At 45.5% G+C, this 288,358-nt stretch overlaps 2 protein-coding genes across 2 annotated transcripts; one reads left to right on the top strand and one right to left on the bottom strand.

The window, feature by feature from the left end:
- Nucleotides 1–10,679: 10,679 nt before the first annotated feature.
- GMPR (guanosine monophosphate reductase) lies at nt 10,680–42,744 on the top strand. Its single transcript, XM_010216964.2, has 9 exons — nt 10,680–10,783; nt 15,155–15,274; nt 15,695–15,778; nt 17,375–17,548; nt 23,529–23,610; nt 25,951–26,057; nt 30,513–30,555; nt 36,000–36,159; nt 42,564–42,744. Exons 1-9 carry the CDS (start codon nt 10,697–10,699, stop codon nt 42,742–42,744), a joined length of 1,038 nt encoding a protein of 345 aa, XP_010215266.2. The 5' UTR covers nt 10,680–10,696.
- A 10,750-nt stretch (nt 42,745–53,494) lies between these two features.
- Nucleotides 53,495–191,772, bottom strand: ATXN1 (ataxin 1). The gene is made up of 4 exons (XM_010216966.2): nt 191,745–191,772; nt 128,412–128,535; nt 62,799–64,836; nt 53,495–54,202 (listed from the first exon to the last, which is right to left on the bottom strand). The coding sequence occupies exons 3-4, from the start codon at nt 64,674–64,676 to the stop codon at nt 53,672–53,674; spliced, it is 2,409 nt and encodes an 802-aa protein (XP_010215268.1). The 5' UTR covers nt 64,677–64,836; nt 128,412–128,535; nt 191,745–191,772; the 3' UTR covers nt 53,495–53,671.
- Nucleotides 191,773–288,358: the final 96,586 nt, after the last annotated feature.

Genomic DNA, 288,358 nt, shown 5'->3' on the forward strand with positions numbered 1-288,358 from the left:
CAGGACATGTTTCTCTCCAGTGAGCTGCAACCACCATCTACTGAGGAGCTGAGCATTAATGATGTAATTCTTCTGGTTTCAGGGCTGCCGAGTACAAAAATAACAAAAGTCACATGTGTGATGGCATCAGGGCGCAGTGCAGAGGGATAGGAAAGGAGTGTGCAAAGCAAAAGACATTTCACGAAACTGCTGCAAGTTTTTTCTCGCCTCTATTGTTCTGGTTATGAATCAGAAGTTTGAGTTTCCAGGCCACTGGTTATTTTGTTCACCAAAATTGCTTCTTAGCACTTTGGACTATGTCTACACAATGACTTGGGAGCTGATCCCAATCTGTCCACAGCTCGGGCAAAAGGACTCGAGCCCTGCATGTGTGCGCGCAAATAGGATAGATCAAATGTAAATCCAGTCAAGATAACGGGGTCAGACTTTCCTTTCACACTATATCTTGGATATCGCTTGAGACTTTAGTGTCCATCCTTAAGAATGAGGTTAGATGCTGCCTGTGCTAAAAGACAAACACATCAATATTAGCACACAAGCTCGGGGATTTGCTGATACTTGGCATGTCTGAAAACTATTCGCTTTACTTTGGTGCTTGTATACATCTACCTTAGGGGTCTCATTTCAGAAATGCCACTTGCAAATTTGGTTCTAAATATTTTATCATGTCTATTCCCCTCAGAAGGAGCTGCACAGATTAAATACAAAATGCTTGTAGACTCCTCAGATAAGAGGCGCTACTGACACTGAGCGTATTTTAAATTATGATAAATTATTATTATTCTGTTGGCTGACAGGCATCTGACTGATGGTTATTTTCTAATCCCTATTCTCTCCCCAGATTTTCTTCCTAATTAGTGTCTTCTAGAACCTTGTAATCACTTGCCATGCAAATGAACTGTATATCATTTAGCCGGATAGATTACAGTGGCTACACATAGACTGGGTGACTTCCTCTGTCACAAGCGGGCTGGAGGAAAAAGCAACAGAGAAAAATCACATGATATAAATCGTTATTTTCTCTTCTGGGAACGAATGAAATCAGTATCGTTCTCTGCAGTGCTGATTGCACAAAGCAAGAGGCAGAGCATGCAACGCAAGAGTAAAGCTGCCCTCTGCAGGCTGCACAAAATCAGTCAAATCTCAGTATCTACAGGGCCAAATGAAGTAGTTCAGAGACTAATGGGGAACAAGTTGCTTGCTGCAGTGTTGCTAACTGATGATCTTACCGGAGCAAAAGCAGTGACGCTTCAGAGGCTGGAAGGGGCGGCGGTGCCGGGCTCCGGCGGCTCCGTGCCGTGATAGCCCCGGGCCCACGAGCTGGGGGCAGAGAGCCTGAGGTGGAGGGAGCCTCCCTGCAAGGGCTTGTTCCTTTTTCTTCCTGGCACAAGACACCGGGAGGAGGAGCACGGAGCAGCCGGCACACAGAGAGGAGTTTCTCCAGTGGGTTCTCCAACCACTTTTGAGCCCTTTTTGAGCCTCCTCACCCACCCAAAGTTTGCAGAGGTGCTTCTTGCCCGTGCCTTTCTCCAAGACACTTACGGCTTCACTTGTTCCCGTGCACATGCCTTTACCCCTGAATTTCTGACCCTGCTGTTCTTGTTCCTGCACATGAAGCAGGCAGGAGGATGGGCCTAGTCCAAACAGAACTTATTTTGCTGGATTGTCTTTCAACCTGAGCACCATCTACCATTCAGATGTGCAGAGGCACAAACAGCTGGACTCCTGCAGCTATATGGGTGTGGGAAAGCAGAGGAAGGAATGAGGGGAGGAGGAAAAAAACAAACACTGGGGGTACTTGAGCTAATTTGAGCAATCCCGTAGCCAGATGTGAAATCCAGCCTGTGAAACAGGAGGCCACAGAGGGGTGGACAGGTAAACACAGGACTGTTGTGGGCACACGGTGCGTCAGCCTGCCCCGGACAAGCACAACCAGCCTGCCAACCCCCCTGACGCCCCAACTGTCCCTTCACAGACTTGCTTCAAGCTCTGCTGTTGTGAAAGTGGAGGAGGTTGCTCCAACAGTTCCCCATTTGACACCTCTACATTATGCAAGAGACTCTCATGTGTCACAGCTCCTGGTGAGCTTTCCCTGCTGGGTGCTTGCTCAATTGCTGTGAGAGGAATAGATGCTCAGTCCCCAAAGCTTTTAGGTCCATTTGGCTCTCTGCAGCCATAAATCCGGGTGACGAACATGAAATAGCCCCTTTTCCATTAAGTATGAGAACTTTTACTGGACGATTTTCAAGCTCAACAAGCATTTTCTGATAAATGTGTTCTGGGGTAGGAGTCAGCTTGTTGCCTGCAAGGGAGTATGCCGGGTAGCTCTCCTGTCAGGACAGGCTGTTGTCTCCAGTGCCTGAGATTAATCTCCCAAAGTTGCAGGCATCCGAAACAGAGCCCAGTGCAACAGTGCTTATACATCAGGAGCTCCTGTATGAAACGGAACTCTATAAACTGTAGAGAAATATCTTCCCCAAGCCACCACATGAACACAGATTTTTCTTGGGAACTACACAGCAAGCAAGCACTCCTACTAGCATTGCCTGGTGTGTGACGCACAACCTCTGCCGTGGCATGTGCCAGGCTGGAGGGGCTTGCAGTGCTCCCCGACATTGCCAGCACAGAGCACAGGAAGGGCACGGGCACACAGACATTAGTTCTGGTGTTTGGCCTGTTGCAGAAATCTGAAAGAATTGAAGAGAAGTTTGCAAGTAAGAGGAGACAAAAGAGCACTCAAGTTATAATTGGCAAACCTGAACGAGACCAAGGAATGAGCTAAAATATCCTTCATCTGATTAAGTGATGTCTGGAAATGTTTCAATGATGTAATAGGAATTTTTAAGTGTCAGATATAAATACTTGTCAAGATTGCTTCATCACAAGAAAACAATGTTAAGATTTCTAATCTGCCTGCCACTGAAATCAAATTTGACTCATTCAAAGTCACTTGATCAATTATAATACAAATCCTTCAGAAGAATTATGCCAGCTGAGGTTTAGGCCATATTTCCAGGACCCTGAGTCCCGCTTTGTCTTTTGAATACTTGCCAGTAGCTAATAATTTCCTTACTAAGCAGCCTTGCTGGAACAGGAGTGGTTGTGATGTGGAGGATTTTCATGTGTTCTGCACATGTCTGGCTCTACCCCACTGTTCTCTCAAATGCAAATTTAAGCCTGCATTACCTTCCAGCACTGGAGGCCAATAATAAAGGAAGGAACCCCCATGTGTAGCATGGACAAGCTGGAGAAATCCTTGGATGTCTTCTTCAACCCCAGCCAAGGCCATCCCAACAGGTCCCACGACATCTTGCAGCAGTATCACATGGTTCCAGTGCGCAGACAAGGCAGCAGCCACCTCTTTCCTGGCAGGCCGCCTGTGGCATGATCCAGAAACAGATTCAGGCTCTTCTCTATTAATTAATATACATATATATTCATATATATATATATATATATATATATATATAACAAACTTTTCATCACATTCATTTCCATAGACTGTCAGTAGCCAAGTAAAGAAAGAAGCAGGAGGAGAACATGTGAGGCTTAACACTGAGAAGCAAAAACCGGTTTATAATAACGTGTGATGACCCAGTAATTGGTACAATCTCTCACGCACGCTCTCTTTTCATGGCAATTAGGTCTGTACTCTAAGCATTTCTGTACTTTTTGCCAGGAAAGAATTGGAAAATTAATGAAGGCAAATTAGTTATTTGTCCCCATGGCTTCTGATGTAAGAATACAGCTGTTCTTTATCAGTGTAATTCATTATTGATGCTTCCCAAAGCTCAGTGCAGATATATGGCCATGTTCTTCACATGCCACATTTCTGTTCCGATTAAATATCAAATGCTTTTTCAATATCAAAAGGGTTCTGCATTTCTGAGCTCTATTCTGAGTTGTGGGAGGGGAAAAAGAAAAATGAGGACTCACTTTGATCACACGCACACGTTCTATATGATAACATGATCACTGACTTTTAAGACTTTTCCTGATTTACACTTATGTAAGTGAGGGAAGGCAGTCCCAGTGTCCGCTTTACAATAGCCCAAATGTAAGCTTAGGAAAGAGGAGTAAAGACAGATGCTAAATTGGGCACCAAACACAGTGATTCGGGAGTTTCACTGGTGAGGGAATCAAGGATTTTCAGGCATTTACCTATTCCTACTTTTTCCCCCCACATGACAGTGTAGCCCCACAATCCTCACCTAGCAATTTCCACAGGATCTATCTGCCTGCATTGATTTCTTTGGGGGGGGCAAAGGCTTCTTGTGGTGGCTGCTGTATCACCACCCGGCAGCAATGCGTGGGGCACAAGGAGAGCCAGCCTGCAGCTGAGTGCCTTTCCATACAGCGCAGCAAAAAGAACTGAGCTAAAATAAGGAGGAAAGAAAAGGGAGCTTGTGAGCAAGTGGGCCCCCATGTCCTGCACTTGGTGCTTGAGCTCTCAAAGGGCTGATTGTGGGGCCTTGGGCGGGCGCCAGGGCGGCACACGGAGCGGAGCACCCGGGCTGTGTTGGAGCTGTGTTTGCTGTGGGAGCAGCCGCGGCTCGCACTGAGTGGGGTCAAGCAAGGGGACTGCAGAGAAGCCAAGGGGCTGCTCGCCCCACAGCTTAATGAGGCTAATTATTCTCTTTCCCACAGCGCTGGGCAGAAGGGCTTGGAAAAGCAATTGTGTTTTGCCTTTCTCTCTGAGAAACCCTCTGAGAAGGGAACGAGCCGCTGTAGGTCGCCTGGAGAAGCTGATTATTGCTGTCCTCACCAGGCTCTGTTTGAGGAGGAAGAGCCTTTGCCATCTGAACAGCGAACGGAAGAAAGAGAGACTCAGAAGCCCAAAGAAAAATCCTTTTTGCTGGTCCCTTTTCCTCAGGCTGTGGGATCAGCACAGACTTTGCAACGCACTGCAGGTGAACTCACACGGCAAATGGGAAATGGCACCTCAACGAGATCCAGAGGATTAGACGGAAGCAAAGAAACACAGGGGAAATTGTAAGAGAAGTTATTGAGGGTGGCAAGAATAAAGAGGTAGCAGGAGAGTCAATTGTGTGCCTGGAGAATAGCTATTCTTATGCAGGGCCGGAGCCGCAGAGCAGGGATTAGGACTGTGCCTGAAGCAAGCCTTCGTGCTATTGCAGAGATGTCTGACAATTTAGTCAGGGGAGCTCCGGATGAAAGCAAAACCTATTAGCACTGTGTGTGCTAGGGGAAAAAGAAAAGTGAATGGATGGTATCCCATATTTATATCACACCTTTCATCCTGAAGGATCCCGAAACACTTCAGTCACCAGCCATATACAGAAGTGGCTTCTGCCTTTGCTGAAATACGGCTGACCCAGGAATGAAACAGGACAGCTGTTTGCACAGCCTAAAACAGCACTGGGACAGAAGGAGAATTATGTAGGCAAAAAAAGCAACATGCAAAATAACAGACAATTTACTAGGCAAGAATGTGGAGCCATAAACACACTGACAATGCTCTTATCTGGTGATAAGAGGTAGGGAAGGAAACTGCTGATATGCAGCCTCCATTTTGCAGGCGGATGCTCAAGGTGTTAACATAGAAATTACTAATTTCTGTGAGAGTTCTCCTGAGAGTTTCTGTGAGAGTTAATAATTCTCCTGTTATAATAACCCTCCTTCCAATTGTTATTGGTCCTCTGCCTGGGATACAGAAACATAGGATCAGCCACTATTCTTATTTTAAGAATAAATATCAACCCACTGCTTACGGAAAGGGTGCAAACTTACTGTAGTGGTAAAGACAGGAGTAGAAGAAACCATCACGTGGCTTATATACCTGTACTGGTGTCAGAGGGATGGCAGCAGGCTCTGTGACACTAATGCAAAGACATCCTAATCAGGATCAGTGCCTTAATGGCTCTGGGTGCTGCATACACCCCACAACAATGTTCTTGCAGCAAAGAGATTCCCAACAAATAGATTATATAGGAGGCTAAAATGCAGACATGGAAGCAATTTTTAATTTAACCCCTAGTTCTCTTCATAGAGCAAAATCATAGAAATTCATTTGATTTTTTTTTTCTGACAGAATACATCTATCTACCACTTTTGAGGCTTGTATTTCATTTTAGTTTACTCCTGGATATGTTTTTGGAGTGTGTCTCCACATGAAGGGGAGAACAGCTAGAGAATCTGCTCTCTTCCTAAACAGGAGGCAGGCAGTTCCTGAGATTTGATCCACCAGCTCCACGTCATGTGTCCTATTTGATGACTGAAATATTGTACACATCCAAACAATATGTTAGATTTAAGCAAGCAGCTATAGGTAGGCATCTACTCTGGCCTCACATGCTAATAAATTTCACTCTCTAAACAGCCTCGAAAAAGTTGTGCATAATTTACAAGCTCAGGCATTAAATTTTCTCTTCCTATTTTATCATAATGAAGCATGAGAATATTTAGTGAAGTTTTATTTGCTGCAGGAAAGAGAGTGGCAGCACTTTCTAGGTCACTTTAAGCATCTCTTTAAGTGGTAAGGAATTATGGGAAAGAAAGGCACAGCAGTAACTGCCTGAGTTGACATTACTCATAATCTCTGTGTAGGTGTGTTAATGAAAACGCATGTGACAGCTGATAAATGCAGCGTCTTTATCTACATCCCATTAAACTTTTAAAAAGTGAGGAAGATCCAAGTCAATCTTGTTTTAGATTTTCCCACACAGAGAGGCAAATTATCACATGTTCTGCAGAAGCAAAACTGGCCAGTGGACAGGTGGACAAGGTATGTAAAGTTGTGGAAAATGTAATCATAGATACAAAAGGGATAAAATACTCATGCTTATTCTAGATTAAAACTGGAAGATTCTTCTTTTATTTATTAGTTACAAAGGCAAAGGAAAGGATTTGATACAGATTGAACATCCTGTAAGAATATCAACACTGTAGGCTTTTTGCCTGTAGATGGTGCAGTTGGGCAACAAAATTATTAATCTTTTTTTCTTTAAATGAAGGTTAAATTAGGATCAAAAGCTAGGCATTACTAGATGCTCATAATTCAGACACACTTTTTTCAAGTTCAAAATTTGTAGCAAGATTTCCACCCAAGCAAAAACAACAGAGAAAGCCCAGAAAATGCCTCTGGACCGACCAAAGCAACGGTGTTGAGCGTAAGTATGTTTTTTCTTTCCAACACATACAGTGTCACCTTGATCCTGAGTAACACAAACTTAGGGATAAATTTACCACCCGATATAGGAAAAATAATTCCTTAAGAAATAGATTAACATAAAGAAAGTATGTTGATACAAGTACATTAAAAAATAAAAATCAATATTGAGGCAACTAGCCATGTTAGTACTTATACTGCTCTAGGGCATACTGTAAAATTGACCATTGTCAGACAAAAATGCTCTTTAGTTCTCTAAGTGCTCCTTCAGCCTAGTATTATTTTCTCCTTACATAAGTGTGTCAGATTTGCACTGGGTCCTTGGGAGGTTTTATGCTGAAGATGATACATTAGATTCAGGTGCAAGCTCGCATCCTCGTAACGGTAAAGCCCTCTAGTAAACAGAGTTGGATGAGGGCACAGCCATAAGCTCTGCCCTGCAGCTGTCCATACTGTTTAGTCAGTGTCACCCTCCCCTGGACAACTAGGCCAGCTAGCCCTCTGCCAAGTCAAGTCCAAGTATAGCTGAGGGAATAGCACCAGACAATTTCCAGCTTGCAGTGCAAATGAAACCCCTTGAAGCTCACACACGAAATCTAAGCAGATGCCATGTGTAAGATACACTGTGTCCCGTATCTATTTGGGGCAGAAAAGGGGCTTAGTTCTTTTTATTTATCAGGGTAGACAGAAGCTATGTGCGTTTTATAAGCCAAGGATGGTCGGCTATGCATTAATCCCTATGATTATTTATAACTAGTGTTATAATCCAACTGCAAACAAATGGGGTTAAATACTGCCACCTTATTTCTAAGCAAATTGTGCCTTGAGCAACGGGTTGTCCTGCTAAATTCAGTTTGGACCTGGGACTTAGCTCATGCTTAGCAGTCTGGCTTAACACCTTTGCATTTAATGAAAATACCTAGGGCACGCGAGTCTCACACTTTGCAAGGAGTGATCTTCACGCGTATGGTTGAGATCTGCTTAGCACAGCTATGTTGGTCAGCGGTGTCAGTCCCTTTCCTCCCTTCTTGTGGTGACTATCAGGACCCACAAAAGCCCCAGCGGAGATGCTGTAGTATCTGCGATAGCTCACAGAAACTCTCTTATCCCTGCAAACAGAAGAAATCTTCTCCTTGCATTTGTGGAGCCAGCTACGTTACCTCTCTTACCACCTCCTGACAAATGCTTTTCATTACAGACAAAGCCCAAATTCAAACAAAGAAAAGTGACTTATACTTCTCATAAGAAAACCAAGATTATTTTCCCAAACATCTCTTCTCTTTAACAGTGAAGAGCTTCATCTCACGAGTCGTCCAGCATGTGGTTCTTTCCAGACAGGAGACTCTGCTGGGAAGCTGTGACACACACAGTTGTGGTAGCACTTGCCAGCTGAGCGGTGCTTTCACTATTTCTCACCACACTCCTTAACTACGCACAGCACTTCTGTTTGAAGCTGTCTGCACAGAACCTGCCAAACCACACGCTTTTACTGGGAACCACCGAGTCAGCATGGGCTTCAGTCATGTCAGCTGTGCATCTGTTCTGACCATCAAGCTACCATTTTCTGTCATAGATAGTGACATCCTTATTAAGCACTCACCCTGAAGGGCTCAGAACTGCTCGTTCTTTAGGATTATCACTGTATGCCTTCTTCAATTCCAAGGAGCTGGTGAAGAAGCTGCTCTTATGTAAGTCAGAAGAAAACTGATCATGGATAATAAAGGCATTTAATGCTACTTATAATAACCCATAACCCTACATACTGAGGCATATTACTGAGACAAAAGACTGAAAAGCTTGCAAGCTTAAAACAAAGATGGATAGAAGAGAAAATGCCATACACAGTTGCCAACATAAATGAAAAACAGCCAGAGCGAGGACTGTTTGGATCAGAATATTGTAGCTAGTCAAAAGGAGCCAGGTCAAAATGTGGATCCACAATTGTGAGCTACCACACGAGTTCACAGTTCCACCTGAAATCACTGAATTGTTGTGGCTGGAGTTGGAAGGGACCTCTCAAGTACAACACTCTTGCTTAAAGCAGATTCAACTAGAGCAGGTCACACAGGACCTCATTCTGTTGGGTTTTAAATATCTCCAGGGAGAGAAATTCTACAACTCCTCTAGGCAACCCACTCCAGGGCAACCCTTACAGTACAAATGTTTCAGAGGAATTTACTATATTCCAATTTGTGGCCATTGCTTCTTGTTCTGTCACTGAGCACCTTTGCTACAGCAATGCCACTTCCATAGGACCCATTCACATCAGGATTGTCTTCTCCTGAACAAAACGGTAATTTGTTACCAAACAGTACATGATAGGAGATGTAAATCTCTTGCTGAGGATAAATTTTAGTAGTTGTATTGTATAATTGAAGCCAGTGGAGAAATCACCTGGTAAGATTTTATGGCCTTTGTTATGCAGATGAGATGGATTGTAAAGGGCTCTGTCTTGCCTGAATATTTCCAAATATGACTCAGAGTGCCCACAACTCTCACGGAACAACACGTGCAGTTCTGGAGCCTCAGTGGTTATGGAAAATCAAATTTAAGGCTTCTCAACCTGGACATTCAAAAATGCAATGCCCAAATGTCTATCGACTTTTTCAAACCTGGGCCCCATGCTCAGTCATGCCAAATTATTTGGGACATTCAAGAGAAAAGGTGCAAAAGAGCTTTTTTGGAGGGCGTTGACTAGATGTGTGCAACTTGTTGATAAGGAAAAAAGCATTCTGCTACATGTCTGTGTTTTACTTTTTTTCCTGAAGAAGAGGAGCCAGTGATGATCTTTGTGTGCCACAATTCCCATAACTGGCAATGCTGTGCTCTTCTGCCTTCCAAAAAACTCTAAACGTGCCTTCCAAACAAGTCCAAACCTAACTTCCCATTGATCTTGTAACTGGACTTTAAGGTTCAAGGACATTCTGCTAGCCATGTCACATACCATCCTGCACCTCTCGTATTGCTTTATATTGATCCTTGTCAATGGAAGTATAACAGACCCAGCGCATATAATTTTTTTTCCAATTTCACATTTAGCTATTTGAAAAATGCACCATAATAAGCCACAAATTGGTTTCTCAATATTATAGAGGAAAAAAAAAAAAAAAGGACAACTAGGGAAAAGCCTCACTTGCACAAAAACACACAATGCAAACTGGAAACGGCAGCGCTAAACGCGGGGGTTCCGTTCCGCTAAACGTTTTGGGGTGCTCTTGTCGCAACGGCCGCCGCCGCCGCGCGGCAAGATGTCGGCGCCGCGGGGCAGGCGGCGGGCGCGGCGCCTCGGTCACATGGCGGCGCCATTTCCTCTGCCCTTGCTGTGCCCTCAAGGCCGCGGCGCCCAGGGCCGCCGCTCGCCCCGCGCAGGACGGCGGTGCCTCCGCGCCCTGCGCTGCCTCCTCCCCGCGGCCGGGCCGCTCCTAATAAAGCGATGGGCGCCGCGCTGCCCGCGCCCTATAAATAGGCTGCGCGCGCGGGCGCGCGGCTTTGGCCGCCGCGGCTCTGCAGGCGGCGGAGGCAGCGCAGCCGCCAGCACCGCTCGGCGCCCCCCTGCCCTCCGGCGCGATGCCGCGGGTAGACGCAGACCTCAAGCTGGACTTTAAAGATGTCCTGCTCAGACCCAAGCGAAGCAGTCTCAAAAGCAGATCCGAGGTGGGGGCTTGCGGCACGAGCGTGCTTTTATTTTTTTTCCTCCTTCCTTCTTGGGCGCGTAACTTCCTTAACCTCCTCCTTTCTCCCCTTCCCTCCCTCCCTTTCTGCTTCCCAGTTTAACCCAGCGGTGCATTCCCCCCTCCGCCCCACCGCGACCCGGTTAAAACGCCCATCGGGTGCAGCGTGTGTGTGGGGACGGGAGAGGGTGTTGAGGAGTCGGCAGCTCCTTCACCTTGGGGCGAGCTGGGCCCTTGCCCGCCCCGCAGACAAGGAGGGAAAGAAAGGCGGTGGTTGGGGGGTTTTTTATTTATTGGCTGTGGTCTTATTTATTTATGTGTTTATTTATTTTAAGCATTGCAGGTGCTCAGTTTGCCCCCAGGGACGCAGGGTAGCACATTGCTCCCTCAGCTGCACCTGCCGTGTCCCCATTATGGGCCCTCACAGGTCTCGCCTTCCCTCTAGCTGCTAGTCGGGATATTCCCCTAGTTATTCCCAGACTGGGAGCTGGAAAGGCCCCCCAAGATCCTGTGCGGGTTGTGGCTGTGAAGGAAGATGGCGGCCTCAGATTGGCGGCACCTTTTGCCGTTGCCTCACCTGACCTCAAGGTTGGGGAAGGATTTGCCTTGGTTAATGAAGGAATTACGTTGTGCTGGGGCTTCGGAAGAGGATTAAGATTTTTTCTGGGGGAAGTGGAGTCATAAGAGAGGGAGCCTGGCATGAAGGAGAGGTGGTAGGAGAGCAGGACTGGAAAGGGAATGGAGGGGTTGCTGCTTTCAAGGGATGTGAGACCAGGGGGTTTTGAAGCCAGTTGTCAATTAAAGCAAAACCCTTATGCTGTCACACATCTCTGTGGAGTGATAATCTCAGGTTAGTCCCTTTTTATTCACAAAGACCAGATGTCCAGGCTGAGTAACTGGTCATGGTGGGCAGTTACTGTCCCATAAAGCCTGTAGGCACTTTCCACAGTGCCTTTACATAGGGCCCATGTAGGTCCCCCTTCAAAACTCCATGCGCTGGTCTGACAAACAGGTGGAGCTGTGCTCCACCAAGTGACACCCGGCTCCTTTTTTTAAGTGCAGCGTTTTGTATATTTAGCTGTGTGCAGAGTGTGGAAAGAAGGGCTGCTGGGAAGGGAACATGAGAGGAGGAACACGAGCCGATATGGCAGGGTTGTCACGGGTGCCCATGATGAACTGTTAAAAGCTTTTCACAGGAGGAAAAGTGCATGTCATGAAGGGGGGTCAGTGAAAGCTGATGAAGGTTAAGAAATTGGATACCATCACTGAGACTATAGCAACAGGAATAAACAGCCTCTGTGAGAACCAGATCAGAAATGGACAGCCAGTCTGCTTCAAAACAAGAATATAAATAAATGTTGCTGGCGGAGGAACAGAGGCAACTTACTATAATGCCTGCTACCCAGCAAGCTGCTGCTTTGAAGTTTATATCAGCCAGTGTCTGCTTCCTTGGTGTGAAAGTCTCATTTTGCATGAAGATAGATTTCTGTGGAGTAGTTGGAGTTCAGTTAGCTTCTTGGAGAAGCGGTTTGGGCTGTAGAACTCCTCTAGGGCTGCTGTGTTGGTATTTGGGTTTGATTCTTGGTGTGGTCTTTGCTTGCTATGATGGCTTTCTGTCTTTGAAAAGATAGCAGAAAATTGGACTTTTGAATTCAAGTGTCCAAAATGGTTAAATGGAGTGGGAGACTGGGGAGAGTACAACATTGCCCTTGTGTGGAGCCTTGGTACTTAAATAAACTGCCATTCTTGCCTTTGCTGGGCTTACCTCTGTAGGTCACCCATATTTTAAATTCAGCTGCCAAGTGTCCTGTTGGAAGTCTAGCCATTAACTTAAACGACTAAATGTAAATAAGCCAGGGAGCTTTAGGTTAGATAATCAGTGTGCTGCAGAACAGGCAATGTTCCAGTACTTTTCTTGGGAAGGAGTTAAAAAATGCATCTACAGTTTTTTTTTTTTTTCCTCCCCCTCCTAAAAATACTTTTTACCATTTTTGAATAAAGCTGAACAATCGTAGAGTTTATGCATGTGTGGGGCAATAAACTACGAATTAGCCTTTACCACTTGGGAAGAGCTTTTGAAAGTTGTGGATCTCTGACAGCACCAGTTCGGCAGCGTTCAAAAAGTCAAAGGGATCATCCGAGTGTTACTGAGGATATCAAGGGAAAGTGGATAGCACCACAGCGCTGTGCTATGCGTTCATTCTTAGGGCACATTTCTGGCTATCCCATCGCAAGAAGAGCATAACAGGTCAGAAGAGGTTCAGAGAACAAATCAGACGTGTTGCCTAGCCCTCCTGTGAGGGCAAAACTAAACAAATTAAGATTGTTGAATATGGAAAAGAAGCAACTGTGAAGGATATGCCAGAAGCCTAAAGTGAGGGGGAGAGTGGAAAAGGTGAAACTGGGAAACGGCTGCTCATTGTCTCACAAGAAGCAGCAGGAAGCCCTGATTTTAATTATCAGGCAAAGGTTATTTTTTATGCAGCTTGTAATTGAGCTTTGGAATTTATTGCTCTAAGGCATTGAAGAAGCTTCTGCCTTAGATCCTTAGGCATCAGGTTCTCTGTGGGGCAGGGAAAAAAAAAGTCCTCAAAACATGCACCTTAGATTTCTTTTCCCAACCATCTAGTTCTGGCTGTTAAGAGAATGAGGGCCATGGATGAGCGTCTCTAGCCCAGCATGGCATGTTGCCTGCTCTTAGCCACCAAAAGCCTTGTTTGCGGGAGCCCTGCAGCTCTTCCACACCAAATGCCTGCAGGGTTGGCCGCTGTAAGGATAATTGTGTGAGACTGTGGCTGGCTGGCTATGAGGAGTCAGTCATACAGGAGAAGTAGTGAAAGAGCAAAGGCCTTGTGTTTCCTGTGTAGCTTCTCATCGTGTCACTGTCTTGTCTTAAACAAGCTAATCCTTTCTTGTTCTCTTTGAAATTCATTTGAAAGGGACCTCTGCGTTAGTGTAAAGCAGTGGTTCTGGTACTACTGTCTGCATAGAAACAGTCATGTGATACTCACTTTACCTCGGTTCCAGTTAATAAATTGCATTAAAAGTGACTAAAATATGTTGAATGCCTTCCTCATTCTTTCTAGTATATCTTTAAAATTTGTTAGCTGTAGCTGAAATTGCCACAAGCATGTCATGGCATCAGTAGTGCACGGAGAATTGGGGCCTCTCTGGTAGTAAGTGTGAAGAAGGGCAAGTGTTCACTACGATCTTGGATTGTCCACTGAACTGATGCACTTAACATTGCACAAAATGAAGCTGCTTCATGATATATCACTGGGGCACTAAGTTGGATCTCTCATACAAAGCAGAAATATGAAAATAATATTAAGCAAGCATAGTGTTATCTAGAATATAATGAAGTTGAGACCACAGACTATCTTGTCAATTGATGGTCAAAATTGAGTATTTTTAATGTTGCTTCCATTCTGGTGATAGATATGAGTTCAGTCCAAGGCTGAGTGTTCCTACGTTAAGGCTGAAGTGAGGAATAATGAACATTATCAAAGAGCCTTCACGTATTGCTTCAGAGACTGACATAAGACTTTACTCTTGTGCATTTTATTATTATTATTATTATTTTCATTTTTTAATTCTGAGTGGTGCTACTTAGATCTGTGGAAACTAATCTTAAATTTAGCCTTTGCAAATACAAGGAACAAAATACCTAGTGTTATCGTGATCATTTAAGGATGCTTAAGAAGAAATAACTGTGAAGGTGAAGACTGACAAAATTGTAAGAAACTAATTTAGAAGCTAGTTGCCTCATGGATTATTAAGCCAGGATATGATTGTATTGTATAGTAAAAATGTTAGCAAGTAGGATGGAATTGCACTGTCATACAAACACATAGCCAAAAGCCAGAGCTTGTTTTTTTAATTATTGTTTATTGTCACACATGTTAATGATTGACACAAAGCTCTGCATGATCTTGAGTCAGAGGGAGTTCCAGCTCTGACTTCTGTGTAGTTAGGATTCCACCTCAGGTTTCTCTAGTCAAACCCCTGAAGTTACTTCTGTGTAAAATTATCCACAGTTCCCTGTGTCCTTTATTTCCTTTTCCTATTTGTCTCTTCCAAAACCCTCATTTGTTTTTCTGTTTTGTTTCTCTTTCCTTGGCAAGAGTGCTCTCTGACACAGAAAACTCTGTTGTATATTTTTGCTTTTTTATTTGGAAGGCAACAGTTGTAATAAAATAAGTGAAACTGAGGCAGTAACGGATTGGAAGGAGGAAGAAAGGGAGCTGTGAGGAAAATCAAGCAGTGCCCAAACCTCCCATCACTGAAATCAATGCAGAAATTCTTGTTAGCTTGCAATCAATGACTTAAAAGTACATGCGTGTGTTCTTTACAGGTTGACCTCACGCGCACCTTCACTTTCCGCAACTCCAAGCAGACCTACACAGGAATCCCTATTATAGTGGCGAACATGGACACTGTGGGAACATTTGAAATGGCTGTAGTAATGGCTAAAGTAAGTCTTGATTCTCCAGTTTTTGAGGTGCATACTGTGCTCTATACCTGAGAAATTTTATTAACTGACAAGGGCTTTGAATGTGTTGGTTACTGGATAAGGTTGCATCACTCAGGAGTCATTAATTAATTAGCCTCTGGTCTCAAGCCTCACCTTAATCTTCTGCTGTGCATAAGCACATGTAAAATTGTCCCATAACGTGGTTAAATGTATCAGAAGACTGATCCTGAAAGATCTGCTAGCTATCCTAAGCTGCCTTTGAAAAGCCATTTGGAGTTGCTTGCTCATTACTCTTAGGTACTGGTTTTAATTCTTTCAAGCAGGATGAGTCTTAAGTGAGTTTCTGACATCCTGTTATTCTGCAGCTGAAGGAAATATGCCTAACTTGGACATTAATACCAGTTTTCTTATTTTTGCTAGCATGCGATGTTCACTGCAATTCACAAACATTATTCTCTGGAAGAATGGAAACTGTTTGCTGCCAATCACCCAGAATGCCTTGAGGTACATTTTCATACTGTAAATTATTATGGTTTATTGCTTTGTTCTGAATTCGCATACACTGGAGTCTCTTGGGAATGCTGTTGTCAAGTGAGGTTTTGGGGAATTAAGATATTTGCTCAAATGCATCAAGGGAAGTGGCTTGTCCTGGTTTAAAAACAATAGTTGTACAAGTCCATTGTGAAAGTGCGTATATTAAGATGCACAAAGCAAAGTTTATGTACCCTTGAAAGAGAAGTGTCATTGGTAAACTGACCAGTCTTTCTACAATGAGAATTGTATACACTCTCTATACAATGAGAATTTTATAGGAGTGGGTCTAACTGTTGTGCTCCTGTTGCTGTTTGAAACTACAGTAGTGCCCCCTGAAGGTAAACACAGCTCAAGTAGTAGAAGCTGGCCCTGCGTGCTGTGGTTCTAGACAGGGACTTTACTGTGCAGGAAGTCCCAGTGCCTGTGGGCTGGGATGACCAAGGTGCTGGGCTTCATGTGTAGCAGAGGTAGGGATGAGCACTGGAGGTGCCAGAGCATGCCTGTCCTCCATTTCTCTCCTAGAGCTCATGCTGTGCCACTAACTGTGATGCAGCCCATGTTCGTGGGCTCCTAACGTGAACCATCACAAAGAGAGAACACGCGATAAATGTAAACTGCTTAGGTTCAGGCTTTTTACATATCCAAATGTCTTCCATGTTCTTGTGGCAGAGCTGTACTCCTGGAGGGAGAGTTTGTGAGATTGTCTCTTCTCTGCTGAAGTTCAGTGTGGTTTTGAAGAGCTTTCTTGCATGAAAAAGAATGCCACAGATCTGTATTGTATCTTTATCTAGGCTTCATTTTGGTATTACATTATAAAGACTATGGATTACCTGGTTTTCTGAAAGCCAGCCGATCACTTAGGTTCATCAGGATTCTTTATATGCTACTGTAGAGCAGAAAGTAGTCCCAAGAATATCCAGTGTCTGAACACTTTTGCATTTATATAGCTCATTTAGTGGTTCATCATCATTGTATTAGGATCTCCCAGTGATTAAATACTGACTTGCACTTTGACCTTGAATCTCTGCAGAGATTTTGTGGGCCAACAGCTGTAGAAACTAATTTTCTGTTGGAGAAAACTCATATGAAGCCAAAGGAGGAAGAAGTCTGCTTGTTTTTGATGACAGATCGAGGGAGGGTTTGGTGAACTGAAAAGTCCAAATGCCAATCTGCCTTCTAGATTTTGCCATTCTCTGCATTCCTGCACACATAGCAAGTTAGGACTCCTGTGTGTGTGTGTTTTTTTTTTTTTTTTTTTTTTTTTTTTGTTAATCTGAGTGCTGTTGAGCCTTCACCCATCTCAGGTGATTATATTTGCCTATGAGTCTACTTGTGAATGAAGAGCTCATTAAATACAAATTTTGCTTTATTTAAGAGCCAGTAAATGGAACACTGGTAACAAATTCCTAGAAAGGTATTTATTTCATATTACATAGTATGACTTCCACTAGCTTCCAGCACAAGTTTCTCTTGAAGCTCTCCCAAGACTATGCAGAAGCAGTTTTATGAAGTGTGTATTCATCCCAGTTTCTACAAAGACCATTTGTTCTCCTTCTGTCTTTCTAGCATGTAGCTGCAAGCTCAGGCAGTGGAAAAGCTGATCTGGACAAGCTGACAAGTATCCTGGAGGCCATTCCGCCTATCAGATACATCTGCCTGGATGTGGCAAACGGCTATTCAGAGCACTTTGTGGAGTTTGTGAAGTCTGTCCGGGCCCTGTTCCCAAATCACACCATTATGGTAAGTGTTGTTGAATATGTTGAAAGGAGAAGGGGATGCAGGAAGTTCTGTCCAGGAAGAGGGCTCATGGTTTGTTTAGTTGGCTTCAGCAGCTCTGTGGTATTTCCATCAATTTCTGAGCACTCATTTAAAAAGAAAAGTTATCTCATGGCCGGACTCAAGCCTCCTGTCTTCAAGACAAGTTTATGTGGCAGATGTCCTTCACAGAATATAGAGGGCAGCTCTATTCATCTTCCTTTGCAGTTCAGTGGGATGTTGACTCTGAGCCAAATGACGACTGTTTAATAACATGTTGGCATTGTCAGTCTTCCACTGCTGATAATTTCTGTGGGAACGTTCAATGTGTGCTCTGATAGAGCTGTTTGACATTGGCATGGCAGGCTGGGTGGATCCAGTTTTTCTCCTGCTTGCATCCTGTTTCCCACACCAGATGTGACCTCTAATCATAAAGTGTGTAGGTTTATTCTGGTGATTCCAAGCTGAGGTTTGACAGAGGAATGTGCCAGCATTTCTAGTGAAGTGAGGCCAGTAGCTGTTTCCATCTCTTAGGTCCTACGAAGGCCAAGCCCTGAAGGTAGACTAAACCTTTGCCTATCATAAGGCATCATGGGGTGTTGTGCAATTGTGAAGGGAGCCATCAGATCAGGGAGGGGGAGCTGTTAGTGTGGGGACCTTTCATCCTTCTGCGACGATCCCATCCGTTCTCAGGCAGCTAACGCCATGCTTCCTCCAGCCCTTCTGCACCAACAGTCAGGTGTTGGCATCAGCAAGGGACTTACTGCTGCAGAACCTAACTACTCCTGCCTGCTTCCCAGGGCCCCTGGGGAAACGGGGTCTGAGTTTTCCATGAGAGCAGCAGAAATCTTAGAACAAGTAGCAGCCTCTTAATGAGGTTCCTGGCTTTTCTTCAGGCCAGTGGTGCAGCAAGAAATCATGTGCTTAGGAAAAAACTTGGCCACTCTTTCATGCCAAGCACAAAACTCCACACACTTGAAATGAATATAGAGTATGAATTACCTTAAATACATGATCTGACTTGGTCCAACAGGGAACTGCATGTTCAGGTAACTCGGAGGACCCTCTACTCCTCCCTTCCATGTGGGCGAAAGCCACAGAGGAAAAGAATAATTAGATTTCGTGTAGTAAACTGAATGTTCTTGACTGCCGAATGGTGCTGGTATCGCAAAATGGAAGTGGCTGGAGTGCCTGTCCTGAGTTCCAGCAGAATAACAAATAGGCATATTGCAACAGCTCCCAGCAGAGCTTTTTTTGTCTGCACATATTTTCCATGACTTTGGGGAGAGCTTTTGGAAGTACAAAGTGATAGGTGGGGGCTGTTTGAGCTGCTTCATGCTCCCTGCAGTGAGGGCAGGAGCTATCTGCTTGCTTAGCGCCTGAAATGATATCCCCGGGGACTTGGTTACTCCAGTGTGCCTGGCTTGCAAGGCTGAGGGAGGCATGGGGTTAAACCACAGAGTAAACAACAGCAACATTAAACTTTTGTGCCTGGAGAGAAAATCGGGTTATTTTCCACCCACTCACCACCTCCCCATAGACTACTGCCTTTGCTGACTGAAGAGGGAACCTAGCTTTGCAGTTAGGCTGGAAGAGTTGGCTAGAAGGCTCAGGAAATGCAAGTCAAAGTCAGGGATTAGCCCAAGATCCTTAAGCCAGTCCCACTTAGCTCCCACATCTGTTAAACTACTTTCCTGGCTGTTGCAGTTTCTCTGTTTCTATGACTAAAGTGTTTTTTACTTCTAGTTTCCCTGTCCTGACAGCACCATCTACTTGAGTACATATGCAGCCCTGACCTGTTCAGCTGCCTTTGCTGGTTGTAGCGCTCTTCTCGAGCATGGCTGTGTCTTTCATTTCCCTTGCAGGGATGTATTTTCATTCCCAAAGATGTGCTACAAGATTCTGGGTGTTCAAAATCCTCTTAAGTTCCTAAGTCTACAGTATCCATGCAGTCCCTGCAAGCCTGTAATTCAGCTAGGCAGACACACCTGTCCTATATCCTCAAATGAGTTTACTTCACATTCTGCACAGAAATGGCCTTTCCAAGCCATTCCTGACAAAAATGCAGCTCCTCTAGGCTCCTTTTATGATTGTAAGACACGTCCTGCTGCTGCCTATTCTCTGGCTGCTTTCATGCCTCTGTGCTAGCCTGTGCCATGCTCTCTCCAGTTGTGCCTTTCAAACAAAAGGGCCAGCAGTTGAATACAAGGTATAAAGATCAAGGAGTGTTCTGGGAGCTGGAAGCTGTCTCCAGGAGCATGCTGGCTGCCCTGCTTGCTCCCCTCAGCACGACCATCCATTCCACAGTCAGCTGCAGTGCAGCATGAAGCAGTAACCGGAGCCTGGCTGTGGGAATGTGTGTTCCCAGGGCTGTGTAGTGGGTTCAGCTCCGAGGCTGAAAGGTGATGTGTAAGGCAGCCGTGGTTAACGTAGTGCTTTCCGTGGCCGGTGCTGCTGTGCCAGTGGAGGATGTGTCCTGTGTAATGGCCTCTCAAGAGCATGATTTTGCTGTTTAAATACTTGGTTTTGTAATCACGTTATCTTATTTTCTTCTGGCTAGCTCTGATATCAGACCTTTTTCACTGCTGCCTCTCACTTCAGTTTGTAAATATCAAATCCTCCCTTGAAATCAGAGGAAACAGAGGCACAGATACTGCCCTATATTGCTAATTAAATTGAGGACAAAAGAAGAAACAGAAACCGAGTCTTCACCAATGCGTCAGCGCTTTTCCAAGTCGGAATAACGGAGCAGTGGAGTGTTCTGCTGCACCACGGCATCGTGGTTGGATTGTGCCTGCTCACACTGAAGTCAACAGCTGGCACATTCATGGAACAGGGTCAGGCAGTTCATGTTACAGTAAAATTAGTTAATATTATTAGTGTAATTATAAAGGTTAGGACTCTTCCATTTCACTGGAAGTCTGCTTAACAAGCTAACGTATCTGTGCCAGGAAGCTTTGCCAAATCTTTATCCTGAATTTTCTTTTTCAAGCATTCTCTTACTGTTCATTATACAGAGGAAGCTCTGGGGAGGGAAGCCTTAATTGTGGCAGGGAGGAAGAGGCCGGGGCAGAAGTACTTGTGCAGATGGTGTGGGGCCCAGTAAATGTGGGCCAGAAAAGGAGGCAAGCAGACCACAAAGCAGGAACAGAAAGAGACAACTGCCAGAAACCATTCCTCCTCTTGGAATCAGTAATAACATTTACACAGGGCTCGGTGGAAGCTATCTGATGAAGCCGTGCAGACATCTCTTAATCCACCTCTGGAACCAGTGGCAGAGTCGGTCTGCTCATGGTGTGTCCGCTTGGGTCGCAGATGGGGGGTCACAGTTGGGGTCACAGGGTAGGAGACCGTGATGTCACTCATGAGTCAAGTTACGATATTGACTGCAGCACCTACCTGATACAGCTCTGCCCAGAGCAGGGTGCTCGCTCGCTCTCTCCATCTTGCAGTAATGCACCCTTTGATTTGGTGGGTGAGAAGTGTCCTTCGGCAGTGTTCCTTATAGAGTGGAGGCACAGGCTGCTTTACCCCTGGGATTCAGGAAGAAAGTTGGAGAACTGTTGTCACAGACACTTCTCAGCCTAATCCGTTGCCATTTGCCAGCAGCTTTCAATCATGCAGCAGTGTTCCCGTCTGAGGCAATGTGAGTCAATATTGGTAGCATGCTTTTATGAGGCACAGTATCAAATGCCTGACAAACTCAGAGGCTCTGCCCTACTGTGTTCGCTAATTTTGTATCTCTGTCAGAGGATCTGTAGCCTTTATAATCCTGTTAGGTGAAATCCTGATCCCATTAAAGCCGGTAGTGAGACTCCCTTTGACTTCTTTGAGGCCAGGGCTTTGCTCAGGATTGATCCGCAGTTGGCTCAGCCTGGGTAGCTCTGGAAGGAGCCAGGGAGCCGCTGGCTGAAACATCACCCCAGGCGATGGAGCAGCGAGTGGTGTCATCCCGAGTGGGGAGGGCCAGGCCCACCGCCTGGCTCATTTGCTGCAGCTCCTGAAAACTGACTGCACTGCAAGCCTGCTGCTTTACCCGAGCTGCAGGGGCTGCTTAGTCATTACCTATGCTGTTATTTTACTGTCAGAGGTAGCAAAGTTGGATTAGCAGTGGAGGAAGTACTAGAGGATATCTCTTTCCCGAAAGCCAGTTCTCCAGCAATTTAGCAATGCATTGATACTTTAAGGTAAGACATGGTTTTCAGTAATACAGTACATCCAGCAATTATTATGTTCCCCAACTGCTTTCCCAAATACACCACAAAGCATATTGTCTATAGTGGCTCCTTTGTATGATTTCCCATTACTTTACTTTCTGTATATCCTTAGTTAATTTTAAGGGCTGCTCATCTTTATAGTCTTCATCTTTCTGTATTCACCTTTCAGATTTTTTAAAAGTAATCTGGCTTCTATGGCTGGAGAACCCTGCATTCCCCGCTCTTGTGCTCTGATGCTAGGTTCCCAGATACTGTAGTTCCATCTTTCTCTGGCAGTGTTTTTTGTCCTGTCATCTAGATACATTCTGCAGGCCTCAAAGAAGCCTGTATTTTGCAGATTGAAATCTGCTCTGTAGAGCTCCACATCTTTCCTGAAAAAATGTTAAAAGATTTGCAAATTCAGAAAGATGGAAACCACTGATGTGTGTACATGTATTCCAGGAAAAAAAAATGTATGCTGGAGATGTAAGTGCTTCTGCTTGCTAGGATGAGCACATTGAATCAACATATGCACTTCTGACATTCTCTAGTAGTACTTTAGCATTAAACTTCTGGTTAGCATTTCTGAAGAGACAGTTTGACAGCCTGCTCTGCTCTGCTGAAGAGAACACACTGCTGTTTAACTTAAATAGATATTGAACCCAAATCTCATGGAGCCGCCGTCTTCAATGCCCATTTGTCTGCCCTATTGCATATACTGCAGAATTTCACTCAGTCGTTACATACTGAGTATCACACTGCACATGTAGTCATCAGTCTGCCAGATGTAAACTGCTTCCTTAATGCTGTAAAAAGCATGCTGTCCATCAGCCTGTCTTGAAGTGCATAATGCTTAGTATAGCAAATTGCCACGGAGCAGAAAGGAAACGCTGCACCTATTATATATTCTTTATTTCCCAACAATTATCTTTTATTGCTGTTATTTTCTAAATCGATATTACGTAGTTTTGAGAAAAGTTAAGTGGTCCTGGGTCGTGTACCGCAAACTGCTGCCCAAAAGTATCATTGTTCTGTTAAGTGCCTCAGGTCATTGCTTGCCAACTGTTTCAGGCTCATGAAAGGGGGGGAAATAAAATTCATTAAAAATAAATAAATAGTGTATTAGAAGCCAAAAATCAGTAAGCAGAGAATGAGCCTTGCCCAGCCTTCTCTGGGTAGTTCCTGTTGACTTCAGCAGGAGTTTCGTTTCAGTAAAAGATAAGTAGCTATGGAGTAAGGATTTTAAAATTTGCCTCCTGTTCTTGCTTTGTCAGTACTGCTACAAACACCTGCTATGTCCTGAAATATCGTTATGTAAGAGGTTTTCAGAATATCTCTGGATTCTAAATTCAGAAATCTCCACAAATGAATAGTCCAACTCAGTACCAGAACAAAGCTCAGAAGGGGTTATGTAGGGCAGCTGGGCTCATGTTTTATGCAGGTTTATTTTGCCTTTTTTTTTTTTTTTTTTTTTTTTTTTTTTTAGGAACATGCCACAGGCTTGAGACAGGCCACAGAGTTGAAATCCAAACCAGATTTGGATTTCAAACATCTCTTCAAATCAGGGGTTACTGGACCAATCATGAAATCATTTGGTTTCAAAATATACCTGTTTAATCTCTGTGCCATGTGCAAGGCACAGTATGGTGAACTGTATTCTTCCTGGTTCAACTTGTAAAAGACCTGGATAGAAAGTTAACAATAGCATAACTTCTTACTGCACTGGTCCTAAAATCTCTCATATATGTGATATTGTTTCTTCTGTCTAGGCAGGCAATGTGGTGACAGGAGAGATGGTAGAAGAACTTATTCTTTCTGGAGCAGATATTATTAAAGTGGGCATTGGACCAGGTAAGTCAAACCTGGGTGATCTGTGGTGAATTTGTTGGAGGAGTTGTCTGGATGGAACAGATGGATAAAGCTGTAGCTGTTTGCTTGTGCATAGGGATGCCTAGAACCACTCAGCTTGATGAGGTGACAGTGCCCTTGCCCATAGCACGTTTGAAAAATACATTAGTAGGGGGCTGGTTGTGCAAAGCAGTACTTAGAAGTGAGGATATCATTGGAAGTACTATGTTGCTGGCATTAACATAATATAATGTGTTTTAGCAACATTGTCTTTCCAGCCTGTTTAAAGACTGACTCACCCCAGCTAAAGCTTAACAGATGCTCTGTTCAGGGTATCCCCTTCTGCCTTGGTGGATAAGGAAAGCTAGGTTTCTAACTAGCTTTGAGTTGTGTCCTGTTAAGATGACAGCCTTGCCAGTGGCTTTAAAGATGAAAGGCCATGAAGAAAGTGTGATGTATGGATGATGTTGCCTCTCCCCATTACTATTGCTCTAATACTATTGCTCTTATGTGTTGCCTATTACTGTAACATTCCCATGAATAAATGGCAGGACCCTATACTTCATGCAGACTTTTTTTCTTACCTTCCCTTCTGCAATACTTTTACACTGTTATATACCCTGTACTGTTCTAATGTCTTTCTTTTTCTTCTGTCCCATTCCTATCTGCTGCTTCATATGCTCCTTCCACTGGCCATTCTTCATAGGAAGCAGCTGAGGTCAACATGTGTGGGCTAGATTTAAAATAGTTGGCACAAGTGCCACTAACAATATAGCCATGAGCAGCCAGTGCAGCATGGATTGTTTACTGCACATTTCAAAGTGGTTATGGTCCATGAATGAGGAAATTGAGCATGGCAAATGATGTAAGGAAGCTTGCAGTTATGTCCAGGAAGACAGTAAACAACCGTAAATACTGCAGAATACTTGAAGAGCAAACAGCAGAGATGTCGTGGCATGGCTGTCACAGGAAAGTTTAGATATAAAAGAAGAAATATTATACTTTGTAGTCTCAAAGTGGAAGCAATTAGCAGTAAATGCTGTGTAGTCTTCCCTGGAAGCCTGCCAGAACAGATCTGTGCAGGTCAAAGAGCAAAAAAAGCAAAGATACTAAATGTTCCTCACAGAAGATCAAATTGAGGCTGTCTTTCAGATAATGATCCGTTCTGTGGAAAATGTCACAGATTTGTTATAAAGCATTAAAGCATTAGGCATTTAAGTACCTTTCTTACTAGTGTTAATTTTCTTCCTCCTTTGCTGAAGTATTTTCTCAGTGTTTACACATTGTCGGTTCTTTGGAAGATAATTGGAAATTTTTACTTAACTGGAAGCTTTTACTTTACAAATAGTACAGTATTCAAGTATACTGGAATATCAGCTGGATAAATGGGCCAAGACTTCTCTACGCTTAATCTCGAATCTATTTTGAGTATTTTGTCATCGTGCAAAATGTTTATGCTTGGTATTCTAAGTAACAACACTGGATTGTCATAAAACACTTTTCATTTTGACTCTTAATTTGAGGGGAAAAAAGGCATTTCAAGAGATTTAAAACCAGATTAAACTGTCATTGCAATGTTTGATATACGTACATATATATGTATATATGTCTACACGCATGCACACTTTTTATGTAAATATGAACATTTTTTATTAATTATGTTAAAACTATATTATACTTCCTTGTGATGTGACACTATATAGTTTTCTATTGATTATTTGTCTTTTTAAATGCTATCTATTGGTTTACTTATATTCTCAATTACTGTGGCCAACCAAAGTATTAGGGAAAGAAATGGTTTCTCTTCAGTGTGGATAATCGCCCCAAAAAAGAAAGAGGCGCACATGTTTTTCCAGACAATTATTTTAAAATCCTCTGGAGACAAGAGATATCTGAATATTTCTTCAAGTAAAGAAATATTTCTGGTTATTAAATGTGCTGCTGAACCTCATTGAAGTTGTGACTCTGGTCCCTTTGTCCCCCTTCTCTTCAGGCATCTCGGTTGGACTTCCTCTCCCGTGATGCAGTAACTCCCTCACCAGGAAGCATTACGGATGAGGCCTAAACTGGGAGTTCTGGCCCTGGAGAAGAAGGGGGGTATTAGTCACCTGAATTACAACTCCCATGAATTGGTATGACAGCATTTCAAAACCAAGGTTTCCGTGTGTTCCTTTTATCCGTGAGAAGTTGACGTTTGTAACAGAGACTTCTTGGAGGGAGGGGGAAGTAGTGCAGATGGAAACACAGTTTTTCCACAAGAAAAAGAAAGCACGGTTGTGTTGGTTTGGTTTGTTTGTTTTTCTGCTAGCCTAACTGTTTTTTTTTCCTTCTTCTTTTGTCTAGGTTCTGTGTGCACCACTCGTATTAAGACAGGGGTGGGCTATCCACAGCTCAGTGCTGTTATTGAGTGTGCGGACTCGGCGCATGGCTTGAAAGGACATATCATCTCTGTGAGTAATTATGACCTGCTCTCAGATTCACATTGTGCAGACTGTTGCGAAGCAGGAGGAAAAACATCCCAGTACCTTCTACATGTTGAAGGTTATCCTTTCATCTCTACGCGACCCCTATACCAGATCTTAGGTAGTCAGTGGAGATATAAACTCAAAGAATAAGCCACTTTCCCTATATAAATAGAAGGATATGAATATTTAAAGAGTTGGGAACCTCGTTCCTATTTGTGCCTTTGGAAAGCTCCTCCTTATCCCTCGAATGGAACAGAGTAGATTGCTGTATGAACTGAACACATGACTGTTTTCATGCCAAAGCAGACACTACTTCCTAATTTCTGAAAAAATGAGTAGAAGTTAAATGTGGAAGTTAAATGTCCCCAGAGAGTGGAGCTGAAGACAGGACAGGCCGTAGAGAGGAGTGCAAGGTAAAATGATGTGTGTCCATCTATGTACTGTAGCTGGGTGGGTTCAAATGGTGTTTTAATGGAGCTCCCTTTGCAGAAGTATGTGTCATAGAGAGGTGTCTTCTAGCACGCAAACCACTGCTGTTCTCACTCAACTCTAGAAAACTAATGAGCCTATGGGAGGGGAAAAAAAAAAAAAAAAGGGTATTTGTTTATTTCTGCTAATGTGCCCTGACAGTCCGCTAAGAAGACCCAGCTTCTCTCTCATGCAGGAAGTAAAGCTGTAAGCATCATCTCCGACCAAGCTAGACCAGAGCCTACAGCACCCAGAGGTCCTGTGTGTTTATGCCTGTCCAGCTGGCCTATGTGCCACCATGGAGGTTTGTGCAGTCAGGTTGCAGGCTGGTTGTAAGGTGGTCAGTAATTGGGAAGGCAGAGGGGCTCTCCATTCCTTTCATTGATCTCTTAAATGCTCTCCTAAATAACTACAAAATGCAGCTTTTGTTTTGGCTTCTCACTCTGAGCAGTTTCATTATGTGCTTTCCAGGTCTTGAACTGTTAGCATTAAGAAAGTTGAATTTATCAGGTAGGCTTTTTTGGGAGTAATTTGTTTTTGAGGTGCATCTCAATCATTCCTATGCATTTATTTGTGCAGTATATCGCTGAGTGTTTGCAACTTCTGCTCACAGAAAATTACTTTCCTTACCATGGTTCCTTTGTCCCTTACCCACCAAAAGTTAAAAGACAGCTTACCTGCAAGTCTAACCTTTTTATTGGAAAGAAGTCTCAAACCTTTTAGCATGGGCCTTGATCCTAGACACACATCCCTAATAATAAGAGGGCAGTAAGTAAACACGGCATCCCTCCAAATGTCTGGCTGCAAGCAGAGTATTGCCAGTCATCTACATTGATTAGGTGGAAGAAAACATGCCCAGCAGGTTTTACATTGATATTGAAGTGGCAGGAAGTGAAAGGATTCAAAGCCTATGAGCCATCTTCATAATTTAACAGCAAAATCTGTTGATTTTAACTGGAGAGGTGGTACAGGTGAGCACTTTCTTGCATCTGCTGTCTCACCTGGTGCCTGCATCAGGTTACTCCTCTCTCCTGTTTTGCTGTCCCAACCTGCATGTGAAGGGAAACAAGCCCTGCTTCTCACATGAGAGGGAGGCTGTGCTGAACAAGGAGCACAGCAACTGGCTCTTCTCCAGTAGCAATGCTGGGTGGCAGCTCCCTGGGAGTTTAGGCATGTTTGCATTACTGAAGTGATTGCGTATGATTTTTACAGCTGATATGTTGACTAAGAAGGTGACAATTTTTAAGCAGACATGATAGGCCAAGTGAGTGCCTAGTGTCACTCCAGAGTCATTTGCACAGTGAAGGCAGAGGTGAAATTGCCCCTATTACTTTTCTCACGCTACACACTATCTTCAAGACTCAAAGCTTACTTCAGAAATGAATATTTCATAACTCACTGAAAGAAGAGAGGATACTCTGTCTTAGGTGCAGCACCATTTCTGTCCTCTGCTATACTGTACTGCAGCCAATGGTCTCATCTTTCATTCCACCCACTCTGTTGGCCTTGAGAAAGAGCAACAGAGAGTTACTGTGAAGAGGCCATTTAGCAGGAGAGCTCCTCTAGAAACACTTTAGCTGAGATAAAGTTTCTGTTTCTTGTAGGTCAGACAGCTCCTCTCCTGCACAGAGAGGCAGTCACGTACCCTAGTAAGCCAGCAGTGCGGGGAATGGAAGTCATCTTGCCCCTCGTGTCCTCTCACACTTGCCTAATGCCTCAGAGAGAGCTCTGTTTCCCTTCTGCATATAATCTTGACAAACATTCACAGTTCAGACTGATTTTCCATCCTGCATTTCTTTTCCTCAGGCTAAATTTGGTTGTTGTAAAACGGTTCATCTGTTCTGAGGACAGTGCTGGAGAAAATCACATTGTTTTATCTGTGATAAAATTATCCTGTTGATTGGAAAGCTCTTTTCCTCTCTCCTTTACCTTAGCATCCAGTTGCCAGGGTTGTGCCCTTTGCAGACAGGGCACATAGAAAGGCCCCATGGAAACCCCTTTCCATAGGGCTACTCTAGAGGAATCCCAATTCTCCTGTGTTCACAGGGGATTTGAGCAGGTAACTGTTTCCGCGTTTCAGAGGCAGAGCCCGAGCCTGCAGCTGTGGTTATAGCCCAGTGGCTCATCTGAGTCCAGACTGGGTCCCGGTTGGGAGCAGCTGGCCTGCAACAAGGAGGTTCCCAGATTGCATGTGGAGTCTTTATTTTGTTTTAAACACACTGCTTAATTTCTCACATGTCATGAAGTGTTTTAATGCATTTATCATTGTTTATCATCTTCCACCATAACTGCGTGGTTATGTCCCCTTTTTCTTTCTGTGTATTGGTGTTATTAAATTTAGCCACTTGAGCAAAGTAAGTGGAGCCATCTACAAATACTGTGAATCATCATCGTTGGTTCCTTTTATCTTAAATGGTAACTCATGAGGTTTTTGGAAAGTCGCTTAAGCTGTTCAGCATTTTGTAATTTGGTGACATTCTCAGTAATTTCTTTTTTTTTTTAAGCCAATGACAAATGATTGCACAGTAAGGCTTAATGCTCATAATACTCCTGGAGGTAGAAAGCCTCCATCGCCCCCACTACGGGGATAATTATAAGTCAGATACTGAGCCACCCAGCAAGAATAGACTGTGCCCTATCTACCAGAGAGCAGCCAGGCTCTCCTCAGTCAGGCTCTAAGATTTGGGCAAATTCCTGACACAGTGCTGCTTCTCACTCTGTTCCTCCTCCTCCTGACACATGTACACATGCTCACACCCTCCTCCACGCTCTGACAGGCTTCTCTGAGGGAGAGAGTTGCACAAACAGAGCCCTTCACTAGTGAGAGAGATTCAGCTGTCAGCCCCGTGCTTCTTTCTGGAAGTGACAGCGAGAGTGTGTGGTTCAACAAAAGGCATAATAATGTGCTCAAGGTTATCAGCAAGTGGAATAAAAGCCTTTAAACATCTCCCAGAGGCGGTTTCCAGGGGCTACCCTTTGAGCAGCCACTCGCTTTGGATCCACGTGCTCCGCTTGTGTCTGAAGCCTTTGTGTGTGCCACGGGGCTCCCGCGCGCAGCCAGCTGCCTGACCAAGCCTGCTCTGGTGGCTGGGGTCTGTGCAGGCCACATGCATTTCTGTTCATGGGCAGGTGGAGCAAAAGGAGGGAGCAGCTTCAAAAGCAGGAAACCTGTTAGTACTCTTCCAAGGACCCTGCTCCTCAAAGGAGCAGTGACCACATAGGAGAGTGGTCAGTGTCTTTAATCCAAGGCTTAGCTCTTTGCAAGGCCTGAAGAACCATGGCACTCTCATACCTGTCTTCCCTTTGTTGCAGCCCTCTTGCACCTGCAGAACTTCCTTTCTGCCCAGCCTGCAACCCCCATCTGCCCCTGCTTTGCTCTGCACAAACTTGAACACACAGGTCTAAAATGCTTAAGGACTGAAGTGATGTTTTTCTACCAAGCCCGTAGCAAACAGTGAGGGATATGATAAGAGGTTCATTTTCACTTACCAAAGATTAGATTAATCAACTCACTTGAAGATTATGAGATCAAAATACAACATATCTGATTGTGTATTTCCCCACCCTTCCCACTCTGACCTTTGAATGTATTGTAAACTGCTGAGAAAGGTACTTTAAGTGTCTTTGGTGGTTTCTGGAAGGGGTTTCTGGTACATCTGCATCACACAGCCTTTCGTTAAAATGGCAGAGTGTGGCTCAGATTGTCAGAGGAGTTTTTGCTTTCGACGTTGCGGTGTTTAGGGAATCACAGCACTGCTCCTGCTGCCTGTGGAATTACGGTAAATAAGCCTACAAAAGCAGTACAAAGAATAGCACGGATTTCCTAAAAACTCTACAGGGATGTCGAATGCTATAGCCACCCCAGCCAGCTCTTGCCGTGCTGTTCTTGAGGAGAGGCAGTTGTGCTGCTGGTTGCAGAGTGTTCCCTGGCCGAGGTCACTGCCGCTCACGTCTTCTCTCTCCCTGATGCAGGATGGAGGATGCAGCTGCCCAGGAGATGTCGCCAAAGCATTTGGTAAGGATGACATTTCGGGCTGCAGTCATTCCCAGCGGAAGTCCAGCACAGTCAGCAGTGGTGCAGGAGCCAATTTGACCCTGAGTGTGTCATCAGCAGTAGGTTACACTGGGGCCTGTGGCTGACTCCACTGAAATTAATACACCAAATGTAAATATACTCTATGCCTGCTTTATACAGAACAAGATCATATACCCTGGTCAAAGTCCTATTTAGAAACTGTCTGCCAGGTATGCATGAGACAGGCTTTCTGATACAGCCCCGGGGACAGCTACACGAAGAAAACTGATACGGATTTCTTCTGAGTAGGGTTCAAGGATGACTGCTACAGCATTGCCAGATCTGGCTGACCTGGGCCCAGAATGGGCAAAGAGATGGTGGCATGTGTGTTGGGCACAGCCACAAAGCAAAAAGGCAGGCCAGAGCCCAGCAGGTGTTCTTGGGATCAGCTCTCCACTTGAAGAGCTGCCATTTTACTTATTCTATATCCCCTAAAGCTGAACTGGTGACCAAAAAATCCAAGTTAATAATTAACAGGTTTACTCTCATGCCAGTAGCTTTAGTAAGCTGCACCAGCTTTTACTGATAGAGTGAAGCAGTAAATTGGTATTTTTTGCTGGGTGCAAAAGTTGCATCTGTTGTGGAGAAGGGAGGTTTGGTTGTAGCCACAACCTTGGTGCTGCTCTGTATGTGAATCAGGGACTGAATGTGCTCAGCACTGGGCTGGCAGGACGTTTAAAGACGCACAAGACACTCCTTTCCCCCAGAACACGAGGCTGTTTGGAGATGTCTGCATGCGGAAGTGCCTGGAATACAATAGGACAGCACAGCCTTGTGGTGGTATTTCAGGGGCATATGATACAAGAGATCGTGTGTTATGATAAAGCACATTTGCTTGGCAGGAAGCTTTGGAAAGCAGGGACAGGCCCAAACTAAGATTGCAGCCCTGCCAACAAAAACTTTCCTCCTGGAAAGGTTGAAACCAAAACCTCTTTTCTGAGTTTGCAGTCAGCTCCTGTTTTGAGATGGGCCAGATGACAAAAAAAGACTTAATGAGAGATTTCTGAGCACAGCTCTGGGGTGTTTGCTGCCAGCAAGGAATGTGCTCCCTCTCTGGATTTCACAGGACCCTCGGGTTACCTGGTGGGTGAAGTGAGGTAGGGAGAGGTACTTTGAGATGGCTGATGGGGTTCCTGCATAGCTGAACACCAGCACCCGCCCTCTCCAACAACAAGATTGTATTTAAAAAAAAAAAAAAAAAAGAACACCCAACCTCACCTCAGCCCCGGCCACCCTGAAACCAGGCTGTCTGCAGGGAGGCCTCTGCTCTGCCTGGCTCTCTCTGGCTCCCCAGCTCTTCCCGGGCCTCATGCAAGCAGGATTATGGCCTTGCTGCATTCCAGGCTGCTGCAGCAGAAACCCGGCCCAGAGAAAAGGTCGTGTTTCAACAAGAGCATTTCCAGAATTTTAAAAAATAGGAAATATTTTTAAAGTCCTTTAATTGTTTTCCTTTGCACTGTTTGTAGTGAGTCTGAAGGGTTACTTTAATTTTTGGAGGACACACTGAGGGAAAACTTGTTTGAAAACTGGAAGGACAGATTCTGTCCCAGTGATGCTGGGATTTGCAGTGTTTGAAGGCTACCACAGCTTGTCCCTGGCAGAGGAGTGTTGGGAAAAAGCTGAGAGCTACATAGGTCGTAGTCCTGCACTGGCAGTGTGCCAGAGAGAACAGTCCAACCTGGGTATTCCAGGTAGTGGGTTGGAACTAACAGACACTACCTCGAGGCAATAGACTAGCAAAAAAGCAGACAACATAATACAGAAACACTGAAGTTGGGGACCAGAAATGTGGTGAGTTACAGATACTTGGGGAGAGACTGTTGGAATGCAGGAATTGCTATCTGGGAATGTCTGGATTTGGAAAGCTGAAGATGACAATGCCATTTGGTACTAGAGGATGGTAAGAGAAAAGCTGTGCATCCATCAGCATGAAAAGAGGAATTAGGACCCAGGAGTGACAGAACTCATGCAGAACCATGTCGGCCAGTGTGGTGGTTCACATAACTGCACCCATGAAAAGGCTGATAACATGAATATGTTCTCAGAATGAGAGGCACTACTGTCTCCATTTTTAAAGACAAGAAGTCTAAGCACAGAGATACTAAGTTCAGTTGCCTGAGGTCACATATATCTGTGTGACACAGCCAGGAACAGAATGTGCCTTTGAATCCTGTGCCAGCATCTTAGACACAGCCCTGCTGCTCCTCACCACAGTAGTGGGAAGAGATACAAGAGCAGGGAAGGAAAAGAAAGGAGAAGTCAGATTGAAAAGTCAGCTGGGGACATACGTAGGCTCCAAAGCATACCTGACAGACCATAGTGGCTTCTTCCCTGTTTTCCGTAGCGGTGTGCGTTCCAACTGATGGGAGGGCTCATGGGGTCCAGGCACAATTACAGTGCGTCGGCCTGTGAATGGCTGCCAAAGCCAACTCCAGCACCTGTGTGTGTGGAACCGGTCTGCTTAGCTTGCAACTTGTGTTACGAGGCACATGGAAGACACCTGAGGGACTCGGAGAGGAGGCAGCAAACGTGCAGGAGCGCTGCAGGACTGGGCTGGCTTCGGCACGTGTGTTCTTGAGTGATTTCAAAGATGTGACCTGTCAGTGGGTAAAACTAGGATAGGTCCAGTGCAGGGCCCCAGAGGAGCATCCTCCCAGCATCAGTGCCCAGGGGAGCACAGGGTGACAGTGACAGAAATGACTTTTTTGTTGAAAGAGGCCAAGTCTAGCAGACTCCAGTGGAGCTACAGAAACACCTGTATGCAGTGTACCCCAACACATCGTGTGTTATCTGGCAGGGGTTGTTACCACGTCTTCTTGATCCCTGCTGCCGTAAATAATGGCCTGGCACCTGTATGTGAAGATGGAGAGTACAGTTAGGTGTTGCCAGTGTCACTAGTGCTTCTGATCGGCACAAAAAAGCATACGTAAGTAAGGAAAGAACATGTTAAAAATTGCCGCCTCCTCATTGGAGATTTAACTGGTTCAAAAGCAGTGGAACAAATTTGAAATTTCAGGCATCTTTGCAGTACTGAAGCAGGGTGGAAAGTTCCGAAGAGCCTTGGGGAAATAAAAGCATATATAGTGTGGGCTTGTCACTCCTGGAGCTGCAGAGCAGTGTCTGTCGTTCCAGTGTGGAGCGCAGCTCTGGGCTGCATTTGCTGTAACCTGGCTCCCAGTGCAACTTGAATTGTGTTGCTGTCTGGAAATGTTACTCAGGTTGGAAGAGCTCCAATCCTGTAGTTGAAACATATTTGCTTTCCTCCCAAAATACACAATCAAAAGAAAAATAATAGATACTTAGGAGTGCATGAACCAGAATTCTGTGATTCCAAAGTATAGATCTCATGTACGAAGAGATCATGACAGTCTGGCACTAATAACTTGGAGGCGAGGAGACCTAACACCAGAGAGGGAGACATAGGAGTGGGGAGCATGGGATGGTTTTGGCACAGTAGAGAGCCCAGGGTGTCCCTTGGCAGGCCTTTAACTTGTTTCAGGGCCCACTTTGAAACATTGACCCCATAGCCCTCCCTTCTTCCCCCCATGTTGTTTCCATCCATTTCTGCAGCTGCTGTCAACTCGATGTCCCAGGGTACTCAGTTTCTGCAAAACTGGAGCAAGATCATGCCAGACAGCAACAGTAGCTCCCGACCAGAAACAGAATATCCTAAAGGATGAGCATTCCCTTTGTTTTATTTATTTATTTATTTATTTATTTTAATGTTGATAGTAGTATCAGATGTGGCTCAAAATCTCTTGATATCTGAAAAAACAACTCAGGAAAAATCTGCCAGGTAGCTGGCTAGATAGGAGACCTGAATGGGTGCCCACCTATAAATATTGTGTGCGATGTGCTCAGCAGTTCAGCACAAATGCCAGCTCTAACATCCCTTTGTCATGGACATATCGTTCCTTTCAAACACCAAATAGGCAAAAGGAGGTGAGGAGCAGAGCAGCTGGGTTCTCTGTTTTCAGAGTCCTGCTACTGGGTCTGCTTTTGGGAGAAGGGCAGAAGAGATGGGAGCTGGCTTTTAGAAATCAGTGCACCTTCACAGCTGACGTGTATTCAGATACCAGAATATTCCCAAATTCAGGTTTGTCTCCAGAACGTTTAAACAAATTGTGGAAAGTGTGCAGAGCTGGTAGTGATTTCACTTGCTGTTCAGATCTCAAGGTCCAGTGCTTTCGTTTGGTTAGTGACAGAGAGGAGCAAATCCTAAATGTCAGACTTACCTAGACTGGAATTTCCCTAGAGCTTGGACATGTGCAGGGCGGGTTAGTTCAGGCTCATCTGTTTTCTGTGAAGTGAGGTTTATAGCCCTGCTCTTTTGCCAGCTCTGGGAAGAAGCTGAGCAGAGGGGCCTGTTCTAACAGATACACATAAGAGGCAGCCATCAGTTTGGACAGGAAAATACTTCCTTTCAGGGGTGAAACTACAAGCTCAGAAAAGAGTAAATCAAACTTCATACGTATGCATGTATGTATGTGTGTGTGTGTGTGTTTTCACATATCCTAAGGCCTCTGCACTTGATTTTTCCAAGAAAGGCTGGATATGCCAAAATGTCACAGTAAGAGCAGCTGGTTGGATTATTCCAGCCCAGATGGAATTACTAGAAATAACAGTATAAACCAAGAGTGATTCCCAGAATGTTCTCCCTGATTTTATTCCCAGTGGGACTGAGCTCATGAGGTGCAAGCCCAGGGGAGAGGCATCCAACATATTTTGAGTGTTTAATATTGTTACTTAGTACCTGGATCACTGTAGTATTCAGCAGTCGGTCAGACCACGTCTCTGTTCCATGCTCTGTACCACATCCATGCAGAGCATTTTATGAGGAATTACCCTGTGTGATACATAGAGCACCTTTGTGGCTGGTGGGATTGAAATACCCATCATGTAATTTAAAAACCTGCTTCATCAGTATTAGGGAAAGAACATTCTTGCTCGCATCTTGTGGCCTAGGAAGCTTTTGCAGGAGAAATCTCTTGTCTGTACAGCATCCAGCTCAACAGGCCCTACCCCTGTGATCGGGGCTTCTCAGTGCTGCTGTCGCTGCAGGAGCTGATGCCAGGACTGTGCTCAGCTCCTTCTGGGAGCCAGAGAGCTAAAACTGAGAACTTAGAGGGTAGGTTAGAACAATGATCAACATCGTCATCATAACAACAAAGGACTCTTCCCATTTAAAATATCAGAGATATACAACTTGGCATGTCTCAGTTCTTCCGTAAAGCTTTTCTTCCGAGTTTGCTGCATGTGTTGCAGGAGAGGACTCCCTGTACTGAAGTATTTGGGGCTGGCTCTTGTGTTTGGAGGCCACTGTGTTCTTGCTTTGTCTTTCGCCCGCTTCTCCCCTCCTTAACTTCACTCTCTGACGATCACAGGAGCTGGTGCTGATTTCGTCATGCTTGGAGGAATGTTTGCAGGCCATGACCAGTGCGCTGGAGAGATTATGGAGAAAAATGGCAAGAAGGTGATGCTCTTCTATGGGATGAGCTCCGATACAGCCATGAAGAAGTATGCAGGAGGGGTTGCTGAATACAGGTACGAATCCACACAGGAACCATTTCAGGAAGCCATCCAGTAACTTCTGGAGTTGAATTTTGCAAAAAGCATGTTGCAAACAGTCTTGTGTCTTTATTCTCATTTAAGAAATGTTAATGGCAGTTGTGGCACCAGACCTGAGGAAAAGATGCCATCAAAAGAGAGGCTGGCAGAAGGAGCTGAGGTGCATGGCCAAGGGCTGCCAGCCCTGTTTACTCAGTGGCAGCCAGTGCAGGATGCTGTCCTTGCAGCATTAGCCACATGGCCTGGGAAACTGTTAGTCACCGTTCTGACTTCTGGCTCTCTCGGGCTGTGTCTGAATTAGCTGCAGCAATAAGGCACCTGGCCCCCACTTCTCCAGGCAGTGTCCTGTTGCTGCACGGGCTACCCCTTGACCACACACTGCCTTTCACTTGCAAAGAGTGGATGTGAGGTGAACCAGTAAAGCACAGGGTTGCCCCTGTATGGAGTTCACTTACTGTTGAAACTCTAAGGAGGCTCAGGACTTCAGAAGCACTCACAGTCCTAGGCGCTAGTCCTGGGACTGGGCTCGGCTTTGTTGGGCAGCCTTTTGGGGCAGCAGAATCCTCTTGTGCAGATTTCCCACCTCTTCCTGGGTAAGGGGGCAGTGGAGTGGCCATTGCCCTGTTCTCCCAAAATCATGCAGCATGTGGGAACTTGGATTTTCAGCTAAACTCACAACCCTTGGGAAGGCAAGGACAAGCTTAGCAAAAGAATCTCATATATTTTACTGCTGAAAGCACTGGAGAAATTCAACTTTTTGAAAAAGGAGCTAACTGTGGAAAAGTTATTTTAATTTGTTATCTTTACAAGTACCCTTAAACTATGTGGGTCTTCCTCACTTTGGCAGAGGGTGTTTTCCGTTTGCCATCACACAGTGGCTTAGTGAGGTATCCCTTTTGACTCTGCTCTTCCATTGGGTCAGGTTAAGGCTCTGGTCCCATCTGATAAACTGCTGTGTGCAAGGATCCTGGAGCCAGGGGCACTAGCTTTTGTTCCAGACGTTCAGGGGAGTCATGTTTCTTTCCTGAGGTGTCAGCTCTTCTGGAGGAAGAGTTACAGCACCCCAAAGGTGGGAGTGTACACTGTAAGGCAGGTCCCTCGAAACAAGGGAGGAGAAGTGAGGAAGACTGAGGAGGAGAAATGTATCACTGGGAGGAGGAATGATAGTGAAGTGTTTTTCAAGGGCAAAAATGTTTGTGCTGAGTTTGGCACTAGTTTTTGCAAAAAAAAAAAAATCCTAACAAGTAAAAGAATAGTACAGTAAATACCATAGCTTGAGGAAAACACATATAACCTATCAGGTTCTCCAGCCAGGATATTTCTGCCCCTGGTAGGATGAGAAGGGAAAGGGATGCTGTTACATCCTGCACAGGGTGGACTTAGATGCCTTTCCAGAGCACAGCAAACCCTTCCTGCTTGACCTGAGCCCACACTTTTCCATGGGCTCTGATCAGAAGTGAATGAGCAGCGTGCAGGGGAGTTTTTTAATCTCGTGTTGGCAGTGTTTGTATCATTTAAAAAGCAGATATCCTACCTGCAGGATATCTGGCTACACCGAGGCAGCCAGTGGATTGCTTAGGGGAGCAGCCCTGGGGCCTGGGTCTCCGGCTGGCAGCCCTGGCACAGCCAGCGGCGTCTCCTCCGAGCACCGCCGGTCCCGTGCGGGAGAAGGGGCTGCAGAGGAGCCCGTCTGTGACTGGGGCAAGCTGAAATGATGTAGCACAAAAGCTTCCTGAATGCCTCGGAGCTTTGATTCACCCAGGGTTCGTCTGTTTGGCATCAAAACTGCTGAAGTGGATGGCACTAGAAATTATCTTAATTTAGAACTGGCAGCTGCCAGTTATGCAGAGGCGCTGGCAGCCTTTTATCTGCGCTGGGATAACTCACTGCCCTTTGCTCCCCTGTGTTTGCATCGTCAGCTGGAGCGTGGGAAAGGCCTGATGCTGTTAATGCGCTAACAGGAGAATTAACTGATCCCCCATAAAAGCAAGATCAAATGCAAATATGTCTGTGTCTTGTAGGAGTAAAGGATGTGCAAAAAAGTGCTGTGTTTGGCTCAGTCTAGACCCTTTAAATCCCCTATGGGCAATGCTACTCAAATTTTGCTGTATTTTGTTTTACATGCTGATTTTAATGAGTCCTGTAGGGATCAAGTTCTTAAACCTACCCAGGAGCAAGGCAGCAGTAGCACAATCTGAAATTTTAAGTCTTTTTTGACCTGTTGCTTGTTTGTGCCGCTGACAGGTAACATAGCAGGAGTCCTGCAGTTAGCTCCAGCCATCTGCTTTGTGAGACTTTCCTGTTGCTGGTGAACCAGGGGCTGGCTCCCAGCACGCGTGCGTTGTGGCTGCTGCTGAGGGGTCACTAACCACACAAGCCTTGGTCCTGCCTGGTCTGCCCCAGCATGTGATGGGTGTGCAGCTAAAAATAGCAGTTGTTAAGTTATCCAGCGCTGCGAGTGTGCTGGGCCCTGCAAGCAGTTAGGAATTGGGCCAGGCTTCTCCTTTTGATTACTGTGGTAAGAAAATGTAGTTTATTCACCTGCTAGTTTACCTCATGATGAAGTGCCTCCAGAAAAGCTCTAATGCAGCATTTTACATGCTGGATACCCCAAACTTGTCAAGTCAGTGGGGCTTCTTTAGGCACATGTAAAAAGCCCGGCTGTAAATCTGCAGGAGATCCTAATAAGCTGTTTTTAATTGATAAGCACCTGAGCACCCACAGTGTTTTATTCAAGCTGTGGGGAGGTCAGTGCGCTCAGCTCTCTGCAGAGTGAGGCTGCATGTCACTTAACTTCCTCTTCTCAAAACGAAACATTTTGTCCAGAGGACCTGAACCTGCAGCAAACAGTTAAATTAAAATTGACAAGGTAAGGTGAGGTGACTGTAGCAGAAAATCAAGTCTTGAGAGTAATTGTTTTTGTAATGAATGTGTCAAGTTGATCCCATTTAATTTTGTATGAAATCTCTGCACCCTGTTTCATTACTTCTGTGTTTATACATTTATAGATTTTTTACTTCCTTTGATGAAGAACATGGGTCAGAGCTGGGAATTTCTGGAAGACAATTATTACGATTCTTCTAGGGGAGAAAAGAAATACAGCAAGCAGGAGCACAGCATTATTCAGTATTACTCAGTTAAAGCAAATTTACTGGGCTTTTTAAAGAAGCTTGTGAGATTTCACAGGTTTTGTGTGAGCACTGCAGCCCCACTGTGGTCACTCAGCAATTCACAGCTGCTACTAAGCTGCATTCTGGTATTTTACACTAGGAATGGAGTGTATTTGGGGCCACAGAGGCAAAGCAGCACCAGCAGCTGGCTGCTACTCACTGCCTTTCCTTGGTGTCCTGAAGCCTTAGAGCCCTGCCTGCAATTCCTGCCATTTCCTAAATGTTCCACTCACAGAGTTGCCTAACACAGCGGCAGCCCCCGGCTGGGCCGGTGTCCCGCTGGGCCGCCCGGAGCGCGTTCCCGCTCGCTTCGCTCCGTGCACCCTGCTGGATGCGCAGCCTCTGGCTGTCCCTCCGTGCCAGCAGCGGGCGGGAGCGGATCGGGAGGCAGTGGGTGCCCTGCAGGCTGCATCTGCTGGGAATTGGCCGGGGAAATCTGTCTCCCTTTCTGTTCAGCTCTCGGTGGCTACGAGAGAGCTGAGTCTGTGCCCAGCGCATCTGAGCGCTCCTTGCCGGCTCTCGGGAGTCCTGGGTGCTCCTTCCTGGGTGTCCCTTCTGAGGAAGGGTTAGTGCTGGCCGTGGCTCCAGGAGAGGTGCCAGGGCTGTAAATCCCTCGGCGGCTCCCGCTGGCTGCGTGACGCAGATCTCTGCCAAGTGTGCCACTTCTGCGACACCCTCAAAATCCAGGCCCAGCCTGCCTGCGTGCAGGCATTGGTGCTGGGCAAAACGCTCCTGACCTGGCAGACCTTTCACTTGGTTTAGTTTATTGCCAATTAACACAGACATCTAATCACGGATTCAGGTACTGAGAAGAAAACACAGCAGTGTCCACGGGCTGCCCCGCCGCGGGCTGGGGCCCTCCCGGCGGGTCCGTGCTCTGCGGGTCACACGTGGGTCTCCGGCCTTCGGGCACGAGCTCCTTCAGTGCTCGTGCAGGAAGTAGCAGCGCCCCTGCGCAAACACCAAGTCCTGCAGTTTGTGGCCAACACATTCCACTCCTCAGCTCTGCAGAACACGTGTAAACAACTGCCTGAGCTTTCGTCCAGTATAAACTCTGCTTTCAACATCACCACAGTCTCAGTGTAAATCAGCTAGTTAGAAACTCCACGTGCCTCCCTTTGGACCGGAAAATAGGGATTAATATTGTAACAGTACATTCACTAACACTCCATTCCTTCTTCTTGGGAATAGCATTACAAGCCTTAACATCACAGTTTTGTTAAATACCCGTCACAAACTCCGCCTCAGTCTAGACCAGACCAGAGAGGTGGACGTGTACGTAGACTAACTGCAGTTGCACCTTCTTTGCCCCTGGGAACCCGATGACAGCAGCTCTCATCAACAGTGTGAGCCATTAGCCCTTACAAGCTCCACTCCTTGTCCCTGTGGACTAGATGATCAGAGTTAAAATTACCCAAGTGCGCATATATACTCCTTGCAAACTCTACCCCTTATCCCCGTAGACCAGACTAATATGGTAGCAATCCCAAATGTAATGCCTTGCTCCTGCAGAACACAACCAAGAAAGTCACAACAGTTTGAATATATATATCTGTCCACTACAAACTTGACCCATTTCTCCTGCAGATTAGGTTATCAGGGCTGTCTTTGTAATAATCTGGATTTTACTACAAATTTTATGCATTGTCATTGCAAAACCCATAAAAGCAAACAGACAACTGCTAAAGACAGTACAAGGGAAGATGAACACTGCTGTTGCGGGTACCACGAATGCCGAGGTTTGGGAGTCTGGAGGCTGCAGGGCTCCATGCAGACGGTGTTTGCTTTGATCCCCGCATATAGCGTGGCACCACTGAGAATTTTTAGCCCTTCTTGGCACTTCTGCCAAGGTCATCCCGTGGGCCTGGGCTCTCACCGCTGTCGTTGGTGCCCGTGTCAGACCCCTGCCTGCAATGCGGTACGAACAGGCCTGTCCGGCAGCACGGGAGCCCCAGGGCAGGCTGCTGGACAGTGCTAGTGCATATGTTGTTCACTGGCCTTTTCAGTTAGATGAAAATGGCCTTTTCATTTCTATGAGAGTCTCAAGAAAGAGGGAGATGACTTGTGGTTTGGCGTTTGGGTGCTGTATTAACACTTCTCCTTTATGGTCTCCCCAGGGTTTTTGACCTTACAGGTAAGCTAAGAGACTGAAATGCAGCTAGGCTCAAACTGGAGTAGGTACCTCCCTGCAGCTGCTATTGCTGCTTTAATGATTTGTGAGTGGGGCTGCAAGCAGGCGTGGGTCAGCTCCTGCACCGGGATAGTTTGTGAGAGAAGTAAGTAAAGCCACTTGTTTGCAGGAGAAGTAAATAAAGTCACATTTACAACCATGACATATCCCAGCCATGATTCCTGACTGCTCAGGGCAGGGAAACACGAATCTCTCTCTTTCCCATTTCAAGCCATAACAGATGTAGAAGCATATTCTGAAAATCATTTAAAGCAGCAGTCCTGAGCTGCAAATCAGCGTGTTGTGTGGAAGGCATGAACCCAAGCCTTTTCTAAGACAGATTTTAGACAAAAGTCAAGCTTTCCAGCTGCTGTCATCCAGAGCTCCTTACAAAGGGCTGCCTCCTGCCTTCTCCCACAGTGAATCCATGCCTTGCAGAATAGGCTTGCTCTGAAGACCAGCAGGTGTTTGGAGGAACAGCAGGAGGGATTGGTCAGTGTGAGACTGGAAAAAGATCTTCATCTTTTCCTTTTAGAGAAGGGATTTGGGTGGAAGATATTTGCCTGGATTCTGCCACCATGTAACTCTTCAGGCATCTGTTTTGGGGGACAGTGCTGGCATGTGCCTGCACATGACGGCATTCACAGCACTGTTTTTTTCTAGCCTTTCTCTCCTGGCTCTGAAACGCACTAGCTCCCCTCTTCGCTTCAGACGACGGCTCTGCAGGGCATTCCTGTGCCGGGCTTCCCACTCATGGAGATGGGCCCTGGAGAAACAGGGCAGTAGGAGGTGGCCAAGCATTTTGCTCTACATGTGGCCGTGATGTGGGACAGGGCCTAGGGACCGAGAAGCTCCTGCAGAACTGTGCTGACACCTGCCCTACAAGTCTTCTGAGCCTGGCCAGTTCTTGCATCCTACAGCTTGAACCTGGCAAGGCCAGACTTGCTTTTCCTTGAGCCTGGAAGCTTTGCTTGCCCTGAGGCAGGCGGTAGAGCTGTCCGTCACCTCCACATGGGTGCAGTAACCGGTGTCTCCCGCAGGGCTTCGGAGGGCAGGACGGTGGAGGTGCCGTACCGGGGCGACGTGGAGCTCACCATCCTCGACATCCTCGGCGGGCTGCGCTCCACCTGCACCTACGTGGGAGCTGCCAAGCTCAAGGAACTGAGCAGGAGAACGACGTTCATCCGGGTCACCCAGCAGCACAGCCAGGTCTTCTCGTAGCCGTGCCAAGAGGGGCGCGGGGGACGGAGCCGGAGCGGCCGCTCTTCCCCTCGGCCGGCGCCTCCTCCGCGCCGTGTTCCTGCAGCCCCCACGCTCTCCGCGCGCCTGCGCGGGCTCGGGCAGGGGAAGGGCGAGCTGCTAGCACAGTGCCATTGGTTCAAAAGGCAATAGCCTCATCTTTTATTGTTGTGCCTGTTCTACTTTTTAATCAACGTTTCTTCACTTATTTTATGCCCCTCTGATGAATAGCTACTGAAGCCTCCCTAAGAAACGAGCTTGTACAGACATGGCTGCTTGTACCTACCCTTAGACGCAGTTTGACCCGTCAGCCGCTGCTGCTCCAGTAGTGCCCCCTCCAGAAACTGCAGGCTGGGAGAGAAAAATATGCAAAGAATCGAGTGAAGGTACCAAAAAGCCCCTTTCTTTAACCTTCACTGTGACAACAGGATGGATGTTTGTGGCAGCGATACCAGCCTAGGGCATGTCAGAGAGTTTGGAGGGCTGGATAACACTACTGGAGGTGCTTACTGTGATGATAAAAATGCCTGAGCCCTGTCATTTGCAGGCCTTTTAAAGCCATTTTTACTTGAATTTCCATATTTAATGGACTTGCCTCTTCAGAGAGCCTGGCGCTGCAATGTAGCAAGCCCGTTCTGTTGCCACCCCCATGTGTGGAGATGATTCAGGATAGCCTGTTGCAGAGCCTGCCTGCTTTATGGTGCATGCAGTCTTTGAATTAGCAATAGGGTTCCTGCTTTTTCGTGCTTTGCGTGGACAGCTTTTTAAGACATAAAAGTTCTGCTGCCACAAACCCACCCAAGGGGGGCCCCTCTGCAGCCCTCCCTTGCAAGTTCCTTGCAGTTGTTTGCCTGTTCGTTCCCGTTTAGCAAAGATAGGAAACCGCCGGGCTGGGCGCTGCCTGTGGCCAGGTGAGCGAGGCCAGAGGCCGCCTGGATCCACTCGTTAGTTCCTGGTCCTGCTCCTCTGCAGCCCCCGGCATCGGGGGGAGCCAGCGAGAGCCCTCAGCAGAGCAGCTGGAGGCCTGAAGCAAGACACTGCTGAGGCTGGGGCGGAGGCAGAGCACTTGCTCGAAAGGCAGTAATGAATGTTTAAGACCCTGGGTAACACTTTAATAAAGCATAATGGCCCAGTAATTAATTGATAAATCACAACTGGAATTTCTTTGGAAATACACACTGCATCCCCAGGAATGCCGCCCCCTGGTCGCTCGTTAACGCTAAGCGATAGAGTGAGCACCCGTGCACTCCCAGTGCTCGGTCACTTGAGAGCACAGCCCGGCTGCTGGTGCTTGAGCGACTTGGGAGCCTCCCTGTCCCCTCCTGCAGGTACCTGCAGAGCTGGGGCTGCCTCTGCGCAAGCCAAGCAACGACCTGCAGGGAGAGCCGCTGGCACCAAGCCTGGCTGCCGACCTGCTCCGGAGACCGCGCGCGGCTGCTGCGCCTGGCCCAGGCCACACACCGATCCCTGCTGCTGTTTGATTGATCAGGCTGCTGTTTGATTGATCAGGCTGTGCCCGTTAGAACCGGCACAGAGCTCCTCAAGGCCCATTGGTTTAGATATCTTCCATTAAACATGTAGGACATAAATGTCTGTTGGAGTCTGACCTTTTCCTGTGCTTTGGAGGCGAGCAAGGGCCTTCCTGGTAGAGCAGGTGATGCTTGTGCTGCCACTGCGCTCCATCTGTCCTGCCCAAATACCGCGGGGATGCTGAACGGGGACGAGACGCTGTGAATGAAGGACCCACCTCTGTCCCGGCAGCGCAGCGCTAAGGAGATGTCCGGCCTTTTCACTAGGAAACCTGCTCTGGGTGAAGCCCTGCCCTTGGCGTCACCACCGGTGTCCCTGGTGAGCGGCCGTGCACTGCACAAGAGCAGAGCTCCTTCCCGCGGCCGTGCGCTGCACAAGAGCAGAGCTCCTTCCCGCACGTGGCGCCAAGGGCAGCAGCACATGGGGAAGGTGCCTGCGAGCGGCAGGCTGTGGTGCCGCAGGCCCGAGCCCGGGGCGCTCCATGCTCGTGCCTTTGTATGTGACAAGTGCAGCTGGCACTGGTCTCACACTGTTGCAGTTGCTTTTCTACTTTTTTTTAAGCTACATTTCTAAACAAAAATTTTAAAAATACATATATATATATATTTTTTTGTAAGCTTTTTTCTTTTTTTTTTTTTTTGTTAAATGAGCACATTTTTGTTAAATGAGCACTCTACCCAAGGCAGCTGCTGGGGGCAAGGGGCGGCCGCCCCACACTGTGGCATGTGAGGAGGCCCCTTCCTGTGTGGACTGCACACCCTGTGCAGCCGCCCGGCCCGGGGCCTTCCTGCACCCGTGGGCCCTCCTTTTGCCCCACCAGGAACAGCAGAAGATGGGGACAGGCTCATCGTAAGAAATCTCTTCCAGCCTGTGAATTACACTGACAGTTGTTATTGATAAAGCTTTGCCTTAGGGCATTTGGTTTTCTGAACAGCAGCTCAACAGAATTTTGGCGTACAGCAGTTTTTCTTTGTTTCCTTTCCTCCTGCGCGAGCAGGAGGGAGCATCAGCTGCAGAGGTGCCGAGCGGGTGGTATCATCCCCCAACGCTGCACAAGGGCTTTGCGCAGGGTGCTGGGCTGGCAGGTGGTCCCAGCAGCCCCGAGCCCCACGGAGCGGCTCCGTGCGCCAGCCCCGAGGCTCCAGCCCGCCCGCACGTCCCAGCAGGCTGCCTGGCGCCTCACAGGAGCACCTGGGAGCGCCTCGTGTCGCGTGGACCTGCGTAACCCGGCCCTGTGTGTTCCCCCAGCACCGTCCCCATCCCACTGCCCTCCACGAGGAGGGCATCTCCCCAGCCGGGTGCTGGCAGTGCCAGAGGTTGGTCCATTGGCCACGTGGGGGCTTAATTTAACACACCAGGAACCCTCTCTGGGGATTCCGAATGGGCCACATGACATCCCTTAAAGTGGTCCCTACTAAGCGCATAAGAGCACCCACCCACCCCCTCTCTGTGGCCTGGCCTCGGGGCCCCGTGGCTGCTGCAGAGCGGGTCCTGCCCGCGCAGAGGCCGGCTCGGCCGGGCTGTGCTCGGACGGTCTGGGCACAGCTGCCAACACCAGGAGTGGGAAGGAGGTGCTGCTGCATCAGGGCTCGTTTTCTGCAGCCACGGGCACATGGGGGCTCTGCAGCTTTCCCTGAAACCCCTGTGTCTTTGACCCACCGTACTGAGCAGAGCGGGCACTTGGGCAGCAAGGTGAGCCCTGCCCAGCAATTACTCTGTGCACTGTTGACTGGGGGACGTGGCCATGCATAAACACATGGCGCAGAGTCCAAAAACACCTCGGTGTTGGCTGCAGGAACTGTGAAGCGCTTCGGTGAAACGGGCCCAAAAGAGCTAGCGGGCACTGGGTGCTTTCCTGCCCCTCTCTGTGCTGCTGGGACGCTGAGTGCGAACCCCAGCTCCCCTGCTCTGCCCGCCCGTGCCTGCAGCGCGCGCGGTGCGAACGGTGCCCTCCTGCCGCGCGCTCAGGGCGTCCTATGGCCGCCGTGCTGAGCTATAACCCACATCCCCCCGCACTCTGCGAGGGGTCCTGGCCATGCGGCTGCAGGTGCCTTTGTGCAGCACGCGGAGCGGCCAAATGGGGCCGTGGAGCTGGGCAGACCGTGTGTCACGGGAGGGCCGGGAGCGTCCCGCAGGGAGGCATGAAGACCAAGCACGTGTTTGCAATTGGCACTGTTATTTTATTAGTACGAGTATACTGAAACAATAAACTTGTACTGGTATACAGACAATTTCTTTAAAACAATTTTGTTCAAATTTTGAATCAAACATTGTTTTATTATAATAATGAAATAATTTCTACCTAGAAAACCTGCAAGCACCATCAAAGAAAGGGACCATAAAATTCAATAAACAGACGCGAGTGTATCCTACAAATAGACACACCACCATTAGAAAATAGAATATGAATTCTTCCATTTTTTTAATATTTGTTTTAAAAAAGCTAGTGCAAGTACAATATTTTACACTGGAATTACAGAGAGTATGCACGCATATGGAAAAAAGTTCTCCTGTCACAATAAAAGCTCTTAACTATGTCTGTATGCACTTAAAATTTCCTCCTCCTTTCAATAAGGTGCAAAACGTTATTCCCTCCCTATTTCTCCTTTGTACTGGCCATGTCAGCTCGATTTCTCCCCAGCGCAAAGCTGCACTATCCCTTTTGCTGGGCCTACACGAGGAGCTACCCTGGAAGCGTGACGCGCCACAACCCTCATGAATAACACCGAGCGGCTCCAAAGAGAAACAAGGACCGTGGAAACTAGCGGCGCCGAAGGACGAACATGGCCTGGCCGGGCCCGTCGCGAGGGCACTGGCTGTTGGGAACGGTGACATAGCTAGTACAAAATGGTTTTCAGTAGCTCACCCGAACTGAAAAAGGTTGGGAAATATCCCCCTTCCCGCCCCCACCCCAACACTGCCAAAAGAACAGTGTTCAACTAGTTCATATATTATTCCAAAAAAAAAAAAAAACCACAAAAAAACAAAAAACAAAGAGAGAGCAGGTACATACATTAGTGAGTTTCAACACTAGCGGGCTGTCGCGAGAGGCCGTTTCTACGCCTTAGCGCACCTGTAACTTTGCTAAGAGGCCAGGGCGGCGGCTGGAGGGAAGACGCAGGCCCAGCCCCCTTGGGCCGCTCGTGTCCTCGGCTACGCGGCAGCCTGCGGAGCGCGCTGAGAGGGAGGGCAGCCGGGCGCTGCGTTTGGAAGCCAACGCTGGGCAGGGATTGCATCCCTGGCTGGTGTTGGGGGCACAGCGGCACTGACCCGGAGGCCAATGGTCCCACACCGACTCCAAACCCGCGGAGGGGCTGCGCCCTGAAGCCTTCGCTCGTCAGCAATGCAGTAGTAGAGCAAGAGCAGGATCCTCGGGGAAACTCGTGCTTACTGCAAACACCACTTCTAACGCGCACCTACTGCACGGTCGAGTGAAAGGGCACAGGGGCTTTGGGCGCCCAAAGTAGAAGCGAACAGAAAAGAAGGAACCTTGGATGAAGCCTCCATAAATCCTCAGTGGAAGACTCGAGTCCTTTCAGAGAGCAACAAGAAAAACTACAGGCATCTTAGAGACTGTCACTGTACAACTACTACCTATTGGCTGGACGCACTTGGCCGTTAACACCCCGGGGGCTGTGTCCGGAGTGCCGGTGCCACCCGGCCGCCGTGGCCCCTCAGGGCCCGGCAGGAGTGCGGAACGTCGCCCGCTGCCCAGCTCCATCTTTGGATGAGAAAAGGACCCTCTCCTCGAAGCTCGGGACCCTCTCCTGGGGGTTGTGAGTGACGCCAGCCTCTCCGTCGGTCAAGACTCTCCCTGGAAACTTCCTACAGCAGCTCAGAGCAGCTCTGCAAAATGCGGGGAGAGAGGGGCCGCCAGGAGGCGGGAAGGCCGCGCTGCCTCGGTGGGCGCACGGGTGTAGCGGTAGCCTAGGATCCCTTGTTATAAACACTTCTTGTTCAGGATTATATTCTTTGGGTTTCTTTTGGAACAGGAAGCGCTGAAAAGAAACGCGGAACAGCATCCCAGGGAGAGGGAAGCGCCGTGGCCCTCACCCCAGCGCTGCGGCCTACCCGGAGCTGCTGCTCCGCGGCATCTTTCCAGCACGGGAATACACAGCGGGAAGCATGACTCCATTCCCCGGGAATGGGACCCACGTAACGCGGACAGAAAATTAAGCACAGTTGTTCTTTAAGAGCCTTTTAAGTAATAATTCTTCCTGGCCAAAGCCGGTACAAATCAGATAATCTAGACATGACAATTTCTATATACAAAAAACATGTAACTTTCAACCTTTCTCTTCTTTTGTATTTAAAAACTTTTTTTTTTTTTTTTTTACAAACAAGGTATGAAACTCACTGTTCAAACAGAGCCATCTCTTTTTCAAACACTGAATGAATCATTCCAACATTCATTTTTCTTTTGTGCAATTTTTTTAAAACATTACCTGTACTCCTCAATGTGAGTGCTTCAAAAAAAGTTTCTCTTTTTTTAACAAGCTTCTCAAATTAGGTTTACATCAAAAAATATTCCCACAAGGTATAGTGCTACAAGAAAAGATCCTATCAGTAAAGGTAACACATCTGAAGCGAGGTCGTCTATGTAAAAGAAATTGAACTCTGGAGTAGAGATGTGCAACTCGTTTGGAATTTCCCTATCAACACAAAATGTGGCTCTGTCCTCAGGACAGGAAATCAAGTGGATATAGGTCTGTATGCTTAAAAAAAAAAAACACACACATTTTGTTCATGTGCAAATACAGACTGCTATCTGGGCGTGTGTGCACGTATATGAATTCTCATTTTTCCTGTGTCCAGATTTTTTTGGCGGGGAAGGAAAGACTATTTCTGGGAGTGCATGCCCCATTTTGGCGTTTTTTTTTTTTTTTTTTTTTTGTGTTCCTGGGATAGCAGATGCGTTTCCACAGGCTCCATCCCCCCTCCCCATCCGGGCTCCAGTTTTGCAAGGACTTCCATGGGTGCTCCGGGCACGCGTGCAAGCGTTTGCAGAACCGTGGCAAGAGCCTCGCTTGGCAACAACACCATTAGTGTTCTAAAATATTGAGGATTTGCTCTCCTTGATACAGGCCTCCTTTTCATTTTCTTCTTTTTTTTTTTTAAGCAGTTACAAGTATTAACACAATTTTACCATTTCCTTTTTAACATTGGCCACACACTTCAGTAAACATAAATCTGTGCGCGCAGAGGGCATTTTCCAGGTAACCAACAGCCGCAGTTCACGCTGAGCCTGCTGCCTCTTGCACCGCGATCTACGTGGTATCTACAGAGTTCAATCATGAGATGCTGGAAATCCAAACTCGTCTGTAACGTTGAACATCCCTACTCCAGAGCAGTCAAAGTGCTGCTTCTGGTCACATCAGTGTACCACACACATGCCAGCCCCATCCCTGAGTAAAAGGTGTGAAAGGTTTCTAAATGTTCCTTGATGTAGGGAAAACGAGAGCAGTGAAGTCACCTCCCCAGGCGGAGAAGGCGGCGGGACAACGGGTGGAACGAAGCGGTGACGGGACTAGAGGATTAAAGGAATAGAAAGGACGTTTCCCCCCCCTCCTCCCGAGTCTCACTAGGGAAAGAAAATCCCGATGGCAACGGACAGAACCGGAAAGTCGGTCAACATCGGAACCAGTTGGGTTCCAACTGTAGGACTTGAGGTAAGTGACATCAAACTCAAATTCCCCATGATGTGGCCCGGACAAACTGAAACAATGCCGAAGTTAAACACTATAAGGAACAGTCATTTCATATATATAGATATACAGTTAGATAGATAGATAGACAGATAGATAGATATTTTTAGAAATCCCTATAAAGAGGTTCTTGTTTTATTTTCTTTGCCCTGACTAATTTCTTGGTGATTGTATGCATTTCGTTGTAAACTAAACAGGCCTGGTACAAAAAAAAAAAAAAAAAAAAAAAAGGAAAAGGAAAAAAAGAAAAGACAAAAGGCAGAACTACCGCCCGCTGACACCGCAAAGCGGCCGCGCTCGCCTCAGCGGCGCCTGCTGCTCCAGCTCGCAGGGACGCAGCTCCTGCCGCCCCACGGGCGATGGCTCCTCTCTTGGGGATGGTGAGGGTGGAAGGGGGACTTTTAAGCCTTTTCTGAATTCCTGGATTTTTTTTTTCTACATGGTGGAGGCCACGGCCGTCCACTTCCAACCAAGGGGGCTAGTCCAGGCTCTGGATTCACCCGCCTGGCACGTGGAGCGCGCGAGGGCCGGCGCTGCCCAGGGCGGCCTATGCCTGGTCCCAAGCAGCTCTTATGTGGCAAGGAGCTGAGGGGACAGCACGGTGGGAAGAGAAAAACGCAAGATAAGGTAGAAACGATTCCAGGAAAACGAAAAAGGGGAAATGGGGAGTGGGTATGAGATCTAGCTAACACCACGCGGGTGAGTCTACGTTGGCACGTAAAGTATTGCACATCCTACAAAAGCCAAAGCATGAAAAGGGACAATTGGTTGGAAAGAACCAGTTATTTCAGAATTCCTCAGTCTGAAATACAAGCACAGAACTTATACATTCCTATTGCTCCAAACTTTTATTTATTATTATTATTATTTTTTTAGTGTTAGTTGAATAGATCTAGTCAGTTCAATAGCCCCTGCTTCCTTATTAACCACAAATGTGAATGCGTATGGTTTTACTCGAGATTTTTCTGAGTACGTGTGAATTATGAAAATAGTGGTACGAAGGTGAACTAAAATCTGTCATTCTTTCTATTCCTTTACCATCAAAGCTTAAAAACAAAACAGAAGACAAAACGAAACAATAAATTGCAAGTGCCCTGAGCAGAGTATATGGAAGATTAAGCAACTTCTCTGAGCAGAAATATTAACAAATAAGCACTAGATAAGCAGTGTGACTGTGAGAAGAAACCCACTCAGCTATTTGGTAGCCTGCTGAGAGGTTAATAAAATTCAAGGAAATTCAAGAAAAGTTCAAGCTATTTTAAACTTATTTAAACTTTTTGGTGCACCCCAGAATACGGTATAAAAACAATTAGTTCTGGTGTGAGCTAAATTTCAAGTAACAAATAACGAGAGTCAAACCTGGGGTTTGGGGGTTGACATTTCTTTTCTTAAATAAAAGCACTGCATTTTAGGGGAGAGGGAAAACAGAGATTTTAGATATATTCTCTTTCGCTTTAGGTACTGTGTGTCTAATTCCTTTCCTCCCTTCCGAACAGCTCCTCCAAAGCCACCTGACGGGTGCGAGCTCGGCAGGGCGAAGCAGCGAGCTAGGGTGGAGGAGACCCGCAAGGGCCTCCCCTCGGCCCCGCGGGGCTTTCAGCACCCGCGTCTCGCCGGGACGTCGCCCCGAGGCATCGCGGCGCCCGGCGCCTCCAAGGATCCGGCCCGACCTGCCGGACTTGGGGGGGAACGCAAGGCCGAGCAGCGCGAACGCTCCCCTCCCGGCTTGTACCAAACGCTGCAGCCTGGTCTTTCGAATGGAAAACGACGCAATTAAAATCACAAATAATAATAATAATAATAAAATAACAATAGGCTTGTTTCAAAAACAGACAGACATCCTGTACAGAAATGTTTCTTGTGGAAAACTCTCTCAGTAAGTCTGAAGAAAAAAAAATATTCTCAGAGCTGTCCTTGTAGGACCTGGTTCTGTGTGGCAGATATGGTAGAAAGACCAAAAAAAAAAAGAACTTTGAAAGGAACATAACCCTATGAAATGGCCTAGAGCATAGGCAGGTTAGTGAGTAATTGCTACATTTGTTTATGCTCTTTCAGACCCCATCCCCCCACCCCGACATCCCCGCCCAGCCCCCCGACATTATTAGGTAAAAACTGCAGGAATATACCACACAAATGATAAACTCAAGATGTGCAAATTGCAAGATTCTTTAAAGTCCATCTTTTTTTTTTCAAAAACACTGGACAATGATTTTTTTTTCTCTTTCCTTTCTCCTTTCTCTTATTCTTTTATTATCTGTCAGCTCGCATATGCCTTTAACTCTTTCTCAAGCATTAAAGTTTAAAAAGTGCCTCCTATTAAGTAGTCCTTTGTGGACAATGACTGTCACATACTAGTTCAATAATTCACATTCATCCCTTTGAAACCACATTAAAACTTTCTGCATCTTGCCTGTGAGAAAACTCTACAGAGTTGCATGTAGTTACAGTGTTGAAGAAGAGATTCATCTGTTGTTGTTGTTGTTGTTGTTGTTGTTGCCGCTGTTTTCCGAGCAGATTAAAGTGAGATACAGTACGCACTGAGTGTTAGAGCAGGATGCTCAGCAACCACGCGTGAGCTGCATTTTAAGTGCTTAAAGACATTCTACGTTCATCTTCAACATCGGGTTCCTCGTGTCACACCGAAATTGGAAAAAAAAAAAAAAAAAAAAAAAAGTGGCACCAGTTGTCCATAGTCATGAACTCAAAACAGTACTAGAGTTAAAGACGAAGATCTGCAACCTAACTGCCAACAACTCATGCCTGTGACCTCCAAGGGGCAGTATGCGCCGGCCTCGTGGAAGCGGACGTCGGCGGCGCGGGCCGGGAGCAGGAGCGAGGCGGGCGGCGGGCGCGCGCGAGAGACCGGCCTCAGCGCCCGCCGCCCGTGGGACTGCACTAGCGAGCAGCAGGGACATGGCGGCGTGGCAGTTGCTGTGTGAGTAAAAATCAGTGCAGTCAGACCCCATGGGGGGAAAATATATATATACACATATACACACACACGAATATATATATATATATACACGCACATATATATATATATATATTGTAGAGCCTTGAGTAAGGGTTGGTTGGTTGTGAAGACGTCAGCGACTGTCTGATGCGCTTCCATCCCGCCGGTGGGCCGAGCTCTGAGCGCTCCCCCGGGGCGAGGGCCTCTGGTGACGGCAGCGCCGCCTTCCCGCCGGGCACCGACACGCACACGCTCCGCACACGCGCGACGGCCGCCGCCGCCGCTGCCCGCTCCCGCTTGCCGCCCCGCGCGGCCGCGGCGGGATCCGCTCCCGAGGCCGGCGCACAAGCAGACACGCAGACAGACAGACAGAGAAACCCAACAACAAAAAGAGAAGGAAACAAAACCACAGCTGGACCCTGTTCCACGCGAGGTGTTAGCAAACAGGAGCCAGGACGACACATTCATTTCCACTAAGGGTGCGTGAAGCAGATACTGCCCCTTCTGCAGCTCTCGAGAAACCTAGTCGCTGACAAAACACTTGTGGAAAAACATATGCACCAGTCTCCTGCATAATACCAGCTGCAACTATAACAACAAGGTTATAACATAAACCTAAAATAAGATGATAACATGTAAATACTGGGTTATTTAGTCTACAGTACAGTAATCTGGATAAAAATGACAAGGGATAGCCTAATTTCCTTTCCCCAAACAACTTTTACTTTCCTACATTGGATCGACCTTCAATGCAAATCTTCACCTCCTGAGGAATAAAAGAAGGCTTGGGAAGAGTCAAAGGTGGCTCCTCTTCGGATTTCTCTAGTTTCCGTGTCTCGGGGGCTGACCACCTCCTCTTCCGCGTCGCCGGGGGCTTGCTGGGTTCTGTTTTGGTGAGCAAAGGTGCTGCAGGCAATCCTATTTTGTCCAGAAACTTCAGTTCACCATTCTCAGCTAACATCTGTGCACTTCCCTGATTAATCCCGTTTTCCTGCTCCGCATACCTGTGTCTACTTCCAGCTAGACTGTCATTCTTTGAATGCTTCAGCAAGATACTAGCTGAATCCACGGGCTGGCCCTTTTTAATAGAGCCGTTCTTCAGGTTCTTGAGCGTCAGCGATATGCAGACGTCCCCCACCGAGAGTTTCGAACATGGCAAATCAAAGAGCTGGCTGGTCCTCTCCGGGCAGCAGGATGACCAGCCTTGTCCAAATACAAAAAAAGGGTATTCTAGCAAGACCTCCACGCTGACCTGCAGGAAGAGAGGGGGACAACACAGGGAGAGAGAACGGAGAGAGAGCATGAGATCAGCTCTTGGCCGGTACGCCAGGCTCTGCACACAGTGCTCGTGCCTGGAGGGGGGAACAGAGCAGCACATCGTGAGAGCACCGCACACTTCCAACTGCACCGGTGCATGTGGCTGCACGCTCCTCCTTGTTGCACGGGTACTGAGAGTGTCTTGGAGCTCAGCACTTGGAGCTCAAAGCCTCAACAGGGATTCATCTTTGCCTGTGTCTGGCTGCTCAGTGATACATAACAGGCATCTGAAACACGCGGTTCACCGCCATGGCTCCTACGCTACCCAGCCCCTGTCACCTGCATCTCAGGTACCTTCCAACCCAAGGATGCCTCCGGGGCAGGTCCGTGAGGCGGGAAGGGTTTGCCTCTCCTCCCGGTTCTGACCCCGGTTTCCTCACAGCCCGCGGGAAGGCGTCAGCCCCCCATGAACTCCTCCAGCTGAGCACACGTCGATCTGTACGCAGTGGCTGAAGACATGTTGCTTTGCGGGGTGAGCCCATGGGTGTACGTGGACCTCTGTAACAGCAGCAGGCATGAGCCCACCTTCCCCAAGCCGTCCTGCAACCACTCCAGCTCTCTGCCTCTTCACCCACCCTCTTTGGAAAGCTGCCTTCCTTCCCACCCCCCTGCCTTCAGAGAGTGCCTCTTCTGGCTCTGACACTCCAACACCCAAGGCACAGCTTGGTGGTGTCTGCTGTTCAGCCTTCTCTGCCAGCCTCGCCTAAGCTCTGCAGTCAAGTTCATTTCCACTTGCTTAGCAAGAGGACTTCCTTTTTATCTTCCCTCTCCTGCACGCAGTTCAAACTTCACCCCAGTTTAAGAATTCACATGGTTATGAAGGTATCTGACCAGCTTACAGGAAGTTGCTATAACCAGGAGAACAGACCAGCATGGGCTGCTGACTCTTCCTCGACACTGCAAATGTTGGGCCTTGAGGTCCTGACATCACCAAGCACCTAAGCACCTGCTTATCTTTACGCACGTGAGCAGCCTGCTGCTCGCTGTGTGGTATCTGCCTGCAGGGGCAGGAGGTAGATGGAGGCTTGTGTGATTCACAGAGACCTATTTAGCCTGTGCTTGGTAGAGGCTAAAGGCAGGAGAACACCTAAGTGATGCATACACAGCTTTCTCACCTTGTTTCTAAGCCATTCAGCATATACAGAATGTACCAGCTGTCTAAAGGGCCCCCCCTCTCTAGGGAACGGGGATTTGCTTGAAGGAGCTATCACAGCAGGCTTGCAAAACCACCTCTCACGTTGGGAATGAATAAGGCTGCCAAGCCAATTGTGGCTTTGTATTGTTAAAAATATATTGTAATACTAATGAGCCCAAGTGGTTTGAGATACACATCATGCTCCTGTGTTCAACCAGCTTTGCTCAGGAAAGGGCGAGCAGGACTCTCGGGACGAAGCTGCACAGCCTGTCTTGAGGAGCTGGCTGGACTCAGCAACCACACGAACACGGATATGAGTTCCTGCAGTGCTGAGGTGCCCTGAGGGCTCCTGTGCCGTCACCTCCATGTCCCTATGCTGGATACACTCGCCCTGCACACAGGGCCCAAGGAAGCTCCAGTCAGAGCCCACTGGGTTCCAGCTCAAGGATGACCCATATGCAGGGACGGAGCCTTCAGAGCTAGGAGGCTCCCACACTGTGACTGTACTTCTGACTGCTCCCACCCACGCCAGGCACGGGCAGGCAATTACAGCTTATGGAAATGTTCATTCTATTCAAAGGAACTTAACATGTCTATAAATATCTGACACACACTTATAAGATCAAGCCAATGAATAGTACTCCAGCTATTCCCTTGATACTCCGCCTACCACCACTATATAAGGACTTTCAAGGGGAGCAGTTTAGAGGCACAAGATACCCTCCCCCTTCATGAATCAGTGTATGTCAAATTAACCTTTACTCTGATCCACAGTCTGCCAGCAGCCGGTTACATGCACTGGAAAGGCGCCTGACTCTTAGGCCTGGTTTGTGCTCCCATAAATAAAGTTGGGGTAGGCAACCCAAGCAGCCTCATTACTTCATGTCATTGGACAGCAACTCTCCCGGACTAAGAATTGTGGAAACATCTCCTCAGAGTTGGCTCCTACTACCTACACACCTCTGGAAGGGCCATGACTGGAGAGTATCCTCCATCTCCAAAGGACTCTGGCAAAACTGCTCTCTACCTGGAGCCACAGGTCCTCTCATCATGGGTTATCTGGCAGGCACAGAGTCCTCCTTTGATACTGCTACTTCTGCCCTCTTTCTCTTCCTTCCTACTTTTTTCTTTTAATGTTCTTTCCCCTCGCTGTCAAAAGCTATTTGTCCCTCTGTGATTCACATGTTGGCGTGCACCATCGTCGCTGACACACGAGTACCTCTTGAGGTGAATGTGCTTCCACATGTTACACTCCTTCCTGCGCGACATACAAAACACTTCCTTGAACTGTCAGTCAGTGAAACAAACCCCAGAACTGCTTGTGACCATGAACAACGCCAAATAATAAAGACAGTAAAATGCTACGATTTCCATGATCCAGTCTCACATATATCTATCAATTCAAAATGGGTTCCCTCTCTGATTATTGAGCAACAAGTAGTCAAAGACCTCTTAACTGTGGAAATTCAGTAAAAATCCCCCTGTATCCATTTTTTCCTGGAGGACCACTGCATTAAAATATGAAAAATCAATTTTAGAATTGATCCCTCCCTGCAATATCTTGTTGCCATTATTGTATGAGAGAAAGAAAAGGATTTGCAACTTGTCTCTGTGTTTTTCCAACTATTAAGACCACAAAGAAAGAAATCAAAATGCTGGTCCCTCTGTAAGCACGCTAGGGCTCTACTGCAGAGATCCTTCTCTTTTTCTGCTTTTTAAAAACAGCTAGTGAAAACACCCAAAATGCTTCCAAGCAGTCCCTGAACACCTGCAGTTGTCTGCATCGATTTATCACTTCTCAGTCCAATTTGGGACTTAAGGAATGCAATCCAGACTGCTCCAGAAATGAATACTGGAAATGACCCCTGTGGGACAACGGGAGGCACAGGAGGAGCCATCCCTGCCGCTCCTCTGCGGAGCAACACAGAACCTGAGTGTCGGGACTCGCTCCTCTAACCCGTCTAGCAAGCTCTAAAACAAAAACTGCCTAATAAAACTGGTTAGTACAAACTGTATTTCAATCAGTGCAAACATGCAACTTCCAGTTAGGTCTTTTTCCTCTGCTGTTATTAAAAAGTGATGAAACCAGGAGCGGCAGGTCAGAGCAAACCGAAGGAAGTGCTGGGAACAACATGCAATCAAGTGGTGGAGCTCCCTGCTGCACAGCACCTTGCTGTGGGTGCTGAAAGATCCCCCTCGGCTCCCAAACCAGCCAGACTACTTCATGCAATCAAAATCCATGAAAAGCAAAAGGGTTAGGAAACTCAGGAGCCTGCAAGGCTGTACATGCTTGTCCTCTTCCTTGCTCCACGCCTTGGGGGAGGCAAAATTTTTCCCTGTTGGCTCTTACTGCTCTAATATGGCTCTTACTAAAACATATTTTAACTACTTTTACAAGCTCCCTTTTCAGAATACAGATGATTAAGATGGTGAGAACATCAAATAACCCCTCTTTATACCATTCACCTCTTTCCATGCTATGCTCTCCGAGCCCAATCCTGGGAAGTGCTGGGCACCTTCACCTTCCACTTAAGTCAACAGGAGGAAAGAGGACAGGTAAAAGGATTCAGCAACTTCCTCAAGGGCCCATGAAGCAACAGGAACAGAGCCAGAGCAGGACAGCGTGCAGCACAAAAGATGACAGCGGGGACCCTCCACAGATGGGGGAATGTCTCAGTGGTGAGGGCTGCCAAACAGCACAGGAAATAGGCAGGCATTGGGCAGCCATACTTCATATATATTTTCACTTCTCCCCTCTTCAGAGAGAGTAACATAGACAGGAGAGGAGCCTCTGGGAAAAGCATGACATGCAGCCTTGAGAGAAGAGGGTTCAAACAGGCCTGCAAAGAGAAACCTTTGCCTTCTGATGGTTCCACACGGGAAGGTCCAAGACCCCAGTGCTTTTGCAGGGTAAAAGACCTCACCTCCTTTGCTAAGGGATAAATTCCTCTTGACATGGGACAGGTAGGAAGGACACTTCTGAGACCTGTGAACCTGTCTGATCCCATGGGGAAAATCTTGTGGAGGAAGAGTGTTCACCTCTGAGTGCTTCCCTGTCTTATGCTGAAATAATAACTTTTGCATGGAAAAGCTGCAGTCCATGTGATTGCCTTTTCCTGTGGCTTCTTCCCTTCCTGTTCCAGAAGGAAGACCCTGCAGTGCCTGGGTCCCACCTGACTCCGCTTACCCAGGGATTTTTGGGCTCCTAACGCCACTGTCCCCACCACCCCCATGCCCCATCTAACCTTCCCAAGAGTGGATTTGCTTGGAGGGACCCATGGGGCTGCAGGTAGTGCCTCCTGCCACAGGGACCACCCGGCACAATGCGCGGCCGGGGCTGGGATGCAGGAGGGTGGCAGCAAGGCCTCGCACATCCCACCGCGATGCATCCAGCCCCGCTTGAGCCTGCTCTCACTCGGGCAAATAAACCGTGCGCTTGATCAAGGCTGGCCAGCTCCAGCTACCCGAGCTCCATGATCCCGCGGCCAGGAGACTCCTTGTCTCAAGGGAGGCCATTTCTGCTGGCTGGCTCGTTTAGCACACGAGCCCTTACCCGCTGCATTCCCCCGAATTCAGTAACACACATCTGAGCGGGGAACACGGCATCCCTGCCACCCACGGGAACAACGCGCCGCTGCCCTGCGCCCGGCGAACAAAGTTGCCGGGATCACACGAGCGCGAGGCAGGCTGCGGTCTCCACCCGCAGCAGCAAGCGGAGCCAAACGCTCCCTCTTTTTTGTCTGCGACAGCGCCAGAAATGATGAAAAGTAGAAAGCTGAGCAAAAGACAAAGTGACTGGTTTGTGTGCATGCAGAGATAGAAATGGAGGGCTAAATGGGATGAAGCTCCACAGAAACTATACACTAAACTGCCGGGGGACTAACTAGATGGTCTAACAGGACTTTTCCATCTCTAATGCCTGTGATTCTGTTTAAAATTAAAGGGAAAGGTTATAAACTGGATGTTCCTCTTTTCTTTTTAAGCTGTATGTCAGCTTTCTTAGGCAGACCTGACTATTACAGATTTTTTTTCCACAGCAGCAGGTAGCAACTGAACTTCAGTGGTGGAAGAGCGCCGAAATGCAACCTTATCTTGCATCTCCTGTGTGTACTGACCTTAACGGGTGAATCCCTAGCTTCCTTCCGCTTGCTCCTAGCAACAAAAGAAAGGACAAGCAAAACGATGTGCGTGTTATTACAGGAATAACATTTGAAATTACAACGAGATCCAGGTCTTCTTTTTTCAGGCAACCTGAATCCAGAGGAATAGAAATTGCACAGAGCAAAGCGAGGTCCTTGGATTCTGATCCATTCGCAACTTATTTCATTTCTCGCTAAAGCACAGTAGGGATGCAGCCAAGGGGCTCCCAAGCCCCCCTCATGGGCTAGGGCCAGTGCTTTCCCTGAAAGGGCAGGCAGCTTCAAGGGGGTTACTCTTCTTCCAGGTACCTGGATGAGGGTTGGATGTGCAAGGAGGCAAGGGTGAGCCAGGAGGCAGAGCTCGATGCCGGGGAGGAGGAGCCGTGTGCTTGCAGCACAGCAGCACCATGTACTGCCTCCCTGTTTACATCACTGGTGTATACGCTAAAAATAAACCCTTCCCTTCGATTGCTGTGAGAATTAACCAATGTTTGCATGGAGCCTGAAAATACGGATTCATCAATATTGTAATGAGTTCCCAGAGACCACTGGGAGGGGTATATAAAGTGAAGGGAAGCTAATGATAACGATGCTATTTTTGCATGGCGCTTCTCCTTTACAATCTCCATTCCAACAATACTGTTATACAAGCTCCCTCCTCACAGAAGTGTATGTGTGAGTGAAACTTAATTATAGCAGCACATTTTGCAAAGCCCAACTACGCACGCACCTCTATTCCCGCTGTGCTCTGGAGTCAATAGGTATTTAAGTCAGCAGCATCACAATGTCACTACTCTAAACAGCAAGACTGAATGCGGTCCTTTCAGGGAGAAGCCTAAGCCTTCTTCACAGGCAATTTTCTAACAAGTAATGACTACTGCATGCCTGCTAACAAGGCTAAATGCTGCCATATATCCACGTTAGGCTGAGGGTGAGGTCACTGGAGACCTCAGACACACAGAAACGCTCTCTCTCTAACCAGGCAGGGGAAAATCAGCACAGCAGTCACTGCTATGCAGGGACGCAGCTGATCTGGGAAGAGACCCAAGTCCTGGAATCTGCAGGAAACCTAAATTAAACCCTCATTCTAATCATATCTCTACGTGACTCCCGCTCCATTCTGGAAGCATCCCCTGTGGGAAACACAGCTGGGGAGTATTTTAGCTGCAATGATGTCAGCCGCTTCTGATAGGCTTCTTGATAAGGTGACACTTTGCCGGATGAGCCCGGTGCAGCTTTGGCGGTAGCTTTTATTTATTTATTTTCTTTTTTTTTACAGCTTCAACCCCAGCATGCTCTCTACCAGACGATGGCACTCGCCTCTCTGCAAAACAGCTCTTCCTAGCAGCAGCACTACAGCACATTGACTCTGTTGACAGATCTGTGAACAAGACATGACACAAATGCTACCTACTAATTTGTACCTCTTCTGCTGGTGCAGAGACCGGTGGTCTGGCTGCAGAGAGAGAAGTGAAACAAGATGAAAATTGCAGATGGGAGATTACTCCTTCTGAGCTCCTGTTATGCAAGGCACTGGGGCAAATTATAGTAACTGGTTCTGATCCAAGGATAGTTCTTCTATCAAGAAGCAGAAGATGCACAGCTCGCAGCAAGAGCACCAAAATACAGCTTAAGAGTAGGAAAAAAATGCATCCTTTTAGCCTTACTGAAAACACTAAAGGCCCAGCGTTCATTTCCTGTGCACAGGCATACACATATATGAACACAAGAGCAAAGGGAACCTGTGCACCTGACAGGAGAAAGGGCTTGTGCTGCACATAGCAATTTACCCTGGGTTTGCAGTTTGGGAAGGAGGGGTCACAGACTGCTGTGAGTGAAAGACAGGGATTTTACTTTCAGTGTAATTTGCTTCTCACTACTGCTGCTCTTTGTTTTCTTCTCCAAAGCAGTCAGTCTAAGGTGATTTACTAAATTCTAGTTCCTCTCTCCAGAGCTGTAATTTGCAGCACACCTGTTTCAAACCAAACCAAAACCATTTGCATCAAGATTTTTAAAAACAAGTACCTTTATGAACCAAACTGCTACCTAGCGTATCTAATCTATTCCCAGCTTCAACACAGTAGAATGTAAATTGCTGAGGTAAGGGACAGTATCAAGATAAAGCTTTTTAGTATATTCTTGGCAAACCAATGAGAAACAAAGTCCACAAACACAGGATATGTAGCTGTCTTGATGTTTTTTTCTTTTAAAATTGCCCCTAAACACACGGTGTGAGAGCCCCGCTGTGTTTACACCTAACTGAAACCTGAATAAAACTCTGTGTAGTGTGTCTCAGGAACTTACACGTGTGAGTGAAAGCCTTCCAAGACAACTCCAAGTTTTCAAGCCATAGAAATTCACAGCCTTTTGGCCTACCTATCTCTCAAGGGTAGGATTTGAGCTGGACTTAATCCAAGCTTTCTGGAGGAGAAGGCAAAAATCACCAATTAGAATGCAAAATATATCCTCCCCTACTGCCTAAACCAAGTTATTTCATATCTGAATAAAGAGCACTAAGATAATTTAATTCTTTCTGTGGATTCTCTCACTGTAAAGCACACTGGGATTTATACCAAAATGTAAAATCCTAATCAGGCACTGAACACCCTTGGATAGGCCAAGGGGTGCCAGACTTAAAGATCTGTCTCCTAGCCTGGGCCCTGGGCAACGACATGCTAAGTGACTTTCCCCAAATTTCTCTGTTGCCCAGGGTCTCAGCTTCCCCCTTCATCTCAGATTTTTTTTGCATGATGCCAGAACTTTTTTTTTTTCTTTTTAGTTCCATTCCATGATTCTACAGTGCTGAACAGCACCAGGCTGGAGTCTCGAGGTGCCATCGCAGTGCAGGCAAGAGTGATATTGCCTCAAGTCCTGCAATACGACTGAGGTTTGCCGAGTGAACCACCCCATGCGAGGGCACAGACAGTTCCCCTGGCTGCAGTGCAGGGACTGTGGTGGAGGGCACTGAGCACAGCCTTGCAGCAGTTCAACCTGGGCACAGGAAGAGAGGCTGGTCTGGTCCCCAAGGAAGACCTCCTATCACAACCCGGAGGCTACATTTATCATAGGTGGGTCTCTGGTGGCTCCACTGGCACTGCAGACTGGAGGATTTTTGGACCAAACATGTCAGTCTCACGGACAAGTGTGAATGGTGAAAAACTAACACATCCACAAACCCAAACAGACCTGCTGGCAAACCACTCTGTACCAAGACGTGCACCTGAGTTCCTCCACCCACAACTCCCACGTTTTATTACCTGTGCTCGATGCTCTCCAACAGCAAACTGTATCACAGCAATGCCTGGGTTATGGCTGTCTTCAATCCTCTCCACAGTGCTGGAGTCTATTTTCAGGTCATTGCTAATTTCCGCGCTCTGTATAAAGTCTTCTGTTTTTAAGTCCTCTACTTTCTTCAGCTCCCCGTTGGCCAGCTGAATGATCGACCCTTTCATGAAGTACGGAGGCAGTGTGGGAGGAGCCGCGGCGGGGGAAGCGATGGATTGCACCACGGGGAGGTGGATTTGGGCCTGCACCATGGTTGCCTGGTAGGCGGGCTGCGTTGTGAGGGACTCAGCGCTGAAGTTCTCACTCTTGGGAATGGCGGTAGTGACAAACGTGTGAGGCACTGCTGCAAACTGGGGAGATGAAGTGACTATTGCAGGTGCTACTCCTGACGGCTCAACATCTGCATTGCCGACTGGTATCAGCAGGGGTTGCGTGCCAGGGATCACCAGGTGCTGTGGCAGGTTTCCAGGGTACCCAATCGCTTGCTGCTGGCTGCTCAAGTAGCCGATTACCGGCGGCTGGGTCCCGGCGTAGAAGGCCGTGGCCGGCAGCCCGACGGGGAGTTGCTCAGAGGCGCTGTGGGTTGTCTGAATGACGGTGTGAGGGGACAGTGTGGCAACTGCTTTCACCCCCTCGTGGCCCAAAGTCTGTTGTGGAGATAAAGCATAGGACCGGTGCGCTGGCTTTCCTAAGTGCAAGCTTCCCTTGTCGTTGAGGGTTGAGGGAGAGGTCTCTCGGTTGGTGGCCTGCTGCACCTCCAGGTCTGCGGTTGGTGTGTTGCTGTTGGGTACCACCATGACAGAGGCCCGGACGCCTGAGGAATCCCGCGTGCTGTACTCGGCAGGGTTCGAGTGGACCACCACGTGCCTGGCCTCGTAATGGTGGGGAGCTGGTTTATTGCCTGCTTTGACTAGGCCCAAGTCGGCCGAAGGGGAAATGCCGTACCGCCGGCTCTTCTCTATCTCCCCGTTCAGCACCTCCTTGGCCTGCAGCGCCTGAAGCCGGCTGCTCTCGGCCTTCTTGATGGGGTCCCGTGTGACAAAGTGGCCCCCGGAGTCGGTGTACTGCACCACCACTTGGGAGGAAGGGCCGAGGGTGAGTGTGTGTGGTATCACTGTCTGATGGGGATGCAGAGGGACCGGGATGGTGGGAGGAGACACGTTTCTGACGGCGCTCTGGGGAGAGCTGGAAATGTGCACGTACTGGTTTTGCTGGGTGGGCGGAGGAGACCCTGCGGCGATCAGTCCAGGTGTCCTAACCAGGTGCGGCTCCACTTTGTGGCCCTGCTGGCTTAGGCCGCTCATGCTGGCCAGCAGGGTGGAATAAGCCTCCAGCTGGGAGCGCTGGGATGGAGTGGTTGCAACAGCCGTGGCCGCCGCCACGGCACCAGTTGCAGAATTGGCTGTTGGGGAAATCAGCTGCGAGGGGATGAATCCGGCATATGGTCCACTGTACTGGGGCCCGACGAACTGGAAAGTGTGCTGCAGGTGTGTGTACTGCACGGGGGACACCGGCGTCCCTGACTGGGAGAGCGCGGGCGAGTACACCGTGGGAAGGGTCGTGGAGGCTGGAACGGACCTGGGCGCGCTCGGCGGCGAGTAGTCCATTCCCGCAGACAGTGACTTGTGCAAACCCTGCTGTAAACCCACCTCCACCGCGGTGCCCGCAGGCCGGTGCCTGCCCGCCAGGCCGCCCGGGCCGCTGGGGGTGCTGGGCAGCCATGCCAGGTTATCGGCACGGTGGTTCTCGTTCGGCAGGACTGGCTTCACCTCCGAAGGAAGGCTGGTGGCCGGGATTTCTCGCTTCTTGGGCGGCAGGCATTCATTGCTCCGCTCTTGGTTGGATTTCATCTTTCGCCGTCCCCCCTCCACTGTGCTTGCTTCACTGTCTGGCTGCCTCTGGTTTCAGTCTGATAAATGGAAAGTCACATTTGATATCTGAAAGGGATCCAGTGACTTCATGAGGAATCATCTCCCCGTGAGCACGATCCTCCGGCAGCTCCTCTGGATTCTGCAACGACAGCGGGGGGGAAATCACAGCGTCAGCGCTGGGAAACGGAGCCCCACGAGCGAGCGCCTCCGAAACAACCAGCAAGGAAAAAAAACCCTCTGCAAAAGCAAAATCTGTTCTGCACTGCCACTCTCGTCTCAAGGAGCAACCTGCAGCTAAAACCCCAGGTACGCCCGCAAACGCCTCAGGGGAACAAGCAAAACCTGAGGCAAACCAGCGGCTCTCCAGCCAGAATGCCTTGGTGTAACAGTGGTCACTCCTACCCTAGCGCCCTGCAGGCTTGTTTTCCTCCTTCCCCTGGGAAAACGCGGCAGGTTTCGCAGGAGGCCGGCCCGCTCTGCCGCGCTCCCTGCTCGCCCTGCCACGACAGCGTGTCCTGCGGCACGGCATCACGGCGCGGCCTCCCGCACGGCGCGGCGGCGAGCCCTCAAGAAGCCCCTGCAGGCAAAATATTTACGTTAGCAACAGGCAGCTATTAGCGGCGCGGGGGGAAGGTGCCACCCCCGAGCTCCTACGCGGCCGCGTCACCGCCGGGCGGCCGCGCGGGGCTGCAGACGCAGCAGTTGCCTCCTGCTCTCGCCTCGTGCCGCGGCTTGCTCCCGGCACACGTGCCCTTCATCTACTAGCCTGGCAATAAGCCTCGGCTAAGCAAGCTATTTACAGCAGCAGCACAAAGCCAGAGATGGCCCCGCGCCAGGTTTTTAATGTGCTTTTTTTTTAGTGCTTTGAACTCCCCCTGCTATTGATAGCTCACACCTAAGCGAGCAGGCAAGACTCGACGCTGGAAAACGCGCCCATCTCCCCAGCACAACGCGGGAACCCTGACGATCCCAAAAGCTCGTGACTTTACGACGTGCTGGAGCGAAACAGCCTCCCCCCTGCTCTGCATCACACAGCGAGGTTACTGCAGCCACCCTCGAGGCTGGGAACAGAGCCTTCCTAATTCCTTCACTATCTGCTAAGGAAAATATCCCAACCATATCACACCACGCTCTAAAACCAAAACAAGCCAAAAGAGACTGATAGCCTTTCCCCACCTGCCTGAAACCACCAATTCCTGCTTTGCCTTCTTTCCCAATTAAACTTTACAGAACAGAGGCTCTCCTCACCCCAACCAGTCACCTCCTTGTATCTGCATTTCTGTCTTTTTCTGGTGGGGGAGGAAAGATATGCAGGAAAGGCTGCTTGGAAATCTCACATCTCACTCCATAGGCATTCCAACAAGAAAAGCATTGATTATATGAAAGGGAAATGAAGAGAGAAAGAATTACTGTGGATGAGAAAGAAGATGGAAATAGGATATAACTGACTTTAAAGCGAATGCTGAGCAGCAGTAATGATAGTTATCTTATGGCAAATAATATTCCTTTGGGGGATCTCTTTCCTACTGCCTTGGCTCTAACGAACAATAAGCCTCACGTTTCTCTGCGTACGCAGCACTTTGAAGACACAGTTGACTCAGATTAAACCTAGTTTTCAAGCATTCCTTACATTTATGGCCCTCCAAGCTGTTATCATCCCACGAGAAGCGTGTGACGCTCCTAATGGCCCGATACAATCTGTTCTAAGTTAATTATTCCATTGTTTAAAACTTGATAAACAGTCACCAAACGCCAATAACTGCCAAGCCCCCAGAAACCCAATGTTTGTTGTTTCTTCCCGCGATAGCTCCACAGCTGCAAGGGATTAGCACCGGCCTGACCTCGGCGGAGAAACCAGCTCGCAAAGTATTTGTAGGTTTGGGAAAGGCTGCTCAGAAGACCTGCGATTTTGTGTCGAGCCGCAGGCAAAAACACGGCTCACAGGGAGGCAGTGGCCGGGCTGAGAGGGAGCCGCGGGCTCCAACACGGGCTGGTGACTTTTTAACACTTACTTCCGAAAAGAAAATCCTCAGGTGACTTATTTGGGGCTAGGGCGATGCCAGGGAGCATCACCGGGAGCTGGCGCTGCAGCTCCAGGCGGATGAGGGCAACTGGAGACCAGAGCCCTGGGATTTGCAACGGTCTTTCCCCTCCTCCAAACAGTTGCTCAGTGTGTCCTGGCAACAGCTAAAATTATTATATTACATATGACTTATAGATTTTTATTTTTAAGTTCCACTAAAAATAAACCCGCCAAGCTTACATTTGCGCAGTCATCCTTGGTTAACTTTAGCTCACTGTAGTCCTCCACGCCGGGCAGGGAGCTCTGGCACAGAAGTCAGCAGCTCCCGGCGGAGGAAGCTGCACGGAGACGCTGCGGCGGGTGCCTTTCACCCGCTCCTTCCGTACAGCTCCGCTTCCCATAGGGAGCTCCGGCCAGACCAGCTCGGCGGGCTGGCAGATGAGGGCCCTTCTGGACCCTCTAAGCGCTCCAGAGAGGAAAAATCTGCTTTCAGACTGGCAGCAGGGCGCTGGCCCCTCTGCTTGTGTAACAAGACGGCTCAAAATGCCAGGCCCGAATATGCCACATGTTTAAAGCGGCTTGTACATGGGACGGGATAGGGCCAACATATTTTGCTCTAATGGGTAAACCAGATTCCCGAAACTCGTCGGCCCAAAAGCCTGAAGAGCCTGGATTCAGCTTTTCCACACCAAAATTACTAGAACGAATCCATATGAAACTTGGCGGACTTTTACTTTGCAGGGGCTGAAGCAAGGGTTTTGCCTGCTAAACAGGATCAAGCTACTGAGTTTTGAGTGGCCTCCAAAATTAAAGCTAACATCCTTCAAAAATGCCAAATGCTTACTCTTTTGCACTGAATTTAGGTTAAACCAGGAATTTCTGACTGAAGAGGCAAAATCATGAAAGAGTCCCAAGTCGTCTGAAAAGTGCTGGAGCTCAGCAAGTTTTTTTGTTCAACCTGGTGCAGGGCTTGAGACTCCAACGCACTCTGAAAACAGGCAAGTTTCACAGGCTGCCCACAGCATTTGGCCTGCTTGTTTGCTGGGTGAATCTTTCATAGGACTGTCTTCATCAGCATCGGTAACGAAAGAGCTTCCCCGAGTCCTCTAGACCACGAGGGAGGAAGGAGCAAGCTTGAGGGAGGCGAGGGACTAGACACCTACTCTTCAGCCCAGCCGCACTATGACTGCCGGCAGGCACGGGGCTGGATTTGCAGCACCGCAGGTCACCTGCCCGCTGTGCAGCAAGCCCCACTTCTGCCTCTGCAGTTTTGAGCATCGCTTGAGCAGCAGCAACAGCAAGGACAGAAGGGAATGATTTTGCTTTGGAAAACTGGAAGGGGGGAAAGCCAAACAGAGTGTCTCAAAGGCGGGAGGTGTAAGACAGAGTTAAATTGTTCTTCCCTTGCTCTCCTAGAAAGACGTTCCCGCTCTGCCTGCCCTCCGCGGTGGGGTGCGCTGCTGATTATTTGCACTCCTCTTTTTTTGGATCCACATCACTTCTCCGACCCCAAGTCCTCCTTCCATTTAACTTCAGAGCCTTGGATCATGATTTGCAAGATGGGCAAACCGCAGGTGCAGTTCAGCCTGAGAAAGGAAAGAGGACTAAGAGATCGGGGTCAGCAGCTGGACTTCGGCATCTCTGGTAGCGAGTGCACACGGAACATTGCTGAAGTGTCTGCATAGCCAGTGTCCGCTGGCAGCCTGCCCACACTCGAATTCCTGGAAAGGCTTAACGCAGAAAAATAATCACTTGGAGGAGTCACCATCTGGGCTCGCGCAGGCCCCAAAGGGATCGCTCACTAGCGCTTGGGATATGCACTTCCATGCAAAACTCTAGCACGAGGCAACTCTAGCAAGGATGGTTTATCCCTCAATACGTCCCCCAGAACAGTTTGTACTATTTATTTCTTCTAACAATTTTAAAACGCAGGAAGGGAAGCTGGGTGACAACTTTAGAGGCTGAGCTAGTTGATCTGCTTCAGGACAACATGGGCAAACCCAGCAACACGAGTGCCCCTCAGGCCGGCACCGACAGGCCGCGTGCCACCACGACACTGAGTCAGTGAGTACAGAGCAGAGCCCAGGTTCCCAATCCTGCGGCACCTGCGTGCTCAGGCCGGGATTTTCACCACCTTCAGAAATCAGGCAGGTCCTGCAAAGCAGTTAGCTAAATTATTTCTCTAAAACACCTTCAACAATCTGATCCCTCACTTGCCACCAGGAGCAGGGCTGAGACCAAGCTCGTTTTCCATCCTCATGGAGTCATCACCTGCGTGTCAGCCTCAAGCTTCAGAGATATTCAAACCAACCACTTACTGCCAAAAGGCTCATTTGAGCTAAACCCTAATAACACACCTACTACTATTAATTCTTACCTTTTACTTTCCAGCTCCGGATATGACTAATAATTTCTCACATTTATCACTTCAGTAAAAAAAACTAGGCCTACCCTCTGTCAGACACTATTGCCCTGCCTGACGAACACACATCAGTGTAAAGACCAAAGAGCACTTTGGAAAAAATAACCTTCCGAAGCAAGTCCGAGTCCACAGGCCTCTCTCTGCCCGGAGTGTTACACGCAGCCCGGCAGCATCCGGGTTTTGTGAGCCTTGCCTCGTGGAGCTCAGCATGGGCCTGCAACAGCTCTATGAGTTTATTGTCCAATCCTACCAATTTCGCAGTTCTCTGGCAGATTTCCCATGAGGGCCAACTGCAGAGGTCCATTAGTAAGAAACATGAAAACCTCTAATAAAATTTGAAAATCTCCTCCCAAAATGAAAGGATTCCTGATCAACGCAGGAATATCCAAGACAGACTGTCCACTGCAGCGTTAGTTCTTATTAGGCTTCTGCGCATCGAGCACAGCAAATTGACACAGGTTTTTGCAGCGTGAGCAGCTATTCTGCACATCCCTCCTCCCGCCAGTCAGATCAGATATCCTTTACACAGTATAAAAGGCAATTGATACAAGCAAACCTCAACCAGCAGATCATGGGAAGTGGGATGCTCAGAGGCTTGTCATTACCGTAATTTTTTTATGATGCAGGTCTGTAGGTACCAGAATTCAGAGAGGCAGATTCATGAGAAAGACTATCGTAAAATATATTCCCTTTGCAAAATAGGCAAATATTGGGAGTTCTGAAAGAGCCTTTTACCTGGTGACATTTATAAATGTACATGATACAAACTCCTGAATGTTTTGACCCCTGACTTTTGAGGCCAATGTCCTGCAGTTGTCTTTTACTTTTGCAGTTATACTGCAGTTATACTTTGGTTAGGGACACGTTGTTATCTTGGCTGGTGGCTGAGCTGCGCAGGAATCACAGCTTCTCGAGGTGCTTAGTAGTAGATTAAATTTCAGTTAAGACTAACTGTCGAATTAGTAAAGAACTTCGAGTTAATTTTCAAATGTTGCAGGTTTCTGCTGTCTTTTCACCTGGGTGGCATCACCTGGTTCTAGGTGATGTTCTGGTAACTGTGTGCCTTCAGAGAAGAGGCCCGTCATCTCAACACCTGTGAAAGTCACGCTGTGTTCTGGACATCCGACATAACCTGGCACACACATGTGGGAGCGCGTAGCTTCATGTACACTTTGCATGGCAGTTTTATAGGAGATCTCGGTTCATCCCAGCTTAGCCTTCTGTATGAACCATTAATTGCATATTTGCAGAAAGTTGGCATTAAAGTGTTTGGCAAGTGAGTAGGTACTGCCCTTGCCCTGCGTTGCAGGAATCCCCCTTGTCTCTAGTATCATGAGCCTGGTCCTCCTTCTTGCCCCTGAAACACTGGTGTAAAAACAGAAGATTTCTTAAAATGATAAATACGGGAGTTTTTTTTTTTTCCCTCCTTTTTCTCTAAAATGCCGTTTTGCTGTGTGAGGCCTTTCAGGCTCCAGTCAGTATTTTTCCCTGCAGCCCACAAGACCAGCTCACCTTTTTAGCTCAAAGTGGAATTTCCCATCTAACCATTTGACACCAGGAACCAGAGCTCGGTGAAACAAGGTCAGCTATCCAGAGACCTGCGATAGAAATGTACCCGCTGACAATGCTGATTTCTGAGAAACTTCTTGGAGGATGAAGTCCTCAGACTCCAGAGCTCCCTGCTCCTAAGAAGGAGCAAAGAGAAGGGTTTAACTAGTTATTAGGGACCTGAGCCTGGCTTAAGTTCAGAAGGCAGTACCTCATCTCACCACACCAAGTGCCCTTTGCCAAAGCATCCTGAAGCCACAGCAAAACCACGGGAGCTTGCAGGGTTCCTTCAACCCCGCTTCCATCCCCGCATCCACAGAGGAAACGTGGATCCCACCTAGGCTACTCCACAGTGGACAGACAGCAGCTTATGCCCCTTTCCTCCCTGCACGGCTCTGACTGCTGCCAGTAACAGGGCACCCAATCCGAAGGACCAGTTTGTCTGAGCCGGCACCACAAAATCCTTCACTCTTACACCCATCCCCTAGGGGCACTTCTGCAGCTTAAATGAGCGCATAGTGTGCATTTATAAACAACTATAATACAGAAATTACTTTGTTGATGTTTTTCATTTATCTGAAATGTGCCCAGCTACAATGGGAGCTGCCTACACAATTTTCCATTGAAAATTTCACATGAGTGACTATAAATGAAGCAACACCCACTCGCCACTCATTTTAACTTGTGACAGAAACTGTCATGCCTGTATGAACACATTTGCACAGCAGATATGTCACACAGGTCTCCTTCCATGTGTCTCCAAATGCTTGTTAACGTTCTCTCTTTCATGCATGTAGCAAAACAAATTTGAAGATGTCTGGCTTCATCTTCAGCAGAGATGAACGTGCCCCCCACCAAAAATTACAGGGGCTGTGGCCCTTCCATCCCTTGGGAATCCTGGCCAAGGGCATCAGTGAGAATTGGCCAGCCTGAAGCAGCTGTTCTACAGATACACCTTGAAGCGGGGCTGGGAGCTGGACAGGGTGAGGGCAAGGATTTTTTAGGGGCACATCTGGAAAGGTCAGCAGCTCACTCAGTGCCTTTTGGTGGATGTCTGTCCTGCAGGTGGTGGCTTTACGGGTAGGTGCCAAGTGCTGGCCACATGGGCTATCATTAGCCCCGTTGTGAGGTGCTGGAGATGAACTCACATCAAACGCCCCTTGAGATGCAGCCCGGCTCCTCTCATCCTTTCCCGCTTCCTTCAGTGAAGCCCATGGGATGGCTTTAGTGCCACGAAACATCGCACGAGCTCCTGCTCGTACGTGAAACCAGCACCGGGCTCCTTGCTGAATCAGGACCACCGACAACACGAAAACGCCCCTCACCAGCAGCTCCCCAGCACCAAGGTGCGTGGCTGTGCTCCCCCCACGCTGCAGAGGCGAGCCCTGCATCCCCCCACCCACTCCTCTGCTGTTTCTTTTTCACTCCTTCTTCTTTCCTTTCATTTATTCATTCATTCATTCGGTTTTGTTCTTACACCAGCCAGTCACACTCGGGTCCACCCTGTAGAAACCCCCACGAGCCCCGCGTGCTGCTCGCGCCTCCAAGCCTCATCGCAAAGGCCGCCTGCGCGCTGAGATGTGCACGCAGGAATGCACACGGGGAAGAAAGAAACAGAAAAGAATGAAGAAAAAGCCGAAGCAGCTGCTCTGCAACCCCTCTTCCCATCAACGGCCTGGCCCGGCTCTGCAGCCCACGACACAGAGTGATTACTTAGCTCTTCCTGACTCACGCTTCGCAGGGAGCCTCCTGTTTCCTGGGCAGGATGGCGGGCAGATAAAGCGGGCTCCGGGAGCTAAATTCATCACCGGCGTCACCACGCTGAGGCCAGCGCAGCGAGGGCGCGATTGCCCCAGCTGTTCTCTCCGACAAGACAGCGCAGAAAACGACTAGAACAAAATGAAATAGCGCCCAGCTACAGCGACGTAGCAGGCCACGCTGTCACGGGCTCCAGCTGCAATTAAAAAAACCCTATTTCAACTGGGAATGCAAATCACCGGCATTGCTCTCAAGCAGGGAACGCTGACAAACGAAGGCGGTGTGTGAACACGCCGTGCCAGCACTCTTAATTTAAGTATGTGAGAAACAAAGGTATGTGCTGCCAGAAAGAACTTGCTTTAAGCAGCAACCAAAAGGAACTGGAAGGATTTTTAAATGACCAAAAAAAAAAAAAAGATAAAAAACAGATAAAAGAAATCCTTTTGTTCCCCTTCTCCCAGCCAACTGAAAAGGAAAAAAGAAGAACATCACACAACTCCAACAGAGATAATTTAAATAGGAGTTGTGAGCTCAAAACTCAAAAATCCCTCCACTGGACACGCAGATCCAGTGAGCCACAGCTCGGAAATATGAATGGAGCTTTTGCAAAAGCCAGCAGCGACAAACATGTTTTCTCACCACCGTGATCCCTTCTGTGAGAGCATCTCACCCGCCTGCCCCTGGAAATGCAAGGCACAAAGGCAGGTGAGCTCCCCGCGCCGGGGAGAGGCACAAGAGGAGGGCTGGCCACCTGCAGCTGCTTCCAATCGCGCCGCCGAGGAATTCCTGCAGCCCTCTCCGGCGGCTCACACGGAGCGCGGCACGGCGCTGCGAGGCGTTATGCAAGTCTAATGCGCTGCCAGATCCCCGCGAGCAGCCAAGTCACTCCCTCCCACCATTGGCTCGGCTTCATTAACTTCATCAGGTATTCATTCATTCATTCATTCACTCGTTCATTGAAAAAAAAAAAATTACAAAAAGAAATCGCACTAAGCCTGGCAGAGAGGCAGCGCCGCGCACGCAGAAGCGCGCGCTCGCGCTGGCCACCGGGAACCCTGGCACTTGCGGCTCCTCCACGGGGCGTTCGCTCCGCGCGGGGCCTCCGCGCGCGCTCACCTCTGCTGCATCCCCCTGGAAAAGCGCGCGGGGCTCCCGGGAAGCAGCAGCCGGCGCGCAGGCAGGCCGAGCATGGGGAGCATCCTGTAGGTAAGTCAGCGTAGCCTGCAAGCAGCAGGGGAAGGCGCTTCCCCAGCACAACGGGCTAATTCACTGGTTTGATTATTTGGGAGGATTGGTACGTTAACTCATTTTGCTGCATGGTTCCTATGCTTTCTTTCACACATGCCACGTGTGTTGTAAAGCTAAATCTGGACAGAAAGGAACACAGCAGAAAACTAAAAAAAAATAAAAAGAGGAAAAGTATCACACAAGCAACACTGAAATTACTTGATAATGAAAATCTCTGCTTGAGCCCTGCATCTGTAAATATACAAGACTTTCCACAGGCCTGTAACACTCGAGCATCAAATAAGAATATCCCCTTCCTCACGCAGGTCTTGCACTTGCTTTTCTTAGTCTTTCCAGGCAAGTTTGCAAAGCACATTATTTCTTCTCTCTTCTGTCATCAGGATGACTTCTGCTGCATGAGAAAGCTGCCATAACAGTCCCCAAAAGGAGGCCGTGACAGCTCTGGCTTACTGTGAACAGCTTCACGTGGCGAGGCAGGCTGGGCAGCAAGGAAGGAGAGAGGCGTTGCCTTTCCCCCGCCAGAGCTGAGCGGCTGTGTGAAAGCAGGCAGCATCTCCTCTCCTCATCTCATCTCTGTGCAAAAAATAAAGCCTAGCCTGTTACTCTGAGCAAGTCCATGAACGTAACACGGAAAGTCAGAGTCCTGTGCCTTTTGCAGAATACTATTTCAGGCTGCCTAACGTAAACTCGATGCTCTGGTACAAATCCTGCGCCACAGGCCTTGATGACAGTGCCCCAGAACACCCACACTCTCTACCTTCACCCAGTGAGGCAAACCAGACTCACAACCCTTCATTTCCTGTTGTTACAGAGACTAAAAATCTTCCCAATAAGAACCTCAACTTCTCTCACCAACCCCAACATTCCCACTTCACTTTCGACAGAAATAACAGATCTTCTAAGGCCACTGCCACAAACAACAATAGAAACAGAACGCCAGACCTATGGCAAAGACTCATAAAAGCGGCATTAATCCAAGGCCAACATTTAGCTGAAGGTCTGCAGTTCAGACACGCTCAGCAAAAGCCCGTAAGCTGAAGGACTCAAAGCCAGCACGCACTAGGTGCTTGACCACTTGACCATGTATGTAGGACATCAGTCGAATCTCAAAGTGCTCTGCAGCTCAAGCAAGCTACACTGAGCAGAATTTCACCCTCGAGCTAAAGGCCTTTAAAACTCTCCAGCAACATAAACAGTACGTGTCTTTCCTTACCTTTGTCCCCTTTTCTAACTCCAAATAAATGTGGGGCAAAGCTTGGACATTCCTGCTGTTTATTTTCTTTTCACTTCGCCTTTTTGCTCCTGCGTCCCTGATGACAATTTCACCGAAGAAGCAACGTAACTCCTTCCTCCCTTGCCCATCCTATCAGTCTTAGTCTCCTCTCTTCTGCTTAACCAGTTGTTCAACCATTCTTCACAGCAGTCACTTTCTGTTGTTTAATTATTGCATCAACACAATAAACAACTGTGAAATGCTGCTCCCTGATCCTCTCCTCCACAGACAAGGGAATCACCACCAAGGTGTGATTTCTGACACTCTGAGTAGCTGCATACATTTTAAAGGGGGCCATTGGGAAAAGCACAAGAACATAAGGGAATGAGAGAAGAAAATAATCACATGAAAGCTGCAAATATTTCATGCCAAACGATCTGAACTTCAGCTGAGGTTCTAGCTTGGACTAGATAATTAAAAAGGATGTGGTTTGCACAGCTCTGGTTCTTTATATGAATCATTTCACTTCTCCCTCTGAAAGAATCATTAGAAAAATGTGAGGTTTCATGATTAAAGGTAGAAGAATGAGAAGGCAGTATTTCAGCTTTCTGCAATGAGGCTTGCGTGTCTAACCGCACTGCCAGATCAGAGTTCACTTCTCACAAGTGTCAAGAATATTTTCCCTTCTGTATCTTTGCAAGCCCCAGTTCTGTCTGTTGTCATCACTCATGGGATTTACCTAATCTCTGAAACAGAGGAAAAAGATCTTTTTTTTTTTTTTTTTCCTTTCTGGAGAAAGACAGTCAAGTCTCAAGCACACACCAAAAAACTCAAATTGTAAGTACCATTTATTGTACCTCCATCCATCCATGGTAAACATGAAGGATGCGATAACAAAGGGCTGAGCTGTGGTGCAACGTGTTCAGTGGTATTTCTTACTCCATTTCCACCCACTTTTGCAGTCCTCTGCACGCTTATCTAAACATTCCTCACACTTGAGCATATTCAAGCGGCTGCTTGTGGACGCTAACGCAATCTAGAAAAAATGTCCACCCCTTCTTCCTCAAAGCTTGCGGCTTTAGCTGTGTCTGCTGGGTCTAAACTGCAGCGAGAGGAAGAGTCAGTCAGGAAGCAGGGGCTGAATAAGTTTATTATCTAGAGATTCAGCTAGAAAATGGGACTTCACAACTTGCTAAATGCAGAAACTCTGTCATTATTCCAGACTTTCATTCTTAACACTAGGAGACCGTGATGCTGACCTTTTAGATTCACTATACCGCTACACACGACGAAGTGTTGGCTGTGGAGCTCCCTCCAGGTGCAAACAGACACCGGCGCGGGTTCAGGTTTCCCTGGTCCTCCTAATGCGGCCGCCTTGGGCTCGTGCCAGTGACAGCGGGCCGTGACCGTGCCCGCCGTGCGCACCGAGCGCGAACCCGGGCATCCCGCCGGGGCCCTTCTGCTGGCGGCTTCCGAGCGCCGGCCGGTTAGTCCCTGCGTGGAGGGACTCTTCGGCGTGTGATCCGCTTACCACCCCGGCTGCCTGCTCTGATCTTCTCTCCTGTTAGCCCGAATGTGTGATGGTTTTACAGCTGTTATTCTGGTTTGGTGTGGTTTCTTTTTCATACGCGGTTTTTGACTCGCAGAGTCCTCACGGCGGAGAGGAAAAATAATGTTGTTACTTCTTTTTTCCTTCTGCTTTTTGTGTTTACGTATCAAGGTTATATTTTTCCTAGAACTAGCAGTGAAATACCTACTGCAGTAGATGATACACAAGCTCTTTGGTATCATGGACATGCTAGAAAACTACGGAATAATCACTAGCTCAAACACCCAGGGTTGCTAAAATTACAATGTCACTGGTCTGAACTCCTGAGGAGGAAGAGCCCTGACAGTGGCCTGCTTTAGGGTTAGTGAAACTAAAGCTGAAATAAGGATAGAGAATCACGGCTGCCTTCAGGCCCACATTAAGTAAGAACAAGTGGTTTCTAATACAAGTGGCAGGAAATTTTCAAATAAGATTTTCATCAGAAAAATGCTTACTGTCAAACTTCAATCTGCTGGAGGGAAAACTGTTTGAGTACAATTACAGTGGGGAAAAAATCTCGGTATTACATGTTGATTTTTAAGTATTTTTTTCAGGAATACGATTTTTTTTCCAGTAATATGAAAAAAAAAATTCTGGGCCCCCCAAAATGTTTGTGTTAATCTTCTAATAAAAATACATTTTAAAATGTTGTAAATGCAAGAGAAATATGCTTTTTAGAATTAAACTATATTTAGGATATATAACTAAAGGTTTATGTTCTCACAGGTATAAAACAAGTTTCCCTATTGATTTCATCTGATTTTCAGTTTATCTATCTCATTTTTTCCTTCTTTCCTCCCATTACAGCATGAGACATTTTTCTGGGTTCTTCAAAATCCTCACGGGCAGAAATACCATTTCCTCCCAGCTCTGATTTATAATTAGATGATTTTTTTAAATTACTTTAAGTGCTGCCGTGTTGATCAGCCACATATAGGAAATTTCAGACCCTTGCTGCACACAAAGGCATCCGCGGGAGCCCAGCGAGTGTCACACACGGACTAGGAAGGGCTGACAGAAAACCCGGAGCAAAGGCGGCCTCCTAGGTCACGCGCTTAGCGCGCCGATGAGAGCGGCTGCCGCCGGGGCCGCTCCGCGTCGCGCGTGGGAACGCGCTTCCCGGGAAAGCCGCAGCCCCGGGAGCACCGATCAGCGCGGAGCAGCTCCCACTCGCACCAAAACCCCCACGACGCGGGCGACAGCCTTCGCTAACTGAAGGAAACGGGATCAGACTAGAGGAAAACTGTCCCTCCGCAGCGAGGGCCACGGCCTCCTTTCCGAAATGGCGGCTTTCCGAATTTCCAGCCTGTGGTCAAGTACCACTTCTACTTCCCCCCATACTCTGTTCTGAATCACTATTTTAGCATTTTTCTTCTCTGTCATCTTCCTCTGAGCCTTCCTGTCATGCCTGGACTTAAAGGTTAGTTTCTGTCCTTGCTTTATTACCAGTTAAAATACCACTATCGCTAACAGCATGAGCCCAAGTCAGATTGAAACTGTGCACTCATTTCAGGCGCCAGGAAAAAAATACTAAAAACCAAAAGATGCTATAGATAACATCCCTGGTGCTCAGAACGGCAAAACTGCACTCATGGAGACTTTAAAATACATATTATAGCTATGAAGTGTTCGTTGTGAGACTGCGGATTAAGAACTTTTGCTTTTTCCTGCCTGTTGATCCCCCTCCCTCCCAACTGATGGAGAAGGAGCTGAGCAGGCTGACAGGCATCCACACACGGGATCCACATTACTTCATACTTGCAACATGCTCTTGATTTATTTATTTTTTTTTGTATTACTTCTATTTTAACCACATAAACCAGTGGTGAAAAGAGCCTTCCCGGGAGTGCTTTCTTGCACGTGTGCCAAGCGGGTTGCATGGTTCATGTTCACTGCAGAGGACCCACATTTTACAGGCAAGGTGAGGACAACACTGCCGGGAAAAAAAAAAAAAAGAGTGGCATTTCTCAAACCGCTAATCTCAAACAGTGACTAAACACTGTTAAATATGTATGTGAATTGCCATTTGTTTGGGATTTAATGGTATTTAAGTGTAATCTCTATAGAGAACAGCTGATGTAATGCAACCTCCCCTTTTCTTCTTTTCATAGCAGCAAAATGTGGTCTAGAAGGCACTGCATATGCAGCGCCAGGACGCCTCTGATCGGACAATAAAACTAATAAAACACTTCTCAATAGCTACTGCCTAAAGTGCTGCTCCTTTACCACATGCAGGAAGTTATACTGTTTATTGCAAAGGGAAAAACATCGGGCATTATACCAGGAACTGTTGATAGGCCAAATCAAAGCATTAACATGTGCTTATGAAAACAGCTGCAAAGCAAAACTGGTTTTTAGAAACTTCCCCTGTATAATTACAGGCCAAGGATTTCACTAAGCATGGGCCTAATTTTGCTTCCAGAGCTACTCTAACATATCTGAGTCTCACGTCCCAAAGTTAACTGGATATATATTAGTTGTTTGCATGTTTATCTGAAAGAACATCCTGAGTGGGTCTCAACACCAACCCTTGCCTTCCCCATAGAGCAGTCTCTCTCTGCCTCTCACCCGAAGTTCAACCACCCCAAGCGGTACTATGCAACATGGAGTCTCTACAACCAAAATGCTCTCTTCCAAATGCCCTCCACGCGAGGGTAACCAATGTGAGCATTTGACTGGCAGAGCCTTGCAGTAAATTCACAACTGGGATGGGTGGAAAACAATCACCAAGCAGAAAACAACATGTATATATTTTTTTGCATGTATACAGTATATTCATCCAGTGGCAGCATTTGCAAAACAGGGAAGATGAGGCCTGTCCTTTAGCATCCAGAAAAGAAGCGACCAATGATAAACAATACTCTTTAAGAATCGCAGTCTGGCAGTTACAGGAGATTATCTAATTACCACCATATTTAATATTATATAGCTGTAATAATTCCCTGCTATCATCAAGCTGCTGGCACTAAAAGAAAATGGGAAATTGGCCTTGATGACTTACAGGATAGATAATGGGATAGAGAGGATCTGCCCTCTGGGTCATTGGTTTGCAGCCAGCTCCGCTTGGAAGTGCAAGTCATTACTGTCAGGTAGCTTCTTTGAAGTGAGCTGATGTTGTCAGGCTCGTTCCCAGTCCCTTTCCGCAGAATAAAAACTACCTCTGCTGCAATAGGATATGCTGGAGGAGGGAATTCTTGCAAACTCTTTCTTGATTGCTTTTTGTTACCTTGCATGCAGGTACTAGCCTGGGACAAGGATTTTTATGCAGGTATATTTCCTCCATGAAAATCTCGCCAACTAGCTGTGCCAGGGTACACTACATTCTACTTTAAAAAAAGACTAAATTGTCTTGGAGCACCAAGATGCTTTTACCCCTGTGCAATTGCTTTACATGAGTGTGGAGGGACAGCGTGTGGGACCATCAGGAAACACCAACTTGGGTGCTGATAAAGAGCTGAGCAATATTTTTCCTTTTTGAATTTTTTTTTTTAGGCTGGATGAGGCAGCCTCCACATCCTTTAGGACTGCCCCCTTCTCCGGCAACGGCTGCAGCACATTAGCAGGATAGAGAGGTTTGCCTGGTAGCTCCTGTGCCCACTCCGTGAATTAATAGAGCCTTCATCCTCTGGGGCTGTCAGGCTGAAGCCTTTTAGGAGAAATGAAATCCCCGAGGAAAAAAAAAAAAAAAAAAAAAAAGAAGCAACAGTGCTGGAATTAGAAATAAGTGTCTTTTTGAGCGTCAAACGAGACCTGAAGCAGCTTCATTTGCAATGTAGTATTTTAGTAAGCACTTTATTGGAAGAGACTATGTAATGGGTTAATTTCAAATGTCATTTATCTTTACTCGCTGGGGATGACTCTTCGTAATTCACTTGGGGCTGCAACACTTGTGGATTAATACATCATCCTCCAACTTGAGAAGATAAAAGCCTAACAAGCTCTAACCTGCTACACAGGCTATATTTAAGCAGTACAGGGTAATGATAAATATCTCCCATAAAATGTGTTCTCTTCACACTTCCTGCAAAAACTGCTGAGGGAACCAGCTGGTGATATGGAGCTGACGGTCTTTGTTCACAACCCCGCATTTTACATACTGTAAAACTGGAGCGCTCTCTTTCGCAGCGTCCCCCTGATCCCGGCCTGCCCTCTGCCCTGCAGAAATGTGGCCAATACGTCACCAGATGCGCTCAGGAGCGCTGAGGACAGGCCCGGTCTCTCAGCACTGCTCCTTCTTCCCGAGTAGCCATGACTGAAGCCTGGTTGCCCCCAAATTCCCTCGCCCTGGCCTTGCTCTAGGTCTCCATGCTGCACCGAGGCCCTCTGCCCACGGCGGCCGTTCAGGCCTTACCCCTGCCTACGTGTCATCCCTTTCTCTCCTGCGAGTTATGGGAGCATTAGCAAATAAAATACAGCTATATATAATATATATTGGCAAATAACATAATCAGGTTGAGGCAGATCTGTTATTTCCTGTTTGCTCTATCTACACCTTCCTTGGTGCATTTGGATCTCTGTTTCTTACCAGATCACGGTGACCTTGAGGTTTACAGTTTAAACATGTCCTTGACAGCATACTGGAGACTATCACTTTTTTTCTAGAACAGCCTTGGAGAAGTCATGAGTGAATTTTTTTCAGCAACGTCAGAGAGGTAATAAAGTATTTATCGCAATTATGAACTAGGAGCATAGACCAGCCTTACCTTGGTTTAGTCCTATTTTTGTTAAAAAAGATATTTAAAATAATAAAACTACATTTTAAAATGCTAAGAAATGAATGAATGCCGATACAGGAATGAAACTGAGAGGGTGGCATCTGATAAAAAAAATCATCACTACCTGTCATGTATCTGTTTCTATTTTCTCTTCTGAAGCGAAAAAAATGCTGATTCCATAGGGAGCTTTCTCTGAAGACCAAAGGAGACATGGGGCCAAGAGTTTACGAAACTGGCGTATTTTCCCTCCAACGTTACGCAGTATCAGCTACGGCTTCCTTTTTATCCTTCTGGCTCTTCAGACTTGCAGGCGTCACGTGCAGGGATGACCTGGCAGGTGCGTCGGCGCAGCGCCTCGAGCAGAACCGAGCGCACGCGTTTTGGGTCAGTTCGTGAGTGTCTCACAAAGACACTCTACGCGTCCTCCCCAGCTGCTGGAGATGGACAGCACCCGCTACACCTCATGGAAAGGCAGAACAAGGAAAGCAACAACAACAACAATAATGTGACCAGGCAGCCAGAAACACTGCAAAACAACAGGAAAAATATCTCATCTGACCCGCTGTGTACTCTTGGCCGCTGCACTGCATTCCTGAAACCTGTGACAGGTAGTGCAGTGTGTCACAGTGAAAGGAAGGGCCCAAAGGCAACGCAGGGGCAGTGGATAGCACACGTACAACTCCTGGTGGCAGCAGGAAACTCATTCCTGTTTCACGTCTTCCTTTTACACTTGCCATTTTCAGGGACTCCATTGTCCTGTCCTGCAGAATGGGTAACACGGGTGACCAGAGGGACGGAGAGCACAATCTTAGGTTCTTTTTCTGGTCATCCCCTTTTACGATCAAGAACTGATGCACCCTGACAGACCGTGAGGCTATACAGCTCTTACCTAAATGGCAGTATTTATCCTCCATGGAACTGAGCAACGTGGTAGAATTCAAAAACATGGACGAAATTCTGACTCCAGCAGAACTAGATGGTAAAACTATGGATATTTTACCTTAGGGACTGAGTACCAGACCTCAAGCTGTCACAGAAGGAGAGAGAAACCACTGTATAGAGAGAGAAGCATGGGGGATCAATGCACATGCAGGGGAAAGTAATTTTTACGTGGCTTTCGAATCTGTTCCAAACACACTTACATCTCTGTTACTTGGCATTTGTTATGCCAATATAACGCATATATATTGGCATAACAATATATAGATAGATAATGCATATATGTATGCATATATATGTATAATTTAAATTATTTAAGGTTTGGTAGAAAAGTAAACAGACTTTTGTACAGCGATACCACCTCCTGAACTTCCTTCCTTCCTTCCTTTATTTATTTATTCACTCCTACAGAAGACTCTAAAGAATTTCTCCAGGGGAGTTTGCTGGGAGTTGGGTAGACTAATATGATAAAAATGCGTTTGTCCTCAAAACTTGTATAAACAAATCTATAAAAGCAAACGGCATCTTAGAATATAAACAAAATGATTCTCAATTTTAATTTTGAGATCTTTTCCTTATCTAGTAATGATTTCGTTTCCCTAGCAGAGACCTTGGCCCAGGCCCAAGCAGAGTCTTTCTAATATAGATCCCGTCATTGGATATCTTTGTGTACTCTCCAGCTCCCCGAATGGTTTTAATTCATTTGAGGAGGGGTCAAGGCCGATGTTTCTCTAGGTCCTGACGTAGCAAGCTACTTGAGTACATATTTATTTGAAATGCCGAGGAATCAGCCCGCGTAAAGTCCCATCACTGGGAACAACCAGCGTTTTCCCGGTTAGGGACGTGCGGGCTTCAGTTCTTGGCTGAATTAGTCCCTGAGCCTCCAAATGTGTGTCACTGTGTCGGGCAGTACGGAGAGGAAGCCGAGGAGGCAAAACCGCCACTGAAGCACATGGAAGCCCTGAATCTGCTGCGCGGTACCACCATGTAGCTTCAGCACCGGAGGGCAGAAACCCTAGAGCAGGTGATTCATGTAGGAGGCTTTTTGGGAGGGCCTTTTTTTTTAAGAGCACATTTTCTGCCTATATCACTAGCCTTAAGGCAACCGAGCGATGTGCTCCCCCTACCATGGAAGAACACATTATTAGGGCCGGAGTTACATGTGTTCTGCATTAGCGTGACAAGAAAGTGACAGAACTGTTTCCTGGGAAACAAGTAGAGTTGTGACTGATGCATATTGTAAACTTTCTGGAAAAAGCACTTTTTTTTTTAAAGTAAAAAACCATATGCAATAAATACGTCCTTTCCTTAGCGCTGCTTTGTACAATGTGGTACTCCAGATTGGGTTTTCCGAGCTGACAAAGGGCAGAAAGCAACAAAATGTTTACAAAACCTTGACAGCTCCCAGGGAGAGTTTTTGTTTCATTTGCTGGTATTTGCTATTTATATGTATCTGGTCACACACTTATGTTGATTTCTTTTTTTAAATGTAATCCCACCACTTAAAATACTTTCTCTTTGGAAGGAATAGCTCACTGGTTAGAATCAGTACTCTTGCATCCTGTTTCCAACTCTCCATTTGCTCACTAGGTACCTGCGGATATGTGTATATATATCTATAATCATAAGGTACCTATTAAAATTTTTAACAGAGTAAACCTCATCACATCCCAGTCCAGTAAGAACTCTTCTTATTTCTCCCACTTTACAGATTAGAACAAACATGTTGAGATCTTCAGAGGATACCGCAAATTGGAACTGGCAGCAGGTTATATTAACACATCAGATAGACTGGAAGCTGCGGGGCTGAGTAAAATATATGTACCCTGATCAAAACAGGAGGAGGGAGAGGAGGGATTGGGATGTGAACAGCTGGAAGTTGCTACCATTTCATTTACCAGCACTGAATTTAAGTCCATCTCCACTATACTTAAAAGTTCTGGCAAGCTTTTGCATGCAAGCTCTTATGAGCACTCAAAAAAGGTCCATATTCAAATCAGCAGAAGGAGTTAAGTTTCACCAATCATTAATTATCACTGTTTGCAAAAAAAAAAAAAAAAAACAAAAAACACCTTTGCACATTGTTTAATGTCAACGTTTAATTGACTTAAAATCCTAAAGCTGAAAAATAAATGTTGATATTCTATATTCTCATAATAACAATGATTATGATGATGTAATTTAAAACCTACTTAGCAGAAAAATCTTGCAGCTTCAGTCTGTATCAGTACTTTCAGGGCAATGCTGTATTTCAGATTCATTAAGAACAGATTTTACTCTTGAACCTTGTTCCCTCATGTTTGTGAAATGACCCCGATCACATGGATTATCTCAGCAATCCTAGTAAATCATCCCAGTTTTGGTTTGTTTCAACATTGCTTTTCTCTCATCCTCCACTTCTGGTACACTGTCCTTATGTCACCCTGAAGAATCATCAAGGAATTAAGGAGGAATTCTTGGGGAGGGCAGAGATAAAACAGAAGCATAAATGCAAGAGACCATTTGCCTGTAATCTTGTTGGTGAAGAAAACACTTTATAAGGTTACCTTGTGGGGAACAGGCTGTACTCAATAGTTAGAAAAAATCCTCCATGCAGCTGTTCAATAAAATCTGAAAGTATAGAACACCTTTTTTGAAAGCCAAATTAATGTTCCACAGTATGTTAGAAAGCATTTCTTCTGAGATTTTGGTAGATATAACAGTCTTTCACCCTTTTGCCTTTCAACAGAGCCTCAGGAAGAGATTTGCTTGGATTGATAAAACTCCAGACAGAATATCCTGGCAGAGATGGCAACAACGGAGCCCGTAATGAGGAATGCAGGATACATGTTCTACACACGTTTATTCTAAGGCTGAAAATTCTACAGGCTGAAAATTTGGGGATTTAAAGGATACATTTCCTGTCATACTAACATGAGGTAAAGATAGAAACAACAAAGAATATACGTATTTTTAATCGATTTTCTTATGTTTCCTCTTTTATCTAGTTAGTTTCCATTTTGTTTAGCAGCACAACTGACCATGTGGATGGCTATTACTAAAATCTTTTGCAAGACCTCAATGTTTACCTAGAAACAAAGGAATTTCTCTAGGTTAAATTCTGCCCTTCCCATCGAAATAAAATTAAGAAAAAAAATTAAAATAAATAAAGAAAGAAAGCGTAAAGGCTAAAGAAAGAACAAGAGACAACTTCTTACAGAGCCTGCCTATGAAGGGCAGTATTTTCATGGACTGGAGGGATACCAAAGCTCTCAGTCTCAAGGAGAAGCCCCCAGTGAAGCCCCAATGAAAGCTTGTGCTTCTCAGGCTGTTTGTAGAGGTTGGAGACAATTCCAGTCCCACCCCGACTCAAGGTCATTGCCCACCCTCTGCTGGCAAGGACAGTCCCCTGGGAGAAGTGCCCACCTGCTGATGGCCATGACAAGCCATCACCATGCACCTCCGTGTAAAGTTCTTCAGAAATCTAGCTGCATTAGCAGATGGGAAGCCTAAAACAGGGCTCTCCCAGTTTCTCCAAACCTTACCTGACCTAATACCCTCAAAAGGCAGAGCTTCAAATATCCCTGCATGGTTTAAAGAGCTTTTTGTGAGGGGAGTGAGAGGTGGCTCCACATCCTGTTCTCCATTCACCACCCACTTAAAACGGTCCTGGTCCCTTTAGGTACTGCATCCATTAGGCACACATGAGGTTTCCTCACTCATCCTGTTTCAGGTAGAAATGGTTTAACAATTTATAACCTCTGTTTCTATAATGTGCCCAGATTAAACCGATAGGATATTGGTTTTCTTCTTTTCTGCAAAGTCATTCCACAGCAGTTTCCCTAGGGGATAAAACACAGAACTCTGAAAATCCTCCAGACCCTGCTTGGCGGAAGGAGGTCCATGAAAGACTGCACTATGACAGCTGTGTCTAAGAGGATCAGCTGGAGCATGAGAGGACCCAAAGGACCCTATAATGCCCCAATGCCACTGAAGGAGGGTAAGTCACTGCTCAGAGGCACTTGGGGTTGCTTTCAGTGCCTCTTAAACTAGGGCAAAGTTTGGTCCATGTCATTTAACATGAAGCACTCCTTTACATGACCGCTTGCTCAGCAATAGAGGATCTCAGCATTTTTAAACCATCTCAAAGGAGCTTTAAAACCTATAAAATGGTCTATAACTGGAAAAGAGCAACTATAACAGCAGCTTCAGATTTGCAGATGCACGGAACAGTGCAACAAAACTTATTTATTAATGCATATCACAGGGGAGCCCTATGCACACAATAGGACTAATTCTGACCTAACTTACCAGGAGATTTCAATCTGCCTCATCGAGTATGCTGCATTTTGACCAGAACAGGTAGCAGACTCAGCTTCTGGGCATGACTTCTTCCTCAGGTCCTCACAGGACTAGGAAGAGCCAAACCAGCAGCCTGAAAAGGTTTGAAGGGCTCCCCACCCACAGGCCCTTGTGGTCTAATAAGAGCCCTTGCCTCCCTTGTGGACAAATGCCGGCACCTGCAGGAAGCAGCAAAGCATCACGGCAGCTCTGGTGACCCCGGGCAGCCTCAACAGGTGCCTAGTGCTTGTGGCAAACACATGTTGCTCCGTCACTATTAATACACGCCGAGTGTGAATGGCATGTGCGCATTTGTTTGCGTGGGGAGCATGAACTATGGAGTTCCCAGGTCTGCAGTCGTCACCTCTCGCAGCTATGCTAACATTTCGGGGGAAGGCAAGGCGTTTAGCCCAAGCACAAACCCTCAGGCTAAGCGAGGACGCCGGCACAAGGGGACGCAGCGAGATGGGCGAGTGCCGAATCAGCACACAGGAGGCCTGAGGGTTTCAATGCCCCAGTGACTGAGAGGGTTCACAGACCAGGGGAAAAAACAGATTAATTATGTGGCCTCCAGAGTGCCTGGTAGAAGAGATTCTTCCGCTGACAGCCTCCTGCCTTCCTGCATGGACAAGCTGCTTGCTCCCTACTCTGCTAAATACTAGGCAGGAGCCGTTTATTGCTCCAGATTTAGCAGTTTGAAATGGCAAGCCAACCTGCTGCCTTGGGAAGGGAGGAGAATCACAGCCAAACACTCCCCCTCCTCGACACCAGCTCCGCATTCGCCGCAGCGACGCCGTCGCCTGCAGGGCTAACAGCAGCGGGGTGACACATCGCAGGGACCGGGTTTGTCCTCTGTGTACCCCAGGGGACAAGCACAGTGCAAGAACAGGGTCTGCCTCCTCTGTGTGCAAGCAGAAAGGCGGATCAGATCCCGACTGCTGGGCAGAAGGCAGGTTAGTTGCAGAAGAGAGACAGCTCCATCTCCCTCTGGTGCCCAGCTTGACTTCACAGGTGCCGTTTCCAAACCAAACATGCTGGAGCTGGAGGTGCACAGGGCAGGGAAGGGATGAAGGCAAAGCCCAACATGCACGTTCAGGCCAGGACCTCCCAGTTTCGTGTTCAGTGGAGGGAATCGGGGCCCCTGAACTCGCGTGGCAGGCGATGAGCCCACCAGCAGTCCCTGCAGCCCACCAGTGCTGTCGCTGATCGCACTCCACCGTTCCTGCCCCATGGAAGCGCGGCCCGAGTGGCATGGAACAGGAAGGGAAGGCATGGAGCAGCGAGTGCTCTTTTTTTTTTTTTTCTTTTTTTTTTCCCAGAAGTCACACAGCTGTGCCACCAATCTACACCTCTCTAAATTACTGATGCGAGGGAGAGAGAGCCTAAAATAGCGTATTTATTCCCCCCGCCCCAGAGTGCACAGGGACCAGAGTACACAAGCTGCAGCAAGGAGGAAGCCTGCCCCCTCCGCAAGCACGGAGAGCACAAGAATAAAAGAAAGAAAAAAACCCTCACATACTGGTGACAGCTTAAGTGTAGGGAGACTAGTTTTTGATTGCCCCGAGGGGCTCGTGCCTGTGCATGGTGACACTGTGGCCATTAGCAGCAGAGAACGTATGTAGGATGTGTCACCAGCCGTGACATCCTTTGCAGCCACCAGGGAGCCCAGACCTCAGCCAGGGACAGCCCTTGTTCTGCACATGGTGAGGAGGGTGTTCCCACACCCCTGCCCATTCCTCCCCTCCCTCTGGCTATGCAAAGGCCAGAAAAGCCTCAGCACTGCACCCCCCTGCCAGCACACAGCAGAAACGCCGTGGCTCCTAATGCAACAAGTGAACATGGCCCAAGCTCTGTGCAGCCGCCTGGCCACCTCCAAAAGCTCATGGCTACAACCTGCGTTGCACCTCATTTTCACGTTTCCTAGACAGGCCTTTTTCTTGTGTGCTCATATGGCTGACACTGATCGGTCAGTACTGTAAGGCAGACCGTGCTGCTCCTGTGCACAAGATCTTCTGTTTCCTCCTGTTATGCCTGGCTCTTCCAGGTTTGCAGGCTCCCTCTCCAATGTGCCTTCCAAATCCCAGAAAAAAAGGCAAAGATAATCTACTGAAGTAAGCAGGGCAAGAACTCGATGCTTTTTTGCATTTGCAGGGCTGCCCTGATGGCTCCAGTGTCACAGTGCACAAGAGTCACCATTTCAGCAAAACCCCCTCCGAGTCCCGGCCTCCCTGCCTCCCCCACGGCCTCCACGCTGAGGAGCAGAGCTCCCTTCACCCTGGGGCTCTTCACAGCTGCAGTGGGGTTTACAGGCCTCCCGTTCACCACCTGCCTCTGCATTTTTCACAAGAAATCTGTAAAAATCTAGAGCGCAACGTGCACAAGAGGCAGAGAGACGGCAGGTCTACCCAGCGCGCTGCTGCATCATATCAAAGCCTATCGATCAACCTAAGCCCCGCACAGAGGTTAGGGAAGATGCTCAAAGCAAGCTGTTGTTAACAGGCGTGACGGCTGTGGGGAGCGTTCTGGCAGCAGCCATGATTCGCACCGTGTCCCTGGCACCCTCCCCTCTCCTCCAGCAGACCCTTTCCCTCGTAGCCCGTCTCCAGCGGGAAGGGCAGCCCCACGGCGACTGCAGATCGCTCTTTGGTGCTCCATCTTCCTGTTGCCTTCTTTTCTGGGCCACCTTTAAACAAGGGCAAAGCAGCAAGGCAAGGCATCTGAAGGCCCTGGCCTGGCAGACAGTCCCGACCTGCTTGTTCATGCCACTGCAGGGCAGTCAGGTAGCAGCTGGGGCTCTCCAGCCCTGCAGATGTAGCTTGCCCAGGCTAACTCCCCACTCTTACACAATTGATTAGCTCGAAAAAAAAGAAAACCAAACACCCTGTTTACCACAAAAGCATTCATTTAATTTAAATATCCATGGAGGCCTCAGATAACATGCTTCATGGGTCCCATTCTCAGACTCATAATGATCAGCTCAATCCCCTGCAGCCTCAAATCCCTTATTTAACAAGCACCTTTGGATCCAAGTACAATATTGCACAGCTGACAAAGCGGCAATTAAAAAGAAATATTTTTACAAGATAGGGATGGTGAGAGAATAATCAGAGATACAACTGGCAGCGCCTTGTGCTTATTAAGGACACTGGAGAAGTATGGCTAATGCAGCCTCTTCATCACTCGAGGTGAATAAGCAGCGTATGAGTGGGAGAGGCTGCAAGGGGAACAGCCTCCTCCCCTGTCACTGCAGAGGGAACGTGATCGTCACCATGGGCAAGGAAGTCCCCAGTTATGAGACTGTTGAAAGAAAGAAGCCTCTTTCTCCCGGCCGTGGCTTGCTAACGATGATACTCAACTCCACTTTCATCGCACTGTTGTGTGTGACCCTCGCGCAACCTTCAGGAACCCCGGCCCGCGCGGCCAGGGCCACCAGCCCGTCGGCAGCCTTCAGTGCACGACGAACCACGGGAAGGACGGGCTGACCCGCTGCACCCTTCACGCCACCGGCTCGTGTCAGGCGCTGTTTAAACTACAACACTGCCCGCTGAGCTGGCTCCTCGGCAGCTTGCAGCTAGCACGGCTGTATTCTGCACTTAGCTGAGAAGCCGCTCACAACCTCAGGGCTAACACACAGACCCCTGCCTCACGACTAGAGAAACGATCTGCACTGCTGCCCCGAGGTAGGCCACAGGTTTCCTTATGCAGGAAGCTTTCACAAGACCTGGGCGTTGGAAAACGGCTTTTGCCACTTGGGCAAAACTATTTTTATTGCCTAGGTTTCAGAATATTTTTTTTATTCAAAAATGTGACATGGTAAAGCATCTAAATGATACCTAAATCTAAATGAAAGATAGTTTTGAGGTAAATTGCATCGCCTCAGTAAGAACATACTGAAAAGAAATGCTCACACAACACAATGTTCCAAAGATGTTAAGATAAATGACTCTTAAAAGCCAAAATCCTAGTTTTTGCAGGAAGGGTTCAACATTTGGACTTGGGTCTGAGTCTAAATTTCATAATTTAGACACCAGTTCATTACTGGGAGCACAACAGGGTCAGCATCACAGAGAACTAAGGCTAGGCCGCTTCTTCTCTCTGTTGTTACTACTCTGTTTATACAAGACCTTTTAGGTTACTTATGGCATCAAGAGCCATAGCTTTTCTAAGCAAATTTATTGCTTGCTTAAAACTCAGAGGGAAGGGAAACAGGCAAAGAAATCATCCAATCTGGTTTTTAACAAGCATTTCAAGCAACAGAGTCCATACTTCACTGCTAGGAAATGATCTCTAGTTAAGAAAGAGGGAAATAACCCACCCAAGCAGGAGAAAGGTTGCAAAGCTGAGAAACAGGAGAAGCCATGGAAGAAAATACTTTATAAAATATCAAAGCAAGAACACCAAAGGAGAAGGAAATCAGTCTCCAGGTTTAGGAGGGAGAAGTACACATTTAAGAGAGGTGCTTTGTATGTGGGTACAGCTTTAGAAAAGCGTACAACACATCCACCTAGCTTTATTTCTAGTGCCAAAGAACCACCACCACCACCTGCGCAAGCTGCAATCCTTCCGGGCGCTCAGTGCCGCTGACTTTATGGGATTTCATGGTGCTCAGCAACAGGCAGGGGGAGGTTCCAGCCGCACCGCGCTGAATCGTCTGCGCAAACTTGCGGGAGGAACCAGCAGAATAACCCTGCGGAGCCATGCTACACAAAATCCTCTACATTTATCGGAACTCTAGCAGCCGTTAACAATAATGAAAACATTCAACACCCCAGGCTGGAATCACTCTGGTGATGCGGCGTGTCGGGCGCTTTTCAACAACGCACTGTTTTCCTTGGTTGTTTCACGTGCTATCACAGCAATCAAGCAGCCTCTTCGCTGTGTGCTTTGGGGGTGGTGGGGACCTACCCTTTTTGCAGCGACTGCGTGCGCTTTATTGGAGAGGACCCAATGAAACTGCGCAGCCCGGGGGGCACAAACCACCCTGCGCGCGGCAGCCGAGCTCAGTGAGAACACTGATGAAATCCTGGCCCTCAGCAGCATTTGCTTTCTTACAGTGTCCTCAAGCATGGGGGATCAACCACGCAGGTAGGAAGGGAGCTCTGAAGCAGGAGCTTTTGCTCTAGCTGCCGCATCCTTGTGTGCCGGCGTGCTTGTCACAGCACTGGCAATCCCTGCTCAAGGGACTCGACCGAAAAGGACGCCTGTAGGCCAGGCTTAATCCTAAAGAGCATAGCAGTGCGTACAGAGAAGCCGTGGGTGTGCGTATAAAAATAAAAGACCACAGGACACCTGCTTCTGAGCGCTGCTACTACCCTATTCCTTTCAACACCATTAATAGCATGCCAAGCTTCACAGAAACAAAAGCAAGCAGCAAGGCTCTTCCTCTCTTGAACGATAAAATAGAGTGATTCAATTAGCCTAAGATCCTTTTGATAAAGGTTAGTCAAATAAGCCATGTATGGGAGCTCTCTGAGTCTACAGAATTTCTGCACCGTTATTTGTAATAATATGACACCTCAGATTGCAGAAGGTGCTACACCGGGTACTAATAGCACACTTATTATTAGATTTTCTGCATGGTTACATAAGCCTGCGAAAGGGGAAAAATGTAAATGATTCAAAAAGATATTCTTCTTGTGGTTCTCATGAAGTCTTTAACATCTAAAGATTGAAGAACAACCCTCCTGGCAAGAAACAATCAATTTTTATGCTTCATTAAAAGAGTTCTTTCAGTACTTTTAAGAAAGTGCTTATAGGCAAGCCAAGGAAAGGATATATGTATTTTTTAATCTAAACATTTTATGCAAAATTTTTCCCTCAGATTTTGCAAATTCTTCTCCTAGAATAAAATTAAAGTAAGTATGCAAGTTTGTGCTTTTTTTTCTTCCTTGAAATCTAACCATGATCTGAGGACACCTCACTCCATCTAAACCTAGCTGCTTGAGAGGGCATGAGTTTTAAAAAAGGGGTGTAAGAAGAGCAAAAGCAAGGGGGTTATGTACAAAAGCTGGTACTGCCGAGGCAAGCAAACTCCAGCCACAACACAAGCTCTTCGAGCCATGTCAGCCTACCCTGAAGAAGTAATTCATGTCCCTGGCACTAGGTGGACAAGAAGCTGTCCAGTTACACGGCCACGAGCACATCTGCTCACTTACTCAGAAATGTGCATAGGTCCTAACAGCAATCTGCTAAGCCCAGGCTTATCCCAGCCCTGGAGAACCTTTTCCCTGCAGTCAGGCAATGGCACGCGCTCATCCCAAAGGCACAGCCGTGTGCAGGACGGATCTAAGCCTGCTGACCGCCCTTTGGACATACTGTATAACATGACGCATGCCAAAGGAACGGCCGGCTAAGCCACTGCTATCAACCACATTTATCCGGCATGAATTTACAGGTCACTCGGCCGTGTGAGAACACCGCACGCAGGGGCACACGAGACAGCAGATGCAGGAAGGGTTTACTCCACGCTCTAGCATTTGTTCTCACCTGTAAATGAGCAGAAAGCTAATTTAAGTGTCATGTGGTCTCCTACTTCACTGCTGTGCAAACTGCGTACAAACGCTGCTGTATTTTGGAGTACAGGGTCTGCTCACAGCTTCGCTAAGGAAGATTAACCATGTAACACACAGGAGTTAAGTAAGAGGGCTGGCTGACAAGCTGATGTGAGCAGGAATCACTGTTCTTTTCCCTTTAAAAGTAAATGGTATCTCGCAAACTTACATTTTGGAGGAGTCAGCTCTTGCCTTCATGCATATGGAACAGTTTCCTAGCCCAGGGCGAGCTTCTGGCAGCAGCAGGGAACTGGGTGGACATCACCAACAAAACAACAAGTTTTGCCACTGCACTAGGCACTCATCTCATCAGCCCCCAGATCACCCAGACAGCCTGGCAGATGTCCTACCTTGTCTCCGACAGAAGTACTGCTTCCACAACTCACATGCAAATGCGCACGGTGTGTCCTACCAGACCTGTTAAATTGCCCTGGAGGAGAGTTGAAGGGTAGCTCTCACTGCACTCTATTGCAGAATAAAACAAAACTACCACAAAATTGCAGATTTTTTTAGAGCCTGGGCCCAGGTTCTGGTACTATAGGCCAAATGCAGCCTGGTTTCTTCAAACTACAGCAGCAATGAGTTATGGTTCACATCCAGATCACACCTCAGGTAAGAGGGCCCTTGTCACGGTAGCAAAGCTGGGGTGCAAAAGGTGCTGTGAGAGAGATATATATATTCAAACATGCATATATTGGAGAAGCAAAGGCACTTTTTCTAAGATGCCCCTCAGAGAGCAGTTGCTCCTGCCTTGTGACCTGTATTTGCAAGAAGCACCTTGAAAATGATTCTGAGTCCTGCATGCATGTCCCCAAACCTCCACACTGGCTCTGTGAATACACTGATGTTTTGAAGAAAGCTTTTTTTCTGTCCCTCCGTGCTCCAAAGGGCTTACAGTAAATATAAGTGGGGGGAGGTTGCTCTGCACATACAACAGAGTGCATCTGAGTTCCTGCTCAGCTCATAGCTGAAAACAGAATTTGTGAGGACTAGTATTTTCAACCATGTATTCTTAAATTAGGCTTCTAAATCCATTTTAGGAACATAGAAAAAATGCCTGATTTTTAGATGGGCTGAGCAGCTGCACATCATTACTTAAACAGAAGACACAGTTGTTCAGCACCTTTGAGTACGAGGGCATCTTTATTTAGGTGCCTAACTTTAGCCACCCATAAAAGAGCAAAGTTAAGCAATTTTAAGACTCGCATCCTTTTCAAAGTGTCACGATCTTTTTATATACAAATGATACAGCTGTCTACATTAGCAAAGGGAGAAAGCGAAACAGTGTTCTGGGAGTCTCTTGTACCACCAACACTCCACATCTAAGTGATGCCATTCAAATGGAAATTAGATGCATTGCAATTTCAGTATTACTTTACTACCGTTGTTTAGTAGAATCACATTGCAAGAAGTCTTTTAGCACTTTTATTTGCAGAGAGCTGCAAAAATTGCCCCTAGGAATGTGGATACAATGTGCTGCATTTTAGGTTTTGGAAACACAGAAAAATGTGTGTACAGAACCAGAAAAACAGGCTTCAAAGCCTGGAAGCGAGGTAAAAGACCCTTTTGAAAATACAGCTCTCAAACTAGAAAGAAGATACTTGCTAGCTCCTAATATAGATAGGAGACACTCGCATTCTTGAGTGTGCACGAAGCAAAAGAAAATAAAAGAGAAATAATCTGAAATGTCTTGAGTAACTTAATAAACTGAATTTGTAAATAGGGCTATTATATTAATTATTTACAGTCTTGCCCTAAGAGAAAGCAGATTTTTGTGCACATATGCACATTTAGACTTTTTATGCATTTAGAACTGCTGATATCAAGAGTTTTGTTCTTTGCCTTAAAGAAAGGATCTAATTCTCTAATTCTGCCTTCGTTTACACTGACCTAACCCTGAAATCCAAGAGTTACATTGCTGTAAAATTACTATGATCATGAGGAAGAATATTCTAAAATTATCCTTTCACTAGAGAGCACAAAGCCTGAAATTCTCAATGCTTTTAACATCGTTTCATCAGTGTTGGCATCTCCTTGCTGATGGCACTTCAGCCAGTCAAACCTAGAGAAAGAGCTCTGTGCTTTGATATACACCAGGCCAGGTAAGACTTCCAGCTTTTTGCCTTACTAGTAAGGATGTTGTTCTTAGTAACAGGGCAATATTGATTGGGTACATTAAGTAGAATTTTTTTAAAAAGGCATTTAGAAAGACAGCAGCAGAATAAGGCTCCTGCTACACAAAAGCTGACACAGTGCATACAAGCAACATGCCAAGCTGCCAAAAAAAAAAGTGGTCGAATATTTCATATACTAAACTAATACATAGATCACAGATGTATTTATAATGGGAAAAACCTCCCTGTGCTCTGATCCAATGAAGGCAGTTTGTCATCCCTGAGGAACCACGCATCAACTTGCAAACTTGTCTCCAGGGTACGTCGCTGCAGAGACAAACCCAGACACTCTCACTACCGCAAAGTTTGCCTTGAAGAGCTGACTCTGGCTCCCCCCATTCATTCCCGCCAGGGTGGATGGCTGGGAAAATAAGGTAAACGAGAGATGGTTGCTGGAAAGTCCCCTCTTGCCCTCGCGTGGTGGCTCCAGACACATCCCTGCACCTCCCTGCCAGGATGCTGAGGGACAGCGGCTACAGGGAAGCAGCTCCACACTCCGGTGATCCCGTCTCTACCTTGCCTCTCTCGAGGGCTTTTACAGAGCATCCTGGCGAGGACCTGGCTTTGCTGCCCAGGAAGATGGAGATGGAGGGAGCAACCTGCCTGGCAAAGGCAGCTCCTTCACACAGGGTGGGGTAAGGAACAGAGTGGGTCCAACTCTTGTTGTTCCAGCTCTGCTTCCCAGGACAAACACAAGAACTGTGCTCAGCCCCCAGTCTGTACCCAGCCACATCTGAAAAGTTTACCCGGCCACATTACGCCCTGCTCGCCAGGGCAAAAGCGTTGCCAACACCCGCGCTGGTGGCGAAAGGCCCCGAGCCTACCGGCTCGTCTGTTCCCATCGTGTTTAAGAACGAGCATTGCAGCGACGACGTTTTACTCCGCTGCCAAAAACTGACTCACCGCCAGCAGGAGGAGAGGGCCCCATGGCACCACCGGTGCTCCCGGCGCTTCCTGACGCCTTCGGAGCTGCTCGTACACGCGTGGCCATCAGTGGCTACCGCGGCCAATGCCCCGTGGAGCATCCTCAGTGCTCACCTGACTCCCAGCTCCCGCGTGCTCTTCAAACCAGGCACGAGGCAGCTCGCGTGAGGGGGGTCCGGTGGCAGCCTGACCCGTTCGGTGAGCAAGAAGAAGCTGCCCCCAAGATGAGGGGATAAGGGGGCCCGGTGCTCCCAGCGCTGTCCTGAGGCGATGGCCGTTATGTGACCTCGTCCCAGACCTTCTTGCCCCAGGATGCTGTCCTGGGCTTTGAAGAGGACTTTGGGCTGCATAGCCCCTCTTGCTCACTGAACTTCTCCCCTTCACCTGTGTTCCTAATTTGCACTCCTGTTTCTTAGCATTTATAAAGACAACCACAAATTCATACTCAAATTATACACACAGAAATAAAGGCAGATCGGAGCCGCCTTCCTGCAAGCCCCCGCGGAGACGAGCCCGGCAAGCCTCTCCCAGCACTGCAAGGTTTGCAGAGCCGCTTTAAATATCCTGCTGCCTCGGAACACAGCTTGCCTCCGCGAGGTGGTATGTACACATTGCTCTGTGCTGTCTACGTGTGAACATATGTTTGATAGCTCCCTCGCTCTCTTCCAATACACAGAAACGAGCGCACGGTTTGTTCTTTTAAAAACCCTCCCTCCGGCTGCCTGGGGCCGCGGCTCCCTCCCGTGCCCTGGCTGCCCAGCTCGGTGCCCGCGGGCAGCGCGGAGGGTTTTGGCGGCGCGAGGCGCCGATGCTGCGAGCACCAGCCAGAGGGGGCTGCGAGAGAGAGGCGGCCGCCTCACCGGGCTGCGCGAGAGGCTCCTCTCGCTTGCGCGAACCCTCGCTGGAAATAATAACGCCCCAAATAGCGCGGCGGGTCCGGAGGCTGCTCCCTCCCGCACGCCGCGGAGCCCCGCGGGCAGAGCCGCGGCCGTAGCGCTGCACGCGGCTAACGCCAGCTGCCTGCACCCTGCACCCGCGCGAGCAGCAACAGGACTGTCCCTGCCCCTGTACGCAGTGCTCTCGCCAAAGCACTGTGCTGAACCCAAGGTTTCGTAGTGCCCTCTCTGTCATTCGGCATTTTCTTATTTGGTTAGATGTTAACGGCAAAGAAAAAGGGGGCCAGGCTTCTTGGGATAATGTATTGGATGGTGATAAAAATGTTTCCATGGAGCTTTACGGCAAAACACAAATCGCTGCCCTTTATCTGATGTGCACACATTTCATACTTGCAATATGTCTAAAGTGATTTTATGACTAAATCCTGGGAAAAATGCAAAGAATGCTTGGCTAGAAGCATACTTTTCCAGTAAAAACACAACATGGCTTATTAACTGCGGCACTTGGAGGAGACTATTCAACATGAAGTGCATTTTTTTTTAGCTCAGGACCGAAAACATGTGCTTGGATATACATTTTCTTTGGCTTCAGGCAGCAATTTAACTGACTATGTTAGAGGGGTCTCCAAGCCCTTATAGTGCACACCTCAGATCGAAGGAAGTGGTTCTCTACTAAACATGCCTGGGGATTTCAGCTGAGGACAAGGTTAAAACCTTCTGACTTTTTCAGAATATATTAAGCAGAAAGAATGGAAACAAAAAGCTCCATTAGGTGCCTCCTTAGGATTTTTGAGGTTGCTGATCAGCAACCTTGTTATGGCAACACATTTCAAAGTCACTGGTAGAAATGTTAATTGTGGCAGTGGCAGTGGCAGGGTGGGGACAAAACACAATGAGCTGCCACAGAAGTACTATTAGTGTTACCCTGAGAACAGATTATGCCATTTCCATTCTATCTTTGAATTCTGGTGGGTGTAGGGTGATGTGACTCTGAATGATGTCAGATTACCCAGCCTACATTTTTTTTTTTCTTGGAAAGAAGCTCCTTCCTCCACTTCTCTAGCAGGAAGGCTTGTAAATACCATGCTTAGGGAAGCTGAACTTGATCAGACTCCGCCGAGAGCTCCATGCAATCTGGAGTTTCTTTAGCTGCAGAGCTAGGAGGCGCTGCTCCTTGAATACCTGGAAACACAGGAACGCACTCATTTGCTCTCATGAAATTGTGGGAGCTGATAACAAGGGTTTGTTTTCTGGATTAACCCCCGGGAAACAGGATTTCACTCCCTGGCGTGGGCTGAAATCCAGACAAGCTCGGCACATTGGCAAGCAGGTCAGAGCGTCACTCCTCTCCTGGCCCACTAAAATACTAATTGTAAGAGCTTGGTCTCCAGCCTGCACCTAACAAGGCAGAAGGGAAGAGCGCAGCTCAGCCCGGTGTGCCTAGAGGGTCAGCCCGGTAACGATCTGGCTTGGATTTTTAAAATTATTTTAAATATGTTTTGATCACCTCCGCTGTGTTGTCATGTGTGGGCAGGCAGGCGAGTGCTAGGGATTTTGCTGTCTTGTCCAGCTGAGTCTTATATGACAGACCAGGAAGGTATCAGACTGGGCCTACATTAACAACTTTACCTCCAGCTTTTCAGATGTTTTTTAAAAAGCAGCCTTTAGAAATTAAAAAAAGGAGCTGCACATGCCATGTTCAGAATCACTTGTTTCTTTTCTGGAAGGCCATGGTTATTGTAAATACAGGAACTGATATATACATGTATGTATATATATATATGTTTGTCACAGAAAAATGAGATGTAGTATTACTTCTCTTGAGTTAAGCTGCAAAGAAAAAAACCCCACAACATCTAAAATCCAGAGACTTTTAAATCGTTTCGTTAACGTCTTTCCAATGTGCACTGAAGCTTTAAAAATTAATTCTGAAACTCTTTGAAAAACGAAGAAAAAAGCATTTCTCAGGTTTGACGACTCTTGCTGCAAATATACACCCTTATGTAACCACAGCAGCACACACTCACATGCATATACTTTTCTAGTAGAAAACTCAGGCATGGAGGACAAGAAGCCTGCCCTCAGGTCTGCCCAGAAATCCCAGTAACATCACTAGAAATGGTACAAAGTAGCACAGAATATATTACTGTACGAGGAAGAACAGGGTAAAATCCTTAGCTTTTTTTTTCTTTTTAATGTGTGTATTTAGACATGACAGGGGAAAGGAAGAGTAACACCATCTTCTCTGTGGTGAGTCTTCTCTGCTAATTACAGATGTGTTAACGTGTGTGCGTGTAAATGGAAAAGCCTCTTTATGGTACACTGAAACATGTATTTTTATTCATCACAAGACTGGCGTGTGGGTTTTTCCCTCGTCTGAATAATTCCGCTCCTTGTGATCGTCCCTCAGCTTCTTACGTTTCCGTCTACTTCTCCTCTAACCTTTTGGTGACTGCTCTTTACTCTCGCGTCGCAGTTTCTGCCGAACCATTCGTATCTCAGCCAAGACGCGAGTCTCACACTTGGCACAGCCGATGAGTCCTGCAGGGAGCTCCCGTCCAGCGAGGCTGCTTCGTTACACGCTTGGTGCCACCTCATCCGCAGCCGTGTCCCATTTACCCTTACAGTGACAAGCCAGGCTTACGGATGCGCTGTCCGCAAATGTCAGGCCGAGCTCCGAATTGTCTTTTGCTCACTTCCTCTGCTTCTCACATCTGTAAGGGAATATTCTGCTGACCCGCTGCAGTTTTTGCGGCGCTTGTTAATTTTTGTGTGCTTACCCAGCTCTGCAAAACAGCACTTTGCACATTACGGGTTGTAGTGAAACATATGCAATTTCTCTCCAAGCATCTTCCTTGGTTCTTTATTCCTTGCTATTTTAAGCAACTTTCAGCTGAGAACAATGTCAGACTGACAGCTCTGGAGACCGCAGTATTTCAGGGAGAGGAGCCAAGCACAGCTCCCTGTGAGCTCTGCGAGGAGCTAACGCGAGCTCTCTGCTCTCATCGCCATAGTGTAAGGACAGGTGTAAGGACCAGCTCCTCTTGCAGGCTGCCGTGGGCACGGAAAAGGCCCTGCCCAGCAAATGGATGTGTGAGGCAGCGACACGGCTGAGGCGGCCACGCAAATCCTGCCAAGGGAGCAGGTCTCAGCTCCCTGATGGAGAAGCGCCACTTCTGTGCATGGGGGCTGCTCTCCATCCCACGCAGGCCTGCTCCTCCGTGGGGGACGGAGCGAGGAGGGGAAAGGCAACATGCCTGATCACAAGGGCTTCGGCACAGGGAGCTCCAAAGGGACCAGATGGGGCCTTCCCGGTGGTCGCCTGGCCAAAATCCTCCTCAGGCTCCTTGGGGGGAAGGAGGAGACACCACAGGAGCGACGATGGCCGCGAGCGACCCCACATCAGCTCCAAAGCTCCCCACCTACGAGGGGAACGATTTCTCCACCTGGGAAACTGGCTTCGCTAACCCAGCCCAAGCAGTGTTAAACCTGAAAGCACGGCTCATCCGGAGGCTTCGGAGAAGCTCCTGCGGGAACACGACACGAGTGCCACAGCAGTGCAGCACGGTGGCCTCCGCGACGCCTGCCGGGGGCTGGGCCTCATCCCCCTGCGTGTGACGCAGGAACAGGAGCACGGGGGAGCCGGGGAGACGCTGCTGCTTCATGCTGCAGCTTCTGGAGAACTAGCCCTGGTGACAGAAAGGTCCGTTTCTCACCTAATGCAGAACTTGACTGTAGCAGCCCAAATAACCCTAGCCCCAACCTTGACCCTGAAGTTCCAAATAACATAAAAAGAATTATATTTTTTTGGTAAATTCTGCAGGGCTTATCAGAAGCACAGCCTTTGTTCCTTTTAACAACTGTTGAAAATCAGCTTCATCTTGACTCTCCGATGAATTACAAAGGAAACCTCCTTTCATACACACACACCCCCCTCTCACAAAGCAGGCTGGAAAAAAGAATCACTGGAGCACTGGAGCACGTCCTTGATTTGCAAATGTTCAAAGGTGAATTTTTACGTTAGCATACGCCTGTGCAGACACAGTGCTACACGAGGGGTGACCCGAATGCTCCATCCAAGCAGGCTGACAAACAGCAAGAGCACACTGCAAAGCTGATGCACGCTTTAGTATTTACGTGCGTCTCAGCGCCAGCAACAGGTAATAAAAAAGGAGGAAATCTGTCAGTCAAAATCCAGGGCATTACTGAATGATAAAATAGACCTTTAAAATCTCGATTTTCAGGCCAAACCCTGTTTTAGGGTTGTCTAAAGCAGACAATCAGAAAGCAGCCACCTAAAAAGTGTCCAGTGACCAGCTGTGACTTTGCCAACATCTATCACACAAATTGATCAAATAGAGTCTGCATCAGTCACTTAATACAGCAGAAATAAAGCCATTGTAATAGAATATGGTTTGTAGGATTGATACTTCCTGCTAAGGAAATAGATGTTTCGACAAAATATATTTCTCTCCGAACCCCTGCCTGTGACTGGGTATTTAGGTGGCAGCAGGAAATCATTAACTGTGCTTTCCAGAAGCTCCAAAAAAACATATAAAATTCAGCTGCAACACAAAAGCTGGCATGAGGCCACACTAATCCCATCCCCTTTTTGGGGAGTTTTCAGGGAGGGAAAATATCGGGGTAAAACACAGGCACTGCCAGCCCAGCCCACCCCAGCCATCGTGGTGCAGCAACGCTGGGTAAGTTCCTTTTTTTTCTTTTTTTCAATCCAATCTTTTTTGGAAAACTTTTTCAAGTTTCACAGTATGAACATGACCTGAAGGAAGTTCAAGGAAGCTCGTGATAGCTACAGTTTGGATGAAGACCAGGAACCCCTCAAATACGTATTTCCTTAGTCCATCCATGAGAGTGGCACAGTGGAGACACCACCAGAAATCACATCCACTTTGGGGAGGGAAAGGTCAGCAGTTCCTTTTTTTTTGAAGACAACCTAGCTAGCAGTGAGGGAAAAACATCATGGGTGCATATGGCACCATAAACTATAGGTCTATTACCAAAAAAGTTCCCTATTTTTGACCGTACATACTGTAATTTTCTAGTAATTTGATAGAAAAATCAGCCTCAGAGAAAAGGAGACGTATGTGGGGGAGCGCAACCCCAGGGCTGCCAACCCAGAACTGCATGAAACTGCAATGCAGGAGCTCACCACTCAGAGCAGAGAGGCGAATGAGCAGAACAGGGCTGCTCCGCTCTGCCCTTCTCCCGGGCAATGCAGCGCGCCAGCAGCTTTTCCTCAGACTTCGAGCACAACCCAGTGAGTCTGTTCCAAGTACAGGATAAAAAGTTTGCCATTAGGTAGTCTTACAGTAAGGCAACTCGTCCTGTGCTCTCTCCTCTCTTTTTTTGTTTTTTTTTTACAACACAAGTACAAGAAGCCCAGACAGTTACAGGGCAGAAATCTTGGAGAGAGGGGGATTTTTGCGTTTCCACAAGGAAATCCCTACTCAAATATATGCCAAAATACAACTCGCTCAGAACCCATCATGCAATTTCCAGCCACAGGCTCCATTTGTGCCACCCACAGGTAACACACAGATGGGGAAAAAGCCACCTGGGCTGTGACACTGGGACCCTCTTCCCTCTGCCGGGTCCCTTCTAGGCTGAGGTCCGTGTGCCCTTGCTCGGTCTCGTTTAAATGACTCAAGTAACACGGCTTCCACCCTTCCCGGGGGGTTATTGCACAGTCTAAGCCATCTTACTAGCTGGAAACGCTTTCTGGATCTCAGCCCACATTTTCCGTGCTCAGGGTTATCCTGTTACTCCTAGTCATACTGTTTGGACCACCCAAACCAATTCTTCTCCGAACTTGGATATTTATACCTCTTGAGTACGGAACTGGCAGTTGTAACATCACACTGTCCTTTCACCCTCTTCTCTCTCATTCAGACACACTGTACACATGTATTTCTTAGTATTTCTCCTCTAGTCCATTAATCACTTTTGCTGCAGCTGTCTGAATTCCCTGTAATTTGCCAAAGTCTTTCTGGAAAGACACATGTGTGCCTGAACTTCGTATATCCTAAAGCTCTTTCTGATAAAAAATATGCACTAACACACACTCGCACAGAAATACAAGTGTCCTCCAAATTTATTCTTTTTGTAGAAAGATACTAGCTTCTTTCAGGAGATAAAAGGCATTTGTCTTTTTACATTTCTTAACAGAGCTGGAAAAGAAGGAAACTGTACTTTTTACATACAAGAAACTAATTCCCAAATGCTTTCCTGTACTGTTGTACATTCTGTCCTCCAAATGTTATTTATTTATTTATTTTAATGATGCTTCCCTCTTCTAATTCCTTAAGGAAGCTCATGTAAAAATTGCATGTTCTGGTCTTCAGAAATTGTTTACATGTTGCCTTCAGAAACTGTTCAATGAGCTCCTTAAAAACGTCCTATCCATCCCTCACTCTCTACATTGGCTCCCTTTTCTTTAAAAACTGGGCAAGAAGAAATGCCATAGCTACAAACATAGAAACCTATTTGCCGTTCTTTAGCATTTTATAACTTCAGTTTGCTGCAGGAGGATAAACAAAGGCAGAGAAGGATATTCCCTACACACTAGGGCTGGAGGGAAAGTCTCTATCGGACACCAAAGCAAAGATCTGGCCAGCTCTATGTGGGATTTTACCTTTGCTCCCCCAGACACTTTGTGGCTGATCCCGGGAAAGCATTTAACTGGCTTTTAAGTGATATCTAGGAAGCAGTTGCCTTGTCCCAAACTGGACTAAGCACTGTTGTCGTGTCTTATACATCGCGTATACAATAATTCTGTGTTTAACCCTCAGTACGTCAAAGGCTAAGAAGTATTCAGGAACTACTGACCTTTGTGGAAGAGTAACTTCCTAGCTATTGTTTAGAGTCAGAAAAACAAACAACACGATTTTGCAGATAAGCACATGTGACTTTAAGCCCACTTAACTGCAACAAGAACAGCAGAAGTAGGGTAAAAAAAGAGCAGATACCTCATCCAAATGCACTTTAGATTGAAAATTCTTCCACTGCGAAGTAGAGCAGGGAGGGGAAAAGTCCCCACAAGTCAATGCCACTTTCCCAAAGGCAAGGTCTCTGCTCCAGGAAGATGACTGTGAGCGCCTAGCCTTGCAAGTCATTTTATTTCTGAAAAATGTTTAGGACATTTTCATAGCAACAGAGTTGCAAAAAATTAGGCATGCTCAAATAGCCACTGACACCCTTCCTATTTGTTTCGCTTTTCTACTCTATTTATATACTTGCAATATCCAACACACATTCCTATTCAGGAGTAAAGGAAGTCAACCTAAACACTGCTTTGCTTGTTCATTTCCCACCAACAAAGCATGTACATGCAAATATGCTGAACATAAAGAGAAACTCTTAAAGCCATTATGACATTATTTGTACCCTGAAGCGAGTCATAATTTGTATGCACCCTGCCAAGTACTTTCTGTCAAACCTAAAGTAATTATTAGGAAGTATGAAAGCAGGTGTCATTTCTGGCAAGCTGTAAGATGGCTTTATATTCTCAGTTGCAATGGGATAAAAAAAATGATCCCTAAAAAGAGCATAGCAGGCTATTGCTTTACATCCACTTTATACGAAAAACGTAACAGTTGCTGCTTGTACTTTTTTTCTCTTTGGCATTTTAATTAAAGATTCATGCTACTAAAAGACAAAACCTAAAAATATGTGCAAAATCAATCCCATTTTGCATAATTTTTATTTAGTTCCATAACCAACTGTCAAGCCATCCGACCTGCGTTTGCATGTGCCATAATCCAGGCACTCAAGCTTGCTTCCATCGCGGAGAAACATTCCCCGTCCCACTTCACTCCCACGTACGAACCTTGCGGTTCTCAGATGGATCTGTGCTACAGCACTTCAGGACAGAGGGGACAGCGATTGTTATGGTTTTGGGATCAAAGCTTTTCCAATTCGGGTGCCTAAATTTAAACACCAAACTTGCCCTTCAGGCATATGAATAAGCGGCTAGTGTTCCAAAGGCACTGGGCACCCAGCATCTCTCACAGGCTGCTGTGAAAACTGCCATGAAGAACATCTGCCTTTAATGAGTTCAGCTACAGGTATGCAGGACCTTTGAAAACAATCCCGCTTACTTCAGTCCCTAAATACAAACCCAAGTGCCTGCCTTTAGGCAGTCAACTTTTAAAACGACAAAGATGATATACTTATACATACACACACACACACACGAACCTTTGGTTTTTCATTACATACTTGATATATGACGTGAGGTAAAAGAAAGCACATTTGACTTTGACAGTGTCATTTTGTGCTGCAACTGGAATTGCACATGGCTGATAACTAGTACTATTACAATGAGGAAGGGCATTCAGGGAAACTGTTCCTTAAAAGGTGTTCCTCTTCCTGGGATAACAAACCACCCAACCTCAAATAGTAGCTGTATTTATTATGCTAGGAGTTTAGGGAAACTGAAAATTTACTAGTGTATTTATTATGCAAGTTTATTTTATTTTATTTTCATTCAGCCACACACCCACTTTCCTGACAGTGTGGAGCTTGAAATACTTTTTTTTTTTTAATTAAAAACTGCAAACGGAAGGAAAACACAGGCTACCACCTGCCTTTGCAAATCTTCCGAGTGTGCATTTGTGCTTCTGTGCATGATGCAGCTGACTCCCCTACGACGGGTTGTGTCCGAAACACCACTGTGTTCCTCCCTACAACAGCGGGCTGACTCAGAGCACGTCTGCGTGTACATAAAGTGCCATCCTGAGTGTGGGACTAGGGACACTGCACTGCAAGACTGGAAGATACGTGGCCCTAAGGCCCAGCAGGCACCCTCCTGGCTCAGGGAAGGAGGAGCAAATGGAAAGGGTCACCAGTCTGGGGCTGCCACACGACCGAGGGAGGCGCTGGAGAATTGGCCCCATCCGTGTCGAACCTGCAAATCCCAAATGGCAACTGGGCAGACCCGCTCACAGGTGACACCGGCCCGGCCCACACTTCTCCCAGAGCCAGCGTGGGGTTTAACCATGTCCACTGCAAAGCCCTGGCCCTCCTCTCCCTAATTCCCACACCTGTTCCAGTGACACATGGGGGGAAAAAAAAAAAAGGGATTTTAATCTTTTTCATGTGTCCCCCACTGCCTTGGGCCTATTTACATAGGAGCAGCCATATCTGACTGCCATGCGTTTGGAGGCAGGGAAGAAACACCCGATCCGGCCTCCAGGCCCTCCCCTGGCGCGGGCCAGGGCGGGAGGGAAACCCAAGCCCGCGGCAGGCGGCAGCAGCGGTGACAGCAGCGGTGACACAGCAAACGGGCGCCCCTGCCCCTGCCCCTGCTCCTGCCGTGACGTGACGCGCCTCCCGCTGCTGGAGCCAAGGCCCGAAGCGCGGGTGACGCCGCAGGCCCCGCCGCCCTCCCTCACTCCCTCCCGCCAGGGTAACGGGATCCGCGTCACGCAGCCTGGCTTCTCCGAGCGCTCCTGGTCTGCCAAGATGCGGCGGGGATATTTATAAATCCGCTGCAACCCTCCCTGGCTGGGCTCAGGGGAATGGAGGCCGCTCCGTCCCCAGCGGGCCAGTGCGGGGTGACGGGGCTGCGTGCCAGGAGCAGGCAGCTCCACGGCAGGTAGCGCAGCGCTCCGGCCTCGCGTGGAGACACTGGAGAGAGGCTGCTGACCTGCGCCCTACGGCCGCGGCCACTTCCCGGGGCTCTGGGAGGCTCTCCCGCCCCGTTCCAACTTCAGCAAAACATCCTCCTCGCGCTGCTCCCGCTATCTCTTGGAAGGGGAAATATTTTTATTTTCTTAGTGCACAGGACAGTATGATACGTTAAGACCCAACAGGAAGGCCTCTACCCAAAACAAACTTAATTCTGGGGAGAAACTCGGCGCCATGAACAATTCAGATCACAGAAGACCAAAGGCGCGCGTGCCCCCTCGGCCCTGTGTCGGGAAGGAAATGCCGCGGCAGATCCCACACAGCCGGGAGATGCCCTAGTCCCAACCTGTGTGCTCCAATCTGCAATAACCGCACCGGGGCCACGGAAGGGCAGGAAGTCTTGGTACTGGGCTCCAAAGACACATTATTTTGTCTGGGAGAGACAGCAGGACTCCGAATACTCCTGCACAGCATTCCTGAGTGGTTTCTTCTGCACGCCACATGAGGAAAGCAGAAGACATTCCTACTGACAGGCTGTTCCCGGGAGGATCTGCCGCTCCCGTGAGACCTGCTCCCGGCGTGATGCTCTCCTGGTGCTGAGGGGGCTGCTGGCCAAAGCCAGGCCTCGCTGTCGGAAGCGAGGAGAGCGCGCGTGGGAATCGCTGGCTTGATTTACCTCCAAGGACACTCCTCAGCAAGGCTTGGGATGGAAACAAGGCTGCATTTCTGCACACAGAGGGCTAGCAATCCTTTAGGAAAGAAGCTTTGATAACTGCAACTGAAAAACATCACAGCTGCATATGAGCAAGGCTAATATGAAAGCAGCATTTCCCAGGCCTACAGAGAAATGCTGCTAACAAGCACAGCATGGAAAGCAGCTGAGAAACAGGAGCTTTAAGCCAGCTCTAGAAGTGCTTTAGGCTGGCAGGGAAGAGAGAGATAGTTGTGATTACTGAGACATAACCCATGAGGAGTTGACGACTATATTTTAGAAAACTGAATGCACTTGGGAAAAGCCACGCAAAGTCAGTCACGTCAGGATCAGCACATCTCAAATTCCTATAAAGGAGTCTTCTTCCTAAAAAGGAGTCTTTTGCTCGCCACCACCCAGAGAAGTGGTGAGATAGCCCTGGTGCCACTGGACGACAGTGGATGCCCACCTCGGACGCCTGGGAAGGAGATGGCACGGCCGCCTGACACACCTGCCAACACCTCACGCTTCCGCACGCTCCTGCCCTCTCTTCGGGAGGAGCTGGCTTTAAGCTGGAAAGGCAGACCACTACAGGTGCTCACAAAGGTTAAGCAAACACATAAGCGCACTGTTCTGTTGTTATTTCTGCAGTTACAGGCTCCTATCATAGATGTAAGCGACTGAAATATTTGTGTTTTGCCCTACAGTATTCCACAAGACAAGGACCGCCTTGAGAAGCGCTCTGTTTCCTGGGAATCTGAAGAACATCAGTTGACTCAGCACTGGTGCCAATAGGAAATGGCCCAGCACTGCTGACAGAACAAGAATATCTCCCTTTACCAAGAGTATTCCAAAGAGATCATGCAAAAATTGTAGGCCCAACCCCATTTTCACTGCACTTTACTATGTTGCAAGCACTCTAAGCAGCCACTCTGATCCACTCTAATCCACCCACTGCTGTATTTCTGGTAATGACTCACAAAACCCCACATGATTCTGATATTTTCTTGATAAAACCAGATGCCAAAATGAAACTATGCATTTGCTTCTTGATTTAAAAAAGAAAGCCAAAACTCAACTATCTGATATTAGTAGCAAGCTGGTGGAACATGAAACAGGCAGTCATCGTGTGGTATTGGAATAAAGTAAATTCAGGCACACAGATCCCATGCAGACAGCGTTTTGAAATCAGGGCTCTGCATCCTACCACCAATAATTTGTCTTGGCGTATGCTGTGACTTACAGATGTTCAAATAATTTTTTGCATATGGATAGCAAAAGGAGCATTAATTTCCAGAATGACGTGACTGTGCGGTAAGGATAATAAGGAAAAACTTTCAACATGTATCCAGTGGGACAGTCAAACAAGAAGCCAAACTGTTCTCAAATGTACTCAAAGTGTTCCTCATGAAGTCAATGACCGACAAAGCATGCAGATCCAATGACAAAATCTAGACCAAATTTATATTAGTCTTTCTTCCTCTCATTTACAAACTCAAATTAAATTTTACTCAAACAACTTCTAATGAGATTCAGGAGCACAAAACATATCGAAGGATCACAGTGTTCACTCAGCACCACAGAACAGTAACTAAACTTGCTCTGAAAAATGCTTGACTATTTATAGAGAAGCCAAGGGAAAAAAAAAATGAAGACTCTTGCTGGGTCGCGTTTTCTTTCTTTCTTTCTTTTTTTTACGCCATTTGGCAGCCTCTTTATTTGAAAGCAGCCAAACTCCTCTGTGCTTCTGAGCAAACTAACAGAGCACTGGGTGTGCTAAGGTCACAGCATAGGAGTACTTCAGTCTGGGCTACAGTTCGGGACACCGCTGCATGAGTCGCCTGCCCTAAAGCTACGCAGCTCCTACCGAAGTGTGTCGCTAAGGAGATGCTTCCCTAGGCTGCTCCTGAGAGTCCTCAGAGGACTCCAGTCCAGCGCCTACTGCAGATTAGCGGCTGACATCCCGTTCACTCCAAGGGATGCAGGATCAGGGCAGGGGAAATGGACCCATAGCATTAAGTCCAAGCAAATGGACTTAGCATTTCTTCTGAGTGGCCAGCAGCCTGCAGGATGCAGGAGCTTTCAAGCAGCATCAGCGAGCTATCTGCATGGTGAGCAGGGACAGGATGCTGCAGCAAGCCCACCCCTCGGACAAGTGGAATGTTTTCGCTGCAGAAAAGAAACCAGATCTGGGGTGAAGGAGATGGCTTGAGAGAACATTCTGCCTGCACAGGCCAAAGCCAACAACTTTCAATTCATGTGATTTCTTATTTCTGTTTTTCTTTACTTCCAACTTAATATACTGAATGAGTTCCTGAAGAGAAACAAAATAGTATAAGAAAAAAACAGCCAAGTCATACCAGAGATATGTCCCAGCAACACCTAAAAAGCATATATGGCTCTCCAAAATGGAACAAACTGTAAGAGACTCTGCAAGGGAGTTTCCATGTCGTCCTCTCTACAACAGCATTACCACCACCAGAAACCTCAAATATGCGCCCACCTTCTGCCCCAGCTGGGCAAAACGACTTGTTTTAAGAACTACCATTGGGTCAATGAACCAAAGACTGTGAAAATGCACTGTCAGCAGGTTTTAACACGTAGCCTCCATTGCCCGGTGCTCTAAAGATCCAGACACCCAGCGCACACAAACTCCACATTATCTCCTTATCCTGAGGTTTTCTAAAACAAAAACATAAAAAATCCCTAAGGCAGCAAAGAGGAGTCACTTTGGAAAGCTGAGCAGCACCACCAAAACACCCTGTTAACCTTATTTTGGCAAGGTGAAAGATTTGCATGACACTTTTTTTCTCCTACTGAATGTATTTACTCTTCAAATCGATTTCCTCTGTCACTATTTATTGCCGCACATTGCCCAGTGCTTCTGAGAAACTGCATGGAAAATCACTGTGTTATACTTGTTAAATTGACCCTACAGGGCCGTACCACCGGCACTTGCATCACCCCAAGAAGCGAGGCTGCCAAAGTCATGCTGTGCATGTCATTGCTACACCCATGAGAAGATGCAAACTGGACTCTAGCGTAGCTTCTTCGCGGAGTTTTCCATCGGTTTTACAGAGCCTTTTTACAAAATGCCAATTTACTTTATTTTCCTACAGCTTATTGCCAGTGTGAGATGTTTACAGCTTTTACACAAGGCAGATTTAATAGTTAAAACATTAAAAGACATAATTAAATGGATTTTGGAAACAGAACATAGCCTTCAAAGTGACAACATAAGGCACAGGACTTTGACTGGAACAAAGAAATGCTAACATATCTCCTCAAAGGTGCAGAACCATCTCCCTTGCATGTTCAGAGAGGCACAGCTTTTTCTATTTTTTATATAATCTGTAAAAGCAGAAATATTTGCTTGCAAACTATGAAGGGCCTGAATCCAGTTACTGAGTACACATTTCACTCACACTGATATCAGAATGGAAGGCTGCCAACTTAGTGCCTTGGCTGGCATTCAAACATGCTGATTGCTGAGCCTCCTTGGATTCCGAGTGCACAATTTGAAGAAAAGAAAAAAAAAAGAAAAAATCCCAAACACAAACAAAAAACCTCCACAAACATTTTTGAAATGCTACAGGGTTCACTGCCCTCCCCTTTCCCTTCTGTAAATTTGGTCTCCAAAAATGAGTATATACAAGTAGCATTCTGTGTCAAGAAAAGCAGCTCGGCTGTTTGGACTTTATCTACAAAGTTACGATACAATGAGCGCTAGATTTTTCCTAGCCAAGCAGTTTTCACACATGTAACAGGGGCCAGCATTCAATCAAGTCAGCAAGGCAGGAAAAAAAAGTTTTGTTTATACTTTTACATGTTAAGTTGAAAAAAAAAAAAGAAGAAAAAAAAAGAAAATTGGAGTGTTCTGAAACTTATGTCACCGCCGGTAAGAAGCAACAGAAATACTGTATGTCTTACACAAACCTTTCTTCCATGAAATTACCTAGAAGGATTTGATCCATTTAAATGCAAGCAAAGAGCTCCTCAGTGTGCCCCTACACTGAAATAGTTCATCTCTGACAGCTTATTTAAAGGGGCTGGCATTATGTCCAACCCTTACTTTTCCTGACGTGACAGCAGATGTTGTAGATCAGGCCACTTAGACATTTCAATTGAGCTTGACAGGTGTTTTTTAATAGGCTCTACCATACATTAGAAGGGGGCAGCCCAGAACTGCCAGCGCTTTATCACGGCAGCTTAATAAGCAAAGCGGACGCCTTTCAGGGCATTAGCTTCAGAGAGCACGAATGGAAGTGACAAAATCTGAACTATACGGCCATATGCCTATAACGAAACCAACCAACGGCACGTGCGTTCGGGCAGCTTCTGCACGACCAAAGAACTCAAACCTCTCTGTCATTGGCAGGACGGGTGTTCCAAGCGCTATGACGACTCCTAGGAATCAGGTACAAGCACCGAGGGGCAACTGCTCGGGCTAGTTATTAGCATTTGATTTATGCTAATCAGCCTGAGCGGAAGGGAGCATTAACTTGACACATTTATTTAACTTTTCACACTATTGTTGTTATTTAAGGTTCATGATAGCCAGTGGCCTCAGTCAGGATCCGATGCCACTGTGCTCAGCATGGCACAAAAATGCAGGCACCTTGCGTGTCCTTCCTTCCAGAAAGGGGGATTTTGAGGCTCTGTCTCTGCAAACCTTTATGCAAGTGCTTGTCTCCAGGCTGGGAGCAGGGCCACAGGAATTAACAGCACATTTGTCTTGCTGGAGCGAGGCAGGTGCATTAAGCCATCATGAGAGCATAATGCAACGCATGAAAACAGTCATGCACAGGGGTAAAATCCAGGTCCCAGGAAAGAGAGAAGATTCATGCCAGTAACCGGAACGGGAAATTGACAGAATTTCAGCTTTTCATGTGCACATGTGCACAATTTATAATGTAATTCAATTTTTCTTTGAAGATAATTTTTGGGGGTATTTGCCAGAGAAAAGCAGCTAACGATTCCATCTCCCTCCATTTCCAGACACTCAACCTTAGAGTCTCAGAAGTCACTGTTTGGGTGATCATAACCACTCACGATCCCCAAGTTAGCCTTTTTTTGTTTAAATCCGAGCATGCTTTTTCAGACATAACCTAATTAAACCATTGTCCTGGTCAGATAACATGTTATCAGTATTTTCGTATTAATTATCTATTATCATTATTTTAACTGGAATGGATTTAAATATTTTTAAAATTTAATCACGAGTAGGGACAATGGGAACTTTTCTGAGCTAGAGCCTTAAAACTAACCTCTTCAGAGCACTGGCATGTGAAGAGTGAAGAAGGAATCCCTGAGAAAGGGGTCGATGCCACCAGGAGCCATTTGAAGGCTGTCAGAATCAGAAGATCAGGACTAGAAAACTCTCCTTCCTCTGTCTTTTTGCAGGTGTTTCAGAAAGGAGCCATTTCTTAGCCCCAGCAAACCACGAGCAGCGTAAAGGCACCCTCTAAACCTCAATGTCATCTCACTTTCAATAAGCTGGAGAGGCTGCTCAGCTCAGGGGCAGGTGAAATGTTAGCAAGATGTCCCACTTCCCATTCTTCCCCTCACCACAAAAAGAACAAAGATTTTGCCTATAACAGCAGAATAAAATAGAAACATCAGAAAAATACTCACTTGAGTGGGCTGTGCTAACCATCCAAAAACAGTGCAGCAGTTCAGGATGAGGGAGGGCAGCGAACTCCAGTGCGAGGCCGCTCCTCCACAACTCACTTGCCCCTATCTGTTCAAATACCAAAAAGACCTTGGAGCAAATTTAAACCCCAAATTTACATACTGCTGTTGTGGCATGAGGAGTAAGAATTTCTTTTCGGTACTGCAGGCTTTTGTTTAAAAATGTAATTTTTTGTTAGCATCTTCTGTTCCTCTTCCACATTCCTCTGCCGCAATTTGTGCCGCAGCTCCCCGAGGCTGTTTCAAGGTCCCATTGAATACGCCAAGCCCTTCACATGAACTTGCATCCTTGCAGCACAAAATGAAACAGAAGTGGGTGAAAGAAAGAGAAACCACCCCTTAGCCACACACAAATTCTGTGTATTTTGCATTTCGCTTCTAAAATGCACTGGCAGCCCACACCAAAAGGCGTCTCCTATTTTGAAAGAAAAGTGACTTTGAGTCACATTTGTTTTTATCATTAAACATGATGATATCAAACACCACCTCCTTTCTTGCTTCTAGCTTATAAACAGGGCTCACCTTCCCACGTCCTTCAGAGTCCTGCCTGCTTGACTCAGCACTGTGACCGCTTTGGTGCCTTCAGACCACCCTGTAAGTGATGGAGACGCATGGGGAGCCATCCCCAGCTGTGCTGCACTGCCATCCAGGTGGGATGCAGACCTGTTCCCATCGTGAATACCACAAGGAACGTGGAGAACAGGCCCACGAAATGCTGCTTCTGCTACCAGCAGAAAATACCTGTTGCTGCCCAGACCCCTTGTGCTCCATCCCTTTCGTGATCAGGATCCTGGCCTCTGCGGAGCTCCCCAGGGCCGGCAAGAGGAATTAAGGCTTCCCTTCTAACTCTCAGCTCCAACTTTTTTTTGTTTTTTTAATTCTCAAAATACCAACAGCAACATTGATTCTTTTACAACAGGCCTTTATCAGGCTTTAAAAAAAATAATCAAACCTGCTTACTTCAAAGTCACGCTCTCATAATTTTAGCTGGCACATCATGAACAAAATGGTCTAGAACTAACCTCAAACAGTCATCTGGAGAAAAACAACATATTTTCCCATGTCATCACCACTATAGCACATACTAACCACAACTATTCCGCCTGTCAATTTTCAGTTTATATTATGATAACTTTACCTAAAAGCATTTTGTGGTTCAAAAACAGCAAGTGCAATGCCAAGGAAACATTTGCTGAGCTGACGAGCATAGCAGTGCTGGTGTGAGGAATATGCTTGCTGTACAACGGGAAGTGGAGTCAAAAGAGATTTCACTGGGGACAACAGACTTCTCAGGAATTCCTGAAAACACTGGTTTGGGTTGGCTTAATCCAGCAGTCTAGTCACACACAGCAGGTTGTGAGAAAAGAGTCTGCATTTAGTGCCTAGGTTGTGAAGTTTTCCACAAGGACTCCAAGAACTGCTATGAAGGGGAAAAGGAACATTTTTTTTTTTAATTGCATTTACCATATCCACCTGCATTAAAAGGAAGGTTTTCCAAGTCTCACCAGGTATCTAAGAGAGGTAAAAAGTAAAGATTCATGCGAGTCAGGACAGGGAACCTATCTGACAGGTATAAAAGCAATGCATTTTTGAAGAACCCTAGCAAATACACCTTCAGCCACAGAAGTGCATGTCCCCATGATTCATAAGGAACACGCATTATATAGTTCTGAGTTACTTCACTCATTTTTAGGAGGACAAAAGCAAACCCCTCATTAGCAGAGTGCTGTGGTTCCAGTTCTATGCTTAAAACTCCAGACTTTGAAAATCATACACCCACGCGCAGGCTTCAAAAATATTCTCCTGCTACTCTGCTGCTTGTGCCCTCACCCCAGAAGCAAACAAGAAGTCACCACATCACTCCTTCATGATCTGGGGCAAGGACGAGATGGTTGTGACTTTAGCCTAAAGCTAGGGACAGCAAAACAAGCAAAAAAGGACTTGAGAAACCTGTAAAAACACTCTTGAACTTGTGGTATTTGCTCTTTCTGTTGATTTACCCAAAGCCTGGTCACCAACCCACCACGCAGGTTTCCCTATCAGCTAGTTCTGCGGGCTGAGGGGGCGACTGGAGCTGTGCTACGATGGAGGCGGCTTGCTGGGCCGCACGGCCGCTTGTCCTCGGAAGTACTGAGGCTCCCTAGGTAGAAATATGAGCACCCAGACCTGCCAAAGCAGTTCAACTCTACGCATGAAGGGGGAGGCATTTTCCCTTCCCCGTTTTGGTGGGAGACACGCTGAAGGTGACTCTCTTGCTCAGAGGAGAGCCCATTTCATGACTGGCTGGCTTCCAGGGAGGCCTGCATGTCCTCTCCAGAAACATCTGCCTTGAAAGAAGGAGGAAATGGTATGAAAGGGGCAAGGAAAAAGCACCTAGGAGCCCTGCACCTGAGCTTGTATTTATTTCAAAAGCATCAGAGCGGTTATCTGGCTGTGGTGCCCCGCAGCCAAGACTTGCACAGTTGGCAACACAAGTTTGAGCAGATCGTTCATGATCTCACGGTGAGTCTAAAATAGACCACATCCACAGATCACAGCATACACAGCTGCCCTCCTCCACTGCTGACAGCAGTTTATGTCAATGAACATACTGCCCCTAACACACACCGAGCTTCTAGACACCAAAGCTACTCTTTGCTCAAAGCCTGAACCATGTGGTGCCCAGTCAGAGCCTGCTTTTCACTCTACTTTCCCCAGTCTCACTGGGGGAAATTCTAAGAGCCACTCTGAGAAAAGCAGTAGCATCACAAGTTGTATCCAAATGCTCAATAAACTAACCTCAATTTTTGAATACGAGTATTGCAACTCAGCAGTTCTACTATGGGATCCCAGAAAGCATTAGACAGTCTTAATTTAGCAAGAGCAACTGCATATTATGTCAATGACAGAAAATCCCAGGGTAGGGAAGAAAATATCTTGAGTCAACAGACTGAAAAACAAGACTGCTGGATTTTTGTTTGATTTTACAGCATGCTTGAAGTTTTCAAGAAGAAATTCAAATATAATACTGAATCTCTTTAAAATATTACTTCTCTGCTTCAAGCTTCCATTACTCTCAGAGCATAAAATGCAGTTTTCTTTGAGATTTTTTTAATACCAAAAGCATGCATTGCAGTTTAGGCTTTACCAGGCTTGCAGTATTTCAGCATATGTCTAACTTGAAATCAGTGAAGCCAACTGAAATCAAAAGGGCAAAGAGGTGTTAAATGTTAAATGCATCCTGATGTTGTCCTGAACATGAATTAGACCTAAAAGTCTAATGTGATTAAGTGTCTCTAAATTAGGTCTTCTATGTTCACACTGCTAAGAATAAGCAAAAATACAATGTACAAAGGTATATTGTATAAAAGGGCAGGAAAAGTTCTGTCTTGGGAAGAATGACTATGTGCAGAAAAAGCAGAAGCCTCTGGGCACAGGATTTAGAAGGAAGATTAACACGGGCAGGCCAAGGATAAAGATGAAGGAATGAGAGTCAGAGAAGTTGTTACAGATGGCAGAGCCAGGTGGGATTTAACTCCATCGTCTAGAGTGGAAATGAAAACGAAAAAAGAAACTCAGTGCTAGAAGACTATATCGGACTGACAGAAAAATAAAAAAGAAATGAAATCAGTAGAAGGAAATTTGAGGCAGAGTTATGAAATAAGATCTTCAGAAATTAGAAGTGCAGCAAGAACACTTCAATCAGACAGCACAAAGTGGTTTTCCTTCACATAAGCATATACAAGCTTCCAAGCCTATGCAGAGCGCACACACTCTCCTTTGGTCAATACATGGGGCTTCAGATATTGTGTGGACAGCTTCTTAGGAGACTAGTAACAGCATGTGGTGTCAGGAGCAATGATTAGTAATATCCAGATAACAATGGAAGCAGTGGGATTGGGACATTGTGCATAAATTAAAGAAGGAAGTACATCAGATGGTGTCTTGGCAGTGTAAGTATAATGTCAAATTTTAAAAAGTGAAAAATAGGCTAAATGTGATATGAGTTATTAACAACACCTTGAAGAAGTGGAGGAAAGTCACAAGCTTTGGACATTTGAAACCAAGTAGGGTAAAACGGTTAAAAATCCATTGCAGGAAAATGTCCTGTCTTGTCAGGAAAATAGCCAGGATGACCTACATTAATAGGTCTTCTGCACCTCTTACTTCAATCCATCTATGCAACCAGGAGGCACAAGAAACTAAAGCAAAAGGAAAAAAAAAAGAAGAAAAATAAAAAGCTAGCAGAGAGAGCTTTGAAACTCTTCTGCTCAAGTTTCATTCGAACACAGGGTTTTCTGCCAGCAGTGAAAGGTGATTCACCATGTGCCTGATCTAGTTATCTCATTCAGTGCCCAACGTTCCCGCGAGGCGATGCCTGGCCCATTCACAAAAATCACAATGTGCTGAATGAGAGAGATTCTTATTAAACTAGCAGGAAAACTACATTTGCACAGAAAAACGAACCTTAAAAACTAACCTTAGAGACATGACCAATCTTGACTTTCTGTACTGAAAGCCTGACCTAAAATCTGAGAGGTCAATAAAAAGACTCCGAGACTTCAAAGATGACTTTAGTGTACAGTATTTTTCCCTGACTGGCATCTTTCACAGAATCACAGAATGGTTGAGGTTGGAAGGAACCCCTGGAGATCATCTAGTCCAACCCCCCTGCTCCAGCAGGGACACATAGGGCACGTGGCACAGGGTGGCATCCAGGCAGAGTTTGAAGATCTCCAGAGAAGGAGACTCCACAACCTCTCTGGGCAGCCTGTTCCAGGGTTCTGTCACCCTCACAGTAAAGAAGTCACTTTCAATCAGTCACGTTCCTTCATGTCACCCTTTCTCCCCTTCAAGGCAAATAAACCTAAAACCTGCCTAATTATATGAAAAGAAGTGAACTGAAGGTGGTTCAAGAGTCTTGGTCTTCATGTATCTTCACATATCTTTGTAGAAACCATGGAGTCTGCAGTCATCTGGCTATTTATTTACTTGTCTCCTGAGCCCAGTGAAAGAATGCTTACCCAAATATTCCTTAAAAAAAAAAAAATCAATTTGCAAACCAGTTTTCTCTTGCAAAGAACAAACTCACTCTTCTAAGAAGAAAGATGAATCTGATTGCTCTAATCCATCTAGGCTTTATCTGGGTGCCCAATCCATCTAATGGTTACAGCCCTGTCTGTTAGCACGCTCGGCACAAAGTGGTGCTATAAACCAGGCACTAACTCTTGCATATATTTCATGCCTGCTCTTTCAGCCTTGAGGATGTTTTCTTCGTTAGTCAATTTTATCTATTGTATATACAGTACTATTTAAAAACAGCACTCAAGTGTACAAGATAAACATGTGCTCCCACTGAGTTACTAAACATGAAATAATAAATCTGCATACCCACGATTATTACTACTGCTGTGTCGCTGCCTTCAGCATGCCGAGTAACACAAAACAGCAAGTCAGAGGCCCTGTGCAGAAAAAGGTCAGTGCTCTACAGGCACAAACAGAGCTTTGTAAGGGAGAAATCCAGTGGCTGCTGCAAATGGGATGCGGTCAGATTCTAAACATGTGCAACAAGACACGGGGAGATGTTTCTTCACAGGAACGACAAAGCTTTTCCACAAGCACCCATGACTACCCAGCCTTGTTCCTCATCCCCCTGCCCATAAAGATATTTAATTGTCTTTGAGACTCCTACTTCCTGCCAGATTTCGTGGGAATTAGCCCAGAGGCAGAGTGGTCGGGAGGGGCACTGGGGCAAAAAGACAGACAGACAGACACCACCATCACATACATCTCACTTCTTCAGAACACAGGCTAGAAATACCCAGGCTCTGAAACAGGGATACTTTGGAAAACATTTCATAATGCTTTACCAAAGAGTAATATCAGTATCATTATCTTCATTTTACAGCCAAAGCACCGACTGGTCATGACACGTCTCACGTCACTAGTCAGGCAGAGGCTGAGCAAGCAATAAAGGTTGTGTCTTTGCAAGCCAGTGCTCAACCAACGGAGTCATCCCAACAACACTCTGGCAACAACGCTCTTCTAAACCCTCTTCATTCTTTTATGGGGGCAACTCTGGGAGTGAACTGGAAACTGCCCATCTCAGCCTAACCAAGGATCAACACTAAAGCTGCAATTCTGAGTGACTTTTCCTATTAAGGTGTTCCTGACAAGATCTTACCAGGCAGCTTGAGTGAAACCAGTTGCTGATATGCAAGATGTAAAATAGGTGAAATATCTGCATTGCCTCAAAAAAACAAAAAAACTATGTATTATTTTGGTGTGTGTTTTATATAAAACAGACTTCCTTTAATAGATGAGGAGTAGAGCTCAATCTGAATCCAGCCCATGTTGTACACAACTCAAGTGGTGCAGAGCCAGCACAGACCCAAACATCCCCTCTAGAGAACAAAACACATCTTTCAAGTATAGATTGCACTGAGTCAGTGTTTACATACTGATCTGCTAATAAGCAGCACCAGGAATTCCTGAACGCAAGTTGTATTTTTATTACCATTAAACACTACTATAAGACGTACCCCGTTCGGGCACTTTAAATTACGAGGGCTGTTATCATCCCTTACATTATCAGCGCTTTGCACAAGCTCGCAACTGAAGCAGCCTGATAAGAATGTCTAAAATGTCTGCTATGTTTTAAAACAGCAAACTCTTCCTTTTCAATCCTGACCCAGCCATTTCATTTAACAAAGCTTTTCCTACTCTTTCAAAACACTTTCTACTCATTTAATGGCTGGGATCATACTGAAGGTCCTGGAAACTGCTCGTCTCCAGAACAGTAGAGTGTAGCTCTTTTTTCATGCTGGTGGCTTGATGTATTTTAAGGACTACCATTTCATAACATGGAAGGGAACATGGACATCTGTATTTGACAAAACATTTAACTATCACACTTCAGGCTTCACACACAGAGCATTAACACACCTTCTAAATGAAGAAAATCACACAGAATCACAGAATGGGTGAGGTTGGAAGGGACCTTTAGAGATCGTCTAGTCCAACCCCCCTGCTCCAGCAGGGACACCTAGAGCACGTGGCACAGGGTGGCATCCAAGTGGGTTTTGAAGATCTCCAGAGAAGGAGACTCCACAACCTCTCTGGGCAGCCTGTTCCCAGTACTCTGTCACCCTCACAGTAAGGACATCAGAAAACTGTAACTAAATTGAACAACCTGTCAAAGAGAGAGGAAGTTTTTGTACTTGTTTTCACACTTCCAGACTCACTAAGATCAATATGTACAGAGGAGAGTGTGTATGTGTGCATGTTCATGCACATTCATTCCCAGCTGCATTTCTCAGGAAGGTGCTGGTGTGAGGAAGAGAACTCAGGAGTGTAAAAGAAAATATTTCTACTATAATGAGCAGATATTGTTTCATTGTGGTCATATGCAGGAGGAGGAGAAGGGTTCTTTCTTTCTTTTTAAGTAGCTCAAAATTGTTCGAATATTAACTTCTAAAACCCGGCTGCTGTAAGCTCAATGCCTCTGAAACAATACCTCAGAGGAAATTTATCAATAGTAGCTTTCCTAATTTAACCCATCAACTATTTTTTTTTTTGACATTCTTGCACACATAATAGGTTGGAAAGTCTGAAGTCCTATTTCTTCAAACTTTTATTCCATCATTTCTGTTTGTCTGCCTGGGAACTTCTGTCCCCTCACCAACCTGCTGCTGCTTTTGGAGCTCCAGATCACCACATCTAGAGCCAGGAGCACAAGAGCAAAGTTGTTCATGCTCAACAAAGCCAAGAGCACCCAAAGATGCTGGGCTGCACACACACCTTGGAGAGCAGGGTGGCTACCAGCACTTCCTCAAGATCTTCCCTCATGCTAAGCACCTTTACCGTGGCTCCAACAAGTCCCCCGAGGCTGAGTGAATCTTAAGCCAACATAATGTACAACTCCAGGGGCTACCTGCCCTGCACGACCACACAGGATGGGCACGAGGGCTGGCGTGGGGCCGGCTCAGACACTGACAGGGCACACGGCAAGGCAAGGCTCTTCAGACACACTCGTGTGAGCGCGGCCAGCAGAAAAGCAGCGCCGGCAGCACCCCGCGCAGCCTGATTAGCATGAGCAGGGAAGACACAAGGGGGAAAGCAGGACTAATTAGCCTGAGCAAAGCACCTTGTCAGCTTGGGAATCTCTGCATGAGGCTCTGAAGCACAAACAGAGGTACTCATCACGACCAAGCCTTTTTCACTCCGTACAGTCAGCAGGTATTCGCTATGCCCAGGAAGCACCACTGAAGCAATGTATCTTGTCAGATGAGAGCAAGCACAGAGACTCCTCAGCTCTTAATGCTTTTCTCTTGAAGTGAATAACTGCCAGGGTCTCACAGATCGATGTATAATGAACGCTTCTCTCATTGCATGCGCTTAGATAACCCAACGGTCTTCCTTTGCATAATCATTTTTGAGAGAGGAAGACCTTGTAATGTTTGGCATTTATTTGATTTTTATGTTATTTTATGGCTTTCCAGGTGCTCAGAAAAAAGGAAAAGAAGAACATAGTGTTAATAATACTTCTACTACTTCACTGTACATTCCTCATCTCAAAATACTCTCCAGATGGAAGAGGTTTACTTGTAAGAAGGAAAGCATAAGGCAGACTGAAGAAAAGCGATAATCCTATTAAAATAGTAACAACAGCAACAAAATCCAGAGCTAATTTAAGAAGAGGCTTCACCCAGTAATGAAGACACATAGAACAGCGCAGCTCACTCACCCTTTCTGCGAAAGCCATCAGGAACAGTGAGACTGTTCACTAAGGCAAATCCCTTCAGTTGAACTGGTTTGACTGGTAAATGATATATAGAAGGAAATGCTTGTACTTACTTCTCCTCAGTCACTCTGTTGGCTGTTCCTCAGGGTTAACTGAAGATATTTATACTAACATTTTAATGGCTTCAAGTGAAAGCAAAAAGAACCCTGATAATTCTCACTGTGGATCTGTGGATTTAATGGATACTTCTTAATACAGAAATGAGTTAAGAGGACCTTCCTACCTCAAATAGCAGTAAGTGACACAGACTGAATGACAAAGGGCCAATATTTTGCTTTTCTCCCATAACAAACTGCTTCTTTAACAAAGTTGCTTACAATACCTGACTTTACAAGAAAACAAATATGCCCTTCAAAAAATCCAAAATAGAGTTAACTATGTTAGCTGTGACCATGAGAAGTGTTAGCTGCTCCAAGGCTCTTCCCATTGCTCTACCCTGAGTATCAAGCTCACTTTTATTTCACTGAATGTTGATGTTCCCTGAGGCTTCTTTTTGTGAACTATTTGCATCAGAAATGCTAAATCAGGCTGTTGAGAAGACAGGTTTTATTTATCAGAGACACAAATTCCCAGCAGATGAAGCCTTAAAGTACAGTTTGCCTCTCCACTGAAAGGAATCTCTGCAGCTCTGGTCACACATGTCCACTCGCAAGGGAAGCCAAATAAGATTTTGCCCTGCTTCTTTCAACCATCATAGCTTTTGCCGTGTTTTCGCAGGACAGGCTGCAGTTTGAATGCTCTTAAGTGACGCACACAGAATTTATAAACCACCTTGGTTCTGAATGAAAGTTTTCTGGAATGGACACAGTTGAATAACCTTCTTCTTCTTACCTGATACAACCTTTGATTCCCAAAGAGATCTTTTCCAGAACAACTGGGTGCAATAAACGTGATTTGCCACAGTAGGGAGAGTTTCTCCATTATTTAAAGAGCTGCTAGGATAATCCATTAGAAATAAATAAAAGACTACAACTTCTCAGGTTTCCTTAGCCTATCTCTTGTTCTGACATATCTGCAGGAAAAGCAACTAAGAGCAATCCTGCTAAATTGCTTCTTTATCTTCCTTCTCTTGACCTCTGTGCCATCTGGGCCTCTGAAACATTCATCAGCTTGGAAACACCAATGCTGTTTAAGAGCCAGAAGCATAAAACTGAGAAGGAACACAGCACCAATACTGGCAGTTTCTCTGAGAGCATCTAATATTCCTACCCAACAGAAGCAGCTAGGGTCAACACGCCTTGCAGGCCATAAACAGAGCTGGAATAAATATGAATGAACAAGTTGTTCAGAATAGTATTTCTACTAGTAGATCTCACTATTACTCCTAAATAACCCACCAGTGACAGCAGCCTTTCTTCTTGAATGCATGCATCACAGAGGAAAATGGAAGAAAACTTGGAGAACTTAATTTACATTCCCTCTCTGCTAGTGACATTAAAACTACTGGCGCTGACAGGAGCATCAGCAGGATGATAGACTCTGCCAGTATCACTGTAGACACACTCAACCAGCTCACCATTGATGCTCATTCACACAGTAGCATGACAGAGAATCAATAAATGGGAGTAGAGGCAGAACAGCAGCAAAAGTAATATTTAAGCAGCCATGGGACATGCACATTTTAATTAGCTCCCTGCCAGACACACCTTGGAAATACGAGAGCAGCTTCCACACTGTGCTCTGATCTGCAAAGGCTGGCTTTGATTTCCTCTTGATTTACACAGAAAGTCTTTTGGAGAGAGCAGTACAAGCGTGTGCAAGGACTTGAAGTCTCTCCAACCAAAAGCACCACATTAAAAATAAGAGCAACCACAGACTACACTACTGAATTGCAGGAGATGTTTTTCCCTTGTGGATCACACTGCAACCATCCTTCCATCACAGCCCTTAGCAAATACGTTCACCTGCCTTCCTTCCTTCCCTCGCTCGCTCCAATGCGTGAGTGCAGCCTGGCCTTCTAACAGCAAATCATGGAACAAAGCTGACAGCAAAAAGCTGGGACAGCAGTTAAAGTGCCTGCCAAAGAGAAATCTGTTTGCTCAGGCAAAAGCTGTTCTCAGTCCAAACATGGGAGTCATAATCTTAGAGCCATTTGCTTGGAAGACAATGAAGAAAAGGCACAGCAGACTGGCAAACTATGGCTTGCCACAGTAAGAAAAGAGAACGATCTTTGTGCTCGGATTTCCTTGCTCGGCAGGATAAGTTTTACAAAGCTGACAACTGGTAGCAACATGTAGTGGCCCCAGGCACCATGCCTGCCTATCAAAGGCTTGGATTTTAGCCCTGGAGAAATTACAGCTTCTCAGTTCTCTGGAAGCTATATAGGCCGAGAAGAAAGCAAGAGCGAGTAATAATTTTTAGTTAGGTCATTTATTTTAATACATGGATTGCAGGCTGTAAGCCACAAACTCTGGGATGGCTGAGGCAGGGAGAGAGTAGAAGGAAGAAGGGAAGGAGTAGCACGAGGATGTCTTGTATTTGACAGGACAGTACGTCCATAGGATACAAAATGCAACCAAGTGGGGCTGCTGCAGCTGCAAAGTTGTCTGCTGGAGCGGCAGGGGCTGGCACACTGCACGGAGAGCACGGAGCCAGCACGGAGCCAGCAAAGGGGTCGGAAAGGGGTCGAAAAGGCTCAACTCTCAAGGAGGAAAAAGAGGAGGGCAGCGATGGGTTGGAGGGTGGCGAGTCCAGGAGGCAGTGAGCAGGAACGCGACAAATTGTCACCCACGCTGCAGATGCCCGTTCCCGCTCCTCTGCACGGCAGGGAAACAACGTGGATCGCATTGGGCCGGAGCGCTGTGTGACAAGATAGGTCTGTGTCACGTGCGGCCAGGGGCCTGTGGCTTCGGCGATGCAGGAGGGAGGGAGCCGACCTGGAGCACAGGAATGCGCACCATGACCGGCTTCGTACTGTACAGTGCTACTGCAGCATTTCTGCAGCATTCCTTTTAATCCCATATTTATCCATTAAATAAACTGCCAAACTTCAGGCCTGCTGTTATCTGCTTGAAAGGGACCCAAACCGTCTCCACCTCCTCTCCTGAATGTCAGCCTTGGGCCATTCCTGTCTCTCCGTTGGGTGCATGTGATGTGAAACAAAAGCCAGGAAATAAGACTTTCTGAATAAACATTTATTTGGTGAGAAATACTTCTGATTTTTGGCAGGGACATGTCAGAAACCTGAAGCCCTATGTATAGCACACCCACAGAGCGCAATTTCTATTTACAGGGAGGCTGCAGCTGTCCATAGCTCTTAATGAAGAATAATGCCTGGGAATAAATCGCTGCCGTTTCTGAGAGGCATTTCTCAAATGACAGTGATTCTCCCTCCTTTCCCTCTCCCTGTAAATACTAACTGGCACGAAGGGGGCAGTTGCTTGGAAGCACAAACACACGCAGCTCTCTTTTGTCCACAGCCTGGTAATTTCTGCAGGAGGCCATGGAGTGGCTGAGCACAGGGAGACGAGAGGAATTCAAAAGCAAGCACGTTCAGAAACCTTCAGGCCGCGCGTGTCAAAACTTCCCGTCGCTCCTCGACCGTGCGCAGCTCGTCGGCGCTCAGGCAAACGAGCGCACGTCACGCACAGCCTCGCCAAGGCGCTCTCGGAAAACCCCTGCGAAGGGCTCATTCCCTGCAGTCCCCACCGCGTGCTTCGGGTTTCTCCAAGCGGAGTGGGCACGGGAGGAGGGAGATGCTCTGAGGAAGGCTGCGCCAGGGTGGGCATGAGCCCTGCCAGCCGGCGCAGGAAGCGGCCCTGACACCAGCCCCGCAGGCTGCTTGCTCCCAGGCCCTGCCAGGGCCGCCGTGCCAGGAAAAACAGCCCACAGCAGGGCTGAGGGAAGAGCGTGAGGGAGCGAGGAGCCGAGGAAGAACACGCCAGGCCAGCGGGGCGGTGAGAGGCCATGCCGACGCCGGGACGCGTGCGGGGCCTGCGCGAGGCCTGCGGCCACCTGAGGCAACGGCTGCTCTCCTGCTGCCCGCCCTCTGCCCAAAGTAACAGCTCCAGACAGGAGATCAGCCGAAGCTGCTTCAGTTACTGACGCATACAGGATCCAGAGGCTTATTTTCTGATTCCCACAAACCGTGCCAGAGATTTTAGCACAAGTGGAAAAAAAAAAAAAAAAAGTGAAGAAATGCCTGCGAGCAAGGCACATGAAGAGTTTATTCATTGCTCGTGTCCGAATGTGTTTGTGCATGTGTGGCAAGCGCTCCAAAAAGGCTACAGTGCATGTTTTAGGGTTTAAAACAACTCAGGGCACTGAAATCCTACCAAAAAGTTACAAAACCTTATGCTGGAAATCTCAAGGTGCCCTCTTGCAGCAGCAAAGGAACCCCACCTCCCTCTGCTTTTAGCTCTGCCTAAGCAAAGTAACATTCCTCCTTAACAAATCCTCACAGCATCTCTTTCCTCCCTGCAGAAGCAGAATATGGACTTGATTTGTACCAGCTCCACTATTCCAGAAATTGGTTTCATCCAAATGAGGAGAGCAGGAGAGAAGAAGGGAGAAAAATTGTGCTGTTTAGTAAACACTCAGTTTCTAGGTGGATACCATGTGCTGGTCCCAAATTACTGCCCTCCTGATTCCACCTCCTCCAGGCCTGAAACTTGCCTCGGTGGCAGAGCAACGAGACAGACGGGAACAGAGTAACTACTGTTCATGGCAGGGAAGGTTTAACCTCTCTTCATATGCTTCAATGCGACAACTCCCTGCCAACATTCAAGGAAGGGAGAGCAGCGTTTTTAAGTCAAATGACTGCATGCTGGCATTTCCTGTGAGCAGCAAGGGTAGAAATACCACTCCTCCTCATTTATGGTCTTCCCGTCTCCCTGAGAGTATCCCGGGAAGAGGGGAGGGGAGAGGGGGAACCTGGCCGCCTGCCTGCTTGTGACAGCACCGTCCTGCAAGCAGCAGTGAGGTGACAAAATAGGTTCTCAGGGAGTCGTGAAGAGCTCTCCATCACCTGCCAGTGACTCCTCTGAAGAAGCTGCTCCAGGATGCCTGGGCAGGAGCCGTTTTCAAGAGTGCTTTCTCTCCATCTGTACCTAGTGAGAAGAGTGCTACTTCTTGCCAAACCTGGGCTTCGCGGGTGCTAATTCAGGGTTTTGTCACCTCAACAACATACCACCGCATGGGCTCCTCTTAGAGCGTTTAGGACAGGGCAGGATGCCATGATCACACCGACAGCATCTTACACAGATGCTCCATCACCTGCCAGGGCTGATGATTACATCCTCCCCTACACGCTTTATCTGGTTGATCTTGGGTGCCGCAAACCATGCAGGACCCGGAGAACGCTCTCCTCGGCGTGAGGTAGCACCGCTGTTGCAATCAGTGGAAGCAATTGCAACACCTTCAACAAACAGCTCCTGCCATCCCAACAACTTTGCATGCTAGGACAGTTTTTTTGATTATTATTATTATTATTAAAGGCCAGCCCTCCTCTGCTCTAGGATGTCAGCTCACAAACTAAGCCTTTGTGGTTTCAAAGAAGGCTTTCAAAGTGTGGGAATAAACTGATATGGCCACATCTGCTTGGATATGTAGACAGTGAAAAGCTTCAGGTCTTGCAGGCCCCTTATTCATCTTAATGAATTACTAACTCAGCAACTTAGTGATAGCAGCTACTGAGAACTCCAAATGTCAGCTTTATTAACTATTTCACATGCAGGAAAGGGGAGCGATGACAAAGATTTTTCTATTTCTTTGTAATAGCTATTTTGTAAGAGGCCCCTGAGAAAGCAACACCAGGGATTATTCTCAGATTTGGTAGGCAGAAAATTCTTGTTTTGCTCTGTTTGTGAGGATGTTAACATTTGAACTGCACATACTGCCCGTTTCAACCCAGAAAAGCCATAAACTTCATAAGAAAAACAATGAACATTAAAATATTCATGCCTTATCTTTAGCCTTTCCTCATGGGAACAGTTTCTCTTATTAAAGGCTACAGGACCAGGTCTTAATTATGTGACTGTTTTTCTCTGTGAAAGATATGCTGCTCTACCTCCCATGAGTGTGAACCTGTGAGAAGAGGCGCATTTGTATAGGAAATACATAATAATCAAACTAATATTAGCATTTGATCAAATTAACAGTAGTTTGCAACATCAGAAATGAACAAAGACAACCACAATTCCAACCTCTTAATTTGAAAATGGCTAAATGATATAAATCAATGTATGAGGATATATAATACTCCTTAACCATAACTATACACAGCTGAACAGTAATCCATATCATTTTCCAGTTTTGTTAGGTTACAATGTCACAGACCCTTCAAAACCAAGGTTAGGCATTTAGTTAAAAAACAACAAATAAAACAAAATCCCTCGAAACAACAACAACCAAGTTTTGCATTGAATAACGGTTATCAGCCCAAGGAAAAGAGAATCAAGATCTTTCCTCAGATATCACCACTCTGCCCTTAATCTCGTTAGAAAAAGTAGAGAGGGAGAAAAATTAAAAGTCTGTCTTTGCAGCCTAACCCAGACACCAAATCAACTACAGCAAACACTACAGTGCAAAAGTCACATACAAGGGACATAACTGCAAATGTATGTTATTACTGCTAGTAACTCACAACATTCACTAGGTTCTTCTTCAGGAAGTCCTGGATTATCCTTTAGCATGAAGATTTTTCAGAAGCTGACAGATCTTTCACAAGTTCTCACTGGCTTTCCTCTTTCAAATATAGTAAGATAGATCTGTAAAAGATAAGCAAAACAAACTAAGAAAGGAAAATCCATGCAGCTGCTCAGCAAATGTACAACTGATTCCAACAGCTCCTTGAAGCAAATACATTTTTAATGAGCTAAGATGGTGACGGAGAGATCCAGATCGGGTCTGCATGAAACACATTGACCTGTTACAGGAAGAGTTATTTGCTTTGTACATCTTATTAAAAATAGTTAAAATCCAGAGTTCAGAGTTGCTGAAAAAAATACATAATTAAAAAAAATTCTTGAATAGTTCTGTTGCCATAACAAAAGAAAAAAAAAAAAAACCTCTCTGGGTTTGCTGTTTTGAGAAGTGTGTGCAAATAAAGCCCTTAGTGTGCAAAAAGCTCTATTCCAGAAGACTTTTGTGTTCTCACTGAATTCCTCTAATGGAATACAAATACCTTTCTATTTTTGTTGTTAATTGTAACACTATAACAGATGAGTACTTAAAACAAAAAATATGCACACATACTTCCTATTCAGGAGTAGCAATTGTATTTTTCATAACTGAGATTTTTAATATTGTGAGGTGTTTTCACACTTATTTTTTGACCTGACCTACCAATATTTCTTTCTGGGACAGCTCTCATTTTTTTGACCAAATTCTATGCACCTTCTGCTGCAGAGGCAACAGTAGCCTGGAGGACATGAAAAATATACCATTTTAAGTGCCAAACTACAGTTTCACTCTCAGATCATATCAAACATGCACTCAAAACTATAAAAAGGCATTAAGTTATCCTCGAACTTTTTACTGGGGTTCTGGGGAAACTATTGTGCTACATTTTCACTTGAAGCCCACAAAAAAAAAAAAAAAAAAAAAAAAAAAACTTAGAATAGAGTTTGTATTTCCACAAGGCTTGAATTGGACTTTTTTTTTTTTTTTTTAATCTTCGGTTAGGTTCCCATGGGCTAATTGTGCTTCTTGAATTATTCTTCATCTCACTTTCTGCCACAAACCCTTCCTAGCTCCTTGCCCATAAGCCTCTTAAGACATTTCCTATCTAGTTTCATGAATCGGGAATAGAGATCCCACCTTCTAAGCATGCTGGTGCAATGCACGTTCCCTAACTGAAAACATAAGTAAAATAAAAATCTGCACCTGAGGTAGTCCAAGCTTTCCTCACAGTGAATGGAGAAAACCAGAAAATGATTAACCCGACCTATCTTAAACATTTGCTTTAGGATGGACTGAATCATCCTCTAGAAAGGGCTGCTCCTCTCCCTCCATAAAGTGACTCTAGACCATCAGCTCAGATTAGATATCTCCAGACAAGTGCAGATGAATCTCCCCTCGCGTGTAGGCAGGAAAAAAGTCAGACAGATGGACATGAGCAGTTCAGGGGTGAAGAGCAGAGGAGCAGAGGAAAGTGGGAGCACGCAACAGTGGTAGGCAGACGAACCTCCTCAGAAGAGTTTACGACGTAGTCTGCTGTGTCTAAATAAACAAAATGACAACAAAAGCCTCCAAAATCTAACCCCAAACTGTTATATTTTGCAACTGGATTCCTGGCTGAGGCTAAGCCCTCCCACAGCACCGGCACCCCAAGTTTGCTACCATGAGCAATGTGGATGTGTAGTCTCAACACTTCTCCCTGACAGGTGAGAGCAATGCAATAAACCTGTTACAAAAGCCAAAAGCCCATTGAGAAACACTGAGCTGGCCGTACAGCTCCCCCATGACACAGGCACTGCAGCTTCCACATCCTTCAGACCCCCAGCCCTGTGTTCAGCTAAACGTCGGGCTAAACTTTCAAGATTTTGGTCAACGGCCACTCTTCTAGTAGAACAGGACCTTACTGCCTATCTGATGGAGAAGCCTACAGTCACACACGACCTCATAAGCTGTTTTACTTTAGAAAGCAAACTAAAAAGAGGAAGCAAATAGAGCATTTTTAAGTCATTTGCAAGCTGCCGTTTTTTCCTTTAAATGATGTGAACCTCAAGATTAAAGAAATTCAAAATACATAAAAATGCATTATATATTTGGTTTTAAGTGTTAAAGTGAAACATTTCAGCACTTTCAAAATTACTTCTTCCCTCTTTTTCTTCCCTGCCCTCCCCCACTAATTTGGCAATCAACTGAAATCTCTCAAAAACTGTCATTTTGGACATCTTTATTATTTCACCAAGCTTGTCACCCAACACTTAATTCCCTGGTAAACAACATTTTGATGAACCTGAAAATGGACTCCAAAGAACTACTAGGAAATCCTTAACAAGTCTGCAAAAATGAGATGGTTTCCAATTATTTTAATAAGACCTAATGGGCCTTTTTTTTAATAAGAGCTGGGAGTCTTTAAGTCCATGCAGAGATTCTGCTGTTCCTGGCGATCTGTGGCAACTATCCTTGGACATGCACTTACATGTCGCGGGAAAGAGGACAGGAGGCAAGGCCACCAACCCACCCCTCGGGGAAAGCAAGAGGAGAAACCTTGTAGTCACCACGGGCTACACATGCCCCTTGCTTGCAGACAGCTCCCCTGGAGCAGATGCTGCACCGTGATCGCCCCAGCTAGTTTAACCTGCAACAACTTGCGCACTTGACCTTACCCTTAGGCACTTGTTTCTGCGACGGGCAACGCGCATCTCTGTAAATATTCCCATTTAAGGGAACGTCGCATCTTGAGCATGCTTGAGACTTAAAGGCAGCACAGAACGTGCTCTTCCCTGGAGCGTGCAGGGAGCCTCAGCTCCCAGCGACTGCCACGCAGGACACGTGGGCACCACCAAGAGTATTTCACATCCTCTCTTTGCCAGAGCAAAGGGCCCAGTTCTGCTTTCGATCACTGTGCTGTAATTTTGTAGCAACTCCTCTGCAGATGCTGAGGGCATGGGTTGCTTAGGGTATCTGAGACTGGTCTAACCCAGAGACCAGAAGTCCGCTATGAAAGCCTGTTCTTCCAGATCACTTCCGCAATGTGCTGGAAACAGGGATATTATTTTTGCAACCATCTTGTACTGCAAATAAGGGTACCTGAATAGAGAGAATCTGCCCTCTCACACACTTACAGCATGGCTCTGCTCTGCAGCGCAGAGTAAATACGAGCTGTGCTTTGCAAGTGAAGTTTCAATGTGATCCATGAATCATTATCATGTATATGGTTAGTGATCACACATTCACTATAAATGGGAAGTGTTACATAATCTAGCTGTTTTTACAGTCCAGCTGCATTACGGTTATTCAGATACCACAGCACAGCCCTGTCTTTGAGCAACGAGTACACTGAGCTGAAAGATGAAAACTGCAATCAAGTGATGGATGGACTTCAAATCAAAGCACATGAGAGTACTTCCTGCAAACTACAGGTTATACTCAGGGCAATCAACAAGAATCACAGCACAAGCAAGCAACTGCAAATTGGCAAAACCAAAAATCAGAAACGAGCTCTGTGCACTAGCCTGTATTTATTCCAAGAAAAGGTCATGCTCTTCATCTCACTTTGAAGAGCAGGCAGGCAGAGATGATCCTTTTTCCAGTCCTTTCCTGCAGTTTTTTCATTGTCTTTCCTTGCTCTCTTGCATCATATTATTTCGTTTTCCTAATTCACAAATCAGCACAAGCTAATAAAAATGTTTAAGAGACAGCAGTGGTGTTCTCGAGTTGTTTGGCTGCTCACTACTATCCCACAACTAATCCTTCAGCGCAAATAAAAAAGTAATTCATTTCCTCCTTTCCTCTCCCTCTGAATGAAACAGTTTAGACAGGTTCAATCCTGCCCCACTGCAATGGGAAAGGCAAGGTTATATCTTCCTGGAGCATATGCAATTTCAATTACCTAACGTGCATATCATCTCCCACGTCAGGAAACCGCTTCTAAATGATTTTCAACAGGTCTAGTTGATTTACGCACACAAAAAATTCTAACAGGAAAAAAAAAATCCAACAACTACCTATTGTATTTCAGGTTAATAAAAGCTTCTTTACCTAAGCCATGTTGAACTTTGCCCATTTGAGAATCTCCTGACATCCTGCTCTGGTTGGGGCTGAGTCATCTTTACATTAATTCTTATGCTAGTGTAAAACTTATTTAAATTATACTCATGCCTACTTTAAGGCTACAGCAAAGTGATACTATATAAAGAAAGAGTAAGGTCTAATCTACATAAAACAGGGAGGCCTCACTGATGTCCACCTCAAATCCATTCCTCATCTGAAGATGCATCTTGAACCCAAGTCTCCACAGCACAGTCATGTAAACAGGCACTTCCCATGGGCTGGCATGTGGTTCAGTATTCTTCCTGATTTAGAGGTCATGTAAACCACCACTTCAGTACTAAATTAAGCACACAGGCCAGAAATAGGGCTTCTCAGACCTACTCACTAGATATTTGTCATTCAAAACCTGTCACCTGCGAGCCATGTAAGTAGCTTTTTTTCCTGAACAGTCCCCTTCAGATGTGCCTCCACTGCACTGTGTAAGACATTAAGAAAAAGCAAGCGAGAAGATGGGCAGTGAGTGCGACACATAGTGCCATGAGGTGAAAAGAAAATTAGCAAGCATGCCAAGGCTGCTTCGCCTAGGAAGAAGAAAATACCAAATAAACATATCTTATCAGCTGCCAACAATATATTCTCAATAAAAATCCATCATCCCATTAACATAACCATCCCCCATACTAGCCATTTTCTCATGGCTACCAAAACAGGAATAACAGGGGGTGGAGGGAGAGTTTCAACACTGATTTACGTTTCACATTGGGTGCCAGCTTCTTCATTCTCACCCAGAAACTTTAAGCAAAAACAACTCTACTGTCTGCACGTTTGTAACACAGACATCCTGACAAGTCTTCTGAGCAGAACAAACTGAAAAAAGAATGCAAATGGTCCAAAGTAATTCAGGCTCAGGGCTGGTAATGTTGAACTGGTATAAGCAATAAAGGAAATCATTCTGGGTGCTTCTGCTAAATGATTTAAATATTTTTTTCTTCTTTTGTGGAAGACATTCCACAATGGCTAAATGGTCAGAGCCATTAAGCAAATTCAAGGGCCAGGCCTTCTTCTCTTTTTAGGTGATGGCCACAGCTGTGATACAAAAGCTGTGATACTGTTAACTTTACTGCACCCAAACCAATGGCAGATCTGCTTGTTTCCAAACCTTTTACAAAGCCATGGATAAATTGCCTTAAAAAAAAAAAAATACAGTTCTGCGAGTGGAAGCACTAACAAGAACTCACACAAAGGCTCAACCTGTGGCTGAAGTTCCCCCTGTGCTTGCACTAATCTTCACGGATGAGGACTAACCATCCCATAGCCTCTCCTCCCGCAGAGGACTGGGTCGGGAATGGCTGGAATGGGGTCCACAACGGGGCTCCCACTCCCGCGTGTGGAACAACGCCGTCCCGCGCGCCTCACTTCTGCAGGAAAGCGGCGCAGGAGCCACCCGCAACCTTCTCCCCACTTCCAGCATGACTGCTGCTCCTGCCGTCCCGCTGCAACACGAAGCACACTATTCTTAAACAAAGCCACTATTCACGGCCTTTTTTTTTTTTTTTTGTCTGGATTAGGATGATTTTGCTAGCTTAGAGCAGAGATCTCAATGATTTCAGCACTGAGCACTACCTCACAGGAACAGCGCTTGGCAGTAAATCCAGAGATTACCTGTTGAAACATTAATGGCGAACACCTTTTGATGTGGGCTGCTTTATGTGGTGCAAAAGCCAGCCCTGTAATTATGCATTTCCTTTCTACGAATCTAGTACTGAAAACGGCAGCGCTGCTCTCGGGTGGGGTGGGTGCATGCGTGCACGTGCCTGCAGGAGAGTTGCAGGAAATACTCTACAGCTGAGCCTGCCATTTACCCGTGTAGCTGCACGTAGTAAATGTGCAACGAGGGGGGCTCTCGGCGCTTCATTCATCGCGCGTCCCGGCCGAGCGAGGGACTGAAACAATCGCCGCGCTCGACACAAATGCCAGCGTGACTCATACCAGCCGCTGCGCAAACATCTTTGCTGCCGGGTGACTCATAATATCACATCCTGCATTCACAAACCTCCCATAAATAATCATTTCTGAACTTGCCGTAGTGCTTTAGTACTATGCAATTTGCAAGCGTTAGGTACGGCGAGGCTGAATCTGTAAAGACTTTCCTGATTGTGAGGAAAACGTTTGTTTCCTCCTCTTCCCTTTCATTCTTGATCACATATACCTACCTATAGTAGTAAGCTGTCTAGGATGACTAAGTGGTAACTGCATCAATTCATGCTTAGCAAAACCCAAACATGGCTCAAATTGTGTGACAAATGAGACATATCAGAGCTGGGGAGGGAACACAGGACCTTTTGCTCGCTGCATACGCTTTCTGTATCAGCGCTTCTTTGATGCTCTAATTCTGGCACGCCTTATTCATGCGCAACGTTCAAAGAAAAGGAACTCAAAGGCGGGCCCAGAGCAGCTGAGAAAAGCCTAAGAGAGAGGAAGGGCTTGTCGCTATGCCACATTGCTCAGATACTAAAAATTAAAGTGCGGGTCCTGCTTCCAGGGGCTCCCAGTCTCTGCACAGAGCACAGGGATCACTCCTCCACCAGCGCAAGGCCGTGCCCTTTGCATAGCAAAATTAACGCGCTGCAATACCTTGTAATGATTGCCCATGACTGGTATTAAATCGGGAAGGCGTCTGAGTCAGAAAACTCCTGTAAGTGCCTTTTGAAATAGGGCTGAACTTAATCAAGTTTTAAAAATATGCAGTTTTGCATAATACTTTGAGGGTGCTTTTTTTTTTTTTTTAATACCTTTTCAGTTAGGGATTTCTTCCCATTTTACACACAAGAGAATTTACATGCATACAAGTCTCCTTGCATCAAATTACGACGGTCTTGTTTTTTCTTAATTGTTTTGTAGAATAACCACTCAGAAGTTCATTTCTCTTACCTTGCTCAGGGAATATAAAAGGCCTTTTAGAAAAATTTTATTGCTAAAACAATGAAATTCTCCCAGGAATGACTCCGTTATGGAAATGAAATGACAGCTCCTTTTATCTAGCCAAGCAGCAAGTCTGCATTTATAAAAGGCATTCTGTGCACAAAGTACAGTGAGTGGGAGGATATGAAAACGCTATTTTTAATCCAGATTTCAGCGTGCCTCCATACAGATCTCCTGGAATAACAACAGCAACAATAATAATGATAATTAATAATGCCAAAAAAAGGAATATCATCTTAAAGGAGGACCATCATGCTATTAAGAAAAGTGTCATCAATGACCTGTAAAATTTAGGGACAAATGTAAGGTTCTTTCAAGTAAACTGGCATGGTGCCATGAATTTCACATTATCTTAATTTGACCTCTAGATTTTATACTGTAACCAAAAAAAAAAAAGGAAAAAAGGAATGATGTTATTGTTACATGGTATGTGCTGTACCTCTACGGTTTGTTTTCTCACACAGATTTGTATTTCCAGAAAGAGCTCTTTCATTTACCTGAGCATGAAGGCAGGTGTGGAGCCAAGGCTGTCAGTGTGTTCAGACAAGCGACCACAACAGCTCTTAGATTTGGGAAAGAGAGAAAACCTCAAGGAAATCCAGGGCCAAGCGATGCTTTCAAACACAACAAAAACAGCGAGGACGTTGCCGCAAAGCTTTAAAGAGTTTCTGGAAAGGCCCCTCTTTACCCCCCGACCGTCGGTACCTCACGGAGGAATCACGGTGACGTGTACGGACACGTGCAGAATGAACACGCGGCCGCTCTTCCAACACGTGCCAGCGTTGGCACCCGCTGCCCTCCGCAGGGGATAACCAACCCCTCGCTCCTCGGGTACGATCCCTGCGAGCCAGCGATGGCTTTCAGAGCAGCTCGGAGGCACATCCGCTCGCTCAGCTCACCTCTTAAAGCACTGCCACTCCTCCAACAGGCCAAGTTTTCATTTCACTAACCTTTATTTGCCTTCCTACTAAAGCAAGACCATATTAAAATTTACCATCCCGATTCGACGTTTTGATCGGCTCCATGTGCTTCATGGGAAATGAACAGTGGTAACAGAGAAGAAAAAAAAGAAAAATACGTAGGAGTGGAATAAGTTAGCCCTGCTTTCCATTTTAGTCCTTCTACTGCTGCCAAACACGCTTGCTGCTGGTCACTTTCCTAGCTCACTGCCAGCGAATGCTTGCCTGGGCACGTCACCAAAGTTTAACCCTCAATCAAAATTAAATCACGATAATACTTAGCCCTCATTTAGGGCTTTATGCATTACAAACACCAAAAAAAAATTAACTGCCCAGCCAGTCCGCAACAGCCCTGCAAGGCAAGTCGAGCGCTATTATTCACACCCATTATGCAAAGGAGAATTTCACTGCAGAAGGATTAATTGACCTGCCCAAAGCTATGCAACGCAGGTGCTCCTGTTCCCTGCTGCCTGCTTATTCTGACAGACCAGTTCTAGCTTTCCCTAAAACTTATGATTTACAGATTCTTGCCTTCATTCCTGCTGCTCCAGCACACGAGGGAGTAGTTCTGCACGCACGAGGGAACGGGCTGCTCGTGGGTGACGCCAGAGCGGTCCCCAGCTGCACCGGTTTGCTGTGGGGGCTGGAGCAACGGGAACGCGGCCCTCCCGGCTCCACACGGCCCTGTCACAGCCGGGGAGGCCGGGGCTTCCCGAGGATGCCCCCGAGCAGCGCGGGGAGGAGGCCGCGGCGCTGCCCGCAGCTCCTGCCCGCGCACCGTTCCGACGGGGCTCCTCGCACGTGCCGCCCGCCCTCCCGCGGCAGGCGCTCAACGAGCACTGGCTTCGTCCTCGATTGCACCCAACTTCCGGTCAACCTGAGGAGAGTGAAAACCTCTGAAAGCGCCTAGATTTACTACGGGCTCTCCAACTGTTCATGTTGTGCACCCTGGCGCAGCCGGCTCGCAAGGCAAGGCCGGCAGCGAAGGCCAGGGCCTGGGCACGAGCAGGTGCCTGCCGCCCACCATCCCCGCAGTGCCGGCCGCTCGCTCTAAAAACCCTAAAAAGCAGCACGGAGCATGAGCGGTGCTTAAGCCAGCACAGTGACACAGCACCTTCTTAGTCCCATCTGCCTCAGACATCTCCCGTGCAAACAGCCGCCCTTCCCTGGAAAACTCGGATCCCGCAAGCCCGGGGACTTCTGTTGGCAGGAGGACGAGCACAGGCGCAGCAGGGCCCTCGTTCAGCCCCTCCCGGCCGTGCCACAGCGGCGTCAGCGCGAGCTCGTAACCGCGTGGGAGAATGTGGCAACTCGGGGAAAATGTCATGGGCCAGCAGGCAATTAGCAGGAAGGCTGAGCGCAGGAGCAGAAGGGAGTGGTTTCCTAACAAAACAAGCCTTGCTAAAAAAAAAAAAAAGAAAAAGAAAAAAAAAGTTGCATTCCTCAGAAAAGCAGCATTCACAGGAAACAGAAAGCATTCAACAAAAAGTACTTCTGTGAAGCTTTCTATAAAGATAATCCTTTACAGACAGATTTGGCAACCCTTTCCGCTGTCTGCTACCACTATTGAGTGTAACTACGTTAAGTTAATAAGCAAAGCCACTCAAAGCTCTTTTTTTTTTAAAAAGAAAAAAAAAAAGGGGTTTTCTAGGCCAAGAGAGGAAGCAGTTCGGAAAGTTTTCAGAAGTGGGAGTTGTGCCTGCCTCGCTTCTAATTGTAGTGAAACTGTCAGCCTCTGCGTTGTTTCAAGACTTTACACTTCAAAATCATTCCCTCTGTGCTTTGAATTGCTGCACTTTTAAGCTAACTACTTCTCAAAGTGCTGCTTAAAAAAAATTGACATCTTCAACCACATTTAACATTGAGAATAAATCTAAATTTGCAATGTCTCATTGGGTCCCTACAAAAGTGCAAATTTTTTTCATAGCACTTGACAGCCACTCTCTTGGAAATGATTTACGCAGAAATTCAGTTCAAATTACTTCATATCAAGACATTTAAGAGAAAATGTGTTTTTCTTTGTTATAAGCTAAAAATAATGATGTTCTTTTACCCTAGATTAAAAACATTCAGGCAACAAACAACACTGAAACCAATTAGTAACCATCCTTATAACCTAACATCCTACCTACATGCAGGCACGTGGCTAAAGACATGAGACTAGGCTGACTTGTTATGTCTTTAGCATACAGGCAGAGAAGAGGTGCCCCTGAATGTCCTATGCCTCACAGCACTAAATTCGGAGAATCGTGCTCATCGATACGAGAACGTGAAGTCCCAAGGTCGGCCGACGTGCTGCATTTCCCCTCCGTGCTCGAGGTCCCAGTCCAGGAAGGAGACAGGACTCTGGAATAGCCGTGTGCTAAGGGAGCGCAGCACTGAGGGAGCACTTGCCTACGTGGTAGTTTTCAAGTATTGCGATTTTAAGGTATTGGGAGGCCATATTCCTTTCACACTATTGAGCATAAAGTCTGAGAAAGAATATTCGCTTTGATTAGGCTTTAATTATTCTAAAATGCAGAAGACCGCTTCAGGAAAGGAAAGACAGGTAGGCCAAATAAGAAGACTTGGCTATATTTACACTTTGCTGCTCGCTGCATTAAAAACAATTCAGAGTAAATGTTTACTGTTAAATATTTGGGGAGACGGAAAATGGGCAGCTAGGCAGCTCGGAGAGTTCAAGAGGCAGCTCAGCTTGGCTGCTAGTTCTCTCCGACAGGAACTACCTTCTAACGAGTGGGGACAGGGTCAGGCGCAAGGAAACCCCACGGCGGACTCGACTCCCTCACTAACACTTTCACCAAGCAGAAAATGGCACTGTACCTTGCAGGGCAGCACAGCCCCGAGGCACTGTCTTCACGTCTGTCAAAGCTGGAGCTGCTCTAGGCGCCAGGTTTCGGTCTACGCTAACGTGTTTTCCATGTCCTTCTCCCAGGCTCTCATTTCTCCGGTTTAACAGAGGACAGCGCTGGGTTTAACCCTGGGGGAAAAAAAAGCTGCTCCCGCTGCTTGCAAATGACACCCCCAGCAGCACCCAGGGACGGCATCGACTCGGTGACATCCCACCCCGCTCTTCACTAGCGGGAGGTGTTCTGCGCCGTGCGGACAAAGCACCACAAACAGGCACCTGCGTTGGCAGTGGGTAGCTCTGCTGGTTTTCATGCCGGATGGCCTAAAGCCCATCACCAGTTTTTCACACACAGATATGAACGCCCTCCAACTGTTCACAGTGCAAAGAAAAAGTCTTAACCAGACAGATGCGGCGCTGGCAAGCACCTCCTGCTCCAAATTCAGAGCACTAGCCCAGGCAAGACGTGAGGAAACACAGCTGTGTCACATGGGAAACAGCTGAGCTGCAGCAAGCAGCAGCCGGGAACAATTTTCACTAACCAGAAAGCGCCCAGCCCCATCCTAGTTTCCTAATAGAAACTCTGCCCTTTGCTCCCCATACTGAATTCACCACATACTGGATTGAGTCCTCAAATACCATTTGTCCGTCGTGGCAGCCCAGCAAACGCCACGACCTAATCATGCTCACAGCACACACATCCGTGGCCAGCTCCGCACAAGGTGCGAGCACAAAGGTTTTTGCTAATCTTGGTTTTTTATATTATTTATTTATTTTCCTCACTCTTCTTTCTACATCATGTGAATCATTCCCTGTTTGCAGCTATCGAAGTGTTAATAGAAGAAAGAACTACTGTAGCATGTGCTTCACGCAAGGGTAAGTGGATTGGGCAGCTATCAAAGCAGATTGTTAAATACTGCGCTGAGCTCCTGATTTTTTTTTCCCCCCTGACTGCAATAAACATAAGAATTTAATGTGGACATAAATGTAAACCTAGACCACATCTGCTGATAAAGCAAAGTCTTTGTACTTGCACAACTTCAGTTAACTGTACACAAAATACTTAAATTTCATGAATTCTCCTGCATTCAAAAGCTGACCTGCAATCTGCCTGAGGGAGCCAATGTGAACTGCACACTCAGCAGAACTGCACATTAACGGCAGAGAAGAAACTGAGATTATGCTATGATGTAAAATTAGACTGCTAAGAAAGTGAATCATTTGTGTTAGATCCTTGATGTATTCTGGGCACCACTTCACCTCACCGGATTTAAACACTACTATGGTGGTTCTCTTTTGAAAGGTGGCACCAGGTAGCAGATTTGCATTACTTATCTCTACTGTCACCGCCACAAGCAACAACGGTGCCATATTATACTAAACTCTTCTTTTGAATTAACTGAGGCCACTCTGCTACTTAAAGATTTTTACATTCCTGCAGTTGTACTAACAGCCTGGCAGTGCATGCACACATGTGTGTGCATGTGCACGTGTACGTGCATACACATGCATAATTTCTTCCCAAGATCTCTTGTGAAACGTCAGCTGTACGTCCTTGGCCAGCAGCTTTTGTGCTACTTCTGAGAAGATAACTGAATTCTGATACACTAGTCTAACTTTAATTTATTTCTTGGCAAGATACTCCCTCCTTATGTGCAGGCATGTCAGACATGGATTCCATTTCAGCAGCTTTTCCTCGGTTAATTATTAACAAATCCTTTCAACCTTTCTCCATCACAAATCAAGTATTAGCAGCTAAGACCTACCAGGACTCAGTCTCTAGACAGTTTAATTCTAAATGGCAAAAATGACCTCAGACCAACGTACTTCCGTGTTGGCTCCTGCTCAGCTCTGCTTTAAGCTCCACAGAGGAATATAACTCGGGAAACTGTCCTAAACCCACTAGTCTCCTTACTGAGATTTCTTTGTATTTCAAGCCTCACCTAACCAGCCAAAAGCGCGGACTCCCCTCCACTGTGTGACAAGTACCTTTCCTCTGCCACCTGCAGCAAAACTGTTAACAGCAGCTAAAGCATCTCATTTGCACTGCCAACAAAATCAGGTTTCTTATGCATAATCAACAAGATTAAGCACCTTTGAACACTACTGGAGCTATGCAACATCTCCTCTTATATGTTGGGCTTGGAGATACAAAAAGAGAACACGTATTTCACAGTTGGGCCCACGGCATCTATACCTAATAACGTAGCCTTGAGGTGAATTCTGTGGTACCCCAACCCATTTTAGTTTGATCCAAACTTCTCTAATTCATGACTTAACTTTAAAAACAGGCTTAGGATATAAAATTCACGTCCAGTTTTCAAAGGCCCAGCTTGGTGCAGAGGTGCGCGTTAGGACCATGCAGTGTTCTCGGAGCAATACAGCATAATGATCAGTGAGGAATTTTGGGTGCTTCTGCTCAGGAGGGCTTCAAATTGTGCTTGATGTTGAGGCCCATCTCTGTCTAATGGTGAAAGCGACTCTCTGTAAATAATCATGTAAAATACACGCTGGATCTTTAGATTTAGAAGCAGCGTAGTGATACTGCACAGGAATTGCACACACCCCATCTACTGGCTTTTTGCAAGACTGAGACTGCTAGCAGTAGCCACACAATTTTACCTTTACATTCCAGTTACTTATCGAGCAACGAGCTTAGTGCTTGACATGGATACAGGAAATATGCCACCTATGCCAGGGGAGCAACAAACAAATGCAGAGACTGACAAAAACGTTTAGACCTTACACCGTGCAAACACAGGTCCTCGGCTGATAAAATCACCAAAATCATCAGGACATGCTGCGTGTTACAACAGGAACACAGTGGAGCAGAGTGACGAGCACAAATTCCAGGTGCCAAAAGGCCTGGCTTTGCCACGTGTCTGCAGCGGGGCTGCCTCCTTGCCATCGCACAGGACATGTGGAGGGGGCAATGTCCAAAAGAAAACACACAGGCCTTGAATATGCATCCACATGGCAAAGACTTAGGGCAGCCTGACAACTCGGCTGGCGGGTGCAGCCCTCCTCGAGGAGAACTGCTGCAATTCTTAATTCAGGAAGGGTGGACACCCTTCAAGATGAGCTTCATATACCACGTCAAAACTGGAGCTAAAGCTATCTTGTTTCAGTCAAGATGTTTGATTACAGTAATTCAAAGAATTTGCTCTACTCTTCCATAAGCTACCCAAAATCAATGAAATCTCCCACTTATCTGGTGGTCCACAACGCTTTGATTGCAAACGATGAAAGTACTGAAATTAACTCCAGCTCCCTGTCTTCAGCACCAACAGCAAATGGGAACCCAGATACTTTCTGCTGCCAGAGTGGCAAGCTGTGACATTTCAGCTTCCGAAAAATTAGTAAAGTTAATATACCCACGCTGCAAGTCCAAACTTAGCAGTGGGAGTTTGCTTGTTTATTCCTAATTCTATAGCTGCAGTGAGGGGCTCGTAGAAGGGGCTAACAACAAGTGAGATATGAGTCTGTAGTTTGAGGAGACTAGCCACCTGAAATCTGTCAATATTTTAATGTAAAATATTTCTCATTTCTTTCATAGCCACAATGTCATTACCAACAGTCGTGGTGGCTCTGTGACATGGATGAGGCTGAGTCCAAAATGGATTTATAATGTGTTTCTTTTGGGAGTGTTCAGTATTAACCATGCTAGTGCTTCACCATGCAGATACATAATAGGCATGGTTTCTAGCTGAAGTCACACAAATTTTATTTGCAGAAAGGACCAAGTCTGCTCTCAAAACAGGCTTTCCCGTTGTCTGTCGTACTTGGAGGAAGTCACTGTTGCACAGGTATTTTTTCTTTCTTTGCCTACTGTCCTTCACCATGGGCCAGATTCTTCTCTCACACCCAGTGCCACTTGAGCGGCGCCGCTGGAGCTGAAACGGAGAGCAAGGGAACTGAGAGCAGCTGTCTTCTAGGAAAAGAAATTCAATGTTCCCGTTCCAAATAAGAGATTGAATTTCTTTTCTAAATATTTTCGTTACTCGAAGCACTTTAAATTCACCATTTGTTAAGGAGGCAGCTCTCGGTGCTGATCCCGCATTTCCACTTTCCGTGCCCAACTTGAGAAGACATATTGTGGTTTTAAGCTCAGCAGCAGCCGAAGGGAGCACAGGGGTGCGAAACTGCAGCTTGTCTTTTGTCAGCCCTTGCCAAGGTGTGTCCGCAGAACGCACCGGCGGCTGCCAGCACCTCAAGGAAAGTTAGATTTTTGTCTGTATTGCCAGGCAATCTTTAAAGCTGCAGATCTCTACCGTGTCGGTAACTTTGGCTACACAAGGCTCCCCAAATTAAAACGCACATTCATCGATTTTGAGGAATGAGCTGCAGACGGGAGGACACACTACCCCAGTGCTCCGTTTCTGTGGCCACAGATGCATTCTGGAAGTCTTAAAGCACAGCCCTTCTTCAGCTCCAGCTGGCCACGGACCAAGTGTCCATCGCTGGCACCAGACCTCCTGCAGTGCCAGAGCAACTCAATAACTCAATAACTGATCCAATAGCCTGGAAGATGGTTTTGGGAACCCTTTGCAGAAGGCACTTCTGCCAACAAGGTTCAATGAGGCTTCTGGTGGCGACTCGAGAAGACGTATCGAGTGTCACCCAGCAGGTTTCTCTTCTTTAAACACTGAACTCCCTTTCAAACAAAATCTAACAGGACAGATTATGGGTTTAATACTAGTGGAAACTGATCAAAAGACCCAAGCTTATTTGGCTGTCTTACGCTAAAACCTTTCACTGCTTTAGCTTCCATGCACATAAATCAACAGAGTATTCATATTAATGAAGAGCCTGTAAAGTAAGCATCTAAGGACATGGGGAAAACTACATTTACAACTGGGCTGTGGAAAAAAAATGTCAGCAAGATTAACTTAGGAGGCTAACACCACAAATTTTCACAAGAGCTACATTGGAAAACAATACTTGGGCACCTACTCTGTATAAGCATATTTGAAAATGTCATTTTTTTTTTATCTACAAAAGGCATTTTTTTCATCATGATTCAGACTGGCTACAAACAAAAGTGGCTGAAAATCTAGCATTTAAAAAAAAAAAAGTGAATACTAGCATTTTTAGCATTTTCAGCACTTTCCCTAAGGTAAGACAAACAGCAGCGGTCAAACCCCTACCAGCCAGCTCTCCTTCCAAGCCTACTGCAACAGGCAGCAGCCACAAACCACCTGGTCCAAAGCTGACAGTAAATCTGCATGCAGCAGCGCTCCACTGAGTGCAAGGCAGAACAACTGCTCCTTTCTGCCCGCGCTTTTCCGAGGACAGACGCGGCGAGCGCAGCGCGGCGCGTCAATGCTGCTTAGCAAAGCCGGCGCTCATGGCTGCCGCGGCCAAGAAGCGGCGCAGAAAACCCCGCATCCCGGCGTATTCCCAAGGCGCTCGCTCACAAAGCCAACCCGGCCTGCACAAGCCCAAGCAGAGCAACCCGATAGCATCTCCTGATTTACGAGCTCTCAGCAGGTTGTACTGGGTCCTCCAGATTCCGCCCTTGCCTCCGAAAGCAATTCAGCTCCCGGTGCTCGTGGCAGCGGCGACGGCTCTTGCTACGGCCAACCTGCACGGCGCGCTCTCGCCGAGCCGCCGCCTGGCGCGTTGACACGGCGGCATCGGGAGAGGTGCGAGATTCCCCCCCTTAGCTCCTCTGGGAAGGCTGCTAAACTTGGGCCTACTGCTGAACTTGGAAGCTAGTGCAAAGTTATTTCTTTGCCCCAGCTGCAAGCGGCCAGTTTTGATCCCTGGAACCAGGAGCACTCTGACTTTGAGAACATCTGCAAAGAGGGGAAAAAAAGAATGTGTAAAGCCTACTCTCAGGCTGGAAAAAAAATATCTCTTTCCTCACTGAGCCACATGCAGGAAGCTGTGCAAGCTCAGCTAGCGCGAACAAATCTAATTACTCAGCAGGACTGAACACCCTTACTTACATGATGGTATATTCAAGAGCCATGTTTAAACGCAGGTACTAGGCACTGTGATATACCCGAGACTGAAGAGCGGCAAAGCCACACTGCTAAACACCCTGGCACCAGCAACAACACCCCCCAACCTTGCCAAACACCGCAACACCTGGCCAGGGCTCAAAGTCTTCATTGCCTCAAATAATAATAATAATAGTAATAATAATAATAATAAAGGCACTTGCAAGCATTGTGCTTATTCTGTCTATAGTACGGACAGAAACTGGCTTGCTAAGTGCTAAGCAACGGGCCAATACGCAAGACAGCCCGGTGTATGGAAGGGTGCAAGCTCGCTGTGTGCCAAGCAGCTCTGCACGCCGCCCATATCCCGAATCTTAGCCCAAAGTAGATGTAAAGAAAAGCAGCTCCTGCCCTGCTCCCCCGAAGGCGCCACGGCCTCCGAGTGCACACAAGGGGTTACTGCCCGTAGCCGTCACCGTGAGAGCGCACAGGGTTTGCTCCGCAGCCAGCTCGCCCAGACCAACGTTTGCTCACCTGCCAACTTACTTCTCTGCCTCAGGTTGCTCGTGTTTGCCTTTCGGAGTTGGTGTGTACCCACCAGCTCCAAAGTGAGCAATGCACACGCAGGAATGCCAACAGCGGGGTTTGCTCATTGTATTTTCACCTATTGGTATCTGTTTCCTCCACCTTCCCCAAATCCTTGAGCGCACTAAGAGCAAGACGCACAGGTAATTTGAAACATTGACATTTTCTAAATGATTTACGCACAGTTACGAGAGTTTACCTGGCTCTACTTCCTCACTGATATCATCTGTGGTTTCAGAGTCATATTTTCCTGTATTTTTCACCTATTCCTATTCACAGATTTACAAATACAACGGGATGTGGCTTATCAAAAAGACTTGCAAGAGATGACCAGACGTGATTTTCCTGTCCAGAATATCATGCTTTTCTGACATGATTCTTCTTTTTACAAGAAAAACAGTTAGATATATAAAAAAATCCCCTCTTACCTCCTCCAGCTAAAAGTCGTTTCTAACAACCAGAGAGGCAAGTGCTTTTGAAGGCAGAGCTGGCTGGCCAAGGTGTGCAGACAGAAGTGCAAGATACTTTAATGGCCTTTGAACTCTCTTTAAAGTGCTCTGACATCTTAGGACAGAAAGCCCCCAACAACTGCAAAATTAGCCACAGATAGTTCATTACGCACACATATAGACACATAAAAATGTTCTATTTGCACAGCTAACAACAAAAAGACATGGAGATACCAGAAATAAGGCCGACTGTGCAACATTTCACCTTCTTTTTTTAATTTTATGATCACACAGTATTTTTTCCACAGGAAATGGTGTCATTCATTGTACAGTAGTTACTGAATAAGCACTGCTCAAGTATTTTGCTTCATTCTCGCAGTTAAAAAATGGTCCTAAGACTTATTTGTATCTCTAATTCAAACCATGCTTTGAAGACAGACCAGACAATTTCCTCTCGGGTTATTTTCCAGCTGCCGCGATGTTACCTAACTGGCTGATGCTCTAAAATTAGCGCATGTTCACAACACCGCTGTGCTCTCACCGCACAGACACAGAATCAAGACTTGCAGATATACCAGTTGTGGACCAAGGTCCCTTCCAAGCCCATTTACACCATCTGAAGAGGTTTTCCTCCCACACACATACTCAGCACCAGCTGCCCCTCTTCCTGTGCAGTCTCCCTGCACAAGTGCCAGCAGTCTGGTATGCAAGTGCTTTGTAACTCATCACGGCAAAAATGAACTGGAGAGACTAAGGACTACTCTTCAAGGTCCTTCATGTTAAGCCAGGTTGGGGAGGAGACCAGAGATGATCTTCCCCAAGGGGAAGTGATACGGGGCGGGCAGAAACTTGTGCTGACCCAAACAGACCCAAGACTCTATGTCTGCACGTCGCGCTAGGTTGAAACCTTCGTGAACCTCTGAACGCAACGTGCACCTCTTCTACTCGAGGCAAGGGAATAACTGAATGCAGGAAGAGATCAAGCTCCACGTGTCCCAACAGGGTAGGGCTAGGACATACAATTTGCTTTCACCACAATGTGCAGACACGACAGAGACAGCAAGGCTAAGGGGTACCAACAGGTGGATACTGAAGTGTTCAAGAGGGAATACCTTCCTTCCCATCCCAAATTCTTTACCCTCCTAGGTTCTCATCCCAGTCCCAATTCTATCATACGATCCCTCCCAGACATGGCCACCCCAGCTCCAAAACGCCAGTCCACAGCCATAACGACCATCTTTGCCTTCTTCAGACAGTCCCACGTTCTCCACTCCTTCTCCTGACCGCACCTCCCAGTACTTTGGTCTCCCTCCATCTTCTCCTACTCAACACTGTCCATACAACCAATGGATTTGCTGAAAACCCACTTTTATGCCTCAAATCACAGCAGTCCTCAGGAGACAGATGTAGCAATAGCAAAAAGTCCTTCAGTTTTAAAATCCAGTCTGCTAGGTGCAGACAGATTATTTCAAGAATTCAGCTACCTAACGAGCTCCTACTGTGGAGGTACAAATGAGACACTTCAGGAGTTTATAAATTGGCCAATTACAGACAAATTGTAATGCAAATGACAAGGCAGATCCCTAACACCAGGGCAATTCCACAACTAAATTTCAAGTATCCACCCCCAAACGTGAATGTGCTACACAGGTACTCAATGAAACTGCTGGACTATATTTTAAAACAGTACAAAAATGTATTTTTCTGTACTTTGTTCTCAAGACAACCTGACTCATTACTGCTGAAATGTAACATGAAATCAATATGAAAACTTGAAACAGCCACTGACTTTGGGGAAAAAAAAGAATTCACTTTTAAAGGCCATCCAGTAAAAACAACAGATAATGTGCAACCTTGATTGTAGGCAGTTCAGCCAGCTTTTCTGACATTGCATGCTATTTTTTTTATGGTTATTATTAAAAAAGTCCTTTAAACAAATCCACGATGTAGAATAAAAATGAAAGAAGATTACAGGCTTCAGTAATGTCTAGATGTATCCTGACAAGGAGAAACATGAGCTATAATAAAGATATTGCCGATTACCAAGGTGATAAATGGGGAACACAGAAGACAAGACATCATTGTTGCAGATTGTTTGATGTAAGTGAGAGACAGGAAGTCCAAGAATCACCATCACAGCCTACTTAGGATATGGAAAATTGGGAGGAATTGTTCATTGGTTTCTATAGACACAAAACATCAATATGTTCACAAAAACTGACACAGTCACACCAGAATGAAACAATTAGTCTTGCAACTGGAAGTAAGACCAAACTTTGATCACTGTTGTTCAACAACCAAAGAGAGATTGAGCAAGAAAATCCTTTTGGTATATAACCTTCACCATCTAAGAGTGAAATGATTCAGCTGCAAGAAAGCAAACAGAATTACTTTAATAACAAACATTTATTCACAGAAATATGTGGCTGTTCAGCAGATGACTCAGATATGAAAGTTTGTGGTCTTTGCTCCAGTAGCTGGATAGCCTGTATTCTGATCTACTATGCAAATGCCTCTGGTGTTTTTCATTTCCAGGGGTGCGTACTGTACTCCTGAACCCTCTGTAGACGGGACCACCACTGCTGCTGAGCCACGGAAGAGAAGAGCAGTGGGCTATAAAACTTATTTTTGTTTTTTCCAAAGGTGATTACCATCTACTTTTATGGCATAAGGGAGATAGGAGTTGTAAAGCTGCTTTCTTCTCAAGTATCACTTCTGATATAGAGGCAAAAGACCTAACTTTCTAATTCTATTAAAGAAGACATAGGTAGGCAAGTTTTCTCCTACATTACTCCAAATTTGCATTGTGCAGAGAGCATCCTTTCAAGACTGATATATCTGAGAATCCTCTTAAATTAGGAAGAAGATGAACAATAGAAGAAGGGAGAAAAATGCAAAGTGAGTGCCACTTAAACACGATCTTTCACTTTGTGCAGTGGGACCTTTCTATCAGTACAAATTTCACCCACAGGCCTTTCTGCCTACTACTTACTCTCCTCCCCACAATGGAATACAAAGCATGAACTAGAGGGAGTGATTTAAAACAGCAAAGCCATGAAGACCATCAAGCAGACAGCCTCCTAATGCAGTGTGGATGCCCCAGAACAGCTGATCTCTTAGGCCCTTGACAGGGAATTAAAGCACTACTGAGTTTTTCTGAAAGTCTCTCTGCGAAGAATCTAAGTGCATGACACCAACTTCTGTCTTATAAGCTGTTTTCAAACATCACAAAAACTGCCTATCTCTAGTGGTATGTATAGAAATACTCAACTCTTACTGCAATAATAATGGAGTATATCTACACCGAGAAAATATCAAGCATTGCTGCCATACTGGTGTAACCATGATGAAAGCTATGATATAGAAAAGGCTTTTTATTATTCCATCCAGATACAGCTCTAAGTACTGATTACTTCACGATATGGGCCACATTATCCTGGTCAGCTCCCTCCCAGCATTTGCTTGGCATCAAAGACAACAGAGGAATAGCCTGGAAGGGTGATTCAGATGTATCCCAACACGCTGCTTCCATTAACACACAATAGCCTTTTTCTGACTTTCCTTTTCTTGTCTGGAAACTCTAGACCAAGCTGAACTTCCTCCTTCGGTAGACAAGAAAAAGCACAATAGGAAGAGCCAAAAGGGACATGGGGCAGATGAGGCTTCTATGGTAACCCTAAGAAAATCAGGCAAGAACAAAGCAGCAGCAGAGGCAACTCTTCCAACTAGAGATCAAACAAAATTAGACCAAACCAAGAGTGTTCTATCAAGCAGTGTCATAACAACAGATCTATAGCAAAGGAGCTCCATTCCTTCACCTGGTGAATGCATCTCAAGAAGAAAAAGAGTAGCAAAGGAGCATGGCTGAGAGCTGGTAGCAGCGCCAGGCTAAGCAAAGATTTCCCCCAAATCCTCTCACTTCCAAGCAGATTTATTGCAAGGAAGAGCAGATCAAATATTCCCTTAAAAACACATCAAGAGAAATACTTATCTTCTGAAAAAGAGTAACTGTTCATATCACAAGACACATATGTATTTAGTCTGATTTCTAGTCCATGTGGCATATTGTAATTATTCCGGATTCATGTGGATTTTGGATACCCTACTTAATAACATCTATATCCATCAGTGACAGGTACTTTAGAAACGTCAATAATTGAGACAGGCATGTAAAAATAAATCACCCTCCACATCCCTAGTATCCTACTCATTTTCCTTTGAGTCTTCCAGGAAAATCAAATATACAATTCTTCACAGCCCGTCAATCTCTAGTCTACACAACAAGTCACTGTAATGTTCCACTTTGGCTAGGAGTAAATAAATGTGGGAAAAAACAAAAATCACTCATTGAAGAAATTCAGGACAAGAAAATAACCTAGGATTACATGTGTACTGAGTCCAGACCTCTTCCCAGCTCTGTGAAGAAGAAAGTTAGGATGCAGAGGACACATGTTTTGATCTCTAAGACAAAACTCCGTACATGTAATGTAAGAAAAGATTTGAAGTGGACTACACTATGGTACAAGAAGTACTGCCACCAGCATAATCCACCAGACATTGCTCTGATAGAACGGCCATTAATTTTTCTTTCTAGGTTGATGAAACTACACCAATTTGTATCAGACAAGAATGTGTATATTCCAGAAAACAATCATTTACAATTCAAATTGTTGATCGATTTCTACAGCAGATGCTCTAAAATATTGCAAGGTTGGAAAAGAAAATCTCAAGGGACAGTCTACCCAGCAGTCCCAAGAGAGGCAAAGAACTGGAGAAGAAGGGACCCTCAAGAAATGAAAGGCTTTCTGGAGTGAGGGTTAGCATCTGGGAAAAAACATCCTTGCATTTGAAACCCTTTTTGTTGTGCGACAAGACAGGTCTGGGCTCTTCTGCTCTCTCAGGTATGAGGAGACAGATATGAGGAGACATTCTCATCTCCCTGGACAGAGAAAACAAATCTGGGTTTAGCCCTCACCACCAAACTGTAAAAGAGCTTCAGAGAGAGGCGAGAAATCTGGGGCAAATGCTCGGCATTTGCTATGTGTACTTCTGGTACAGGTTTTGTTTTTCTTAATCTTGCTGGGATGTCATTCAGAAAAGAGGGGAAGGAGATCAAACCAGCTAGTGTAAAAGGTCATCTGAGGGTCTCAATCTCTGTACAACTGCAAATGCTGCTAAGCATGGAAAGTAAGACAGGAGCTGACAGACAAACAGAGAGTTACCGAGGTGGAAGCTTTGAGGACAAGCATTGTTAATCAATTCTACTTTAAAATAACAAAGAGACTCTTACCAAGCGCAGAGAAAAATGCAGGAGGTACACACTGCAAGACAGAAGACTGGACTTAATGAGTTAATACGCAGACTGAAGTCTGTTTCATAGCCCCGGGGCAAATTTCCCTCTCTGAAGCAGTAATTTAGAGGCAGAAACTGTTCAGTGCCTTGTCACTGTTTCTGAGTGCATAAATTCTATTAGTTAAGGATGCAAGTTAACTGAGGTAACTGAGAGCTGTGATCGTGCCGAAAAGAGGGAGTGGAGAGAGCAAGTGAATGACACGAATACAAAGCAAAAATGCTGGGCAATAATCCAAACAGAAAGGTGATCTGGAGGGTAAAATAGTTGTCTAGGATTTGCGAAATCAAAATCAAACCCCAATATGTGTTGCTGTGCTCATCCTTTGGTCTGTGCATACTTCATTTGTAAGACAGGGATAAGAAGAGTTGCCTAACTCGTACAAGGTTGTGGGAATAAAAACATAAAAGGAGAGCAGAGCACTCAGGTATTGGGCTTAAAGTTCAGTAAAGAATGGTTCCTTATACAGAGTCCCTGCTTCTAAATGAAATAATTAAAATAATTACACCACTTCCATAATTTTCTCACAATTTAAATTATCCAGTTTTACCACATACTTTTTAAAAAAGAAATATTGTTGAAGAGATCACATCCAGGAAAGTTCTCTTTTCAGCCAAATGAAGCTGAAATTTTCACCAACACGTAGAAAGATTTCCAAGCACAAGACCCTTAATTAATTAATTTCTTCCACTGCTTTCAGTGAGAATGTGTTTGAATAGAAGTCCTTGACAAGCTCTTCAATATAATATTTACCTGACAAGTGCTCCAGTATGCTAAGGAGGGAGGAACAAAAAGAACGGCCAAATCCTGCCAAGAACAGCTAATGTGAGGCCAGAAAAAAATAGTTAAAAACAGAAAACAAACAAACAACAACAAAACAAACAAACAAACAAAAAGAAAACAGTAGAACCAAAGTAAGCTCTTCAACCTCTTTTCAAATCCCTCTCTTCTTTTCAGGATCCATGGTAATCATAACTGAATGTTTCCTATGCTTTATACAGGGATGTCTCAGCCACTGAAATAAAAATGTGTCTTTTTGACCACATGACTAGCAACCACAGATACAAGTGGCTACACTTCTTTTTTTTTCCCCTATGACCTTTGAGTTTTGTCTACTGTTTATCCAAAAGCAAGAGCTGGATAGTGCTTATCTCTTTTTTTTTCCTTGTATTGAGTATTCACATTAAAATTGCTGCTATCCCTTATTCAAATGTATACTCAAGCCATCTCTAATTCAGGGAGAGAGAGAGAGAGAGAGAAGGAGGCCTCCCGATTGACTTTTTTTTTTATTCCATCTAGCAGAATTTCTTGCATCACATCAACTCCTACTTAAAAAATAAAAAAATAAAAAAAATAAAAAATAAATAAAAGTGAGACTCGTTATCAGAAACAAATGCTTTCCTTCGGTTCACAACAGTTTTTATGCTGTCCCAGCTTCAAATCTGATCATTACCAAAACAGGAAGGCAGCAAAATCATCAAAAATCGCCTGTCAAAACAAGAGTAAATGACTACTGGTAAAAATCAATGTACGCCGTATCTTCTGTGACATGCTGGTATTTTGTTACTGCTATCCCTCCCCAGTAATTAACAGATGACAATTCAGTTTTGGAACAAGGACATTTTGTTATCAGTGACCCATCTATCCTTCTCAACCATCTGATCCATCTCAAGGTCACAGTCTTCAGTAATTTGGTAAAATTACCTCATCTGTCCTCCTATAGGGCACTTACATCACCAATCAATAAATGAGATCTGTGAGTACTATCAGCAAATTCACGCTCGGGATGAGTTACAACGCAGCGTACACCGCAAGACAGAACCGCTGCTCGGTCCAACCCACATCCCCATTAAGATGACATTATACAACTAGCATGCTGCTATCACTATTATTTATATTTCAGCTTCATATTACAGTGAGCCGAGGGCTTCGCAACAATGGGGTGGAAAAGTGCTGCCGCGTGATGCCCCTTGCCAAGGCGCAGAAGACAGACCCTGTGCTGAGGAGCTTGCAGCAGCCTCAAGTGACAAGACCAACGGAGGGTGGAAGAGCGAGGTGCAAGCAGATGGCAGCAGACCACGTGCTATTTCTGTAGGCTTTTGGTGGCAGTTCGGCTTGAAGCAGTCACATGCTCACCTTCACCAGCGGTAGTGCTTTAGCTATTTTAGGTTCCTTTGCCTTGAAACAGCCCCGGCGAACGCAAACTACAGCGTCTCCGTGGAGGACAGGCGAATGGAGAGCCGCAGGCGCCCTGCATCTTCTGTGCTCCGTGAGGAGGACATCACCCAGCCCGAAGGGAAGCGAGCAAGGGGCTGAGGAGAAGAGGGTCAAGACGAGCAGGTGAAGAGTGAAGCCGAGCAAAAGAGGCTGTCGGGAAAGAGGAGGTAGCTCCCTTGTTGCTCCTTGCGGAAAGCTGCTAGAGAGGGGCTTGTTCTACACACAAGAGCTCTTGCTCTATACACTTGTGCTCTTGCTCTCCACACCTCTGCTCTGCCATGCTAGCCCTCGGGTCTAGTGAAGCCCTACTAAAACATTCCAGCAAGAAGACCTATCATAAAATTCAAAAAACAGTGGTAACTCACAGATGAAACAAGATATAATGTAACGCAACACCTAGAGGCACGTGCCTGCTTGGCTTCTGTACAGGCCTACCATAAACGACTCCTGTCTGAAATATAAAGAGCAGTCTATGAAATAGGAGTCCCAGGGACAGAAAATACTAAGCTGCCAGGAGTCATTTTCACCCCTGGATACATTAAATTAGGTACCAATTCATGCTTAGGGACCTATATAGCTGGCCTCCTTCACAGCAGCTCTGTGTGCACCTGGAGGCCCATTAAAGTGAAGTGTTGCAGGTGAGTTGCCTGCTCCAGAAATCAGGCCAGGACTGTGCAGGCTTGATAGCTCTGACTTTAACAGATACGGCTGTGAAATGCAGACAAGATTCTAGCACCAGCATGAAAACTAAATGAGGTTCCTGAAGCATAAATTAAGCGATAAATCTTAGAAATACGTAAGATGGGGTTGGATGTCCTGAAATGCCTCTTAGCTCACGAACTCATTTAGCCATTTAAAATACTGTGAGTGTTTTTTGTTTTGGTTTGGTTTGTTTTTTTTTCTCCTTTCTAAGGCTTGATTTTGAAGGGTCTGACTCCATAGCCTGAAGGACAGATGACCTTGTCCCAAGGCAGACAATGTCACACGATGGATGCTTACTGCCCATCTCTCCTTCCTCTCCCCAGGCACACAGCCCTGCAGCATCAGGCTTTGGCGTGAGAAGCAAAAGCATCACATCAGAGAGGAGACCTCAACAAACTCATCTCAGATTTTTTTCCGTCAGGTTAGGGAAAGGTTTTTAATAATAATTGTGTCCTTTTGGAACGGACATCTCCTGTATGCCTCTCACAAAGGCTTTATTTGGACAACCTCTCATCCTTCGGAATAAAGAGAGATATGAGGTCTGCCTCTGTAGCACTCATTAAAGCATAAGGGCATTAGTTCCTTTTTCTTGCATTAAAACTCTGTGTGAGTGTATGTGCAATAACAAAAAATTATTTTCCAAGCGTTTTTTTCCAGCCATTTAATGTTCGAAGTGTTCAATGCCATACTCAGATCACGCTTACAATATATTTAATAGAGAAGTGCTGCTGGCCTCTTTTTTTACCCATGTAGACTAGAAAATAATTACAGAGAAGCTAAGGCTACCATCCCCTGTGCCAGTTTTAGGCTGAAATAACTCCATTTATTGATGAAATCAAGATGGAATGAGACTGCAGTAATCTAATTCTGAACCAAGCCATAAAAAATAAAATCTGCTTTGTCAAAAACACGGTCTACTCAGGAGACTTCCTTCCTCATTCCTTATACAGGAAAATCGCTTCTGCTTTTTCACATCAGGAGTTTTGAATAAGCGAGGCTGTAGGATCTGGGCCATGTTTTGGAACTGCAGTATTATGCTCCCTAGAGAAGCCTATCACAAAGTTAAGCGCAAACTCCTCATAGGTAACAGGAAATTAAAACACAGTCTGAAAATAACCCATCTGTGAAGCTTAACACGGAGTTTATCAAGTAGATAAATATGTAGTTAAATAAAAAGTTAAATGCTACTTCAGATTCATGACTGCTCACTCTTTATCACTGTCTCAGATACAACTGTGTTCTGTGGAGGAGGAAACATGTCAGTGTAGCAAATTTCACCTGCAATGAGAAGTAATTTATTGTGCCTAACAGTGAAAAGCAAATTGATACCATCATCTGGAAGTTTGCATCTCACAAGTGTTGTTTCTATAATTCACCTCTCTTAGAAAAAGCTAACATCAGAATAATAATGCAAAACTTTGCAACTAAAATTAAATCACATTGAATTTCATGAAAAGTTACAGATGAGCAAGGTTGTGAGACTCACAGATGAGAAAGGTTGCCATTTACACAAGCAAAAAATGAAATACAATATGGGCAAAAAAATACATATTTCTTAATCATGAGTGCAATTTCATCATCTCAGATAGGAAAATTGCAAGCAAAAAGACCTTTTGGTCTTAAAATGTGATCTTATTGAGACAGATTGTTAATCTAAAAACAGAAAGAAAAAAAAAAGAAAAAAAAATCTGTTGAATTCTTTTCAACTAACATTCTGTGATCATGTAAAGAATATAATCTGCACAACCGCAATTTAAGTGGGAAAAAAGACTGAAAATCTAAATAACAATCAAACTAAAAATCAATCTCCTATCCTGAAGCAGGTCATTGATGGATTCCTTTAGAATTCTCTTTCAAATACCTTCACTTCTCCTAACAGTACTGATGATACCACTTGTGTTTCAGCACTAGAGTATTAGCTAGCTAAGGTTAAGAAAACTCAACAGGATGAGGTGGGAGAAGTAACGAGGACAGGAATTACATATTGTGTCACTCCATGCAGCCATTGCTTTATATTGTATTGCTCTTGACTGTCTAGAAGGGACAGAAGAAAAGGACTTTCCAAACACTTCTCTCTCTCTCTCCTCTAGTGGATCTCTCCTTTCTGCAGCCACTCGGCTCCCAAAGAGGTAAGATATAAAAGCCTGTAAAGGTCTTTTCAGACCATCAACAAGCATAAACTCCAAGTTTCTACAGCACTATGGCATTACACACAACCAGGGAGTTGCCTGCTCCTCAACCCACATCCAGCACCTGCTAGTACAACTCATTTTCCACTCTTCCCTCTCTTAGCTGCCTCTGTTCCCAACTACTCTATCTCCATCTTCTTGATGTTCTAGCTTCCATCCCTGGTATCTTCCCAATTGATCCCTCAACCTGTAGCTGTCTGCCATGCTACCTGGCTTTTCCATTCCTCCCCCACACTCTGTGCTTACCCATTCTGGCATATTCTCTTTCTCCTCATGACCTGTTTTAACACCAGTACCTGTTCTCTAATAACACCAGAGATTCAAAAAAAAGTTACCGAAATCTATGGAGATGATAACAGAACAAAGCATCACCTTTACTTGATTCAAGATAGCCAGAGAGGAAAATACCATAGTAATGAAACATACCAATTGGATTTATGAGAGCTGACTGGAATCTGCTGATTTTTCAGGACAGATGGCTTAACACACCTTCTCATCCAAATACATGTTGCACTCACAGGACCTTGCTATTATATGATTTCAGAAAGATGACAGTTTCATCGACATAAAGCTAGGATACCTTCATCCTGCACTGCTTCAGAATGGAGCATGGAAAATGCCACCTAGCTGATTCATCACAGCATGCCAAGGTCCCACATGAAGCCTTCTCATATATAAAAGGAAAAAATAAAACAGAGAGGCGCAGAGCAATTAAGTGCCATGTCCCCAAATGACGTTGCACATTGCAAGTTAACAGCAACAACGTAACTGAAGAAAATCCAAGGCTTTAAGACCTTGACTACATGAAGCTGTTACAGGATATGTTTTCTCCTTTCTTAGTCGTGAAGCACAGCAAGGCTGAAGCAGAAGGTATTCTAACTTAACCACAGGTCTTGGTTAACGAAAATCTCATTTCAAAGCTACGGAGACTGTCCTCGGGGGCTACTCTTTCTACTGCGGTTGTGGCACTATGCTCCTCTGGCTGACACTTTTTAACGAGGGCACACGTCAACAATGCATCTCCAAAACTGCCACCTCACTCAGGCCAGCCTTCATCATCAGATGCTGCAGACATTGATGAAGATGATGCATGTGAAGTGGTGTAACGCCCAAGCAATGGCTGATGCAGCCTATGGGGTGGGCTGCTACTGCTTCAGCGGCAGCAGGTTGGAGTGGGGCTATTATCCCTTAATCTGTCTTCCCTCTTCCCCAAATGAGCAACCTCTGCTTGCTGATGTGGTGGGAGTGACTTTCTGAGAATGCACTCAGCAGCTAAGAGCATGAAAGAATTTGCCTTGCAAAATAACAGGGCCCCTGGAATGCCAAGCACAGACAGAAATATTACAAAGGTGTTCAATAGCACAGAAAGGCAAATCATGAAAGTCGGGCCCAAAACAATGCAAATGTGCCAGTAACTCTGTGAAAACCTTTGGTGCAATGGCACGGTGACTGGAAAGGGCTAGGAAGGGAAAAGGGTCTTAGGGAAAGAAGTTGGTCAAACCAGACTAAATGACTGCATGAAGCTAGGAATCTGAAAGCACACCTGGTTTTATTTAATATAAAGCTAAATGGTGTTTCTGCCTTCACTGCTACTAGGCCATTATTTTCTCCTGTTTTCTGTTTAGTTTCTGTACATGTCTTAAGATCTCAGAAAACAAACTTGCTACAGTGTCTCTAAAGCGAAGGACTAAGAAAATATGCATACTTTGCTTTTTGCTTGCTTAAAAATATTTCCAATACTTCTCTAGCATTTAGGAGGGGAAAAATCCACTTCTAGTTTACCTAATATTTCAAGGCAAGTGTTTAGCTATGTTAAAACCCAGGTTATTTCTTAATTTTTTTCTTAGTTAGCAGGCAATGCAGCTGGTGATTTTGGATGGGCTTCACCCATCATATCTCTCACCTACTGAAACACTGGATTGACCTTCGCTAAAGATGTTTGTGGCTTTTACTAACCGTAGACGCTGCACACAAAATCAGCTTGAAAAGACCATACCCGTGGACTGTCCTTTACATTCTGACCCCAGCACAGAGCAAAAGCAGCTGATCATGGCAGCCTTTGGGCTCCAGACCCTACCAAAAACAAAGGGGATATTCATTTTTATAGTGAGATTTACAAAAATAGCATTTCGATACAGAATCAACATCTCTAAATTTTTTAAATACCTTCCAATATACCTTTTCCTTGGGTCAGTCAAACAAGATCACTAGCTACACATAACTTGTGCAGTACAAGCAGGATCCTTTCATAATATACTAAAGTGCTGTGATCCAGGGCTGGCTGGCACTTTGGCCCCTACGCCAGGTTTCTTAAAACCTGATCAAATACCAAATACAAGAGATGCAGGAGCTGTGCCACAAACAGAGCAACCGCAGAGGCTACGGCCCTGCCCACATTCACTCTCATCTCTCATGTATTTTTCTAGCACTGTGTGATGTGGGTGCCAGCTATAGATTGTACCATACTGCTAACACAACAGGGTCCACAAACAGATAAGGAGAAAAATTCTAGGGCAGTTTCTGTGTACTACGAGGAATATATATATATATTTTTTTGTTAAGAATCATAATGGTAACACATTTTATAGACATCAGAAATATGGATGCAAATTGCAGCACAACCATCAGTCAGAAATCATTTCAAACTCATCATCTCCCCTTCCAGAGACAGGAGCTTTTTTAAGTAAGGTTCTGCCTCCGCTCTGAAAAGTATCATGTCATAACATGACAGTGCCCTGACAGGGTTATAGAACAAATTGCATTTGACTGCATGAACGAGGCCATTTTACAGTCATGGCCGGGCACTCTCTTACGGTTAAGTAATAGCCCGTGCAGTCCCAGTACATACAATCTTAGTGCAGTAGCACAGAAAAGCTTTTAGGGTTCACGGGAACTTGTGAAAGGTTTAGATATATTATTTTTCCAGCAACATCTTGCAGCGAGAAGTTCCTCATCTTTCTTTCCTCCCTCCGAGCTTTCCGAACCTGAGCGCTCTCCCAGCGTCAAGGACAAGTCATGAGCTCTGTCCCTCAGCTTGCTGCAACAAGCTCTTAGATACTGCCAGGAACAGAGCCAACCCCCCCCCCCCATGTAATTATGGAAGAAAAACACCCAAAGCATAATTTAAATTCTTGACTCATTCTGTTAAACAATAACTGGATTTCATCTCTGAATACAAATCTATCCTTGGAGCTGCACATCCCTTCAGGACCAGCCGAAAATGCCTGTTTAATCATTTACTTCTGAGGAGGGTTGAAAGAGTCAACAGTTTTGCCATCCTGCAAACACTTTTGCCTTTTACTTCCCTTTCTTCCCTCTGAATGACACTGCGCCGTAGTAACCTTCGCTTTGGCAAAGGCACCGGAGCGCCCGAAGTCTCTTCCCGTTGCTGCCTGCGTTTTCAGAGGAATTGTCTCTGGAGCAACATCCCGTAGCCTCCCACGTCACCCGCGGGGCCACGGCGCCTGCTGACACCCAAGAAAAGGGCTGAAGGCACAAAACCAAAACGAGGGTTTGGGACAGAGAGGTGCTGCTTGCGAGGCTGCTGGTCCTGTGCTGCTTCGGAGCAAACCGAGGGCGCGAGCACTGGCTCGTGATACCGAAAAGCATCTTAGCAACACAAAGCACTTCAAAAACAAAACTTCAGGTTATGAAGAACGTAGCAGACCACCTGGGAGAAGAATGCCCAAGCAAACACCATATAATTTATGTGCATGTTCATAAATATAAGGCAAATTATAGTGTGCCCCTGAGATCATTAAACCCCTGAACAGCATGCAGTGGTGTAACCCTAAAATATCATGCTGTAAGATTACCTTTTGGTGCTCAATATTGCAGCACAAAAAGGAAGCTGGGCAAGGGAAAAGAACATAACATAAAAGAACACACAGTGCTCTTGTAACCCAAAATATTACAATCTGCTATGGGCCAAGAAAACAGCTGGCAACTCATCCCCTCTGCCCAACCTGCATCCCAAGCAGTCACGAAGGAGACCTGCCCGAGCTCTTCCGCTATTTCTCTTGGATCGACATCTGCGCTACAGCCCAGCAAACAACTTGGGCTTTCAAGGCAAATAGGAATAACAACCCCTCGAGTGGCTCCTACAACGTATGGTCCTCTATGATCTATGACGGCTGCTTCAAGGGTGTTACGTGGTGACTCCAGTTAACCCACCCCACGGCCTGGATTGCAGCCGTATTGAAACTGCTGGCTCTCTCATCAAAGCTTTGCAACTTTGGACTTCTTTTTTTCCTTCTTTTCGATAAATATAAAACACAAGTCATATCCCAAAATTTATGGTTGGCCCAACAGCAGTTTTGGGCTTTGTTTATAAGATTCTTAACAGGCCTGCCTCATTTCTTAAAAAATAAAGACAATAGAAAGTGAAAACATATCTGAACAGAAACATCTTTCTTTTTGCCAGAGAACAGACTTCACGCATTTTCAGAATTTACTGAACTTTTTGGGCTTTAATTGGAAAGATAACCCAGACAGCTTCCTTGACCCTTTGCTGATCTTTCTCTTTCTCCCCAACTTCTACAGGCTGCGGCTGATAAATTCTACCCATTCCAGTCGGTAGCGCGGTCCCCATCAGGTCATTTACCAGGGCCTGGGGCCCTGCCCAGCAAGGGGACTGTGGCAACGCCATGCCCAGCCCCCTGGCTGCCATGGGGGCTTGGCAGCCACCCCCTGACACATCCATCTGCCTGGCAAGAACAGGAAGCGCCCCGAGAGCAAGGGCCGTCCGCGGCCCCTCTCCTCCCCGCGAGTATTCCCAGCACTGCGTGTGCTCGCGCGGCCGGCACGCGGGAAGCCGCGGCGTTACCGGCCCCTTCCCGGGCGCGCGGCGCTCGCCCCGTGGCGCGCGAGGGACCTGCCGGAAGGCATCGTGCTGGGGCAGGGCTCCAGCCCAGGAATCCCATTTCGAGATCAAACCCCAGCCACAAAGAGCTTCACTACGTTTGGGATTTATTACAGAAATGTCTCAAATTTCTATTTTAAATTATTCCTCCCACTAGGCTAGCTTTCCTTTGACACCGCCTTGCTTTTCATTTAAGACATTTAGAGATCTTTATTTTTACTATAATCTGGAAAATAAAAGAGGACACTAATACCCTTATTGTTTTACAGAGCTGGAGAATATCTGGATCCCAAAAGGACAATAAAAGAACAATAATTTTAAAGATACCAACACCTGTACTAAGAAATGGAGGTTTTACTTTTCCTAAGAATATTCAAAATATAACATGGGAAAAATACAGAATATGATAGTCTTATCAGAGAGGATAAGTGATTCGATTTTCAATCATGGAAAAAGAATTGTATTTAGAAAGGCAGAATACATTACTTTTTTTTTTCCCCTGTAAATTCAGTGGAATTAAGGGGACCAGATGGTAAAATATCTATGGAGTATTCTCAGATCTATTACACTGATGCAGAAACATTAGAAAGGAAGAAATTCAGCTCGTCTTGTGAGTAGCCTGTGCCGACCATAATAAGAAATTAGATCATTACGGACAGCCTTAAAGTAAACAATCTTTTGATGTTCAACAATTTATATGTGCTGTAGAATTTCAGGTTATTAACACTTCTTCTACTAAAATAAATAGTCCCTGAAGCACTACTCCTTCCAACATAGCACAAAGGATACGCAATGAAAAACTTCCAGTCCCCGCAAGTAACCATATTGCAGCGAAACTGACTTCAGTAATCCCATGATTTGGAAGTGATGGTGTTAAAAGCCCCTTTTCAATTTTAATTAGTGCTTAAAGAGCAAAACATAACACAGAATCTCAGCCCGAGAAGAATTACACACCAGCTAAAGAGCTAAAGACCACCCATGTGGTCTTGGTCCACATCAAAAGAGCACCCAAGTGAAGAGAAATTTTATGGCCAGTTTGACAGTCCTCCGCAGAAGAAACCTCCTGAACGGGTTGTGCCAGCAGCTCCTTGTGGAGCTGGTTTCACTGCAGGTCGGTGACATCGACAGGGCAAGTCAACATCACCCGTTATCTCTGAACCCATCCCATCTCTCCGAGCGGAAGGACAGAGGAAGAGCCCCCGCGTGGGATGGCAACACGAGGCCGGGTCCCCGCTGTGCCGTGCTCAGGGCAGGTCCATCCGCGTGGCCCTGGCGCTTGTCCTGCCCTCCGAGGGGTGGGTGCCTCTGCAACGCCGTGTCCAAGGGCAGGATGTGTGGGGAGGAGCGGCGCAAAGCCCGGCAGATGCTCCGGGACGTCCAAGGGCCGCGCGCAGGCGCTCCAGCCAACCCCAGGACGAGAAACCTCCACTGACGCCTTCTGCTCTTCAACAAACAAATACACAGCTGGTGCTGGAGGGGCAAGGAGCAGGAAGAGAGGAACTTCGGATTTAACATACGCAGCAAACCTGTGCCAAAAATTCCATTTGAAAAATCACCAGTTTAGGCACATCCCAAATATAAGAGCAGCTCTGTTCTGACTTTAAGGCTGTAGCTGTGTTCTGACTTCAAAGCTATTTTCGCAACAGCCATGTTTTCAAAATGTAATCAATGATCATTAAAAAAAGAGAGGGTAGTTTTGAGATGAAATCTCATGTTCTGTTTCCTTAAGTTGCAAACAAATATGATCGATGCGGACATGAAAAGCATTCAAACTGCGCAAACTTTATTTTATTCTAATATACTAATAGGAAAGCACCTAACAACACAGCCATGACTCGGTCTAGCTGATGAAAAACTATTTTAAGCCACACTCCTATACATTGCACTCAATTTAATGTTCTGTTTTATAACAGGGAACTGAAAAACAAGATGACAACTGAAGAACCATATGAAACACAGGCTCTGGTTTTCAAAAGATGCTCATGTCAAAGAGGATCAAGACAAGATTTTCTAAAGGCACTTTTTTTTTTCTCCACAAATTTTAATATGAGAATGCTTTAAAATGACACAACCCAAGAAAGTATTCACTAAAAAGATTGTCCTCCTACTTACCCATAAGCAGTCCAACACCCACAAAACTCAAGGAACTGCATATATCAGCCCAACTGATTAATTCAAGTTTACAAATAGCTACCCAAACCTTTAAGGACGTATACCTACAGAATATTTTTCCATACACATTTTATTTGCTTCTATCTAGGCAGCCCAAGATAAACAGTGTAAGAAGAGCCCTACAGATAAATTAATTTGATGACTTATACTAAATTCAAGATCTTTTTACTTGCGTCAACGATTTAAGATGACCTTTATGAGTATGCAAATCAAGATCAGGGATTTTTATCTTTTATAGCACTAGTGTGAAAACCCAATTTTGACACCAGTGGTTTTAGTAACTCTGTAATTTAAAGAAGGGATTATTAAAGCTTTGAGGTACCTTAGTCGCAAGAGATCGCATCTTAGGAGATGCACAGCCCTTAAACTTTGAGTAACTCTCCCAAAACCACAAAGTGAGCCCTAAATAAAGCCCAGAAACATGAGGCAGTCCAAGGTTGACTTAAAACGTGGTATTTCTGGCTATTCTTTTCTGTCTTTCTTTTTGCTTCACAATTCATATATTTTTGCTCAATTCACTGACTTGGGGTTTACAGCAAGAAAACACTCACAGTTGTGAAAGTAACTTGTGATTAACTGGCAGTTAACGTCACAATTATAGCCAGGAAAAAGAACACTGTTTAAAACGCAGTATATTTTTATCTACGCATACGTGATGATGAGTGGCTTCTTTGACACCAGATATGCCACACATTCTGTGCGCCTCACAGCACATTTAACCATGAACTTATCTCTATTTAACCCTTTCAAACATAAGGCAATATTTCTACTAACAAATAAAACAAAAACAAAACCCCAAAATCAACCTCCTTGTGGTTTCCTTAATTGAACTGCAGAAACTGCAGTTTCTTGCCTCATGCAGCAGGAGCCTCAGTGCTTGTGTACCCGTGAATTGCTTTTTCTGCCTTTGCAGTTAAATCCAACATATATCTATGATTCTATGATTATCCCTCATGGATCCTGCATGCCAAAGGCACATTAAGGAATAATGCAGTTGGCATTTAGTCTGCAGCCCTACGGAGCCCTACACAAACGGCAGGCCAGCACGTACACCTTTCTGCTGTTTTCTTTCCAGGAGCAGATCATATAACCAATATATTAAAACTACTCTAAACAATGTTGCATTAGCAAAGGCTACCTAACCAGCAATGCTAAATAACAACTCATTTTCTCTCTGCAGCACGAGCAGACAAGGGAAGGTTCCCATAGCGGGCACTATCACTACTGCGCAGGCTCAGAGCAGACGATAGCTCAGTAGTCTTCTCCCACGCTCAACCCCTGGCAAATACTCAGTTAACTGAGCACCAGAGTCTGCTAGGAAATGAGTAGACATGAGGCACTCAGTTAAATCACTGGGCAGCAATGGAAAGAGATGCAGTAGGGGCAGTCGGATTCAGATTTTATATTTAAACGAGCATAAATTGGGGCAATGGATATGCTTGCACAATGATAGCAAAGGAAGAAAGATGGGATTTGTCCTCCAGTCATGATCAGTGAAGGCTAAACGTGAACTCACAATTTGGTGCTGGCAGGCCTTGAATATTTTGTGGAAGAGCCCCTCAGTTGAAGCAACTCAGTGTAGCAACTGTGTAAATGAGGGTGGTCAAAAGCAGCTGAGAATGTGGCTATGTTTTGAACTTTCATATTTGGGGTAAGATGTATATAAAAAGTTTGGTAGAGCAGTCAGGAAGAGGACTGTTTAAAAGTTGCACAAATAATCCTCTGGCAATATCGCTCCCACTAAACACAAGCCCTAAAGAACTTTCATAAAGGCATGGAGTTCACATTCCTTAGTGCAGTTAAACAGAATCCAAGGAATATGTTTTCAAGAGGACGCAGATGATTGCCTCTTTCCTTCAGAGGAACAAGCTAGCCGCCTCTGATAATACATTTCACAAGTCATTAACACAGTGGAATTCATTCATGGCTTCTCATTCTCAGAACGCACGCAGAGAAGGAATTAGTAAATATTATCAATCAGAGAAATGCCAACGTGCTACGCAGGGATCTATTCTTTAGCTCCTGCTAAAATTTACCAAAAAAGAAAAAGAAAAAAAGAAAAAAAGAAAAAAGGAAAAAGAAGAAATAGCTTTTTCTGATCACTTCTCACACACACAGTGCGCACAGTAACACAAGCTGCTGCAGCCACGAGCTTTAGCTGGCACGTACACCCGTTCTGCAGCACAGCATGGTTTTTTATCACGGCCTCCTGAACTCAAAGCTACAAGAAAACAAATCTGAAGCACATCTTCCAGAGCAGCTCACCAGGAAAAGGCTGCAATCCCAGACTTTTATTGACACTCAAACCTGCAACGCTTCACTCCCACTATTGTTCTAAGGGTAGAAGAGACACCCTCCTCCCAACACAGACACACTCACAAGCACCCAGTGCTACATCACGTACCTCGCTTCTAATAGTAAACCCGGCAGAAAGGAATTTTATTTTTACACTTTCACACCACCCACTCCTAATTAATGTCAATCAGTGTCTTCTGCATAGTACACACTGCAAATATACACGGTCTCATCTGTGCTGGGGCTTTTGGCAAAAATTTCCACTGTTGCTAAGAACGGATTCAGCTCCAAGAATTGTGGTAGAGTTGGGCTAGAAGAACCTGGAGACCTAGGACTGTACAGCAGGGTCATTAAAATGTTCTAACTTCGGGGAGATATTCAGACCATCTGCTTGTTCTTTCCCCCCCTAGATATGATCTGGAAGTGATGCCCTGGTTCAGGAGGGCCGCTGCATCTTCCCGAAGGTTAAGAGGGAGCCAGGTCCTGCCCATACATCTCGACAGCTGCCAGGTATAGCTGCAACAGCGGGAGGGACAGCAAGGGAACTCTGCCACTGACTTCAGCAGAGCCTGCATTTCAGCCTGGGCTGCTCACACAGCCCCTGAGCAGAACCTGGTAACCCAAAGCACCCCGGACTGTGGCGCCTGCGCCTCTCCGTGCGCCCCCCGGCTGCCCGCGTACCGGTGGCAGCAGCCACCAAAGCAGGAAAACGCGGCCCCCCGCGAGCCCGAAGCGGACACGCTTGGCTCACCAACACACAAATCGCTGGCGTCTTTTTATACCCTGCTTTTCTTTCTGATGCAAAAGTAAATCTAGCTCGGATGATTTCCCTTCCTTAAATTTTATTCAAGAGGAAGACAGAAAGCCAAAAAAAGAAGATTAGACACTTCATGAAATCCATGATTAAGACACAGAAACTAACAAGACAGATGGGCTGAAACATTCAGGGAGCTTCAGTTCATCAGCCCATGTTTTTCAAGGATCTACAGTAAGCTATTGTCTTCTCCATTTGGAGTCTTTAAAACTTATTTTTCATTCCAATAATTCAACACCGTTTCTAAACTTGGAGTCTCCTTGTTTGATTTCCGCGCCCTGCCGCCCGTCCCAGCCCAAGACAAGTGTTTACTCAAATGGTGTACTATCCTAGCACATACCTATGCTTTTCTCCCTTTTCCTTTGTGTTTTGTTCCAATGCCCCTATACAGATATACGCACAGATATGCTGGGATGCCCCACACACAGATTTCAGATGTAGGTTGCCTGAACATGTTTGCACTACAGGGATTTCTATCCAGTGCAGCCACTGATACAGCTACATGAATTTACCAGCCCTGCCAATATTACATCCCACAGTGCAACATTTCAAATTTCACAGGTAACGCTCTGTCTCCGGCTGCTCTTCCAGCTTCCGTGCCTTCCCACGCCACAAATCCCCGGGCTAACAGGATGACTGCTGCCCGTACACAATGTCCAGCTCCCCTCCCATGCCAGGGCTCGCTATGTGACTCCAGGGCAAGCGCTCACGCCAGCTACCAGGCAGCCCATGGCCCGCGAAGGGCACCGGGGCAGGGGACAGAGAGGAGCAGCGCGACCCAGCCAGGCCCCCGGGCATTCAGCACCTTGCAAAGCGACAGCAGGAGGACGTTGTGGGGCTGGGGCAGTGACAGCACCGCCCGGCCACCGCGGGCCGGAGCTGGGCCAGGCCACAACGACACAGGCCACGGCCCCGGCTCCCGCGGGAGCGCGGCTCGCGGCGTCTCCGCAGGGCGCCCACAGCGGCTGCTCGCCTCCAGGAGGAGAAAGGAAGGGAGAGAGAACAAAAAAGTCTGTGACTCGGCGCTTGGCAAAAGCCGCGATCAGCAGCAACTGCCGAATGCTGAGTCACTTCTTTCCTTCCACCTGGCTCACGCCTGCCTGCATCCATTCAGCTGAAAGCTTCTTTTCATTGAAACGGGCACAAATCTGGAGCAATTCCCGAGTTTCCGCAGCGCCGCTGCGGGCTTAGAGCAGCGTGGCCCGGCGAGCAGCGCCCGGAGCGCGGGTGCTCCAAGGGCCGGGCCTCCCCGGCCGGAGCGCTGCAGGCCTCGCAGGGAGCACTGCACGACACCCCGGCCGCAGAAGCTTCTGTTTTTCACCATGCTGTAATCCCCAGCAGATGCTCTGCATGCACAACCCGGGGGAAAACACCCTCTTTCGTGCACTTCAGGACAACTTTGACAGTCTGTGAGCAGAACAACATCTAACAGCTCAAATTAATTCTTTTTTCTGTTTTTTTTTTCTCCCCAGATTTAATTTAATACTTATTATTTGGCTTTGCAAAGATTTATAACCATTATTTTTGACATCTCACCGGACTACACAAAACAGAGTTCAAAAGACAGCAGAAACAATCTTCTGCACAAACGACGTGCGAATAAGCAAAGGAGGGCACCAAGATTCAAGGAGCTGCTTTACCAGTCAGCTTCACCAGGCAAGGATGCACTGATGTACTGCAATTATGGTTTCAGCCTAAGGAACAACGTCGCTAGATTTATACATTCACTGGAAGGTTTCCATAAGGAGGAAAAGAGCCTGAGAAAGCTACATACATTCCATCTCAGCATATAATGCAATATAACCAAAATAATGAATGGCACATAAACACAGAAGACAGCCTCTCAAATTCTTTCAGCAGAAAACCCCTCCTCTTTACTATAAATACAACATCTAAGGAAAAAATGCATTCACAAATATACCAAGGCACCAACCGTTTTTTTCTTTTTCTTTCCTAAACGAATGCAGTGAATCTTGTCTGTCCTGGCCTGTCCTGTCCTGACATTTACAACACTTAAGAATAGGATGTAACTGCCTAGAAACAGCCACGTTCGTGTACTCCTTTCAGCATGGGGAACACAGTGTGCTCTACAAATATTAATTTAGCCTGAACACCCAGTGAAGTATGCAAATATTACTCGCAGCCTCAATGGGAGAAGACCGAGCACAGAACCGTATGGGAGATTTTCAGCACCGTCCAAGGGATCCAGCTCAAAGTTGGTGGAAACTGGGCACCTGAATGTCTCCACGTGCTTCTGACAGTCCTGCCCTGACCGACCTTCCTGGCCACGCTGGATGTCACAGACACAAGTCCTGCTTTTTCTCCTCAGGAGACCCAGGCGAGCAAACTTGTGCTGCATTCTGGTCGTGCACAGACGGGGCCACGCACAGATGTGGGTGCTATCTGCAGCACCTCCTCAGTCCCCCCTGTCCTGACCAGGAGGCCAGGCCAGGTCCACATGCTGCAGCTCCCTCCTCCTGAAAGCAAAACCGGTGTCAAACAAGGCCATGAATTTTGCGAGAGGGAAGAGCCGCATGGAGAACCTCAGCTCAGCACCTGGAGGGCTCGAGGGCCGCCCCTTTTTGGCACTGCCCAAGTTGAACCAGCACAGCCATTCAGCAGGACAAGAAGAACTACAGACAACGCCAGGTGGGTATCGCTCTTTCCACAGCTGAAGGCAGAGCCTCTGCATACCAGCAGGAGCTCCAACAACTCCTTGTATTCTCAAGAAAGAAGATGCTGAGGAGGCCCTGGGCACAACAGATAGGGGCCAGAACACGAAGCAGTCAGAAGGACCTCTCTAGGTATTTTGCCTTTTAAAGTTTCATTTCTAATTAGCTCCATCTTGAATTGAAAGGGAGGAAAGAAACAATTATGAAATAAAAGGAGCAGATAAAGACAAGGAGGGCCAAAAGAATGGAGACCGTGGAAAGCACAATCTTCTGCATCAATTTGTTTCTACCACTCAGCAAAGTGGAAAGTACCAGAGGAAAATGAAAGGCAGACAAATGGGTATCTCAAGGGCATGATATACAAACACAGTTGCTTCTATCTAAAGACGATACGACTGACCAGTAGCCCAAAAAAGGTGATCCTCATAGAGGCCCTCATACTTAAGACTTCACACTCTCTCCATCCTAAGCCTTGGTTTTAAGCTATATACAACTTCAGCAATCTTTTTCATGATAGCATTTGCCTCAAATGAACTTTTCAGGGAAAAATTCAGAAAAAGAAAAGTTCAGCCATTTTGGAAAAAGAAAGTAAGAAAATACATAGCTTTGACCATGTGGTGTTTATTCTTATTTCTATTACTACAGTTTTGAGATACAAGAATGACTTCAGGCTCTGCAGCAAGCTTGAAAATGTGACAAAAGGGCCTCAGAGATCTACTTTTTGCCATTTCTGTGAAAAATCACCTAAAATGGGTCTAATTTAAATCCCTGGGAAAAAGAGAACAACTAAAGTCTTCAGAACCTTCAACAGCATCAACTTCCTACCTCAGTTTTCTACACAGCTCCATACAGGCCACTGCACCTGGAAAAGGATCTCTCCTCATGGCAATCACTGCAGAACAGAAGACGAGTACTAGAACACTGATATATGTTATGACAAGAAGACACCACCAGTAAAGAAAGATACAGTATTTAAATACACCATTCTTAATTCTACCTGAATTTTTATGTAATCAAGGAGGAGACACAGAAAAGTGAAGAGTGACACTTTCTTGCAGACTTTTTGTTGTTGTTTTTATTATAAATAAAGTGACGCTTGCAGCAAAGTGCAAGTCACCTAAATATGCCCAACCCAGAACTTTCCAGGATAAATATTTTCTGGTAACCCAGCATGACCTTGTCTAAGATTCATGGTCTGCTGCTCTCCAGTCTTCTCTCTCAGGAGCAGAACTCAGAGAGAGCGACACCACAGTGTCAAATCATCCTACAAGGTACCTCCACTTAAACCTTAAAAAATGCCATTTCTTCCTCTTCATAAATCTTTGTTAACAAATTTCCTCTTTCATTTTTTTGTGAACTGTGTTTTTCTTTTTTGTTTATAAACAAAGACAAACAATCAAAAAAGCCAGAATGTAGAAAAGCTCTGCCAGAACTCAATTAATAAATAATGAACATTGAGTGTTTTTGATCATTTCCTTCTGACTGAGCCTCACAAACTCACAAACAGTAAAACAGTCTATGACCCTCTAAAGAATCATTTTACTATCACATTACCTCCTCACCGGAAACTAAGCAACAGGAATTTGACATTTCGAATAGGAAAGGCTCATCCAGTTTGGTTCAATGTACTTGGAAGTACAGACAGAAATACACTGAGAGCTTAAACAGCAGGATTTGCAAAGCCTTCCTCTGCTTGCATGGAGAACATGAAAGACTCAGTAAACCCCCATACAACCTGCACAGACTTTTGCACTTTTTTTGCAAACTCTGCACTTGTCAAATCATAGAGCCATACTATTTTGCTCTGTCAGGTGGATAAAGTCATAGCTTAAGCTTCACTTCAAACAGTTCCTCGGGATATGCAAATCCAGAGGGATGGGTACAGGAGAGAAGGAGCAGACACATCTTGCTGCTATAAGGTAGGAATGGGAGAAGTTACGTTCCTACTTAAATTAGGAAAAAAAAATATTAAAATAACAGGGTTTTTGAGAAGAAAGGCAAGAAGAGGAGACCTGCTGGAGAAATGTGTTTGGATACCCGGGATAAAAAGATAAACCTTCTGATACACACACAGTAAAAGAGAGCAAAAGGCACAGGCAAACACAGCAACTACACAAGTAATTTCTGGCATTTTCTTTCTCAAATACAGGCCACGAGGACAGACTCTCATTCCAATTCTACTGGCACAACTTTACTCAGTGGGAATAAGGCAATATGCACCAGCCATATACCTGCCCACTTGATTTAAAAGATACAACAGGCAAAACAAGTATTGGTAATTACTTTGTATGTCATAGCGATGTTGCTGAGCACGCTCTTTACACTTGAAAACTGCAATCAATGAGGTGCTCACGCTGCACAGTACACTGTGAGAATTCTTGATGTGAGCAAAAAGTCAAGATTTCCATTACTTCAGCCCTACTTTGACTAAGGCAAGCACAAGTGATCTCTATCCAAAGCAGAAGACATTCTTTCTAAACAGCTTTAATACTAGTACTTTAAAGGATTCTGATTGCATGTTGCAATGAACTCAAAAGGAATCTGTTCATGCATCATTGAAAGGAAGCAAGTAATGGCTCATAGTACTAAGAAACCTGATGACACATGCAAGGAGAATGACTGAATGATCTGTGCATGACCTGCAAATTTTAGTGGGATAGGAGGAATGCAAACCCATCAGTTCCATTTTGCTCCCATGCTGATTTTTTTTTTAATGTACCTCTATGCAAACTTACTCTCATTTTGAAACTCTTGTAACTAATGGAACAATAACCTGCTTTAGGAGTACGGATATGGAAATACTGGATATGGCCTCTTGAAGGACAATACTTTCAGCCATAACACTGAACGAGGGAAGATGTTCTGGCTGCATTTGTATGCTAGAGATACCTTCCTATCCCAAGGCATAAGAGTTTGCCTGTGAAGTTTCCTGCAGACTAATCTCAAATTCCCAAACTATTACCATAGACCTCCTGGAACAGAGAGCAGCCCCTCATGATGATGACCCACCAGCCCAAGGAAAGGTTTCATTTCTCCCAGCATTGCTTTTCTGGTGATAAACCAGCTCCTTCCTACTCCTAATCCACTTTCTATCAAATGAATCACTCTATTTTTCTGCTGTGCTTAAATACTCATAAAAAAGTACACATGCAAATCACATACATATCTTTCTCATAAAGAGAAGGGGGAGGGAAACATGAAAAGAACGGATAACTTTGCTCCTTCCTGCTTCTCTAAAATGTTGTATTCAAGTAACAGAGCATGCATTTCTTAGTAACTGCGGCTATAATTGTAACTACTGCTTCCATCATATTAGTGTTCCAGTAGTCCAAAGCATAATACTTTGACTAAATTGCCATATTTTCTGATAAAAGTCTAACTTTCTATGTAACAGAAAAACGAACAAACCACATCAGAATGCTATCCCTTTTCTCTGTCATTTCCACCTTCTTTGGCATGAAGAGCTTTAAAACACAGTAAATACTACTTCCCTTCCATGCCCACCACTTCGCTTTTTCTTACACCGAAACACACTGATTCAGTAAATGCTTTTTAAATGCATGATACTCTTACAGGTACCATGCGTTTTCCAACTCCAGGTCCTAATGCAGTATAACTCTATTTTTAAACGTTCACTAACCTGTATCCTATTTGTTCTAATAAGAATTAGCGCTTGTTTTTTCTCCCCTCTGCCATATATGGTAATTGCATGTGGTTGCCGTGTATTACACAAAGTAGCTATCAAAACAAATTCATATTCAGAGTAGCTATCTTGGACAAGAGCGCATTTTGCCTCTCGTGTATTTTCATTATAATGAAAAGGGCAGAGGCAGGAAGATCCCATTCTTCTGCACAGAAAAAACATGCTGGGCAGAGCAGTGGCAATGAAAAACCAGGTGCTTTATCAACTCTTATCACTTTAAAGCTGTGGAAAAAAAGAAAAAAAAAAGAAAAGAAAAACAACTCCTGCAGAGTCAAAACGTTAGACGAAGTATATCATTTAATGGAATCAGTTACCCCTCCTTGGTTTTGTTCTCCTTCACTCAAAAGCAATCCTTTAAGAGTGATATTTTGAAAGCACAATACGCTTTATTCTTCCTTGCTGGTTTTCTGTTCCAGCTAAAAGTATTTTGCCTCTTGCAATTCCTTATTTTGTTTGAAGAAAGGATGGTTCAATAAACACTTAATGAGAAAGTCAGCAAGAAGTACAACTCTCAGTTACAAGAGATCAGCAATGTCCATCGAATCCAAACACTACCTCCAGTCTTCCTTCTTGATCATTTACTACTTTGCATATTTTTCTTATTCTTTTGCAAATAACATATGGACAAGCCAACCATATCCCACTTCCATGCTCTTTACAGAACAGACTCCTGATATATTAGCATTCTAAATCTAAAATAGCTGTGTGTGCTTGTTACAACATCCTAATAAACTGTGAGAAAAGGAAAAGAACTTCAATGTACAGCTCTACAGTGTTTGGTAAGCTTAAGACAGAGAAAGGGAAGGAGGGGAAGAAAAAAGAATCACAGAACGGTTGAGGTTGGAAGGGATCTCCAGAGATCATCTAGTCCAGCCCCCCTGCTCCAGCAGGGACACCTAGAGCACAGGGTGGCATCCAGGCGGGTTTGGAAGATCTCCAGAGAAGGAGACTCCACAACCTCTCTGGGCAGCCTGTTCCAGTGCTCTGTCACCCCTCACAGTAAAGAAGTTCTTCCTCACATAGAGATAGAACTTCCTGTGTTTTAATTTATACCCATTACCACTTCTCCTCTCACTGGCCACCACCAAGAAGAGTTTAGCCCCATCCCGTTTACATTCTCTCCTCAGGTATTTGCATATTTGTACACTGACCCTGCGTGTGCAGGGGGGTTGGACTAGATGACCTCTAGAGGTCCCTTCCAACCTTAAGCATTCTATGTATTTATACATATTTATCAGGATCACCTCTCAGCTTTCTTTTTTCCAGGCTAGACAGGCCCAGCTCGCTTAGTTTTTCCTCATACGATAAACCCATCCCTTAATCATCTTTGTCGCTCTATGCTGGACCCTCTCTAGAAGTCCCACAAGCAGCATTGAATCTTCCACGTAGGGCAGCAGGGCAGAAGGGCAACCACAGAGCTTCGCAGTGAAGCTCTGGAGACCAGAAGCCTCCGTAAGTGTAGTCCAACCTGCCCAATGAAGTTACAGAAAGCAGAACACTTCTGCATCGCCCTGGCTGCTTCACACAGGATGGGGCTTTTTAGGCCAAGGAACATTGCACTCCCTGCAGCATCTACTGTGATGAAGGACACCACAGCTGGGTTTGTGGGTGCTGCACAGCCCCTTCCTCACTGCCACGCGCTGACATGCACGCACATCGCGTGATGGGGAAGTGACCATACAGACACGTATCTCCAGGCATACACAGACAAACAGACAACTCTCTTACCACGGCAAAAAAGTCAAACAGAATCACAACAGAGAAGCTATTGCTTCAGTGACTGAATGCTGGAAACGTCATAGATAAGGTATTAAAAAAGAAAAGCACACAATGGAATTAAACACGAGCAATCTTCTCCTTCCAAACACTCCGAGGGAAGGCTAAGTACCTAAATAACTTAACTGAGACAAGTGCTCTATGAAGTTACTTCTCCATACTTGCAAAATACTCTTGGAAGTTCCTCCAGCATTATAAGAACAGATGCATATGCTAACGAGCTAATCTAACAGGCCAGTTTCTGCTCTCATTGGTATCAACTGCCCTTAATTTGAACAGCATGAGACCTAGGCCTCTTCTGCTGCTACGTTCACTATTAGAGCTCTAAAAATGTCACACCTTTATTTTATTAGTGAAAGCCTATTTTATAAATTAACAATAAAAGCATTCTTGCATGTGAGCGCTTTTTTGCCCCTGTTGCGGTTCAGAATTTTTCAAGGTCAGATAAAAGAATCGATAGAAATGGAAAGAAAAAAATGCTTTGCAATATCTTTTTAAAGACTCTCTGCAGAAAAAAAGAAAAGACAATAAATAGCTGATTTGCTACACGGCTTTGCGGGCAGTTACGAATGCTACAAGCACAGTTCAATGAACCTTGTCATGAAAAGAGCAGCAGCTCATTCAATAGTGTATCTACTTTAGTTAACTCTCTTTGCAATTCAAGACCAAGACTACATATTGTTCTATTTCCTCTTATTCCTCTGTTCTAGATTCCCTTTGTGAGACTTTATCAATGAAAAATCGAGGGAGGGGTTTCCAACTGGGAGCCAACAAAAAAAACAGGAGGTTCGGTCTAGTTTTCTCACTTGCACTGCAAGAGCCATCTTAGTGCCAGTAATAAAAGAAAAGCTACACAAAGAAAAAAAGACATGACCTGAAACGATTTCATCCTCGTAAGTGCTGAACTATTCTTTATGCTCCAGTATGGTTAGTCTCACACATTGCCACAATAATTTGCTAGCTTAAACAGAGCTCTTTGCAAATAAAGTATTTTTATTGAGGGACAATGTCAGCTAGAATTGCAGAGAAATGGTAAGAAAAAGTTACAGCTCCTCTTTGTTATCCCTTACTATTTTTATGGATTCATAGCTGCAACATCCTGAGGAAAAAAAAAATCCAGACAGCGTCCACTATTAGACTTGAGGAAAATACACAAAAAACAACAAGGGAAGCCAGCTAGCACTCTGGGAGGCACCCAACAGACTACATAAAGTGCCGCCCATGCATGTCTACACAGCTGCCTTTGGGGTGTTATTACAGCAGCTCTGGTGTGAGCACAACCACAGCCACTTGGGCATCCAACATCCAAGCTGTAACATCAGAAGGTGGTTTTGAAAATGAGATCATTTGCACTAAGAGGGTTTTCAAGGTAAGCCAACCGATAGATTTGGTCTCATTTAAGACCAGAAAAGACTATTAGTCATATATTGGAACATTAAAGCAGCACAGATCTTGGGAGGCACCTAATATGATGATGGTTCCTGTAAGTGTGAGCTTACGAGAGTGAGCACTGTTCAACCCAGAAATCAGGTTCTTTGAAATTTGGAGCTATCTGCTGGTAGCTATTTTCATACAGCATCAAGAACTCCTGCCCACCACCAAATTACACAAAATGATAGATGCCTCAAAATCTTCAAAAGGCCATTACAGGTTAATCAACAGAATCACAGAATAGTTGAGGTCAGACAATCCCCTTCCCATGTGCACACTGCCCAAATAAGATGGCTGAACGGGGCACTGTGCCTGGAACGGCTTGCTGAGGAAATGAGGAAATGAAAGTGCTACTCTTTCCTACATTTTAGTGCACCTAGTTAATTTTAGTGCACCTAGTTACAAGGAATGAATGTTTTGGAAGACCCAAGTACCTCGGAAGCACTCAGAGGACTTGAGGAGTCAGAGTATCTGCTCTGAATATACTAAGAAAGCTTACCAGTCAAGAGAGGATAAAATACTTCATAGTGTTAGTATTGAGGCTGGTGAGGAAATGTACGTGTTCCAAATGTCACAAGAAACAGAAAGTTTTTTTAAATCTTGTTGTAAGCTGAGTACCTCTTCTACCTTTACACCAAGGCTTATTTCTCACTGATTACGTCCTCCCTGTTCACATATATGAGCTTCATCAGGGATGATGGCAAATACACTGGAACGGGCTTGTTCTCTGCTCTAACCATTTACTTTATTATCATCCATAATATACACAGCAATTCTCATTAAGTAGTTGAATGTGAAGCAGCCCAGTAGGGAGTTAAGAAAATATCTAATCCCAGACTGATCTCAGGGGCAAACTATTTGTGGAAAAAAAAAAAAACTATTGAAATTGCGTGAAACCATATGAAGGAAGTGAAGGAAGCCACGTGATCCTAGCAGACACATCCTACATCATGTCACACACGAAAGGAATGGAGGAAATGGTGCACGTACCTTCTCAGCTCCAAGTCTGGAGATTGGTACAAGTAGGTTGGATTAGCCAGGCCCATATCATTTCTGATGACTACTCTACCCTATCTGGGGGTCTCAGCTCATTGTCACTAATCCCTGGGAAAGACATCAGAAAGGACAATCCATCCTCAAATAAAAACAGACAATTACAAGCTAAAAAAAATACCTGGGGGACAGTATTGGGGGAGAACGATTTCCTATCCCTGCAGGTAAGGTTTAAGTCTTGGAAATAAGGTTAAATCCTGGATATTTGAGCATAAGTAATTAGAGACCAACAAGTTAAACACTCTAAAGTTTTCTTTTTCTTTTAATTTATTAAATATATTTTGCTCTAATCGCATTAATTTTTCAGAAATGTACAATAATCTTTGTGGTTTAAAATGTCTTTTTTTAATGGAGAGCATTTTTATTCATCTAATACATTATCCTTTCATGAAATTATCATACTTGACTACAAGTACGTAATGAGGCACTAATTAATACTCCTATTCTCTCCCCCCCTCCCCATTTAAAACTCCTTTGAGAAATGAGGTCAGGAACCTGGTTTAATGGAGAAGTTGTTTCTCAGAGGCTGCAGGGAAAGCTACCCAAAAGACATCTGCTTCCTGTCACTGTTTTCCAAAGGGACACCCACTTGGAAAACTCAAACCCCAGACAAGGCACGTCCCTGAGCAGCACAGCACTGGCACGGAGCTGCAAGGCAGGCGCGAGCCGGCCCAGCACGGAGCCTCCTCTGCTCCGCGGCTAGTGAATGAAGCGGAGATACTCGCCCGCCTTCCACGGCACCCTAACGAGGCTACTGCCTTCGCCACCCTACGAGGCTGCGGTGTGAGCAGGGAGGGCACCTCTCCTCTCCCCTCCCGAAAGGTCTGCTCACACGAAGGCTTCCTCGCAGGGCGGCCGCCCGGCTGCCTCGGCCCTAAGGAGCGCGGCGCCACAGCGAGAGGCGGCTCCCCCTTGCCCTGCGCGAGGCCCTGGCGGAGACTGGGGCTTCCTGCCCGCGCCTCCGGCTCCTGTACGCGAACGCGGAGGTACGAAGGCCCCCGAGCACAGGGATGGACGCTGGGTGCTTGCCGGGTCACACGGGGCTCGAAAGGCAAAAGCACAGAGCTCTTCTGAAGCTCTCTGACACACGCTCACCCACCGGTTCTGTCCCTGGGCTCGCTCCCTGTCGTACACCAACTGAGATTACCTAAAATCGGCGCCTAGATGGGAGGAAGGGAGGAGAGGAAGGCTTCCTTTTGGCACAGCTTTTCCGGAGTTCAAAGGACACATATGGCCTGCAAACATAGCACAGGGGATAATTTAAAATTGAAGGAGAGACGGGAGGAAAATGAGAACACAGCAGGGACAAGGAGTGTTGTTCTTTATCTGCTTGATTAGAATTTTAAATAAAGGAAGGAAAGAAAAAAAAAAAAAAAAAAAAAACAGTCCAAACCCTATTTTAATTCCACAGCGGAAAAGAGCCCGAGTGAAAGACACAACAGGAGAGGGCACATCTAAAGGAGATCTCTGGAGAGCCAAACCCGAGCGTGTCTTTTGGGGGAAAAGGCCAAGAGCCTCTGGACTCAGCCAGGCAGCAGAACCCAGAGGAGGACGCAGCAGTGCAGCAGAAATGGAACCAGACAAAGATAACAGGGAGCACATCACTGACACCCCAGAAAGAATGGGGGGAGTTTATTTCAGAATAAAAATATTCTGAAAGAGTTAAAAAACAAAAAAACTGTGAGAAGGAAAAGAACATCTACATAAGAGAGGGAAGAGGGGGGGGGGGAAGTGTTTGAATAATGCTGTGGGTTTTGTTTGTTTTTGTTTTTTGAGGTTTTTTTGAGTTTTAAGGCCTGTGTGCCCATGCAGAGGAAATCACCCCAAAGCCAGCAGCCTGCAAGATGGCGCCTGTGGCTACACTAGACTCCTGCTCGCGGCCCTACTCAGGGTTATGCTGTAAAACAAAAGCTCTTCTCCCCTGAAGGGCAGGACAAGAGCACACATAAAAACCACGCACAACCACCGTAACTGGTACGCAACTATTGCACAACAGCTGCCCCTCAAGAGAGAACGAATTTACAATCACACACAAGCTATATTTACCCGGGGACTGGTTACACAGCAGAAGAGCAGGAAACCATGCTGTGCGTTTAGGTTAGCTCCTCTGCGACAGCAGGGCTGCCCGGGCTACACACTCCTCGCAGGTGAGACCCTGGGGAGCTGGGGGACCCAAAAAACCTCAGGAATGGCTCCAATGGTTACACAGGAGCACAGCCCCTGATGACGAAGCTGAACTCACCAAGGAGCCACCAGTCACCAAAAGGAGGCTGCATAAAAGTGGGGCTGGAAGGGCCTGCTGGGCCTTGGAGTCAGAGAGTTTGAATGAATGCTGAAGAAAGCCTAACGGCTAAACCTTCCAAGCTGCCAGAAATGTTGATTCCTAGAGGAAATTAAACAAACAAAACCCCCAAATCAGTAACAGAAAACAGTAAAAAAGCCTACAGCAGAAGCGCAGCCACCCAAGTAGGCACGATTTGGGTGAGGAAACGCTTGCATTCCTGGAAATGAAGGGTCACTCCCAAGGAGCACTTGCAATGCTCTTCCAGGCTGCAAGTAGCTGTCAACCCCACCAAACGGGTGCGATTCAAGCCCGACGGTGACACATGGCCTCTGCCTCAATGGGAGGCCCAAGTAAGGTGACAGCTGAGCCTGTGCTGAGCACATTTTACCCCTGACAATAATTAATTTGGTGTCCCACGCCCTCACTGCTCCTTCCTACCTCACTTTCATGTTACTTGTCCCCCAGCACTGGGAAAACCCCTCATCTCTCTTGGGCGGCTGTAAGAACTATGGTGAGCTAGATCCGGGAACAGATCCTTGATTTTTTTTTTTTTTTATAGAGAATTTAAAAGGAGGGATTATTTTTAACTTGGACCGGTTCCCAGCGCTGGCTCGCAGCACGGCTCCACGACGCTTGTGTCAGCACGAGGAAGCGATCTCACGAGCACCCGCGGTGCCCGGAGGCCCACGGGCTCTATCTGCATCCCACCACCGTAACGAGGGCCCAAAGCAAAGGCCTCAGGCCAGCGGCACAGAGCTCCACTACGTTCAGGAAGGTGGACGAAAACAGCAGCACACAGAGATGATGGACCTGCTGCCACGTGGCAAAAACTGTGGCACCTTCCTTTAAAACAAGGAAAATCCACATTCAACTCTGTGGCAGCCACAACACAGACGGCTCCTGACCCAAAGACAGCAAAAATACTGCTCCTTTCTGCTCCCAAACAACAGGATACACAGCAAAATAGGAACCTCGTCAAACACTGCCATCACAAATTACACCCGGTCGCCTTTTTTTTTTTTTTGGACCAGGCACACTCTCCCTGTTCTGGAAAAGACACCAAATAGCCATTCCCTAAAACGGCTCTCCTTCCCTTGCATGCCGTGCGTGCTGACTCGCAGTGTGCCGTGATGGATAGGCTACCTCCCAGCACATGCTCCAGCAGAGAAAAAGATCCCTCCGTGCTGATGACTGCTGGTGTTTAAGCTGACCAAGGCAGGAGGCCACTTGTGTGGGCAATCAGTGAGGCTGTCAGCAGCAGAAAGGATGCACTGGGCTTGTTATTGATCCCTATTATTCCCCAGTACAATCATACCATCTCAAAATGCAGTCTGAGAGGGTACAGTTATTCTGAAAATTGAGTTGCTTGAGGAAGATGAGTCAAAAGCAGCTCCACATATTTAGATCTCTCCTTGAGGTTGCTGACAATTTTTCCTGGCTCTACAGTCACATTTTCTGATTCTTAATGTGTTCTCTCTCTCTCCTATCACTGAAAGAGCCACACAGAGAAATCTGACTATCCCAGGAAATTATGTAACTGACTACACAGAGTGCTGTCAAATATGCATGCAGTAAACTAACTGAAATAATATGATTTTTTCCCCTCTAATATCCTTCATCTATAGTCACTGTAGGTGTTATATGTAACAACAGTAAATGGAACAATTTCAGACAGCACTTTTCACGTTCAGACAGCTATTCTACATCCCTCTGTGCAGCAGGCAATTTCTATAGCTCATTTTGTATATGGCAATGAAATGAGGCACCTAGAAATAAGCCCGGAGACATAATTATTCCCTAGAACCAAGCCCAAAACCTAGATTAATGATTGGCCATGTCTATTAGTCAGAGTAATTCTTGCTCACAAGTAAAGTTCAGTAAAATCTGCACCTGAGAGGCAACCAAAAAACATTAGCAATGGATGTGGCTAACCACTCCTCAAACAAAATTTTATTCCAGGATTGCAAATGCATAGAAGATTTATTAGACATTACAATTTGCAAATTGTTGAAAATGCTACACAAGAGCTTAGTACTTCCTGCTATTACCAGAGGGCTCTTGTGGATAAACAGAGGACTTGGTTGACGGCTGCCCTTCCATTGTTCATCAGTGTACAAGAAAAAAAACACCCCATCTGAAAAAAAAAGAAGCAAACAAGAAACAAACAAACAAAAACCAAATCCAAGCCATACCCAAATCGAACAATAAAATATAGAAAAATATATCATGGCCACACATTATATTTTATGTTCTTTTCACCATCAATTACAACTCCTGTAATATTAGTAGTGTATACAATGACAAATAAACCCACATTATGGAACAAAAAGTACACAAAGACGCTCAGTACATACCATAGGACACAACATGTCACACACACTCAAAATATAACATAACCCAAAAGACTGAGTACCATTCATCTCCAGTCATCACACTATTGCATCCCAAACTGCTGAAAGTACATATTTCAAGCATGCCTAAAACAATAGCACAAAAGAAAACATACAATACTAATTCAAGTGTTCTGAAAAATTGTTTATAATAGCTGAAAAGAAGGAAACAGCCCTAAAATGCATCATTAAGATTGTTAGGTCAGTATTGTTAAGTGTTCATATGTAACATACATTCTAGTATATTCATAAACCACATTCTTATGAGGTAGGGAAAAATGAGAGAAAAGATTAATGAAATAAACGTAGACAATAAGGAAAAATAAATAAAGCAATTGAGTTTAGAAATCTGACGTGATTTCATGTATGCGCATGCATGTGCATGTTTGAAATTTAATAAAATTCCTACTTCAGATCACTTGGATAACATCTCTTTTTTCCTGTTCTCATTTCACAAATTTATTCCTTTTTCATGCATGGTTTCAGAAGAATTGCTGTCTTTTTACCAGTTAAATTCTGCCCTCCAATACAATTTCAGTGTTTTCCACAAGACATTGCAGCTTAAGGTAAACTGCAAATAGGACAGAAAACCTGAGGTAGGCTGTCGCCTTTATTCTCCATTTTCTGTGAAGTGCTACTAGGCACTATTCATAATGCATACCATATGCATATTTCTGAGTTAACAGCACAGATTAACAGGACACTAATATTTTACAAACTTATTTGATATGTGTTTCCCAACCTTTATTATGGAATTCTGATTTCTATCGCTTCTGCCACAGGGAACAGGCAAATTCCCAGAGCTGCAGCTTGAAAGGGGAGGTGGCGGCTGTGCCACATCCTGGCATCCCATCCCAAAAACGAGAACACAGCACTGACATAAGGATTATTTTGGAGGGGAGAAGCTGGAGTTTTTTGGGGGGGCCTGTCTTGCCAAGCTGGTCAGGGGTAACTGATGCCTTCTCCTTTGCCATCAACACGTGAACTGCTCTGTTAGCGCTGTGCGCACAGAACCCCCAGCCACACTGTTCCCAACCACTTACAGTCATACTCAGGTTGTCCACCCAGCAGCTATAGGCAGGTAGTAACTGTTTTTGTTGTCTGTTGTGGGTGAAATTTGGCCTATAGATGGGAGTTTTCCAAACCATGTCGGGGAGCTTCAAAGGATCGACTTAACCACACAGAGCTCCAGAAGCATGATGCTTTCTCATGTCTGTGGGGCCCAAAAAGGGCTAAAAAACACCTACTACAGCCTTTACTATTTATTATCCTCACTCCTCCCTTACTTAGCGACTTCCTCCCTCAATTCTGGCATCTCTCCTCCATTTCCTGCATGGCTTTGGGTCCCTTTCCTTCCAAGATGATCATCTGCTATCAGCTCTCTCCCCTCCTACTGCCCAAATCCCAGGCTTTCTCCCATACTTCCACAACGCTGCTTTTGGCTGGGCTCCACACTCCCTTCAAATTCATTGCTCTCCTGCTCTTCTGAACTTGTGCAGCAAGTTTTTACACTGCCAGGATGAAGGGCTCGAGGCTGGGAAGAGCAGCTCACGAGTAACATCCACCAGGAGAACAGGGCTCTGTCACTGGAAACACAAGGTGGAAACTTATGCCTTGTGTCTTATGTAGCTTGAAGCCTAAATGTTTCTGTCTGGAATGTCTGTTTGTATCTCAAGTCACAAAGAAGCCATTAATACCAATAATGTGTCATTACGGGGGCGTCAGCAGAGACTCTGCAGCTAAGGTTAATTTGAGATGCATAATTTAAAGCAGAACTAAAATCCCTCCATTTCACACTTTAGTGACTGAATTCAAATCATTCTTCAAATTTGACACAGTAGCTCTTAAGGGGACACTTGCATTTTTCTTTTCCTCTTTTCTTTGCCAATTTTTAAGTAAAATACAAGCTATCTTTTGCAGAAGAAAAATGTACAGATCCTCCCTTTATGATCATTTTAAGCTGTTTTTCCATCACATTTCAGCAGCTTAATTCTTCATAGGCTTCACACTTCACCCATTCATTCTGACAAGCCAGAATATGCCTGAATAGGCCATTTCTGCAATTTGGGAAAAAAATGCAATTAATAATTTTGCTCATAGCAATCCCAACGATTTTGCCAAGACAACGTGGTTTATCTCAAACCTACTACATCACTCATGTAATACTAGTAGCTGCACAATTCTCAGTCCCTACTGTTTCTGCAGTCAGCTTCTCACTAAGATACTAAGTGACATAATCTTAATTTTTCACTTGGAAAACTGAGGCACAGAGAGTGGGATGCTGTGGTCTAACAATTCCTTTAAGCTAATCCAAGTGCTGGAGCAAGAGAGGGGTAGTATCATCCTGTTCACCTCTTGTTTCTAGTAGTTTTTGCTGCCTTCTTTGTGGCACAATCCTCACAACTAAGCAAGTAAGGGGAATTATCCATCTGAAAACAAGCCTGACAAAACAAAACAAAAAAGCAGAGCAGCCCATCCTCGGGGTACTTTAGAAGATCATGAAACTACAGGTCAAATGGCTTCCCCGAGATCATACTGAGAACTCTGCAATGTACCTAGAAACGCAACTAAAACATCCCAAATCCACTTATCACTTCAGGTCTGTCAGGCAACTTCCCTGACTCCCTAACCACATCTGATAAAAGACAGAAAAATTATTTTGAAAAATTTCATCACAACGTAATGAAGCACCCTGATGGTGAGATTTCCACGCTGCTGAAGCAAAGAGATGCAACCGCCTTTCATCAAATGCCTCCTGCACTTTACTGTGGATTTTGAACAGGACTTAAAGTTCATAATAAAGCTCATATAATACCAAGATATATAAAAAACACATAACTTTTTTGTCCTCTGGCAATCAACTTGTTTTTGTCCCGGATTTTCAAGAAACTGCAGAGTTTAAACACAGAGATATTCTTTGAAGGCCTGTTTTCCATGCTAAAATGGCAACGGAATTGCACAAGGGGGTGGGGAGGTTAAAAAAAAAAAAAAAAAAAAAGAGAGAGAGAAAAAGAAAAAAAATCCAGGAGATCTTTGACTCATCCATTTTTACTTGTCAGGTTTTTGGAGCAGAGAATGGAATTCCACCAAGCTAAAATTGACAGCATTATTTTCTAACCTCACATGATATCCATCCTTCACAAAGCTGTAAGCGCTGAGAAAATTTTCTTCGCAGAATTCTAAGAACGGCTCTTAAATTTTGTTACTTTTTGAAAAAAAAAAAAAAAAAAGAGCTAAAAGAAGAACTGAGATTAAAACTCCTACATAGAAGTGCTTCTGCATACTGACAATATTAGGATTCATGGCTTTGTGCTACCTGTAACTCAGACTTTTGCCACAGGTGTCAAGAGATCCAGGACCTAATTGGAACTGCTGGTTTTTCTGTTGTTGTTGTTTATGTTTTTTTTTTAAACTAAATAATAAAAGATTTATTGTCCAAGTGAGACAAAATAAGGCACTGGCACACAGTACGGACCTAATATCTTTTTAGCTGACAGATTTTATTGTCCAATTAACTTCCACCACGCAAAGCAGATTTTTCTCCTGTTAAATCCTTACGGTTTTCGGAACGACGCTGCCGCCCAAGTACAACAGCAGAAATGTCTTCAATAAAGTTCCGAGAATAACACATCTACACTAGCATGCCAACACGCTATTTTTTAATTGTGCCTCATTAGAGATGCAATAGAAGAAGAATTACATTCACTTCCACCACTGTTCCGTCAATGCAGTGAGATAATCATGCTGCTATATCATAAAAAGGAATACTTATGCTCAGTGATTTAAGTAATCTAATTGAAAGGCAAAAAGCTGTGATTCATTCCTTGTTCTATCTGTAACTGCAATATGTTTTTTGCCTATCACAGGGCCCGAGCAGGCACATGGAGTGATTGCTCTCAAATTCTAGTAAAGCAGGGACCTGGAAAAATGAAAAAGCACAAGTCAGATGAAATACTGAACAACAACAACAACGTGGATTGCAGACAAGAAGTACTTCACAGAAGAAGATGCAAATGCAGGCCTCTATGGTAATTCAAACCAAATGGGGCTGAAACTGAGCTTGTATGGTGAGTCAGCACAGCTACAGGACAGTAAAAATTATATACAAAAAAGTACAATCCTTTTGCTATAACATACTGTATTCTTTTTTTCCAGATTTATCAGAAAGAAAGGTAATAGCCATCTTTGTGTTTTTCCTCCTTTTTTTTTTTTTTTTTGGACTCAACCTCTACCTTCCAGAAACAAACTTCATGCAGCCTGACTAGCTGTGAACACTGATGTCTAGGACTTGAATTTCCCTTTCACAAAAATTTCATCCCCAGACCATGACAACGTTAATAAACAATTGTTGGCACGAGTGCCACTAGCCATCTTCCAAGTTTCCAGCGGAAAGCAATTGTAACAAGAAAACGCCTGAACTAAAAGCATGAGGAATCACTACAGGCTCCCAAAACTGCACTATCCCAGAGGTTGCAGCTACCTAGGGCTGGGGGAAGCCCAGCACTTTAGCAACACACATAGGATCAGCCAAAGAAAGATGAGGCTCCTTAGCTGTGAGCAGTACTTTAAAATCACATCCAGTTTTAAATTTACATAGCAACACTCATCTCCATTTTCATCTCATTCTTGCCTCATACTTTCACAAGAATATTACTCTGGAAGCCACAACAATTGCTTGTTCAACAGAGACTGCCACTCTCTGCAGCACTTTCTGAGACAGATTTGTATGGACACACGTGGGTAGGAATGAATAATCCAAAAATATCTACAATAGCTAATGAGCAGAGTCTAGAGAAAATACCACGTACTGCAAACGCAGCCCGGATTGCAGTGAATGCCTACAGAAGCAACAGGGCAGGAAGAGCAAAATGTTATTGTACGTTACTGGCACGCAGCCCGCAATTACAAGAAATACTGCGATATTCCACAGTGACAGCACAAAACATCATTTCAAACCAAGTGGCTGCAGCTCCTGTCCCATGGTGTGGGCACATAACACGGAGTCGAAAGAGGAGGAGGAGGCTGGAGGCTGAAGGACAGCCCTGCACGGAGGCCTTGGGGTCCACAAGGGCTGCAAACCCCCCGGACGGCTCTTTGGTTTTGGGGGAACCAAACCCAAACTCCGCATCTTCCCGCTGCTGTTCTGGGTCTGACCGCGGCGCTACCCGGCATCTCTAGCGCGATCTCAGGGACTTCTAACACAACAGAACTCAGAGGCTCCAAAGTATGGCAGGACGCTGCGGTTACGATTGCTACGTTAAGCTATAAAGGAGAAAAACAAAAAAGTTACAATCGACTTTCTGGTTTGCTCCCTGCCACGCACAGTTCACACATCAGCAGCCCTATCTCATCACTTGTAGGAGTAACATCGACTGCACTCGCTTGGCCTTCAGTCCTTTCCTACACGGAGCAGAAAGAAACCCTGGCTAAGGAGCCACACACTCTCTCTGAACTTTGAGTGCCCGCAGAGCCAGCAATCAGAGCAAGAGCGATGCAGAGCCCCGAGCGGCGAGGCTAGCCGGGAAGGAGATGCTGCTTACTGTTTACTCAGTTTCTTTACTCAGAAACTTACAATGTTTACTCAGAAAGATGCTATTTCTGCCATCTTTCCTATATGTGCTGTTAACAATAAAGATTCTCTGTACCTATGGGAGCCAGTGCTAATGCAGGTATTTGGCATCTCCTCATAGTCACACAACTCTGAAGTTGCCCAAAATACTCAACATGACTTGATATTCATATCAGCATGAGAATTACTTTTGTTATTGCAAACCAGAAGGGCAATGCTTTTAGAAGGGAACAAGTTAGCTGTCACAGCCAAATACTTCCCAGCTCACCACTGCCTCCTGTCCTTCACATACTAACTTTTCTCTGCCAGATAACACAAGGCCTGTAGTAGGAGTACAAGCAGAAGACAGAAATATTACATTTATGTCTCCTCATAAGCCAGCCATTCATTGGTTCCTGGATCTGAAAACTCACAGGGCGAGTTGCAAATCCACAAAAAGTCTCTAAGTGCTGGATTTGACTCCCTGATGTAAGTAACAGATGCATAAAAATCACACGTAACCACACATCTCTCTAGGAATTGTGCAGCTAGAGACTGAAAGGTCCAAAAAAATGCATATCCAAGGGCAAAGGATGAGTAAGAAGAGACTCCTGTTCTTAGAACAGGAAGGGAAAGCTAAAGCTTTATGGGTTTCTTGTTCGCAGGTCTGTAATTCCTTATGCCCCTTTTTCAGCTGTGGTACCAGGGGGGAGGGCTTCCTATGGGGCGGGGGGTCCAGCCACTGGCGCCCTCCGCACCCAAGTGATGACCCGTTACAGGGGAAACTCTGAAGATGACACCCCGAAGCCCACAGCGCGGCTCCGATGATCCGCCCCACGGTGAGAGCCGGGTGGCTGCCTGAACCGCCGATCTGGATCCTGCCTTCGCAAAGCTGCTCGTGGGCCTGGGTCCAAGGTTCGGCTTCAAGCTCTTATCTCGCTCTACGCTGAAGTGACTTATACCCAACGTCCTTTATAATAAATAACCTCACAGCGAGGAAGCCCAGTATTGGCATGGTTCGTATTTACATCACTGTTTTGAAAGCCAGCGTACATGGTTTAAAGAGAGCACTGGAAATTTTACAGCTTTCGAATATTTTGCCTTATGTGGCTTACAGGCAGCCCAGTCAACAGCTGCACAAGCTTCAAGTCATCAATTTTCATGACACATTAAGGGGTGAAAATCCAAGGCAATGCTCACCGGCACCAAGAGCACATCCGCGGCGGCAGCAGGAGAGGCGGGAGCTCAGCACGGTCCTGGTCCAGGGAGGTGCCTCGGCTGCCCGCGACCGTGGTCTCCGTCCTCTCTCCCCACCATCTCCTCTGCACAAAGGCTTCACACACGTCTCCAAACAAATGAACAATCCCCTTATGTGCCCAGCAGCCCGGGCATGCACTTTCTGACGCACAATAGAAGGGCCCCTTTGAAAAGATCCATGTGCAGGGAAAAAAATCTAAGCGAGTCTCCAGCAAGCACACATATTATCAAAGCCTCATTTCCACTTAACACAAGTTGCTTTGGGAACTAATGCAGCTGACTTGAGGGGAAAACACAAACAAACAAACAACCTCTTTTTCCATTAGTTAGGGGGAAAAAATAAAACAAAATAAAAAAAATAAAACAAAACGGTGCCATCTTTCTTGAAGGGCTCCACTAAACAAATGGCTTAGGAGAGACGACGAGCGTGGACAGGGGACAATTTGTGACTGACTGCTGCCATCTGAACATGGCACGCCGACAGGAGGGCAGAGAAAGGCAGAGCAAAACCGGCCAGTGTTCAGCATGGGCCAAATCAGCCCCCCACAACCCCTCCCTGCACAAAATAAAAGGCAGGAGAGAGCGGGTCCTTTCCCTGCGCAGCACCCCATGACCGCCTGGCACACGGCGCAGCGCCACCCCCAGCCCCACAAAAAGCACTTTATTGCTCCGAGCGCTGCAAAAAGCACCGAGGAACGGCAGGAGCGGCAGTACATTTCAATACATCTCAAAAGGCGTCTCTCGCCACCAAAGACCTTCCCTTTTCTCTAGAATCTGCCATGAGCTGCTCTGCTCTCAAGCGCAAGGAAAACTAAAGCAAGGCTCAACACTTCTGTGGCTACACGAGAAAGCTGATCAAATGATTAGAGAGGCCACGCTGATGCTGTGAAGATACCTTCCCTGAGCTTCAGTGCGAGCTTCCTCAGAGAGGAACAAGGAGGCTGCTGTGAAAAGAAAATCACACACATTATCCTGGTCTGACGTCAAGGAAAAAAAAAGGAAAAAATTTAAAAAAAAAAGACAGACAGGAATAAAAGTATTTTGCCTTCTACTGAGCTAAGAAGCACTGCTTGCCACGAGGAAACAGGAGAAGCGAGAAAGCCAGGTGGGCCTAAGAGATATCATATGGAATTACTGTATTATCCCTCTTTTATCAGTCTGGGTGTGCCTGTGATTGCTATCCTATGCCTTAAAAACAGTTAGCTCAAGAAAGCACTGCATTTTACCACCTGAGCTGCAGGGATGGCAGAGGAGAGGGGAGAAAAGGAGAGGGGAAGGGTGTAACCACAGCTCTGAGATGGCACAAAGCAGTGGTTTCAAACATATTTGCACTGGCACCTCATTTCACAACTACGAAAATTACCTCAGCCTCCTACTGACAGAGCCTCATAGTCCTGTTTGGGTTCACAACGCCTTATACCAGAGCTGCACGTAAAAAAGAAAAAAAAAAAAATTAAGCCTTTTTCTGCTGATTTGCACAAGTTTCTTACTTTTTGGATAAATCACTACAAATGTCTGCAGGACTAGCACAATTTTCAAAGCAATGGCTTTAGTCCACTGACCAGAAAGGAAATATTTAGCTCCCTGCAGTGAGCCTGGCGATTTCAAAAGAAACTTAATAGTTTTGCTCCTACAAAGCAAATGGAGACCGATGGCAGCAGGGGCCTGCAATGCTGGCCTCAAAGTCAGCAGCGCGAGGGGGCTGTGACACAGCCGTGACACTCCGTGCCCAGCTCCATCCCTCACGCGGGCGCTCCTCGCTCTTCCCACCGGCTTTCGGTTCGGTGGGTTCCTGAATTTCATCTCGTTCAATACAACTGTGGGGCTGAAGGGAACAAAACAGTTTGGCATTTATGCTTTAAGAAAGGGACTTTTCGAATTCTCATTTATTTTGCATTTTCACTGGTTACAGATGTAAAATGCTAACTTTTTTTCTGTCTACTAGAGAAAAAAAGACTTGAAACTATTCTTGCCTAATGAGAGAGAAATTAAAACAAACAAAACAAAACAGACTAAGGGAAAAGGTGAGTTTTTCACTTTAATTCATAATTAACTGCCTCAATTAAAAATATTAAAGAAAAACAATACCATTTCACCTTAGTCATGTAGCTTTTAGTTCTGCTGCTATTCAAATACCCAAGTGCAATTTCCACATGTAATTGTGAAGGTGACATTATTTTCTTTATATTTTTAAATCTGCTCTTTCAAAGCCTCACTGATGATGCAATTAATGCGGCCATAACATTAAACCTTCTTTACAGGTCCTGTAAAGAAGTTTGGCATTCCCAAGAAATGTTTAAATATAAAAACAAAAACTAACTGCTTAAAAATGCTGTAAAGTCAAATCAGATTACTTGTGACATTATAATCAACAGTAACATTACTTTTATATGATTTTTTTCTGGCTGTGTACTATGTCTTACACATTTTTTTTTTCTACAGACTTCCTGTACTATAGAGATCCCCCAACTTAGAAATATGTAGGCACATGCCTAACTTTCAGGAGGAACAGCCTCATTGACTTAAACATGGTTTAACGCGTGGAAGTGTTAGAATGATTGCTTGTTTGCAGGGGTGGACCACATGGGGCTCTTTTTCAAAAGGATAAGTGCATTACATATTTTTACTACCGTTTCTCCTTTTGCCATTAAAATTCTCTCCCTCATCTATTTTCACTGCCTTAGGTAGAAATATCACAACACTCCAAGGTAAATAATGATTAATTTAATTACAAACTAACCATAACTTATGACAAGACCTCCAATCACTTACCTTAAATCATGAGTGTTTCAAGATGCAAGTCGCCTTTTTTCCCCCCCACTTTCTCTTGCTCTCACATCAGATGTTGCAGAGTGATGGTTTTCTTTCTGATGTTTTATATTAAAACTCCTCCTTGGGCTCCAGGATCTTAAACAAAAACAAAACAAGAGACACTCAGAATGAAAATGTCATTTCAAGCAATTGGTGGGTGGCTCAGGGGAAATCCCTGACCTTTCTCCAATGTATATTTCATTACCCAAAGCAAGTGCGATAACTCCCCACAGCAGAAGCAGCCTGAACAGTCTTCTGTGGGCTGCACTTAAAAAATAAAAAAGAGTATATATATATTTTTGACCATTCAAAAAAGGTTATTTTAAAATATGTATGTCAGTACACTACAAAATAATCGTTGCAAGTACGATCCAGTGTATGCCAGATTCCATGAAATTACAGCAGAGAGGAACGAAGAAACCTCAGAGATGCAAATCAGAAAAAAAAAATCATTAAGCATCAAAGTGTCACACGGGAGAGCAATGATCCGTTTTATTATTATCACAATTATTCCTATTACTGCTATTACTACTAACAGCATGCATGGGGCCAACTCCCTAAATTTTCACTGAGTTACTGCAGTATTTTCTTTTAAAATACCCATGTGGGGGAAATAGTAGCTGTGCTTGCAAATCTCTACAGCCTGCCGAGCACAAACCCCAGGCGGGCTGAAGGGAGAGGAAGGAAGGGAGGAGGAGACGCGCTGCAGATGAGTAAGAGAAACCGACACGTCGCTAATACCATCGATTTTGACATTCTCCTCCATCGCCAAAAAAGGCCCGAGCACTTCTTAATTTTTAATGAGCACCTCGGTGTTGCAGCAGGCCGCTTTCTCGCCTCCCCTGGCCCTGCCCTTTCAATCCTGCTCCCTCTCCCATACCTGTAGTAAGCCTGGCCCGGATCCAGCGGGATCCATAAGCCTCCCAAGCAGGCTCCGCAGGCTAGAAAATCCCTTTGCTATGAGAAGCAAATGCTCCCGGCCAGTGCAGAGTTCAGTCTCCTCTGAGAACACGTTACTGCATCTGCACGGCCCCTTTGGGCTGCAGACATTTCAGTTATGCTTTATAAATGGGTTTATAGGATCCATAATGGTATTCCTTCCCATCCTGTGAAAAACCCCCAAGACAAACCATCCCCTCGGCTACACCTGTGACTCTTCAGGGTCTCACAATTTGACAAAGATGATAATTTCACTTTATGTGGCATTAAAGCCAAAGTGGTTTTTATTTTATTTTTTTCTCATCTATGACAGACAACTCTGAATATTTTTTTCCGTTGCTTTTAATTACGGAGTGGAGCCTATCCATAGCTTTCTGTGGCTGCACATACTTCATAAAATACAACTTCTCCTAAAGTGGTCAGAATCTCAGAAATTAAAATTAGCGATATTTTTGCATTGTGGTTTACTCCCTCCAACATAGACACATACAGGGAGAAAAAACACCCCAAACTCTGACCCAAGGCCAACACAGAGAGAGGGGGAAAAACGCTTCCTAACCTCCAGAGATTTCTCCTCACACGTACCCAGAGACCGCATGTATTTCAGCAATCCCCAAAGCTGCTTACGGTACAAACAAATCCCAAAATACCTCATTCGAATTACCCTGCTCCCGCACTCCACCAGTGCCTGCTGTCATCTACACAGCAATCCTGCTGCCTTCCAGACAACTACTCTCACTCCACGAGTAAAGGTTGCAACCATCAGGCCCACGGACTTGTAGGAACAGGAAAAAACCCTCTAAAGCTGTGACACAAATCCAGAGAAGGCTGGAAGTTCAAAGCGAAACGAGGACAATCTGTCCATGACTCATGCCACCTAGAAAACGATTCTTAATTTAAAAAGAACTGTTAAAAGGATTATTTTACGGAGTGTCAGCCCTCTGAATCAACCAGGTTGTCTCTCTCCTCTTTGGCAATTCGAATATAAGGTGGCCGGGAATTCTATTTTAAGATTGGAAATCAGCATAAAGTCCTTCTGCTATCACTTACATACTTACATATTTAATGCTGTGACAAAGGGACAAATGATGATGTTTGAGGGACGGATCTGCCACTATCCTACAGACTTCTTGCATGACCTATGGACAAGTGATACTTGACACTTCCTGAAGAGCTGAAATAGCTTCAAACGACACTTGAGCTTCTACAGTGCATCTGGATGATGAGAACTGGCTCCTAACGCACATCACCGCTCAAGACGGATTTGTATGTGCCTCAGTTTCCCCCGTCTCTACGGCGGCGATAACGCCCAGCTCGCAGGCCCGACGCGAGAAACCCACGCCGAGTTACCACATAACCTGGTAACGCGGACGAAGCAGCAGGCACCGCTCACTCACGGGAAACTGAAACTTCACGTCCACAAATAAACACCACGTAAGCCAAAAGGAGGAATCCCTCTTCAGCCTGTCCCCCCCTAACGCTGCTTGCTGGGCAGCCACTTGGTCAGCGGAGCTCCCTTGTCCCGGGGCTCCCAGCGAGCGCGGGGGGCACTGAATGGCCTCGCTGTAGTCCCCGCAGAGCTTCACAGCTGCTGAGAAAGGGCCTATTGTAGCCCTGCGCTTTACTACCTCGAGGAACATACAGTTATTTGCTGCCGAGCTCCCATTCCCCATCTGATCGTTAGAGCAGACGGAGCAGCAGATAGTGGCTTGCCAGACAAAGAGGGACCGGCCTCTGATGGAAAACATTCCTTGCTTTTCTAAAAATAAGTGGCAATTAAGACAACAGAGGATATAAAAATAAAAATTAACTGTAAAAGAAAATGCTTTAAAGCGGTCACTTTTTTTTTTTTTTTTTTTTTTTTGCTCCACATCGTGATACCGCAAGCCAAATTTTGAGATGAGAAGGCAGCAGTCGTCCTGCCAAGCGCACACGTGCTCTCCCTGCACTCACGGCCTGCCTGCAGCTTGTACCTCCGCGCAGTTAGCTTATCTGCTTACATAAACGGAATGACACTGAAAACAGCTGTAAAATTTTAACACAGAACTTACTCAGCTGCACATCTGAAGGTTTGCGTGGCAGCCAGACACGCTGGACTTTGCAAAAAGGTGTGTGAGGGGATTCGAACATCTGAATCTAAGCCTCTTCCTTCATAATGTCTGGGCTTGAGTCAGCTAGGACACAGCCCGCCTCTATCAGGCACATTCCTCCCTGCACTTAACTTCTTTGCTCTCCCCCTTCTGGAGAAAGAGATGCAGCTTCAAACAAATTAAAAAGTATTTTGGGAGCTCGCTCCTCCTTCCCAGCACAAGCAGCAGCGCTTCCCTCGTCCCCGGCAGAGCCACGCAAAGGATCAAAGCAAGGATTAATGCCCCCTCCTACATGCTGCATTAATTCTGCCAGCTCTAAGAGGCTGGAATTAGGCCAGGCTACCCCAAAAACAGAAACACTGGACATCTACCACATGAGGTATCGCCAGTCCCCCCAGCAATTAGTGGATGATAAATTCAGTGCCCATCAGCCCTAAACATGGCACTTTCCTTAAACGCTATGAACCTGGACAAAAATCACATGGTCTTTTTCTCTGCATTTAAGCTCCAGAATGTACTGTGCTGTGTTTTCTTGCAGCCACAAACTAGAACTATTTTGCTTTTTGATGAAACCTGAAACAGACAATACCACTTGCTCTGGGGACCTGAGGCCTTAAAAAAAAAAAAAAAAAACCACAGGGTAAGGGCCCAATAAAAGGCCACCAGCAAGACCCGCACCCCTCATTGTGGGCCGCCTTTCCTCACTTCAGAAACAGGCTTCTCTCTGAGCGCTGTACGAGCTGAATGAACTGGGCTCATTCACCATCCCAGTCAATTTGCACATTAATTATTTTAGCATTGACTTGACTATGATCAAAACCAATGAAAAACCACAGCAGTGGAAATGAATAATCAAGAAAAGAAAGGAACTGAACCCCGGGACAAAGTACAGAGGAAGACGCATCTTACTCTTCTCTTGGACAGATGGGGCAAGGTTCTTCTCCTGGCCAGACTTTGGGTTGGGGGCAGCCTCGAAGCCCAGTTTGACAGACAGCACTGCCAGCCCCCACGGAGGTGCCCGTGGGTGGGTATGCACACAGGCATCACTCTGCTATCATGTGCAACAGGATGGAGTCAAGGCCAGATCAGAGCAACGCAGATTGTTAGAGACATTCTAATTCTGGGAGTAGCTACCAAGGGGGTTGAAATGACAGCAGCAGGCTCTCTGCACACCTTCCCTGTCTGCATAGGGTTTATTCTCCCCAAATCTCACCGACAAGGGCCTGCTGCCCCACTCTTGCCTCCTCCTAGGAGCCTGCCTGCAGACTGAGGCATACGTGTCCCCACTCAGTATCTTCTCTTTCTTGTTTGGGGCTTGTAAACCACTGCAAATTCGACCCTTAACAGCTCAGAGTTTGACTTTATCTCCTATTTTTTGCCACTGGGGTTACAGACCCTCATTTACTGTGCCTCTGCCTTAATGCAGCCAGTCTATTAATAAAAGGTGAGGCAGGAGCACGCTCTCCCATTTATCCAGGAGGGTGTTTGGTCTTTCCCCGAGGCATAATCACACCGGTCTCCTCGGATGCTGACCTCCAGCTCGCCCAGGTACCCTCCTAAGTGCCTCATTACCGCAGTATCTGAGCCCAGAGCGAGACTCATTACGTCGCAAATCCAAGAGCTATTCCTGGCGCAGGAGAGCCGGCCACGCAGTCAGGTGTAAGATGCAGTCCTCCCCGGCTCCCTCTTTGGAAGACCAAAAGTGCCAGGGTATCAACAACCTAAACATTCATTTACTCTCTTGTGGGACCTTCTGGACTAGGAACTAACATCCTTTTATAAAACCTCTGAATTTTGCCCGAAGCAACAGATTAGTGTCTGTCTCTGCTCAGAGGCACATACAGGTTAAAAAGACATGCCAAAAAAAATGGGAGTATGATGTGATTTGAAATGTCTGGATATGTTCTGAACTCTTCAAATGCAAGGGAAAAATTGTGGCCTTTGTGACAGATGAATCTGGTACCTTTTCCCTCTACTTTCAGGTCTGCAGAAGGGCTCAGCCTAATATTTAAAACTGAGGTTTTTACCTTGAACTCTACCTCACCTGCCTCCTAGCTATATAAGGTTGGACTTTGAGATTTATTTGTTTACTGGTAGATCCAGAGATCAAGCAGTCTGTATTCCTTACATGCTGAACTGTCTCCAACACAAAGGAGAACAGGAAGTTTCAGCAGAAACCTGTGGTGACCTTTTTTGCAGGAAACTTTGAAATTCTGAGCACAAGGCGTTTATTCTTAAAAGAGAGAGAGAGATGTGACTGAGCTCCAACCTGCTTGGCACCACAGAAGTTAACAAGTAGTAGTTTTGCATTTTGAGATCAGCTAGACTACATTAGCAGCTTGGCCAGATCCTTCCATGTACTAGATTAGGTGGGCTGGTTGGCTGTTACAGCCAAATCTACTCTTTTAATCAAGGAGACACAAGATACAGAGATAGATGAAACTTATGTAAACCTATTTGTCTAGCCTTTTTTTTTTTTTTTTCTGGCATTATGCTACTCCCTCTGCCATCTACATTTCTACTTCCTTTTCCTCAGCACAAATCATGACACAAGCACTTCAACAAATAATGGGCCTGGTAGTAGTCTCTTTGGGCTGCCAACTGTCAGATTCAGAAATTAGGACTGCCACATCTGTCAGACTGGCTCTCACATCTACTCTCTAAGGTAACATCATGTATTTTTCAGAGACATCCTAGCAATAATACGACATTACATCTCACCATACCATATGTTCCTTCTTTTCCTCAAGACACACACACCAGAAAGAACCTACATACCCTTGGATAGAGGATGCCTAACCAGTATCTTAGCATTACTAATCACTTCCGTTTGGCATAGTATTTCAATTTAAGGACATCAGCATTGTCTCCCATGGGATATGCACTTGTCTACAAATCAAGTTCAAAAATTTGAGGGTTTTGCTAGAGATGGGTCATGATTTGTTATGCAGCTTAAAGTATGCTTGACACTGTATAAGCTCACAAAAGGAGATACTCTTTTAGTTGAAGATTCCTTTCCTCTAACTTCTCAAAACAGCCTTCCTTCTCCGAGGCCTGCACACACCAACCTTCCCCTTTCAGTAGTAACTACAAAGAAAAGGGAAGAAAAAAAATTATGAAATGTGTTTTTTTTACTAACTGATACAACTAGTAGATCTAGTTTGCTGAAATATCTTTTCCACCTCTTTACCTCAGAAGGTTTCTATAAGGCGTATCTACATCAATGTTTTAGCTCAGATCCAGGGTGCAAAGATCCTGTCAAAGCCCACTTTCTGTGCTTTTGGTTGCACTGTGGGGTGGCCTGGAGCACATGAACTGGGTTCCATCTGATGCAAATGGGCATGTGGTCAGCGGGACCTAGCTACTCTAAAGGAACCCTGAAATATCTCTAGTATGGACCCCAGGACATCAGCACCAACTGTTTCGCTGTACAGATCCTCTCCACCTGGTACACACAATTTTCTAATGAAGATATAACTGTAAAGTCCATCAAGAAGTAACAAAGTACGCTGATGTCATTCATCTCTATGCCGCTATATGAATGATCATTATTATATTCTAATATAACACTACAATAGCAACAATAACAATAATGACGACAACAGCAACAAAAGCATCTTGAAATGAAGGATGGAAGACAGAGTGGAAAGATCAAAGTAAGTTGGTAGCAAAGCAGTGACGAGGAGTAAGGCCAACCAATGCAGGTCCAACGCTGAGGCCAAGTGAAATGCTTTCATTGTACACAGAGCTTCTCTCTTCCTCCACGGGCCTTCTACTGGCCCCTCCATGCAAGAGATAACTCTGACTGTGGGCAGGAAGTCGAAATGCAGAGGAAGTCTGTGTAAAATTCACAATTTCACTCACCAGCAACATCCATTTTCATGAATGAAAAGGGCAAAGTCAGCCAGGCCCTGCCATGACCACTCATATGCTGCAAGTCCCATCTCTTCAAAAGCACCATGAATCCCTGTTTGCGCCCTTCAAAGATAACTCTCTATGTAATAAACGTGCCGAGCATACGGTTTCTCATGGGGCTTATTTTTAGGACAAAGCAACATTTGTGCTTGTCCTCATGTTTTGCATTTCCTAGAGCCATCTGAGAAGATTTGGGACTTTTAATAAGTGATCTCTGTTTAAACCACACTCACTAGTGACTGCTAGCACAGAACAGGAAACAGATGTGGGGTCCTGCAGGCTGGGCTCTAATTTCCAAGTTTAGCTTGGCCACAGGCCAGGGTCCCATTACACTGCCTTATATAAACCTGGTCATGTCACTTCATTTCTCTTTGACTCCATTTGCCACCTGCAGAACAGGGGGAACAACAGTGACTGGACTATTGTTTTAGAACAAAGATGGAAACCTCAAAATATTAAGTTTGTTTGGAAAGTATGGTCAAAATAGAGTTATGACTCTCCCTAACGCAGTTGCATTAGCAGTGGAGCTGATGAGGGATGTTTCCAGGTTGCTTGGTGCCTTGTGCCCAGGCGATCCCATGGCCTGTAGGATGCAAACCATGACCGATGCTAGTCCTGTCCTGCAGCTTGCTCCCTCATCAAGGCTGATACATCTGGTAACACAGGTTACTTCAGAAGGACCACCGATTTCTGACTTTGCCCTATATCCAACTACCCATTTCAAAAAACTTCCGGCAATTAGCAGTCTTCATGATTGCAAGCTTTGTGTTAAAGGTATCTGAAACAGGACAGGGCATTCCAAAATTATTACAGGGGGACTGAAAGATGGAAACCAAATTAAAATACCAGTCTTGGCCCATACAAAACAATGTTGGATTGTCAGGAAAGATGAACAAATGCGTCTGATATTTAGAAAAAGATAAATGAGAACTGCAGTGCCATTCTGAAAGACTAATTAGTATCAGACCCAAACACAGTCTTACCCAGGGAAACTTATTTTCCTTATGCTGGTTTGATGCACTTTACTTTGATTTACTGGGAGCTGCATTCTGCTTATGAATAATACCAGGCAGAACTTATGGGGAATTAAATTGTCATCTTTCCACTGTTCTATTTCTTTATCACATTCCGTTTACTACTGCAGCTTGCTCTTTGTGATACTGCTAAATGGCAACCTGCAGAAAGTGGGACAACATTTTGTTCCTGTGTAAGACAGGAAAAATATATCTGTAGATTTAGGTAGTGATAACAGATTCAGATGTGCTTCAGATGACACAGGACAAGTAGGTGTCCGGGGCTTTTCAGGAGGGGAGTGAGGTAGAGAAAGGGTTTTTCCCAAGGAAGATGGAAATAAAGTTCTTTTCCCTTAATGTGATTCATAACACAAACCATATAATGACAAGATCAGGAACAAAGATAAGCATATGAAAATTCACAGTGCTGTGTATTGGTACGTGCACCTTGTTCATTTTGGCAAACCAAGTTTGTAAATAGAAAAAAAGAAAAGCCCTCTAATTTACTGAGGCTATATTGGAATATACTGTATGTCTTTATGCATATGCACATGTACCAACCGTGAGCTACCGTGCAGTTGAATCACTTGAGCACTTATTCGGACCTAGCATCACACTGGTTTCAACCTAGAGAGTATTTCTCACATTCAAGCTGGTGCTCAGGCGGTTTCATTTTCCAGCACCAATCGGTGCACTGTCCTTTAATACTCTCCTGCCCTTTCCAACCTTCCTCGATCTTGCACCTCGCTTTTCTGTGTCCCCAGCTGGGGAGGGCGATGTCACTCTGCCCTGCAGAAAACGAAAGCAACCCCCACCCCAGCAGAGCCTGCAGAGCCACCGAGGGCCACGGAGGAAGCAACGGCACCACTTGCTTTCCAAGGGCCAAGAAAGACAACAGCAAACTCCTGGTAATCGGTGTATTACCAAACAGATATGTAATAAATCATTATTACATAATCACTTTAAAAGAAACAGAGTAATATTTGCAAAGCTACAAACGCACCTCCTAAAACTAGTGCCTGGACTCATCCTTTATGCTAAAAACAAACAAACAAAGCATATACCTCAATGTACAGATATATATTTAAATGCAATAAAAACTAATCAATTTAAGGCTTTAGGCCCAGACTAAGAGATTTTAGAAGTCAGCAAGGACTACTATACTCCTTTAAGTATATGCTAATGCATATTATAAGGCCATACAATTTCTCCCAGAAGCCCTTCAGTGGTGAGAATTATCCTTCCACTGATTACAAGCAAGTATTGTCAAGCCCAGCAGTCTGCGGCGCAGCATTTTGAGAAGGACATCCAGACACTGTTAGAACATTTCACCATCAGTGAACGTCGCACTTTCCTAGGCCCATTTACAGTTATTGCTGGGGTTGTCTCATTATCATTAAAAACAAGCTGCTCTTCAATAAAACATCACTGAAGAGTGAACCATTCCCTCTGCTCTCCCACACAACAGAATCTCTGTGAATGTTTTCAGGTCTTTTTTGTAATCTGCATTACAAAAAGAATGTGAAATTAAAAAAAAAATCCTTGTCATTTGAATATTTTTTTCAGAAGTGCTTTCCCTATACTTCCTTTAACATTACTTCCTAACTAAAAACTTCCTTTAACATTAGCAACTTAAAAGCTGTGTCTTTGCAAAAATAGTGGCGGCTAATCTGCACACAGAAACATGAGGTGTTTTCAGTTATGGCACCTTATTGAAACTGTTGGCGTTTGCTGGCGTATGCAAACGCACGTACACAAACTCACCCCACTCCACATCCCATTGACACTGTGAGCCACCCACTGCAAGAAGTTTGGGGCTTTCCTGCATCAGAAGGTTTTGCTGGAAGCTCCTCAGAACAAGGCAACAGAGCTCTTCCAGGGCCCAATCCCATCAGTTGGTGTGCTTCACTTCAGGGACGTCAGGAAGCGACCAAAGCTGCTCAGATCTCCAAGCTAAACATCTCCAGAGCCCCAACTGCAATCGAGGGCCGGTAGCAGCAGGAGCATCAGCTGCCGGGAGGAGCCGACCATGTCCTCCGCGCTCCTCCAGCTCCCACTCTCTGCCTGTTTCCGGGACACGAAGGACAGGTGGCCCTTCTACCGTTTGCAGAGATCACCTCTTAGTCACACGAGACTGAAACACCAACTGACAGCTCTACTCATTTTAACCGCTTCCACTGTTTGTAGCATCGTTTCTCCAGGACCGTGAAAGAGCTGCCAATTATTACTAGAACTTGGCATGCGGAAGCTCATGGATAAGAAAAAGAACATGATCAAACAATATACAGCTCATTAGAGGAAGTTTATAACTCCAGTGCCTGCCCTAATACTTTTCTATCTCACAGAAATACTTACCACAACACCTGATTAGGCTGATCTGCTTATATGTTTTGAAAATACAAATTATACCATCAGTCATTCATCACACAACTTCGTAAGCTCATACCGAGGCGAGCACAACCCAGCCCGAAGTGTCAGCACAGTGCAACAAGATTACCAAATTGAAAGTGATTTTGAAACAAGACCGAGACACCAAGAACAGCTCATACTGCACAGGACGCGGCACGGGGCAGTCCTGATGCTGTGGTCAGCATCGCTGGTGTTGCCTGTCTCAGGTTGAGCTGCTCGAGAGGGAAGCACATAAAGAAAATGAGGAGAGACTGGCATGCCTCCCTATGAGACTGACAATGATATTTAAGAGACATTTCCCAGAGAAAGGCATCTCTGTCCAGAAATTATTGGACCCTAATCCTGTACTAAAATCTACTGTCATCCTTTCGCTTTCACTTCCTCTGGTTTGCTTTTAATGATATTCTCCTTGCAAAGAGTAATGCTGAGAATTGCTTCCTTCACATGCAGGCAGAAACCTGTATGCGGTATCTTACCCTTGCCCTGCCAGGAGCAGGATCCAGCTCTGTCATAAGGCAATGGCTCAACATAATTAACCCTACAACCAGTAGGAGGGACAGTCAGATTAAGGAACTTGACCCTTAGACCCTGCCCTTAAACTTCCCTGTTCCTTCTCACTCCTACCTCTCTTATATGAAACTTGCCGTAAAGTCCCTCCTACACAGGAATGGCAATAACACATACAGCAAACCAGCAGGCAGGAAAGGAGGAAATTCAGCTGTAGGTATAAGATTAATACTACGCAGTGTTGGGGAAGACTTTATAGCCTCACATACCTATCATAACACAGTTATGAAACAATTCCCCCAGTGCTAAACAGCTGGTTTCCTCCCTGTTGATGTGATATATTATCTCTCTTCACATGATACGGGACTCACCCCAAGCTGCAACTCATTCAGAAAGCTACCACAAATACCATGCCCCGTTTAGGATCCAACGGAGGCTTTAAGGCATAAGCCTTATGGCTTAAAACATAAGCCTAAATCTGCATAAGTCCTGTGCCAGACTCCTTCAGAAGGGGGAGTACCATCTGAGCAAGCCTTTCTGCTGGAGAAGTCCCAGCCTAACTCTCCAATACGAGTGGCATGAGCAGAGCACTGATCTCCTGCCCGATCTCAGGATGCAACCAGGAGCTGTGGCTGCTCCTGCACTCATCTGCACGGAGCCACTGATCTATTTATGTGGCTCCATCGGGTTAAAACTCCACACAGAAACTGCAGCCATCAAACTGAAGATGAGTGGATGTCTCTAATTCTGATCCGCACGGTGTTCCCTGCAAAAGTGACAATCATTCTGATTTTGTGCGGTGAAGAGATGCTGGCTCTCATTTTACATGTCTTTCTATACACCAGCTTAGAGATTTTTACACCTAAAGCATTATCAACGTTGCCACTGCATGTTAGATCCCACATCTGTGATTTACAATACAGCCATCCAAATCAGACCCAGGATAACACTTCTCCAGTAGGGCCAATTAGACACTGAGGCTTTCTCGGATTTTTTTTTTTCTCCTCTTGAACAGATGACAGTAACAATACCAAAAAAAGCCAGAGTCATACTATATCTGACTGTCGTTTGATGGCTTTACTGTATTACTGTGCAGAGCTTCTGGTGAAAAGATAACTCACAAGACTGAAACTTGAGTGGTTTATACATGTCAAAGTATTTTTATAATACTTTTATACTATTATAAAGCATTCAATTTATATTACTCTATCTTAAGGTATTTTTATCTGCTTGATCTACTACAAATATTTAATGCTTTTCTTCAGAGCTATTAATGCTGACTACTTTGAAGACATTTTGCTAGAGCTTATTAATTAGAATTCCCATACACCTTTACCATTTGGCATGTTGTTGTTTTTTTCCAACGAAGGCATAGCAATTGCAAATGCAAAACTGCAGTCTCCCGCTGAAGACAGCGCGTTCGTTTTATGGAGAAGGAGGGATTAGTTACGTTACTTAGTAACAGGTGCTTGGCAGGGTGGCTAGCACTGGGTCTCTGCACAAACCCATGTCAGCAGGTTGTAAAACAAAAAAGGCCAAATTCTCCGTTCCAGTGGAAAGGCTAAACCACCCTGAAAACTGGCTCCAAAGGCACACTCCGATTCAAGGTCAGCACAGCTGTAGTTGTTGACATTTCAACTAGACACACAGCCCACTAATTACACATGGGAACCTGATCACCGACTGCTCTAGCAGCAGAAAATCTCCTAAAATTGTCAAAGCATAAGTGTGTGTATATATGTGTATGCATATGTATTTACACACACATAACAGACACACACACGTGCAAAAAAAAAAAAAAAAAAAAAAAAACACTAGAAGGAAAGTGGAAGAATCACTTGATTTTATAGCAATTTCCCTTCAGTCAATAATGCTCTATTACAGGTCCTATATCATACACGCTGGCAATTTTGGGGAAGCAGAGGGAAAACTAAGAAATAGGTCTAATGAGCAATCAAAGAAGTAGAAATTAAAGATGTTATTCAGCGAGCCAGATGAGCACACGTTCAATTTCCTCTACGTTCAGGGGAGCTGGCCTATATATTTAAAGTGTTCTGCTGAATCAGGGTCCTCGAAACACATTCATCCTCAAGCCTCTTCATCTGAAACTCCTGAGAAGGATTAACGAGAAGGAAATGCTCAAGTTTAGTACATTCAAGTTCTGTATGGATTCTACTAGTCAGGAAAACCCCATAGCGGCTTCACAACTTTTCAGCACCTCTGGCAGCTTTTGAATAATGCAAGGGCCTTCTTGGCAGTTTTGCAGAGCTGTGATCTGCGCAAGAAGTTCTGCGACGTTTCAGCACTTCCTGGGGACTTTTAGCAGGAGGGCAGCCTTGCAACACAAGCAGAGATTAATCATTTTCTAATGCATAGCAATAAATAATGTATCCCCCATAGTACATAAATTAAAGTTGTAATTCCATCCTGGTTCTGTGATGACACCAGAGGCGCAAGATGGAATTTCAGCCTTGTTATGACCAGTCAGGATACACATTATTCTTTAAATTAAGTTGGGAGAGTTGATAATGACAGGAGAAGTGCTAAAGGCATTACCAGCAAGTAATAACATGCAATTACAAGCAGAGAGCAAAATTATTAACTCAGACATTGTTTGCAAAACTTGCTAAAGTAGGCACTAAGTCTTACCCTTGAAAAGCCTATTCAGCATATCCATAGGAATATTACTACGACTATTAAAAGACTAACAGTTCTTGAGCGCCCCAGAGTGAGGCCACCCATCATGGTAAACAGATAAGAGACCATACTTTGAAATCGGGTTTGCACATTACAGTGTCATAAAGGCTCCATACAAAATTCCTCCTCGAACCATACACAGTATTTCACTCATATGTATCCTACGGGTACATACCAAGCAGAAAACAGCTAAGTCACAAGTCCCAAATCTGCATGTCTATCTGACTAGAAACCTTCTGAGCAAAGCAAAGTGTTCTTGATGAGATTTTCCCCTCTGCTGAATTTATAACAATGCCATTTAAAAAAGAAAAACCTTAACAATTAAAAACGATTCCTGAAGACAGTAATCTAATATCATTTCTTCCTGTAAATGATTACAAGAAGCATTATAGACATTCTAAATACATGCTACAAGTCTAACATCAAGTGCTTTCACAGTAATAAATTTAGCAGTACGAACACAGTCAAAACTAATCACCTAGCTGGCAATTACTAGGTTCACCCTGGACTTTGCTACCAATTTCTATGATTCTTCAGCAAACCCCACAAGATTCCAAGTAGGTTTGGAGCCAGTTTTCTTTCAGAGGCAACAAGAAAACCCTTACCATCATCTTCCACAAATAAACCACAGAACGTTGCAGGATGACGGCCTGATGTGGTTCCTGGGTCTGAGCTTTCTCTGTGGTGGTGTTCACAAATTTGACTTTCTCAAAGTCAATTCTCGATAATATGTGAATCTAAGTCATCCTTTCTCTTGCTATCCTCCTCCCACCTGGCCCAAGTTTTCAGTTCACAGAATTGTAAGGAAAAGCTTAAGAATGGGAAGCCGAAACATTACAAGAAAAAGTCAAACAAAATGGTGTAGGAAGTCGGTATTTTTAAGAAACATTTTTATACATTTTTAAGCTTTCTTGAATATCTTATGTTTCCTCACAAGCCATGGCCTTACCTCCCAACTCCTTCTCCTTCCACTTCCTTTTTTTGATGTTATATCACATTCAAACCTGAACTTTTATATTCCTACCTTCACATTTGAGCATCCTTATGCAAACAGCCTAGGGGCTAGGTATTTCAAGGTGCTAGTCACCAGAAACATCTACTATTTCTTTATTCTCTTTTAATCACTTAGATAACCAGCACAACTGAAAGTCAGAATATAACTACTACTGTGCCTAAATTTGCATTTGTGGACATACATTTTTCAGAATCTATTTTCTCACCTTTTACCTTGCATGACTGCTCCTACAACCAAGCAAAAAATACCAAAAACCTATGAAAAATGTAATTAGGAGAAATAAAACAAGGCGATCAATACCTAATGCTCATTGTCCCCGTGATATCTACAGAAGCAGCACATCATCACCTCTAAATAGCAACCTGAAACCTACTCAAGACACTTACATAAGACGTGACTCAAGAACTAAAGCAACGAGTGTCAAAACATTCAAAGACACTGCACCCTCTGCTCCTAATAGTAAAGGAAAAAATACTGAGAAAATGCAAAGCAGATACCTGCGATGGAGAAAAATAAATGCAAAGGCTTTCGAGAGACCCCAAGCCATCCAAATAAGCTACACTACAGACTCGGTAAGAGTAGTACAGCACACTACTAGAAAATCCCCATCCAGCTGTAGCACTATAGGTTTCTTACATCTCAAATAACCTATGCAAGCTCCAGAAAAAGTGATAACAACCTAACACCCAGCATATGCTTCCAACAGCCTTTTACCGTGAGGCTTAAGGAACGAAATGGCTTTGGGGCTCTCAGCTCACAGGTTACATCACTCATGATATACTGTCCTGTCCATGAGCAACGGCCACCTAAGACAGAGACTAAAAGGTGACCCTGTAAATAAATGTCAGCTGCAAAATTGAAGACCTTTCCTTGTCTGAGCTGAACAAACACTGCAATATTGACAATGTAAGCAAAATACTGAGAAGAGAAACAAATCCACAATGAAAGAGAAACATGAAAAAAACCCTGGAAGTTAGCAAGGGCAAACGCAAGAGGGAGAGGGGCCACGGCAAACTGATGTTAGAGCAAATCTCACTGGTTCAGGTTCTTCCCGGGCTCACTGCCACACCATCTGCACTTAAGTGAAAATGGAAGGGTTCCCCAACACATCTTCCTTTCTTGGAGCACACACCATTTTCACTTTCATATATTCAAAGGACTGTGCAACTCACTGATTCAGAAATTAATCTAAAGCAATGCTCACATAATACACACCGTACCAAACAACGATTTCTGCCTAAACAAACTGCTGAGAAATACAGTCATTGCGTGAACCCTTGTATAGATGTCCCTACAGTTGCCCAGAACGCTTTTTTTCCCCCCTGAACTGGGAACCACGTTCAGACACTTGCGCTCTAAAAAGGCATCGTATGCACAGAAGCCTGAGACCAGACAGTTAATTGGTTTTCCTTCTTTGCTCATTAGCACCACACAACACAAGACAGGTGGGTCAGGATTCCTACCAGTAGCAGCAAAAATCTCTGTGCTTGCAAAGCAAGCGAGGGAGCAGAACTTCAGAACCACGCAACTACAAAGAGGAAAAAAAAACAACTGTGATTAAAGAGACCCTATTTTTCACACAGAAGAAATGCCAACAATTTTCACACAGCGAATGTGTGGCAAGGAATTGTTCACTGGTATCATACCCCAAGATGTGAACTTTTCACCAAGGAAAATCTGAATGTGGCAACCTATCAACTGCCTACAACCAGAGCTGAAAACATTTTAAGAATGAATGGTAAGTAGAGTCATCACAGGATGAGCTGCAGCCTGACTCACTCCAGTGCTATAAACAACGTGAAAATGGGCATCCTGGAAGAAGGAAGGGGAGGGAGGAAAGAAGTCTTTTGTGTGAATGTTTAAATCACTTAACATTACTAAACACAAAAATACCCATTGCCAATGAGCAATGAGGTGGTTGTTTCAGTGCATACAGCGAGAATCTGAAAGTAGAACCTCTTACTACCATTAGATTATTGGTTGTGATTTGCTCTTGACAATGACAAAAAAAATGAGGGAAAAAAGAGAGAAAAAATGAACACACAGTCAGTGCTCACTATTCCATGGCGCCACGCAGTAACCTTGACTGATGTTCAAATGAATTGTGTGGGATACAAACCAAAATTGCATTATGTAGAAACTTCAGTCAAGATGGCAGCTGCAGCCCAGCGGGCTGTGTCAGTGGCCAAAATGATCTCAAGTTATGCTCTAGAGTAAATGGTTCTGTGACCTAAAGCACTGGAGAGGGCTGAAGTTCAGGGAAGCTATTTCAATACTGTTTTGTAAACTTCAGTATGGCTCAAATTCCCTATTTCTGGTATCAAACCAGTGAGGTCTGCTTGGGACGGATCCAAGGCCGGTCTGCGGCCGCCCGCCAGCCTCCCTTGCCGGGTGAGCCGGGAGCCTCCGCCTCGCGCTGCTGCGCTGGGTCTCCCGCGTTGTACAACGGGCTGCCTGGATCTGCCAGGGAAGAGCCAAGGAGCAATCACAGCCGGGGCTCAGTGCGAGGGCAAAGCGCACACCTAAACACGGGCTACACACAGCTGTATGGAGCTCACACATAACCGCTCTCAGTGGAAACATGCACACGTGCATCCACAACAGCGAGTCCTGTTTTCCATCCCGAACTCCTGCAGCCTCCCCCACACCCTCCGCAAAACATCACTGTGTGTTTTCCACACTTGTTAATCGTAGGAGACTCCCCAAACTCCTGGCACCAACGCTGTTTATGCAGCCTGCGCCTCACGCGGAACCCACTGGCAAATATTTCCACTTATCCAAAGATCGTCCCACAACGGCGCCTTTGAACTCTCCTCTAACCCAAGTTCTCCAAGCCCATGTGATAAAACGGCTGCTCTTTGGGAGGGGAAGCGGCAGGAAAAAAAATAAAATAAAAAATAGAAAAAAAAAAAGAAAAATAAAGAGAGAAGGGGCCTTTAAGATGAAATAAAAATAGACTCTCTTGATCCTACCATGACATGGTCCAGACATTCTCCCTGTGGGGAAAGAAAATGCATCTTGCTGCAGTGATAGGTTTTTTTTATAACATTCTCTTCTCCCCGTTTTTTTTTTTCTTTCTGCGCAGCTTTGCTTCCTGAAGAATGCTTTGTATAAAAGACATGACATTTGGCAACTGAGCTCTGCCGCTTTGTGAAATTCTTTTGGCAAGTGCCCTCTGTGCTGACTGCATTAAGCACGTTATTCATTTATTTATTTATTTAGGTAGAAGTCAAGGGGAATAAGCTCGAGAATTAATGCACAGTGCAGCACCACTACGAGACCTGTTTGGGGAAAAAAAAAAAAGAAAAAAGAAAGAAAGGGGGAGGTGAAAGAGAAGGAAGGGCTGGAGTCACTGCTGCTTTTGGCAAACCTCCCCATGGGAGAAGGGAGGATGCCAACCTCAGAGCACTGCTGCCGCTCCAGGGCATATACAGTGACTCCTGCATCCCAGGGCATTTAGAAGACATCAATTAATTAATTAATTAAGCCTCACTTCCACAACAAAGGCGGGTATCATTACCCATCTATTTTGCATATGGGTAAAAGGAGCCGTGGCATAAACCTAGGCATAAACCTAGGTGCTGCCTGGGGCTGCCGGGAGGCTCCAGAGCTGCCCCACGAGCAGCCTGAGGGCACCTGCCACCCACTCGTCCTCCGAGAGCGAAACCAGAAAATGCAGAAGTCCCCACACAGCAAAGCCTGCGTGCACGCTCGAGGAGCAGGACCCTGCAGTGATGAAGAACATCTCCTTTGCAGCACGCGGCACGTCCCTGGGGAGACACCACCAAGCCTGCCACTGTATTCCCCAAAATCTCCAAGATCAGCAACAGCATCATAGGCTTCATGGTCACGTTCTCGCAAAGGCAATGGTAAAACTTCCAAGGCACAAGGATTCGCACGAGCAATCCCAGCTTTCAACCAACATCGCCAGGCAGAGCCATGCAACATATTTCTTTATGCTACAAGAAAACACGATGCTTCTCAAGAATGCTGGAATATATTGCTTACCATCACCACTAGCCCTGTTTTATTTACACCAGGGACCCAAAAAGCTTGGTAACGCAGCACAAGCAACATGCAGCATCAGCAGCTCACAGAAGCTAAACGGAAAGCAGAGACAAGAACAGGAGAGGACACAACCTACCTGCCCAGGACAGATGCAAACAGCTGGCTAATTACACAATTTTTTGAACAGTGACATTTCTGCATTTAGTGAACTCCCTAAAAAAAATTTAAAAAAAAAATCAGCTATTGCCACGCCCTCATTTTAACCCTTTTTCCTAGAATACCTTCATTTCTAGGCAGATTTCAGGGATACCAAGGTAGTTATCACAAGAGCAATATGCTAAACCCCACTCTACTAGTCTTATGCAAGCCCAAGTGAGTTTAATCAAGACTATCAGTTTTAATAGAGGTTTCATTTAGCCAAGTCTTGAAGACAAGACCTCAGCTATCCTCAGGAGAGTAAGGCATGGAAGTCAGTACTCAGTTTAGCTGCGCAGCGTTTTCCATCATCTGTCCTCAGCGGCAAATACACCAGGCTCTCGCCCAAAAAAGGGCCACGGGCACTCAGCACTGAAGTGGGCTAAAGAAACAGTATCTGTCCACAAAGAAATCACTGGCAAAATTCCCCTTACCTAAAGCAAGGAAATGCCAAGCCTTCAATAGCACAACTCAATCCTCAGCCTGAAGTCATGTAGCAGCACTTCAAGCGGGGATTTGGACCTCAGCGTAACAATTTAGAAATTCCCCACATAGGATGCATGCCTTGGTCTGGAAACCCATTCTGGAAGTGCAGGCCAAGGGCAAGCAAGGGAAACCACAGCACAGGATGTCTCAAACTGTGTTCTCATGAGCCCAAGATAAAGACAAATTTGCAGTTAGGAGGCTTTGGATATATAATGCATGTGTATGGCATATATATGAGACACTAATGGATCAAAAAATACACATGTTGTCCAAGGGAAAGTTTAGCATTGGACATCAACAACCACTCTTTTTTCTTTGAAATATACATTATACACATATATATATATATATGTATATATGACCAACACACCTGTAAAGGCAAGTAAGAGGAATTATTTTATGGTGGTCCTGGAGATCTCACTAGCTTCAGGTGCACAGAAGTATTAGGAAAGACAAAAAATCACGAATCTTAAAATTTTGTCACAGCAGGCTTACTCTGGGGGAAGAGGGACAAGACTTTGGGACAAAGCACAGGGCAGGATACACGGGAGAGGGACAAGACAGGGCTCTCTGGCTTGCCACTTGTCTAGTGAAAAAGCAAGCGTGAGTCATAGCAAAGGTACCTCGCAGGGTGATGCGACTGCGAGGGAGAGCTGAGCAGACCACACTGCATGAGTCAGCAGCTCAGATAAAAAGGGTGATAAGAAGCAGCAGATGGGACATGTCTTTACTAAAACAGCCCTGCAGGTCACAGGCCGCCCTTGCTCCAACAGAAAGACCGTGCCAAGCTCCGGCATGCAGGCCCGGGTGCTTGTGAACCCCGTGCACGGATGTCAGGAAAGCAGGTCCCAACAGAACCTGCACACAGAGGAGCTTGTGGAAGCAGGGCAACAGCAACCCCCACCTCCAAACGCACTCACATTATGTGTGTGTGTGTGTGTATACATATATACACACACGTATATGTATGCACACACACACACAAGAGGTTACCTCTCTCGAGCCCGCTCAGACGGTGGGGTGGGGAGGAAGCCAAGAGGGGAAGGAAGCTGCCACCAGGAGCATGGCACGGAGCCTGGCCGAGGGCCAACGCGCGCTCCTGCAGCGAGGGAGGCTCCCTCGGAGGCACCAAGTGACACGCGCTGCAGCGCTCCTGCCTCCCGAGGCCTCTTGACACCAAATACAACTGCTGCCCCAGGGACAGGCCTGGCTCTCAGTGGTGTGTGCATCGACTGTAAGGACAACTACTATATCCACTTTGGGATTTGCCTGGAAAAGACAAAAAGCCCCTCTCGCCAGCCCAAAGGAGGGCAAATAACACCAAGTAAAGCTCAAATCACTTCCTTCTCACTTTTTGGCTGAGATAAAATTATACCCAGCCTGCAAGGGGTAAGATGGAAAGTAAAGTGCTCTAATTTTAGACAAAAGATCCTGCTTCATTGGGTTTGTCTAATTTCTGAAAACCAAACCTTAGCAAAAGGTCTGCAGCTCAGGGGGATGAGAGACGACTCATTTCATTTCCTTTCAGTGCAGCTCGTAGTATGACTAGCGTAAATCTAAGCAAATCTGCTTTAGCTACACACACACGCTCACTCTTTCTATTTGAGACGGTCCCTATATTCTAGCAAAATATATTTATATTTCATCTCTCCCAGTCTCTCTTGCCAAAATAAGCAAGTTGTGACCAAGTAATTCAATGGATTAGGTGTGTCTACTTTTCTCCCCCAAACATCTCCCCTTATTTATAGATTTCAAAAGTTGGCAAGTATGCAGAGGAAAAGCAGTTGCTGAGCCTAATGCACTACAATTCATTACAACATATCTGCTGCTGCTTTAACAGGCAAAAAGACAGACACAGGAAAGCGAGATGTCCTGCCCTTCTTTACACATATCTGGGCTTTTAAATCAGCTTTCTGGAGATACTGACAGTAACTGCACGCCTAAAATAAAGCTGGACCGAGAGCCAACTCTCACACAGCCCTCACCAACAGCAGATTTTGGCTCTAAGTTTTGGCCAAGCACTTCTGGAGAGCCGGCGTGCACGTTCCAAGAAGCAGGTAGGGGAACCGCTTTCCTAAGGACATCGCAAGCACCAGCAGAGGCAGGGAAGGGCGGTCAGCGTGTAAGAAAAACACTCAAGCTGGCTTTCATTTCCTGTCTGCTTTAATCTCGTCTAGAGGCTTTGCTAGCTGCTACTTCCATTTTCTGGCCTGCCTGCAGAGGAACTGTTTTCTTTACTGGTTCACAGAAGGTCCTTTCTGCTGTAGCTGCAGCGCCCGCCGCTCCTGCCGTCCACGTCCACCCACCCTGCCCACCATTCACTGGCTGCAGCAGCAGCGAATTGGCCTGCGACCACAAATCACTCTGCTGACCTCCCCCTTCTAGCTGTATAAATAAACATGCTGCTGATTGCAGCTTCTACTGACAATCTGTTTTTTAAATAAATAAATAAAAAGGCGCAGGATCAACTTTTGTCATAGTCTCAAATCTTTTCTTAATGAGTATTTGAAAGGGCCATTCAAAACAACTTTTATGCTATTTTTTTACTGTTGTTCTTCTCTCGCTCCCATTGGCTCTTTGCTTTTCTTTGAATTCATGATGCGAGTGCTTCTATATATTCTGCAGGCAATTCCTGAAATGCACAATCTGCATGTGGACACAGACGCCTGCAAACTTGCTGGCAGTTAGTGACAAGTGACGGTCAGACCTCAGATGCAGACTCGGCAAGGGCTCTTTTTTTCTCTACCTGGAGACAGGGCTGCACGCACATCATTCTTGAGGTGAGGCTCAGGCCTTCAGCTCAGCGGCTGCTAAGCAGTGGCCATCTGCGAGAAACCGCTGCTGATGGTTCTGCAAAAAGGCCCACACGTTTCTAAGCAGCTCCCCCGCTACCATACCCATCTCTGCACGCCCAGTCACCCTACACAACTAGCCCAAGATGCAAGACATAGCTGGGCACGGGTGACAACCGACAGCAAAGGTGGCTGAGGACAGGGGCTGAGCTTGGAGAGCCCAAAGCCAAGGTGCAAGTGACAGAGTGCAGAAGTCACATTGCTAAGAGTTAACCAACACGGCACATGCCAGGAGCAATAACTTCTCTTGCGTGAACTGTGACCGGGAGCCATGCCAGAAAGTGTGCACAGCCACGGCTAAGAGAGATGGAAGAGGATGATTCACCTCATCTCCAGCTTGCGCTCCTCTCTGAAGATTTATCCTAGCACCACATCCTTAATACTTTCCCCAGCTTCCAAGAACACACCAAAAAAAGAAAATGAAGTTGTCTGGCTGGTATCTTTACTTTCAGCTGATGCTTGATTTTCTCACGAAGAAGAAAAGCACCAGACTCCACAAGTGATCAGTGTTATCACATTTGATCCATATGTGCCTGTGAACTTGCTTCCCTTCATGGGATCAACAGCCATCTCTGCAGCCCAGGACAGAAGAGACAGGAACGTAGACTAGTCGGTAGAATTTTGCTTGCCTCTTCTCTGGGGAGATTATGCAGCTCCAGCATGTCAAAAGATAAAATTACTAACTTTATTCCTAAAATCTCTAGGTAGGGCTCAGTCTCACTACTGAGTTTATAGCTGAATGAACATGAAACACAAGGCACTTTTCCAAGATCCCAAAGCTTGACTGGAACACAGCTGGGAAGCCCCAAACCCTGTTCCTTTCCTTTATCTGCAATACAACACTTCTCTCACCTTCAAAGCGGACCTAGATTATTACTTTTCACATAAAAACTAACATCTCTTATTCATAGATAGAGACAGCTGTTCTAAACATTAAAGGTTAATTTCAGCTACACAGACTAGCAGCAGTTTTCAGCAGCAGTTTTCAGTCTCTTCTGCAAGGCCAGGGAGAGAGTCTCCTCATCATTTCAATGTGTTTAACAGACTGAGTTAAACAACTAGCTCATGTACAAGAAAGGAACTGGAAGTTGTGAAAGTGAGAAAACAGAAGTTCAAATAATTTCTTAACGGGAGTGATGTGAGAGAGTCCAGGATCTACTGTTCCTAAAATTCTGAGAGATATTGTGACCAAAACAAAACAAAAAAGCTTGGCTTAATAACTACAAGCAATCTTTCCTTTAATAAATTACTTAATTTCAATGCAAAACAAGCTTGTTTTTTTTCCTCTTCTGTCTGCCTCTTTCCTCCCAACCCCATTTTCCAGTTACTATTTTAAGGAGTATTTAGTTATATGACAGAAATGTTTAAAATCATCTTTTTTATGCATTTTGGCTGAATGCATATTTTTATTTGAATGTAGCTTGACACAAGTCACAGGCAAAAATATAGTCCTTTAGACTACAGAATATGACTATGAATAGAAAATGCATCATTGATTACCTTCTAACATAATAAAAATAGAAAAAGTAGATGCCTGAAGAAATATATCGGACTATATTATTGGTGAAACATACCTGTAAAAATATAATGTAGTTAAGCTTTTAAAAGTATGCACAGATATAAAATTATTTCAACTACTAGAAGCATTTCCTCCTTTAAGGGCAACACTTTAAAGGACTAAATGCAAAACAAGATTTAAAGGTGATTGTTCTAATAAAATTTAACAAAATTAATTTAATGAAATTAAGATTTCCTGCTTGCCCTTTTTAGTCATGACTGATATCATGCAGCAGTTTGAGCGCCCCAGAACAAGGCTGCGCAGCTCAGCTGCTCTCAGGGCATGCAGACCGCCTGGCCGACAGCAGCAGGTTCCTCACGGCACTCCCGGGCTGCTCTGGAGCATCCACAGCTGCCCAGCACCGTGTCGGCTTCGGAGGCCAAGGGCTGACTCTGAGGTTTGGTCCTCAAACACTGTTTCAGACACTTAATGGAATTAAGCTACTGAGAAGATCAACTTATGTAGAGGTATGAGGTAATTAAAGCCCAGTTCTTCCCACCCTGCTCTCCAACTCGCAATGAGAGAGGGACACGAGGGCATGAAAATCTAGGCGAGACAAACCACATCATTTCTAGTACAAAACCCTTGTGCTTCACAGAATACTGCTGGCTTTACTACAGCCATGCTATGTATTAGCAGGTACTAATTCTGTTTGCACAATATTTCAACAAGCAGAGCCAACTAACATCACTTCCTCTATTTCTGCACACGAGTAATATATTTACAGGAACAGCCTTTTGAAACGTTCCAGTAAAATTAGCTTACTCACAGACTTTTTTAAAACTAGAACAGAGAGCAGAAGGAGAATCTCATCATCGTTCTTTTGTGCATAAATCAACTGTCTATGTTACCACTGATGTGTTGCAATAATGAATTGCCACTATCTTTTCAGTTATTTGCTGTGATATTATAGTCTACCTAAGTTCACGATCACAAAAAAGAAGCCCTTGATTATTTTCTCAGAAACAACCTTTAGAGGCACATATGCCACCTCCCTCCCCAAGGCAAAGCCCAGAATATTCCTAGAAGAGGTTTCTCCAGTTTATAAGAAAACTCCAGTTGCGACATTTCCATAGCTTTCCAAAGAGCTAATGCCTGCCACATCAAACTACCCTTATCACCTGAAAGCTCTCTTAAATGTTTAACCTAAGGCTCACCACCTTCAAGTTAAGTCCATTTCTTCTCATCCTAACCCAGCAGACGTAGAGCACAGTTTATTCCCCTCCTCGCTGCAGGAACCTTCCACATAGTTGAGCGCTGTTATCACGTCCGCTGCTGGCCCTCTCTCCTGTAGACTAAACAACCCCAACACTTTCATCTTCCTTCAGCAGGTTTTCCAAATCTTTGATCATTTTCACTGCCTTCTCCTGGGCTCCCTCCAGCTGGTCCATGTGTTTCTTACTGTGCCGTACCCAGAGCTAGGTGCAGAGCCACTTCCAGCGCTGGGCAGCGCAGAGAGATGTATGGATTATTCCATACATCTCCCTCATGCATCCCAGAACACTACTTGTTCTGGGGGGGCTTTTCTCCTTGCCTGACACTCCACCTTGCAGCCCTGCGATGACGCACGGGGGTCAGAACGGCGCCGTTCTGGGGACACCATGGGCTCCGCTCCGGCACGGGGCCGGAGCCTGCGCAGCAGGGGAGGGCAGGGAAAGCGGCCCGTGCTGCTCAGCCCAGGACAGCGAGCAGGACACGCTGCGGGCTGCTTGCTTTCTGGCCGTCTGGGAACCAGCTGTGGTTTCTTACACCCTATTCAACTAAACCAGGCCAAACTGCCTCTAGCACGGCCCAACTCCAACCCTCAGACCTTCTTCTGCAGGACTGCTATTGAGCCAGTTATTCCCCATCTTGTGTCACGCACTTGGATATTTCTGTCCCTGTGCAGTACTGATGAGTTTGTATTCTGCCTTTTTTTCCCCCCCACACACCACTCCTCCGGCTAGTCAGGGTCACTCTGAACTTTAATCCTGCCCTCCAAGGAGCCTGCAGCCCTCCTCCTCCATAGGATGCTCCTCATCCTATATAAATTTAAGAACCACTCCATCAATCATTCCAATTATGAGAACAATGAGCATTACCAAAGCCAGGACAGATCCTCAGGGGAACTCCCTTCCCTCTCGTCTCCCAGCTTAACACTGAACCATGAGTAACTGCTTTGAACACAGCGTGGTGCAGCTCTCGGCACCTGCACTGCAGATTACCCACCTAGCCCTGTGACTTCCCCAGCTTGCTGGGGCACCATCCAAACCCCATTAAAGTCAAAACAACCTCACCCATACAGACAAGTATCATTATGTTGTCGTAGCCATTGCTGGAACGTCTGTGCTAAATCTTGCCACGTAAACGTAATGCGCATAGGTAGTAAGAACGCAAGTGTTGGTGACCAAGGGTCAGGCTGACAGGAAGCACTTCCAGTGAACCAAGGCAGCAGGGGTACAACTTTGCTTCCAGCAAAAGGGAGACTTGGAAGAAGCAAGCTGAAAGCCATCATAAAAATGACAGGAATTTTGCACCTGCCATGCATCACTGTTGCCTTATCAGCTAAAGAAGATGCTATCACGGACCTTTTTTTTTTTTTTTCTTTTTTTTCTTCCCTCTCATCTTATCCCATCCAGAAGCTTCTCAGATCGCATTCCTTCCATCTCCCTAATCGCCTCTCGTGCTCACAGATCAGGACCGTGCCAGATAAGCAGCAGAGATCCCGACTCCCAGAACCCAGATTAAGGCTTTAATCAGCCATTCAAAGCATCCTGAGCACCACACCAGAACTGGGCGAAGCACAGGGCAGCGGCTGGTGCCCAAAACAAGGAGAAAGGGTAAGTTCCATGGAAAGTGAAAGGTGAGGCAGCTTTCCAGCACTGGCTCCCCACGCTTGCCAGAAGAGCAATGCCGGCCCATGCCTCACGCAGACTTCTGGGGAAGATGCGCTTGTTTCCCAGGGGAGCTGCTTCTTGCAGCCCCGATGTGTTTCATTGAAGCAATCGCATTATTCTGTTGTGTAACGCAGGCAAGAATTAAACGTTATATGCTATTTGGTACATTTTCAAAATGTAAACCAGGAGTTGCAGCGCAGCTCACTGATGCTGCCAAGAATGTTAACGCTGTGATTTTAGAAGGGGAGAACATATCCTTCCTCCTCCCACAGCCTATTCCGAGTTGTAATTTTGCTAAATCCTTTTGCAGTAGTCAGTAAAAGGCAAAGTAGCACATGTGCATTACTTTCATTTTGATCTGCAGGGACTGCTAATACCATCACCTCCGCACCCGACTGCTGCACAGGCAGATACAGAGCAACACTAGGAAGAACCTGGCAAGTGACATCAGCGACGTACCAAAGTTTAACCATTCCCCTTATGTCCTACGGAACCAGGGCAGAAATTAGGACCAGAACCCCCAGCCAACCATTTCCAGTCCCCTACTTGAACGAAGTGGAACCACACTGCAGAACCAGAGGTATATTCTCAATTTATATTTTTTCCTTCTTCAGAGTTTCTAGGAGTTGCACAGTGCTATCCTTCTTTATAATATAGGTCTTTTCTAAAAAACAGCATGCATAAGCCAGCTTTCCATAACAGAAAACTCACCAAAGGAAGACTGCTTATTCATACCAGAAATGTATCCCAAAATTACAGTAATGAATAACCTGATTTTCACTGACAAAAAAAATTCTTCTGACAAACATCAATATGTAGAAAAAGTAACTAATAAAATCCTGTTTACAGGCACCAAGTGCTGAAACTACCATCACTTCAACAAAGCTTTAATTAATCATACTTTAAGCAAAAAAACCTGAATTAAAAACATGCATAATCTGCATGCACAAAAAAGATGCATAATATGAAATTGAAAGAAAAGCCTATCAAGCCAAAGCAGAAAAGCACAATTTAGATCAGTAAAATACCACAACCTGTTAACTGACCAGCTGCCTAATTGTTATTTGTCAAACTCCAAGTATGTTAAATTGTAGCAAACAAAGATTAAGCTTATCAAAGTATTCAGTAAGCATGTGCCAAAGTGCACCTGTATTTTAAAAGTTCATAAGCCTACAATCCTAGTTAGATACATTTTAATGGGACAGAGAGCTTAAAATTCTGGATCTATTCATACACACTCACAAAATTTTTTCTTTAAGAGAGAGCAAATGCTCAGAAAGTGATCCACTCCGTTCACATTTTAGTATTCCAAATCAAGTCAGCATTTAGCCTCAGTTGGACACATATTTCTGGAGAAACATCAGAAAGAACCCTGAGGATTAGTCCCAGCACAAAAGAATTAGGGAGTAGCCTGCTGTCATCCTGCCAGCTTTGCAGAGTAGGCAAGTTAGCAAGCAAGGCATCAAAAGCTGTGAGCAAAAAAACCCGTACCTGCAAAAACCAGCAACATCAAGTGGGCAAAACATCTGCAACGAATAGTATGAGACCCCATCACAAGAAATGCTGACCAGCTGAAAGCCCTTTCAGCCTCAGCTGGTAATACTTAGCACCCTTAAGGGTAGTTAAACTTTTGTAAGCCTTCCTAATTTAATGCTATAAATTAACTTTGAATATTCAGCACTTACTTTTTAAGGCCCTAACCCTGAATTAACAGTAAAGCACCAGCTCTGGCTGTGTCAAGGAGCTCTGCCTGGGTGCCTCCATTTCTATTTACACTATCAAGTAAAGGCTGTATTTCTTTATATTTTTTTAAAAATTCCTTAAACTGATGGTGATAGGAAAAGAAACGCTCACTCTTGGTCTCTGGAAAGACCTCCCATTGATGGTAGTAGCCTATGGGGCTGTGAAAGGGAGCGCTGGACGTTGACGCACGTGGCTGCACGCACGCACACGCACGAGATGTGAAGGAAGAGGGCTGCACGCTAAGCTCCTGTTCTGATCCTAATTCTCCCAGCTTGAATGCAGCTCCCAACTACAGGCAGTGCCACATTATGAAAACGGCCGACTCAGAGTTATCGTGTCTGGCAAGGCAGGTTTCGTAAGGGCCAGGCCACCTCTGGGGGATGGGGAAAGGAGGAGGAGGGCTGAGGAGCTCTGCACCTGCCTCCAGCTACCTTGAAATTCATTTAAATATAATTAATGTGAAGCATCGAATTCAGCACAACACTAGTGGAAATAAAGTAGTTGAAGGACAAAAGACTTAACTTACTGAATAAGGCAAGGCTATAAGAGATTTCCACACTCTCCCTGCTGTAAAGCACTGCTGAAAAAATCAGCCATTGCGCTACTGCTTTTCTTGACCTTTTCACTGAAAGAGAGCAGCGTAAAAACAGGAAAGAGCTAAAAAAATGACACGCATTAAAGATGCTTCATGTTAGGAAAGTCTTTTGAGTCATGGTTGCAAATTCATTGTGTGTCAGATTTACCAATATAATGCTTGCTAACGACTATCTATTAACAGCACAAGCAGTCAAAATGAGTGTGTCTCTCCCAGCTGTTGTGGCAACATAGAATACACTGCAGGATGCAGCTACGGAGTATTTGCACCACCCAAAAGCTCAACCTCCTGCAATACAGTTAACTTAAAATGCCCTGAGTCCCAAGGAGATCTGCAGTCTTAATTGCATTTTTTCTTAACAGTGATGCAAATGAATATGGAAATAAGTCTATTGTCAGAAGAACCCATGCACTAATTTTGTTCTTTCATGGTTTGGTTGATTCAGTGTAGCTAGGAATCAAGAGTAAAGTAGATCATAGCTTAATATAGAGTGTGGTTAATCTTTCCTTTGCATAATGCTGGTACACTATGGCCCAAATACCAGAGATTTATTTGATGTGTACATGCTTCCAAGCATTAGTAAACAAGTTGCAGCCCATTATGAAAGAAGAGCAGATCCAAACAGTTGTGAAGCTCCTTATACATTCTAGACTGACACAAGCAGTGTGATGTTCTTACATTTGTATGGGTATTACTTTTTTCATTTTGGAGACTATTTCACCCAGGAACACATATATATATTTTAATACAAGCATAAAAATATGGCTGTGATCATATTTCCTTGCCCTGATGCAGTACTGTCTCAAGCACTACAAATGAAGTAGCTAGGGAGACAGACTTTTTTCTTTTCTTTTTTTAATGGATTTGATTCCTCATAACACAGCTGACAAAGGGAAAAACCATACTAGGGCCTCACAAGTGTACAGACACAATAATTTACACTCAAGAAAAGGTTTCTTTCACTTATCATTTCTTTTTCTCCAATTACTTCTTTTAGTAAGTTAGAGAACATACGTAGAAGTACTCTGTCAAATAACGCAGAATATTTTACTAAACTAGTCAAATTATTATCTTGCATTCTGTAATTAAAACACCTTTGTTTTTGTTAATTTGCAAATTAAAGGACTGGGACCTTTAGAAGCTGGTCACAAGGACCAATTATTAATTTAAATACAAACTGTTTTTAATCATGGAATTTTGAACCAAAGATTTACCACGCATGCAGTACAGTGAAAGCACTTCTGCACGCCAAGTTACTCATAGTATCAGTGTTCTGAGGATAAGAGTCCCAGCGTGAACCTACAATATTTTAACATAGAGGCCAAATCATCCAAGCTGTACTGCTGAGTTTAAAAAAATCCATTCTCATAACAGGGCACGACTCTCTACGAAGCAGAGGAAACTTGACTCCATGCTCAAGCACTGGCTTTCCAAGACCATGCCTAATTCCTGGCTCTCACACATGCATACATGATTTTAAGCCATTTTCCTTGTATTTATGCTGCATTCCCTGACCCCCCACATCGAGAGCAACTGAACAGCATCAGTCCCTGCTGTCCTCACTACCTCTGGGCTAGGCTTTATCCTGCCCCGTGCTACACACGGCGCTGAGATGACTCGGGACCAGTTGCCTCTGCTTCTTCCCATAGAAAACGAAGAGGCAGCGAGCGAGGGAGGGCGAAAGGCTGTGGTCGGGGGGGAACCTTTCAGACAGCAACTGGAACATCTCGCTGCCAGTTCAGGATGCTTCGCCCTTTCCCACCCTCCACTCGCTACAGTGGGAATCCGGAAAACCAGCACTCCAGGAGCAGGCTCTTTGGCTGAAAGCTCAAATTCTGGTGGCAGCTATCAAATGGACCTAAAAGTACTCTGAAAGAGGCACTATGTGACTGAAAGATACCAGGAGACCCTAAAAGCAGCAGCACAATAAAAGAAGAGGATGCCAGAGTCTCAGATAAGCAGCTATGGCAAAGTTCACTTAAAATGTTCTGCTAAGTCCTTCCCATTTCAAAGAGAAAATTTCGACTTAAGGAAGAGACTTTCAGTACTATCTTTGCATTTTTTTTCCTTCAAAGTATGTAAGAACTTCCTTCCAAATGAACAAAGTTTAAAGCCAAAGCCTCTCCAAAAATCTCAAGTCTCAACTCTATTAAAAAGAGCAGTTAGTCCAGCCAAACACTCCAGCTCTGCATTAACAGCCTATAATATTCCTCAGGCCATACTGCCTGCAGTTCACAAGCTGGGACACCAGCCGAGCCCCCAAGAGCCGTGGCAGCCATTGGAAAGGTGCCCAGGGACGGACGGGGGCTGCAGACCATCTCTGGGCGACGGGGAGCTCTGACGTGAGAGCTCAATTTAAAAAGCCAGCTGTACGTAGGTAAGCCCACTGCCAAGCTTTTAAGCGCGCAGTTACTCTTTTGAACTTTAAGTGCTGCAGGTTTATGGTTGCGTTTTATTATCTGATTTTATTGGCCTGTCTCTTCCTCCTCACCTACTGCTTCCCTCATATCTCTCAGAGCTCCTCCCGCTCATTCCTCCTTCGCACCCTGCAGGCCCGAAGCTTTCCCAGCTCAGCAATAATGACCTCCAAGGAAAAGTGGCTGCAAGCAGGGATGCGGCGGGCCCTGGCTTCCCAGCAGCCTAGGGGATGTTCCTGGCGTTCTCAGGCTTGTTTCACACTTGATGCTTGGAAAACACAGTTCAGTCCCTTCTCCCGACAGGAAGCTGCAGCACGTATCTTTGATATGGAGTATATGTGTAAGAAAGCAAAAAAAATACCCTTTTGAGTAAGCAGTGCAAAGCATAAACAGCCCCTTGGTCCTAGCCCAGGTGCCTGGAAGCTGCGATAACCCAAACTGCACCGTTCGCGGTGCACGCTGGTGAGGCTCCCGGGGCCCTGGCTGCCCTCGAGTCACAAGCAGAGCAAAGTCCCCGCAGGCACCTCCCTGCCAGAGCGCCGGGCTGGTGCCAGCGAGGCGCCGGGGCAGCCGGGGCGCCCGCCCCGCGGCGCAGGCCACGGCTCCGCGCCGGGCCGGCAGCGAGGCCGCAGCTCGCGCAGGGCGCTCGGGGCCTCGGGAGCTGCAGGGCGCCGGCACGCGCGAGGCTGCCTTCTCCTCTGCCCCCAGCTACGAGGGTGCGGCGGAGTTTTTTTAGAAAGCTGTCAGATATAATCCGAAAAAAAAAGAGATTATTTGCATGTTATCTAAATGGCAAACTGCCAGGCAAATATTATCATCTAGTACAAGGGCGCAAGAATGAGTGCATTCGCACATATTCATACTGGCAGTAATAGTTTACTCGCATTCATATTGCTACCAAACAAAAACTCTGCCGGGCCATTTTTTCCAGCAAAATCTAAACTCTTTGAAAATGGCCATAACTATACTGGTGCTGGCAGAATGCTTGCTGTCATTACAGAAGTTGCTGTACTGTAAAAACAGCACTTACTAAATTCATTCAAAGAACTTCATGTAATGTATTCAAAATGGCCCAGATTGATTACTCTGTTAGAACAACATAGTTGAAATTTGGACATCAAATAACAGCAAGTACATTCAAAGAGAAAGATAGCCATGTTGATCTACTAAAAATGTACATGGAAAAGAAAAGCAGGAAAAATGACATGAAACTGCAATAATACAATAACTGAGAAAAATAGGACACCAAAAACATGTACTTTGTGATCTTATTTTGCTTTAAGCCTGTGGAAAGGCTCTCAACTTCCTTAATTTTCAGGCTCCCCAAAGTTTTTCCAGTAGAGGTGAAACGCTCCTGAGAGCAACTTCATGCCCGCAGACAGCCAGCTTGCTTCTCTTAGCCCCATTCCTCTTCAGAAGCAGGTCAGTAAGTGGACTGGTCCACAGATCACAGTCACTGGTCACTATGAACATCACAGAGCCCACACTAAACCCCACCCTTGCATTACAGCCCCACCAACCAACGTAACCAGCAATGCTTTATAGGTCTACTCCAGCGAGGGGTCCCATGATGTTTGCTTTCTACACACTTATCCATAAGCAGGCAGGTGCTACAGTATCCCTCTGATCTCTGGGGCTGTAGTACAGTGGCTGTCAACCCTGCCACCAACACCTCCAAGTTCCAAGAAAATCAGCAGATGTTATTTGAGGTCTACAGGCCCTCACTGCAAATAAACAAAGTGCAGATTGCTTAAGGGTAGAGCACGGATGGGAAACACCCCTGCTCTGTGGCAGCACATGCAGCTGTGAAAGGCAAGAGGCCTAAAAGGCAGTGGACTTGCTTAAGGTGGGACACATTTGCGCCTGAAGCAGGATGCCTACAGGAGACAGAAGGAACAAATTCATTTTTTTTTACGGTGCTGTTTTATCACAAAAGTTCAGGAACCATTCACAAAGTGTATCAGTACCATGGAGATAGAACAGCAAAGAGTAGGCAGATAAGAAAACCAAGCAGCCATCTGCCTCCAGGCAATGGCCAATTCCTCAACGGCGCATATGCAGGCATGGCCTCACCTCTCTCAGCTGCAATTAAGAGACTCTTAACACTCCTAATCCCTAAATTTCCTGCTCTCCTAATTGTCCCTCTGAGAAGGACACAGCTGGGGCCACCCCCAGGGTTTGGAGTCATGCTCCTGGCGGCTCAAAGGTGCCACAGGTGACTCCCACCAGAAGCAGGAGCTGCCTTTTTCTCCTTGGCCAACAGAACACCGAGTGAAACTTCCCAAGAACAAACTACATTAGGCTCCAATCTTGTGTATGCCTCTTTCTAGCAGCCCAGCACTTTTCCTAAAATGCAGGGTAGTAGCCCGTGCTCCAGGAGGCAGGGGACTCGGCTAGCAGGCATCACAACTTCATCTGCATTAACAAACAAGACAGCAATAACATAAGAAAACTTTCTGGGTTACAGCCTTGATTGTGAGGTTTTAAACACACAAACTGGAAAACCCACTCCCCAGCTGGTTATGAATTCTGCTTTGAAACCCAAGTACTTAGTAATTATCTAGTAAGGGGAAGTTGTGGACAGTTACACCTCAGGGTATTTCCAGAAATGACAAATACTTTAAAATGCAAATTCACAAATTCTACACCTTATATAATTTGAATATCTAATGCACATCCTGGCCACATACCGTATTTTGAGCAAATACCACAGTGAGAACCATTTTTCCAAGACTACATAAAACCTCACTGACACATCTTTGAATACACTTTCAAACAGTAAAACAAAGATAAAAGCACGTTGCAAATGGCACGCGTTAGTCACCGTATTCTCTGTGAATAACCTACAGATTTATAGGTCCCAAGCATAAAATAACTTATGAACTACTGATAGCTCTATGGGACATTAAATGAGGATTGGGCATATGTCACAATTTTTCACTCACATCTTTAACTTGGTCAGTTGTGCCTAGCTACTACAGTTTGGATTTGTTTTGTTTTTCATTTCCTACAGGTTTGATCCTAATTCCGTTAATTCGCACTAACATCCAAGAAGCAGGTTCAGATTCTAAATCAGAAGGTTAATGTTATTTTAATAATTTACTTGTATGTCCCTAGAGCAGCTAAACTAGTTCAACAAATAAAAAGCCAAATTCATTTCACCTAGTGTGCTGCCACTGACAGAGGATATAGCTGTGATGCTTAGGAAAACAGATGAAGAAATAGGGCAATTATGGCATGTCAAAAAATAAAAAAGAAACTTTGGGGATATGTTTATTGAAAGTTTGGGTGCTATTTCTAGGTAGTTCAAGATCCTTTTCCAAGTCAGAGCCCTAGGAAGAGGCAATCAAACATTTATACAACCATCTGCAACAGCAGCCTTTTTTGTAACAGGCAAAAAACTCCTCAGGATTTTATTTTCTCTTTTTTAATTCAGGAGAGAGATCTGGATAGCCAGATGAATAGCTGGCCACAAAGCAAGCAGCTGTGGCTTGCTGGTTCAGACCTAACTGAAGCCACGGGAGCCTTGCTTTGCACGCTTTGCTAGCACTGCAGCCTCCCTGCACTATCACGAGCACCTGCGCCTGTGCAGAATGGCTTCGATCCCAAACAAACTGGAAGGCTTCCAGCACAACATTTTCCATGCACTCTGCACACGCTGTGAATCACCTTAGCATGAACACAGCCCTGTGGAGTAAGACCTCTGTGCATTACTCTCCTGCCCACGTTTCCCTAGTTAAGTTCTGGAGTGCCAAGACATAAAGGCACTTGCAATGGTTCTAGTAGCTGGACCAATTTCTTTTCCCAGTTACAGTGAATAATATTGTAATATAAAATAACTGAGGCTGCTTATATTTGACAAAACAGAACTGTGCCCCTTTGACATATACATTGAAGTACCCGCAAGTATCTCAAACATTTCAGGAAAGAAAATGTCTTCTGAAGTTTTGCTTTTAAATACACACCTACCTTTTTAAATTGCCTGGTAAGCAGTCTGTGTAGAAAAAAATATTACACAGTGCAAGTGTATGCTAAAATGCCATTTCCATTCTAAAGATAAAAATTACTATTAATCACATCTGCAAATAAGAGGCTCTGAAAGTGCAAGACGTATTTCTGAAAGGAAAAAGAAGTCACAAGTACCAGAACACTCAGAAAAGAAGCTGACTAACTTTCCCTTCCTGCCCCCAAAATGAAAACTCCTTTGATGAGTTTACACATAGCTCAACATGTAGAATCAAACTGGGACGACCAACACCAGCACTGTAAAATCAAAAACTATGAATATACTACTTGGGCCAGACCCTTGAGGCACAAAGTAGAACACGGTCAAAAATTTCCAGCAGTCCCCATCTTTATTTTGCTCCCTCTTCAGAGGCAAGTTTGTTGTTCTGAGAGTACACAGAGCCCTTTGGCTACCCCAGGTACCTGCGCTGCAACTTAAGTGAGTATTCGTATGTGAAATGCTGTGTCCTCATCCCACTTAAACCAGGTGGGCCATCATGAACTTACCAAAAGAAAGTAAATTGGCACACAAGACATAGGCAAAGAAGGTTTTCTTGCTTGCTTCTGAAACAAAACAAGCAAAAAAAATAGACCCAATCCTATTTAACTTTCCAAAAAGAAAGATCTCTCCTTAATAAACTGTTCTATAGTCAAATGCCAGTGATGAAGAAGGCAACATGTGTCAAGTGAGTTAGAGAATGGACAGCAAAGCCTACACACCACCATGCACTTTTTCATTACCGCATCTACTCATACATTTGCATAAGTGAATCCGAACCACCTCCTAGCCCTGTGCTATTACCATTTTGAGGCTGTTTTCATCAACTATCAAAATGATGGGGAAAAAAATAAGAAGAGAAATGACAGAAAAGCAGCTGTTTCCAATTCTACCTGTTTAGGGGTATTCCCAGAATGGGATATTAAATGTCCAGCCCTGAAAGAAAATCTTGTCTCCGTTTCCATGGGGTATTTTTCATCATATCTGAAGGGCTTAAAAACTGTTTTCTTTTTTTTTTATCTAATCAAAACGCTATGTTTCCTCCTGCAGTCCTGGCATTCTTTGTGGTGAGACTGTTTCAGTATCAATATTAATATTCAAATGTCAAGTTTGTGACACTCTACATTTCCCGTACTATTTAAAGCATTCAGAACAATTATTATCTGTGAAATATTAAACAGTAAATTTTTTGCTACCTATTTCAAATTTCAACAGCTCTAGCTGTAACAGAACACCAGTCATATGCAATTTTGCATACAGATGCATTGTTCAGCTTTTCTAACAGTATTTATACGCTTCCCCAAATTGACTCGTGTTGTTTTTAGCAAAGCTACATATTTATCCTTTTTTTCTGGAGTGCCAATTCAGGCTTGAGTACCAATTGAAGTTACAGTATTTAGTATTTCAGACTACTGCTCCGAATGCATGCCATAATCTATACCAACTTTAGCATAGTATGAATCATCATGCAGTTTTTAATTCTTAGGGAAAGGTAACATTTTGCTATATTAATTCCACCGCTCTTAAAAATCTTTCACGATTGCTTTTTTTTTTTTTCCTGTTTCGATACTTAGTTGAGTCGTTTTCTTCTGTAATTATCTAAACTGTGGTTACGTATCTTTGCTTATAAGAAGTATTTTTATTACAGCATGTAGGTGTCTTAAAAGCAACGTACGTTAGAGCCATCCAGCCGAGAATGCAGTAAGCTGCCACTCCTCTCTACCAAGCTGCACAAGATTTGGAGCAGCCTTCCTATAATAGTACAAACTGAAAATAACAAATGGCTGTGCCCATGTTTAAAAAGGCATATGTTAATTACAGAGATGCATTTTTCTGCGTGTCAAAGAACAGCTTGATCAGGAATGCACAAAAAGCAAGTCAAGACTTCTATTAACATACAATATTACAAGCTGGAGATCAAAATGGAACAACCCAAAGCTTTATTTTCAGCGTACGGCTTGGTCGTACCACGAAGGACTTAAACAGCATTGCACAGGTCAGCTCTTGGTGTTGTTCTTCTCTCCAGAGCTGCAGGCTGACTTTGGATCGTGCGTGCTTCTTCCCATCTTAATTACATTCACTCCCAATTTGAGCCAAAGGGCTGGATCCGAACCCTCCGCAAGCCAAGAGGAGGAGCGCGAGTGGGAACGGGGCCTAAAACAACGCGTCTACAGTAGTCAACAACGCGGCGTTATGTAAATGCTTGCTAGTATCTATACTGACTGGCCATCAACATTTCCATTATAATCGCTGTACTCGGGGACGTCTGCATGTTGGACACCGTCCACACCGCTCTCAAGCCAGCTGAAAGGAATTGTTCGGGAGTGACACAAGGCACCTCCCTCTCCTCCAGAGATCTGCAGACAGGGAATGAAGCCCTCCTTTTCCACACATGCTGACTGGATCCTATCACCTCAGGTGGTAGGAGAGGGTGGTAGGAGAGCTGCTTTAACTCTGTGCTTTTGCAGGGTTGTAAAAATGAAACTTCAGCTTTGTTTCAGGAAATCAAGGGTTACAGGCTTTTTCGAGTAGTATGTCACGATGTGAAACAATCAGGGCTAAAAATGCAACAATGAGGTTTAAACAACAGTTAATGAATAATGTGCACTGTAACTCTTCATCACTCTGTTTACACTGCTTTGAGAGTTATAAATGAAGTAATAAACAGCAAGATCCATTTTGCCAACAGAAGGAGCCTGTCACAAATGCCTTTTAAAGAATACCAGGGGCACTACTAACATCACAGGCAGTACTCTTCCCACCCCAGTCAGCGAACTCGTCCTTAAATTGGGCCACTTGTTGCAGCCAGAGGACGGCTATGTTTGTCTCCAGTGTCACTGCGTTATCACAACTGAACTCATTATTTTAAAGTGTTTGAAGTACCTTGAGCATGACAAGGAGACACAGAAAAACAAATTCCATTCTGCAATATGCAATTCATACTAATGGTAATTAATTCACATTCACAACATAAGCTGAAGCTGGTCCAAAAAATCCATTATGATAAATTCTGAGAACAAATATTAGAAGCAAAACAGAGAACTTGACTTGGCCTAAGCAAGCCTACAGGGTTCAGCCTAAGCAAGTCTACTGACACAGCATCGTACACCTCTCCCGGATGAGTTTGAGTCTTCCTTCTCATCCCTGTTCCTGGAGAGATGTCTAAGGCTCACCAAATTGCATGAGTCAAGAATTGATTCTGGAGAAAATTACCTATTTCTGCAGACAGAGGAGAATTAAAGGGGTTAATACTAACCGTTTGCTGCAGTGATGTTAAGTAAAATTTGAGAGGAATACCTTCACGTTAAGAGGTTTAGCTGACAGAACTGGGGTATGCGTTGCCCCAGATTTCACAGGAAAATATGGTCTTTCCTCCGCTTGTCCTTCCAGAGGACACTCTGCTCAGCCACACTCCGACCCCTCTGGACTCTGGGAAGCAGAGCCACGAGACGGATCAATGTGCATGAAATGCTCCTGCCATTGCTGTTCCTGAAGCTTGCAGCTGCCTGCCCACCACGTGAGACACAACCCTGCTGAAGACATTGTGTCGAAACACCTCACTCGGCAGACACTGAGGCAGAAACGCCACAGCAGGCTGGGTAGCGTTGACACAGTTAAGTGAGATGAACTCTGCATGGAAGAGCCTAACAAAAGGTGCTTCTTTCTCTGGGATATATCAACACGCAGTTTATATACTTACATTACTAGGCAAACGGATTGACTCTGAATAATAACTATAAACTTTTCAACTCCTGAAGAGAAGTTAAGACATAACCCAGGTCAGCAGTCCTACATCATATACTACAACCTTTTCCACATACAAGAAAAACAAATTGCAGCTACAGAGCAAATACCACCTACACAGTCCACAAAAATTCTTATTTTCCATGCCCATCCAAGAACATGAATTGCCCAAAGACCAAATACTAATTCTTCACAAAACACCTCTGAGCCCATCGGAACATCAGAATTCCTGGATAACCATCCAACTTCCAGTAACAAGACATTTACAGGGAGCAAAAGGGCTCAGATGTCCACATTCTGCAGCAATGCACCTCACATTTAGATGACAGCTTGTCTTAGGTGTATGGTTAATTGCATAGGTCTCTATATAAAGCAAACACATGAGAATTCTACAAAGGAGTAGAAGGGAAATTAGAGGCTCCGAGTGAAGAGCGCTGCATTGCCAGCTCGGGACCGAAAGCACAGTTCAATACTGACCGCCTGCCAGCAAGGAGGAGTCCCAGTTTCAGGCCTGAAAAACACTCGGAAAGCTGTGACTTGGCTGATTACGTCTCTGTCAGAAGGACAAGGCTGCTGAGTGGGGTGCGCAGCAGATGAGACTCATGACTCTCAGGCAGAGGCTGCAGGCCCAAGCCACACGAACGCCCTGCCAGTGTAACTGGGCAGGTACTTGTAACGTGCAGTGGCTCCAAGCTACTATCGTACAAATAATCGTATCAGTGAAACGGTTCCTAGCCCGTGGCTCAACCCCCTTTGAAATGAACTGGTCTGTAAGAAAATTTAAAAACAAAGTGAAGGACATGCTAGGATTTGCAGCAAAAAATACAGTAAGGGCAGTGCCTCTCTGAAAAAAAGGGACAATTTGGCATCTGCAGTGTGTACAAGATGTCTTCATACACTTTCCTGATTCCTTGCCAGTAACTATTCAAAAAAGACCACTTAACAAGCAAACAGGTCTTCGGCACAACAAATAATAAAAAAGAGAGCAAAGCTTGTGCTATTTAAATATCATGAAACATTCTGCTAATCACGCACAGATGGAAGTACAGACGCTTCTGCCAGACGCCTTGTTCAGAAACTTTGCTCTATTTTTAATTATTTGATGCACAGAAGACCTGTTGGCTGATTAAAAGGACATTGCCTTTAAAAGGACTCAATCAATATGGATTTTTTTAATGGATAATTTTAAAAGTAGTGTATCATATCTTTGAGTTCCTGTATCTCTTTTTATAATTTTATAAGTATGGGGAATATTTTTTCAGAAACTGGCTACATATGGGAAAAGTGAAACTAACCGTACTATTCAAAATCTACTGGCAAACATGCTTGGTAAATCTAAATGGAGAATGTGCATTTTCCCATAATATCCTTCAGTTTCGAACTTTTTTTGTGTGTCTATAAAAACATGGGGCATTGATTTTCAGATAAAAGCATTATTATTGGCAGTTTTCCTCTCATTCAAAAAAAAAAGTATAGCTTTTTTTGTGAAAATGCATTACCTCCAAAATTTATCAACTAAAATATTTATTGTTTTTCAAACTATTTTGATAGTCATTTGAATGACATTTCATTTTGACAGTCAAGTCCTTGCCAAAACGCTTTACAATGATACAAAATAGTTGACAGAACTGTGGGGAGGGAAAAGCAACACTCCTATATTTTCACATCATACGTTTCCCAAAGTTCTCTAGTGGGTACTTAAATTCCTCTATTTCTCTACACCAGTCGAGGAATTTCTATATCGGAGAAGAGATTTATTCAATTCATACTATGCTCTATTTTTCTTTCCTTTCCTTTCCTTTCCTTTCCTTTCCTTTCCTTTCCTTTCCTTTCCTTTCCTTTCCTTTCCTTTCCTTTCCTTTTTCTTTTCCTTTCCTTTTTCTTTTTCTGAATGAAGTGAATTCAGTTTGTGTTTTATCTTGAAAGTTTTGCAATCTGCTACTGTAGGTTTTTGCTGTTGGAGTCAAAGCAGAACATGAAAAAGGCTAGAAAACCAAGCCACTGCTTTCATCTAAACTCTATGATATGTGAAAAGCATACTCCATTTTTAAAGCTTCCCAACAATTTAAAGTGTCATTATTAACACAGTCCAAGAATTCTTTTATTAGTGTACTACATGATATGGTAATAAAATAACAGTGAGCCATGATCTTGCAAACAAATGGTCCGCGGGGAATGGTTCCCAGCTCATACTCAAGTAAAGGAAAAAAATATATATATATTGTTAAACTGCGAATATGTAGCATTACACAAACAAATAAATGCAACTACTTTTTCAAGGCCAGCTGAGAAGCCTGGAAAGCAAGATGCCTGCTGAAGAGGCACTGCAGCTGGAAGCCAGGACAGATTGGCTGGGGCACGTAGGACTGAAAGCCCAGTGTTCAGCCCTGAAACAAGCCCCCACAGTAAAGTGTTGGAGAAGAAATAAAGATTTTCCCCCCAAGAAGAGAGCAGGAAAGCTGGATGGAGTGAAAGACTTGCCTGGACAGATCACCAGGGTTGTAAAGGCTCAGACTTCAGCTATGACTAACAAGGAAGGAAGAGAGGTAGATGAAACAACATTCAAATTTGCAGTTCTGCAGAAAATTACCGAGGGATTGAAACCCTCCAAGTAAAAATGGATCTTAGATGCCTAGAAACACATGCAAATCAAAGAGAAGGAAGGGCCGCGCCGCAGCCAGGGCCCGGTGCAGGTGATGGGAGAGGCGAGAGCGCTGCACAAGTAGGTCAGGCACGCAGGGCAAGAAGTGCCACAGAGGAGGGGTGAGGAGGGAAATTAATTTTAAGGCCACCCCCCACAAAAGGATGGAGCCTGGAAAAGGTTTGGATGGGACAGAAAGATGAAGGGGTAAAAAAAATAAAAAAATAAAAGGGGAGCTTTTTTAAGGATTGGTGAATTTATCATTAACAGCACCCCCTCCCAATGCACGGCAAGGGCAGAGGAGCGATGACACTGCACAGAGGAGGGGTTTTGGTTCCCTCTCCGCGTCAAGGAGGCCGAGCTGCTGCTCAGCTGCTGCAGTCACAAACCAGCAGCGTCCGACCAGTGCGGGTGGTCTGCTGTGCGGGCCTGGGCTGGAGCCCGCACTCCGTGACCCCATGCAGGCACCCGCGCGGCTCCACGCAGATCCCTGCGAAGCAGCGGCATGACGGAGCTGTCAGTCAGAGGTCAGTACGGCGGCGTCGGCCCCAGCTTCACCCCTGGGGCACGGGGCGCGTGAAGAGAGACAAGGAGCACAAAATCCTGGCTGCCGCAGTGCGGGCGGCTTCGCAGGGACGCTCGGGCTGAGTGAGAGGCCGCACAGGTGCTGCCCAATGCTGCGGCCAGCGGCTCCAGAGGGAGCGCTGCATGTGCGCTTCTTCCATTCCTCTCCAGCAACGTGACGTTCAACAAGTTGGGCTCCTTAGGTAACAGGGGTATATTTGACTGCGTCTGTTTCATGTGTTTCAGATGCTTACTGTGTGCTTTCTTCCGTCTCAGTTCTCCTTAGGGCCCTTGCTGACTGTACTGTGACAGGTAACAAAAGAACATCTGGATAGTCGTGTCCTATAACAAATGTCACGCTTCCCCTCAGGAATTAATTTAATTCACTCTTTCACTAGACAGAGTGTTTCTCCTGAATGCGCTGCAGAGATGCGACAGAAGGAAGTTAGAGGTGGCCAACACATCCGAGCATCTACGTGCGCAGCCCGGTCTGTTTCAAACCCAGCTTATCGGGACCGAGTTCTCAGCTCTGTCAGTTTGTGCAAATATGGAACAAAATGCAGACTTTCTTTCTCTCTTTAGTCCTTCTTGTACGGTAGGATCATATAAAAGTCAATATATAACATGCTTGTGCCCCATCCAGAAAATAAACATATAATGCAATGTTAAACTCCAGGCTATTGGTCCATGGTATCTACTGTCATTCTCTTTTCCCATAAAATAGAACCTAGACCTCAAACATACTGCAGAGAGTGTGCTGCAGTGTCAGTCTTCTCCCTGTTGCAACCACCAGGCTCAGGAAATCACATGGGATTTCCAGGGCTGTCTCGTCAACAAAAGTACCAGACCACAGCATGGATGCACGAAAATTTCTCAAGACTGATACCAGGAAACCTGTAACTCACTCCTCAGTCAAGGAGGAGATACACAAGACCCGAGTGGAAACGTAAAGAGTTTTCCCAACTCTGCAAAATGAGGAGATGCAAAAGAAAAGTGTTTAGGCAGATCCACCAGTTCAGCTCTGCCTACGCTGTTGGCCGCTTGGAAGTCCTGCTCAGAGTGGCTGGTGTGCAAAACAGGTGAGAAAATCCAGAGGAAATAAATACAAAATCCAGAATGCACCAGTTCCCTCATTACAAAAAGCTGAGTTGAGGGGAAAGGTACCATTTGAATTTTCATACAGATATCAGGCAGATAACAGCAGTTCTGAGCAGAAACTTCCATTGTATGTTAATGAGTTTTGCTCTTTTATAACCGGATGCTCAAATCAGAAGACATTAATATGAAATTATGATCTTGTATTAACTGAAAGATCATGTTTATGATATTCATACTGCAGGGTTTTACTTACGTAAATACTGACGGAAATATCAGTATTTTTATGTTTAGGGCCAAGTATTTTCCTTAAGAGTTCAGTTTTAATGGCAAGGAATATTGCCTCCCCTTTCTGAGGGAAGGAAATACCACTGATCAAATCTATTCCCTTCAGCAAATTTCTTCTCAAGTCACAAGACATTTCAGTCTTCAGCGAAACACTTCTAGGCCTGAATAAGAACTTGAACAAAGAACGGTTTGGACAATTCACAAGGTAGATGACCTGCACTGCAACCTTTCGCCTCCGAGCAGCCTTCGCTGCCTCTTTAAAATAAATCTGGCACACGGGTTCTGGATGCAGGTCCCTCCACGACAACTACGATGCTTTTCGGAAGGCCAAAGGACAGCTCCCAGGTAGGCAAGTGAACCTTTCAGATCACAGGCAGGGCGGTCTGTTCACAGTGGTATTTCTTTTATGACTTCTTTGGAGCATTTGTGTTTTCAGTGATGCTATTATATAAGCTCCACTTCAGAGCTCTCGAGTAAATTAAAAAAAAAAGAATAAAAAGTTCAGAAAGAGTGGTTTAACGATTTTCTTGGTCTTATTTATGTCTCTTATTTCATAAAATGCAAAACTCTATTTTGCCTGTTGTTTGTGTCTTTGCTTTTAAAATTTGAAGTGTAACTAGAAAAAAAATTGCAAAAAAGTAAAATGGAACCTATTTTTACATTAAAAATAAGAAAAACTAACATCCAAGTTGCAGCAAAAAGACAGATAGAATAGAGTTGTGTTAATATTTGAATTATATACTTAAAGGCAACTTTGATCAACATGATTAATATTCCTTTCAAAAGATTTTATGGCTGGTCTACTTCACAAACACAATTAAAGTAGATTAATCTGTTTTGAAATCTACATTTTATAAAATTACTGTTCCTCTGATTAATTCTATAAAAACACATGTAACTATGTAATAATGCATTTTCCTCATTGATGAAACAAGCCTGTGACTGAGAGTACGCTGACTGGCCAAGAGATATGATTATGAGTATCTAATAAATCATGAAGCCTGGTGATGCAATCTCATGCAAGCTCATAGACTAAATACTACACTTTCTATTTCATGAAAATAAAAACCAGCCTGATTCTCAGCTTACAAAACCTGAGCAACTAAGAGGGGATTCTTTAGGCACCCATATCTATGGGATACTAGGTAGGCAATAGGCAAAGTGACTGTAATGGATTCACAAACCTTTCCCTACCGAAGTCAGGTATCCTCTAAGAGCAGAGCAATTTTGGCATGAGCACTGGGGCTTGCAATGCAGTCCTCAGTCAGGAAGTGGGGTTGCTCTGGACATGGACTAAATGTATGTGAAAAAGGACTGGGGAAAAGTAAAGAAAGACAGCTAAAAGCAGAGGAAACAAAGGGATATTTATGTATCACATACTAAAACAGTACAACAATTACCAGTATCGACTGCAAAATAGACATTGCAAGTTACAAATATATATATATATAGTGGGTTTTTTTAAGAACAAGACTTCCTTTAAAATACATTATTTCAGTGGAAAGGTAGAAATAATATGCAGAAGCTTCTATTTCCTCGTGTCTAAACTGTGCTAGCTTTTGTTTTGATTTTTGGAGAGCCAATATATTTACTATCCTGTTTGCAGACTATTCTATGCCGGATGCAATTTTAAAATGCAAGTGCCACAGTCATCTAAACCTCCTCTTTTATTTTTGGCAAATACCGTGCCTCACTCACATGAAGCTTACCATTAACTGTGAACTGTTAGCAAGTCTTAGTGTGGTTTCAGGGTTCCTATGGCAAGGCTGAACAGTGTTTAGAAAACAATGATATCTCCAGGCCCACACCATAGTTTCTGAAGCACAGATTAAGCACGGTATTCTGCTCAACAAGCTCATCACTGTTAAGTAACTCATCAGAAAATAAAGAGGGAATTATCAAATGGGAATTGCCAAGTAATTAGTTCTCTGAAGCAGATGACATACAACTGTTCAAGGGAGGGGCTTCCCTTTTAGTCATATGTCAAAGCAGAGCCTACTAAGCTGTAAATAAAAACGCATTATATATGATCCGTGCTATGGGTTTTTAACCACTAGTGGCACATGCAGCATGAACTTAAAAATTTTTATAGTGTAATAACCCATTAAGTTGTTTTCTCTTTCTTGCACACAATGAATTTTCAAATGATTCTGGATCTGCTGTCAGACCATCTGGGGGAAGCTAGGAATACAGCACAGTACTAGGGAGGTGATGTGCACAGGGGCTAAGGAAGAAACCCATTTGTTATCACATTAATTTGGAAAAACAAAACAAAACAAAACAAAAAGCATGCCCTACTAGGCTACCAGGTGTGCCACTGCCAAGGAGCGACCACCAGGTAGAAAATACCCACTGGCACAAAAATCCTGGGCACAGCAAAGAAGACCTAAGCCTGTTTTCTGGGGTTTTTTTGTTTTGTTTTTTACAACTACCTTCCTCTTTAAAACCATTTTTTCAAGAAGTTACTCTCACAGCAAAGTTAAGGTTTATGAAACTACATGGCCTTCATGCGTGGGTATCTAGCAAACAAAAAATGCAGTAACTGTGACAACCACACTGTGATAGGAGTGTGAAACATCTAAACTCTGGCATTTTTTACAAATCGAAACTCAACAATTAAGTTTCTTACATTTTCAGCTAGTTTTTTTTTTTCTTTGGCCTCCACTTCAGCATCTCACCCTGAGAAACCTCTCGCTTAGCACGTCCTAATTCAGATGCTGCTACTGGGGCCCACTTTCAACCGAAAAATACACGCCTAGAGCTGAGGCTCAGCAGCACCCACCAGACACAGGTCTGCCCTGCTCGCACAACGCAACGCGCAGAGCCTGGGCGGCACGGCAATGGTGGCCACATCCACACCTGGAGATGGCTTCTCATCGTCCGACTTCGTTGGGCCCTTGCTGCATACAAGGTCTCTACTGCTTAGTCTAACCTCCAAAAGAAAGTGTATTGAGGTGATGTATTATGCATGCTAAAATTCAAGGAACAGGTTCTCCTTGTGCTCTCATTACTCTCACAGAAATCTCTCTTTGAAACCGACATTGGAGCCTGAACCAAACCTCAGGTCCCAGTTTAGGTCTCGTTATGACCGTGAGTCTAGTGTTCTCCTGTAGGCAGATCACTACACGCAATACCATTTATATTTTGTATCATGTCACAAAACTTTCATTCAATCTGACATGACACTAGCAGCATCTGCTGAAGGAACAACACAGCAAAAGCATGAAAGGTCAACACTGAGGTGACAACATAGAGCTTGGAGATAGCCAAGGCTCATTTCTAAGATGTTAGCCTGCACTCACAGCTTTTCATTTACTTTAAACTTATGCATTCACATACAAAACAATAATAATAATAAAAATATTTCTAATTACTATCCAATTTTATCTAGTTTATATCTCTCTTTTGAATTTGTGTACCCAGTACATTGGATAACAATCTCCACCACCTACCTTCTGTTAGCACTAGAGCCACTGTAGGCTTCGACAAACAGTACAAGAGGGAAAAGATAAAATCAACGATGAAAGAACATCAGTAACACAATCACATAATTGCCACTGGATGCACTAGCATAGGGACAGATTTGCTCTTTTTACATTCACCATAACATATTTTAAGAGGATATAGTGTCATTCATTTAAAGAGAACAATCATACAATAAAGAGAGAAATCATAGAATACAATATTTAACCATACAATATTTCTTATGTGAAAAAAATAAAAAAGTAAAAAAAAAATCTTACTATTGAGCTGCTGCTGTACAGTCAACCCGATGCTGTAATATGATTAAAAGATATCAAGTGACTCGACAGTGGAAAAGATTAAAAACATCCAGTGTCTTATGCAAAATCCTCTCAGCACAACTGCTTAAAAGAGAGCATTGAGTCATTTGCCTACGTGGAAGGAGGCAGTACATGCTCTGAACAAATAACAATAACTCTCTGTTTTTAGCCCAGGCCAATTACCCAAACTGAGGATGAAAAAAAAAAAAAGAAAAAATAAGAGCCCACGTCTCTATTTATTTATTTATTTAAATGTTGTTGTTTGTTTTACTCACGCTGATGCCCTTGCTCGGGCACGACGCTCAGCAGCCCCTGCAGGGCGGCCGCTGCCCCAGAGGGACGAGCGCGGCCGCCCGCGACACGCGCGTGAGCGGCACGAGCCCTGGCGGGCCCGGGTGCGAGTTCACGGCGCCCAACGGCCCTCGGGCAGGCGCCGCAGCCCCAGCCCAGCACTGCGCCAAGGGGCTCCTGCCACCTTTACCCCCAGGAAAGCTTTCCTTTAGCCAGGAAAGACGATGGGTCTGAGCACGCACAGCTCGAGCTGTGAAACCTGTCTGTGGCTGCACCGAGTCACATTTGTTTCCACATGTTACTACTTCGGGCGCCCCTCTGTTCAATCGACCGACCGACGTAATGCTTAGGAGCAGGCAGTCTCTGTCTCAACAACTTTAGCTTTGCTTGTTTTGTCATAGAGTGTGTCTGATTTTGATTGTTCTCTAAAGAAAACGAGAACTACCTAACGCAGCCAACAGAGCTACCTCAAATGTGGTGACTGAATCAGCATGTTCAAGAGCAAGGGAAGAACCCAAAACCAACTTGATCTAAGATCCACAAAGACAACACTGTACTACAAGCTACTCTGGTAAGGAAACAAAAAGTTAGTGCTATGCATAGTGCATATATAGCGCTATATGCCAATCGTGCCACCAGCTAAAAGCCAACTGGACTGAAGTGTTTTTTTCTGTTTTTTTTTTTTTTTTAATCCAACATGTTTGTTTAACATTTAATATATTCCTGTTCATGCAATCACAGGAAATTCCAGTTCAAGGTGACTTAGCAATATGTTGTGGGCAATACAATGTGAGTATTCATAAGACACTTGGATTTGACCAGCAAATAATCACTTCTAGTGAAGAGAAAGAAACCTTTCCTGCAGGAACAGTTTCTGCAAATACAAACAATGTCGCACAACCTAAGCTAATTCTGAAAAAATGAAACACCCCATGGAAATGTTAATGTCATGACAAAAAAACTTCCTTCTACTTGATCCCTCGAGTCCGTAGCTGCTATCACGTGGGTTTTCTCCCCAAACTGAAAGACGAAACATGTCTGCACATAGACATTCTGGCTGGCATTGCACTCTCAAGAAAATAGTAGCACTCCAGAGAAATGGAGTGGTTACAATCCACCCCCACCACTCCAGCTCGTTTGTAAACCATAAGGGGCATGTCTTTACATGTAACTATTGCTTAGGCAACTTCCCTTTAAAGCACAGCACCCTACCCCGCAGACACAATAAGATGTAAATGATGTGCTGCATACTGCTCTGGGACATGCTGTGTGCACTAAAAAGTTGCTCTGTGACAGAGACTTTCTGATCAGCCTCTCCTCAACAGAACACTGCAGTTATTAAGACTTCTGGCTGCAAACAAGAAAAAAAAATCTTTTGAATTTCTGCAACTAACCACTACAATTGAATTTCTATCATTTAAAGATACAGAGAATTTTATTCTTATGACTTTTATTAGTTCTTTTCAAGTATTAGCAATATCGCCAATCCCAAGCACTCAAAAATCATGAGACAGGTCCAAAAAAACAGACTGGCATAATGACAATCAGATTAAAGAAATAAAATAAAAATTTATATTCTTTTTATTGGCAGTATGATCTTTGAGCCTTTAGACTTGATGTTTTTAAGGCATTCTCCCAAACCATACGGGACCGAGGGGAGGAGAGAGGAGTCTGCTATTTGTGCACTATTTATGTCCTGTCTGGTTATGGCATTTCAGGGAAAAGTGGTAAAAATTGAAAATGCTCCTCAAATTAGAGACAAAAGCATGTCAGTATTAGTTACCCTAAAGTTATTGTGTTTATAACAGACAAAGTTCAGTGCACAAGAGGAAATCTGCACACTAGAAGAGTCCAACAAGCTGCAAGCAACAAGAACCACTAACCACAGTCATAAAAATTTGCAGTACTTTATGCAGGACATTTTACAAACAACCACAAAAAAAATCGGACACTATAAACTTTGTCTTTCATACCACCATCTTACAATAACTGAGTGTAGCCCGACATGAGGTGAAGGTAAAACCACTCATCTGGAACCCACTGCCCGGTAAGTCCCGCAGCTGAGTCACTACGTAGAGTTAATGCATTTTTCCTAAGTAGAGTTTCTCAAGGACCTCTACTGCCAAGCAAGGGAAATACAAACATTTCACGGGTAGGTAATTACAAAGACATCATAAGGTATCCATGTTGATTAGAACCCAAAACACAACACATACACTCGTTAGAGAAAATAAAAGGCATCATATTCTCACCTTATTGACAGTGCATATCCGTATGGTGATGGTAAAAAATGGAGGTGGTCACTGTCCTTCGGGGGTCAAGGATAAATTCACAGCTTGTATTGCTTGCCCATCTGCTTCGGCCTGCAACGTGACTGGTGATCCAGCAATCGAGGAGACGGAGACCAAAATAAAAAGAAACAACAACAAACACACAGTTAAGAGCCAACCGATTTACAACATGCTAAGATACCCCAATGAAAGCCGAGAGGCTGCTTTAACTATTACTCAAGCACAGAACAACTATGAATTTAATCCTGCAGACAGAGCACATACAGCAGAGAACATATCCCATTTATTCAAAGCAAGTGCTTTTCTTCTAAATGCGATCTTAATGAGGTGAAGAATCACAAGTGAGTTGAGATGACTTTCCTCACTGCCAACAGAACATATTTTATTCGAGGAGGGGCACCACCCAGAAAAAATGCTGTTGCAACTACTACAAAACGCTAGACGAAAAACAAGCAACTCTGGGAACGTGGCACTAACTTGTGCACTAATTTGCCATGCCTTCAATTAACAGCGCTGTTAGAACTGATGCATATCACTGCAGAAGCTCAAACAATACAAAGGAAAACACTATCAGTGCATTTTTTTCTACTTCTGTATTTTTATTCAGTAAAATTACAAAGAGCCAGCATCAGATTTCTGCTGACATCACATACTAAACAAAATACATTTTGTTTTTTTTTCACTTGGAATCTCAGCAAATATTTTTATCACTCTTGGGACAATAAAAGGATTTACTGGGACCATTTCTCTTTTACTGAGAAGCACTTGTGTAGTTTCAGATTATGAACATACTTACTTGTTCCTATTTATGGGGGGATTTACACACACAGTTAACTCCAGATAGTAAAGAACTCTAGGTTCTTTACCGAACCCTCACTCAGCAATACCCTCACGGAGGCATGCACTTAAGTTACTTTGCAGCCTCAGACCTATATACCCACGCACGTAGATTTGCATGGGACTTAGAACCACCGCACACTATGATCTTCAGAAAAAAAAATCATTAAGCATTATATTCTCAGCATAGGCACGGAGATCAAGTAGAAATTACAGCTGTCAGTTCAGTTTTGGTCGTTTTATAAAAGTTAGAGGTCTGCAAAGTTTCTTACATTAAAAACATTAGCCATGTATTAGCTAAACCGAAACCTGGTAAGATTCTTTTTTTTTTTTTTATGTAAAATCAGTGAATCACTGAATACGTTGTGAATATAATATCAGACCCCAAAGCACAGCATGTTTGTCCAAATGCCTGTATGTTTTTTTGTCTCACTCAAAGTTTTGCATAAAAGCAAAATGGAACAACAAGGTCAGTATTCTCTACTTTGTAAAGCTGAGACTATTTAACTTCTTATATGGAAAAGTCACTGCAGCATAGCACGTCATTCCTTTGCTCTTAAACACCTACCTGTGCCAAGCCTACCACACTCCTTCTCCCCATGCTAATTATATTTTCATTTATTGAAGCAGAGATCGTTACGGCAGCCTCAAAGGGGAGCTGCGTTTAAATCTGTTCTCTGAACTGTGTAAATGGTACATACAGTACTCACACAGGCGTCCAAAAGAGTTAATCTTTCAGCACCTGTATGCTCAGCTGAGGTTGTTTCATCGACTTCTTTGCGACTGTGCAGCCGCGTGAGCTCCTGCCCACACTGTGTATCGTAGCAAGGCTGCAGCTGGCAAACATTTCGCACAGACGCAACCCTGACATGCTTTGCTTTTAAGGCCAGTGATGCCTCTTTTATTGCATTTCCCCTCTGACTGGCACACCCCAGCAGAGGCAGGAGCTGGTACAAGCAGCAGCAGTGACAACCCTCACTGCCGTGTACTGAGACGTGCTGCTAAACTCCGGCAGCGTTTGGAAAATCAGGTCTTCATTTTGTTTACTAGCTCTACTACTAAAACAACTGCTTTCAAATCCTAGTACTTAAATCATCAGTTGCTTTTTAGGTGACTGCATTTAAACGTCTATTTCTTAATTAACGTGAAACTAGGCCACTGGATCCATTATATATTAAAATAAATTAAAAAAAAGTTAAAATCTTCAGGCCTCTTGTAATAGTCTTTTAAAATATGACTGTATTTTTTTCAATCTAAATAAATTAAAGGAGCCCAGGAGGGCAAGTGAGAAGAACTGCACTGTTTATTTTCAAGAAGTCTTAACTATGTATATATGGTCTTTTGGAAAATAATTACTTTCTAATGCTCTTAGTCACACAGGTAATTTGTCTCACAATAAAATACATACAAGCAGCACAAGACACACGCGGGCTCACTCTGGAGGAGTCATTCAGTGCGCAAACACTTGGCCCTCCTCAGCCCATGCCCCTAAGACTGTCTCCTGTGCTTTAGCATCCAAGCTATTAAACCACCCATTTCACCTGGGTATTTCTGCGTAATGCGCTGCTCAAGGCCGATAAAACGAACACACAAGATTCGCGACTCAAATAGAAGTGTTAACCACTTTTGCATGTGGTTAATGCAGCTCCTTAATCAGGGAAAAATCCTATTTAAGCCAAGAGCACTTTTTGCCTTAAAAAGATATTCAAAAAATTATGGTTATACACAGGAGATCACTTTCTGAGCTCCGTTACTCTACTATACGTCTGGATTAAGTCCAATAAATTGAGTTATTCTAGATATACACCCATGTAAGTGGCTCAGAACCCAGTCCACTGGAGCCGCTCCAGACTTACAACATTAGCAAAGAGTGCCAAATTTGGTGCCTCTAAAAAAAAAAATGTATCTACGTTTGTAGACTGGTTCAAAAGGGTGGTGCCCAAACGCTGAGCATGAAGACAAACACGCATTCTTTAGTGAAATGCATTTTTAGCAGCACTAGGAAGTTTGCAGCTACTTAGATTGCATGGTTTTTTCTCAGTGCATTGCAGGTTTTGCGGCAGAAAAGCCTCCTGCTCTATTGCTGTAATATTTTCATAAGAACAAATGCAAAAAAAAAAAAAATCAAAACCGAACTATTCGCTAATGCGAATGTCTCAGGCAAAATAGTTTTTAATAGATCCTCTGTAATTATTTATCGAGTGAGCACACGCTGAAACACGAAGGCCTAGACCTTGCCGAGGACTCCGAGCACTGCGCCCCATGGGCGCAGCGTGGGCGCTCTGCAGTCGCACAAGCTACCGTGGATCACAGTTTTACCCGTGTGAAGCCGCGCGCGGCCGCAAGCACCAGTGCGGCGGTGGCGACGGTCACCAGCCTGGGCGCCGCTTCAGCCTGCGAACGGTTAAAGCAGCCAGCCAAGGCGAAGGGACAACTCAGGAGAAACTTTTGCGCGAGGAGGGGCGTTGTGAGAAAAGCGGAGCGCAGCTCTGCCGTTTGCGAACCGACGAGGCGAGCGGCGGCGACGACGCGGGAGGGTCCGCCGCGGAGCCGCGCGGGGTTTTGGCGTGGGCGCGGGGACGCCGCGCGGTGCCCCCCGTGCGGCGCGGGCACGCACCTGCGCGGGCAGGAAACGCCGTCTGTCACCATGGCAGCCTCCTCGGGCTACACCGGGCACGGGGGCTGCAGCAGGTGCCCTGGAAACCTGTGCGGCCGCCACACGCGCGACAGCCCCGGAGCCAGCCACGGAGCCGGGGGTCCCTCCGTCTCCGCCTTACGTAAAGAACAGCCGTGCGGCTATGAGACCTGTACAACACGCAGTGTCCATTCACACAGACAAAGTGGGGGCAGTAACACCAAGATTACAACTTGCCCTTTCCTCGCCGAGCCTCGGAAACAACAACAGTGTGGTATTTTGTTGGGTGTTCCCCCCCTCCACACCACCGCCCTGACTGTTTTCTCAGTTTCTCCTTCATTCACAAGCCCGACTCCCCGCTCTGAAACCGCGCCGTCCTTGCTGTCCGAGCAGAAATGAACAGAAATAAGCACACGAGCACAAGAGCTGGATTTTCCTTTAATGGAAGGTTCCAATCGAAACTGAAATTAAAAGTCCTTGACTTCCCAGTCCACAAGCAGAGAGACTCGCCGTGCGTGACCCCCGCGGACACGGCTACTGCACAAAACACTCACTGGCCTGAGCATTAAAGGTGACAACCTGTGTGGCAAAATACTGATTCCTCTGCCACAGAAAATGGAAAAGGTCTCCGGCAAAGGTCACCTACCTGCCCAACTCCCCATTCGCCCCAAATTACATCTGCGAGGTGCGAGTTTCACCCAGTGAGTGCTCCCGGTGCAGGCATGCCGGGGATGCCGGGGGATTTGGGCTAATTCCGCCCGGAATTCAGACTCGCAGGGGGACGAGATGCTGCTCGGAGGAGTCCCTATTACACAGCATACGGTAAACAAAATAAAAATAGCCCGCCGCTCTCGTTATCTACCCGGCGCATTATATAACGGGCTTCCGACTTGTTTTCTTGCCTATTATTACTCCCCAGCAATTCCTCCCCAGCGACGACACGCACGTCGCTCCCCACTCCGTCCTCTTTCAGATGTGATCGCCGCTGTTCCGCTACCGCGACGGCTGCTTTTTCCTGGCTGCTTTTAAACGGCGGGCTCCCGGCGCGCGCGGGGGCTGGCTGCGCTTCGAGGGTCCGGCACCCACGGACGCCTCAAAAATAAAAACGAAGGCGGGCAGCGGGGCACCATTTAACCCCGCCACTTTAGTGGAAATAAATAAATGGGGAAATCAGAAGAAAACAGAAGGGGGAGGGGGGTTACCGCATCGCCGCCCAGATCCGTCCCCCCCCGCCGCCGCGGCCGCCCCGACCCCCCGCGGGCGGCACTACCGGGTGGCGTCTCCGGGCGCTGCGGGCGGCGGCGGCCGCGCGGGGGCCGCTGCCGGGCGCACGGGCGCGGGCACCGCGGGCACCGCGGGCACCACGGGCTCGGCGCGGCCCCGCCGCAGCGCAGCGCAGCGCAGCGCCGCGCAGCGCCGCCCCCTCCGCCGCGCCCGCCCCCCGCTCCATTCACCCCTCCGCGCCCGCCCGGCCCCTACTACAGGCACCGCCGCCCCGTGCCCCCTCCGCGCTACACACCGCACACAACCGCCCCAGCGGCCGCCCCCCCGCGCGCGCACGGAGCACAACCCCCCACGCCACACACACACCGCGACAACCCCCCTCCGCACAGTCACACAACACCCCCCCCCGGGCCTAGTGACACACACACAGCCCCCTCCCCCCCCGTACAGTCACACATCACCCCCCCCGGGCGCCGTCACACACACAGAGCGAGGCCGCAGCCGCCGCTCGCAAAATGTCCACCGGCCCCGCGCGCACCGACACCCCCGGCCGGGCCTGCGGGGGGCAGGAGGAAGAGGAGGGAGGAGGAAGGCGCCGCGGGGGTGGCGGAGGCCGCACCGGCAACACGGGCACCGCGGCGGGGCTCTGCGTATCCCCCCGGCCCCTTCGCCTCCCCCCAGCTCCGGGGCGCGTCCCCGCGCGGCCGCGGCGGCGCTCGGCCATTTCGCGGCCCCCCGCGGCCTCGGCCGGCGCCTGGGGCCGCGCCGGGCGCTGCGGGGCGCTGCGCTGCCCGCTCCGAACCACCCCCGAGAAAATGGGATTTTACTGCTTGTATTTTTTTCCACAGCTGGAAAATGCCGGCGGCTCGCAGTGTAAAGCTAGGGAGAAGCCGGGGAGAAGAGGCACGGGCGGCGGGGCAGGGGTAAAACCAAAAACAAGCCAAACCCCCAAAAAAAAAAAAAAAAAGCAGAGGAGGAAGGGGAAAAAAAAAAAAAAAAAGCACTTACTGTAAAGTGTCAGTGGAGGTGGGGCTGCGGGGTCAGCGAGACACTCGCGCACCAGTGTCCTCCGAGCTGCTCTCGGGGCTCGGGGCTGCGGGGCTTGGGCTTGTTTGTCTGCTTGTTTCGGCTTTTTTTTTTTTTTTTTTTTTTTTTCCTCCTGCCGCCGCTCGCCCCTGCGGTGACACAGCTCCGGCGGGATGTCCCCACCGCCGCCGCTCGAGTAGGAGCGATGTCCGCGGCGCCGCGCTCGCCCGCCCGCTCGCTCCCTCTCCCCAGTATGTAAATGTGTAAGAGAAGCCAAATATGGAGCAGTTGGCTGCCTCTGCAACAGCCCAAGGATCCTACTTCGTGCGAGGGGAGGGAGGAGGAGGAGGAGGAGAAGGAGGAGGCAAGGCAGGCGCTGGCAGGCGGCCAGCAGAGCCACACAGATTATTGCATCCGCGCAGCCCCGCCGCCGCTTAACCCTTTGCTCCTGGCACCGCCACCAGCCATCCCCTGGCCCTCTCATTTTTATTTTATTATATATTTTTGAACACTTCAAAGCGTTAGAGGCTGGCTGCCCGCAGCAGGGTTCGCATGCATTCACCCTATGGTGCACCCTGGCTGTGCTGCACAAGCTCCCCTTGCTCCTTGGGATCTCCAAGCGCTTTGCACGCAGGAAGCAGTGCACTAGGTGGAAAGAAAAATAAATAAATATATATATATATGTATGGAGAGGAGAGCCAGCTAGCAAAGCATGCTGTCCTTCACAAATGGCAGGGAAGGCTGGTTTGAGGGATGCTTGGAAACCAGAGGATGCTCTGCCTCCCTAAGGGAGGAAATAAGACTGTGCTGGGAATGCTTTGAAGCTGCCTCTGGGAGTCAGAAAGGGGGGGTGGGTGTTTAATATGCCGTATTGCACTTTGCCAGGGAGAGCTGTGAAGTATTTTAGAGCAAGTGCCTACCTCCCACTCCTGTTTTCTGAATTGGTTTTATTTATACGCATCCTTGGCATATACTTGAGTTGCTTCGTAGAAAGTACCTTCCACTTCATTCAGACCAAAGGCGGCTCTGACTCACACCATCACGGCACTGCGCAGCAGTGGGGCCGAGCCACGCATGTGCGGCTGCTTGCGCTCTCTGGACGCCCAGCACGCGCCTCGCCACAGGTCCCCTCGCCTCTCGTGGCTGCACACAGAGCGTGCGAGTCCCTCCCAAACCCTCTGCTCCGCTCCCTAAGGCCGCTCGTGCTTCCACGATGATCCAGCATTGGCTCGTGGCGCCCCTACTTCTCTCGGCATAGGTCTCCATGGCTTAGAAACTGCCATGATGGCCAAATAACAAACACAGATGCAAAGTGGAGATCAAAGAAAATGTCTTCTTTCTGAGCTGGCTCAGTCTGGTCTTCAAGTTTGAGGAGAAATGACAAAGCGCAGTATTGCCATGGCATGTACGGTTTAAGGAAGTTAAAGCAATTAATGGCGGAGAAGTATGGAAATAATAGAACCAAAGTATGGCTGGGCTCCTAGGTTTGTATGGAGCCTGACAGTGGGCCCATGAAGAACTACTCATGCTCTGCTTTGGCATCAGGGAGGGAGGCAGAGTACTGAGAAAGCCTCCACCATCTTGCAAAAAATATTGCATAAATACTGAGGGCAATGATGTACCTGCTCCATGGAGCTGGAGGCTGTGGGAGAGACGCCCCAGCACACAGGCCTTGGCAGGGCTGTGAGGAGCAGCACAAGTGCGGCGCACACAGTGTGTCCATCCAGAGCACGCGCCTTGTTGCAGCTTGCACCAATTTGCCTGCACCACAGCAAACTCCGAGGGGGCAGATTTCTACTGTAGATATATGTGCCCAGTGCAGATATTTCTAGGATTAGAGGTTAGATGCAAAATGCTTTAGGATTCTGTCTGTCACTCTACAGATTAGCAAAGTCGTCCCTCTACAAAAAGCTGTACTAGTTCACCATGACTGCTAAAGAATGCAATAATAACATTTTAAGCTGCAGTTAGAGTTGACACTGAATACAGGCTCACTTTATTAAGCACAAGGATCTTCTACCATTGCAACCTCTACATCTCCAGGCTCACTATGAAATCCAGCCTAATTTTATGAGTCTGGGAACAGCAGCAGCAACGGGCCCAGGCGTCTGGACAAGCATGCCATTCAGCACCACGCAATAGTGAATATGCAACAACAAAGCAGACAGCAGAATTATCTTCATCCACCTAATGCAAGGCTCATTGATTTAACAGAGCAACCCGGGCAGAGAGACAGAGAGATTAGCAAAAATCAAGCCCTGGAGAAGCTGCAAGCTCGCCGGCAGGGTTTGGGTCTGAGCGTGCAGCACTCTCCCATCCGCCACCCTCTTAATTCCCGCTGCGCAGAGCGCTACCTCAGGAGAAAGGAATCTTTCCTCTCGGCCTTCGCTCACCTTGCCAAGAGGTGTGGCGCGCGCCGGCAAAGAGAAGCCACGTTCATGCCGAAGCAGGCTCCGTCGGGCAGCTCTCCCTTCCGCCGCGGCCTCGTGCGGGAGGCTGGTGTTACCCCTCCGCTCTGCGGCTCTGGCGCTTGCCACAGGACTCACTTTTTTATTTTTCATTTATTTTTCTTTTTTTTTTTTATGGCCATGCACCAAGCTCTGATCTCCTACATCTCCATCCGTGCTTCTGGTTCAGAGTTGAAGAGAGACCCCCTAAAATTGAAGTCAATGGGAAATCAAAGCTATATTGTTTTTCTGAGCTAGTAGGCAACATTAAAAAATAAAGCTTTGGGAAATGCTGCAACTCCAGCCACCAGCTCAGAAGCCCCTCAGCTGTGTAACAGGAGAAAAGGAGTTGGGGAGCGTGTCTCCCTTAACACCGCTATTCAGGGCCTATAATGGGGCTTCCCAATTCTATGCCCAGAAATAAGGAAGTCCTGGCAGGGGCCAGGGGCTGGGGAATAGCACTGAAAGTCATCTGTGTGACCGGCCTGGGTAAAGGTCCCCTTGGTGTCTACTGAGGCACCATGGCCTATTGATCCTACTGAGGTGCAGGACTAAGCCCCAAGAGGAGGAATCATTTGCTAGGGAAAATCAACCTGATTTTAACTGCCAACAGGAAGCTTCTCACAACAGATGGAGGCAACTTGGCGCGAGGGAGTAAGACCCTGCTCCAGTGCTATCCCAGATAGATGCCCAAAATGGGCTCTCGGAGCATCTCTGATCTACCCTAAACCACCACACCTTGGCACCTCTCAGGAGGGCTTATAGTAGCAATGGGGGTCCACACAAAGTAGTAGCAAAATTAAAAAAAAACCTATTCCATCACTGTCTCTCCTGCCCCTGGGAAGAGAGTGAGCCACGAAATACAGGACAAATGCTAGTCAGTCACATGGCTGAATACAGTGTAGACGGGGCTCAGATATTGTGGTGTTGAGTGAGATGCCAGAACACACATAGACTCCAGCATTTTTATTTACTGCTGGTGACATGCCGAAACTGATACAGCTCGCAGCTGAATACGTTCTTGACCAAAAGCTATTAATCAATTTGACATGGAAGATGCAAGCTGTCTAGAAGAAACTGTCTTTCAATACACTAGTTGTACTGTGTCATCTACGCTGCATATTTTATACAATTAATAGTTAACTATGAAAAATGGGAGAATGAAAGGCTTAAGAAGTAAGATTTTTTTTCTGACATTTGCACCCAGGGAAATCCAGTGATTAAAGACATATTGAGTGTGAAAAATGATCTTACAATTATCAATCATTACAGTGTAAGTCTTCAATTTGTCATAAAATGACATTGTTGGTCTCATTACAGCCTCTAGTGGACAGTAGTAATCCACTTCACAGACCTGACATACACTTTGCTCAAGTGACAGGCGTTATCAAGGTGGAGGTTACAGTGAAAGAACATGAACATACAATCAGTCTTACCCTGTGGTAAAAAAAATAAAGGGGGGGGGGTGGTTTCTGAATAGCATCAGTGGCTTGTTGGCTTGTTGGCATTGCTTTTACGGTGTCTAGCTTTATGCTTCAGGTACTAATACTGGCTTGCAAATAAACAAATAACTTCTCCTGTTCATTGCGATTTCAGACAGCTTTCACAAGAACTAAATTCGTCTCAAATATTTTTGTAACAGAAAACATTGGTTGCCATGCTTTTGGCTTAAGTATGATGTTTTTATTCCAACTGAGAATCTGCCGACTGTCCCATCCACCTCCTGTCTATTTATAGCCCTCTTGTATTCAGATAATTTTCTCAAATGTGGTTATTTTCGTTATTATTTCAGACATATGCAGTTGATTTAAAGTATTTTAGCAGCTCTAAGGCACAAGATACTATAATTTGGATTAGCACAGACTAATTAAGGTACACTTTCCTTAGGGAAGTTAAAAATGAGCACAATCTGAAGAATCACATATTTGGAATGTATTCTTCAACTTGGAGTGCCACTTGTGTGAACATAATGGCATATGACTAACAATCTTCTTTTTTATTATTTATTTCTTGTGCATCCACTTAGAAATGCCCCTATCAACATGGGGATGCTGCTGATGTTCTCCAGAGCTTTGACTGTGATTGTTTTCAGATGGGAGGAAATTAGATTGGTAGACACAGAGAGCCAATGCTGTCTCTTTAAAGCCACAAGTATCTCCTGAAAATTAACATGTAGTGAAATGACAGCAAAGCGTTCATGAGGACTAAGCAAGTATGTAGTACTACAATACAACTCAAAGAGAAAAAAAATTCTGGTTTAAAATGCTGAGGTCCTTTGAAAGGAAATTCAAAAGGAAGACTGCTGCTCATTTCTTTTTTTTTACCGCAAAGTGTCTAGTTATGTGTTGTAGTGGTCTCTGAAGAAATCATTCTCTATTTGTCATTCTTTGCCATATAGATAATGGAATATTTAAGTACAGAAATGTTTAACATTGCCTTGATTTTTAAAAAGAGGCAACCAAGTTCCTCTTTAAAATAACAAGAGCTTTGTCGGTCCTTAGAAGGATTTAGATCTGAAACTAGTTGCATGTGTTTGTTTTGATTCTTGAACAGAGAAAGCAATTCACCAGTGAGCCAAGAAGACCAATAAATCCTTCATCCTCTAAGGTCTTACAATCAAGACCTTTGCATTCTTTTGAATGCAATGTCAGTCAACTGACTGACAGGGTCCCTGCTGTGAAGGGAAGTAGGGGTTGTCCCCTGTCCCAACAAGGACCATGGCTCCAGCCTGGGAACCTGTTCCAGGAGCAGCCTGGGGAAACCAAAAGCGCTCAGCCTGTCTCTGGAGGTACCACCTCTCAAGTAACCCCTCTTACGAGCTCACAGGGGCATTATGGTCTATGGTCTAAAGGTGTCTGAGGTCTCCTCTACCCATTGCTACAACCTCACTGGCACTGCAGCTGCCACAAGGGCTGGCGTTAGCAGAAAGGCCAATGAATGAAAAGTGACCTGCCTTCTTATCCCTGGAGGTGATCCCTCCACACTGGGGGTAAAGTCCGCCGGCAGGGCACAACAGGGAAGCGGCGATCTCTGGAAAATACTTCAGTTTGCAGGGCTGTCATGGCAGCGCTGCTAGGGAGGATTAACATCCAGCTAAAATGACACCAACAAACTAGTGAGATGGACCATGCGCCCCGGCATCTTTCTGGCAGTGGGCTATGAGCTCCCAGGCAAGCACGGTGCCCGTGCATGACACACACCTTGCCCCTTTAAATCATACCCGCCACGGAGACTTACCTGGGAGTTCACTGCCAGGTTTCTTCTGCCTCTTACGGGCGTTACGGTCTAGACAGATTAGATTAGCATCTATCATGTAAACACTTAGGGTTGGGAAATAACTCTTGATCTTTCTTAAAGTGTCTTACCAGTGTATAAAACAGCATGTTTTCTAAAGCCTGTTACAGTCTCCCTGATTGGTGCTAAACATATTTTGATAACTGCGTGGAGTTTTTTATGGGAAGACGGGAGGAAATGGGCTACTTCTCTGCCTGAACAGACCTAGAAATTGAAAAGAGGGGGTTTTGACACCCAAGACCTTCGATGAACTAAACTGAGCTGTTCTGCTCTGTTGTACAAACCCTTCCTACCTCATGGATCATTGACCTAACAGACCTTCAAAGACAGTATGCTCCATCCTGCTGCCAATCCTGCACATTTTGTCCACATGCTAATATCGTAATGACATCTTTTGTTGAGAAAAGTTGCAACATATGATATAATGAATAGCCATCACAGTCTATACCCCTTCACAAAATAGGACACATGGGGGTCTGGGCCCCAAAGCTATCATCCAAATCTAGACTGAAGTTTGCAAGTTCATTCAGTAGCAGAAAATAAGAGTTCCTGCCTCAATTTCAACATAAAGATGAGTGCAAGTTTTTTTTTATGTCCAGGACCAAAGTTATTTTGTGTCCATCTTTTTGCCATACTGTCAGAAAGTAGAATTAATAACTAATACAGTTTTCTCAGGAGGAACTTAGCTGAGCATCCAGGCACACCAGAAACAGCTGCCTGCTGAAAGCACATTTTCAGCCTTCTCCCAAAGCAGGCACCTTTTCCCACAAGGCCTCTCAAAAAATAATAAAATTTAAACCTTTGTGAAGTGTATGCTCTGCCACCTCAGACCTCCCATGGGGATTGCCCCGCCATTGGCTCCAGCACACTAAAGAGAGTGAAGCAGACATGGGGGGCAGGACCACCTCAATGCAAGCGCTTCCTACCCAAGACACGCTAGTTCTGAAATGGTTCCTCACTATAGATCTTTAACAGTTTATATCCTCATCTTCTTTACTCCAAAGGACATAAGAAAGGCCACACCAGGTCAGACAAGGACCCATATCCCCCAGATTGTTAAACAACAGTGGTAATAAGCAGACACTTCAGGAAAAATGAGAACATGGCAAGCATACGATACTTCCTCCAAGTACTCTCCAGCCTCCAGCTATTTTCAGCTCAAGGTTCTTCCTGAGCAGGATGTGGTTTCTGTCTGTTTAATAACCCTCGATAGATTTATCTTCCAAGAACTGGTACAGTCTTCCCATGCAAACTTTCAGCATTTGCAAATCTTATTGTCGAATTGCACAGATCAATCACCTGATGCCTGAAGATTCACTTCTTATTGCCTACTGTACTTGATGCTCCCACCTGTTGTACTGAGAAACAGAATGGCCAGTGCCCACCTATATCTCCAGGACTTTGAAGGCATTGTATTTCCCCTAAATTGTCTTTCTTCCAGCCTGAAAAGTTCTGCCTACTCCACTATTACACAAACTGCTCTGTTAAAGCAGCTTTCACTGTTTTCTCTACAGTTCCAAACCTGGGTTTGATTCCCTGTGTCTCACTCTTCATCTTGTTGTACCTTCACTCCCTCCATTCTTCTCCCTAGAAGAACAGGAAGTAGAATAGGGATTGTAAAATTAATCGTTTCATCTCATGGAGCAGTGGTGACAAACTGAAGTATAAGTGTTGTTACTATTAAAGCAACATACAGTGTGTAGTAGAGAGTACTCTATTTTCCCAAGGCTTAGCCAAGGACTCAGAAAAGCAACAGTTCTGCATGTCAAGCACGAAGCAAAACAGTATTAATGTAAACAAAAATGAAACCATGACACTATCTGCATTTTTTCATACTTGTTTAGCAACACATACTGACTAAAACCCTTCCCACTTCACAAACTCTCTGTCAACTGATTACTGTGGTATTAAAAATCTGAAGTGATGGAACATCTTCCACCATCCCCGGGAGAACAGTTTACACACTGATATGCACATCAGATCTGAAAAATCTGAAATGCTACCAAAGTTGGAATATCAGATGACTTTCCTCACATTTAATCTTTATCTCCCCTTTCTATGATACATCCCATTTCTTAGATAGGCATAGTAAGCCATTCCTCTCCCACCTTTGGCCCAACTTCAGCAAGGTGTGTAAACTTGGTGGCTGATTCAGGGTGTACAAGTTGTCCCGTTGCCTTAATGGTTCTGAATCACACATTTAAAGTTAGCTATGTGCTTGAGGGTATGGCTTCGTGAAAAAAAAGTTATGCTGAGGCAACCAAGGGCGTGGATTTACGGGATACCAGCTACTTTGCAATAACTGCACAGATGAACACCCTTTGCCTGTTAGTAAATGCAAAGTGGCTAAGCCCAGAGCAACTTGTGGCCCAGATCAGCTCAGTCTCTACACAGTTGCTTTTGCTCCTGTTCTCTGAATATTCCTCCTCTTGTCCGGCACTCCCTGGTGGTGAGAATACACCCAGAAATAAACATGATAGTCGCATATAGAAGAATCACCGCCACTCTTCCAAAATGATCCATCTGCAGACACATCTCAAACCTCCTTTTTTTTTTTTTTTTTTTTAAGAACATACCTCTATAATCTTGCAAGCTCAAGTCCCATTTGCAAGACTCTGTCTCCCTTTGCACCATTAAGGCTTCATCCCTTTTTCCTTTTTTTTTTTTTTCATGTAGCAATAGAAGCTATTAAGCTTATATAGCTGGATATATTCTTCACAGAATATATTCTTCTATTATTTATCATACATGGGTCTTCTAATTCCCTCTGCTGGTTAAAAATGTAGAGCCGGGGCAGAGGGGACAGAGGAGGGAAAGAGCAAACGATTCCTCAGGCAATTCTCATAGTCAACCCATGTGCCCAGTATGGGAAGAAGGTGTAAAGGGAGGGCACGGAGCTCACACGTATCTCTCTACCAGTGGTTGCAATCCTCAAGATGTATTTTGCTAGTCTGTATGTATTGTTAGAAAATGTTTTGCAGGACCCAATATTTTGCAGGGTCCTGCTGAGCTTATCAGCGGTACAGAAATTCCTGCATAGTTTACAATCTGGGCAAGCATCCCAGCCTCAGGGTTGTCTCTACTAGAGTCTCTTCAGAGTATCAGCGGTACCAAGAAACACTCCCAGAAGTTTTTAGCTCAATGGGATTCACCACCAAACTGCTCAGTTCCTCAGAGTCTCACGTAGAAAACATCATGAAAACTGCAGAAGTGTTTGCAGGCTCTGCAGGGCCCCTAAAAACCTCAATTTGTACAGGAGTTGTGGTCTCCGAACACAGTCCTGTGAACCAAGACACTTTTATCTTAACCTTGAACACATTTAAGGTCTCTCCAGTGAGATCACACATTCTGCATGATGCAGCAAGCCTGTTTTTGAAAGTTACTCTTTTGAATGTGATTTTTCTAAAATCATTCTAATTATTCAAATAACCCTCTAGATCCCTAAATGAGGATCCCCTTTCTTGTTTGAGCTCTTGTTTGAGCTAGATGCTAGACTCTGTTAGATGAGGCCAAATTTCCTCCCCCCCACCGCCACAAAATACAGGTTTACAAGTTAGATTGTCTGCAATGAATGAAATCCCAACAACAACCGAGACCCTTCTTCTGAACGGCAATCTGATATTTCTTACTGTGTTTTCTTAGGATTCCCCTCTTCTGAGGATTTTCCCCTTCTTACGTTTTTAACGCTAGCACTTTCAACGCTTCCTGCTACACAAAATGTCCATCGGATTTCTTAAGTTCTTGTAGACCACTTCCCCCAAATCTGCTATTCTTGTACTAGCACATTCCTTGAATAGCGTGTTGAATTCATGCAGTTTATGGTAACAGTTCCTAGATTCTTTATGATGCTCAGTCTTCAGTGAAAAGAAAGATAAGCTAGGATCATTTATCAGCTTGAAATCTTTACTGTCTGGACAGTGGACAAAAAAATGTTTTGTGCTTATTTCAGAATATAAACTCTGAATATCTGGCTGTATATAATTAAAATCTGAATCGTTAGAACATAGTGAAAACATTTACTATGGGAAGGGTCCAGCTTTTACTTTTTCTGATTTCCCTTCAAATTCTGTGGTGTTACTATTTTGCTTTGTTTTGATTTTTGTTCCTGTTAAACTAACCCAAGGATTTTCACTCTCACCAGTGCTGGCTATCCCATTGCAGCTTGCAAGGATTTGTGACACACAACACTCCTGCCTCTCCTAGGCTTATTCTCTCTTCTCTATTGATATTCCTGTTAGGAGAGTTAGCTCACTCACTCAGGAATGCCCACCAGCTAATAACCTCTGTGACAGGGTAACACTGTGCCTCCTCTCTTCCCCAAACTCTTGTCTATGCACAGTTGGTATGTAAATACTCTCCTTAATCTTCATCTTTTGTTTCAAGGATAAAACAAAACAAAACAATAACAAACCCGCCTTTATTTTGCATGCTGGAAGCACATGCCATTAATATTAATTAATTGATTTATTTAAAGTTAGTGAAAGAATTTGCTCTTAGGCTGGGAATGTGACTGCCAAGTTTCCTGCCTGCAATTTGTTACGGCTCAGTAGTAAACTCCCGAAAATAGGAGTCTGAAATGGAAATACTGACAGGCCTTTTAACTACGCTATAATAAGCAGGGTGTTTTATCCCACATACTGTATGTTGTTACACAATGGAAGCCTATCATAATGTGCACGGAAAACAGGGTCTCGTTAGATTACACTCCTGCCTCAAACTGGGCAGATACAGGAAGTAAAACAAGCTGAAAAGACAAAAGACTAGAAGGTCAAGAACACCACACCCAAACCTAAGCCCTTCGGATACACAGCTGAGCACAGGGGACTCTGAGAGCATTTACTTGAATAACTTTCCTTTGATCAGCTCGCCATAAAAAAAGAGGTGTAGTCTGTTACATTGCTAACGGGGACAGACAGGAGACTTTCCCGTAAGTTCAAAATTACTGTTGTACCCCAGGCCTGCTCTGCTATGCAGAACAAAGATCCTAAAGGTATCAAATAATTGCAAATGTTCTTGCCTGTTTACAATAAAACATTCCATGTAATTCTGCATATATAAAGCACATGAACATTCAAACATTCACACTAGTTTGCGTATTAGTTTTCAAGTATCGGTCAATAAGTGCAATTCTTTCAGAATTGCTGAACATTCAGAATTTTAACAGAAGTCAGATGAGATTCTCCAGAGTTATACATGTGTAAATTACAGCCCTATTGCATCTTTATGGAAATAAAATACAATATTTTTATTTTTTTCAGGGTATTTGGCAACTGGGAAAATAACTGAATCACACGCATGAATCTGGGACTTGAACCTAGCACTCTGGTTTGTAGAACACATGGCTTAAATGCCATATATTGAACTGCCACATCATATCTATTTTTACTAATTGAGTTTACTGGTGTTTGGGCACTGTACCAGATACTCAGCAAGTCCAGGAGATTAATGTAAAGCTTCTCTCCATTTAGAAAGTATAGGCACTCTAGATTTACAGCTGCTTATTTTGAGGATGGCTGACTGCTGATCCTGATGTCTTTGAGTAACAGATGGTTTTGTGTGCTGCACTGATAATGAAAATGATGTAATTTGCCACTAAACTTTAAAATAAATCAGAGAGGCAGGACAAAAGAAAAAGTATTTACCTTCCACAAATGGCATACCAGAAAACAACAACAATAATAGTTAAAAAAAAAATCCCCCACCAAACCGGATGGCTATCAATGGTATTGGAAATTCATATGAAGCAAAACTTGCATAAAATGACCTGGCCTGATTTGGACTGTGAAAGCATTGGGCCCTGTAATTGTAGAATTTATAGCTTTAATCTTCTTAAGAGCTGCATGGCTCTTCTCACATGCAGGGAAAACAGATTTGATGCTTCTGCGATTAAAACTACTGAGCTGAACTTTGCTTGTTATTGGCTAAAAGCATTTGGAAACCTAATAAAGCATTCCATTAAAATCTTGGCATTTTAGTAATACAAAAGAAATAGGCTTCTCAAAATGCATGTCCAAATCAAAACAACACTTCGGGGGGAGAGATTCTGGAATTTGGATTTTTAACAAAGTTTGCAATGACTTAAAAACAGATCAAAGGAAATGAGAGGTTGAATGGAGCAATAAATGCTTGATGTAACTAGCAATGTGCAATTCTTTGTTATTTAAACTTCATGACATTTAAAGACATCTTTTCATGTTCTTTTAAACCTTGTACTTCTGCATGTCTGCGAGGATCTGGAAAATGTACGGCACTCATCAGTGACCAGCTGTGTGGTCTCTATCAGGTAATGCAAGGCCTGCTTTTTTAAAATTATAAGCATCCACAAGCACGGCTGAAATGAATGTCTACTAGTATTCTGGACTTTAGATGCTCAGCTTTCATCTGCAAGTGAAGCTCTGGAAAGGCTCACTAGGCTACAGTTTTAGCTGTGCAGGACACCCATTGCAAAACACGGCTATGCCCCAACATGTCAGCAGTTGCAGCTAGTGTTTCTACAGAGAAAGACATAGTAGTCACAGTGATGGTGCTCTGCTGTGGGCTGAAAAGCTGTAGTGTGGTTCAAGGAGGGCAATAGACTTGCCAAGAGCGAGAGCAAACGGGCAAGGGAGCTGCCTGGTGGGATGTGCACTGTCCAGAGCCCTTGCATGCCTTCTCCACCAAGGCACAAGCAGAAGGAGTCTAACTCCTCAGTGTGGAACCTGGATCACACAGATGGTGTGACTGAGTCCTACACAGCTAATGCCAGCTCATCTCACTACAAACGACCCCACTGAGCTCACTTACTCAGCTCCGTTTGCTGCCCTTTCAAAAGAAACCTGCCTTAGCGGCATCCAAAGGATGCTTGTGAAACTGACTGCTAACGCGGCTGGTTTGCTTTATTTTTTGTGGCACCAGCAGATGAAGAGCCATCTACTGTAACAGATGCTGTTTGACAAGGCAAAATAATAGCACTCAGACTTAAACTGTAAATTATAAACACTCTGAGTACAAAACGAACGCACAGAATGGGGAGTCTTGTCAACGAAGGCACCAGCGAATCAAGTTGAGGAAGACAAATTATTCACTAAAGCTGAAATAATTAAAATTTTATTCAGGTAACACTACTGTTATTAGAGCTCTCCTTTTCTTTGCCATAATTAGTAGATATGAAAGACAGCAATAATAAACAACACACAGGAAAACCAGTTACAAGTTTCCTTCCTGTGTACAAGCAACAGAAGTGTTGCTATTCTTCAGTTTTATTAATTTCTGTTGGTAAAAAAAGATACTACATAAATACTTATTACTAGTAAGAAGCCTGGCCACATCAAGACAGCCAATTCCCAAAAGACTTCATAATTATGTTTTCCCCACCAAACCACTGACAGGGGCATGAATTAAAAGTGACCTTTTTGGCCCACTGGTGCGGCTGCCATGTATTTGATTACAAACTTATTGGTACTAATGCCAGGAAGGAGTTACAACATAAGCTGAAAATGAGTTCAAGCATAGCTTTATGCACAGAATGTCCCTAGTAACCTGACTGCAAAAAGCATTTGACACACAAGGCTGGGCTTTTCTGACCTTTAAAGAAAAGCGTTCCCCTGCTCCTCCCCTACATCTTCATGAAGTCCGGATGGACTAAAAGCTCTTCAGCAGACCGTGTTCTGGGCAAATACCTTAGATTACGAGCGCTGCAGCAATACGTGCTGCAGCAATACTTGCAGCGCTTGTGACACTTCAGATCTTCTCAGACGTTTTCAGAAAGGGCATGGGACATCTGGGGCAGGAGCAAAGGGTTGCATGTAACACCGGGCAGGAGGGCCTAAGCCCATTATTAGGACTCATATGTGCTCAGATGACAGTAAAAGCATGGAGCTGATCCCTGAATGGGTGCAGGTCTCCGGATGCATTAATGCAGCTCCTGTTCGCATGGGGAACGTGGGGCTGAGTCATGGCGAGGAGGCAGGAGAGAGCAGGTAGCTCTCCCGAGAAGCCCTGGCACGAGCCGGCTGCAGGCAGCGTGCTTGGCCTGTTGGTGCCTGTCCCACAGGGACAGCCTGTCGGGCTTGGTGAGCCCTGAACACCCCGCTGGGGATGGTGGCCAGGCAGGTGGCCTCGCCAAAGGCAGGCAAAGGTACACGCGGCTGCACCAGGGATAAAACCAGTCAGCAGTCCAATGTCTTCTTCAGCACAAGATGGGCAGACATCTACACATAGCTCAGTTCAAGATGGGCTTTGCAAGGCCTGACTCTCGTGGCTTCAGAAATGCTCAAGAAAAGGCAAGTGTCTGCAGGCAGGATCAAATACCTTGCACTTAGCGAGGCGCCTGGGCAGGACTTGAACTCCTCAGTATGATGAAGGAAGTCAGGGTTTAGGCCAAGCGCTTGCCCCTGCCACCATCTCCCACAGTATCTGGGGCTAGATCCAGGAAAGCCTCGAGTGCCACAGCCAAAGGTCCCCACAGCTGAGGGATAACTGGGATGCAGCCAGGTAAAGGCTCTTTGCTAGTGGGGCAAATAAAGCTGGCCCATCAGCTCTGCCGGGCTAGTTGGTGACATGCCCAAGGTCACGTTCAGGATGCCCAAAGTACTTCCCAGAAAGTCAGCACTGAATCTTTAACCCAAGAAATGCAAAGGGTCAGGGCCAGCCCTTTGGAGCCTGCAAAAGACTGTGTGTGTGTACAGAGTGCAGATGGAGACTCCCTCCGCGGCATACAGCTGGCACAGGGGAATCCGTGCACGAGCTGTGCGGAAATCGGCACGCACTGAGATCCAGCAGCCGCAGTCGAGACCGGTTTAGGTAATGGGGTCACTCCTCTAGCCCTCCTCTCCCCAGAACGCTGAGCCACCCTACGGGGATCTACCCTGGCCGGGCAAACCATTTTGCAGAGCTGCCCCATGGCTGCCCCGTGGCACTCCTGCTCGCCCCGTGCGTGAGAGCTGACAAGTGAAATTAATCCAGGAGTCTCATTTTAATGCACACGGCAAAGCCTCCACGCAGATCTGGCACAACTGCCAACTTCTTCCCACGACGCAAGCTAAGCCCAAAACAGCGGAAGAGCCATAAAATAAGGGTTAAAGTTCAGCAAGGAAGTTGATAATGAAGAAGCCTGCACAGACTATGCCCTATTCTAGGCAGTGTTACATTACCTACTAATTTTAGAACAGCTAAAAATTTGTCCCAGACCAGAAGCTGACAAGAGGCTGAGCAATGCCAATGCCATTAAATCTTTGTTTTCAGACACAGTGTTGTCTCCACACTGCAAGAAGTTGTTTCAGCGTGTGAAATTTTACAGGAAGGCACACGCTGTTGGTGGATGCCCATACAGGGAGCTATGTAATATGTTGAAACCATCTGGCATTTTGCGGTTTTACAGTATCAGGCAGACGCACTGTCTGGAAACACAGGGCTCAAACCCAGAGTCCTTGATTCAGATCAGATACCTACAGACGCCTGTGAACGTTTGGCCGGAGCAATGGCTGCAGAATAAAGCACTTAATTAGGCTGCTGAAGTTCATGATTGATTTCAAGGCCAGCTGAGTTAGGAGCCTATTACTGCTTAGGAAGTTTTAGTAAATGTAATTATTATGGCATGTTTGACATAATACACGGTCTTCATGAAATGCTCCAAAATACCATTTTAAAGAGTTGTTCTGTTGCTGTTCTGCTTTGTACCTTCAGACTAAGGAGCTGGCAAGATGACTTGAATCCTGATGTGAAGCTTCCTGAAAACTACCACTAAAATTAATAGAGCATAGTTACAGAAGAGTATTTTGTATAGAATTACCTTCTCCGGAGTATGAACAATGCTGCTGAAAGCAGACTCTGGGTTACATTATTCCTGTGATCCAAATTTTTTTAACCAGCTGATGTCACTAGGGAGATTTGAAGTCTTCATAATTACAGCTCAAGGCCTAGAGGAAGGAGGAGGGGAAAGACAATGAAATTATATTCCATATGTTGATTCAGAGAGTAACCTGAATGGCCTGTTAACTTGTTTCATCTATCAGGAAAAGCAAATTAATTCAGTATTCAGTTGGTTTTATGAGTGGCAGCTCAATTTACTTTCCCAGTTAAGAAGGGGGAAAAGTGGCCTTTTGTCACAAACAATTGCTTCCCGCAATGCTGCAGAATAAGATGTAAAATAGGCAAAGAGCTTTGGATACAGCTTCTAATGTCCTACTAAGAAGTAAAATTTGTTTCTTTCATCTTTCCTCGGAGCAAGAATTCAGGTTATGCTCTGTACTAAATTAAAGTGTTCTGTTCAGTTATATACATGTACAGCTTTGAAAACTGTTCCTGCTTCTAGGTCAAGGGCTCTCCCTGTGGCCGAGTGCCAGCTTTATCCCTGCACTCCCATAATCCCTTGAAATAAATCAACTTTCCATTGAAATCCTCTGCCTGCTCCACTTCAGACTAAAATGTGCTGTCTGTGGCATGATGCTCTTTTCTACTTTTGTGGAAAAAAAAAAGAGAAACAATGCAGCCATTGAGCACTGGATGGAGTTTGACGTAATCCACGTTGTGTATATTAAAGGCTATCATTGTATGTTGCACTAACTCCAGATTTCAGCTTTTATTATCAGAAAAAAAAATACCTTTGCATGGAGGAATACTTTGAGTGGCTGAAAAGGACCTGGCGTGCACGTGGGCACGCGTGCACCTCATTGCTACTCTGCTCGTGTGGGCTGCAGCGTGTGGCCATGTTACGCTGCTCTGTGGCCTGGGCAGATGAAGTCCTCAAAGATTTTTTCTTTCTTTCTTTTTTTTTTTTTTTCCTTCCCCAATATATATTTTTTTCTTTGTGTGTTATAAATGAACTCGAATACATTCACACGTTTCTATGGAAGACTAAAAGCTGTCACTTCATTTCAGGGAACGAGGCTGCTTTAAACTCAGCTGCAGGAGAGGCCAGATGCTGCTGCGTCTCCAGGGGGAGATTTATCTATTCAGAAAGGGGGAAACTTTGGGACAATAATAATAAAATGTAGTTTAGAGATGCTGCTGCTGTTCTCCTGCCGTTGCTGAGGTCAGTGCTTTCCCGAATGGGTGCCAGTCAGGAACAGCAGCATTCTCCTTAAAAGACTGACATTTCTGAAAAGCTCTGCTTCTCCCTAAATCTTGGTAACTTTAAATGGTCTGCCAGTTAAATCAGAACAGCCTGGTATAAAGCTTCCAATTTTCTGACAACCTTTATATTCTCTTGGCTCCTACAAGGCCCTAAAGCTGATCGTGTATAATCCTGAACTGAATGTAAAATAAATATGAAAACCTGTCATGATTTTACAGTTTTCCAAAGGATATTTCACTAAATAAAAAGAGCTGTATTTTTGGCATGCAAATGCTCCGTATAAAAATCACAGTTAGTTCTTTAAAATAAAGTTATACAAGCCAGGGCCAGATCCTGCCCTCCAGAATATCCCCCTGAGATCTGGGGTGCAGATGGCTATTCCTCTGAGGGGGGCCTGGCCTTGGAGGCCCCCGCTCTCCTTTCCCTGCATGGGCTCCATGTGAATCCGACTGGCAATGTCAGCAGAGCCGCTTTCGCTCCGGAGGGTCCCTCCAGCGTGGCAGGCGTGGGAGATGGCCGGGTCTCGCCCCAGCTGGGACGCAGCCCCCCAGGCCCCCTAAATCCAGAGCTGGGAGCTGCTTCCATGCCTGCCATGTGGACACAGCTCGAGCAAACCGTGGCCCAGTAGGGGCCCAGCTTGCCCAGCCTTCGCTCCCTTGAAATCTTGGGCACCAGCTCCCAGAAGCTACTCATGGAAGGCTCTCCTCCCCTTTGCAGTGCCCTTCAGACCCCCTCTGCCAGACAGGAGCAGGGAACCACAGGACGCAGAAGCTACGGGAGGAAGACGCTGTGAAATTTGGGAGGTAGAAGGAGCCATTTTTATTTTACGGACTTCATGCATAGCTTAAACAGTAGAAACAATGTGATAAGACCTTGTCATGGATGGATGGATGGACGGACAAAAGGTCAAGGGCAGCAAAGAGTGGGTCAAGAGAGGCACATCGTGGGGTTCTTTGTGGTAAAGTGTCTAAGCTAAGATTTCTTATTTTACTTCAGTCTTGTTCTCTCTTCTGTTGCCTAAGAAAATAATAACTGGTTGCAGACATCTCTCCTGCTAATCCTGTGCTGTTTAACTATCTGTGTATGAAGGGGTGGGCTGTAAGATGGAGTATCCACGACACTAGAGCACAGAAAGTCATGGAGGAACTTGAGCTGCTTTCAGACTCACTGGCTTTTCCGGGCCCAGAAAGTCTTGAATATCCAAAATACCACTGAAAGTAATGCATAGGTTTAGCAAAAGGAGAACCAAACACAGCAACCTGGAGAACGGACACAAGCTGCATTTGACCAACTCCATAATTAGAGGAACAGCATATCTATTTACCATCTTCCAGAATCTAAAAGACTAGCCCTGCAAATCTTGGGGTGCCTTACAGTTAAAACCACTACAAGTTGTGTTTGCAGTGTACTTTTTGGGTGCTGAAGGACAGTGGGGGAGGAGAGAATGAGGGGAAAGCAAGGAGATTCAAAAAGGAAAGTTACTACTCACAATGTTCCTAGTTTCTGTGCAAAGATCTTCCTTGAAAAGCATCTTGTCGTTTTTTATGTTATACATCTGCCTCTCTTATAGTTTCCTTACGGAATAGGCCACGGCCCGTTGGAATGGATAGAAAAGCTAGGTAAACTATATACACAGGAATTTATACACAGGACTGAGTGAAACTGTCTTGTTCTCCCCTAGAAGCTCTCAATGGGCAATTTCTTCTGTTAACTTCACTACTTTCAGGTTTTCCCTTGAAGTGTGGAGTGCAACTGAACCAAAAAAACTCAGAGCAAAACTCAGCTGAAACCATTATGTTTCATCTGGTTACATGACAAAACCTCAAACCTTGTGTATACTGTCCTCAAATTATAAAGCCATCCAGCTCAGCCCCAGAGCTGGATCCAGGTTTGCCCTGAAAGCCCATGAATCGTTTAGAGAACCTGATTGAAACACAAGGAAACACAAACCCCAAATGGCCAGGGGACTTTTCCAAGGCCAAATAGTGAGCTAGAAGGGCAGCTAAGCACAGAGCCACAGCCCAGGGCACATGGCGCTTTGCTGCCAACAGAGGTAGAATCTCACTGCTAGAACTTCACTGTGCATAGAATTAGCCAAACCACCCCAAATAACCACATTTTTGCCAGTTAATTGTTTTAATAAATCACATGGCGACGAATGACTAAACACTACATCATCCCTCCAAGGATTCAGCTGTGGAAAAAGCATCCATTTAGCTGCAGGGTAGTTATTACTGCTTCGCTTTCATTTTGCTGCACAATGAGCACCCTGTTTATTGACATGCTGCCATGCTCCTCTGGGTGAAGTCATCCTCACTTACAGGTAGAGCTGCAGCTAAAGCAATGAGCTCAGATGCACTCACCCAGGTCCCGGAGGAGCCCTAGCCACGTGCCCAGATCTCCAGGGCTCTCTCGGGCGCTGGTCAATGCCCCTTTGGACATTTTGTAGGAATACCCAAGTCTTGGCACCACTGCAGTTAGCAAACCTGGCCCTGCGGGTGGCTCTGCCCACGGCCGCAGTGCGAGCTCGCACACAGCACCAGGGTGACTTCACCTCCACTGCAGGTCGGGGCGCACAGGCCCTGTTCAATCTAATCAGTGTGCAGCGGTCCCCTGTTTTCCTCCTGCATATCCGTACTAGCAAAGCGTTAATCTCAAAGACTTTTGGCAACACAGCAAGCAACTGTTCCAGGATCAGGGCTTAATGCTGAAGCACCAACAGGGTTGAGAATTTCTGCATATTGCTTTCTAATAGTCCCTGCTGTTTGACACCTGGAATGGCACTGTATCCAGAGCCTGTCGACCAATAATAGAAATTGTTGCTACAAGATGGAAATAAAAAGGAAGGTGAGGAGGATCAGCATCTGAGGACTGAACCTATATCAAGTATTAGAAAATATTTTTTGTGGGATGAGGGGGTCAGGATTTTAAGAGTGAGGTATGGTTTATATGTCCTCAGTCAAATACTGGGTTTCCTGCACATACCTTTCTTTCCTTTCAAATTAATTAATGGTTTTCTGTGCTAGTTACAGCTAGCACAGGGAAAAAAAAAAAAAAAAGCAAGCTAGTTTTGCTTGCAGGCAAATTTCTTTTGAGCTCAGCTGCCAGGATTGTATCTAGGACTAAGCTTTCCCACCATATCACTCCAATATTAAAGGAATTTCTCTGGCTTCCTGTTAAACCATGCACTGATTACAAAATTCTTTTGCCTATATAGGGCCAGATTCAATAAAAGTTCTGTCCAGCTTTCACATCATGGAAGGCCACAAAAGCCCTAAAATATTTTGGTTTTGAAGCATGTGTGGGCTTCCATGGTTTGGATGCTGGGCAATGATTCCTGTGAACATGGTCTTCAAAGCTTTTCAAGGTCCTGTTCCATATGGACCTAGTGATTTCTCTTTATTCTCTCCAGTGTGGATTACAATCCACTTCAGAGAATCTTTGTTTTATGCCTCCAGCTACAAGCTAAATCCTAGTGGAATAGGTCCTTTTCATATCAGGTCATATCCTCTGCAGAACACTGACAGAGAAATCAGTGTTTCTGAAAAGAAAGCATCGCTTTAAAAAAAAATGGTATGTTTTGCATGGAAAGGCTCTATATGAATCTAAGCGAATGGTAAAATCAAAAAGGAAATTCAATAAACTACTCATTATCTATATTCATATGACTAAGCTACACAAGGAACGTAGCTTTTATCCTCCATAAAAATGTACAGATGTTCTATAGAAAACTGTATGAACAAACTTTAACCTCACGACTGCTATTATTTTGTAATAAAAGGCTTACAGCATAATGTGAGCTTTTTTTAGAACCTAAGTTCCATGTGAGTAGTGTGTTGTTAATTTAATATTAATGCAATGCACCAGGAAGAAGTCTGCACAGAATCTAAAATAGAGAAAATCAGAGTGCTGCAGACAGCAGATTGGTGGCATGGATTCTATTTGTTTCAGAATTTAGTCCCAAATTTCATTGACCAGGATTTCCATTGCCACTGGGCAGTGGATTCATCTATGGACATTTCCACGTCTTGCATGCTGATATTGCTGCAATACTCCTGCTCCTGTTCTTGGGAATCACGTGGTTAAGTCACCTTACATTGCACTGAAAATCTACCTCTCAGTGTCAAGTGCATATGAATGAGCTTCTTTTTTGGGAACAGCAAAAGGAAAAAAAAAAAGAGAGAGAATAAACTTATGAGCTTTTTTTGCTGAACCATCCTCCGGGTAGCAGTTGCAAATGCCTTCACCAAACTTTTGCAGATTGCAAATTCAGGGCCTGCGTTGCTTGGGCCACAAAGTGAGGGAGCTGAACCAGGGATCTACTTTCCCTCATACAATGTGTCCCGCGGGCAGCAGCCTCCCCTGTGTAGCTTCTGCCACTCACGACGCTATCCTGCATTTCTCCGGGGTGGCAGCTCACTGTCTCATCTCCAAGCACACTGGAGAAGCAATTTACAACTGCCATTATTATAACCACTTAGCAGCTCCCAAGCATGTAAAAATAGCAACAATGATCTCTCCCACTTTTTCTTCCTTACCACCCCCCCAGGAGAAATAGCTTAATTAATTCACACATGCACTCAAGTGTTTCTCTAAGTTGCAGGGGGAGTTTGACATTTGATTCTGGGAGTGACAATGTCTACAGACAACTTATCCACTGCAGAAATACATTCTGCTGTGTACAGGCAGCTTCTAGAAACTTTCTGTGTCCCCCAGCTTCCTTCTGCAGCTTGACAGTTTCATTGCTTCTGGCACATAACAGTGCCATGAAGTTTACAGAGGTGCAACCAAATTAAGAGGCACTTCGCACCTGGGTTAGTCACAAAAGGAGGAATCTCAAAATACTCTTCTACTTCCACAGTCGTCACCTAGGTCTAAACTACATGGAGGATTCGCATTAGTTTCTTCAAAACATCATTTTAAAATCATTTTAGCTAAGCTCATATAAAAGGTTGAGTTGATATTCTCATATTTCAACGTTAAACCATTTCTGTTTAGATCTAAATTTAAATCAGTGTAAGAACAAACTTGGAAATTGCAGATACACTGGTTTAAGCTAGCACAGCTTGTTTTACACATGATTTTAAGTAAGGCTGATGCAGCAATTTCATACCACCGAGGTCGTAGACTTGCCTGGTTTAGTTCTGGACATTTTCTCTGCGGTGCAATGCCAAACTGAGGTAGTCACTGAGATAGGAGATGGTGATAACTATGCTGCCACAGAGGCACTTCAGCTACCATGTGTGACCTCCTCAGCTCTCCAACGGTTTCACATATCTACGGAGGAAGCCTTGTCAGCTTGCAGAGGTGAGGAGTTTGGAAAGAGGAAAACAGTCGCTCTTTGTGACTCCTTTGGCTTAGTTTTCGGAAAAGGAATAGGATGAATTCACAGAGCTTCCATGAATACTAACAGCTTCCTTGACACAGCTTAGCAGTATTACATGGTCAACAGTATTACATATCAAGAGTGATCCAACAAGTATTAATGCACGGCCCTTTCCTACTGTGATCAGACCATCGACCAAAGTTACAAGGACAACCTCAGTACACTGTGTTGGCCTCAGACCTCAGTGATAGGGATCAGGTTACCGGCTGCTTCACAGCTGACGTTAGAGATTAATTTTTGCCAACTTGATTAGCAGGAGACAGCTAAGGTTTGGGTAGCAACTTGTAGCATCACGTTCTTTGAAAGGCTGCACTATGAATGAATCTTAGCAGCGCACTTATTAGCTTGGATGGGAGATTAAAATCAAAGGGAGGAGGTCAAAATCTCCCTTTCCTTATGCTCAAAGCTCCTTGTGTCCATATCCACTTGCCCAAACCTCGTAAGACTGCGCTACAATTTTTCTCCCTATTTAGCCTACAGTAGAAGCTCTGAATTAAGGTATCTCTCCCAGAGCAGTGACAAGGTGAGCAGTGTCAGTAGAGGTTTATAAAGCAGCAAAAGGCTCCTGTAGCATCAGAGAGGAAGGCACCTGGCAGTGGTGAGGCGTGCTCAAGTGCTGCACGTCCATGTGCGCATTGAGCAATATTTCTGGCACTGGTATTCATGGGCTCTCTTTCCTGCTCTGCTCTTCTGTATCTTCTGCTCTTCCCTCATTCCTGGAAGGACCCGGAGGCAGTGAGAAGAGCAAGGCCAAAGGCGAGCACGCCTGGCAGTAGTTACAGCCCTGACTCCCTGCTCTGCTCTGTCACTCCAAAGCAGTCTCTAATACCATGGGCAGCACAAAAGAGAGCTGTTGTGTTGCTCGTTTTGCACTGCCCCAGCCACATTCCCTCTCCATGAGCTGCTCGCTCAACAGACAGGCTGACTGCTCCCACAGCAAAGCCCCACAGGCTGATGCTTCAGATATTTGAGACAGACTCACAGGGGCTACCAGGGGGATGGAAGGATTTAGTTCTTCCCTGAATCAGCGACTATTTCTTCCTTTCCAGTTAGTTGCAAAAATGTCTCGAGGACAAATATTTCCTGCATAGTAAATGCTCCCAGCTGCAATAACCTGAGTCTGTGTGTGGATACCACCGTCCTCTTCAAGGTAGGCTCAGAACTCCTCTCCTTTGCTGGCAGCCCCCTACCAGAGACAAGAACTAAAATATCTCTTTTGGCTGCAGTTCCCTTGATTGCCATCACATCGCAGATGGTTGCACAGAACGATGTGAGCAACAGGGACACCACACATTTTTCTGAGCCTTGTCCCCACCGTTGAGGTTAGGAGCACTGCCATGTCCCTCAAAGAGCCCCACATATGCTTTAAAAGAAAACAACAGCCCAGCTGCCTTCTGTGCTAGAAGTCACAACTCACGGGCAAACTGTTAACATTTTTCATTAAAACAGTCACTCCCAGCTGAGACTTATGGCAGACCCTGCCAGGCCAAAATGTCAGCCCAGTTATGGCATTTATTGTTACAACTGTCGGGCCAGAACGGGTAGTTGCAGAGCATCCTGAAGGCGTGCAGGGGCAGGAGCCTCTGCCCAGGGGCCAGCTGCTTGAGGAAGAGGACTGGCAAACGTCGGATGTTCAGTTCTTCCTTCAGGTCCTGCCCTCTTCCCTTTTGACCACCAGGGATCATTTTGCCTGTTTAGCCATCGGCAAAGAGAGCACGAGGCGGGGTAAGCAGCAGCGCTGCCCGGCTGGTGAGGCTGATAAAGCTCTTTGCCTCAGTTCTCCGTGTTTTTAAGCCGCTACGTGGCTGTTTCAAGGGCAATGCCAGGTAGTCCGGGGGAAGACAAGCTGCAGGAGGGGTGCGCGTTGCTCCAGGCGGTCACCGCTCCGCGGAGCCGGGCACCTCCAGGGAGGGAGCCCCGAGCGCCCAGGGGCAGCAGGTCGGTGCTCAGGGGGAACACGCTGCTCCCGCTGCAGGGAGAGGGGCTTGCGCCTGCCTTTCGTAACAGAGTTCATGGAAGTCAGGGGAAGTTGAACTGGGGCCAAGGTGGAGAGCCATGTAGAACAGATGTCTTCACAGAGGATAAAACAAACAAAAAGAAACATTCAGAGCCTGGGCTGGGGCTCTTGGCCCACAATAAAGCTGCGTTAAAGCTCCAAAGTGCTCTAGAGGGAGGCTGTCCGGCACACTTAAATTCCACATGTATAAAGTAAAACACATTTGCATTGCTAATTTAATAAAGGACTTCTTGACCCAAAGTCAAATAATAGCACAAGTCTGCTGCATGGAAAAGCTCTGATAAGCAAGCTCTTTAACTCTCTCTGTGAACATTCAGTAATGCTGCTTTTTAAAAGTACATACGCTTTTCTTCGTGTTTGATGCTAATTATCTTATCAGATAACAGGCAGCCCTGTGCTGAGTAGGTATGTAATATGTTAGCCTTGGGGGGACAAAAATAAAAGCCTTATCTTTCAAGCAGATTTGAAACTGCATATGATCTCTCTGAGTCTGTGGAAACTTTCCATTGTAGCACAGAGCTTATATAAGGAAAGGAAGTGGGGGAAAAAAAAATCCCTATGCAGATTTTACCCTGCAATTCTCTAGGCAGTTCCTTCCTGTTTAATTTTCTCCTCTATCAGTATTTTGGAATGACATACAGGTTAATCCGTTCATCTGGCACAGAAAGCAGCTTTGGTAATTGCGAGTTGACATTACGCTATAAATGAGCAGATTATAGTAAACAGATGAACTGTGTAAATAAAATATCACCGCTCAGCTCTCCTTTGTGACTTGTACTCTGATACCACTCCTGCTGCTTTTACTATGACTACTACTACTACTGCTAGGCTTCGGCTGACAGCTCAGCCGTATTCACCCTCGTTCCGACTTCACTTGTTCTGGGAGCGTAAGGGCCGGGCAGGCGGCTCGGCCGGAGGCTCCGTGCACGAGCAGGGCTGCCCGGGAGCCGCCGCGCCACACCGGAGAGCACCAAGAGGGCCCGCGGCGCCAGGCCCCCGCACCCGCCTCGTGGCAGCCTTCCCGGGCGCTCCGTGAACCTTGGTTCACACCGTTCGCAAAGTAGGTCACACGCAGCCGCCCCGGCGCAGGGCAGAGACGCTGCCGGCAGCAGCAGCCGCTGCAGGGAGGGAGGGCGAGCGCTGCAACCAATGAGCGGGTTGTTGCAGACAGCGAGTGCGGGCGCTGCGGCAGCGCGCGGCCGAGGACTGGCTGCGTCGAGGCGCTCGCCTTGCTCGAGCAGCTGCCGGGCGCGCGCTGACAGACCCGGCCTTTTACAGCTCTGAAAGGACCGACTGTTCCCCTGGACACGCGGCCGGCGCAGCTTAAACATTAATCTGAATGGAAATACAGTCGGGGAAGCAATCTAACCTTTACTTAGCTCTCTGCTCCTGACAACAGCAATCACAGCTGATTCTGAGCAGTGGGATTTAAATTCACTGGGAGCTTCAGGTTACTGCTTTCTCACAGGCGCCCCTCACCTACCCAAAAAACTCAGGCAAAACTCAGGCTCCAAGGGAGATGTCAGAGAAGGTGTTTTTGACAGAGACAAGGATTCCTAAAGCACTTAAAGTTTCCTGCATTTTCCTGTATCCTTTGCTTAGGCTCTTTTAGGGGCAGAGAATTAGAAATGGGCATGTGTGCTTCTGAAAGACGATGCTCAGGAAAACAAATGCAAAAATGAGCATGTACACTTGTTCCCACATTGTGACAGCAGGAAAATCATCAGGGAATTACCAGCCTAAAAGCAACAGGGAGAAATGTCAGGAGCAGTGGAGTAGTCTGGAAAATGTCGTCTTTAAACACAGCCTGCACATCGTCAGAGGGGGCCTGAAACTGGAAGGCTGAAGGGGTACCTGCAGATTTCTTCAGTGTGTTATGCAATTTTAAAAAAATGGGTTAATTTTTAAACAGCTTCTATTTAACCTTGCATCTGGTCAATGGTTACATGAATCTGACTGAAAATATACTTTCTGAACAAAATCTACTCTAATATATCTTATATAGGCATCATTTTTAGGACTGAAATCAACAGCAAAATGAGAGAGCTTGGAAAGCATTACTTTCTTTTCTTTCTTTCTTTTCTTTTTTTTTTTTTTCTTTTTTGGAATCTGGCACGAAAAAGGACGAACTTTCCTCTGCTTGGCAAGTCGTGCTCTTTTTTTTCCTTACTTTGCCCGTGATGTGTCAAGCCAGCAATCTTAGACAGAGAGCAAGGAGCAAGGGATTCCCGCAGCTACCAGCTCCGTGCAGGGAGCGCGGGAGAGGCGGCGCGCAGCCCAACAGCGGCGAGACGCATCCCGCTCCCAGGCAGGAGTGCACAGAACCACTTTCTTCTTCTTTGGAGCAACTTCCTTGATTCACAGCATGTCCCGGGAGTTGTAAGACATGCAAAAACAGGCAGCAGTGTGCTGGTTTTATCAGCCAAAATGCTGCTGTAATGACTTTCTATGCAAATATATAGAAAAAAAATCCATAAATCCAGAATGGGTTATCACTCGGTACATAATCATGGAAACTATTTATTCTCTAACACAGAACATGATACTTCCCTGCCAAAGTTGTATTGCTTGCCTGTTAATATAAAGCTCCTAAAAAAAAAAAAAAGGAACGAATCAAAATTCCTTCTCCTGCTGCCTCCACAAAAGAAAATCCCTTTAAGAAAGATAGTAACAAAGAAAATCCCCAGACACTTCCCTGTTTTTTTTCCAGAATGACAAAGAAATCTAGCTGCGGTTTCAAATGAGCTCAGTACTGTATAGTTTCAGATCAGGCAAATTTTATTACTTTTCAGACTAACTACTGCTTTTTCCCAGACGGCTGCTGGCAGTTGTCTTCTTACGCCTGGGCGCAAACAGCTTTCGAAAATAAATTGGTTCAAAGCCCTTTTTAAAATGATGCAGAGAATATCTTTTGTGTTTTTGCAGCACATCTTGGATGTAACCTCTTTTCTTTTCCCCATCTTTGGAAGGAAAGAGTCTGAAATGCTAAACAGGTCACGGAGTAATTAGGCATCTACCTGAAAATTAAACACACATGCAAGGGCTTAACTAACAGCACGCGCTATTTCGTAACAGGTATCTTTCCCGCACTTTTTTTCGTGGTTGTCCATCTAGATGTAAGCAAGCCTGGACCTGTCAAACCCTGGTTATCGAAAGGCAAGGCTGCAATCTTCCTGCAGGATTACAAGCAGGCAGGCTGCAACAAGGGGATGCTGCATGTGTGGCACTGATCCGACCCCGCACGGCAGCAGCAGTGTGCAGCTCAGCAGAGCCACGCGGCCTGTTGGTGCCCATCAAACCGTGCAGCTCCTTTTGATGCTGCAGATATGTGTCTCGATTGAAAAGACCAACAAAGATGCTGGCAAATCCTTTCATGTTCAGTCCAGAGCCAGATTTATCTTCTGAGACATGCACGTCTCCTTGCTCTGCTGTTACTGAATGTTTTCTGCTAGCTTACTTCTTATTTTCCCCCACTTTTCATAGCACAAGTTGTTCAAGTTACGTGACTGAACTAGGTTTCGCAGCAGTATTTCAGATGCACTCAGAGGACTGAATCTGTATTTCCTTTACTGAATGGAGGTGTTTGGGCTAGCCACCTCTCTGTGACAGATTTCCTGGCAGCAAAATAAGATTTTTATTTAACCCAGGGAGGTGAATGGACAGTGCTGGCAGATATCAAAGACTCAGTGAGGAAGTGCAAAAGGCCCTAGCATGATCTTTGCAGGGCAGATGGAAGAACTGTAGTCAAACGCAGTTGCTCTAACCCTGTCCTTCCTACCTTCAGTGATAGGACACTTGCTGTGAGTGAGCTTGGGCCTCCTGGAACAGTTCCCCCAAAACATGGCACTGGTTAAAGGAGATCTTTGGTCAAAGCTGAGAGTGAGGATGGATTAAAGGTGGTTGAGATCAACCTTTGCTTCCTTATCCTGCCTTCATGAGATCAGCATAGGCAAGGACCAAGCGCTAAGCTGTTATTTGTCACCTCTGGCATCTGCTGCTGCAGTGAGTTGTTGGAGTAGCAGCAAGAGCTGGCTCCTCCCAGCTGCCTTCATGCTTAGGAAAACCTGGGCTCCGTAGCATGCAGACACTCACCGAGGCAGGGACAGGGACCCTGCACATCACCTCCCAAAAGATTTTCTTTCAAACGTCTTTCTATAAAGACAGCTCACTGGCACTGATGCTACTGTGCAAGTCTTAGGTGCCGTTGACTGGTTTATGTGACTCACAGCTACAGGCTCCAAGATCTGCGCTTGTGTTTTACTGACATCTCCAACTACGCTGCTTAGCTGACCACCCCCAGCTCAGCAGTTTTAGTGGAGTGTTTCACATCTCCTGTACTCAGAATGTCAGATTACGTCAGCTCGCTCACAAGCCAAGAGAGCTTGTTCCTCCATCCCATTCATTCATTTCAGAGACAGGTACACGGCAGCTGGCACAGCCTGAAGTGCTCCATGCCCCATGGCCACGAGTGTACCTCGTCTTTTCACACCATGATTCTCATCGCCTTAACATAGCACCACCCAGGTTTATGTGTTCTTCATTTTAAAGCACATACATGTATGTATTTTGTTTAGGCATTAAAATAAATTATATGTTAATCCTTTTGGTATTAGTCAAACACGGCTTAAAAATTCACTCAGATGCTTTTCAGTTGCAAGATTTCCCTGGCAAGTGTGGAGACTGGCTTCAGTCAGGAATTCCTGCAGAATCTAGGCTTTCATTAAGAAGGGGAAAAAAAAGAGAGAGAGAGAGAGAGAAAGAGAGAGCTTTATGGCAACAGCACAACTTTTCCAAGCTCAGACTGAGAGCAAACTGATGCAACGTTGGCTTCCTGAATATGCTGAGAGAAAGGTCGGGTGCTTGTGCACTGCCAGCAGCCCCCGTGGACTGAGCTTAGCAAGGCCTGGGCCCAGCACTTGAGCTTAGCAAGGCCCAGGCCCAACGTCTCTCAGGCCCCCATGCCGTGTGGGGAAGCCCAGCAACCGCCCCCCCCCCCCGAGCTTCATGCTGAAGCTTGTGAAAGCTGGAGCAGGGGCAGGAATGGGCACTGGATGATTCACAAGCCCTACAGATCATGGGGAAAGAAAGCTGAAGTTACAAAAGGATGAGTAACAGAAACTGCGTTTTTTTCTTATTCGGAGAAGCGAATGCACAGGCCACTGAAATGAGTACACACTTCTTTTTTCTACCCCTGGTGGCCATCAGGAGTTTGACAGGAAAAGAACTCTGGTTCACGGGTTTGGAGCGGGAGCTTCCAGCTGAGCAGACGCTTACCAGCTACAAACGAGCTGAGAAACGGCCTTCCCCGCCAGGCTGCTGCAGGAATTGGCACTGGCAGAAATGCCCAAATCCCAAGAGCTTCTCACAGGGACACGGATACCCACCTGTGACAGGGGCCCTCTCACTTCCATCTACTGTTTGTATCCCGCCCTGGTGGTATAACAACATTTCCTGAGGATTTTTATTGCTCTGAAACAGTACTCATTCCCTTATATTCACTCTAATGGGACAGCAAACCTCAGCCTGGCCAGTCCTCTTTATTCCACTGTGTTATCTTTTTTGATGAGTGTATTATACAATAACCAAAAAACAAACAGTTGGTTAGGATGAAGTGTTATATTACTTTTGTCATAACCTGACATTTTGACATAACCTGATATTTTTTCAATGTCAGGATGCTCTTCTCATGACCTCTGTCTTCCTCACCTGGCTAAAGGAAGAACACAGCCCTGCTTTTACCTCAGCTGTCTGCAGGTCTCACACAATCACTGAAACAGAGACTTTCGTCAATGTAAATACATTTTTTTAAATTCCATTTGCTTTGGCATAAGCCACAGAATGCAGAGCTCTGTCCCATCTGTCCCACTTACAATAACTGTAGAACCTGAATTTGCTTCCAAACATCATTAAATAATATTATACTACATAGAGGGGATAGGGGAGGAACTCTTCCGTTACCTATTTCCTCAAACTCCTAGCCAAGCCAAAAGATGCCTGGAAGCTTTTACATTATTTTTTGGTGTCAGAGCTGAAAACTTAATAACCACAGAATGTGCTCTGTGGTCTCTAATAATTTCATATCATAAGCAAACATAGTTTTGCTGGCAAACATTTTTGCTAAAAACATGCTCATTTGAATTCTTCAGTGTGCCAAGCTTAGGAGAACTCATGTCACTGAAGACATGAGCCCAGTATCCTGTATCTAACTGGAAATTTTTGTCTGAATTGTTACCAGTTTTGGAATAAGGCTCTTTGTTACAGAGTATCATTTTATACAGAATCGACCAAATGTAACCTATCAGGAAGAAGCGAGAGGAGGAAAAAAAGCCATCTAGTGGACAAAGATGTAAATACATAGAACCAAATACTTTCATCTGCGAGGCCTGTGCTGGATGTTTTATTTATTTAGGTAGTTCTTGATTTGCAGTATGCTTATGGGGAATACTCTGGAAGTCTTTGGGAGCCTACTTGGAGGGCAGCAGCTTAGATGTGCGCTTTTGGCAGGTCTTTTGATGAGATTTTTGTCAGAAAAGCGAAGAGCCGCTGCCTCCCGGCCCGGCTTCTGGCCTGCTCGGCAGCAGGTTTCCTGCAGCACCGCCAAGGCCACTGCATCCACTGAATATCTTATCACTCAGCTCCATGCACGGTGCCAGGCACACTGGCACTGCCACGGGGTTTAAATCGCTGAGCTAATGTTTAAACTCCTGTCCCCTCTGATCTCGGGAAAGGATGAGAAGAGACTTCGTGGCTGTATAAACAGAGGCCAAACAGCCCTCACAGGAGACCTGGGCTGCCTCTGAGCTTCTGCAGGACGCGGGATCCATGAGGCCTGGGGAGCAGATACAGATGAGCCCAAGAGCTTCTCCTCCCAAACATGCGTGTGCAACTCACTGAGCGTCTTGTCTCCCTGTCAGCATGAAAGGAGAGGGATGAAAACCTCTCCTCCCCGTGTTACTTACAACACTCATGGGCCTTCTCTGCAGAAATGCTCCCTGCTACTGCTACAGTGGCCTATGCAATGAGTTAAGTAACTGAATATACCCTGAGCAAACTCCTCTCTGCTTTCATTTCCATGGGTGACAAGGCAGAGCAAACATGGCAGCCTTTTATGCAATGTTCTTGGAGACTCAGCCCCCAAATCCATCCCATCCTATCATGAAGTTCACAGCATTTAACTAGGTTCCTTTCAGCTAATCTTAAAGGCTAGATAATGAGCGGTCATGCTCAGACATGCCAAAGTATTGAAACAAAAGTATAATTTCTGTGAGATGGCAGCAACAGCACCAGAGACTACAACGTGACGACACAGGCAAGCACCTGTAACTCCTGAGGCTCCAGGCAAAATACTCAGGTGGGATCAGTGGCCTCTTGCTTTCCCAAAAGCACCACTTCTTCCCTTGCAGGAAAGTGTGACGCTCTCTGTTGGTCATGGGTGCTTCTGGCTCCAGCTGATGTGGATACACTGCTGAGTATGGAGCCTCGGGGCTGCTGCTGGCAGTGGCCAGCCCCACTAAATGGACCCCTTCGAGAGCTGAAGGGGATCACTAAGCAGCCTCAGTGCGAGGCAGGAATACCAGACCGTTCCCTTCCTGTGCCCCTTCTGTTTGCAACAATATAACCCTGGATATTTTGGCTTTCCATCAGATGACCCCAGTGCTGCTGGGTTATGAGATGGGGAGAACACAAACTCCCAAACTACCTTCTCGGCTGCCTCTTATTCACCCCCTTCCTAATGAATCACAGTCTTTCTCTCTCTCTCTCTTCATAATGACCAAATAAGGATTTCAGGGTTTGGCCCATTCAATATATTCTCTGTTTTAATGCAGACGGGAATGGAATACAAGCTGCTGCCAATAGTTTTTGCTGTTTACATGTCTACAGTTCCCAATTGAACAGTGCCGACTGGCTTTTATGCCCCATCAAAGGGTAAAGAGCTAATATACAATAATAATAACTATCTAAACAGGCTACATCCCAGCCAGGCACTACTGCAGGGCTGCAGTCAAGCAGGGAAATGCTGCTTTGCTCCTTTAAAGCTTGCAATATAAACTCTGTGCTGTCAGTTTAAAACTTTGGCATCTGTGGCTGCAAGTGGGGAGGAACCCATTTTCAGATACTTGTGAAATATAAACTTCAGCTGTTGCCAAGCTCAGAGATAGATTTGCTCCATTTTATTTTTAAAAGTCTCCTGAATACGTGAAGAAACCCACAAAGCCACTTTAGAGCTGTGTAGCTATGAAAAATGTACATGCTTCTGTTTTTTTTTTAAGAAGTGTTCCCAATCATTGCAATTATTCCATGAGAATGCTTTTTAAAAAACAGAACCACTGCTATTTTTCACATCTATAAAACCCTAAAACAGCTCTGGAGCTTTCTGTGAAACTTAACAAAAATTGTCTTTCAGCTGAGAATGGTAAAAATAGATCAAAAACCAATTAGCTGGCCCAAATGGCAGAAGACAGGTGTGCTTTGGTTGTGGTATTTATGCAGAATCAGGATAATCTGCCCTTTTTTTTAACACAGATTCCTGAGGAGTATAAATAACACAGATCTCTCTTTGCTGGTGCCCATCACAGCTATGCAAAACACCACCCATTCAGTGGGCACCCTCCTGGTGCAGTCCAAGATGTTTCACCCTGACTCCTACTATAAAATGAAGCTGAATTAACATCACAAGCAGCAGGCTGATGGGTGAACTATGGTAACAAGCTTTCAGAAGCAAAAACAAGAAAACTCCTTTAGAAAGCGCAGTTGGAGAGAATGCCAGGAACACTGAAACCAATTACAACTGCTTCAGTGCTACACCTGTTCAAATGAATGCCAGCTCCAGCTCCGAATTATTTACATTATGTTATGAACAAAGGGACATATGAGTAATGGGAAAATATAAGTGCTTTATGCAAAACAGGCTCTGCTGGAACCAGGTGAGAACTGGAGGTATTTACGGCAGAAGCCGAAGGCCGTGGCCGGCCGCGCTCTCCTGGTGGCACCTGGGCCACACAAAGAGGCGACTGCTCCTCGAACCCCCGCGAGCCATTGGGTGCCATCTCCAAGCTGCCCCACGATGCCAGAGCAAATACTCAGGGAATCGCCCCCTCTGCAAGTCATCCAGAACGATCTTCCCCATCATAAATGCTTGTAATAGAGCAAATAAAAAAAGATTGCTCAAGCAGAAACAGCTGTAGGGACTGATCACACAAAAAAATGGGCCAGGAGATGGGAAGAGGGCTCGTCCTTTCCAGGCAAATGGAGGGTGACAAGCACGTGGGGAGTGGATCAGAGCAGCCATTTCTTCCCCTGGCTGCTGTCTCGCTTAGAAAAGATCCAGATATTCGTCCTGTAGCGTAGCACTCTTTCCCTCCTTCTTGCTTTCTAGTATCAGGACCATAAATATGTGGTGGTTCCCCATAAGACTCTGCATGGATTCATATATGGACAAACAGAGAAGGCATTTCGAAGTAGACGAAAGGCAAGGCTGGAAGCCAGAAGTGATTGAAGGAACCTGTCAAAGCTGCTCAGCATCAGACATAACGGCAGAAGGCAGGCCCTGGCTCCCTTTCCATGGCATTTCAGTTTGAGCCCCTGCCTTCCCTTCACCTCGAGATCTTGTCCCCTTTCTGATGGTTTTGGCCTGTGACTGTGGATGGAAATTGAAAGATCATCTGCACAAAATCAGTTCCTCCTCCTCACTAATCCCATCCTGTCACTCAAGATGCCAGTCTGTCTCCATCAGACACCTTTGGTCAGGCTTCCCTGACACTGCTGTTAATCCAAGCTCCCTTTTCTCTGGATTCAGCCTGTTATGGCCTTTGCCTACTTTGGAAGTGGTTTCTCAGCCCAGTGGAAATCAGGACATCTCCTTTCCTTCCCACAAGCACTTTCAATGGTTCTGACCTTGCAGCAACTACTGTCCACTCCTGCCACAGCCAGGACACATGCAACCCATGTCCATCATTAAATTCAGCCCTATGACAGGAAGGCACTTCTCTCTATTGTAGACCAGAAAAGCCCTACAGAAGAGTTCATTTTGTAGGGAGAAGGTACATAACAAATAAGAATGAGTTTCACAGTTCTGTTTCAGGTTGCACTTAAACAGCAAACCAGAGAGGCTCTTGAGCAATCCCACAACCAACATAAGCATTACTGAGATTAAAAAACCCACAGATATTATAGAGAACAGGACAGACTGTTGTGACCCATTAAAATTCAGGGGAAATTAGGCAAGGAAATAAGCATTGTATAACAAGCAGCACAGCACAGAACTTAAAAGGACAGGGGTGGTTTCCGTTCCCTGTACATTTAAGTTGTCTCTGGTAGATGCGCACTGTCTCCAAAAGAAAGGCTCATTCCAAGAGAGCTTGAGCACCGCAGGGCGACCATGGGCTCCACCAGAAGTCTGCGAATCTCTTCCCAAGCAGCTCCCAACTGCACTGCAAGCTCCCAGGCGCCTGCCATTTACGGTCTGCCCGGGCTGAAAGAGCTTACACATAAGATTTTCCTCTCACAACCAAGAACACCAGGACCCAGAAAGAGTTCCAGCTGATTTTCCAAGCAGCGAGTGACTGACTTTCTCAAATACAGCTGCTTTCTTCATTAGAAGACTAAAAATAGTTCTGCTCTAGCAGGCTGACTTCCTTTTAAGCATTCTGCCACATCCATGTGTGTATTTCATTCAGGGTTTCTGCATGTCTGCACCACTGTGATTCTATTTCAGCCTTTAAGTACATTCAAGAAATTTTTCATTTCCCTCTCCCATATTCACTCCAGATGTCCTGAACTGTCCAAAACTGTTTCATGTTAGGAGAATTTGTAGGGATATTCTGGCAATCACAGTGCTCCCATCTGCTTCAGTATTTTCAGGAAAGATCAACTTTCTTCCCCAACTCTTAGCAAGAATGGACAAACACGTTTATGGTTTTAAAAAGCCCATGATTAACAGATGTTTTGCAAGTACCTCATGAAATCAGAATAATTAAATATTACCATCTCAGTATTTACTTTTTCCCCTTAACGAGGCTCTGGATTGGGAACCTGATGAATAGAAGCACTTCTTCCATGTAGCTCGGAGGATATATTGCAATGGCAGCACACACGTCTCACTGCTGGACCACCAAGCAAGAAACCTGCTTTGAAAAAAACATGGGAGCACGCACTGAGGCCACTCTTTCAGTCCTAGTCACCTAGTTTTTCCAATCAAACTGACTGAAATCCCTAGTTAACTGTGCACTGCAGCTCTCCTCTAGTTCACATGGTAGGTGTGAAATCAGAGAGTGAGATGGGGTATAGGCAGGGAGAAACCAGTGGAGGGTTGTCCCTCTATGCCTCCCCTTAACATGAAGTTAGTATACGCTTGTGTCCATGTAGATCCAAGGTGTTCCAGGTCCTTCAGTTTAGATCTGAAATAAAAATCTGCAGCACATTCATTCCTGAGTGAAAATGTCCAGTGTTGGACAAAGAGTACATCAGAAATTAGAGTGATGTGCGTAACACCAGGCACTGTTAGGGAAATGCATTTGCTTTTACCCAAGGAAAGCGTCACGCTAGAGACACGCTGTCCAGCCTCTGCTGAGTGCTCCCACTGAAGCCAGCATGATTGCCCCTCAGGGTCTGGCTGCTGCCCTCGCAGAAGTCAATGAAACTCCTGCTCTAGGTGTGTTTATCTAATAAATTTAAACTAGTCCTACTTTTCTGATGCAAATAAACTGGTTACAAACTTTCTATGCTGGGGAAGATAACTGAAAGGGAATTCCAGTTTTTGTTTTGGATCTTGAGTTTCAGTGATGTGAATGGGTCAATGTGTCTGAGAATGCACAGGCATTCACAAACGATTCTACTCTTACTTCCTTCTAGAAGGCTTGAGGAGGGTCGCAAGCTCATGCTCTCAGGTCAAAAGTTGTCCCGAGGATGGCATCACTTTGTGATTTTTAAGGGGAAAGAGAGGGAGGAAATCCTTTAAGTCATATATACATTTGAGGGAGGAGGTTGCTACTAAAAAGTTCATAAAATAGTCTTGGGCATTTCCTTTTTTGCTAAAAGATGTAGGTTTCAACTCCTCTTTCTTCATAAATAGAAAATAGTAACTCACAAGAAGGCCAATACAAGTAGAAAGTAAATTAATGTGGTCACACTTTGAACAAGGTTGTTGCCATCTCATGGCAATCCAACCAAGGACAGAACTTGGCTTGCTATACTTTTCCCTCTAAATGTCTCCTTCTGACCATATAAATATTCTATTTTCTGGTTAAACGTTACAGTCAAGGAGTGTGTTAATTTTTGCTTGTAGGCTAATTTGGCTATACTAAATACACTAAATGCAAATACTTCCTGTACTTATGAAAAAAAATCTGTTCATAATGAATAGTTTTGAAGATTTGGATGAGTTAAAACAGCAACACTATCCATGTGGGACCAATCTTCCCTGGACAGCTCTTATAGTTTGATTCATAAATTCTTTCCATAGGAAATATCTATGGAAAATCTCCAGCACATCCGGAAATGCACAACTCAGTTGTCCGAGTTACTAGGAGTTCTTAATGCTTAAAGTTTCTTCCTTTTATTTTTAAATTTATGCAAGCATTGTCCCTCGAGTTCATTCAAGACCCTTTTTATGCTTATTTTCCATTGCTGTAGAATGTGTGTTTTTAATAACTGCAATGATATCCATCATTAGTACTACCATCTAAGCCTATTAAAAAGCAACTCCCAACTTTATAAAATTCAGTTTCTGCATCTGGTACACATACTAAGGCATCTCCTCACCTGCTGTTCTGTAAGTGTTTGACCTGGTGGAGTCAAGATCCGTCATTTGACTTAGGGAACAGAACTTTAGGAAATCTTGAAAAAATGCTCAGCCTTATTAGATATGAGGTTGATGGTGACAGAGTATTGCCACATCAGCAAGGGAACTTAAACAGCCCCTGGTAGCCATGATCCCGTAAAGACGGTGCAGAAGGGGTAGATTTGGTTTCCAGGATGTCACAACGTGCCTCGTGGCCATCACAGGTGTTCGAGGAGGAAGGCTTGCCACATTTCGGAAGCACTAGGCCTGTGCTCTGTTGCCCTGAGTGGAAAGCTGCACCACACTTAACGTGTTTTCTGCTCTCTGGAAATAAGAGCACCTACGATTGGTCATGGATTTTTGCCAGGAGTGTCAAAAAGACTTTGCAGAGACTCCTGAGGAGACCCCCGCCCATGGCACCTTGGAGAAAGAAGTGCCAGGCACTGGCTTTCCATGAGCAGAAGGGCTCCTGAGGCTCAGTCTAGTCCCAACAACCTTCCAGTGATATGGGCCAAAGGAACTCAGTCTTTTCCACATGAAGACTTATGCAACCTTTTCAAGAATATTAGGCAACCAACAGTAAATTGCAGCTGGTCAAGATAAAAGAAACCAGCAGCTATGGGCCATGTGGGTCCAGCAGTTAAGGTTTCAGGTCAGGATGGCACCATAATAAAATCCCTGTAAGTCACTGAGAAGAGCAGCAGCTTAAGGCCCTACAACAAAACATTATTCTCCTGGTGTCTGCATCTGACAGACTCCACTTTATTCATTTGCTTTTTTGATTTCTGCCTTCCTTGAGGAGGTTCTCTTCCACATGACTCCTTCACACAGCACCCAGTGCAGTTCAGGGGTACAAGTTAATGCCCAGGGTTGCAACTTTCATCCCTGAGCAGCACTTCTCTCGTGCTTCATACAACTTGACAGGACACTCAGATCCACATGAGAGAAGTAATTGCAAATATCCTCAGACTTCTCACCTCCCACACCAAGACAAGATTGTAATTCATTCTTTCTCTAAGCAGGAATGCTGCAGCAGCAGGATTCCTTGGATAAGCGGGTTTCTTTTAAAAACCAAATTAGTCATATGTGGAGTATGCCTGGAGTGGAAAAGTGCCAGATATAGAAGTCCTTTTTCAGCTCTAGCTATGCCATTTGAAGAAGATGATCTTTCCAGCTGCCTCTCACCCTGCCAGAGGTTATAGCAAACTGACCTGCTGGAGTAGGTCTGCTTCAGGCAGAATGGCTGAAGTTAACTTAAGATGCTTAAATATTTAGTCTTGACTCACCCGGTTTGTCTTGACTGAAGCAGATTATTGATACTGACCACAGAACAGAGGGGCAGTAACCTCCAGCTGGCCGCCAGGTAAGAAAGCTCTCCAAGAAAGAACATGTACCCACAGTCCTAGACTAACATAAATATTCTCTATCATCAGGATAGTTCCTTCCTTCCCTTTCCCTCATCGGATTGTCCTAGCAGTATAAGCAACATCTTATGGTTTAGTCTGTTCTATGCTACAGCTGCAAACAGATCTGCTTGCTCATGTAAATCATGCCTGGCGCTACTGCCTAGCATTTCCGAGAAAAGGATGTAGGAATGGCAAATGCACAGCGTACCTTAAAATAAACATGTGGAAGACTGAACTTTAATTTCATCTATTATAAATAAGGAATACAATTAAAGCGCCTGTGTAAGAAAAGGTCTCTACACTTACTTCACAGAGTATTTCTCTCTCATTCACAGTGACCAGTAGATCCAAAGTAGCTCAACACAGCACTAACTGTTTTGATTTAGGCGTGAGGAAAACTATTAAGAAATGTCAAGGATTATCTTCCATTCAGCTTGCCGGTTTGTAAACATGAAAGAAAACATGAGCCGCTTTTGACTTGCTGATCAGTCCAGGCAAAAAGCAGGTATGACAAGTGCTCTCATTTAAGTTGTAGTCATTACCTCACGCTTCATTCCTTCTGTTGATAGCAACCTTGTCACACAGCCAAACAAGCAGCCACCAGCATAAACAAAATCGATCATTTGGGTTCGCAAAGTACAGAAATGTACATAATAAAACCCCTCAATTCCCACAGAGATACATTTAAAAACAGTTAACTCGCAGCAACAACAACAAAAAAGACATAAAAACAGGCTAACAGCATCTAAAGCTATTCTGTTGAGATGTCTGCGCTATAAATGGGTTAGTTTGGTTTTTTGAGTTATAGTTTACAGAGACATCTATACAAGATTACAGTTATGAGTTACTGTTGTGTACATTTAATGGATTTTCCTGTTCTCTGGTACTGCAAATTCCTAGTCTGGAGTTTTGCTTCTTGACAGATCTAATCAACTAATGGTATGTTTTACGATTTTTTGTTGTTAGCTACATTTTTTTGACTCTGAGATCTAAAAAATGAAGTAGGGAGTACTGTACATGTGTTTTGGTTTGATTACGTGAAAACTGTCTCTATTTTCATCTGCTTGTACTATACATATATTTGCCTTGTAAAAGTCAAGAGTCTTCTCTTTCTCCTACATCTCAGATGCACATTTTCATATGTCTATTTAAATTCAACATAAAGTATAGCTGACTGCTGCACCTCCTGAACTTCGCACGTTACTGCCTTCTGGGTAGCCCTTACACAGCTACCAGCTCTGCGGGCCAGCTCAGGACCATATGCAACTCATATGAATAACCTCTTATCAAATGGTAATATCTGAGGGTTGCTCCAACCACTCCAAGGGCCTTAACTGATAGAACTTCATGGAAGTTCACACCTTTGAAATGTGTCTCCTTCTGAGAATTCCCTGACATTCCACTGCAGCTCCACACACCGAAGGGGACTCTCCCTGACCCAGGGCATCTGTCCCAGCAAGACCTTTTTGCTCCAGTTCTGCTCATTCACTAGGCAGCTCTTGCAATGCTGTCGCTGGCCAAAGAAAGGTTTGAGACAGCGCAACAATAAACTTAGCAGCAGCGCTTCATGCACAGGAATCTCCAGGGAAAGTTCCCTGCACAGAGTTCGCAAGACCAGGCTCAGTTTTAGAAAGATGATTCATCCTATGCTATAAATTTAAATAAATAATGTCTATGTCGCCAGACCATTCTGTATAAGCATGGCACAACTAGAGAAAATTCAGAAAGGCCCATCTGGAGTTTTTGTGAGGTGCAAGAGCTATATACTCAATAAAAGGAGGTTTTGTGAGACACAGAGGACTACTGGAAAAATAAGCAACAAGGCAGAGGATGGAATTTCTGAACGGAGGCAAGCAGCGTTTAGCCCGCGCTGCAGGCGAACACCGCAGGGCCGGTTTGATGTGGTCTCCCAGGCAGTAAGGAGCCAAAGTCAGGCACACGCTACCGCCCCTGGACACTGATCCACCTTAGTAACAGGGTTCTCTTCTCACCGCTCGCCTCCCCAGAGCAGACAGTAGCACGCCGCAAGGCGCAGCGCAGGACACCAGCCGCTTTCCCACATCTGTTATGTAAAGCACGGCAAAGCACGCTGCAGAGTTGCTGAGGAAAGCTGCCTGGCAAACACACAGGAAGGCCACACTGATTCCCCTCGGTAGGAAATTAAACGAAAATCACAATTTTCCAAAAGCAGGCAAAGTATATGTAGAAAGCAGGAAACGGTCAAAGTGGTTTTTTTTAGTTATTTCTCTTCCCCACATGCCCTCTTACCCCAGGAGTACTGACATTCACTGCACTGAGTGGCTCACAGACAGTCGCACACTCGCTGTGCGCGACCGCGCGCGCTGGGATGAGGATCCCCGTCCTCCTGCCGAGCCTCAGCGCTGGCGCCATCACCAGCTGCAGCCACCATGCAAACAGAGCAGGGCACCGGCACCTTTAATATTAGAGAGGGCCCGGC

The sequence above is a fragment of the Tinamus guttatus genome, unplaced genomic scaffold (assembly GCF_059628265.1).
Source record: "Tinamus guttatus ecotype Peru unplaced genomic scaffold, ASM5962826v1 Tinamus_guttatus_pri_ptg000131l, whole genome shotgun sequence".
In the NCBI taxonomy this organism is placed as follows: domain Eukaryota; kingdom Metazoa; phylum Chordata; class Aves; order Tinamiformes; family Tinamidae; genus Tinamus; species Tinamus guttatus.

Coding starts and splice junctions, on each gene's coding strand:
- GMPR (XM_010216964.2), top strand. CDS start 10,697: ATGCCGCGGGTAGACGCAGACCTCAAGCTGGACTTTAAAGATGTCCTG. Junction 17,549..23,528: donor TCCCAAATCACACCATTATG/GTAAGTGTTGTT, acceptor TCTTCTGTCTAG/GCAGGCAATGTGGTGACAGG. Junction 26,058..30,512: donor TGAAAGGACATATCATCTCT/GTGAGTAATTAT, acceptor TCCCTGATGCAG/GATGGAGGATGCAGCTGCCC.
- ATXN1 (XM_010216966.2), bottom strand. CDS start 64,676: ATGAAATCCAACCAAGAGCGGAGCAATGAATGCCTGCCGCCCAAGAAG. Junction 54,203..62,798: donor TTGGAGAGCATCGAGCACAG/GTAATAAAACGT, acceptor CTCTTCCTGCAG/GTCAGCGTGGAGGTCTTGCT.